At 43.1% G+C, this 278,731-nt stretch overlaps 1 protein-coding gene across 1 annotated transcript; it reads right to left on the bottom strand.

The window, feature by feature from the left end:
* Positions 1-21,593: 21,593 nt before the first annotated feature.
* Positions 21,594-186,172, bottom strand: LOC309564248 (scavenger receptor cysteine-rich domain-containing protein DMBT1-like; the record flags this gene model as incomplete). The annotated part of the gene is made up of 10 exons (XM_082268874.1): positions 21,594-21,916; positions 32,043-32,431; positions 35,256-35,431; positions 38,351-38,565; positions 42,761-42,899; positions 56,222-56,239; positions 60,601-60,912; positions 74,146-74,181; positions 74,849-74,911; positions 185,521-186,172. The coding sequence occupies 10 exons, from the start codon at positions 186,170-186,172 to the stop codon at positions 21,649-21,651; spliced, it is 2,268 nt and encodes a 755-aa protein (XP_082125000.1). The 3' UTR covers positions 21,594-21,648.
* Positions 186,173-278,731: the final 92,559 nt, after the last annotated feature.

Raw genomic sequence — 278,731 nt, forward strand, 5'->3', positions numbered from 1 at the left:
GTGACGGCCCGCTGATCTCCATAGGGCCACCCGTTTTTTATTCTTACTTACTCCTCCTCCCCTCCTCACCTTCTCCCGCCAGCCCTCCCCCCCTCCCCCAATCCCCCCGGTCCCCCCAGTCCTTTTTTATCCTTTTGTTTTCATCTTTTTCTTCTGTTTCCACTGATTCAATTCTCCTTCATCAACTTCTTCCTCTGGGCACTCCTGGTCTGTCCAGCCTGGAATATCCATAAGTGGGATTTTTACTGCTTCACAAAAGTCTTTGGTTTCCTCTGGGTATCTAAGGAGTACTGTCCTCCCATCTCTTCTCACTCCTAGGCCTGCTGGGAAGTTCCAAAAGTATTGTATATCTTTTTTCTTTAATATTTCTACCATTGGTCTAAGAATGCGTTTTCTGTTAATTGTCTCTTTTGCCAGGTCTGGGAAAATCTGAATGTCCTCCCCGTCATATTTTAATTCCGGTCTACTTCTCATTTTCTCCCAGATCTGGGCTCTTGTCTCGTATTTATGGAATCTTACAATCACATCTCTTGTTTTCTCTTTTGGTAGATTGGTTGGTTTACGCAACCTATGAATTCTCTCAAACTCAATTTTATCTGTGGTCGCCTTTCCCAGCAGAGGGTTAAATAACTTCTCCAGGGTTTCTTCTAATTTTTCTGTTGGCCCTTTCTCTGGTAATCCTCTTATTCTCAGATTTTTTCTTCGATTTCTATTCTCCTGATCTTCGATTTTGTATAACATATTTCTCTGCTCCATTTTCATTTTTCTCATTTGTTCTTTTAGATTTTTTAGTTATTTTCCTTGGGACTCCACCTTTTCTTCTGTTTCTTCTACTCTGCCCAGAATATGCCCAAAGTCGACGTGTAATGTAGCCATCTCGGCTTTGATGGATCTTTCAAGGCTGGCAAACATTTCCCGCATTTCTGATTTTGATGGTGGATAATCTTTTTCATTGAATTCATCTTCTCTATTCATGTCTCCATCCTCTATTGTTATACTGCTTTCTCTTGACACTTGTAGGCTTTCTTCTCCACTTACTCCTATATGCTTTTGATTCTTAGTTTTCTTGGTTCCCTCTGTATTTTGTTTGGGTCTAACAACCGGTTGATCCTCTGGCTGTGTGTTTTGACCTTTTCCCTCAGGTGCCGTGTATTTTTTAATTGTTCCTGGGCTTGCTGTAGTTTTTGGAGGCTTCCCTGCCACTTCCTTTGCCGGTTTACCTCTCATTGTGGATTCGGCTCTGGGGAATAAGCCCTCAGTATAGCTTCCTCTTATGTCTCTATTTTCAGTATGAACTAAATATCATATACATTTATTCAGTGATTCAAGTAAGAGAGGTCCCACACTTTTTGCACGACCGTCTCACTAGTTCTTAAGCTATACACTCACGCATGATAATATAGCTGTGCTACCAGGGGAAGCTGTTGTTGAAGTCAAACGTATGAAAATTTTGGTGGTTTCCCCTCTCACTTAAGTACTCAGATTCCCGCACATTTCTCAATGCGCGTAAGTAAGATCTGGGGGGTTTCCGCCCTCACCCAAGTGAGTAGAGTCCCACACTTTTTCCAGAACCGTTCAACTAGCTCTTAAGCATACACTTGTAAATAAATACTGTAGCAGTGCTTTCTAAGAAAGCTGGTATTTGAAATTGGTCATATAAGGATTCTGGGGGGTTTCCCCTCTCATTCAAACAGGCAGAGTCCCGAACCTTTTCAACACAAACCCACCTTCTCTTAGACCTTATACTCATAGATGACAATATGTCTTTGCTTTCAGAGAGGGCCGGTATATTATATCCAATAGAGGAGGATTCTGGGGGGTTTCCCCCCTCCCTAAGTAAGCAGAGTCCCACACATTTTTTCCAAACAGTCCCGACAATTCTTAAGCTATACACTCATGAAAGATAATCTAGCAGTACTTCCAAGGAGGGCTGATATTGAAATCCTGTGCAATAAAGTCCTGGGGGGTTTCCCCTCTACCATAAGTAAGCAGTGTCCCGCACAGTTTTCAGAACCATCCCTCTGACTCATTAAACTGTAAACTCATAGATGAAAATATACAGATGCTTTCACGAAGGGCTGGGAATGAGATCAAGTGTAGTGCAATTCTATAGGGGTTTCCCCTCATACTTTGGTAAACAGATTCCCGCACATTTTTTCTCAACAGTCTCGTTGACTCTTAAGCTATATACTCCTGGGTGATAATTTAGCAGTGCTTCAAGAAAGGCTGATTTTAGGATCCAACGCAGGGGGGTTCTAGGGGATTTCCCCTCTCGCTTAAGTAAGCATAGTCCCGCACTTTCTTCAGATTAGTCCCTCTGTTCTATTAAGCTGCATACTCATAGATGATAATAAGACAGTGCTTTTTAAGAAGAGCTGATGTTGAGAAATAAACGTACAACCTCTCTGGGGGGTTTCCCTCGCACTCAAGCAAGCAGGGTCCCACACCACTTTTCTATCACAGTCACATTAGCTCTTAAGTTATATAAGTAGGCAGAGTCCCACACATTTTTTCCAAACAGTCCCGACAATTCTTAAGCTATACACTCATGAAAGATAATCCAGCAGTACTTTCAAGGAGGGCTGATATTGAGATCATGTGAAATAAAATCCTGGGGGGTTTCCCCTCTACCATAAGTAAGCAGCGTCCCGCACAATTTTCAGAACCATCCCTCTGACTCATTAAACTATAAACTCATAGATGAAAATATACTGATACTTTCACGAAGGGCTAGGAATGAGATCAAATGTAGTGCAATTCTATAGGGGTTTCCCCTCATACTTTGGTAAACAGAGTCCCGCACATTTTTTCTCAACAGTCTCATTGACTCTTAAGCTATATACTCCTGGGTGATAATTTAACAGTGCTTCAAGGAAGGCTGATTTTATGATCCAACGCAGGGGGGTTCTAGGGGATTTCCCCTCTTGCTTAAGTAAGCATAGTCCCGCACTTTTTTCAGATTAGTCCCTCTGTTCTATTAAGCTGCATACTTATAGATGATAATAAGACAGTGCTTTTCAAGAAGATCTGATGTTAAGAAATAAACGTACAACCTCTCTGGGGGTTTCCCTCGCACTCAAGCAAGCAAGGTCCCACACCACTTTTCCATCACAGTCACATTAGCTCTTAAGTTATACACTCCATAATGATGATAGTATTTTTAAGAAAGACTGTTTTGATATCGTTCATATGAAAATTCTGGGGGGTTTCCCCTCTCACCAGTCCCCTTCGGCTAATCTGTGGCGTTCCTTGTAGAGTGGTATGGTGGGGATGATTACGATGTCCAATGTTGCTGGGTCTCTCCAAACTGGATCCCTCCAGCACTGGCCCCTCGGCGGTGTTCACTCCAATCAGACCTTCTCTCCTGATCCTGGACGCCGGCTCTCCCAGCGTCTCAGCAGCCCCTGCGCTCGGCGGCCACCTCTCCAATACACAGCCGATTCCAGTCTCCAGGAGGGACCCAGGGTGCTCGTCCTCCCTCCTCCAAGCCTCAGGGAGGGTCGGCAACCAGGACCGGGTCGGGGCCTCCGGGTAGTGGGGAGGGGGGGTAGCGGGATCCAGCTAGGCAGGCATCGAGGCTAGGTGAGAGAGCATTCCCTCACATCTCTCTGGGCGGTGGCTCAGAGACTCAGCAGGCCGTCGGGATCAGCTCCATTAGCAGGCTCCTCCCTCCATGGCCCACTGTCACATCCTTCTCCCTGCCCTGTTCTGTTAGATAAGAACACAGCAGTCAACATCATCTTTTCTATTGTACCAAACAATTGGGTATTATGTTGCATTTTTGTGCATTAAAATTCGATAAAGTGCTTGTTTATTTTCCTGCCTGCAGTGGGTAAAATCCGCTATGCTGTCAGCTAATTACACTTGTGACATTCCTTGAGGGACAGAAAAATTAAGTCACAAACTATCGTATTGTGTGCTCATCCGCACCGACAGCCAGCTACTCTCATATCTAGACATTAATGAAGACACAGCACAGGACTGATGATTCCCAGTATAGTGGCTTTATTTCTGGCTGATCAGAGAGATTTTATCTGCTGACATCCCCCAGGTTTCTCTCTTATTTTAAGCTCCATCTAGAGGAAAAGACGAGGAGTCACCAGGACCCTGGAGATGGATGACAACAAAATTATCCCAGGGAGTCATCGGGACACCGGGGGATGGATGAAACCAAGATAATCCCGGGAGCCCAACAAGTCACCACTAATTACATTGTACACAACGTCAACTTAGAGCCTCAAAAATCCTCTTTTCCAGAATTCCCTCATTCCCGCTCTTTCTTCTGGAGTTTCCCCACTCCCGCTATCTCTCTTCCAGAGTTCCCCCACTCCCGCTCTCACTTCCAGAGTTCCCCCACTCCCGCTTTCACTTCCAGAGTTCCCTCACTCCCCTTGTCTTTTCTGGAGTTCCCTCATTCCCACTTTTTCTAATGGAGTTCCCCCACTCCCACTCTGTCAGGAGTCAGCACAGGAGATGACCAGATACATGTAGCTACACAAAGAAACTGGGACCAGGCCATATGTATATACAGTATCTTTGAAGTGAGATTTGTTTGCAGTATACCAAATGACAATCACACATCAGCAAGCAATGAACACGTTCAAAGCCCAGTGACAAAATACCTAATAAACCTAACAAGAGACCTAACAAATAACAATTAACAAAATATAAACAAAATGAGGGACAGGTAACAGGGAATACCAGGGATGCTAAGAAAGGGGGAATAAAGACTGAATAAAGGAATAAGGGCCAAGAGTAAGCAGCAGGAAACACCGGCATAAGGTTTTGGCAGCAAGGATGGCAGTCAAAACATTGACATGCCTTGTGCTAATGGGAGCAGCTTTATATGTCCTGCTAGCAGCTAAAACCTTTTGGAACTGATTACTGGGGCCTGCTGGCCTCTGGGAGACACCTGCTGGTAGACATTGGAACTGCAGCATTCAGCTCAGAGCACCACAGTGCCACCAGCAGTTGAACTCTGTCCTAACACGCTCTCTATTCCAGAGTTCCCTCACTCCTGCTCTCTTTTCTGGAGTTTCCTCACTCCCGTTCTCTCTTCTGGAGTTCCCTCATTCTTGTTTCTTCTTTTAGAACTCTCTTTTCTAATTCCCTCTCCTGGAATTTCCCCATTTCCATTCCCCCTTCTGGCGTTCCCTCTTTCCCATTTCTCCTTTTGTAGTTTCCTCACCTCTGTTTTTCTTCTGGACTTCCTTCATTCTCATTCTCTCTCCTAAAGTTTCCTTATTCCTATTGCCCATTCTGGAGTTCCTTCACTTCTGTTTTATTTTCCGGAGTTCCTTTACTCTTTTTCCCTCTTCTGGAGTTCCCCAATTCTCATTCCCTTTTCTGGATTTCCCTCATTTCCATCCTCCTCCTGGAGTTCCCCCAATCCCACCCTGACTGCACCATGGGCCTTTGGGTTGTACTTGCCCCCTGGACCAAAAGTTGCCAGTCAGCCCCTGAGCATATGTGATATCGGTTTGCCTCTGGCCTGAACAGGATGAGACAGACTCACAGTTACACTTGTTAGCTTAGACTAGAGAGTTGGGAGCATACCTAAAGATCAATTCACACGTCTCTTCCACACAGGAAACTCAGCTACTGAAAGTGCTTGTGGCACATGTGACAAACCATTTCACAGGAAAACAAGGGAGGATACACCTTGTAGCCCAAGGTAGTCACATCCTTCTACCAAATGATCTGCTTACAGCATCTTATTGGAGGGGTGGGCAGACATGAAGAAGGAGATCTAGGAAATGCTGCAGTTAGGGGTCATTCAGAACTTCCACAGTGCCTGGGCATTCTAAGTAGCTTTGGTCCCCAAAAAGGATCAGACAACCACGTTCTGCTTGAACTACAGAAAGCTGAATACCATTCCTATTCTTCATGCCTACTTCATGCTCTGAGTCAATGAGTTGTTACATAAGCTGGAGACCGCTTGTTATCTAACAATCATGGACCTGAGCAGAGGATACTGGCAATTTCTCTTATCACCTGTGGTCCTTGAAAAATCAGCCTTCATTGCCCCAAGTTAACAGTAAGGCCATTTGGAATGAAAAACACACAGGCCTTTCAGAGGCCTTTGGGAATGACTTGCTGGTAAACATTGTCAGCATTCCCAGTCAGCTATCTGGATGACATTGCAGCATTCAGCCCTACCTTGGAAGATCACCTCACACCCCTGTTAAAAGTCCTGGACAAACTGGCTAAGGCTAATCTGACAATCAAACCCAGTAAGTCTCAGATAGGCATGACAGATTCTCAGTACCTGGGACACCAGGTAGAAGGCACCCTGAGACCTGATAGAAGGAAAATAAAAGTAATCTTGGTGTGGCCTAACTATGAAACTAATTAGCAAGTTATGTAATTTTTGGGAACAGTCAGCTACTAGATTTATATGCAACTACAGTACCGTGGCTAAACCCCTGACTGACCTAACCAAGAAGAAACTTGTGTCCTGGACTCCAGAGTGCGAGAAAGCCTTCTGGGCCTTGAAAGAGGCACCGACCAATACCCCAGTACTGGAAGCTCCAGATTTTACCAGTCAGTTTTTGGTGCAAACTGATGATTCTGCCAATGGCATTTGGTCCCAAGCCAGGTGCATCATTTACCTAAGAAGCAAGTTACTCCCAAGGTAAGTAGGATCTGGCATAAGCCTTGAAGAGGAGTGCCCTGTAATTTTGTGAGCACTGCAAGAGCCAGAAAATCTACCTGAAGGCCACACCTACAGTGATCACAAAACACAATTGATTCAGCTTGGTAAACCATTTTGCTGGGGATGACAGAAAGCTACTGCATTGGAGCTTGAATTTCAATTTCACCATACAGCACAAGAAAGAAAGTAACCACAGCAACACAGATAGGATAACCAACAAGCAAAGTCAGCAGAGGTTACTTGAGTTGGAAAGCAACTTGTAATCCATGCAACCTGTTAAAGAAGAGAGGTGTTAAGGTAATGAGGGCTGATGGATGCCAAACTGTGTGCAAAAGAATGGAGGACTCATACTAACCATAGTGGCACATTTAACAAAATACAGCCACCTTAAGACACATTAAACAAAAAAATTAGTTGTCATGGTAACAGTGACGTAGACAGTACTTGCGTTCCAGTCCCATCAGCTCCTCTATCTGGCTGTCTCTGTAATTTTCCGATGGGTTTGTAACATCACTTCTGGTATGCACTGCTGGGTTCGGGACCGAATCATCTAATCCGGCTGGCTGGGAACACAGCCAATTCTATCACATTGCAAATTCCACCCTTGCCATCGCAGATGAGGATTATGACATGACCACGGCCTGGGTATGATCTTTACCTCCACTAAGAGCAATATGTTCTTTCCACTATGAGCAGCCTGTACCCTGCAGTATTGTATTGTGGATCGGTTTTATTGCTCTAAGGATTTTAACAATAAAGAGTACCCACCATGTGGTACATTATATATGTAGCACCCTACAGGTAGGTGCTAGGTAAATGTATAGTGGGCCTTGTCTGCCTAACAGCAGGGCTGTGATTAATTTAGCTAGGGTGTCAGGGCTTCCAGATGAGCCCGCTGAGGGGAGAAGTATCCCCACTGGCTCCTGTGAGAGGATTCTCATAGGGCAGTGTGGGAAGCCCAATCAAGGGACACACCCCAGCTTGTAACTACCCCAGAAGGCAGATTATGCTGCAAAGGATTCTGGGAGTGGGTATAAGTTTGGGGGGAAGTGCTTGGCATGGTGTCTTTGGCGAAAGCAGAGTCCCAGGAAGGAGAGTCTCTCCTCCTGTCTGAGGAAGGCGGATGTCTCAGGGTGTCGCCTGAGTGTCCAGAAAGTGCTGAGCTGAGCTGAGGGGATCCGGTGTGCCGAGAGCCTGTGGAGAGAGAGAGGGGTCCAGTCCCAGGTAAGCCTACACAGGTCGTGAGTACTGAGGATTGCCCCTGGGGTCTGCCTGAAGTTAGAGGGGACCACTCTGGAAGAGGTTCTGAAATCCAGTGTCAGCTAGCTGCAAAGGGGGTACCTAGGTTGAGGACCCTGAAAGCTACAGAGGGGGTACATAGTCAGTGGGCCTGAAGAGTTCAAGGTCAAAGGGGGCACCTGCAGTTTGGGCCCTGAATTGCACAGAGCGTGCCAGTTAAAGTGACAGCTATACAGAGTTCTACTATATACTACCTCAAGCTGTGCCAGGCGGGGGGAAGGTATTCAGTGATTTTCATAGTACAACAGTGTCAGGAGTTCTACATTTCTCAGTCTTGGATCTTCTGGACTATAAGTCGAGGATTCAGCACTTCATCTGTTCTACAGAGTGTTCTCAGTGTCAGCGAGTATTGGCTGGCGTCAAGGAAGCGCCAACAGGCATTTCAGAAGTAAAGTCCCAATTGTAATTAGTTTAAGCCTCAAGGAGTATCCCACTCATTCCCTTCTCCCATCCTTTTATTCCAATAAAAACCACAAACAAAGATGTCAGAGTTGTCGCTGCTTCAGTTGTCACACCCAGGGTCGCAGCTCACATGGGCTGGAGAGATCACCGGTACTAATGGCAGACCCACATCAGGCCATGGGCCTGGAAACCTTGCTACATATACTAGCCCTTTTACTACAAGCAGAATCTCTATTGGACCTATCCTTATCCCACAAATGATTGGTTTTAGTATGTCCTAAGTGATTTTTTGGTTATGTATATCTGTTTACCTTGGTTGGATACTTCCCTCCAGGTGGTTATACCTACAGCAGCTTTGGACAATGAACAATGAACCAAGATTGCAGACCTCAGTGCCAGATGATTGGTTGTTTTATTGTTTACATTTAACAAAAAGCAGAGGTACCAAAAAAAACCCCCAAAAAAACAGGTCAAACTAGAAGCAAAGCATGGATATCGTAAACCTCCATTATATTAAAAGGCTTCTAATGCAGCACTGTCATAAAAAGCCAGGTTGTAAAGTAGTCTTGATATTCTGAGTCAGTTTTTTTTTTTTTAACAACCAGAGCAAGCCCTATACATATTCTAAAATCCTTGCTGTGATGGAGGTACCTTCATAAAAAATCACACAAATGTAAAAGAGGATGCCAATCAGGTAGACTCCAAACGTGCCTAGTCCATGAGGCTTAGAAGATCTGCATGTGCATAGGATCCATAACATATTTAATCTTTAACCAAAAGTAAATTTCATTCTGGTAATATGCTGGTTGTGTAATTATAAAACGTTGTCAGATGGAAATATAGATGTATGTAAAAAAAAGTTGTCATGAAGGGTATGTCTGCTAAGCATAATAAAGCACACCTGTCGACACCTCAGACCCTTTCACTGGGTGTAATTAGATCTGGGACACCCCTCCTAGGACAACAAAATGCTGAATCATTTGGAAACTGCAGCTGTGATTTAACATCAAAACAATAAAGAAATGCTAAGCATTGTTTATGAGAGCTGGTGATTCTGATAAATCAGGTTGGACTTACTTTGCAAGTGAATTTACGTGATTCTGAACCTTAACTTAAACAAGCCTTTCACTTCTGGCTCATATTGTTCCGCTAATGCCCCCATAGGAAGCTGCTTCCTATGGGGGCACTCATGCAGGCTCTATCCTGAGCTGCGCTGTATGCATCCCTTGACACAGATAGCAGGGCTCTGCAGTACTGGATCAAGATCAGGTTCAGGCTTATTTTTCTAAGGACTTGACAATGCTTTTGACCAAGGTTTCTCAACTAGGGTTCCTCAAGAGGTTGCTAGAGGTTCCTTGAGCAATAAGCAATTTCTGTCTCTCAGATAAGTTCCCACTGACACCGTTGATTTGATTAGCCATCTGTAAGTGAGAAATCATTTCCAATGACCACAAGTGTAAGGAAAATTCTTCCCACTGACCATCACACTAATGTATGGTGAGTTGTAGATTTAGTAATTTTTTGCAGGGGTTCCCTGAGACAGAAAAGTTATTTAATGGGTCCCTCTATGTTGAAAAGGTTGCTTTAGACTGTTAAAGCTTTAAGCAGATTTAAACCCAAACTGGAACACATTTTGTTCGCTAAAGCAATGTGTATCAAACAATTGCCATGATTTTCATTTATAAAATACAGTTTTTACCTTTTTTCAATAATTTTTCTACCTCAGTGCTGCTGTTCTCCTCCAGCCTCTTTCAGCTACTTATTGTCTTTATGCACTTACTCTTGTGTTGGTTGTATTCAGTTGCTCTGAACTGGTTTATTGGTAGTGACAACAAAATCCATACCTGTGCAATGTATACCTAAACAGCCATCTGCTGTGAGCTTTCTCACTAATTACGATCTATGAATGAATATATGTATGTAACAATGTAAAAATTAAAATAACAATCACACATTTTTGATATTTATTCATTCTACAAGTGTAGCACCAGTTAGACTTTTGAAATCACATTTTTGTTTTCTTTTTCTCCCTCCTCTTTGATGGATGGCTGCAGGACAAAGAGGAGGCTAGACTGTGCCTTGATTGATTGCTTCTGTAGCTGAAGAGAGCTCATTCCCAACAACAATAGCAGAGGAGGACTGTGATTGGCAACCTGGACCAAGATGGATTGGTGTATTTTTAGTCCAGCCACCGCCCAGGAGGAGCGCAGGGACCAACATGGGGTACTAGGGAGAGTGGGCTACCCAGGGAAATTGTAGGGCATTGTCAGGGACCTGCAGGTACAAAGTGGGGGCAAGAGCTACTGAGAGCCCAGGCAGAGAGAGACTGATTACTGTGAGCAGTGTTGTCCTAACTCCTAACACTCTTCTAGTGCTAGGGTGATAATGCTGCTTCTCCATAGATACCACACTGTGACTGAGCATTGTCACTCCAGGACAGTAAAGTATGTTACTGGCAGGATCACCAGGTTATAATAAAGGGATAAAGGAATAAAATGAAGGCCACTACCACATCTAAGGATAGGAAACTGCTGTATATTACATCTTTGTTCTTGGGTTTAGATACACATTGTGTTGTAGGTTTCATAGGATCCCATGTATATGATAGATATCTCCAGCCCTAGCCTAACAAATGCAAATGTCCAGAAGCTGTAATGTAAAAGTTTAGGTGTATGTATATCCATTTTCTTTTTATTTTTATATAGGGTAAGAAAGATATAGATCCCCCCTACCAAGTGTTTTTTTTTTTTTTTTGCTGTCTGTATTTCATCAGGGAAATTTCCTTTATCTTCCTGCCCACATAGCACAACAGAACCTTTGAGAAATTTTCAAAAATAGGGGGAATTTCCATTCTTAGCCAGTTGTCCCATGAACAAGTGTCCCCCTTGAAAGATTTCCCCTCACCTCTTGTTCTGGGGATGACTCTAAAATTTTGGATTTCCCTTCACTTTCTTTTTTAAGGACAATGGTCTTTAGTAGGGTTGAGCGGACACCTAGATGTCCGTGTTCGACGGGTTCGGCCGAACTTTAAAAAAAAGTCCGGGTCCGTGTCCCGGACTTTTACCGAACTTTTCCCGGACACCGAACCCCATTGAAGTCAATGGGGACCCGAACTTTAAGGCACTAAAATGGCTCTAAAACACCAAAGGAAAGGGCTAGAGTGCTGCAAATGGCAGCAAAACGTAATTAAGAGCATGGCAAGTGCTCTGCAAACAAATGTGGATAGGGAAATAACTTAAAACAACAAAAAAAAACAGAAAAATAAAACAATGTTCTTCTTCATCTCTGAAGGACGAGGCCCATATGGAGTAGGAGGGAGGTTGAGGTGGTGGTGGATGTGGCGGTGACATAGGCGTGCGCACAGGGTGTGCTGGGTGTGCCTGGGCACACCCTAATCACCTAGGGCACATAGCATTGCCAGTGAGGAGATGGGAAAGATCTCCCTGGGACCTGCTCTGCTCTATTTCTCCTTGCCTACAGGTACATGGCCCCGATACATTACTCTCCCTGCTGGCAAACACATGCATGTGTATTTCAACTTTGGGGTGCACACCTTAATGCAATAGGCTGCGCACACCTATGGGCGGTGTAGGTGGAAGCGGCGGTGGAGGAGGACCAGGGCCGGATTAACAGCATCATGGGCTTGGTGCTGAGGATTTTGAAGGGCCTTAGGGCCGTGCCTTGCCATGCACCCAGAGGAGGAAGGGTGCAGCCATGCATGCCTAATTCAACATGGGATGCTGTCTCTGAAGCCCATAAACACATCCATGCATCGCCAACTGTCCCTCCTTGTCCGGCCTTCACGCTGTGTGGGGAGGTTCTGAGGGTGCTGCCTGGGGAAGCGAGCATAGAAGCCAGACTTCTGTGTTTACAAGTGACAGAAGAGCGGTAACAGTGAATATGGCCAACCCGGGGCCTATATAAAAGGTAGGGGCCTGGAGCTGCAGCTCCAATAGACCCTACATTAATCTGGCCCTGAGGAGGAGGACGAGGTAGCCAACACTGCTTCTTTTCACAAATTTTAAATGAGGGTACACCCCAAAAGAGTGAGAAAGAGCAAAAATGGAACAATGGGTGGGTAAGGTCGGTATCCATTGCTATTCTGCACAAGGTACGGAAAAGTTTAATTGATCCCCAAAGGTTTTTATTGAATAGCGGAATAGGAAATATGATCAAAAAAAGTGTATGTATCTCACACGTACAGAAGCACACTAGGCCCCAATTACTATTGATTGTACACCTAAAAGGATGGAGGAGGAGGAGGAGTATGGAACAGGCAGCACCCTCAAAGCTTCAGAAGTATGAGATGAACCCCAAAAACTTGGAAAGGTGGATCTCACACGTACCGACACAGACTATCCCGCAATTTAATTGATCCCCAAAGGTTTTTATTGAATAGCGGAATAGGAAATATGATCAAAAAAAGTGTATGTATCTCGCACGTACAGAAACACACTAGGCCCCAATTACTATTGTTTGTACACCTAAAAGGATGGATGAGGAGGAGGAGGAGTATGGAACAGGCAGCACCCTCAAAGCTTCAGAAGTATGAGATGAACCCCAAAAACTTGGAAAGGTGGATCTCACACGTACCGACACAGACTATTCCGCAATTTAATTGATCCCCAAAGGTTTTTATTGAATAGCGGAATAGGAAATATGATCAAAAAATGTGTATGTATCTCACACGTACAGAAGCACACTAGGCCCCAATTACTATTGTTTGTACACCTAAAAGGATGGATGAGGAGGAGGAGGAGTATGGAACAGGCAGCACCCTCAAAGCTTCAGAAGTATGAGATGAACCCCAAAAACTTGGAAAGGTGGATCTCACACGTACCGACACAGACTATCCCGCAATTTAATTGATCCCCAAAGGTTTTTATTGAATAGCGGAATAGGAAATATGATCAAAAAAAGTGTATGTATCTCGCACGTACACAACCACACTAGGCCCCAATTACTATTCTTTGTACCCCTAAAAGGCTAGATGAGGAGTAGGGGGAGTATGGAACAGGCAGCACCCTCAAACCTTCAGAAGTATGAGATGAACCCCAACAACTTGGAAAGGTGGATCTCTCTCACACGTACCAACACAGACTATCCCCCAATTTAACTGATCCCCAAAGGTTTTTGATTAAATAGCGGAATAGAAAATATGATCCCAAAAAAGTGTATGTATATCACACGTACACAACCACACTAGGCCCCAATTACTATTGTTTGTACCCCTAAAAGGCTAGGAGTAGGGGGGAGTATGGAACAGGCAGCACCCTCAAACCTTCAGAAGTATGAGATGAACCCCAACAACTTGGAAAGGTGGATCTCTCTCACACGTACCAACACAGACTATCCCCCAATTTAACTGATCCCCAGAGGTTTTTGATTAAATAGCGGAATAGAAAATATGATCCCAAAAAAGTGTATGTATATCACACGTACACAACCACACTAGGCCCCAATTACTATTGTTTGTACCCCTAAAAGGCTAGGAGTAGGGGGAGTATGGAACAGGCAGCACCCTCAAACCTTCAGAAGTATGAGATGAACCCCAACAACTTGGAAAGGTGGATCTCTCTCACACGTACCAACACAGACTATCCCCCAATTTAACTGATCCCCAGAGGTTTTTGATTAAATAGCGGAATAGAAAATATGATCCCAAAAAAGTGTATGTATATCACACGTACACAACCACACTAGGCCCCAATTACTATTGTTTGTACCCCTAAAAGGCTAGGAGTAGGGGGAGTATGGAACAGGCAGCACCCTCAAACCTTCAGAAGTATGAGATGAACCCCAACAACTTGGAAAGGTGGATCTCTCTCACACGTACCAACACAGACTATCCCCCAATTTAACTGATCCCCAGAGGTTTTTGATTAAATAGCGGAATAGAAAATATGATCCCAAAAAAGTGTATGTATATCACACGTACACAACCACACTAGGCCCCAATTACTATTGTTTGTACCCCTAAAAGGCTAGGAGTAGGGGGGAGTATGGAACAGGCAGCACCCTCAAACCTTCAGAAGTATGAGATGAACCCCAACAACTTGGAAAGGTGGATCTCTCTCACACGTACCAACACAGACTATCCCCCAATTTAACTGATCCCCAGAGGTTTTTGATTAAATAGCGGAATAGAAAATATGATCCCAAAAAAGTGTATGTATATCACACGTACACAACCACACTAGGCCCCAATTACTATTGTTTGTACCCCTAAAAGGCTAGGAGTAGGGGGAGTATGGAACAGGCAGCACCCTCAAACCTTCAGAAGTATGAGATGAACCCCAACAACTTGGAAAGGTGGATCTCTCTCACACGTACCAACACAGACTATCCCCCAATTTAACTGATCCCCAGAGGTTTTTGATTAAATAGCGGAATAGAAAATATGATCCCAAAAAAGTGTATGTATATCACACGTACACAACCACACTAGGCCCCAATTACTATTGTTTGTACCCCTAAAAGGCTAGGAGTAGGGGGAGTATGGAACAGGCAGCACCCTCAAACCTTCAGAAGTATGAGATGAACCCCAACAACTTGGAAAGGTGGATCTCTCTCACACGTACCAACACAGACTATCCCCCAATTTAACTGATCCCCAGAGGTTTTTGATTAAATAGCGGAATAGAAAATATGATCCCAAAAAAGTGTATGTATATCACACGTACACAACCACACTAGGCCCCAATTACTATTGTTTGTACCCCTAAAAGGCTAGGAGTAGGGGGGAGTATGGAACAGGCAGCACCCTCAAACCTTCAGAAGTATGAGATGAACCCCAACAACTTGGAAAGGTGGATCTCTCTCACACGTACCAACACAGACTATCCCCCAATTTAACTGATCCCCAGAGGTTTTTGATTAAATAGCGGAATAGAAAATATGATCCCAAAAAAGTGTATGTATATCACACGTACACAACCACACTAGGCCCCAATTACTATTGTTTGTACCCCTAAAAGGCTAGGAGTAGGGGGAGTATGGAACAGGCAGCACCCTCAAACCTTCAGAAGTATGAGATGAACCCCAACAACTTGGAAAGGTGGATCTCTCTCACACGTACCAACACAGACTATCCCCCAATTTAACTGATCCCCAAAGGTTTTTGATTAAATAGCGGAATAGAAAATATGATCCCAAAAAAGTGTATGTATATCACACGTACACAACCACACTAGGCCCCAATTACTATTGTTTGTACCCCTAAAAGGCTAGGAGTAGGGGGGAGTATGGAACAGGCAGCACCCTCAAACCTTCAGAAGTATGAGATGAACCCCAACAACTTGGAAAGGTGGATCTCTCTCACACGTACCAACACAGACTATCCCCCAATTTAACTGATCCCCAGAGGTTTTTGATTAAATAGCGGAATAGAAAATATGATCCCAAAAAAGTGTATGTATATCACACGTACACAACCACACTAGGCCCCAATTACTATTGTTTGTACCCCTAAAAGGCTAGGAGTAGGGGGAGTATGGAACAGGCAGCACCCTCAAACCTTCAGAAGTATGAGATGAACCCCAACAACTTGGAAAGGTGGATCTCTCTCACACGTACCAACACAGACTATCCCCCAATTTAACTGATCCCCAGAGGTTTTTGATTAAATAGCGGAATAGAAAATATGATCCCAAAAAAGTGTATGTATATCACACGTACACAACCACACTAGGCCCCAATTACTATTGTTTGTACCCCTAAAAGGCTAGGAGTAGGGGGAGTATGGAACAGGCAGCACCCTCAAACCTTCAGAAGTATGAGATGAACCCCAACAACTTGGAAAGGTGGATCTCTCTCACACGTACCAACACAGACTATCCCCCAATTTAACTGATCCCCAGAGGTTTTTGATTAAATAGCGGAATAGAAAATATGATCCCAAAAAAGTGTATGTATATCACACGTACACAACCACACTAGGCCCCAATTACTATTGTTTGTACCCCTAAAAGGCTAGGAGTAGGGGGGAGTATGGAACAGGCAGCACCCTCAAACCTTCAGAAGTATGAGATGAACCCCAACAACTTGGAAAGGTGGATCTCTCTCACACGTACCAACACAGACTATCCCCCAATTTAACTGATCCCCAGAGGTTTTTGATTAAATAGCGGAATAGAAAATATGATCCCAAAAAAGTGTATGTATATCACACGTACACAACCACACTAGGCCCCAATTACTATTGTTTGTACCCCTAAAAGGCTAGGAGTAGGGGGGAGTATGGAACAGGCAGCACCCTCAAACCTTCAGAAGTATGAGATGAACCCCAACAACTTGGAAAGGTGGATCTCTCTCACACGTACCAACACAGACTATCCCCCAATTTAACTGATCCCCAGAGGTTTTTGATTAAATAGCGGAATAGAAAATATGATCCCAAAAAAGTGTATGTATATCACACGTACACAACCACACTAGGCCCCAATTACTATTGTTTGTACCCCTAAAAGGCTAGGAGTAGGGGGAGTATGGAACAGGCAGCACCCTCAAACCTTCAGAAGTATGAGATGAACCCCAACAACTTGGAAAGGTGGATCTCTCTCACACGTACCAACACAGACTATCCCCCAATTTAACTGATCCCCAAAGGTTTTTGATTAAATAGCGGAATAGAAAATATGATCCCAAAAAAGTGTATGTATATCACACGTACACAACCACACTAGGCCCCAATTACTATTGTTTGTACCCCTAAAAGGCTAGGAGTAGGGGGAGTATGGAACAGGCAGCACCCTCAAACCTTCAGAAGTATGAGATGAACCCCAACAACTTGGAAAGGTGGATCTCTCTCACACGTACCAACACAGACTATCCCCCAATTTAACTGATCCCCAGAGGTTTTTGATTAAATAGCGGAATAGAAAATATGATCCCAAAAAAGTGTATGTATATCACACGTACACAACCACACTAGGCCCCAATTACTATTGTTTGTACCCCTAAAAGGCTAGGAGTAGGGGGGAGTATGGAACAGGCAGCACCCTCAAACCTTCAGAAGTATGAGATGAACCCCAACAACTTGGAAAGGTGGATCTCTCTCACACGTACCAACACAGACTATCCCCCAATTTAACTGATCCCCAAAGGTTTTTGATTAAATAGCGGAATAGAAAATATGATCCCAAAAAAGTGTATGTATATCACACGTACACAACCACACTAGGCCCCAATTACTATTGTTTGTACCCCTAAAAGGCTAGATGAGGAGTAGGGGGAGTATGGAACAGGCAGCACCCTCAAACCTTCAGTATGAGATTGTGTTCACTGTACCCCACAAAGATTGAGTTCACTGCACCCCACAATGATTGTGTTCACTGCACCCCACAAAGATTGTGTTCACTGCACCTCACAAAGATTGTGTTCACTGTACCCCCCTAAGATTGTGTTCACTGCACCCCACAAAGATTCTGTTCACTGTACCCCACAAAGATTGTGTTCACTGCACCCCAAAAAGATTGTGTTCACTGCACCCCAAAAAGGATGTTGTTCACTGCACCCCAAAAAGGATTTTGTTCACTGCACCCCAAAAAGGATGTTGTTCACTCCACCCCAAAAAGATTGTGTTCACTGCACCCCACAAAGATTGTGTTCACTGCACCCCAAAAAGATTGTGTTAACTGCACCCCAAAAATGATTTTGTTCACTGCACCCCAAAAAGGATTTTGTTCACTGCACCCCAAAAAGGATGTTGTTCACTCCACCCCAAAAAGATTGTGTTCACTGCACCCCAAAAAGATTGTGTTCACTGCACCCCACAAAGGATTTTGTTCACTGCACCCCAAAAAGATTGTGTTCACTGCACCCCAAAAAGGATGTTGTTCACTGCACCCCAAAAAGGATTTTGTTCACTGCACCCCAAAAAGATTGTGTTCACTGCACCCCACAAAGGATTTTGTTCACTGCACCCCACAAAGATTGTGTTCACTGCACACCAAAAAGGATTGTGTTCACTGCACCCCAAAAAGATTTTGTTCACTGCACCCCAAAAAGATTGTGTTCACTGCAGCCCAAAAAGATTGTGTTCACTGCAGCCCAAAAAGATTGTGTTCACTGCAGCCCAAAAAGATTGTGTTCACTGCAGCTCACACACAGAAAAATGGATGTGGATCACTGACACCTGCCTATCTCCAATCCCACACCACACAGCAATATCGATTGTAGTTTGTAGAACACAGTTTCCCTAAAATTCAGCAGACTCTGTCCCTAACAGGATTGAGAAGAGATCGTAGATCAGGATTGAGTGCAGATTCACCCCACCCCCCACACAGCAATATCGATTGTAGTTTGTAGAACACAGTTTCCCTAAAATTCAGCAGACTCTGTCCCTAACAGGATTGAGAAGAGATCGTAGATCAGGATTGAGTGCAGATTCACCCCACCCCCCACACAGCAATATCGATTGTAGTTTGTAGAACACAGTTTCCCTAAAATTCAGCAGACTCTGTCCCTAACAGGATTGAGAAGAGATCGTAGATCAGGATTGAGTGCAGATTCACCCCACCCCCCACACAGCAATATCGATTGTAGTTTGTAGAAGACACTGACCCTATATAATTCAGCAGACTCTATCCCTAAAATGCCTACAACTCGCCCTGCCTAAACACTCCGACCTGTCCCTCAATTCTATCCGGACACAAATGGTTTTTTCCTGCCTATCTTTCCCTAATCAGCAGCCAGCACGTTGATGTGTGCTCTGTCCCTGAATCTAAGCAGCATAATGACGCCGCTGCGGCTGTCTCGAACTTATAAAGACTTGGTCACATGCTTCAGACGGCCAATCACAGCTACTGAGACATTTGCAGGCATGGCTGGGATGGCTTAAGGCACACCAGTTAAACGATTGTTGATTGGCTGTTGAAAGCCCGCCATGAAAAGAGCGCCAAAGCATGCAAAACCCGGAAATAAAACGACCGAACACGGATTTTTACCCGAACATACAGTAAAGTGTCCGTGTCCGTGTTCGGGTACAAAAAATCCAATTATTCGGTACGAACACGAATAATACAGTCCGTGTTCGCTCAACACTAGTCTTTAGTACAAATAGAGGGGAGAATCTCTTCAAAGAAGAAACATACAGCAATAAAAACATGACAGAGGATCTAACTTTTCCCACTCTATTCAAAAATTTTAAAAAAAGGTTGCGACCCGACGACCCTTGGGCTGTACTATTTCATTGCTCGGGCGAGCCAGTAGGCCGATATAAGAAATCTATCACCCCCCCCCCTCCCCCCATTTGCTAAACGCAGCAAAATTGTTGATTCACAAATTCTGGAAACAGAGCACTGTTCCCACTGTATGCCTCTAGTTACAATCAGTTGAACATATAGCACTTATGAAAGATCTCTCCTTTGATCTTAAAGAGCAAGCACACATCTTTCATAAAATATGGGCCTGCTGGCTAGCCTTTACCTTTGGAGTATGCAGAAATTTACCTAATACCTAATGTTTATGCATGTATAATTGCTTGGGCCATACCAGCCTTCCTATCATTATCATTGCCTAACCTCTTTGTTGCATCCACTGGTTGGGGTCCCCTTCCCTCCCCTTCCCCTTTCCCTCTTCCTTCTTTTCTATCTTTTTCTCCCTATTCTCTTTTATACCTTCTTTCTTGAATAAACGGGACATACAACCTTTTGTTGACTTTTGTCAGGATTCAATACTACGGCTTATGACACGCAATGTTGTTGTATTGCTCGTTTCACGTGTTTATCCATATGTGTTGTGGTCTGCTGCACTTTCTTAGCCATATGTGTTGTGGTCTGCTTCACTTTCTTATATTTTTAAGTGTTGTACCGTATTTGTATTTCCTTTTATTTTCAATAAACAGTTATTAACCACTTGCTGACCGCTCACGTTGCTGCTACTGCAGCAGAGCGGCTCAGCTGGGTCCAGCGACGTAAACCTACGTCGCTGTATTCCTTCCTCTCTCGGCGGCGCGATCATCGGGGAAAGAGTGAGGAAATCCGCCCACTTTGTTTCTCCTCTGTGACAGGCAGGGACAGATCACAAGATTTAGCATAGCTGAACCTGCGATCTGTGTCTGTGTCACACAATCCCCCCCCCACACGTCAGTAAGCATGAGGCACACATTTAACCCCTTGATCACCAACAGTGTTAACCCCTTCCCTTCCAGTGTCATTATTACAGTAACAGTACATATTTATAGCACTGATTACTGTAGTAATGTCACTGGTCCCTCCAAAAGTCTCAAAAATGTATGTTAGGGGTCCGATCTGTCCGCCGCAATGTCGCAGTCCCGCAAAAAAAATCGCAGATCACCGCCATTACTAGTAAAAAAAAAAATAAACAATAAAAATGACAAATCTTTCCTGTAGTTACTAAACGCAATAACTTTTGCGCAAACCAATCAAAATACGCTTATTGTGATTTTTTATACCAAAAATATGTAGCAGAAAAACAAATTGGCCTAAAATGTTAAAACATTTTTATTTATACATTTTTTTGGGGGGAATGTTATATATATCAGAATGTGAAAAATATTGTTTTTTTTTTCAAAATTGTTGCTCTTTTTTTCAAAAATGAGAAATCGCACAGGTGATCAAATACCACCAAAATAAAGCTCTATTTGTGGGGAAATATAGCCTGGTCAGGAATGGGGTAAAATCTTCCGGTCTTAAAGTGGTTAAAAATACGCTCATTGAGAATGTTTTTGTCAAAGACCTGTAGCTAAATACATTTTGGTCTAAATATATGACAAAAATGTAATATATTCGATATTTTTTAGAAAATGTAGAAAATGTCAATTTTTTCGCAACATTTTCGCTATTTTTTTATTAATATCGCAAAAAAATGAAAAGCGCAGAGGTGATTAAATACCACCAAAAGAAAGCTCTGTTTGTGGGGAAAAAAGGACGTAAATTTAGTTTGGGTACGGCGTTGCATGACTGCGCAATTGTCAGTTAAATTTGTGCAGTGCCAAGTTGAAAAAAGTGTTAAAGTGGTTAAACAAAAAAAAAAAAAGGTTTCGACTATAGATGCACTAAACATCACATTAAAATGTTAGATTCATAGCTTACCAATTCACATTTTACAGTAGATGAATCATGTTGTTTATACACTTTTAGATTGTACACCATGACATGATGCAGTTGCTTTCATTTATTATGCGTTTAATATTTGATATACTGCATAAACAAGCATGAACTACAATATTAATTTTTTCAGATCAAAACTAGAATAGATCAATAAGACCTGAACGTAAATTAGTGAAACTATAAATTCTGTAGGCATTTATCTTTGTGAAATATGTTGAGTTATCCATCTACTGATTCTTCCTGAGCTTCAACAGGTCCAACGACAACATGTACCTCCTCATAGTGGTGAGGTTCAGCCGCTCGCTTACGCCTTGGCACACAGCTGTGACTGCAGTGCTGGCTTTGACTGCCCCTACGACACACTCTCAATCTACACTGAATGTAGACACCGGAATGTTTCTTCAGAAAGCTGAAGGCATTGAATCCAAACCGGACTGTGCTGTTTGTAGAGGAAGAATATATCCTATAATCAGGAAGGCTGCTGCACCTGAAATGTAAGAGAATAATGAATTACAGTTTTTTGTTGTCAATATGTTATTCTGGGTTATTATAATGTATAGAACACAATAGGCCAAACCAACAATGCATGGTCCCTGAACATCTAACAATACTGTATCTGCAATATATATATGTACATTAAAGAATATAATATCAACAAAAAAGCCTGAAAAAAAAGACAAAACTAACACAGCTGCCCCAGATAAGTACTGTTGGGTGCAATATAGTACTTTTTTTTTCTTGGATTTGTATACGCTTTAATGAAATCCTTGTGTGCATGCATACCATTTCTACTCTGCATAAGTCTTTGAATTACTATATTAAATATTTCATTGCTTATATTTTAGGTGGGGTATAGAGAAGCAAAATCGCACTAATCCTTCATAAATGTGATTTTAACCACCTCAATACCAGACACTTTTACCCCCTTTCTGCCTAGATTTTCAGCTTTCAGCACTGTCACACTTGAATGACAATTACTCAGTCAATTACATTCAACCCAAATTAATTTTTTATAATTTGTTTCACACAAATAGAGCCTTCTTTTGGTGGCATGTATTCACTACTTTGCTTATTTTTTCAAAATAATGAAAAGGGATAGAAAAATGTTGAAAAAAAAAATGTTTCTTTGTTTCTGTTATAACATTTTGCAAATATATAATCTTTTTTCATCAATTTAGAATAAAATGTATGCTACTACATTTCTTTGGTAAAAAAAAAAAAAAATAACCCAAATCAGTGTATATTACACTGCTCAAAAAAATGAAAACACATCAGGTCTCAATGGGGAAAAATATCATGCTGGATATCTATACAGATATGGACTGAGTAATGTGTTAGGAAGAAAAGGATGCCACATTGTTTAATGGAAATAAAATTATCAACCTACAGAGGGCTGAATTTAAAGACACCCAAAAAATCAAAGTGAAAAAATGATGCAGCAGGCTAGTTCATTTTGCTGAAGTTTAATTGCAGCAACTCAAAATGGTACTCAATAGTTTGTATGGCCCCCACATGCTTGTATGCATGCCTGACAACATCGGGCATGCTCATTTTGAGATGACGAATGGTATTCGGGGTATTTTCTCCCTGATCTGGAACAGGGTATCAACTGAGCTCCTGAACAGACTGAGGTGCTAACTGGCAGGGTCCGATTAACCAAAACAGAATGTCCCAGAAGTGTTCTATTGAATTTAGGTTAGCTGAGCGTGAGGACCATTCAATAGTATCAATTCCTTCATCCTCCAGGAACTGGTTGCATACTCTCACCACATGAGGCAGGGCATTGTCGTGCACCAGGAGAAATCCAGGACCCACTGCACCAGTGTAGGGTCTGACAATGGGTCCAAGGATTTCATCCCAATACCTAATATCAGGCAGGGTGCCATTGTCTAGCCTGTAGAGGTCTGTGCTTCCCTCCATGGATATGCCTCCTCAGAGCATCACTGACCCACCACTAAACCGGTCATGCTGAGCAAATTTACAGGCAGCAGATAGTTCTCCACAGCTTCTCCATACCCTTTCACATCTGTCACATGTGCTCAGGGTGAACCTGCTCTGATCTGTAAAAAGCACAAGGCGCCAGTGGCGGACCTGCCATATCTGGTGTTCAGTGGCAAATGCCAATCGAGCTCCACGGTGCCGGGCAGTGAGCACACGAGAGGACGCTGGGCCCTCAGGCCACCATCATGAAGACTGTTTCTGATTGTTTGGTCAGAGTCAAATACACCAGTGGCCTGCTGGAGATCATTTTGTAGGGCTCTGGCAGTGCTCATCCTGTTCCTCCTTGCACAAAGGAGCAGATACTGGTCCTGCTGACGGGTTAAGGACCTTTTTTGGCCCTGTCCAGCTCTCCTAGAGTAACTGCCTGTCTCCTGAAATCTCCTACATGCTCTTAAGACTGTGCTGGGAGACACAGCAAACCTTCTGACAATGGCACGTATTGATGTGCTATTCTGGAGGAGTTGGACTGCCTGTGCAACCTCTATAGGGTCCAGGTATTGCCTCATGCTACCAGTAGTGACACTGACCCTGGCCAAATGCAAAACTAGTGAAAAACAGTCAGAAAAGATGAGTAGGGAAAAACATTTCAGTGGCTTCCACCTGTAAAATCATTCCTGTTTTGGAGGTTGTCTCATTTTTGCCCATCTAGTGTCCCTGTTTATTTCATTAACACCAAAGCAGCTGAAACTTATTAACAACCCCCTCTGCTACTTAACCAGATCAATATCCCAGGAATTTAATAGACTTGATGCTATACTCTGATTAAAAAGTGTTCCTTTATTTTTTTGAGCAATGTATTTAGTCTGTAAGAAAGCTATAGAGTCCACAAACTATAATATATACACTATATTACCAAAAGTATTGGGACACCTGCCTTTACACACACACATGAACTTTAATGGCATCCCAGTCTTAGTCTGTAGGGTTCAATATTGAGTTGGCCCACCCTTTGCAGCTATAACAGCTTTATCTCTTCTGGGAAGGCTGTCCACTAGATTTAGGAGTGGGTCTATGGGAATTGTTATCAGGAAATTATCAGGGGACAGTGGAACAAGGGGATGATCAAAGGAGACAAGATCGAACAGACTTTTTACACAATGCCGAGGAATACCCCTTTATGTTCCACAGTACTATTGATCGTGCTGTCCATATTGATTTAAAACATGAATCTACTTGGGTGCTAACCATAGAACCTGCATATCATAGTGACCTGTGTTGATAGATGATGTGATGATCTGAGTGGGATTTTGGGATCATGTCTTCACCTGGCCTTAGATTCCTGATATGCTGCTGTTGACCTTTATAGAATTTGATGGTCAAGGTTCTGGTAAGCAGGCTTGTCTCCCTCACGATGGTGACAAGTGTGCACGTACCTTTTTTTCACAGACGCTGGTGTGGGGATTCTACACTATCCATTACTCATTTGGACTGTCAGATGATTTTTACCATAGAGACATATATATCAGAGACTTATTGTTGAAAATCTGGTTAGGCTGCAACCTCTTTTTTTGTGTTTTGTATACCTATGTCTAAGGGAATGTTTGACCATTCTTCCAGAAGCACATTTGTGAGGTCAAGCAATGATGTTGGACAAGAAGGCCTGGCTCGCAGTCTCAGCTCTAATTTATCCCAAAGGTGTTCTGTCAGGTTGAGGTCAGAACTCTGTGCAGGCCAGTCAAGTTCCTCCACTCGTTCATCAATATCTTTAGGGACCTTGCTTTAAGTACTTATCCCCAAACTTTTCCCACAAAGTTGGGAGCATGAAATTGTCTAAAATATCTTGGTATACGTGCATCTGAAGAGTTCACTTCACTGGAACTAAGTGGCCAAGCCTAACCCCTGTAAAACTACCTCACACCAAAATCCCCCCCTCCACCAAATTATTTTGACCAGTGCATATAAATGGTGTAGCAGTATGTAAAAAAAAAACATTTTTTTTTCACAATTTTCTTTTTTACATACTGTGATCAGAGTAGTACAGTGTTACCATAGCGACACTACTACTATGGGGGGATGATCAGGATTTTTTTTTTACACACATTGGTTGCTTATTACAGTAATAATCACTGTTATAAGCAACCATTTTTTATGAATGGCATTGATTCATCCAGTGTGTACTATTGTGAAGCTGTGATTGGCCACAGGTATCACATGGTATACTTGGGCCTGTTTGTACCATGTGATCACTGTAAGCAATCACAGAGATCAACACTATAGTACACAATTAATGGCTATGAATGTAAGCCATTCATTGTGTACAACTGCCATGTGATCTGCTTTGATTAGGCACAGGGATCAGTTAGGTACACTGATTTGCCATCTGATGTGTCTGGTGGACACAGTGGGTGGGGTGGGCAAAAGGCGCAATCCTGGGAGGTTGTCATATGGCATCTACCCAGGATTGCAGTATGCCCACTAGGCCGCCATTCTATTAAAGGCCCGGCGGGAAGCTGTTAAATATTGTATACCAGATAGTTGTATTGTGCATATTTTGAATACACAGAGTTTTCAGACACTGTATTCACTTTGTAATAAGTATGTTTATTTAAAATGATTGGTGTTTTGTAAAATCCAATACCTGAAATCTTATTTTCTGTTACCTTACAATCTACAATACCTAAAGGTTAGGATTTAGGAGTGTATCTATGTAAAGGCAAAACATGTTTTTGGATAATGTACAGAATTTTTAGGACCCCTGTTAGTATTCCTAATTCCTAGGGGTGTCCCCTATTAATGCATTTTGGCCAATCCTTGCCTTAGTCATATCCCAACAAGTAGATGAAGTTCTGGCTTCATGGGTTTTTCTGTACCCACTGAATGAAAATTGATGCAATTGTAAAATGTTACAGTTTTCACTGGAGGATTGGGGAGAAGTTTTTTAATGGCCACACCTGTTCTGGTGACAACTGCCTAAGCGGGGAAATGCACTCAATTTAGAGTCATTTACTCATATTTCCTATTGCTTCTCTAGGACAGGAAGAAAAGGAAAATCTCCACAACATGATAAAGACAGCAAAACAAAACTTTATATACCTTGGGACGGCACCAATCATAACTTATAATGCAACCTAACAAATAACTTCAGCCCCTTTAAATGTGGTAAGAAAGACCACAAATCAATGAAACAAAAAATGAAAGTATGTCAAGGGAGTAGTGTGGTGAGTCCTGCGCTGTCTGGGGAGAACGATATAAAAGGGTTGGTGTAGGTCCCAGATGCTGCTAGTACCAAAACTGATAACCATACAGTGTCAAAATCATAAACAGGTGGGGGGTACTGCGCTTCTGGGTTGATAGTGTATGAACTGTGCTTAATATAAATGCCTATCACAATAAGGGAACTATAGCATGTGTGGGTGATTTAAATAAATAAGATAAATCCGCACTCAAATAAAAAATACCACAGTGCTAAAATATTGACACGGCACTCTAAAAATATATGAATAAATAGGAAAATGAAAAACCACTTATAGTGCTGAAAATGCTATAGTGACAGATATATACCACAATAAAGATCCCTCAAAGCTAAGATTCTGGGCTATTGAACCATATAAGCGGCATTGGAGAGGGAGCCACAAAGTGAGATCCCTCAGCCAACGCGAATCCTATTGGATTCATACTTTAGATACACTTAATCCAAATGGCCTGAACATAGAATTCGACTTAAACTGTTTTATAAGTGACTTTTAATCATAATATTTAATGCGTTATCCCATCAGAATCAACTAAGTGTATGCCCCCCACATCCCACCTTGTTGAGTTATCCTAGGCTCCTATTCATACTACCATATAGACTTAGTCTCCTTTTAAGTATAACTAGCTCCATCTAGTGGTAGAATTTTATAACACAACATCTACCTCCCTTAGAATAGGATTTTTATCTTTCTTTTTAAATATTTTAATAATATAACCTTTTAATATACATTTATATATATGTTTATCAACCAATATTCGGTAATTTATCTATAGCTATGTTCCCTTGATTCATCATGGATTACCTTTTAAAACAGATGAGATTGTATTCAGGTATATGTAGCCATAATACTTTTATCTGGTATCCAGAGTTTTATACTATTAATTTATGTTTCTTGGGGTATATCATGTATATTTTATTTTATTTTTACAAGAGAAGGTACTGGTAAAATATGACAGTTATGACTTTTTATGACTGTGATTGGAAAATGTAGCGATGTGAATATGTGCTCCACTTCCGGGACACATTCCTCCGTGAACAACTAGAATATATTCGAATACTTAGACTTCCATCGGATTGCCATGTCCATTTTTAAATTTGCATCTTCAATTGGTATTTTAGCATTTATGGACTAAATTCATAGAGGTTTAACATATCCCTGGAGCCCGGAGAGGGCTTCTAAAATATGGTGGAATCGGCATATCTGGTTCCCTTAGAACGAATACATACCCACATCCAAAATGGTGATAAGAGCATATCCCGCCTCAGTAACATAAATAAGCGTCACGCACGGCCAATAGCAACCCCTGAAGAAGCCACGTGACGCGGAAGTGGCGTAACGCGTAGGGACGTTCGGACCGGAAGTGACGCACATTGCGGAAGTGAGGACTGCGATCCCACTCCGATACTTCTTTATGCGCTTGTTTATTCAACAAAATGTGAGTGTTTTTAACCCTATTTAAATAAAGCACCCCGTTATCCATGACATACTTGCACTATTTCGAGCCTTTGTTTTGAGATCCACTGAGACCGCTGGGAGCCTGGAGAGGGAGAGGGAGCCAACCCACCCGCAGCAACCCAGATACCTGGCCCTAGTGGAGCACGATATAGGATTGGAGAGGAGCCCCCTGGATTAATTATAAGGCCTTTACCCATAGACCTTAAGATCCACTGAGACCGCTGGGAGCCTGGAGAGGGAGAGGGAGCCAACCCACCCGCAGCAACCCAGATACCTGGCCCCAGTGGAGCACGATATAGGATTGGAGAGGAGCCCCCTGGATTAATTATAAGGCCTTTACCCTTAGACCTTAAGGTGAGCTGCTAGAACACTTAGAGGGGTTGAGGAAAAGCACCCCACTACCCTAAGCACGGTGTTAGGTGAAGGAGCAGCACCTGTGGATAATTTTCCCCCACTTGAACACTTACCTTAACCTTTTGGACTATATTTCACCCAGACTGTTGGATTTTTGTGGAGCACAGAGGACACTTTAACTTTGTCTAATATATTTATTTATATGCACCTGAGCACTTTATCTGTCACTATAGCATTTTCAGCACTATAAGTGGTTTTTCATTTTCCTATTTATTCATATATTTTTAGAGTGCCGTGTCAATATTTTAGCACTGTGGTATTTTCTATTTGAGTGCGGATTTATCTTATTTATTTAAATCACCCACACATGCTATAGTTCCCTTATTGTGATAGGCATTTATATTAAGCACAGTTCATACACTATCAACCCAGAAGCGCAGTACCCCCCACCTGTTTATAAAAAATGAAAGTAGGTGCTGTTACACAATATAAGTAATGCTAAAAAATAATAAATTGAAATCATGCTCCACACAATCATATACAATGTGCTAAAAATACCATAAATAACACACTCAACAACAAATGTTTTCTTACAAACACACATGTGCCAGTGGTTTGTGTGCCAAAATAATATCTCAATTATGTATATATGTGAATACGCCGGCAACACTCCACAGAAACATCTCTCCTAAAACTTACAAATGACTTACTAACAGCAAAAACCAATGGTCACTACTCGATACTCTTACTCTTGGACCTCTCGGCTGCCTTTGATACTGTTGACCACCCCCTCCTTCTCAAAAAACTCAGTTTGCTCGGTCTCCGTGACTGTGCTCTCCACTGGTTCGAATCTTACATATCTCACCGCACCTTCAGTGTCACTTACAATTCCACTTACTCCTCTGCAACTCCTCTTACTGTTGGGGTCCCCCAAGGTTCTGTCCTTGGACCGCTACTATTCTCAATCTATACCTCCTCCCTGGGTCAGCTAATAGCCTCCCACGCCTTCCACTACCATTTCTATGCTGATGACACCCAAATCTACCTCTCTACCCCTCAGCTCACCCCATCAGTCTCCTCCCGCATCACTGATCTACTAACAGACATGTCAGCCTGGATGTCTCACCACTTCCTCAAACTGAATCTATCTAAAACCAAGCTCATAATATTTCCTCCTCTACGTGCCCCTTCCCCGGAATTCTCTGTCAAGATCAATGGAATAACTATTAGTCCTTCCACACATGCCAGGGTGCTAGGGGTAACCCTGGACTCTGCACTGTCCTTTCAGGCTCACATCCAATCCCTGTCCAAATCATGCCGCCTTAACCTCCGCAACATCGCTAGAATACGGCCCTTTTTAACCAATGACACCACCAAGCTTTTAATTCATGCCCTGGTTATCTCTCGCCTCGACTATTGCAACTCCCTCCTCATTGGATTACCCTTACATAGATTATCCCCCCTTCAATCCATAATGAATGCAGCTGCAAGACTTATCCACCTTACCAACCGTTCAGTGTCCTCCAACCCTCTCTGCCAATCCCTTCATTGGCTTCCACTCACCCAACAAATAAAATTCAAAGTGCTAACAATAGTTTACAAAGCCATCCACAACTCTGCCCCCAGCTACATCACTAACCTGATCTCAAAATATCAACCTAGCCGCTCTCTTCGGTCCTCCCAAGACCTCCTGCTCTCTAGCTCCCTTGTCACCTCTTCCCATGCTCACCTCCAGGATTTCTCCAGAGCTTCTCCCATTCTTTGGAACTCTCTACCCCAATCTGTCCGACTGTCCCCTAATCTATCCATCTTTAGACGATCCCTGAAAACCCTTCTCTTTAAAGAAGCCTACCCGGCTACTAACTAATAACGCTGTTTCACTTGCTCCATCAGCTCATCCCCCACAGCTATTGCCTTTTGTATCAATTGACCCTCCCTTTTAGATTGTAAGCTCTAACGAGCAGGGCCCTCTGATTCCTTTTGTTCCAAATTGTAGTGTAACTGTAATGTCTGCCTCATTTTGTTAAGCGCTGCGCAAACTGTTGGCGCTATATAAATCCTGTATAATAATAAAATACTAAACATATAAAATATATTATAACACAAATATCTATATCTGTAAAACATGGCACGTGTGTTTATAACGCGTCAAGCTGACACGCACGCTACCTCGCTTTGGACTCACCCTGGAACGCACACCGATCAGAACACTTCCTGAAGTGGCGCGGCTCCCTGCATCTAGTGCGGGTGACTTCAAGGGAGCCCCACGTTCCATGGGGAACAATCGGGTCTGTTTCGCTTGTCAATTCTGCATGTTTTAATTACTTTTAATAAACTTGGAATTTCCCAAATTCTACACTATGAGGAGTCCGCCTATCTATCTGGTTTATGTCCCCTGAGACCACTCATAGGGATTTCCTCCACAAGGGTGTATGGTCCATATATCCAGACCACGAACATCCACTAAGTGCTTTGTGATCTTTTGTTGACATATGCCAACAGAGATTAACAACTTCTGGTGAGTTTCCATTTCCCCTATTCTTGGCGGTGTTTGGAGGGTGCCACCATCATGTTTTGCAGGACTAAGAAGTTATACCACAAGGTTGAAATCCATATTGGCATTCACTTTGCACAAGGGATTGTTTCAGGGCTATTGGTAAAGTTCCTTCTAGGACTCTGTAATATAAATTATTTATATATATATTTTTTTTTTGTTTGGGGGGGTTAGGATTTATTAGGGTGTATTTGGGCGAGTAGTAGAGAAGGAAAAAGTAAGAAAAGGTTCTTTGAGATCAGTTATAATTACATTTAGGAAGATATCCCCAGAAGAATTAATATGTGACTTTGTTATTATAGAATGTGGGATTTAAAGATGAATTGTAAATGTACAGACTATATATGTAACTGAACTTAAATAAATAAAGATAAAATTTGAAAAAAAAAATTATTTATATTTCAAAATTTTGGCACCGTAGCACATTGTATTGTGAGCACTGGCCACTATTTTTACATTTATATATTTTTTTTATTTTTATGTATTGATCTATTGAATCACATCATTTTGTATCCACTATTTTAGACTTATTTATATTTGAGCGATTTTATCACAATAATTTAACAAGTGTATTTATATATTTTTTGGGATTCAAAGAACATGAGAGCACATTTATACACTTGTGAAGAATTAGTGCTGCTATAATTGCAATTTGCGATTGTATTTACATACTTCACTATAAGGTGGCAGGTATAATTATTCCCTATTTAACCATGTTAACACATAGGTGCAGATCTCACAAGATATCCACAAGTGGTTTTACTCCAGAAGATTTGAACTAAATCTTTAGTCCCTATAAAGCAAAATAAAAGGTGTTCCTTCCTTGTGCATCCATTTTCATAACATTCCAGTTCTACTGTAGCTGTAGAAATTGAAAAGACTAATGTATATTCATAACAAATGACATAGCTTCCTGTATTCTGTTGCAATTGATAGATAGTTAGTATTCTGACAATTGATAGATGGTTAGTTATCCAAAACATCACTTCAGCCATTTAATACATAGCAAGGAAGCATAAAACCAAGAAAAACATACTCAAAAGATGGTATCTTACCCTTTGTAAACAATATAGAAAACTCTTCCAGTAAAGTTAAACTCATCAGGAGATGCAATGCATGTATCTACGAAAAGGTCCAAGTCAGTCTCATTTGTGATTAAGGAGGCTTGCAGGAACAAAGGCTGGTTGAGCCTTACATAGTATGGGTACCTGTTCACAGGTTGTATAAAATTTGAGGTCTGGAAGAATGTCAGATTGGCGGAATACAAGCCATATTGCAATACTGTGTTCCTTATTGTATCATCAGGATAGTACATGCCTTCCACTATGGTGTCTTGATACATTCGACATTTCACAGACAAATTTAATTTTTTTCTGTAGATCACTATGGGGTCTTCTGAGTAGGTAGACAGGGTATTGGAGTAGTTGATAGTGTCATTTTCAACCTAAAAAAGGGATAGCAGTATGGTAAATTAAAATATTTAAAGCTCATCTCTGGGTGCAATATGACCATGTCCCGTCATTTACCTTTTAACCCACTCTAATGGTTGCACTATATTAAATACACCAATCTTAAAGCCCAAAATACTTACCTAAATATGTGGTCACTTGACACACTGGGGTTGAATTACTAAAAATGGAGAGTGCAAAATCTGGTCTATCTCTGCACAGAACCAATCAGCTTCCAGGTTTTTTTTTTTTTTTTTTTTTTGTCAAAGCCTAATTGGACAAGTTGGAGTTAGAAGTCGATTGGCTACCATGCACAGCTGCACCAGATTTTGCACTCTCCAGTTTTAGTAAATCAACCCCACTGGGTCTAAAGTCTTCCAAGAGCAGAGAGGGAGGGTTGTTTTCAGGTGTCCTTGAACTGCCAGTGTGACAATGACACCTTTTTATTGGGTGTCCAGCAACTTGCTTTGCCTAGGTTTTGGAACTGAAGTTTGTGATAATATCACAACAAGGGGACAAGAGAGAAGGTATAGGGCCAAGAGATGCTCATTTAAACCTTCTGGTTGTATTATTTGTGCATTCATCATATTACATTTATATTGCAAGCAATAAGTTATAACTGTATTTGCTCATCTCCTTTGCTAATGTTTGTGTAAGGAAAAACCTCTTTGCATGCATTTTGTAATAGCGTAGCACAGGAAATACAAAATGGCAGTTAGTGGAAACTAAAAGATGTTCTGTCTTATTAAGTAAATATTATCAAACAGCTTAAAAGGAGATCTTTACAAAGAGAAATATGTACTATGTAGGTTGTCATTCATCACTTATTTCTGTATATCTGCTAGTTTCTTTGCTTTGATTTGGCCTATTGGGACAATCTCTTTTTTTCTGTGTTCTGGAGACAACTTAGAGCAATATGAGATGAAATCTCCTTTTAGACATTTGTCACTGGTGCAAATATGACCATTAACCACTTCAGCTCCGGAAGGCTTTACCCCCTTCCTGACCAGGCCATTTTTTGTGATACGGCACTGCGTTGCTCTAACTGACAATTGTGCGGTCGTGCAACACTGTACCCAAATAAAAATGGATGTCTTTTTTTTCCCACAAATAGAGTTTGTTTTGGTGGTATTTGATCACCTCTGCGGTTTTTATTTTTTGCGCTATACATTATATATAAAAAAAAAACACAATTTGGAAAAAAAAATATATATTTTTTACTTTCTGCTATAAAACATATCCAATAAAAAAAAAAAAAAATCAAATTTCTTCATCAATTTAGGCCAGTATGTATTCTGCTACATATTTTTGATAAAAAAAATCCTAATAAGTGTATATTGGTTGGTTTTCGCAAAAGGTATAGCGACTACAATCTTTGTGATAGATTTATTGACTTTTTATTTTTCTTTATTGTTTTTACTAGTAATGGCAGTGATCAGCAATTTTTAGCAGGACTGCGACAGCCAGTGACACTTTTTGGAGACCAGTGACACTAATACAGTGAACAGTGCTAAAAAAATATGCACTGTTACAGTATAAATTACACTGGCAGGGAAAGGGTTAACACTGGGGGTGAATAGGGGTTTAAGTGTGCTCCTAGGGAGTGCTTTCTAACTGTGTGGGGAGTGGATGCATTAGAGGAAAAGAGACATGTGTTTACTCCCTGACAGAACAGCGGTCTGCCTTGTTTACATAGGCAGACTGCCGTTATGCCTCTCCCTCGAACCATCGTGGCCGCCAGGCCTGCGGATTGGTTCCCGCTGTGTTCAATCACAGCGGGAGCGGCACTCCGGCGGCATGCACATGCCCCCTACATGGCGTGCACAAAATCGTGTACATCTACGTAATTTTGCACAGCCAGGCTGCCCTGCCGCAGTATATTTGCAATGGGCAGTCCGAAACTGGTTAAAAGATTTTCCCTTGCCTCCTGTTCTGCTTACAACCGCAAAAAAAGTGGATTATTTTGTGGTTGTAGCTTGATTTGGTATCCAAACCACCTAGTGACAAGACCTGAGCTTGCAATAACACTGGAAAAATAACAATAATGGTCTAACTTCTAGATTCACCTTGTTGTCAATTAAGCCCAGATGAAGGGGGGTGGGTGATCTAAGACCATTGAAGCACGTTTTATACTTTTTGGATTGCCCCTGATTTTTATTGGAATAAAGTTTTATCTGGACTTCTTAGCAGTTATTTGGTGCTTCAATTTCCATTTTTGTTACATTAAACTACAAGCCACAGAGACCATGGAGATCCTCTGGGGTGTAGAATCTGTCTTCCCAGGAACCAGAGCATTTATATTAACAACAACACTTACAGAAAGCAATATCAGTGAGATAACCCTATGGGTCTACTACTCTTTTTACACTTTCCTCAACTGATAAACTCCCCTTCACCAGGGGGTTATGGATCCCCTGCTTGCCCAGGTACTGCTACGGCACCAGTTGCAATTGTTGTGTCATCTCAAAAAAAAAAAAAAAAAAAAGGTGTAATTGATTTTATTTCATCAGTTGCCAACAATTTGTCAAACAATTTCCTAATATATGGATAACCCCAGAATCTACAATTAGGTATGTAAAATATAGTTATAAAATATAGGACAACAATAAGCACCTAAAAATATTATTTTCAGAAAAAAATTTGGGATACCATTGAAAACGAGTAATGCCTAAAATATAGTATAGTTTTCCTGTAGAAAGCAAAGTGGAAAAGTGAAATGAGAGCTATAGACCAAAACCAGAAATACATAGAGTCACTAAATTAGACTACATTTTGCATAAATACAGGCATGAAAGTAAAAGCAAATTTGTGATATGTTACCTGCTTGACTGTTAAACATTGCTGATAAGGGACGTGAAACTCCAGCCAGCCTGATCGAGTAGTAGGACGACATTGTGGATCATTGAGAAAAATGTCACTTTCATAAAATCCCAGAGAATTAAGATAGCCAAGAGCTACCCTAACATCCATGTAACTTGAGTGGCATGAGACAGTTACTGTAAAAAGGAGAAAACATATAATAGGAAAATGACGATTTGCCACAATAGCCAGCAAACAAATTACTATAAAAGTGAGCCTGACATAACCAAAGAAGTGCCTAGTGTACCAACAGTGCTAAAATATAGGAGGCTTGTGGTTCTTTTTAAGTGCAGTGTTAGTCTTAAAATACCATGTGTTTCTGTAGAGTCCTTTGGATCCTAGATCCAGGTTATCATTTGACATTAAAAAAATGCAACAGCTACCATTTTATTTTCCTGGGCTTCTGCTTTCCAAAACTGTATAGTAATTGGGGGTTCTAAGCAATTCTCTAGTAAAGAAATGCAGATTTTAAAATGTGTGTGCAAAATTCAAAAATTGTCCCTGTAGGCAAGCAATTAAAAATATTGAGGGTTTAATATCAGGTTAAAGAGACAGACCGACCCTTCACACTCTGACATCCACTTCTGCTGAACGCCCCTTACTGCTATGAGTAGGGGAGCCCTTGGAAGTACCCAGTTTACCCATCCTTGTGGAAGTAATGTGTCTTTTGATGCCGGGTGACGTCACTTCCGGTTGTGGCCAAATCCGGACGTTCAAGAGAGTGATTTGTGAGGAGATTTCAAGGTCTTGTTACACTCGCATATGAGTGTTTTAAAATGTGAGCGTTTTGTTATTTTTAACTAAATGATTTAAGAATTACCACTCTATATGGATCTTTATTGTTGCATATGATGGCGAACTGAGGAGAGGAGATTGAGCATAACATTGATATTCTGTGGATGAAGACTATCTACTGTATATAAATAAAGCACATTGGGACCTGAATGAGAATATGGGTCAATGTTTTTGGTGAGCTGCTATATTGCAGTGGTGGAGCTCAGAATACTTTGAAGTGGAGTCACATATACAAGAAATTGCTACGGCACTATTTTAGACCCTAGACTTTCTTGGATTTCAGGTGTGGTTGAACTTTTTGTATATTTCATCTTTATTTACAACACTGGTGACAGGGATCACTGCCCAGTAGGGCAGTTGATTGCATGGTTCAATATTTTGTTATTCTAATATGGTATTTGTTGATTTATATACAGTATATAGCCTCTTGATTGAAGATCATTTATGAATAGAATTATTATATTATAAGTTTTATTTGGATATAATACAATATATATTTGTGTTTTTACAGCACTGATTTCTGAATACTTTTAATCATGTGATTTATGACACTATCTATACATATTCTTTAATTGAGTATGTTTAATTATGTTTAACACTATTTATCACAGATTTGTATAGATGTTATTAACTTTATGATATCTCACCAGGGGCGTAACTACAGGGGTTTCAATTGCAACCTGGCCCTATGCTCCAGGGGACCTGTGCGGCTCCCCTGTACACCTGGATAGGCAGGGGAAGCATCTAGAGGAACTAATTTCCTCCATTTTCTTCTATTTTCCTGTAGCTGCAGGAGGAAAATGGAGGAGATTGGTTCTTCTATATGCTGCCCTTGCCACTCCTCCTATCCAGTTCACATGTCTTCTGCTTTCTCTGGGCCCCTGTGTGGTTTCCTGCCCCCCCCCCCACAGCGCTGCTGGCTCCCCCACTTCACTCTTCCACCGGCTGCTGCAGGAGATGGAGAGCCGGGAAGGGGTACGTAAATACGTAATTTTCCGGGTCCTTCTTTTTTTGAATGAATGAAATTGTAAGAAAATAAAAATTTTAAAAGATAAAAAATAAGAAAATGAAAGCAACAAAAAATAAAAACTGCAGACACCAGTGGGTGAACTACCAGCATCCCAAAGGTCACACTTGCAAATGGGCCCTGGCATTTCACCACCATGGGGAGGCCCCAAGATGGCACAAAGGGGGCTTACTGCAGAATTTGTGAAAGGGTTCTGCTGCGGGACTGTAATAAAGGGCCCTGCGACCGGATTAAAGGGTCCCAGGATCAGTGGGAAGAGCCCCAGGCTTGAAGAAAAGGGCCCCAGCCAGGGGTCATGGGGGTCCTTCATGGTTTCTTGCACTAGGGCCCTGAAGGTTCTAGTTACGCCTCTGCATCTCACAATTATTGGTAGATCTAGCGAAACACTTTATATCAATTATTACCCAGTCTAGGGGTGCATCTAACCCCTTCCACCTACTTCCAGGATGCAGAAGTCACACCTAAGTAGCCAATTGTTATATATTAACATGGTGAAAGTGGTCACAAGGACAAATAGAGAGGGTGAGTCTAACTAGTGAGGAAACAGACAAAAATATAAATTGACAGGGGTTTTAATAATTCCCTACTCTATCCAAAACTAAAATGTTTTGTATATAAATACCTAAATTCCAACTCCGCTTCTTAATTCCCAAATAGGAATGTTTGTATATTGAAAGCAAACCAATACTGGCAACAGTAGCAGGTAGTGAGAAAACTCAATACTTCTTGATATGGGACATCCCCTGGGCTTTCACAATTCTGCATTTGGTTCTGGTAAACAGGCCTGAGCATTGTCACATATGGTTAGGGGCTTGCTTTGCCTTAAGAATATTAGGGGGCTTTGGTGGAAGATAAGAAGAAGTGCACAAGTTGGGAAAAATATACAAGTTACAAGACGAATATTGACTTCCATACAGTATATACTGTACATCAAAAATAAATTCATAATTCAAGTTATAGTACAATATTAAAACATGCTAGTAAATGGAATATATACCATAGATCTGTTATTGTCTTCTATAGCTTAGAGTATGAATGTGGTTCTTGGTGTTCTGCATGTTTTTATATATGTAAATTGGAAGCACCTATTAATCCTAAAGTGTGCTTTTGAATGTTTTTATATATGTAAATTGGAAGCACCTATTAATCCTAAAGTGTGCTTTTGATCATTTGTAGAAATGATTCCCAATTTTAGCTGTTTGATATTTTAGATCTACTGTACATATAAAGGTACCGTTATTGTTGTTGGAGATGACTGAGTCATATGTAGCAGAGAATTCAAAGTCTTGACCACCGTCATAACTGGAGTACACTATACTTATGCTGTTGGATGAGGAAATAAAACTTCGAGTGTCTGTTTCGCATAGGCTCCCAAGTAAAACTGATCCACGTGGGGTACCATCATAAACTAACACAGAAGACGTCTGACATGACTGTGAATTCCTCTTTCTGTTCCAAAGAAAAAAATAAAAATAAAATTATAAAAGTTGAGCTTTAGTAACTTTAAAGGTTTATAAACTTAATGCAGCTGGATTTAAATCTCCTTTATGGGCACATTCTAGGCCTCGTTCACATGGGCACAGAGGCCTGTATACCAAGGATGGCATGTTTCTTTCAGTGTCTCTACCCTCCAGGTGCAGGCAGCCTATTCAAGTCCATTGAGATGCAGAGGCTGAACACACACAGCTACTTTTCCTTAGGTGACAGGCATGTAGGTGTGGGTAAGTTCTGCATTTGGGGCTGCTCACTTGCACCCCGTTTGATCGAGGTCTAACTAATCACTGCAGCAAGATAAGAAAAATGCATCTAAAAGCCCAAAATACGTGCCTAAATCCATTGTCATGTAATAAGATGGGTCCTGAGTTTTCTTCCTTCCTACAGCAGAGTAGAAGGGTTCTTCCTTGTTTATGATCCATGTGATGTCCATGTCACTGCCTGGGTTACAGGGACTCATCCCATTGTCTGTACAGCCATGGGGTTTTCTCTATCTCCAGAACTGCAGCGTAAAGTGATGTCAACTGCAACATTGGACTATTGGTCTCTACTGCCAGACAGTGGCTGACTCAAGTAAATAGAAATGAGGTTTAGACCCCTTTTACACAGTTGTTCCGATCAGGTCCGCCTGTCCGTTTTTCAGGTGGACCCAATCAGACCATCCATCGCTCTCAATGGAGCGGCAGGTTTTCATGGACACCTGCCGGCATCCGATCTAATCTAGGCCGCCAAAGATGACAGTTGGATAGAAACTGACAGGCGGTCCGTTTCTATCTGACCACCCCATAGAGGAGAGCGGGCTGTGTCCGTGTCCACTCTGCTTAGCAGAGCGGACATGGACCTGTCATCCGCCTGCTCAGCGAGGATCAGCAGAGAGAGATCCCCTGCTGAGCAGGCAGATCTGCTTGACGGAGCCTTAAGGAGATTTTAAAGAAATGTTTAAATGAGTAGGTGGGAAAGGGGGCAAATTTGTCCCAGGGATGGGCTTTAACAAAAGCCTGTCATGAGGGAACAGTTAGGTCTACCTTTGATTATCTCCTCCTGCAAATACTCAGTACTCTGTCATTAACATCTCATGTGACTATTACCAAAGAAACATCAGGTTCAAGATCAGGAATTCTGCGTGCGTATTTCAGTCATGACAGGTTTGCTTTCCAGTGTCACAGAGCTAAAGACCCTTATGAAAAGCCTTTAATGGAATCCACCTTTGATTGACTCCTGGGCTTATTACTAGTTCAAGAAAAATAATGTCACTCACAAAGAAGTTAATAGGTTCAGTTTGATTGCACCTGAAATAGTGCATCGCCCAGGTTACAGAAAATGTATTTTCAAATCAGAAGCATCTCACATATGTTTTCCTCATGATGGCCTTTTGTTGTGTGTCTTTATGAATTTGAAGATACATTTTAGAAAAATAGTTTCATGTTAAAGTGTTACTAAACCCACAACAGTTAAATCAGTCTGTATATGCAATAAAGTATGCTTGTTATACTCTTTGTGGAACCTAAGGGGTGAATCCTGTGCACTTTGTAAAAAGGCTGTTTAGTCCTGTCTTCTCGGATCCTCCCCTTCTTTTACTGTCCAGAATCCATCTCCTGATAGTACAGAGCCTTGGGGACACTTTGTACACGCTCAGTTTGATGTGTATTGCTAGTTTTTTTTTTTCTGGGAGAGTGCATGTGATCAGCACAGGGTCAATCAGCACTGTCCAGACAGGGGTCAGGACTCATGCAGCCTCATAGGTCAATCAGAGGAGAATGGAAACTCCTACAATATTTACCAGTGTTTGGCTGGACACTGATAGAAGTCACAAGACTGCTATATACTGCTGAGGAAAAACGGTATTTAGCAGTTTGTATTTACTAAAATAATTGCATTTCCATGGACCAGATATAGTGAATGCAGCGTTCTGGGTTAAGTAACACTTTAAATATATGCATGGTAAGTATTTTGTAGACAAAACCCATACAGGTGTATTACATATGCCTTGTCTTCATTTCAAAGCACAATCATTAAGAATCAGCAATTACTGTACGTCCACGAATGAGATACTGTCTGAGAGGTTACTTAATCATGTAAATCTGATGCCTGTGCGGTTCCTGGCTTTGTTAAAAAAAGGTCTAACGCAGATCAGCCACATGCTGCAGCCACTCACCATGTGCATGGCTATGGAGGTACAATGCTGCAATCAGATCACTGGAGGAAAGGAAACTAGGGAAATGCATCCTTCAGCCCACAGCAGACTAATGACATAAGTTAAAGTGATATTAAAAAGGCAATGTTTTGTTTTTTAAATCACAAAATGTTATACTTACCTGCTCTGTGCAATGGTTTTGCACAAAGCAGCCCCGATCCTCATCTTCTCAGGTCCCCCGCTGGCACTCCTGGCCTCTCCCTCCTGCTGAGTACCCACAGAGCAAACAGCTTGCTATGGGAGCACCTGAGCAGGCTCGCTCCTGAGCCGCTGCTCTGCGTGTCCATTCACGCCGTGCTTCTGCCTCACCCCCTCTTTCTCCTCATTGGCTCACTGGTTGTAATTGACAGCAGTGGGAGCCAATGGCTTCCACTGCTGTCTCAGCCAATGAGGAGAGAGAGTTCCCAGGGAGCCGAGGCTCATTGAGATGGGGCTCAGGTAAGTATTAGGTGGGCTGCTTCTTTACCATTAAAGTACCTACTTTTACCTGCATAGAATGCATGAAGGTAAAAAACCTTGAGCCTTTAGAACTATTTTAAGCCCTAGCACAAACACTTGCTTTAGCTAAGGACATGTTAAACTTATTGTAAAGGATCACCTTGTAAAACAACCCATTCAGTTTAAAACAAAAAAACAAGTTTTTTAAGTGATCACATTCCCTCTGTTCTCAGCTGCATAAGAGCTAGGGGAGGAGAAACGACAGTACACTGACCTTCCCAGTAAAAGACTGGGAGGGGGGGTGTCAGGACAAGTCTGATCGTTGGGGGAGAGCAGGCTGAGTTCCCAGCATAGCTAAAGAACTGACTACGCTGTGTTCTCCTGCTTAGTGTGGTCAGTTTTTAAAAGGAAATCAGAGGAACTGACAGGAGCACCAGGGATTTCATGCAAAGGAAGCAATAAAAATAGAACAGGATACTTTTCATACAAATACAAAGTAAAGCAGTCTCATATTAGGAATATGAAATGTTGGGTTTGCATATTGTGCAACTTATTTTAAGGGCAGCTTTGCATGGTCTATGTTTTAATCTGCACATTCACAGTGCAACACAAAGTGTATATAAACCTTAACAATAAACTTCTCATATTTGCCCGTTGTTAGCCATTAAATGCATTATTGCATATTTTTTATACCTATTTAGTGAGTGCAAAACATTTCTGTTGATCTTGTTAGAAATCTTGTGAGCTGATAACTTCCCAATTGATAACTGTTATACTATTGTAAGGACTGTAGGGTTCTGCCTACTGATGCTATGGACAAGAAAACAGGAAAATTCCCAGTAGTCTTGTCCTGTTTCTGTTTTATCCTGATGCAGAATAAGCCCTTGTTCACACTGAACACGGCTTTGAAATAATGTGATTTCTCCTGCACTCACACGATTTCAAAGCCGCATTTCAGTCCAACTACAGGGGCGACTTAAAAGACATCTGTGCAGGTTCATGCACAGATGTCTATTAAAGTCGCCCCCGAAGTTGTCAAAAGTAGTGCAGAAACGACTTTTTTAAATCACTGCGGCGCCTCAAAGTCGGCGTCACACCAATTGGGACGCTCTAACTGCTGGCAATAGGCTGCGATTTAATATGCGATTTGACCTGTAAAAACGCATGTCAAATCCCCCAGATGGCAGGGGCTAAGTGTTTTATTCTTGGGAACAGAAGTGTGTTAATCAAAACAATCAAAGACACCTGCCTCTCTGAGTCTGCATTCACTTTGTAATTAAGGACTCAACTGCTCAAATTCCTCCGTTCAGCTCCACCCATATGCCATTTCTAATATCACCTCTTAGAGGAAGACTTTAACCCAAAAGTTTAATATTGATGGCAGGTTGGGCTATTGGGTTAATAAGGAAATTATGGAGAAGGTGAAGACATAAAATACCTTATATTCCAGATATCAGACCCATTTAATCATTTTCAGTGTTTTACATATAGAAAAAAAAAAGTCTATTTAACACTCACAAGAATTCGTTGAAAGACAGATGAATTCTGTTATTGTTGGCAACACTAATGTACCACACACAGGAATCCGATGAATAAGAAACCCCAAACTTCTTATAGATGTGTCCTCGAGGATTGGTCAAAATTCCCCCACAGTTCACTGTATCATAAGAATAAAGAGTGTTTATTTCTTAACTTGTGATAAATACATTTGTATTTCTTATTAGTTCTTAATGTGGAAACCGCGTTAATGTCAGTATATTGTCTAAAAGTTATAGGTGTAAAGTACGACTTAACTCTTGCTGGCAAAACAATACACCCGCTCTTTCAGGATCAGTGTAAACTCAATGACTTCAGCATACAGCCCCGTCCTACATGTTTCATCATAGATTACATCTTTCGGGGCATGGGTGCCATTGCCATTTATAGATAAGTGGAATTACCACGCCTCACTTTGATTGGCAACCATATTATTACTTAGCCAAGCCTCGTTTTAAATACCACCTCAATTTGTTGAATAATCAAGACTCATTTTAGATCTTAACTTAGATATGAATCAGAACATACTTAAAAAAAAAAAATCTATAAAAAAATTATCTGTAAAAATGAATGTGTATAAACCTGCTACTTCCAGCGACAGAAGATAAAAAATAGCCGGGAGAAGACATCTAATTTCAAATAGTATGTGAAATTGCCTCTCAAAAATCAGCATGTCCATGTCTGCCATCTTGTGGTCAAAGATTGGTATGACAATCTAAAAAATTAAACTCTGCTTGGATCTTTAAAAACTTACTTTAAAAAAGGTTTATATATAAATATGTAAACTAGCCATCATACCACATTTTGGTATAGAAGGTATGAATGACAAATTCCTCTAAAGTTATTAATTACTTAAATAAAAGAAGTGTTATTTCTCCTGTTGAGTGGGGAGAGAAGGGGGGAGAAATAAAGTATATTTTAAATCTCACAATGCGTTATCTTTGAATGCATAATTTCCTATATCTAAATTAAACCCAAAGGGGATATAAGTTTTGATGTCATATATCCATTTTATCTCAAGTTTAGATATCTCTCGTCATCTCAAACCATCTCTCCAATGTACTTTTAGGTTATCAATAACTATGAATGAAGTACCCAGAGGATTTCAATTTTGTGTTTCTAAATAATGTCTTGAAACCGGGTGGCCTTTGAAACTCCTCTTAATATTGCCAATGTGTTCCCCTAAACTAACTTGTAGGGTGTGAATATTACACCTAATATATTTAAATTAGCATGGACAAGTGAGCAAGTACACCACGTTTGAGGTAGAACATGTGATAAATGATTTGATAGAGAAATTATGTGACGTACCGATGTAAATTGCTCTGATTTTTTATACGTGATGGCATTGATAGCACACACAAATCCCATTTTACATTTGTCAGATTTTGAAAGAACATTGGCTTATTACAAGGGGGATCATACACATTGGGAGCCACCCTATCCCTCAAGAATAAGGGACACCTCTATATACCACTTGAAGTTTATCAGATAAAGCTGGGTCCAATATCCTGTCACTCCTTAGAATATGCCAATGTTTATGAACCAGTTTCTTTATAGCATAGTGCGGATTACAAAAGGTTGGGAAAAATGACCCTCATTATCATCATTGACCTTGGGTCTTTCTGTTAGGAGTTGACCCCTATCCAAATTTTGGACTGAGGAGACTACCTCGGGTAAAGTGTCCATTAAATAGCCTTTTTCGATAAACCTGCCCGTTAATATTTGTTCCTGAGTGTTAACATAAATTTTGGTTTTAGGTGCCTTAGGTGCATATATTGGCTGCATGGGGCTGCCTTAAGCCATGATTGGTGGTGGCAACTCTCAAAGGGAATAAATGAGTTCCGATCAGTGGGCTTAAAAAAAGTCGATGTGATCAATTGCCCATCCTCAGCATACATTTTTAAGTCCAAAAAATGGATGAGCTTCATATTTTAATTTTATGCCCCTAATATTGTTATTCAACATCTGTAAAAAGGTTTGCAAGGTCTCCAGACTACCATTCAATTGGAGGCGGATGTCATCTATGTACCTAGCCCACAAAACCAATCCTGGTTGAGATATCCAAACCTGAGATGGAATAGATATATGATGTCAAAACTTATATCCCCTTTGGGCTTAATTTAGACATAGAAATTAATGCATTCATAGATAACGCCTACTTAGAATAAAATATATTTTCTCCCCCCTCTTCCCCCCACAAAACAGGAGAAATAACACTTCTTTTATTTAAGTTAATAATAACTTTAGAGAAGTATGTCATTCATACTCACTTTCTATACAAACATGTGTTATGATGGCTACTTTAGATATTTATATATAAACCTTTTGTAAAGTAAGTTTAGCATGATCCAAGCTGACTTTAATGTTTTAGATTGTCATACCAATTTTTGACCACAAGATGGCAGACATGGACATGCTACTCTTTAGGAGGCAATTTCACATAGTATTCAGAACTAGATGTCTTCTCCCAGCTATTTTTTTATCTTCTGTTGCCAGAAGTAGAAGGTTTATACACATTCATTTTTTTACAGATAATTTTTATAGATTTTTTTTAGTATGTTCTGATTTATATCTAAGCTGAGATCTAAAATGAGGCTTGGTCATTCAACAAATAGAGTCGGTATTTGAAATGAGGCTTGGCTAAGTAATAATATGGCCACCAATCAAAAGGAGGCATGGTCATTCCACTTATCTATAAATGGCGATGGCACAGCATGGCACCTGTGCCCAGGAAGATGTCATCTGAGTGAAACATGTAGGTCGGTGCTGCGTGCTGACTTTATCGTGTTTACACTGATCCTGGAAGCACAGGTGTTTTGTTTTGCTAGCAAGAGAGACTGTACAGTTTGACGAATATACTTCATACAGATGTAAGTGCAACTTTAAATGTTTTAAGAATTTAGTAAGCTATTTTACACTATTGAAGCATCTTTTTTCTTTTATACATTGGTCCATGGCAATTGGTGTCACTGGCTTGGAGATAAGGAGTGGCAGTCAAGTTCAATAGAAGGGCATACAACATCTCACAGATGGGTATGATCATTGCTCGTTTGACCTTTCTAAACATAAAAGGTTAATAGGGTTTGGTAAGCGCCCTTATTATCAGAGGTGGTGGTATTGACAAAAAGGAATTCTCATCACTTGTGGTGCCCGAATCCTCAAATGAACTTTTAAAGAAGATTTCTTCAATATCTTTTATTTTTCTTATTAGACCTGGTTCAAACCTATGCAGGTTGCAGTTGTTGCATATTCCAGGTGCATTTTGTGTTTTTCAATACACATTTTTTATCCATTGACGTGTATGGAACCAAAAACACAAACTGCTGGTCCCTGGCCCTTTCCATAAAATGCACAGATGTGAATGTGACCCATTGGAAACCATGTTAAATGGACTAGAGTTTCTGAAAAACTGAAAACGAACAAAAAAAATGCATAGGAGTAAACCAGGCCCTAAAGGAAATGTATTATATTTTTAAACCCCTTTATGATACCTGACAAGTTAAATCTGGATGCCTGAAAACTTTAGCACATGTTAGTAAAACTGTATATATCTGTGCAACTACCAAGTGTATCAAGGTGAATATTACCATGTTTTTTCTTTCAGGACAAACTGGGCTTTCATTTGGTGATGAACGATTATGGATATCTCCTGATTTTTTTGTATTGTAACCACTTGAAGATATCCCAATGCACATATACGGCGACAGCATCACATGTATCTGATCCGGCATTTCGGGGTAGGGGTACGTGCACCCCCCTGCCCCATCTGTGCTGTGATTCGGTACAACACAAGTCGGTCAGCAGACCTACTGATTGGCTTAACAAATCACAGTACAGAGCCCTGTGTTTACTATAAACACAGAGCTCTGTACATGTAGCAGCAATGTGGTTGCCTTTTAATATAAGCCACATCGATTAGTAAAACCAGCACATATTACACACATTACACATTGTTAGACACAGTTAACTCCTTATAAAAAAAGGGGGGGTTTACCTGCGCTTAGGATATAACTTCTCTAATAACACCTGATAATAAATACAAAAATGGGCTGCTGCTGATAGAAAAGGAAAATATTCCTTTAAAAGTAACTGTGTGTAGATAAATCAGCGCTGCTCTAAATGTTCTAAATTATACTCTGTATGTTCTAAATTATATAAAAGATGGTAGTGGGCAATGATTCACCTGCCACCCTACTTAAAATTCAAATGTGTGTAACTAACTGTGCACAAGGAATATCCGTGTAATATTATACAATAAATACCTGGTGCTCTACAAAAGTGTTTGTGATGTAATATTAACGGAAAAAATGCAACAATATCTGTACTAAATGCTCCAATAAATATAAAGTGCAGACAATTAACGGAAAAATGCAACAATATCTGTGCTAAATATTGCAATATATAAAGTGCAGACAATCACTGTCTGCTCTATTATGCTCAAATAAATATAAAGTGCACCTGTGTTGTATACTAAATAAAATACCACGACAATAAATTTAAATAAATAGATGCAACAGTAAATAAATTACATAATCTTCAGATCCAGTGAATACAAAAATAAAGTGCCAAGTACTGGTGCAGATCATTAGTTAATTGCTCCTCCTTCTGTTAAATAGTCCTTTAGTGATACAGTTCATGGATATCGTAACCAGTGTCCCCTGTGCAAACAAGCCACACTCGTGATTTCTCACTGTGCCCAAAACCGTGCTCCCCTCTCTCCTCCCTACTCACCAGAGGCAGGTAGGATATGAGCCTTATAGGTCCCCACTAGCGGTTTTTACTGCACCTCCTCCAGGGATGTCGGTCACTCCACTGTATCTTCCTATACTCCTGGGTTATCTCCTCCTCATATCCATGTCCCAGCCGCCATACGAAAAGAACATACTCCCATAGTGTAGTATATTGTTAACTTTTATTAAATAAAAAAATATATGATTGAACTCACAGATTATCCGTACAACAAAGCGTTCCTTCCTGGTGTGGTGGACACCGTAACCAGCATGCGTTCCAAGCACCGGAAACGAAAGTGACATCAGACGCACAGCTCGAAGCTTGACCGGTTTCGCCCCTCCCACAGGGCGTCCTCTGAAGCTTCAGTGATTGTCTCCACTTTATATATTGCAATATTTAGCACATATATTGTTGCATTTTTCTGTTAATTGTCTGCACTTATTTTATTTTATTTTATTTATTGGAGGATTTAGCACAGATATTGTTGCATTTTTTCCGTTAATATTACATCACAAACACTTTTGTAGAGCACCAGGTATTTATTGTATTATTTTACACATATATTCCTTGTGCACAGTTATTTACACACATTTGAATTTTAAGTAGGGTGGCACGTGCGTTATTGCCCACTAGGCATCTGTTATATAATTTAGAACATACAGAGTCCACTGGTTTTAGAGCAGCACTGATTTATCTACACAGAGTTACAGTTAACTCCTTGATTGTCCCTAGATGTTAACCCCTTCCCAGCCAGTATATATTGTAGTATCTGCACTGATCGTTGTATTAGTGTCACTGGTGATGTGAGTGTTAGTCAGCTCCCACCCAGTGTCAGTAAGTGTCAGATTGTCTTCCGCATTATCGCAGTCCCACTATAAGTCACTGATCACCACCATTACTAGTATAAAAAATAAATAAATAAGTAAAAATTCCAGTATATATACCATTTTTTGTAGACGGTTTAACATTCACACAAACCAATGAATATACACCTATTGGGATTTTTCTTTTACCAAAGAGATGTAGCAGAATACATTTTGGCCTAAGTTTATGAAGAATTTAGATTTTTTTTTTTGGATATGTTTTATAGCAGAAAGTAAAAAATAGATTTTTTTTCAAAATGTTCTATTTTTTTTCATTTATTTAAAGTGATTGTAAAGTATTTACAAAAAAAAATATATATATATATATATATATATATACACACATACACACACACACACATATATACACAGTATCTCACAAAAGTGAGTACACCCCTCACATTTTTGTAAATATTTTATTATACCTTTTCATGTGACAACACTGAAGAAATGACACTTGTACACACACGTAACAATGTAAAGTAGTGAGTGTACAGCTTGTATAATAGTGTCAATTTGCTGTCCTCTCAAACTAACTCAACACACAGCCATTCATTTGTCTAAACTGCTGGCAAGAAAAGTGAGTACACCCCTAAGTGAAAATATCCACACTGGGCCAAAAGTGTCAATATTTTGTGTGGCCACCATTATTTTCCAGCACTGCCTTAACCCTATTGGGCATGTAGTTCACCAGAGCTTCACAGGTTACCACTGGAGTCCTCTTCCACTCCTTCATGATGGTATCATGGAGCTGGTGGATGTTAGAGACCTTGAGCTCCTGCCCCACAGATGCTCAATAGGGTTTAGGTCTGGAGACATGCTTGGCCAGTCCATCACCTTTACTCTCAGCTTCTTTAGCAAGGCATTGGTCGTCTTGGAGGTGTGTTTGGGGTCGTTATGTTGCAATACTGCCCTGAAGCACAGTCTCCAAAAGGAGGGAATCATGCTCTGCTTCAGAATGTCACACTACATGTTGGCGTTCATGGCTCCCTCAATGAACTGTAGCTCCCCAGTGCTGGCAGCACTCATGCAGCCCCAGACCATGACACTCCCATCACCATGCTTGACTGTAGGCAAGACACACTTGTCTTTGTACTCCTCACCTAGTTGCCACCACACACGCTTGACATCACCTGAACCAAATAAGTTTATCTTGATCTCATCAGACCCACAGGACATGGTTCTAGTAATCCATGTCCTTAGTCAGCTTGTCTTCAGGCAAACTGTTTGTGGGCTTTCTTGTGCATCATCTTTAGATGACGCCTCCTTCTGGGAGGACAGCCATGCAGACCAATTTGATACAGTGTGTGGTGTATGGTCTGGGCACTCACAGGCTGACCCCCCACCCCTTTAACCTCTGCAGCAATGCTGGCAGCACTACATCTATTTCCCAAAGACAACCTCTGGATATGATGCTGAGCATGTGCACTCAAATTCTTTGGTCGACCATGGCGAGGCCTGTTCTGAGTGGAACCTGTCCTGTTAAACCGATGTATGGTCTTGGCCACTGTGCTGCAGCTCAGTTTCAGGGTCCTGGCAATCTTCTTATAGCCTAGGACATCTTTATACTTTTTTTCAGATTCTCATAGAGTTCTTTGCCATGAGGTGCCATGTTGAACTTCCAGTGACTAGTATGAGAAAGTGAGAGTGATAACACCAAATTTAACACACCTGCTCCCCATTCACACCTTAGACCTTGTGACACTAACGAGTCACATGACACCGGTAAGGGAAAATGGTTAATTAGGCACAATTTTGACAATTTCACTTAGGGATGTACTCACTTTTGTTGCTAGCGGTTTAGACCCTAATGGCTGAGTGTTGAGTTATTTTGAGGCAAATTTACACTGTTATACAAGCTGTGCACTCACTATTTTACATAGTAGCAAAGTGTCATTTCTTTAGTGTTGTCACATGAAAAGATTTAAGTAAACATTTACAAAAATGTGAGGGGTGTACTCACTTTTGTGAGATACTGCATATATATATACATATTTATATGTAACAAACATGTTATACAGTGGTTTTGCACAGATCAGCCCGGATCCTCCTCCTCCTCTCGGGTCTCACGCCAGCGCTCCTGGCTCCTCCCTCCTGCTGGGTGCCTCCATAGCAAGCAGGCATGCTCATAATCAGAAGGTCTATATATCCATTCACACATGGAGTGGTGGCGCGGTCCCACCCTCTCCTTATCCTGATTGGCTCACTGGCTGTAAATGGCAGCAGCCGAAGCCAATAACTACTGCTGATGCCAAAAGCCAATCAGGAGTGCAAGTACGGGAGAGGCAAGGCTCTTGTGGACATAGCTGGATAGAGAGGGGGCTCAGGCAAAGTATTAGAAGGGGGCTGCTGCACACACAATGTTTTTTACCTTCATGCATAGAATGCATGAAGGTAAAAAACCTTGCGCCTGTACAATCACTTCAATAAAAAAAAAAAAAAAAAAACAGTGATGATCAAATACCACCAAAAGAAAGCTCTTTTGGTGTGGAAAAACTGACATAAATTGTCATATGCATAAGGTGTTGCCTGACTGCGCAATTACCAATTAAAGTAGCAGTGCCAAACAGCAAAAAATGCTCTGGTCGTGAAAGGGGTAAAACCTTCTGAAGGTCAAGTGGTAAAAGGAAAACTAAAGGCTGCACTTTCAACACAAACACTGGAGTGCATACATGTACCCCCCACTCCAGCTTCCAGTTATGAGTGCCTTCCTGCAGTATGATTTCATTCTCGTCAACAGAAATCCTTTTTGGTGATGGCCACCCCTGGCTAGTCAAGTTATTCTGTTCTTAATTTTTCATATCCAATGGCTATCCTACAAGATTCATAAGATTGGCAATCTGCTTGTTGTAATCCTAATGCACACTCCAACAGATAGAGCAGTATATGGCCTCCTCTCCCTGCACGCCTCCTGCATTGCTTACAGATTTCACAAGTCCTGCACTAGGAAAGGGTAAGCATGGTGTGGGGGGACAATTATCTGCAGTAAAACCTAAAGGGGACTTTTCTCTGTCTGCAAAAAAAAAGAATGGGATAAAGATATGCAAGGTAGAGATGTGTAGAGCTGCAGGAAGGAGAGTGTGTAAAGCTGGACATACATTATACAATTTTCTTGTACAATGTGCAATTTTCTTGTACAGGGAGTGATTTTTAACTCCATTTAGATTACATAGTGTGCCAGTTGCAAGATTTTTCGATCCTGTCTGAATGCGCAAAAGCGTGTTTTCATAAGTATATAATGGATGAGTTTTTATCCACCAATAGTATTACGACAGTGGGTATAAGGTCGCCAAGAAAATGGTGGCGACCGGACTTCCTGATGATGCTAATATAGCGACAAACATTGAGGTCAATCGGAAAAACATTGGACTTTGTCGTAGAATCCTTATAAAGGACTCCTTTTTATAATCTTCCATTTTTATTTTTATTTTTTCCATATCATTTTTATTTTTCATGTTTTGATTTTTACATTTTTCACAAATTCACTTTTTTTTTTTCATGTTTATTATTTATATGTTTATGTAATTTTGGTAAGAAATATTGGTGTGTTTGCTATTACACGCATTTTGTGGTCTCTAACCAATAGTTACCATTGGGTTTGAAATAATTGTAACACATGCATTTTGAAACACAGGTCATTGTTTACACTTGAGGAGGCTAGCACCTAATTTACTTAAGGTTTTGTTAAAGTAGGAAGGAGAGTGTGTAAAGCTGGACATACATTATACAATTTTCTTGTACAATGTACAATTTTCTTGTACAGGGAGTGATTTTTAACTCCATTTAGATTAATGCACATGAATAGTGTGCCAGTTGCAAGATTTTTTTATCCTGTCTGAACGCGAAAAAGTGTGTTTTCATAAGTATTTATTGGGTGAGTTTTTATGCACCAATAGTATTACAACAGCTGGTATAAAATCTCCAAGAAAATGGGGCGACTGGACTTCTTGATGCTAATATAGCGACAAACATTGAGGTTGATTGGAAAAACACTGGACTTCGTTTTAGAATCCTTATAAAGGACTCCTTTTTAGAATCTTCCATTTTTATTTTTTAGGTTTTGATTTTTTAATTTTTCACAAATTCCCTTTTTTAATATATATGTTTATTATTTATATGTTTATGTCATTTTGGTAAGAAATATTGGTGTGTTTGCTAATACACACATTCTGTGGTCTCTAACCAATAGTTACCATTGGGTTTGAAATAATTGTGACACATGCATTTTGAAACACAGGTCATTGTTTACACTTGAGGAGGCTAGCACCTACTTTACTTAAGGCTTTGTTATATTAGGAAGGAGAGAGTGTAAAGCTGGACATACATTATACAATTTTCTTGTACAATTTTCCATTAGATTTAACAAGAACTATATAATATGAGGTCAAACCTAAATAACACTTTCAATTTGTATCGATTCAGGCAGGCCTTTTCACTACATAGTTGAAGGTAAATCTAAAGAGTGTACAGAAATTGTACAAGAAAATTGTATAATGTATGGTCAGCCTTAGTGTATATATATGTAGAGCAGATATGTGAGTATATGTAGTGTGCTGGGTAAGGGATGTAAGTAAGGATGGGCTCACCCACCTGAGCAATCCCGCCAGAAAAACCCTCACTGCACACGGCCAATCATAGGCAGTGTGTGTATGTGCAGCTGCGTGCCAGGAAATGCCTCACTGCCTATGACTGGCGGTGTGCAGTGAGGGCTTCCTGGCAGGATTGCTCCGGTGGGTTAAGACTATGATTCAAACCCTCTTGAGCCCATCCCAAGATGTAAGTATATGTAGTGTTCTAGGTAGGAAGGAGGGTGTGTGAGTATTTGTAGTATTCTAGGTGTATGTTTGTGTGGGTGGGAAGGGGGGGTATATGTAGCGTTCTAGTTGGTGGGGGGGTTGAGTATATGTAGTGTTCTGCATGGGGGTGCATTTCAACACCTGGTACTGCCATTGTGACTGCCTGCAAGAGAGGTCACCTCTTTCACTGGCAGCATATACAGTAAGTGTGCGTTTGAGTATGCCAGCTGACACCAAGGGTTTAATTTTATTCCCCTAAAACCAAGGATATGGCACTTATATTTTCCCACTGACACCGATATTGGGACTTATTTTCCCACTAACTCCAGTGACACTTATTTTATTCCACAGAAAACAGGAATGGGGCTTATTTTTCTCCCAAGGACACCACAATTGCATTTATATTTACTCTCATTTTCCTATCAGTAGAGATGGGCTGTATACCCCCAGATTCAGGTAAGCTTGAGGACACCTTTTCCTGTGGAGACATAAACTGCTGGCCCCACCAGTGCCATGGGAACATTTGCCTCTCATTGCTGGCCTCCCAGAAATGATGGGGGGCTTACTCACTACACAGAAATACTCCGCTGACACTACAATATACTGCAGTAAAACTGCACTGACACACTTCAATATACTGTCGTAAAAGTACCCTGACGCAATTCAATATACTACAGTAAACGTGCACTAACACACTTCAAAATACTGTAGTAAACATGCACTAAGACACTTCAATATACTGCAGTAAATGTGCACTAATGCACTTTAAAATGCTGCAGTAAACGTGTACTAATGCACTTCAAAATGCTGCAGGAAAAGTGCACTAACGCACTTCAAAATGTTGCAGTAAATGTGCACTAACGCACTGCAATATACTGCAGTAAAACTGCTCTGACGCACTACAATATACTGCAGTAAAACTGCTCTGACACACTAAACTAACAGTAAAGTACAAATGAATGATCACACTACACTCACGCTGCACTTTCACTATATTCACCTTACACTGATACTTTACACTCATTCAACAGAATCACAATAGCACACTAACTCGCTAGTAGTAAAGAACAAAGCCCTGCTCTATCCATCTCCACTCCAATATGACACTGGCTCTGGGAAGGTAACCTTTTATAGTGTGAGGAAGAAAACCCCCTATAATGGGTGGGACTTTAAAGGTAACTAATAAAGATCTCTCATAGGAAAGATTTGATTTGAATAAAATATACAATTTATTAGAAAACAGTGATTATAGAAAAGATCATCAAAATAAATTATATTGTATATATGACAATATGAATAGACATTTGGTACAATACAGTTACAGGTGCATAGCAGAGTCCAACGCGTTTCGAAGTATTGTATAATACAAGAATCTTCCTCAGGGAGTCTGCATATCTTCCTGAAAAGCACAATCACATGCCAAGAATAAATCCAAAAAAGAAAAAGGAAAAAAGAAGTATAATAAAATACATATTGTATACCAAGTCATTTACATGAATACTTTTTGCAGTTGCGACAGCATATTATTCCACCTTATTATAGAAGTATACTTGGCTGGTTTGCTGTAAATAGACCAAGAGCACAATTTTTCACCCCATAAGAATGCTGAAAATCAAGAAAGGAGAGAAATAGGATACCACTTGATAGGAGTTCACATACCTGCAGAAACTCGAAGCCACACATATTTGTCCAGAGGGGGATATATTGAAATCCCGCAAGGTGAGAGCTAGAGTCAGCTATATTTGATCTAATATGATCAAATATACCTGACTCTAGCTCTCACCTTGCGGGATTTCAATATATCCCCCTCTGGACAAATATGTGTGGCTTCGAGTTTCTGCAGGTATGTGAACTCCTATCAAGTGGTATCCTATTTCTCTCCTTTCTTGATTTTCAGCATTCTTATGGGGTGAAAAATTGTGCTCTTGGTCTATTTACGGCAAACCAGCCAAGTATACTTCTATAATAAGGTGGAATAATATGCTGTCGCAACTGCAAAAAGTATTCATGTAAATGACTTGGTATACAATATGTATTTTATTATACTTCTTTTTTCCTTTTTCTTTTTTGGATTTATTCTTGGCATGTGATTGTGCTTTTCAGGAAGATATGCAGACTCCCTGAGGAAGATTCTTGTATTATACAATACTTTGAAACGCGTTGGACTCTGCTATGCACCTGTAACTGTATTGTACCAAATGTCTATTCATATTGTCATATATACAATATAATTTATTTTGATGATCTTTTCTATAATCACTGTTTTCTAATAAATTGTATATTTTATTCAAATCAAATCTTTCCTATGAGAGATCTTTATTAGTTACCTTTAAAGTCCCACCCATTATAGGGGGTTTTCTTCCTCACAATTTTCAACGGGATTATGGTAACACATTATCTGGAAACTACCTACATATCTTTACACCTTTTATAGTGTGAGATGGGATTATGAGCAATGAGCCATGACTGAAGAGAGTCATCATAACTGTGTCCAATCATGGCTCTGAGAGTTATGGGCTCTGAGGGCTATGTGCCCTGATTGGGCAAAGCCTTCATTGCTTCAGCCAATCAGAGCTTCCAATGCACTGTGCGGCGCGCAGTGCATTGCGGGGTATTCGGCAGGTCAAACATACGGTCGAATGCCCCAACAATTCGGGTGTTTGACGAATGGGCGAACAGTCAATGTTCAGCCCTAACTCATGCTTGGGCTGAACCATTTGCCCAACACTACTTATTAGTGTACTCCTAAGCCTTATTTTATCTAAAACACGGAAGAGCAAAGTGAAAAGGTACAACACTACAAGCCATAACCCCCTGAAGTCCCACATACTTGCCACACCCATTTTTGGCCACACCTCCATGAGTCCAACAGGCCTTTTCTTTAATCTTTCATATTGTCCCTCCTCTATATACAAATGTTGGCAATTATGATATATGCCATTAAGTAAATCAGTTTTTTAGCCTATCATGAAAGCAAATCTAATAACAGTATATGATTTTTGCTTAAACTATACCTGTTTTAAGCTAGGCTGTATATAAATTGTACTTACATGTAGGATATGCTGAACCTGCAAAATTGAAATGGGAAAAAATATTAAATTGAGATAAAATGTATATATATTTAGCTATAGGCTTTCCAAAATATTCAACAGAACAACATATTATACTATTTTCATTATTAAGGTACTTTTAAAGATTTACTTTATTCTACTCTTATTTTGCCTTCCATGGTTCCTCCCTTCACCCTCTTCAACATGCTAATTTTAAAATTAAAATTTTTAAATAAAACTTTAAAACTTTTAATTTTTAACACTTACTCTTTTTAAGTCTTTGTACTTCTCAGAACAATGCAAGCAGATCATGCCTGGATTAGTTCACCGAACACCCAAATTTCCTCTGCGTTCGGTGGGATGTTCGCTAGCCAAGCAGGCAGAGCTCCCCTTGCCCCAAAGCACCCCCCCCCCCATGTTGGCCTGGTATGGTTCAGGAGGGGGGGGCGCTCACTTGTTCCCCCCCCTTTTCTGGCCTGCCAGGCTGCGTTCTGGAATAAGGGTCTGGTATGAAGTTAGGCGAGGGACACCACGCCTTTTTTTTTTTTTTTTAAGTTTATTTTTTTTATTTAGTTTTTTTTTCTTTATTATTATTTTTTCTAAATAGCTGGGTGCCGGCAATTGCAACTGCAAGTCAATGTAAATGTGAATGGACTCGTTTTTTTTTTCTTTAGAAATGTCATTTTTGCTGCAGGTTCTTTACACATTACAGATGCGCCACTACAGGCAGACTAAGGGGACACCCCAGGCACTATATTTAAATTAATTTTTTGGTGAATGAGTATGGGTACTATGTAACCCAAACTCATTCACATGGGGGTGCCAGGATTTGAGGGCCCCCTTGGGGGCTTCCAGATTTCGATAAGTCCCCCCCCCCGAGCCCCACAACCACTGGGCCAGTGTTATGGGGAAGAGGCCGTTGTCCCCATCAACATGGGGACAAGGTGATATGGGGGGGGGGCCCAAAGCACCCTCCCATGTTAAAGGCATATGGCCTGGTATGGTTTAGGAGGGGGGAGGCTTGCTCCCCACCCCCCTTTTCTGGACTGTCGGGCTGCATGCTCGGATAAGGGTCTAGTATGGATTTTGGGAGGACCCCACGCCATTTTTTTTTAAATATTGGAGTGGGGTTCCCCTTAAAATCCATACCAGGCCTAAAGGGCCTGTTAAGGATTGAGGGGGGATTCCATGCTGTTTTTTTTTCCTGAATTTTTGTTTGCCGACAATTCTGTTTACATTCAGCTCTCAGCAGGGAAGCCCGCTGACAGCTGCTGAGTCATCAAGTGTTAAGGACGTGGCACCCGGCTTCATGGCCCGATTCTTAACAACCAGCTATTCTTCACACATAATTCTAATCGGTCGATCATTTTTCAACTGATCCAAACATGAATTGCTCCTGAGATTTTAGAATTCATTAGAAAATGAATAAACAAAACTATACTAAATGAATTCTGAAACCAATCAACTAAACAAAATTAGTAACATAACAAAATCTATCCCAAACTAAACAAATCAAATAACAACAAAAACAAGGGCGCACCGGCCTAGTGCATTATCGCTTAGACAGGTTTATTAAAATAATAGATTAAAAATACTCACAAACGAGTTTCTTGATAAAAAGCATATCAAATAGATATAAAATCCTCAGCAACAAGATCGGGATTGAATCGTCCCCTGAAGCTGTGCAGGCGCTGCCTCGAAACGCGTAAGCCTGCACAGCTTCAGGGGACGATTCAATCCCGATCTTGTTGCTGAGTCCCCTGAAGCTGTGCAGGCTTACTCGTTTCGAGGCAGCGCCTGCACAGCTTCAGGGGACGATTCAATCCCGATCTTGTTGCTGAGGATTTTGTATCTATTTGATATGCTTTTTATCAAGAAACTAGTTTGTGAGTATTTTTAATCTATTATTTTAATAAACCTGTCTAAGAGATAATGCACTAGGCCGGTGCGCCCTTGTGTTTGTTGTCGTTTATAGTGTTTTCTGGACCACCCTGGTCCAGCGAGGGGCTGCAAGGCTGAAGTATTATCAAGTTGCCCTGTCATTTGTTCTCATTTACAAGCTTACAGTCAGGTTGGATAAGAGGATTGCACCACTCAGAGCGCAGGGAATAGGTGCTGCACCGACAGTACATTTGCTTGTGTAAACAAATCAAATGTTTCCGTTCTGCATATGTCTAGTCTTTATACGTGGATGTCAGTCTGGAGGAGCAGGCTTCATTTGCATGTACTGCAGACTGCCCAAAGCAATACCCAGTTGAGATTCTCAGCCTCCTTGATTGAAAGAACCAAAATCCAATTAATGAAAGCCATGGGCCAGAGACAGTAAGGCTGGGGAGTAAAGAGCTAGGTAATGCTAGATGACCGCCAGTGAAGAAATGAGGCAGGCTCTATCTGACTTGCTGCAACTTCTAATACACAGAGAGAAACTCACAGTGAGCAGTGAAATCAAAGTAAGCAGTTTCAGAACAGGAGAAAAGCCTGTACAACTGTGCTGAAGACAACTGAAGGTAAGGCTGGAGTTCAGCTTTAACTAAAAAAAAAAGTCTAGTTAATCAGATTATTAGTGCCGTATATGGAATTAAACTCATAATCCAAAAACACCTTTTGCTACACCTTTGATAGTAAAGAAATCATATTGTTGTAGAGGAAACCTTTACAGAGACAAATATGGAGGCAGTTATTACTAAACCTCCTCCGAATATTGTTTCAGAAAGGATGCTGTAGGCTGGGCAGAAGCACCTGTATGGCAATTGGCAAACTGGCTGCATCCAATCCAACCTGAAAACTCAATCAATGGTTATGGTTTCCGGCATTGTTGGTCACAACCTGGGCTTGCCGACCCACCATCCCAGATCCCCAGAGTGGAGTAAGCTGGCATCGGCAGTGGAGGGAGCAGGTGGCCACGGAGTGAGCAGGAGCCACACAAGCCAATGCTTCCTCTGTACCTCCTATCCCAGGTGGAATGATACCAAGTGCAGTCCGCCTTTAACCCTTACTAGCAGCCTAAAGAGCGATGGCGGCGGCAGCAGCAAGAGGAAAAGGAGATCAGTGTATTAAACAACACATACACTGGGCATAATAGCTTTTGCAATGGGCATATTAGCATCTATAAAAGGGTTAACAACTATTAGGCTGCTTTCACGTTGATCCACGGGTGTAGTGCAGTGCACCTTCAGCTTCCTGCAGGCTAGCTGTACTGAGCCATAGACTTCTGTTATATTCTGTGGGTTTATTATGCTTTCTGAAAGGACACCAAAAATACTGCATTCACCGGCACACCATACCCACAAGATGCAATAAAAGTCTTCGACAAAGCGCAGCTAACCCGCAGGAGAGCCACAGGGACTATGCGCTGCACCTACGGTGCAGATAAACCACAGTGCATCGGTGTGAAAACAGCCTTAGAGGGGGCTTAGGGAAATAAGGGATCATTTAAATTTGCAGTTTGAGGGGCAGAAAAAACCTCATAGTTCATTGTGGCCCACGACCTGTTACCAAATCACTTAAGTGGCCCTTGCTCTTCATAAAGTTGAGCACCATTAGGAGGTTAAAAAAAAATGATGGGGGGGGGGTGGTATTGTGGATAGGGAAAGAAAAGAGAAGTGAGGGGAGGAGGGGGGGGAAGAGTTAATTGTGGCCTGTGACTCATGACCTCATGACTTCGCTCTTCAAGTGGATGAGCAACTTTGAGTTATAAGAAAGAGAACAGATAAAAAGAGGGAGAAGGAAGAAGAGAAAAGTAAAGAAAAGTAAAGAATGAGAAAAAGGGGAGGGAACTTTCAATAGAATATATATTATTTTGTACTATTTTAATATTTAGACACAAACTAAAGTATTGATCATTTAAACCAAGCACTATACTATTAAGATTAAATATCCCAAAAACGTTTCTTCTGCTAAGAATGGAGGATCTGTCACAGGGATTGCTTTTAGTTTAAAAACAACAGATCACAAGAAGAGCGCCGAGTATTTTGAACATATCACCAGATGAAAATGTATTAGGCCAACATGTAGAACCATCAGTGTCACTGTGTGAGGCCACGATGTCCACACAAGCTAAAAGTATACACCCCTTCCCCGTGTAGCTGGTATCCTGGCAATTTCTGATATTGTGAAATCACATCCACAGAGTTTCCATTTTAAAGACCATCATTAGATCAGTCTGAGCCAGCTAGATTCAGGTGTTTGAAAGTTTGAAAACCATACAATGAGAGCTTGATCACTACTTTATTAAACTATTTCTATTAGTCTTAATAATGGTTGATACAGTAAATGCATCTAATTTTACCAGTAACTATCATTGTCATTTATTTAATACATATACAGAATAAATACTTTAACTTAGTCATATTGGCTGTACAGAAGCCAGTAGAATTTACCTGAACAGTTGACTCCAGCATCTTCAGCATGGCCACAGTTGTGCTGTTTCAGCCCTCTGTGTGGGCAGTTCCACAAAACATTTTCGTCTCCTCTGCAAGTTACATCATCCAGAATAATAGGTCCTGTTCCTTGGCCAAAATAGGCAGTGCCAAACGATGAAATTGCTCTGCCACACCCTAGTTGTCGGCATACAACCTGGGCATCTGTCAAATCCCATAAATCATCACACACTGTTCCCCATTCTCCTTCATAGAAGATTTCCACGCGACCAACACAACGGTTTCTGCCATTAACCAACCTCAGAACCATATCTGGTACAATAAAAAAAGGGAAAGTGGAGTTAATTATAACATAGAAACATAGAAAAGTGATGGCAGAAAAAAGATTGAGTAGCCCATCAAGTCTGCCTGTTTATTTTTAAAATTTTTAACTCTTGTTTTTTTTTTTGTTTTTTTTGGGGGGGGGTTGTTTGTTGTTTTCGTTAACCGGTTGCCGACTGCGCACAGTATATTTACTGCGGCGGTCAGCCCCGGCCAGGCAGAGTGACGTAGATCTATGTCGCTCGCATGTCACTGGGATTGGAGCCAATAGCGGGCGAGCGTGCGTCCGCTGAGGCGCTCGCCCGCCTCAGCTCGTTCAGGGAGGAGTGCGGGCGTGTGACCGGCGGACCCGATGTCCGCCGGTCACTCGCCGATCGTCGGTAGAGAGGGAGAAAGGCAGAGCGGCTTATGTAAGCAAGCCACCTGTCATTCTCCCCTGTGTAAAAATTAAGATCAGACGGTTCTACTATGTAGAACCGTTGATCTTTGTTTTTACACCAATAGCCATGTCCCACTACAGTTATAATCACGCCCCTAGGACACACTTAACCCCTCCCTGTCCAATACAGTTAACCCCTTCCCTGCCAGTGTCATTTTTGCAGTAACAGTGCATATATATAGCACTGATTACTGCAGTAATGTCACTGGTACCCCCAAAAGTGTCAAAAATGTCAGTCAAGGGTCCGATCTGTCCACTGCAATGTCGCAGTACCGCAAAAAAATCGCAGATCGCCGCCATTACTCGTTAAAAAAAAAACACCAAAAATTACAAAAATCTTTCGCGATAACTTTTGCGCAAACCAATCAAAATACACTTTTTGCGATTTTCTTTTACCAAACATATGTAGCATAAAACAATTTGGCCGAAAATGTTAAAAAATTTTGATTTTTACATTTTTTTGGGGGGGGAATTTCAAAAAAGTGAAAAATATTGTTATTTTTGCAAAAATTATGCTCTTTTTTGTTTATAGCGCATGATCAAAAAATCGCACAGGTGATCAAATACCACCAAAAGAAAGCTCTGTTTGTGGGGAAAAAAAGACGTGAAATTTGTTTAGGTACAGCATCGCACGACCGCGCAATTGTCCGTTAAAGTCACGCAGTAAAAAAAATCGTAAAAAAAACCCTGGTCAGGAAGGGGGTAAAATCTTCCGGGGCTTAAGTGGTTAACTTTTTTGTTTGAACATAGATCTAGGTTTGTCCAAGGCATGTTTGAAGCCTGTTGACTGTCTCACTAATGGCACTTTTCCACTGCAAGTATCGGCTCGGCTCTACTCAGCCCTGCTTGGCCCGGTTTGCTTTTCCACTGCTGGTACCGCATGGTACGGTGTTGGAACGGTTCGGTACGGTTTGGTATAGTTTGCTTTTCCACTAAAATAATACTAAAGTTAAGTGGGTGGGATAACAATGATTCTCTGACCAATCAGTGGCTAGTAGTGACTGCATGCAAAGAATTGTGGGATATGGTACCTCTTGGAACCAAAATTGAGGTGGTACTGTTTAATGGGGCTTTTCCACTGCTTGGAACCGAACGGTTCGGCTCGCTTTTGTGCTTTTCCACTACTGGTACTGCATGGTATGGTGTAGGAACGGTTCGGTATGGTACGGCGGCGCTTTTCCACTACATGGAACCGAACGGTACGGCTCTCTAAAACAGTACCACCTCGATTGTGGTTCCAAGAGGTACCATACCGGTACCATATCCCACAATCCTTTGCATGCAGTCACTACTAGCCACTGATTGCTTAGAGAATCGTTGTTATCCCACCCACTTACTTTAGTACTACTTTAGTGGAAAAGCAAACCATACCAAACCGTACCGAACCATTCCAACACCGTACCATGCGGTACCATGCAGTGGAAAACCAAACAGGGCCGAGTAGAGCCGAGCCGGTACTTGCAGTGGAAAAGTGCCATTAGAGAGCCGTACCGTTTCGGTTCCATGTAGTGGAAAAGCGCCGCCGTACCGTACTGAACCGTTCCTACACCGTACCATATGGTACCAGCAGTGGAAAAGCACAAAAGCGAGCCGAACCGTTCGGTTTCATGCAGTGGAAAAGCACCATAACTCTGCCAGAAGTTTATTTCAAGCATCAACTACCCTTTCAGTAAAATAATCCTTTTTTTAATTCGTTTTGAACTTTCCTCCAGTAAGTTTAAGGTCATGTCCCAGAGTTCTTGACTTTGGTTTCATATTGAAAAACCTGCCCTGAACCTTATTCACCCCCTATTCACCCCCTTGATGTATTTAAAGGTTTCAATAATGTCTCTCCTTTCCCTTCTTTCCTCCAAACTGTACATATTAAGTTCCTGAAGTTTTCCTTGATATGTTTTATCCCCCAGACCTTTCACCATTTTTGTTACCCATCTCTGGACTCGTTCTATCCTATTAATATTTTTGTGTAAGTGAGGTCTCCAGAACTGCACACAGTATTCTAAATTAGGTTTCACTAAAGATCTACCTAGGGGAATTAGGAATTCCTTCCTCCTGCTGGTGATCCATCCTAGAATTCTATTCCCTTTCCCCACTGCTTGGTTACACTGTGTGTTCATTTTGCAATCAACTTTTTCTTTTGTAGTGCTAGCAAATACTGTACCCCAAATGTTGTACTCTCTAAAGGGATTATTTTTGCTTAGGTGCATTACTTTACATTTAGAAACATTGAACTGAAATACTGAAGATAAACAAAATGTTTATCTCCATGATAAATAATCAAGGATCATGAATAAAAAAGTCACAGCAAGCACATGGCCAGCAATAGTAAATATACTAATAACACTTAGGGGGTCTATTTATTAATGTTTCCCCAAAACTTTCACCCAGGAATAACTTTCAGTCATTTTTTCAACTGAATAAAACTGTGTGATTCTTGGATGAAAAGTTATGTTACTCTAATGTGAAAACATTTATAAAAAGACTCCTTAGATCTATCTGGCACTAATTCACAAATTTTAGCAGATCTCTCATCATTGCTGCTATACCCCCTTTTGAGTTTCTCTGCCGGAAATAAATTCAGCAATGGAAGCAAAAACTACCTCTGGCTATGAAGAAGTTAAATTACCATTTCATTTTTTCTTACTTACCAGATCCATGTTTTCCTGTAGCAGCACCTGATGAGTAAAATATGTTTAATTGTCGACTCAAAGAACACTGTATAATGCAGTGTGCTACCCTACAATCTAATCATGTAAACGCAATGCATCATTATCTTCACTAAAAATACTTTTCCCACACTTGCAGACTACAGCTACTATATTAAAAAAATCTACTAAGGCAGCATAACTGTTAATGAGAAATTCTTGCATTCTAACAATACATAACCTAAAGAATTTTAAGTTTTAACAATTTTTAAACCTTTGAAATTCCTAAATAAAATTTATTTAATATATAGTAGTAAAAAATTCCTTTATCTCAGTATAAATACTAAATCAGCCTAAATCCTAACTTTTTAGCAACTCTGCCATCTAGTGTTCACTAACCAAAAAAGGGTGAAAATTGAGACGGAATATATTATAATCTACAGTATATAGGGGGAATGACTCTACCACAAAATGTAAATGAATATATAAATAGATCCTAATAAAAATAATTATATAAAATCTATTACATTTTAATCAGAAGTTTTAAAGGTTTAAAAGTTGTTAATGGATGTATAATGATTTTATTTTAGAATCATGGATACCATTTATTATAAATTTTTTGTTTAGTATATATTTTTTACATTGATACATGTGATTTGAGTTTTTATTGCATAATTGTAATAGTATATGGCCTGTCTAGGGTGTTTGGGGAATCCGACATACATATCTTGTCTATTAATTGGATAAAATAATCTGTAGCGGGGAATATGTTTACAATGCTGTCATTGTAACCAATGAGAATTTACTACAGGGTATATAAAGTTTCATTGATGGACACAGCGCTCCATAAATCATAACTACTGGGTTACTGGGTTATATTGCCTCCTCCAGGAGTAGGACTAGGCAGAACAAAAAATACCTGGCTACGCCCATGGGCCTTCCTCAGCTTGGTATATAACCCACCTCTCTGCTCTAGGTGATCAGTTTAGTAGCAAGCAGTATTAGAAGTATCAGAACTCCATAGAGGGGTGGGTGCTGTGTCCGTCGATTAACTCAGAGAAATGGGTTTTACGGTAAGTACAAAAATCCCATTTTCTCTTTCGTTCATCGATGGACACATCGCTCCATAAATCATAACTACTGGGAGGTCCAAAAGTAGTGCCAAAAGGAAAATGAGGGGTGAGGAAAATAACCCAAGGCTAAACATAAGTGCCCTCAACCAGGACACAGGAGCCTTTACCGGGTCACAGAAGCCCAGTCTGAAAAAATAAAACTTAAAGAAAAACACCCCTCAAGAGGGAACAGCCCCTCTTAAACAGCAGCCTGCAAAACTTTGCGGCCAAAAGAAGCATCCACAGATGCCAAGGTATCTACCTTATAGAATTTTGTGAAGGTATGCACCAACCACCAAGTGGCCTCCTTGCAAACTTGCGATATTGATGCCTGATGTTTGAAGCCCCAAGAAGCACTCAGCGCCCAAGTAGAATGCGCCATGACAGGGAAAGGTGGAACCTAACCTTTATTGGTATAGGCCTGAGACACCGTCTGTCTGATCCATCTGGAGTTGGTAGCCGAAGAAGCGGCCAGCCCTTTTCTTGGTCCGTCCATAGTTACATAGTAGTTGAGGTGGAATAAGACAACAGTCCACCCAGTTCAACCTGTGTAGGTGTGTGTGTCAATGACGTATTCATTTCTCATAACCCTGAATGTTGTGATCTTTGAGATGCACGTCCAAGAGTTTTAGAAATGTAGCTATACTCCCCGCAGTTACCACCAATTGTGGAAGAGAGTTCCACAATCTTTTCGCCCTTACAGTGAAAAACCCCTTATGTAGCTTAAGGTTAAACCGCCTCTCCTCTAATCTCATTGTGTGACCACGTGTCCTCTTACACTCCTTGAGACTAAATTGTTTTTTTCCTATGCTGAGATCATCATTGAGGTATTTGTAAATCGCTATCATGTCCCCTCTCAGATGTCTCTTCTCCAGGGAGAATAAATTAGGCGCTTGCAAACGCTCCTCATAATTAAGGCCCTCCAATACCCTAATTAGTTTAGTTGCCCTTCTTTGGACTCTCTCCTGTTCCAGCACATCCTTTTTGAGGATTGGTGACCAGAACTGGACAGAATACTCCAGATGTGGCCGGACCATGGTTTTATAAAGTGGTAAGATTATAGCTTTATCTTTGGACTATATCCCCTTCCTTATGCATGCTAATATTCTGCCGGCTTTGGCAGCTGCAGCTTGACATTGCATGCTATTGCTTAGTCTATCTTCCACTAAGACTCCCAGATCTTTCTCCATTCTTGATTCCCCAAGAGGTCCCCCCCAAAGCATATTTTGCATTTATGTTTTTAGCCCCCAAGTGCAATACCTTACATTACTCCACATTAAACCTCATATGCCATGTAGTTGCCCACTCTGTTATTTTGTTCAGGTCATTCTGTACAGATTCTATATCTTGATGAGAAGTTATTGCCCTGCCTATTTTTGTGTCATCCCCAAAAACTGAGATTGAGCTAATGATCCCGTCCTCGATGTTATTTATGAATAAATTGAACAAAATTGATCCCAGGACTGAGCCTTGGGGGACCCCACTTGTCTGAGTACACGTTATTTATCACCACCCTTTGGACGCGCCCCTGTAACCAGTTTTCTATCCAAGAACAAACCTTGTGGCCGATGCCTGCAGACTTTAGTTTGTAAATTAAGGTCTCCCCCATCCACAGGTCTCCCCCTATCTAGCTCACAGCTCACCCCCTCATAAAATGTTAACAGATCGTTTTGACAAGATTGTCCTTTGGTAAACCCATGCTGATTACTGCTGATGATACTGTTGTCCTTAGCAAATTCTTGGATATAGTCCCTTATCAACCCTTCCAGTAATTTACACACTATTGACGTCAGGCTGACTGGTCTATAGTTTCCCAGGATATGCCTCCACCCTTTTTTGAATATTGGTATCACATTGGCTTTCCTCCAGTCACCTGGTACAGTTCCTGTCAAAATACTGTCTGCAAAGATCAGGAACAACGGTCTAGATATAACCCTACTGAGTTGTTTGAGTACAAGCTATCCAGTCCTGGTGATTTATTTGTGTTAATGTTATCAAGCCTTTCCTTGATTTCACCCTCTGTTAGCCATAGTGGCAAGTCTTGTGATGTGCTGCTAACCATTCAGTCATGGTCAGTATACCCCTCCTTTTCCTGTGTAAAAACTGAGGAGAAGAAAGCATTTAGTACAGTTGCCTTCTCTGTGTCCTCTGTAACCATCCTCCCCATCATTGTTAATTATGTGTGCAACATGCTCTGACCTCGCTTTTTTGCCATTAATATATTTAAAGAATTTTTTAGGTTTTTTTTTACTCCCCTTTGCTATGTGTCTCTCAAAATCAATTTTAGCCGTCCTGATTTCTTTTTTACATTTCTTGTTAGATTCCTTGTATTGGTGGAAAGTCGATAATGTCCCCTCCGATTTATATTTCTTAAAGGCCATTTTTTTTTTCTCTAATAAGCATTTTTACATTACGGTTTAGCCACCCTGGTTTGACCTTGGCTCTTCTAAATTTATTTCCCGTTGCAATGCACTGTGAGATACTTTTGTTTAATATGTTCCTAAAGCATTCCCATTTTTCCTCCTTGTTCAATGTTCCTAGGGTTTGGTCCCAATTTATGTTCTCTATTATTGAGCACAGTTCAGGAAAGTTTGCCGTTCCGAAGTTTAGGGTTCTTATCTTCCCCTCTTACCTTGCTATCTTATGATTTATGCTAAATGTGATCATCCTGTGATCGCTAGAACCCAAGTTGTCCCGGACTCCTACATCTGTGATTAGACCTGTGTCATTCGTAATTAATAGATCTAGCAATGCATTCTTTCCAGTAGGAGAATGAATGTGCAGTCCCCTCTTCCCAGTCAATATCGGAATAATTGAAGTCCCCCAGTTGCTGCTTTTCCCAACTGTGATAGAAATTCCAGCTCCACCTCCTTCCTTTGCTTTGGGGAGCCTATAACATACCCCCACTATTACTTTCCCCCTTATTTCTTCCCTATAGAGTTCTACCCACAGGGATTCAACCTTCACCCTCGTTCCTTCAACAATGTCACTCCTCTCTACCACCCTTACACTATTTTTGACATAGAAACATACCCCTCCCCCTATTTTTTCTTCCCTGTCCTTCCTATACACAGAATACCCTTGAATATTTACCTGCCAGTCGTGTGAGGGGTCAAACCATGCTTCTGTTATTCCCACAAGGTCTATGTCCTCCTCGTGTACTAACAGTTCCAATTCTTCCATTTTGTTAGCTAGGCTCCTGGCATTTGCGTATACCCCTCTCAGTGTTGAAGGAGTGGATAGTGATTTATCATTAAGTTTATTTCTGCCTGGATTGCAGTTTGTCCGCACATTCCCCCCCCCCCCCCAGTAGTTGTTGTTACGGTTATATTGTCGCTGCTGGCCCCTATACTACCTTCTGTTCTTTGCTCCCTACTAACTTTTATTACCTCTGAGCCCCCCCCCCCCCTTCCCAACACCTAGTTTAAAAGCCCCTAACCGTAACTACAAAAAGCAAGTCTGACCTCCGAAAGAACTCAGTAGCTGCCAGATACACCCGAATCGCACAAACCACATCCAAGTGATGCAAAGCAAATTCTTTAGGACGAGGCGGCTTGGGACACAAGGAAGGCAACACAATGTCCTCATTCAAATGGAAGTCAGACAACTTTGGGCAGGAATGATGGACAGGGACGAAGAACCACTTTATCCCTGCGGACCACCAAATAAGGACTGCGACAGGATAATGCCACCAATTCCCATACCCTGTGGGCCGAGGTATTTGCCACCAAGAATGTCACCTTCTGGGATAATGTAGACAAGGGAATCTCCCGAATATTCTCAAACAGAGGTTCCTGGAGAACTGAAAACACTAAATTTAAATCCCATGGCGGCAAAAGAGACTGTACAGGTGGAGCCACATGTCGAACCCCCTGAATGAAGGTACGAACTAAAGAGTGCGTGGCTAGGGGTCACTGAAAGAAGATTGCCAAGGCAGACACTTGGTCCTTGATTTTACTCAAGGCCAACTTCTGAACAATGCCCCTCTTGAAGAAAGGTTAAGATCTGAGCCACAGAAAAGGATAGAGGATGAGCGCCAATCGACTCACACAAAGAAATGTACGCTTTCCATGTACGATGGTATATCTTGCTGGAAGATGACTTCCTCGCGTTCACCATAGTAGGGATCACTGATCCAGACAAACCTCTATACCTCAGTGCCTGGCTTTCAATAGCTAAGCCATTAAAACCAGCGACTGTAAAGCAGGATGGTAGATTAGCCCTTGGGACAACTGGTCTTCTCTGAGAGGAAGCCCCCAAGGGACATTTATGAGCACCAGGATGATTGGAAGATCCTCGCTCTTGATTTCTCACAGGAACTGCGGAAGAAGCCTGAGCCGAGGATGAAACTGGCCTTACCACGTACTTACTGCGGCGTCTGCCAGAGGAACCCGTGATCTCACCACAAACTTCAATATCCTCCTGTTATTGTGGATGAAAAAATTGTTTCTGCACAGGGGTCAGAAAGAAAAGAAGGGTTATATGGTCGGCAAAGTATGAATCAGGAACCAGTAGTAAATCATAGCAAAATATTTTATTTATAACATGTGATGTGATTATTCACTATGGTGCAGTATACAGTGGATAAAATCAGTTAAACACAAACCAGTATACATAAGAAACAAGACAGAACAACATGAAACATAAATGACAGTGTACCGGCTGGTTCACAAAAATAATGGGATCAAGGGGGAAAAAAAGAGAAAAAACTCTTGTCGATAGTGTCTTTACATGACAGTGCTACTGTCAGTATTTGGTTTTCCCAAGTGGGTAATTGTCCCTTGATTGGTTCCTGTGGGTGTTTTGGGCCCTTCCTAAATGACTGCAGGAGGAATATTTAGGATGGTCAGTGGGGGAGATGTGACCCTGAGACTCTATAAGGAAAGGAAGACCTTGCAGTACAAAAATAATCTTTTGGCACCACTAAAGGATCCCCTCAAGGCTCAGGGTACCTATCAGCAGACAGAGAGATAACAGGGACCCCCAAGGACTCACCCTACCGACCAGGGGAGTGCAGAGAATTCGAACCCAGCATCATCATGGACGCCATCCCTGTTCATATGTCCCGGGCACAGGAAGAGGAAACTGAGGAGGAAGAGGAGGAGCTTTGGCATCCCCAAGAGGCTTCAGTCATCTCCAGCATCTCCCGGACTAAGGGAGAATGGCCCCTGTGACATCGTCGGGCTACACAATTATGGCCACCAACCAGAGACCAGCCAGGCTAAGGGAAAATGGCCACCATCAGCTACAAAGGCTGAAGCATGCTGCCAGGATCTTCCCTGCGACCTCTGCAATGCTGCCCCCTCTGCAAGGGCCCCCCCCCGAAGATAGGACAGACGTTAGGGGGAGACTCTGCTGCTCACTCTGCTGCTCACTCTGCACCGGAGTCTGCACTGGGACCCCCCTTCACTATACCCACACTGCAAACAGTAGGGCATGCATCTAGGGGTCTCCCACACTGGGACCCCTCCAGACTACCAGGGCAGGAAACACACTAAGCCAGGACCCTTACAGAGTGGGGATAGTGGGGGAGACCCCAGGGGTCTCTGCTGCATTCTCTGCCCTGGGACCCCCAGTAGACTAAAGGTCCAGATAGGGGGAGGGGAGGGAGTGGGGGAAGCCAAGCTTTAATTTAAGGATGGGAGGAGGGAACTAGCAGGCAGGTCTTACCGTCCCTGGAGGTTACCCACGTTACCTTAAAAAAACGCCAAAAGGGGAGAAGGGGGACTAATCCTCGCCACAGAAGTAGGGGAGCTGTCGGCCAAGGGGCCGCTGGGACTCAGACCCAAGCCTGCTTGTATGCGACCCTGCGAGACGTTTAACTAGTGGGCCACCCTCTGTTCGTGAGGCTATGTCACAGCTGACGTAGCGCGTAGCTGCGGTCTGCACATGCTCACTGGCTGGGCTGGGGGGTCCACTGGATTTAGATTATCCAGCCCATCGCCCAGCCCGGCAGTTGATTGTAGATCTCCCGAGAGAAAAAAACAAAAAAGATGTTGGGAAGAAGAAAGAATTGCTAGGGCCAGAGATTCCAGCCTGGAGTCCAGGTCCTTACTCCTTACTCCTCTAGACAGAATAAAACTGACTACCTAGAGCAGAGGGAGAGGGAGAGTTATATACCAAGCTGAGGACAGCCCATGGGCATAGCCAGGTGTTTTTTGTTCTGCCTAGTCCTACCCTTGGAGGAGGCAATATAACCCAGTAGTTATGAATTATGGAGCACTGTGTCCATCGATGAACGAAAGAGAAATGGCAGCAGTTGACTTCATAATGAAGTAATGAAGTATGCATGCGCAAAGTGAACTGAGGTTCGAGCTACTGACGCCATTTCCCGGTTTGTGGAACACACGCCGCCTCTGGAATAGTGAGCAGCTTTGCGGGAATGCTCCCTTCAGCTGGTGTAGCTGTATGTGTTGATACCCATACATCTATTTTCTTATGTGAGGGCATTTAGTTTTTTATTTGTATTTTTATGCTAAAATAAAATATATAACACTATATACCCCCTCGTGCTGTTTTTTTGGATCGTTTATCTTGGGACTGAGGGTGTTTAGCAGCAACATGAAAGAGGTTCTTGCTTATTTTCCCCCTTGATTTGGATCTGATTTATATAGCTTCTAATTTTCACTCTGTTAAATTCAGTATTCTGGTGTTAATCTATTGCATGTTTGGACTTTTTATCACTCATTTATGTTATTTTTAGTTGCATATGGTTTGTACATGAATTCTAAGGCTTGTGCCTACGTCTATTATTCACATAGTATAGCTTGCTCCCTTACAGCTGGGAAATTGGATAGCAAAAACCACCTACCCAGGCTTTAGAAAGTCGAAATCACATGACCGCTGAGTGCTCAGTTCTTGGGCCACTCTGAGCAGACAGCAATGACTGTCAGCCACCAGCTTTCTTCCCTGCTTCTCCAGCACTCACTGGAGCACCAAGCAGGAGAGGGGATGTGGATGGGCGGCTCAGGCTCTCAGCAGCATGCTGAGAGGCCGAGGCAGCTGCCTGTAAGGAATCTGGGTGGATCCCGACATTATTGTTGGGATCCCTAGAGCCTGGAGTGGGTCTGTGACATCAGCCGACAGCAGGCTTTAGCTTTATTTATAAACATTATCCGACTGTGTAATATATGCTGCCATTTGCTGTACATTTCCATTTTCTACTTAGGTCTCAGTTTGATATACTATTAATAGTAATGAATGAGTCTGCCAGGGTTCTCATTTACAAGGGTTTAATGAATCCTTTTAAAAATTCAGTGAACTCAAACTTAGAAGCAAGTCCAATTGAAGTCTATTGGAGTAAATCTTGTTAAATTCTGGACATTTTTAGGTCTAATATGCAAACCACTGTCAAAAGGGCATGGGTAGCTGGGGACTGCCATGGGACACATGTTTTTAATGCAAAAAAAAAAAAAATACTTTACTGCTGGGAGAGGTTATTTTCATGCACTTCAAGGGTAACAGTGAAACTCCATAAATCCTTTATCTAGCAAACTTAGGGTATGGCTTAAAGCTGTAAGCTGTATGTGGTGTTACAGAACAGTATGATAGCAACAGTTACTGTGGCGCAGCACTTATTTTGCTGTGAAATTGATTTTTTTTGTTTTATAAATAGCTTGACTTACACACAGCAGAAGCACCCCATCCGATTATTAGCTACTTGAAAAAAAAAAAAAAAAAAAGCAAGCTTTTTCAAGTAGCTTTAACAGACACCCACTTTTTCATTAAATAGTATTACAACTGCTTTGGCAAACATATAGAACATGGCCAGTAGTTTGCCATGGTTGTCCATGGTCCCACTGATGCAAAACTGTCCTGCCTCAGGCCAATTTCTATCAAGCTTTGAACAATTAGAAACCACAAATTATACAGCAGTATAAAACTTGCCAGCATGAGGACATTTTTATTAACAGAGAATTGGCCAAAATGTACAAAAACAAAAAGTACAACCCGGTGTTTTATTGCATGAATTAAGAGACTGCCTATGATATGGTACTGTAAAATTGGCCAGCAGCTAGACATTTTTAATGAGGGAGAATTGGCCAAAATGTACTAAAGAAAAACAAGCAGTACAAGCAGTTGTTTTACTACAAATGCAGCCAAGTTCTGGCTGTGTTATTACCTTCACTCAGGGATACTACTTCATGTGCTATACATGGAGCTCTTTCCCCCTAGTGCCCAACATGGGGAATAACAACATCACTTCCTGAATGCAGAGGATAAGCCATTTACTGATATCAGAGGGTTGTGGGACATGTAGTCTGGTCACCTGGATTTACACTAGACTTAATACTGTTTGAAACTACAAGTTCCAGAGTGCTGAAAGACTGTGAAGAAATTCTAGGCAAGCAGATACATTTGACTGTCCTGGGTGGGCTCACTCTTTTGGGACACATGCTTCAGAACTGCAAGAACAGGAGGTTTTCACTCTAGGTGCTGTTGGCAGGCGCCATGGCTTAGGCAGAGCTGGGACCTCTCACCCTGAGGGCTGCATCGCTGGGTACAGGGTGTCTATTGCTGTCACTGCACCCACTGCATTGCTGATCATGTTCATATACTCTGCACACCCATGCAGTCATTGCTGGATTCCTGGGACTACAGGTGCCCTAGTCACCTCGTGCTCACGTGCAAATGTGAATGCATACGTCACACATATATATGTAACATGTTTTTCTCCAGGGCCTTTGTTTTCAGAAATTATAAAGTGTTTGGGGGTTCTAATTAAGTATCTAGTAAAAGACGATGTCGATTTTTACATGTATGCAAGAATTGGCTTGGGCAGCAAGTGGTTAAATGTTGGGACTGTCACCGTGGCTAGAGGTTTCCTCCTGTGCCATTTAAAAAAAATCTGTATTTTTGGTGTTCTGATCTACCATAATCTAGGTCTTTAGGTGTGTAAAAAGCAGAAGATCTAGCACATGTGGAAGAAGGGGTATCTGAAAATCAACAAGCATGCTTTACTCACATATAGACATTTGGTAATTTTGCCTATTTAGACTCCAGTATTAGCATTCTTATGCACAATACTTACCAGTGGTATGTCTAGCATTTACTGTTGTAGTTGAAGCTGTAGGATGAAAAATATGAGTTAGTTACAGTATATATGTGAAGTTTCTTTTTCATCTAGTACGTGGTAGAACTATGGGTATCTGGTCAAATTTAGCTGGACTTGTTTTGTAATGATTAAATTGTATGTGAAGGCAAAATAAAAATAATTTTCATTTCATAATTCATCTTTGTGTACAGGCAGGGAGCACAGGAAATTATCAACAATGTTTCAAAGATTCTATAGTGTACTGGTACATGGAAGAGGTTGTAGATGACTTCAACAGCCAATAAGCATCCAAATGTGTAGCCATTTGTACTGTGGTAAATCTAGCTATGGGATGGGCATACAACTCAGTTGGAGGTAGAATTTCAGTTGTATGCCACCCACCTGAGCTTAGGGGAACCCGGCTGATGGTTATTTTGTTACAAAGAATTGTGCCGGGACCTGGAAGTAAAATACTTCTGATACATTATGATCTGATTTTCAGATCCACTGCTCCACAGTTTCCTGCCTAACTTAAACTGTACATAGCATTAACTAAGCATAAATAATGTGACAATGAGAATTAAATCCAGGAATAAAAAATATCAACATCATCTCCTGTCGGGCTGTCACCCCACCTGGCTCAGATTAATATTAAATCAAGAAAATTATATCATATGAAATATAGGCATATTGTACCTACCTTGAGGAGATACTGTTGTTGAAGGGACTTCTGGTAAAGAAGAAGAAAGAAAATAGCGATTAGCTATAAAACAAAAGTAAAAAAGTATTCAGCCATCAAACAAACCACTCTGTCCTAAATTAGTATAGAAAAATATCTAACCACCTCAGAGATATTTGCTAATCTGTCTATTTTGTTGATGTACTGCAAAGCTATTTTTTTTAGAAAACTAAAAACTTTTCACAGAATCATTTATTGTTTCACACAAACTGTTCTTTTCCATTAGCGGATGATCTGGTCCTAAGCAGCTAACCGGTAATAGAGCTTAATGGACGTAGGGCCAGTTCACACCACATGCAGTCCAGTGCGTTTTTTCTGCATCAAAAACGCATTGGATAGTAGGTTACATGGTTTTCAATGGCATAGTTCACACCACTGCAGTCAGTTCCAGTGCGTTCCAGTTCCAGAAAAAAAAAGTAGAACATGCTGCATTTTTTCTGCACTGGACTGTACTGGAATATGGTAAAATGCAGCGGGACACTGTAAAATGCACCAGAACACACCTAAACACACAAAAAAGGCACTGGAGCACACATGTCCTTATTTAAGGTTAAGAAAAAAGAATGGGAAAAAAGCATTGGACTGCATTGAAAATGCATCAAAAATGCACTGGAACGTACCAATAATGGATCAAAAATGTGCATGTAGAAAAGCATCTGGAACACATCTAGGCATCATTTCTATGGTGTGAACTGGCCCTTAAAGGCAATTAAAAAATGGCGATCTTCTCCCTCTGGTCTTCCCCCTCTGGTCTTCTCCCAGTCCTGCTCCGACGATGTCTCCTGTGATTATGCCGGCTCCGGCCTTTGCGGCTTCTTATATAGCCAGGCCAAAGGGCCTGGTATGGAACCTCGGGGGGACCCCCACGCCATTTTTTTTCTATTTTGGCGTGGAATATCCCCTCAAGATTCTCAAAACGCAAGTTGCACCACAAGTCGGATCATCATGATCCGACTTTGATGTGACTTCTATTCAAATCAATGAGCTTAAAGTCGTATCAAAGACGGCTCAAAAGCAACCATTGATTTTGAATACAGGCAGAAAAATGCTGCTAAAAGCTAACGCGGTTAAACGTGCATTACCGCCAATGGAAAAAGCTACTAAAAGAATGTTTTTACAGCTGCTTTTTCCTGGTGTTGGTAGTGGCTCTGCAGCTAGTTTTTTCTAATGCTCTGTGTGCATGAAGCCCTAAAAGCAAAAAAAAAATGGGCCCTTTAAGGCCGTTGGGCAGAAGTGATGTATAATGTCGCTCCGATCCTCCAAGACCATAGAGTCGAGTGGGGGCCCTCTTGCCCTCACTCAACTTCCTGCCTGGGACACAGAAGGACCAGATCATTTTTCCCCGCTACCGACAGCTCCGGTAAGCGGGGAAAATGACCGGGAATTGGCGGGAGGGGGATGGGCACCTCTCCTGCCGCCAATAAAAGTGATCCCACAGCGAATCCGCTGCTGGGACCACTTTTATGTTAAGGACTGTATGGAAATACTGGGGTTATGGCAGCTATCTGCTGCCATAACACTGGTATTTAACGTCAAATTAGCGACATAAATACGCGGCGGGCGGTCCGGAAGTGGTTAAAGCGGCAGTCATTTTTTCATCTTTCCATCTATTAAATCCTCTGTCCTTATTGTTTTAACTTTGGATAGTAAAACATTTTTTTTCTTCCACTAATTACCTTATACAGCCCACTTCCTCTTTCTTGTCTGTGCACAGCTCTCTCTATCTCTCGCACTCTTGTGAGAGTTTGCCAGCAAGGGGAAGTTGGGGGCAGGAAAGTGGAGGGATAAATCACAGCAGAACCAAGGAGAGCTGCAGGGGTCTGGATGAGGGCAGAAACAACAGGAGACTGCAGAGATCCATGAGTATTCATCCAGATAGGAGACATTTTCAGGCAAACAGTGGTATGAGTGTGTGTGTGTCTGTATATATGAGTGTATGCATGTCTGTGTAAATCCAGGAAGTGAACAGGCAGCAATTTCAGCTGCCCACAGTTAAAATGGCTGCAGCCAGACTTAGCAGAGGGAGATTTCTGCAGTATATTTGCCAAGTACAGAATCACAGTATATATAAAATGATATGCAAAGTGGTTGGAGGGAAACTTCAGAATGGCAAATATGTTTTTATTACAAATTATGTGAGCAGACTGCAGTTTCTCTTTAAGTACATCTTCTCCAGAGTGAGAGGTCCTCCATCCACCTTAACAATTTTGTTGCTCTCCGCTGAACTCATATTCAAAATGAGTCTGAACAAGTGTTTGCAAAGAGGAATAATTATTGATTTATCTCTGGAATGTAGGCCCTTTCTAATGACAGGATTTTGCTAGCCTTGTTAGCTGAAGCATGACATTACATGCTATTGCTAGGTCTGTGACCTACAAGTACCCACAGATCATTTTCCATCACAGGTTCTCCCAGAAGAGCCCCTCCTAATGTGTACTTTGCATGTGTATTTCTGTACTCAGGTGCATAACCTTACATTTCTCAAGTTTGAACCTCATCTCCTCATAAAGGATTAACAGGTTGGTCTGACAAGAACACTCCTAAATCCAAGCTGGTTGTCACCTATGATACAAATTTCTGTATAGAGTCCCTTACCATTCCCTCAAATACTATTCACATTAGGCTGACTGGTCTGTAGTTGTCTAGTATATATCTCGATCATTTTTTTATAAATTGGTACCACATTTGCTATACACCAATCAGTTGGTACTATTTCAGTCAGTAAGCTGATCATTTGTTTACATTAGGAGCCCTTTCACACTGAGGTACTTGCAAACTGCCCATAAAACTCTGAGCACTTTTCAGACATCCCATCCTGCAAAAACTAATTTCAGGGAGGTGGCACTCCGCGCACCCCACCAATGTAACCCAACTAGAGGATAATCCAATGAAATGGAATCAGTATACAGAGGTTCACTCCTTCTGAGAGATATTAAAGTCCACACTCTAACCACCATGACTATGTCAGTGACTTGAAGTGGTCATGGTGGTAGGAATCAGAAACACTGCACATGCTGGCATATTTACAAATGATAGTTGCACCCCTCGCACATGTGACTTAGACAGCCAGAAAATGTAATGTCCTTCTTCATACATGACATGACATTTTGTTATGACAGAACACAACTAAGTATTAAAAAAAAACATATTGCAACAATTTACACATGCTAATGCACAGACCAATCGTGAGAAAGGGGCCTAAGACTGCTTTCACATGGATGCACTGCGGTTTACCTGCAACTCAACTGAACTCAATCTTCACTTCTTCCTCAGGATTTCTGCAGGTATCGCAGGCTACTGCTGTCCCCCAGGTGAGTATAGCTAGTGGCTGCTGCTGATTGTCCTTTAGGGCTGGTTCTGCTGGCTGGTACTGCTGGTGGGTACACAGCTGGCTCCTCTGAGACACAGAGTGGGACAGGAGTGGAAATAGAGTGTGACAGGAGCGGCGCTGGAGGAAGCAGGCGGCTGCAGCAGAGAACAGAGCCGATTCTTTCTGTTTTGCTCCGGTCACAAGCAGAGTACATTTGATATCACTCCACCTGTGACAGGAGCCGGAACTATACAGGAAGCATCAGCTCCGTTCTTCACAGTAAGGGCTGACAGCCGGGAAACTGCACGGCACTTGTGTGTGTCAGGAGCTGCAGCCCAAATGCAGGAGACTCCGGAACCTCGCGGTAGACTTGGGATGTGTGGCTTTTGCAGGGCTTTTCAGGCATTAGCGGTGCACTTTTTTTATAGACATGTGACTCAAAAAACAGCTTCAAGAACCATTTTGAGGCGCTTTTGAAGTGCTTTTTCTGGCACTTTCCATTCATTTCAATAAAGGGCATTTTTGAGCCGCTTTTTTTAGCGCTCCAAAGATGCTGCTTGCATGTTTTTATTGCACTGCCCCGCCAGCTCACCACCCCAGTGTGAAAGCAATCATTGATTTCGATGGTAATAGGTTTTGTGGCCTTTTCAGGTGCTTTTTTAGGGCCAAATCGTTTGAAAAGCACCTCAGTGTGAAAGGGCTCTAAGTTTTTCTAGTCTCTTTTGTATCTGGTATTCAGTCAACCACAGAGGTACACTTGTTGAAACATCAGTAGAATTGCAGTAAAGACTATCAAAACTTTATTTTTCATCTGTACAAAACCAAAACTAGAAAAATGATTTAGAGCCCTTTCACACTGAGCCGTTTCTAAACTGCCCATAAAACGCTAAGTGCTTTTGCAGCGCTTTTTCCCGCAGTTTTCAGGCATTTGGGGTGCACTTTTTAAAGGACATGTGACTTAAAAACTACTCCAAAAACCAGTTTGAAGCACTTTTTAAGGCACTTCCCATTCATTTCAATGGAGAGGAGTGTTTTTGAGGTGCTCTTTTTTTTAGCTCTCCAAACATGCACCAAAAATGCTGCATGCCGGATTTTTATAACCGCACTGCAAGTGCACTGCCCCAATGTGAAAGCATTCATTGATTTTAATGGGATGCAGTTTTACTGAACTTTTCAGGTACTTTTTTTAATGCCAAAGTGCTTGAAAAACTCCTCAGTGTGAAAGGGCTCTTAAAGGCTAAATTCCCCCTTCATATATATATATATATATATATATATATATATATATATATATATATATATATATATTTTAGTTCCCCTATGTATCAGTATACCATTAATTGCAGAAATAAAAAAGCTTAATAAAAAGCTTTCTATTATATCCTACACATCTCTCAGCATCAATGTCTTGTTGAAGAACCAGTACAAGTAAAGCCCCATTTGCACTAGTAGTTTTTTTTTTTTTTTCCGTTCAACTTAGCAGAACTGAACTAAAAAAAAAAACCTGAGAGCTAAGGAGGAGTCGCTGTACTAAAGTTGGATAGATAGATAGATAGTTAGTACACCCCACCCCAGCCAAAACACTCCAATCATGATTGGCTCACCTTGCAGCCAAGCGGCGCGCGCCCCCACTATCTTTTTCGTGAAATGTCGTACAGGTACATCGTTTCATGGGACAGAGCCAACCTGCTGAAGCATAAGTTCACACAATAGCGATGACAAACTTCGCATGTGATTCAGAGCGCACTGCTCTGAAAATCACATGCGAGGTCTGTGCTATGCGAATTCAGCCATACAGATTGTATGGCTAAATTTGCATCGGATTCAGACAGAAGACGCACAGGACCCTTTTTTGGGTCCGCAGCAGAATCAAATTGTGTGATGGTTCACACCTATCTGATCCGATTCATGTCCAACCTGACAGTTCGCACTGTGATATGCGACTGATCTGGGGGTGGCATTAACTTTGTATTGACACCCCAGTGGTTTGCATATGGCAGTGTGAACTGCCTGCGATTTGAATGCGATGCGGGAACCCACAGGGGATTTGCAGGGTTCCTGCATCGCATATATCTGAACCAGGACTTAGTATGGCGGAAGGTCGGCAAGTGGTTTACTTGCTGCACTTTCGGCCATTAATTGTTAACAGCACCCCAAATGCAGAAGCAAACACACATTTTTGCCAAGTGGAAAAAACGTGATAAAGCGATAAACGCAGCAAAACGCAGTAAAACGCACAGTAAAAATCGTGCAGACTGCAACACACCAAAATGTCCCATGTCCCTACTTTGCCACGTGTAGGGCAGCCAATTGCAATCAAGCTATGTGTGTCACAGGAAAAAACAGCCAAAAAACATGCGCTCCCACTACGCTAGGTGTGAATGGGTCCTGAAAGTGAAAAGAACAATGAGGCTCCATTTACATCTTCATGTTACAGAACGCATGGCAAACTGCACAGAAAACACACGCTTTGTCACGCATTTTGGTAACGCGCTGCAAACACGCATCGCAGTTGCAGTTCAATTAAATGTTAATGGTAGCCCAGGCACGGGTAGCAAGTACACATCTGGCATGTAAAGAACGTGCTACAAACACACCAAAAAGAGCAGTAAAATTACACCACCCTTAACTCTAAGAAAAGCTCTGCAGCTTCTTTGGGGCATTTGTCGCACATTGGGGAAGCCCATCCAAGTGTACAATCTCTGTATAATTTCCTTTAGATTTACCAGAACTATAGAATAGAAGACACACCTGAACAATCTATTCAATTTGCAGCCAAATCAGACAGGCCCTTGCACTACATAGCTGATGGGAGATCTAAAGGAGATTGTACAATCAGATTGTAATTTGTATGGTCACCTTAAGGGAAGAAGTAGGAAAGTGGTTTAACCACTTGCCTACTGGGCACTTAAACCCCCCTCCTGCCCAGGCCAATTTTTAGCTTTCAGTGCTGTCGCACTTTGAATGACAATTGCGCAGTCATGCAACACTGTACCCATATGACATTTTTATCATTTTTTTCCAACAAATAGAGCTTTCTTTTGGTGGTATTTAATCACTACTGTGGTGTTTATTATTTTGCTGAACAAACAAAAAAAGACCAAAAATTTTGAAAAAAAAAACAGTTTTTATAGTTTAAAATAATAATAAAATTTTGCAAACGGGTAATTTTTCTCCTTCATTAATGTGCTCTGATCAGGTGGCATTAATGGGTACTGACCGGCTGCACTGATGGGGCACTGATAGGCTGCACTGATGGGCACTAATAGGCGACACTGATGGGCACTGATAAGGTGGCACTGTATGGTGGCACTGATATGGTGGCCCCGATGGGCACTTATGGGCGGCACTGAAGGGCACTGCTAGGTTGCATTGAAGGGCACTAATAGGCAGCACTCATGGGCACTAATAGGTGGGCAATGATAGGCACTGATAGGTGACATTTAGGATGAGGCATTGATAGGTGGCACTGGTGAGCACTGATAGGTGGCACTGGTGGGTGGCGCTGGTGGACACTGGTGGGCACTGGCAGGTGGCACTAGTGGGCACTGGTAGATGGTGCTGGTGGGCACTGGTAGGTGGCACTGGTGGACACTGATAGGTGGCACTGGTGGGCACAGAAGCCCCTCTCCTCTTCGGGACCGATGTCCCTCTGACAGCAGCCAGTGATCGTTTTTTTTTTTTTTTCTCCTCACACTGACAGTGTGAAGAGAAAAAAACAGCTGATCGCTGGCTGCTGTTTACTTCACATGATCAGCTGTCATTGACTGACAACTGATCACGTGGTAGGGGGGCGGGACCACCCCCTTACTCTGATCTGGGATCAGGCGATCACAGAGCAAGCCGGGCTGCTATGCAAGGAGAGCGCAGGCTGCTCGTGCACGGGAGGACATCAATGTACGCCCTCCCGGCAATTTAGGTCCGCACTATAGCCGTCATTGGGCTATAGTGTGCGCGCAAGGTAGTTAAAATAACAAATAAGGTGGTATAGTAATGAGGGAGATGTGGTCAAGACTGGTAATAAATGACCTATCAAGCCCTTTTCTGTGATGCAACAATAAAGTAAAAGATGGGAGATGACAGGAAGTGATACAAGCAAAAATAATTTTTTTAAAACTCAGACAGAAACATGACATTTCAAAGCTTCTGTGGATGTAAGTGAGAGATAAGAACATTGGGATGGCTGGTGCAGAAATTATATTACAAAAGGATTCTATTTATTATGAAAAGTGAAATTTTGCCCAAAAATTTGAACATCTGCTTTTACCCTGTCATTGTATAGCTTCCTGTGTTCATTTGTTATAGGACCTATCTGCTCTTTCATTGCCTTTTTACTAATGATATATTTGAAAAAAATGTTGTTTTACTTGCTGCAGCAATATGTGTCTCATATTCTATTTAAGCCCCGGTTTTCACAGCCGCGACTTGTCATGCAACTTGAGAGTTCAAAGTCACATGACAAATCACGCTCCATTAACTGCAATGGAACTGTTCTAATCAGAATCGGCGTGACTCAAGTCTCTCCGACTTAGAAAAGGGTTCCTGCACTACTTTTGGTGCGATTTCAGCACGACTTGCATTGACTTCCATTAAAGGGAGGAGCCAGTGAGATCACACTCAGCTGATCGAGTACGATCTCACACTAGAAAGTCATGAAGCCGGGGAGCCGGCCGGCTACCAGAGCTTACATCATACGCTGACAGGATCTGGATTGTTTTTAAATGAGTTATTAAACTTTTAAACATTACTAGACTATGTGACACTCTCTTTTATATGTATGATCGTGGAGCTGCACATATCGTGTTGCTGAGAAGGAGTAAAGGAACTAAAGGGACCTTTCAGGTGGATCTTGAGTGATTACGCATTGCACATATCCTTTGTGAGGCGCAGATGAGCGGTCATTGCACACAGAGGTGTTTTTGGTTTTCTGGTTGATGGAATTCAGCACAATGGGATTTTATCCTTCTTAACCACTTGCCAACCACCCGTCCCCACTAGGCAGCGGGAATGCTGACCCACGGGGCCGGCGGGCACCCGCGATCGCTCCCCGCTGAGAGAGAACACCAGTCAACTGTTGTAAACACAGCTGACCGTTCTTCTCTCTAAAATGAACACAGAGCATAGTTGCCAACATTTGAAAAAAATTTCCAGGGACACTTTGCAGCACAACTATCAATTACTTACCACACCCACTTCCCTGAAGCCCTGCCCACTCCACATAATCTCTGCCTACTTATCAGATTATAGGGTCTATTCAATATAGAGAGAATTACAGGAAACTATTTAGCAGAGCTTAAAATAAAGGAAAAAGCAACCAATTTAAAAAATAGAATGTGTTTCCTCTATGTCTTTAAAAAAAAAAAACACTTAATAAAAAAGCTTAATCTGATTATATGGTCTTTTTAACCCCCTTTACGACCGCCCGCGGCAGATTTAATATGGCAGGCAGCGGCTCCTGGGCAAACCGACTTAGCTCTACGTTGCTCGCTCACAGGAGGCTAGGGAACGTCGGTCGGGTCCATAGGTGCTGAGCAGCAGGCGACTGAAAAGGCTGGTGCTGAGTGTGCGCCGGGGACGGTCTGATACTGCAAGAGCGGGGCCTGGCTCCAAACTGACACCTATGCATGCGCCACCCACGCTACGCTACTGGATAGGCACAGAGGCCCGCCCCCGCCATATTTGCCCAATCACAGGGTGCCCGCCGGCCATCCTGAGCCTGAAGATCATGGTGGCTGGAGCGCAGGGAGACATTAGGAAATAAAAAGGTCAGACGGCCCCTCCAGCCTCCCCCACGCTCCCCCACTGGCCGGGACAAGTCCCGGCACAGTAAGTTAGCTGGGACAAGGTCCTATTTGGCGGGACTGTCCTGTCAAAGACGAGACAGTTGGCAGCTATGAAATATACGGTGGGCGGTCCGAAAGTGGTTAACAATAAATGTCTCTAGCTTGCTTTCTTTTGTTGTATCTGCGTGATAAGAGCAAAAAATACTCCTTGATCCTGCCAGAAATCCAGATCTGTTCTGTGCAGTGTTATTTCAATTTGTAATTGGGGAATGACTGTAATGGGACGGGGGATGTCTGTATTGAGGGGTCTGTACAGGGGTGTCTTTAATGAGGGGTCTGTACTGTGGAATTGGTACTGGAAGGGGGTGTCTGTACTGAGGAATTGTTACTGGAAAGGGGTGTCTGTACTGAGCAGGTGTCTTTGCTGGGAAGCTGTCTGTATTGAGGGATTTGTACAGGAGCCGTGTCTGTACTGGTGGGTCTGTAATTGGGGAATGACTGTAATGGGGGGTGGGTGTCTGTACTGAGGGGTCTATATGGGGGTGTCTTTAATGAGGGGTATGTACTGAGGAATTGGTACTGGAAGGGGACGTCTGTACTGAGGGATTGTTACTGGAAAGTGGTGTCTGTACTGAGCAGGTGTCTGTGCTGGGAAGGTGTCCATATTGAAGGATCTGTACAGGAGCCATGTCTGTACTGAGGGATCTGTGCTGGGGGTTGTCTGCAATGAGGTCCCTGTACTGGGGGTCTGTACTGATGAATTGGTACTGGAAGGGGAGTGTCTGTACTGAGGGGTGTCTGTAGTGAGGAAATGTTACCGGAAGGGGGTGTCTGTTCTGAGTTGGTGTTTGTTGGGTTGTCGTAAGGATGCTTAACTAACACTTTCCAACTATACACTAATTCTCGTGTGTTACAATGTATCATTCTTCCAAGCCCTGGTGAAAGTGGTAAGAATACACCCCCTGAAATGCATTGGATTTTCAAATATGTTATTAATAAAATACATTTCTTTTAGGAATATTACAGTGTGTGCTTCAATTCTTAGTTTTTCAGAGCTCAGTGCAGGCAGCAGTGCTACACTCAAAAAAATATGCTTCACTTCTGTTTGGCCTGTGACAATTATAGATTTATTGCTCAGAAATTTCAGAAGCTGTGCAGTGTGAGATAGTTCACAAAGACTCATTCTCTCTATCGATAAAATAAATATAAACTCCACGCTATAGTGTGATATAAACCTAAATGTGTAGCTGCCTGCACACCTTAAGGGAGGAATAACCTCAATGTAAGTTTAAATTGGTGCTCGCTAATTAATAAATAAATATAAGCAAAATCAACTGATTCAAAATATAAGGTAAAAACAGTGCCTTAGGCTCTAGACACTAGCCTGCACTGTACGTTCTAGTTACGGGTGCTGAAATCGCATCGATCCCACCCCAGCAGCCCAATATTAAATGTAATAAGGAATGCACTTTTGCCATAAACAATGCAAGAAATATATAATGATGATAATTAAACAATTTATGGTAAATAGCATTTTTCAAAGGGAAATAATGCAATTTTGGCTTAAACAATACAGGAAATATCTGATCAACTTCAATTGAAATATATGCCTGCAGCTGTTCTAGGTCAAGAGGCAATATTTGTCACACATAAAATCAAAGGTGCTAGTAAAACCAAACAATAAGATTGTTCTACTTTTCAGCCAATGGAGGGTAGGTGCATATAAGGGAATGTTCTTTTGTCTGAGTTATGACAGGATAATTGGGTTCTCTGAAGGCTTCTGATCATTGTATGAATATCATAAGTACCCTGTCATCTACACTGTCTGTACATCTGTTCTGGGATCCAATAAATGCTAATCTCTCTAGAGAACCAAGTTGCTGTGGAGATTCATTTGGATTGAAGGAGTTTGATTTTTAGACCTGCACTCCTGTTTCCACAATATTACTAATAATTACAATAATAATTATTAGTCATCATCATCCATATATTTACAGCAACAGCAATCACATCTGCGCTGTTGCTGCAGGGAGAACGAAGCATCATTTCGCCCTCTACTCCCTACCGCTGATCACCAAAGGCATTCTGTGGAGAGACTGAGGGGGCCCCTTCTACAGCAAGTATTCACAGCTGCAACACAGGGACTGGTGAGAGGGCTGTAAGACAACAATAAGAAGAGAAGGGCGCACCGACCTTGTGCATTACCACTAAAAAGTTTATTACAATCGAAATGGGTAGCGTACATTATACTCACAAGCATAGGATGTATACATGCATTTAGGAAATGGGAACCACTCGCCTCCAGAACACTCTACTGATGGATGGCGTGATGGCTTCAACAAAGACCTGGTTTGGCTTATGTGTTTCGAGGGAGAACACTCTTACTCAGAGCCAAAATCGCCACTGGTGAGAGGGCTCCCTGCCCATTGTTATGACCACAAGTGGGAATGAGTTACTGAATGACATTTGGTACACCGCCCCTTTTTTTGCCTCTTTGTTGCACCTGTACCACACATATACCATACCTATACTGCCTCTTTACTGCATGTATGCTGTATGCTGGTTTACTAAAACTGCATTAGGTGCACCAACCCTTCTTAAAGGGCACCGACGATAGCTGGCAGAAGAATAACATAAGGACTGCCCCTCCTGTAAAACCATCCTGCAATCCTCCTTTGTCCCATTCCTTCGTTTCTATGGACAGTGCACATCCAGTTGGTTAAGGCCTAGCATTGTTACCATTATTACACTTTGGCGGTATAGTTTCTGTGTTCAGTAAATTAAGCTTTATTACTGTCCACTGCTGCACTTTAGGTGACCTTGCTACTGTTTATGCTGATCTGGATGCCAATTGTCATATTATGCATAGTCCCTTTTAACAATCACCCTGTATGCTAAATTGTGTTCTTACCATATTTAATCCATTTCTATGCTTACTTCGTTATCAACCATATCAGGTGACAATATATTACGTTTGCCTTTACTAACTAGTTCAGTACCTGTTTTCTTTGATATAGTACTACTACTGGGTACTAAGTATTACTTTCAATGATTTTCTGTGATAGCGCATGCTTTGTACACTCAACTCAAAGAGGTTGAGACAAAGAACAGAGGACCCATCCTAACCAGCGGCTCCTATGAGGGTAGCGGTACACTTTTGTGTGAGGAAATGTGCTTTAAGATCTGTCTGACTTATACATACTCAAGTTCAGCAAACAAATCTGCTTGGGCGGATAAAGCAAGTATAGCAAAATAGAGATCAGGAAAGTTTCTCTGCTTGCTCCCCATCCTTAATATAAAGGAATGGGAAAGAGGAAAAGGATTGGAAACTTGATGAGACAGTGGGATCAATTTATAGTTTACGTAAAGAAGACACAATACATTTAAAATTATTTCACAGCTACTATTGCAGCTCTGAGGTTGGTTTAACCCATTGGTATATATGAGGTATCCCATACATCATTGGCTAGTAGTCAAACACAGCTTAACTTGTTTAATATACCATTGGAAGTTAAACAGTTAGGGCTCTTTCACACGGACGTTCTGTATGTCCGTATATAACCCCATCCGTTTGCGGGTGATATATGGACATAATGAATGTCTATGGGATTGCGGATGTCAGCAGATGACCATCCGCTGGCATCCGATTTGCGTCCTTTCAGTTCTGTTCCGTTTTTTGGAATGGAACAGAACCCTATTTTTGTTCCGTTTAAAAAACGGAACGGATGCAAAATCGGATGTCAGTGGTGTCATCCGCTGACATCCGCAAAGCCCATAGACATACATTATGTCTGTATATCATCCGCAAACGGATGGGATGATATGCGGACATACGAACTGGATGACACAAGTGTCATCCGTGTCCGTGAAAAAAAAAAAAAGTGCCGGAGCGGATCGCAATACGGTCCGCTCCGTGTGAAAGAGTCCTTAAACAAGCCCACTTTAAAATGGCAGGTAAACTCTTTTAAAGTGTGCAGTACTTTATTTAATTGCAACTATATTCCAATAAACAAAACTAAAAGCTATGTGAAATGGTGTGTGCATATTGTACTTACCTCTGGTGCTTTTTATAAAATAGCTTGTTGTTGTGGGGGCTTCTGGTAAAAAAGAAAAAAAAATCGAATTTATATGCAAACATAATAATTATTAAGCCACATTACATACCACTATTTTTATGGGGAAGGGTTAGATCAAGAGGTAAGGTGTCTTTAAAGGGGACACCTGTCCTGAAGACAACTGTTTAACCACTTAACGACTGCCCACCGCAGTTTTACTACGGCAGGTCGGCTCTGCCCTGCAAAGTGACGTAACTGTGTGCACGCCCATTCGCCACAGGGGAAGCCAATCAGCAGGTCCGGCAGCCGTGATTGCTGTTCTATCAGTTATGAATACAGGGATCTTGTGTTCCTCTTATTTAAGAACACAGGTCTCTGTGTTCATTCAGAAAGCCCCCCCACAGTTAGGAAGCACCCCCTAGGGGCACTTTTAACCCTTTGTTAACCTCTTCCCTACCACCAATGTCATTAGTACAGTAACAGTGCATATTTTTAGCACTGATTACTGTAGTAATGTCACTGGTCCGCACAAAAGTGTCAATATGTTTTTTTTATTGGGAATGTTATATAGCAGAAAGCAAAAAATATTGTTTTTTTCAGAATTGCAGTCTTTTTTGGTTTATAGCGCAAAATATAAAAAGCGCACAGGTGATCAAATACCACCAAAAGAAAGCTCTATTAGTGGGGGGAAAAAAACATAAATTTTATTTGGGTACAGCGTCGCACGACCGTGCAATAGTCAGTTAAGGTAACGCAGTGCCAAATCGCAAAAAAATGGCCTGGTCATTAAGGGGGTAAATCCTTCCACTCCAGGACTGGTTAGGAAAGAAATTCCAGTTACTTTAGGCAATTTCCTTTTACTTCCTGTTGTATCTCCAGGGCAAGAACTAAGGCAAGTATCCCTTGCAGAACGCAGACAGCAAAAAATAATCTTTCCCTATCTTATGCACAAAAAGTTGTGGCTATGCATACACATTTAACTGATATATCAGAACTAAAAAACATTCTGTGTATGAAATTCCTTTTAATATTTTAGACTGACATTACACAATTAAAGTGGATGTAAACTCCATTCATAAAATCTGACCTGGGCACATATATCTGTAGTGTTTACCTAGCTCTCTCCAAAGTCCTAAGTCCCATTTCTTTCTGCTGCTCTGTTTCTCTGTTATCAGCATGATAACTTCAAGCTCCCTGACACACAAGATAAAAGCAGCTGGAAATGTGTGTCAGGTGCACAAGCTCAAGCAGAGCTGGTCTATTAACAGCACAGCTCTGCATGTTTCTTCGTTCCTCTGCCTATGTGTGTGGGGGGGAGGGGGTGTTTTTCCTCCAATCAGCTCACACACAGTGTATGCCCAGTATCCTCTCCCACTGCTAAACCAGAAGAAAAAAATCGAACACAATGTGCACTAACTAGTATATAAAGGTGAAGACAGCAGATATACATGTAAAAATTATGTACGGAGATTTGTCTCATCTCTGTGTATCACCTGAGGCTATTCACTTCACTGGGTATATGTGAGGGTTTACATCCACTTTAAGCAAGTGAAATGAATCTGCCAGAAATGCAAGTGCAGACATGTAGAGGTGCTATGCCCAAATGCCAGACCATTATATTTTTGGTTTACATGAGGTTTTTCATATATCATTGGCTACCTAGGGGAAAAAAATTGACCTTTACACTAAATTATTGGTAGTCAATTTTCAAATATCAGGTTAAAACGGACAGTATGTTTTATTTGAAAAAGACTTAAATAAAAATTAACAATAAGGGCTCTTTCAGACGACCGCTCCGCTGTTTTTGTCCGCTGCGGGACTTTTTTTTTTTTTCACGGAGCGGATGACATTTGTGTCATCCGCTCCGTATGCCCGCATATCATCCCATCCATTTGCGGATGATATGCGGACATAATGTAAGTCTATGGGCATTGCGGATGTCAGCGGATGACACCGCTGACATTCGATTTTCCTTCCTTCCGTTTTTTGAACGGAGGAAAAATAGGGTTCTGTTCCATTCCAAAAAACGGAACAGAACTGAAAGGAAAAAAATCGGATGTCAGCGGATGGTATTCCGCTGACATCCGCAATGCCATTGACTTACATTATGTCCGCAAATCATCCGCAAAAAAATATGATGATTTGCGGACATACGGAGCACCCGTGTGAAAGGGCCCTAAATCAAGAAAATTATGTAATAAAAAATGTGTACATATTTTACCTACCTAAGGGGGTTTACGTTGCTATTATGGATAGCTTTAAATTTACGCCGCTTTTAAGTTTACGCAAAGAAGACACAATATATAAAAAATTATTTCACAGCTATTATTGCAGCTCTGAGGTTGGTTTAACCCATTGGTATGCATGAGGTATGCCATACATCATTGGCTAGTAGCCAAACACAGCTTCACTTGTTTAACCACTTGCCGACCGGTCACGTTGACCGTACTGCGGCAAAGTGGCTCAATCTCGTCCAGCGACGTATACCTACGTCGCTGGACTCCTCCCCTTGTGGGCTCGCTCCCGCTGTATTCAGTCACAGCGGGAGTCGGGCCAGGGGAGGAGCGGCGGTGATCACCGCTGCTCTTCCCCGATCGTCGAGGATCGAGTGTGGAGCTCCGCCCGCTTGTGTAAACAAAGCGGGCGGATCTCCTAAGTGACAAACAGTGACAGATTGCAGGATTCAATATAGCTGAACCTGCGATCTGTGCCTGTGTCACTCAGTCCCCTCCCCCCACACACGTTAGTAAGCACCAGGCATACATTAACCCCTCCCTCTCCAATAAAGTTAACCCCTTCCTTGCCAGTGTAATTTTTACAGTAACAGTGCATATTTATAGCACTGATTACTGTAGTAATGTCACTGGTACCCCCAAAAGTGTCAAAAATGTCAGTCAAGGGTCCAATCTGTCTGCCGCAATGTCGCAGTCCCGCAAAAAAAAAAATCACAGATCGCCGCCAGATCACCGCCATTACTAGTTAAAAAAAAACAATAAAAATGACATAAATTTCCTGTAGTTATTAGCTGCGATAACTTTTGCGCAAACCAATCAAAACACGCTTTTTTGCGATTTTTTTTACCAAAAATATGTAGCAGAAAACAAATTGGCCTAAAATGTTAAAAAAATTTAGATTTTTACATTTTTGGGGGGGGGGGGGGAATTTCATGTAAAAAAATTTGAGAAATATTGTTATTTTTTCAAAAAAGTGTCGCTCTTTTTTTGTTTATAGCGCAAAAAGTACAAATGACACAGGTGATCGAATACCAAAAGAAAGCTCTATTTGTGGGGAAAATAAATTTAATTTGGGTACAGCATCGCACGACCGCGCAATTGTCCGTTAAAGTAACGCAGTGCTGAATCGCAAAATATGGCCTGGTCAGGAATGGGGTAAAATCTTCCGGTCTTAAAGCGGTTAAAAATACGCTCATTGAGAATTTTATTGTCAAAGACATGTAGCTAAATACATTTTGGCCTAAATATATGACAAAAATTTAATATATTGGATATTTTTTAACTGTCAAAGTAGAAAAATATTGTTATTTTTTTCAAAATTGTCGCTTTTTTTATTAATATCACAAAAAATGAAAATCGCACAGGTGATCAAATTCCACCAAAAGAAAGCTCTGTTTGTGGGAAAAAAAGGACGTAAATTTAGTTTGGGTACAGTGTTGCATGACCGTGCAATTGCAGTTAAATGGCCTGGACGAAGGACAGCAAAATCCTCCGGACAAAGGACAGCAAAATCCTCCGATGGTAAAGTGCTTAAAATACCATTGGAAGTTAAACAGTTAAACAAGCCCACTTTAAAATGTCAGATAATCTCTTTTAAAGTGGGCAGTGCTTTATTTAATTGTAAATATATTCCAATAAACAAAACTAAAAGCTATATGAAATGGTGTGTGCATATTGTACTTACTTGTGGTGCTTTTTAAAAAATAGCCTATTGTTGTGGGGGGTTCTGGTAAAAAAACAAAAAAAAAATCTTATTGATATACAAACAAAATAATTGTAAAGCCACATTACATACCATTATTTTTATCTTTGAAGTGTATGTAAAGCCAATTTTGTTCTTTAGATTTGAATAGAGTTGGGAAGGGTTAGATCATCTGTTTTTGGTCATTGGTTCTAAATGCAGTGTAGATCACTGTGGGTACAGTGCATTTTCAAAAGTTTTGCATGCTGTATCTTTGGTTCAGTTTTCAATATCACAAAAAAATGCAGCTACCTATTGAAATTAATGGAAAATGCTCTGATTTGTGCTAAAATGCCAGGGCAGTACAAACACCCACCAAATTACCCCTTTTTGGAAAGTAGACACCCCAAGATATTTGCTATATGGCACGTTGAGTCCATGGAAGATTTTATTTTTTGCCATAAGCTTTTGGATTATGACAAACAAAATGCTTACACAAAGTTGTCACTTTAATGAGATATTTCTCACACATACCATGGTACGTGTGGAATAACATCCCAAAACATATTCTTCTACCTATCCGGAGTATGGGGATAAAATATGTGAGAGATTTTTTGGCAGCCTAGCCACGTACAGGCCCCCAAAATCCAATGAGCACCTTCAGGCTTTCAAGGGGAGATAATTAAATATTGGATTTCCCTAAAATATAGAGGTATATATTGAGAGGTAGCTCGCAGGAACTCTTTATCTTTTTGGATTTCCTGACTACCTATTACATTTTCTGAGGTCCTATAATGCCAGCCCAGTATAAACACCCACCAAATTACCCCTTTTTAGAAAGTAGACAACACAGGGTGTTTGCTGAGAGGCATGTTGAGTCTTTGAAAGATCTTATTTTTTGCCACAAGTTTATGGAAAATGAAAAAAAAAGTTTTGTCTCTTTACAGAGTAATTTCTCACGCACCTCATGGGTATACGTGGCATTACACTCGAAAACACATTCTGCTACTTCTTCTGAGTATGGGGATACCACATGTGTAAGACTTTTTGGGAGCCATAAATGCCAGGATAATACAAAAAAACCCCCAAATGACCCCTTTTTGAAAATAGACACTCCAAGGTATTTGACCAGAGGCATAATGAGTATTTTGCAGATCTCATTTCTTGTCTCAAGTTTTTAAAATATGAATACATTAAGAAAAGAAAAAATGCATTTTCATTTTCTTTCTTTATTTTCCAAAATGTTGTGGCAACAAATTAGGTCTGCAAAATACTCTGCCTGTTAGCAAATAACTTAGAGTGTTTACTTTCCAAAAAGGGGTCATTTGAAGGGTCTTTGTACTATCCTGGCATTTTAGGGCCTCCAAAAATGTGATAGGTAGTCAGGAAATCCAATGCTCAAGTTACTGTACATCCTGTGAAAGCCTGAAGGTGGTCATCGGATTTTTGGTTCCTATACATGCCTGAGCTGCCCAAAAGTATCACACATGTGGTATCACTATACTCGGAAGAAGTATCAGAATGTTTTATGGGGTGTAATTCTACATATACCCATGGCATGAGTGAGAAATATCTCATTAATATGACAACTTTGTAAAAAAAAAAAAAAAAAAAAAATTTTTTTGCCATTTTCTAAAAACTTGGCAAAAAAATAAAATCTTACATGGACTCAACATGCCTTTCAGCAAATACCTTGGGATGTCTACTTTCCAAAAAATGGGTCAATTTTGGGATGTTTAAACTGTCCTGGCATTTTATGTATGGCCAGCATGAGGAGTTTATGCCACACTGTGTTTTTACTGTGCCACTGCAGCTATTAGCTTGTGATTAACACTTGGTTCACACCTATACATTTTTAGTGTGTTTTGCAGAAACGCACTACAGTTTATTTTACATGATTTCCTACGGTATACATTCACATCTATGCGTTTTTAGCAGCTACATTCCTTGGAAAGGGTCAGGGAATTTTTTTCCTCAGCAGATTGTGTTTTTGGTGCAATAGACTTTAATGGAACCGCAACAAAAACATAAATAATGCGATTTTCATGTGTTTTGATGGGTTTCACACTTTTTTGGACAATAGGAAAGTACTGAGTAGGACTTTGGAATGGGAATTAGATCTGACTTTGATGCGACTTGAGTGGCAGAGAGTGTAAAGTTGCATCAAAGTCACACTCAAAAGTCGCATCAAAGTCATTGTTAATTTTGATGTCAAATTTCAATTTAATTTTAGACATAGTCTTTTGACTAAAATGCCATTTTAGTTTTAGTCATATTCTAGTCATCTGAATTGTTTTCGTTTTAGTCGACTAAAATTTCCAGCACATTTTGGTCAACTAAAATCTAAAATCTCCAGTACATTTTATTTGACTAAATTCTAATGGGTTTAGTTAAATTGTAATTCATTATTTATGCATTTCTTCAGAATTGGAAAACTCATTATATACTCATTATGGTATTAGGTTTGAACATGCACTACAGACACAGATTTAGCTGTTGTGATGTGTAATGTCTTTATAAATAAAACCAAGTTTCATAAACAAAAAATAATAGCTTCTTGACGAACAGAAGTGCAACTTTAAAATATATAAGAAAAACTATAAACTCTATTGACTGTACTGCCATTGCACATATTCCCTGAATATATTACCAACATTAAATATTAAGAGAAAAAAATAAGAAAAGCCTTTTTATTAATAGTTTTTTCTGTCAGCAGCTTAGTAGATGCTTCCTACTTATAAGTATGTGGTAGTGCAATAGTGCAATACATGTTTAAACTTTAATGTGCTATTATTATAGGCTGGGGATGGAATTATGTTGCTGATTTAGAAAAGGCCAACAGAGGGTGCCATAGAGGTAGTGTGACTAAGTGGAACTGCATAGGAAAGGAAAAGAATTGATGGAAGCCTGGTTCTCTCAGCCAATATAGCTTGCCGATAGAGTCTGGGGCTTTAGCAGACAGGGGGAGCTCCAAGGAAAGTGGAAGTTGCTTGTGGGTAAAAGTGGGAAAGTGAGTAAAATGTCCCGTCCTCACATTTTCATTCCGTTTTCGTTTGTTGACGAAAATTGGAATTGATTTTCGTCATAGTTTTTGACAATTAACATAAGTCAATCTTAATTTTTGTTTAGTTTTCATCACTGAAAACATGCAGCTGATGAAAACTATGATGGAAATATTTTATTCTACGAAATTAACACTGGTTAAAGTCGCACTGAATACTCTTTCTGTTTGCCAAAAAACTGCATCAACAACGCTTCAAAAAACTGCATCAACATCGTTTACAAAAAAAAAAACAAAAAAGGAAAATGTAAAATGCACTGGAAAAAATCATCAATTGCAGTATGCATAGGGGTGAACCTAGGGTCAAGGCGAACTGGTAAATTTTAATTGTATTCGAATAAACAAAGCTAAAAACTATGTAAAATATTGTGTGGATATTGTACTTACCTGTGGTGGTTCCCAAAAAATAGTCTGTTCTTGCAGCTGTTGATTGAAAAAAAAAAAACTATTATATGTGCAAAAGTAAAAAATATTAAGCTACGTTACATACCACTATTTCTGTCTTTTAATGTTAAGTGATTTTTTTCTTTAGTTTTGGATACAGTAGGGAAGGGTTAGACCCTATGTTAGGTTTGAAATGCTGTCTGGGTCCCCATTGGGAAAATGCACCTTCTACTTGTCCTGTAGTGATGAGCCGAACACCCCCTGTTCGGTTTGCACCAGAAAACTGCAAGGAAAAGTTTGTATGAATAATCAAACTCCATTGAAGTCTATGGGACTATGTGCCTGATAAGTAGCGCATTTGTACGATGTATGTAGCCTGCTGCAGCAATACTGACATTTCTAAAGAAAAAGATATAATTTAAACTTGCTCGCTGCTGTAATGTATTGTCGGCTCCCTGCAATACAGATAGAAAAAAAAAAAAAAATGGTATATGGGAACCCTATGCCCCTTCCTCAGAGCCAAAGACTCTGAGGAAGGGGGTTCGCCCTCGAAACGAGTCAGCCTAGCCACAGCGGTTTTCATGCGGTACACAGCATGCCTTCCAGCATCGCGTAGTACCCTGGCTACCTTGGAGACCCTATGTTTAATATGTTGTTATGTGCAATATTCACATCTGGTTTGTGAGTATAATGCTTATCTTTTACTATTGTAATAAACATTTTTAGTGGTAATGCACTAGGTCAGTGCGCCCCTTTCTTTTGTTGTTTCCCGTCATATGTCTTGTCAAGCATGTGGTGCCCAAGTGGCTGGGGTTCTGGCCATGCTTGATCCGCTTCAGACAGAGATTGCAAACAGCAATGCTGTGGTCTACTGCACATGTGTTGAAAAAAGCTCACACCAATTAACTTTTGAAAGTCAGCGGGGAGTTAGCAGCGCCCTGCACCTGTGGAGCTATGTGGTGTGATGCAATAGGGTGGCTTCCCTTAAGGCGGCCCCTGGAGCACATCCTGCCTTGTTGGAGTTGTGCCACCTCCTCCTCCTTCTCCCTTTCCTCCTCTATTCTATCAGGCACCCAAGTACAGTCAGTGACCTCATCATCCCCTCCCTCCTCATCACTAGAGCAAACTTGGCAGTATGCTGCAACTGTGCCAACATGACTGCTAGTTTCTTGTCCGTCATTGTCACCCCCTCACTCTGGGCTCACATTATTCCCTTCATTGGAGCATTCGAGCTGCTGCGCATCCTCCAGCATCATGCAACTGAAACTATGATCAAATAATTCAGGTGACACCTCCATGCATGATGGTGAGGCTAAGGAAAGAGTAGCTGTAGACAAGGAACCTGTGGAACGAGCCACTTTGGCAGCTGCAGTGGAAGGCAAACTAATATGAGCCTGTGTGACAGAGGACGAGGAGGATGAGGGTGGCATAGTTATCCACTCCACACACTCTTCTGCATGTTGTGGCTCAATAACACGGCCAGCATCGGAAAAAAAGGACAAGCATGCCCGGCTTGCAGAGGATGCACTATGTCCATGGCCACTACTTTTCACCATGGACACAGAGGCTGCTTGCCCTCTTTTAGTGACCTGTGAGCGTCTTCTTCTCCTTTTTGGTCTTTCAGACATAATGTAGATTTTCGTGTGGTTTTTATAACTGATTATTATAGAATGTGTGATGGAAATATGATGCTTGGGTACAATAATTTTGTGCTTGGTGCACTATAAACTGTTTTATTATTGTGTTTTATTTTTTGGGTGGGATTTTGATTGGGTGGGATTTAGTATAGAGTGTGGAAAGGGAATATGGTGCTTGGGTGCAATACTTTTGTGCTTGGTGCACTATAAACTGTTTTATTCTAGTTTTTTTTATTAATAAAGAAAAAATGATTAAAGCCAAAAAAAGAAAACCCCTGCTGAGGCAGAAGGAAGAGCACCTGAGATGCACAAGGGGGTACAGCAATTATGGCCCTAATATTATTGTTGCTGGTTAACCACCAATAAAAACACCCATGTCTGAAGCAGAAGGAAGAGCGCCTGAGATGCACAAAGGGGTACAGCAATTATGGCCCTAATATTATTGCTGCTGGTTCACCACCAAAAAAACACCCACGTCTCGAGTAGAAAGAAGAGCGCCTGAGATACACAAGGGGGTACAGCAATTATGGCCCTAATATTATTGTTGCTGGTTCACCACCAAAAAAAAAACACCCACATCTCAAGCAGAAGGAAGAGCGCCTGAGATGCACAAGGGAGTACAGCAATTATGGCCCTAATATTATTGTTACTGGTTCACCACCAATAAAAACACCCATGTCTTGAGCAGAAGGAAGAGCGCCTGAGATGCACAAGGGGGTACAGCAATTATGGCCCTAATATTATTGTTACTGGTTCACCACCAATAAAAACACCCATGTCTTGAGCAGAACGAAGAGCGCCTGAGATGCACAAGGGGGTACAGCAATTATGGCCCTAATATTATTGTTGCTGGTTCACCACCAACCAAAAAACACCCACGTCTGGAGCAGAAAGAAGAGCGACTGAGATGCACAAGGGGGTACAGCAATTATGGCTCTAATATTATTACTGCTGGTTCACCACCAAAAAAACACACCCATGTCTGGAGCAGAAGGAAGAGTGCCTGAGATGCACAAGGGGAGCAGCAATTACGCCCTTAATATTATTAGTGCTGCTGCGCAAAAAAAATAAAGAAATAATTTAAAAAAAAAATAAATAAATTGCTGCCGCAGAAGGACGCACTACCACCTGCGACAAACAGGGGGGAGTACTAATATTGCAGCAACAGAACCTGATGCTTCTAAAAAAAAAAAGCAAAGTGAATTGAAAAAAAAAAAGAATATATATATATATATATATATATATATATATACCAATGAAAAAATAAAAGGGGATCAGTGGGGTGACACAGACGTGTTGTATACAATACACTTCAGTGGCCCCACTACAATCACAGCACAGCACTAAACTGACTGCAGTACACTGTGTAAAGGAAAAGGAATTGTCAGCACTCCAGAGTGCTGCCAATTCCTTTTCCTTTATCAAGTTTTCACGGAGGCGAGCCGGGGCATGCAGCGGTGTGAGTCATCAGGCAATTACACCACCTTGAGCAGTGAGTTCTTGTCTCTTCAATTGCAGTACACTGTGTAACATTACACTCAGCCCTACACTACACTTCAATGGCTGATACATACACACTGCAATGGCTGATATATACACACTGCAATGGCTGATATATACACACTGCAATGGCTGATATACACACTGCAATGGCTGATATACAGTGCCTTACGAAAGTATTCGGCCCCCTTGAACTTTGCGACCTTTTGCCACATTTCAGGCTTCAAACATAAAGATATAAAACTGTAATTTTTTGTGAAGAATCAAGAACAATTGGGACACAATCATGAAGTGGAACGAAATTTATTGGATATTTCAAACTTTTTTAACAAATAAAAAACTGAAAAATTGGGCGTGCAAAATTATTCAGCCCCCTTAAATTAATACTTTGTAGCGCCACCTTTTGCTGCGATTACAGCTGTAAGTCGCTTGGGGTATGTCTCTATCAGTTTTGCACATCGAGAGACTGAAATTTTTACCCATTCCTCCTTGCAAAACAGCTCGAGCTCAGTGAGGTTGGATGGAGAGCGTTTGTGAACAGCAGTTTTCAGTTCTTTCCACAGATTCTCCATTGGATTCAGGTCTGGACTTTGACTTGGCCATTCTAACACCTGGATATGTTTATTTGTGAACCATTCCATTGTAGATTTTGCTTTATGTTTTGGATAATTGTCTTGTTGGAAGACAAACCTCCATCCCAGTTTTAGGTCTCTTGCAGACTCCATCAGGTTTTCTTCAAGAATGGTCCTGTATTTGGCTCCATCCATCTTCCCATCAATTTTAACCATCTTCCCTGTCCCTGCTGAAGAAAAGCAGGCCCAAACCATGATGCTGCCACCACTATGTTTGACAGTGGGGATGGTATGTTCAGGGTAATGAGCTGAGTTGCTTTTACGCCAAACATAACGTTTTGCATTGTTGCCAAAAAGTTTGATTTTGGTTTGATCTGACCAGAGCACCTTCTTCCACATGTTTGGTGTGTCTCCAAGGTGGCTTGTGGCAAACTTTAAACGACACTTTTTATGGATATCTTTAAGAAATGTTTTTTTTTCTTGCCACTCTTCCATAAAGGCCAGATTTGTGCAGTATACGACTGATCGTTGTCCTATGGACAGAGTCTCCCACCTCAGCTGTAGATCTCTGCAGTTCATCCAGAGTGACCATGGGCCTCTTGGCTGCATCTCTGATCAGTCTTCTCCTTGTATGAGCTGAAGGTTTAGAGGGACCGCCAGGTCTTCGTAGATTTGCAGTGGTCTGATACTCCTTCCATTTCAATATTATCGCTTGCACAGTGCTCCTTGGGATGTTTAAAGCTTGGGAAATCTTTTTGTATCCAAATCCGGCTTTAAACTTCTCCACAACAGTATCTCGGACCTGCCTGGTGTGTTCCTTGTTCTTCATGATGCTCTCTGCACTTTAAACGGACCTCTGAGACTATCACAGTGCAGGTGCATTTATACTGAGATTTGATTACACACAGGTGGATTCTATTTATCATCATTAGTCATTTAGGTCAACATTGGATCATTCAGAGATCCTCACTGAACATCTGGAGAGAGTTTGCTGCACTGAAAGTAAAGGGGCTGAATAATTTTGCACGCCCAATTTGTTAGTTTTTTATTTGTTAACAAAGTTTGAAATATCCAATAAATTTTATTCCACTTCATGATTGTGTCTCACTTGTTGTTGATTCTTCACAAAAAATTACAGTTTTATATCTTTATGTTTGAAGCCAGAAATGTGGCAAAAGGTCGCAAAGTTCAAGGGGGTCGAATACTTTCGCAAGGCACTATATATATATATATATATATATATACACACACATACTGCACTGGTGGGTATATATCCTACAATAACTGATAAATATATATACTGCACTGTCTCCTGAAATAGCTGATAAATATATATACTCCACTATCTCCTGAAATAGCTGATAAATATATAGATCTACTACACAGGCTGATCTATTAATATATAAAATACAACACTCCACTAACTATCCTGCCTAATCTCCACTCCTAACACACTACACGCGGCTTCCATTTAAGCAGCCTTTATATAGTGTGGGGCGTGGACTTAGCCTGTGAACCATGATTGGCTAAAACAGTCGTTCTCAACTCCGGTCCTCGGGACCCACTAACAGGCCGGGATTGCAAGATAACTGAAATACATCACAGGTGATATATTTTGCTGCTCAGTGATTGCAGTATTCTAGTCAGCATCACCCAAAGGTGATACTTAAAATCTGGTCTGGCCTGTTAGTGGGTCCTGAGGACCAGAGTTGAGAACCACTGGGCTAAAGGCACCCTGCCTTTGGTCAATCACGGACATTGTGCTGTGATTGGCCAAAGCATGCAGGTCAAGGTGCATACTTTGGCCAATCACAATCATTGTATTATGGTGGGCGAATTTCCTGCGAACGGCCCCATTTGTTCGTTGTTCTACGAACAAACGAACAGCCGATTTTCGAGTCGAACTCGAAGCTCATCCCTATTGTTATGCTGACTATTATCACTGATATAGAAAGTGAGGGTAAATAAGAGTGTTATTTTGCTGTTGTCACCAGAACAGGAGGTGAGGACAGTCTTTTAATGGGGACACCTGTTCTGAAGAGGAGTGTATAAGAAAGAAATTCCAGTTGCATCTCTGTAACAAGTAGTAAAATACTAAAAAGAAATAAACCCCTTTCTGTGTAAGAAACTCATTCTAATATTGTAGAATGGCTTTACACAGTGGAGGAATTAAAGTGCATCTGCAGACACGTAGGAGTGCTATGCCTGAATGCAAGACCATTACCATATATTTTTGGTTTTCATGAGGTATTTCAAATACTGTATCATTAGCTACCTAGGAGAAATACAATGTGACCTTTACACTAAACTACTGGCATAAGGTGACTAGCTTTTTAAAATGAAATCTGGAGTCATATATTTTTTTTTTTTTTTTTTGCAAATGGCACAGGACTGCATACTACACAAAGCACTGGGTACAGGGCTGAACAATACACAGAGTGCTGGGCACAGGACTGCATATTATACAGAGTGCTGGGTACAGAGCTGAATAATACGCAGAGCGCTGGGCACAGGGCTGCATACTACACAGAGCATTGGGAACAGGGCTGAATAATACAAATAGTGCTGGGCACAGGACTGCATACTACACAGAGCTCTTGGTACAGGGCTGAAAAATACACAGAGCGCTGGGCACAGGACTGCATACCACACAGAGCATTAGGTACAGAGCTGAATAATACACAGAGCGCTGGGCACAGGACTGCATAATACACAGAGCACTGCGCACAGAACTGCATACTACACAGAGCTGTGGGTACAGGGCTGAATAATACACAGAGCTCTGGCCACAGGACTGCATAATACACAGAGCACCGAGCACAGGACTGCATAATACACAGAGTGCTGGGTACAGGACTGCATAATACACAGAGCGCTGGGCACAGGACTACATAATACACAGGGCACTGGGTTACAGACTACTTTATACACAGAGCACTGGGCACAGGACTACATAAAACACAGAGCACTGGGCACATGACTACATAATATACAGGAGGGTGTTAGGCATAGAGTGCAGGGTTCAGAGATTTGCTATGCACTGAGGACAGTTTTCATGAGGTATTTCATATACTGTATCATTAGCTACCTAGGGGAAAGATACTGTGACCTTTGCACTAAGCTACCGGTATAAGGTGACCAGCTTTTTAAAATGAAATCTGGGAACATATATATTTTTTTTATTGGCAAATGGCACAGGATTGCATAGAGCACTGGGTATAGGGCTGAAAATTACACAGAGCACTGGGTTCAGAACTACAGTACATAATACACAGAGCGCTGGGCACAAGACTACATAATGGACAGAGCACTGGGCACAGGAATACATAATGCACAGAGCGCTGGGCACAGAACTAAATAAAACAAAGAGTGCTGGGAACAGGACTACATAATACACAGAGCACTGGGCACAGGACTACATAATATACAGGAGGGTGTTAGGCATAAAGTGCAGGGTTCAGACGTTTGCTATGCACGGAGGACACTCCTGCTCCCATGTCAATATGTCACATCTGCACCCTTCTCTCACAGATTATCTCTGCAGCCACCTCTTAGCCCTTCCCCCACAACAGCTAAACTCTCCATCTCTCCATGCAGCTGCATCAACTCTGATCCCTGCTCCCCCACTGCTCTCACCTGTGTAAAAACATAACCCCCCCCCCCCCCCACCATCTGCTCACCTCCTGGTCTCAGCCCTCCACACAATCAATTTTTGGCTCTGCCTCTCCTACACTAAAAAGCAGCAGGAACATCAGTGAGATTGTCCAGCAGGAGGCGTCGACTTCTCTAAGCCACCAGGCTGTTTCTTAGCCAGTATGGGATGCCATGTCTTTGTTAATCCGGCCCTAAGTGTCCTCAGTCCGGGGATGTCTGGTCACCCTATACTGGTAGTCAATGTTAAAATATCAGGCCTTTCTCTTTTAAACTGGGCAGTATGTCTTTATCTGGAGCTTAAAGAAATTTAAACAAAATTTAAGAAAATTATGTAATATGAAATGTGTGCATTCTCATTGCTGTTGTGGGTTTTATTTAATTGTGTGGAAGAAATTGTTTTATATTGTTCCATAGCTTAAACATTTTTTTTGTTTGTTTTTTTAATAACAAACATGTTATACTTACCTGCACTGTGCAGTGGTTTTGCCCATAGCAGCCTGGATCCTCCTCTTCTCTGGTCCCTCGCCGGCACTCCTGGCCCTTCCCTCCTGCCGAGTGCCCACACAGCAAGCAGTTTGGTATGGGGGCACCCAGCCTCAGTTCTGTGTGTCCATTCAGACATGGAGCCTCAGCTCGGCTCCGCCCCCTCTCTCTCCTCATTGGCTCACTGACTTTGATTGACAGCAGCAGGAGCCAATGGCGCCACACTGCTGTCTCAGCCAATGAGGAGGGAGAGTCCCGGACAGCCGAGACTCTCGTGCAACATTGATTGATCAAGATGGGCTCAGGTAAGTATCAAGGGTGCTGAGGGGGGGCTGCTGCATACAGAAGGTTTTTTTTTATCCTAATGCATAGAATGCATTAAGATACGGAATGAGATGAGTTCCAAGACTTTCCCCTTGTAACAGTGGTCAAGGAGGGTTGCCAACCAATAGTGATCCTTCTACTCGATGCCAAGTATTCTCGGGTCCTTTTGCAGGCTTTAAAGAATAAGGGAGCCCATGAATTGCAAGTTTGTGGAGGCATGAGAAGCAGACTCCTCTGGGTCACTGAGGATTACAGTATCAGTAATCCCAGCCATTTACTACTCCCAAGGGTTCTAGGGATGGAAAACCATCTGTTAAGGGTTAATGTATGTCTTGCTCTGCTTCAATGCCTCCAAAACTACCAGAATCATCCTCCGTATCTCTCTTCTCTTGTGTGTTCTGTGGTGTGGCAAGAATGGTGTCTGCATAAAGCGGGCCTTAAGAGGAAAGGAAGTATTCCTTTTCCTCCTGCTGCTCTGCCTCAAGTGTCCTGTGCTGTCCATAATGCCACGCAGAGTCTGCTCCAGCAGGAACACAACAGGGATTGTGTCACTGATGCATGAATTGTCACGGCTCACCATCCTTGTGGCCTCCTCAAATGGTGACAGTACAGTACATGCATTCTTTATCAGCAGCCATTGATGTGGAGAAAAAAAGCCAAGCCAGTCTGAGCCTGTCGTTGTTCCTATCTCCCACAGGTACTTTTTGATGGCCCTCTGCCGCATGTGCAGCCACTGCAGCATTGCCAAAGTTAAGTTCCACCTGGTGGGCATGTCACAAATAAGGCAGGCCCAAGGAAATTCTGCTGAATTTCAGCTATCTGAGTACTAGCTGTGTATGACCGTCTGAAATAGCTGCAGACTCTTCTGGCATGCTTTAGCAGATCTTCCACCCTGGGCACCTATTAAAGAAACGCTGCACTACCAAATTGAACCACCTCTGGGCCTGCCCCTGCAGAGCTGCAAGAATCTCTGCTTGGGTTTGTCTCCTGTCCCCTAGACAAACCAGCTGAAGCACTGCATGGCACCTTTTTCCTGACTCATTAAATAGCCCCTTGAACACTTAAGGGGGTACTTGTGGTTCCATAGGACAATTCAGCAGAGTAGGGCATGGAGGAGGAGGGGGAGGGGTATAGCTGACAAATCTCACATTATCACCACTAGCTGTATGGAGATGTGGCAGAAAAACAAGCTGATGCACTGAGCTCTGTCCTGCATCCTTCAGAGTTGCAAGCAGAGTTACCCAGTGTGCTGTATATGAAATATATCGTCCCTTACCATGCTTGCTGGACTACGTGTCAGCAGTGATGTGGACTTTGTGGCTGACTGCCTTGCCCAACGATGCCACAACATTACCTTCCACGTGATGGTAGAGAGCTGGAATGGCCTTACGTGAAAAAAAAAATAGCAGCTGAAAACCTGACATTGTGGTACAGCACATTCTGCAAAATCACAGAAAGGGCAGATACCATCAGACAGAAAGGCAGGAGTTGTAAAGCCAGCAGCTTTGACTAGCTTGTATTAAGGCGCTGGGCATGTGGGTGGCAGTGACTGATTTTTTTTTTTTTTGGCTGCAGCAGACGGGGCAGAGAAATTTGCCTGCTATAGTCTACAGCTGGTGGTGTTCTACTGGCAGATGTGCTGCAAGGACGTGGGACACCCTTCGCTATATCAACATCCCTGTCAGGGGAGGCTGCTGAGAGGTAATGAGGTATAGCAGGGGGTAGACCAGGAAGGTGAGGAATGAGGAGGAGCAGAATTGTGTCCCTTTTGTGTTGCTTTCAGGTACTCTTGCCAACAGGCTGGGTGTCAATCATGTAGTACTCAAATGGCTGGTGTTTTCGCTATGCTTGATGTGCTTGAGGCAAAGTTTGCAAATTGAAACAGTATGATCAGCTGGACATGCACTAAAAAATGGTCCAAACAGCTGAGCTGTGGGAAGTGGGCCGGGAGATGACAGCTCCATAATCTGGCGGAATAGGGTGGCTGCTCTTTACTATTCCATGATAGCTGCCTCTTTGTGTTGACACTTTCCTTCTCTGCTCTATCCAGCATTCAAGTCGTGTCAGTGACCTCATCATCATCATCATCCCCTCCATCCTCATTATCACTGGAGACAACTTGGCAATATTCTGTAACATAAATGCCAATTTGCTGTTTATCAGTGTTCTCCCCTCTTATGTTCCTACCTTCCTTAACCTCAGAACCAAGATCTGAAGGCTGTGAATCGTCAAGGACCAAGTGCCTGACGCTGTTTTCAAATAACTCAGCTCCTCCATGCCTGATGCCGGGGCTATGACCCGAGTAGCTGTGGACAGGGAGGCAGAATAAGCCACTATGGCAGCTGCAGTTGACTGCACGCTTTTCTTTGCTTGGGTGGCGGAGGATGACGATGGTTTAGTAAGCCAGTCCACCACCTCCTCTGCATGCTGGGGCTAGATAGCATGGGCAACATCACTCAACAGAGGAAATCATGCTCTGCCTGAGGACGGACAATGTTCACCTTTGCCTGTCAACACATACGCTGCTGGCCCCTCACAGTACCATGGGAACGTCTGCCTCTTCATGTTGGCCTCCCAGACATGATGGAGGGGGCACTTATTAACAAAGTGTAACAAAGATATGGAAATGTGTACATGGTTGCACTTAAATCAATATAAAGTGGTGTTTGCTGCATTTTAACTTGAGTACTCACTACACAGACACTCCACTGACACACCACAATATACTGCAGTAAAACTGTAGTACTGTATAATAGCCTCTCTAAAAAGCTCTCCTCAAATGTGTGGATTATATGTTTCAGGTATGAAAGAAGCTTGTGGCTCAATTAGTGGTGGAGTAAGTTTTTAGTTTTATGTTGTCCACCTGGGCTTAGGTTTTGCCTGCTGGTGATTATTATGATGCAAAGAACTGCACTGAAACCTCCAACAAAATAGACTTGATACATTATAATGATTTGAAGCCTGATTAATATTCTGACAACCAACGTCTTTTATTAATTTAAGAAATAAAGCAGCTTATAGCTCATGACTGCTTTTCTGTGGTAGTCGGCTGGTTAACAGGAATGGGTTTCTGAGTCCTGCTTCCATAAAATGCCACATGGCACCACTAACTGCCTGGATTTTCTAAATTTTTTGGGGCTATCTCAAAAATTGGAGCAGTCGCAGAAGCAGTGCCATGTGGGCAGGAACACAAAAACTCAGGTTCTATATTTTTGATTTGGTTTCTACCAGTTGCTCAGCCACAGCCTAGCGATGCCTGTCTGTAGAACAGAGGATCTATTAGAGAGACTTCAAACTTTGGTGTCTACCTGTGCTTCAATACAAATGGAAACAGGGTTGGGTATAATAAAGAACAAACATTGGTTTCTAAAGTACAACATTTCTGTTGTGAACTAGATGCTCTATAGTGCAGGTTAAGCTCCAACTATCTAGATCGAATGGATTTGGCTAAACCTTTGTGTGATCAACTTTTTTTTAGGATCTGGCTGATCGTTAATCTGTATGGAAATCAGATAAAGCAAATACAGCAAAATGAAGATCAGTAAATATTCTCTGCTTAATCTCCATCCCTAATGTAAAGGCATGGGATAAGGAAGGGGGATTGGAGAGCTTCATGTGACAGAGGAATCACATCACAGTGTACCACAGGACCACATTTGAAAATTATTTCACAGGTACTATTGCAGCCATGAGATTGTTTTAACCCATTGGTATGAATGAGCTATTCCATACCTTGAAGAAGGAACAGGTTGTTTTATTCAATATGCTATTGATAATCAAACAGTTAAATGATAAGTCCACTTTAAAATGTCAGGTTATTATTTTTAAACTCTTCACTGCCAACTTATAGCAGAACTAATTGCAAACAAAATAAATTTGCTCCAGAACACTCCCATGAAATTAATGTATAAATAGCAATAAATGCTAGGCTCGACAGGCACCCATGAAAGCAAAGGACAGTCTTAGGCTCACAAATTGATACCAGACCACGATGTCCAAAGAAAGAGCCACAATTTATTAATGACACAATAAAAGAGTCTTACATTGTGCAGTGCTGAAATGCCAGAGCAGGTAAATGGAAGCTGGTTAAGGCACGTGTAATGTACCGATTCCTAGTGAACGTAGAGCTCAGAGGGATAGATAACCAGGAATCGGCACATTACACCTGCCTCAACCAGCTTCCATTCACCTGATCTGGCATTTTTTATTGTGTCATTATAAATTGTGGCTCTTCCTTTGGACATCTTTGTTCAGTGTGAATTTGTGAGTCTAAGACTGTAATTTGCATATATGTGTGCCTGTCGAGCGTAGCATTTATTGCTATTTTTACATTCTCACGGGAGTGTTCTGGAGCGTCTTTATTGTGTTTGCAATTATCATACCACATCATTTGACGTCATCAGGAGCCTTTGGCTCCTGATGACGTCAAATGACGAAACGCGTAGAGCGCCCTTCCGTCACTTCCGCTTACTGAACCTGTGAACCGCATTTCCAGCGTTTGGAGCGCATCGCATTCTGGAAGTAACCCGGGAACGGACCGACGCTATCTGTATCTGATCTGCCTGTTTATACACCGCTAATTTGTGAGTAATATTTTTATTTTCAATAAAGAACTTATTATACAGTACTTCACTATATGAGCCTTTCCTCCCCATATATGATCGGACCTCCAACCTTATTTATGACGGCTACATACTACGCTATGAGGGTTAATGGAATTAAGGAGACGGTGTACACTCCCTATTGATTCTGTTGAGGACACTTACCCTTGATATATACCATGCTTGTTACCCCTGTAGGGGTACCATTATCTGGTGAGTGCGCAATTCATTAGGGGACACAGGATTCACTTGCATGCGTCACCTCCTGAAAGTTCCACCCTAACCTATGAAAGCTTGGGATCGGATGGTTGTCATCTTCTCCATATTATGAACTTTTAATTTTACACGGACTCACTTACTTAGCCACTTTCCTTTAATGTGACACTTACCATTTAAGGAGTGTCATTGCACTTCACCTGCTTGCCATTTTTGGTATATTAATATTGTAATTTGTTACACTTTACTCACTTATTCCTGATTATTACATTAGGATTTTCCTTCCTTTGCCCATTTTTTTCTTGGGACACACCTTATTAATTCCTTTATACCTTTTATCACTTATTACATTTATGTGATTTATCGTATTCACTGCCCTGGCACATTCCCTTTGTTTGCCAATTTCAGGACACTTCTATCCCCTCCCCCTGCAATCGCACTTACCACAGTTGCACTTAATTATATTTTCAATTTGTGGGATATTTGTTGCACTTTATTAATTTATCAATTTGTTTGTATATGATATTTATTTAATTGTGCATTTTTATTTATTGCACCTCTTTTATCTTTAATTGCATTTATTTATATTGCATTTAGCACTTTATTATCTGAATATACCACTCTTTGGAGAGATATTAGTATATGTTATTCACATCCACCTATCTACATTCATTTATTCATTTACACAACACCATTGTGGCAGCGCCAAGTACCTTCCTTTTTCACTTTCTATATTTGGGATACTGCCCCTTTTAGAGGCATATACTTTTATTGAAGGTAGGCCGCAGCCGCCCACTCCCCTCTTTTTCTCCATCAGCGCGGATTTCTTACATTTCTAGTTTCAGCAAACTATTAGATGGGCATCTTAACATTGCAACATACAGGAATATGGGAATTATCACTGGCATAAACTCATGCACACATCCACACAGGTTGAACTGGATGGACTGATGTCTTTATTCAACCCTACTAACTATAGATAGAGTGTTGAGTAGTTAGAACATCTGCTATATGACTATTGCTGTCTGGCTCCCATTAAAGCAGAGTTACTCTATTTGTCCTGATGACCACTGTAACCAGGACTAAAATTGAGAGAAAAACTAATATTTTAGTTTTAACAGCAAACACACACACACACACACATCATATGTTGAACTGGATGGACTAATGTATTTTTTCAACCTCACTAACTATGTAATATTCTTAGTTTTTTCCCAAACAGGAATAGAGGTACATAATATTGTATAATCTTGTAATGGTGGCACCACATGTATCTACATTTTGCAAGGATTTCTTCAGACTTTCAGGATTTTTCCCTATATGCTGCATGTAACAATTAATTTTAACCAAATGATTTTTAAGAACAGACATTGGAGTTGCATGTTTCAGAGATTGCTGATCTCCTGGGATTTTAACCCAATTTGTCACTTTGGGGGATATTTAAACAAACTGGGGCATACAGAAGCTGGTGCAGCTGTGCATAGTAACAAATCAACTCAATCAATTCAGCTTGTTCAAATAAGCTTTGACAATAAAACCTAGAAGCTAATTGGTTACTATGCACAGCTGCGCCAGATTCTTTTTGCACCAGTTTTAGTACATCTCCCCCATTGGTTTTCCCCCTAGAAATTGCAGAGAATAGTGCAAAAAATATTCAATTAGTAGAAGTTCTATGGCTGAAAATACCTTGTTACTGGGAAAGATCCTGAGTAGGAGTAAGTTTACAGGAAGGTGGCAAAAAGTCCACAGCTGCTCAAACAATTACATCTTTGTAGCAAATGTATGCTATATTTATCTATGTGTTTTTAGCTAAATACATCAGAACAGTTCTCTTCCATCATAATGTACCTGAACAGAGAACTCCAGCATCCTCTCCATGATTACAGTTGTGTATTGTAAGCCCTCGGTGGGGGCAATTCCACAAAAACTCTTCATCACCTCTGCAGTTTAAATCATCCAGTATGATTGATCCCGTCCCTTGTCCGTACCTTGCATTCCCAAAGAATGAAACTGCCGAGCCACAACTCAGCTGTCTGCATACAACCTGTGCATCACTTTTGTCCCAAAGATCGTCACACACCGTCCCCCATTGCCCCCTGTAGAAGATTTCCACACGACCAGCACACCGATCCCCTCCGTCTACCAGCCTAAGAGAAAGTGGCAGTTCTAGAAAAAAAGGGGACATAATATTGTGACATTCGTCATATATCACAGTCAACCAATATGATATCGATGGGAAAAATTAGTGGAAATACATAATGTTTTAATTAGACTATAAAATGCATTGACCTCTTTAAAAAAAGCTCTCCCAGAATGTATTATTACAGACCTATCTTAAATATTGACCTCCACATCACTAGGGGACACGGAGAGAGAAACCAGAGAGAGCTGCAGGTGCATCCAGGACATCAACAAAAGTGTCAATTTGACAGCAGATTTTAAAGGATGAGGGAGCTGCAGATCACCAGCATCCTAACAACCTGTGACTCATCTATTCAGCTATCAGACGGGGATTCCTAAATTAATTGAAAATATTGTGAAAAACACAGTGTGGGCCCCCAGAATTCGATACCACACTTTTTTTATTCAGTCTGGTATGGATTTTAAGGAGGACCCTCAAAAAAACTGCATGGATCCCCAAATTGTATACTAGACCCTTCAGAAACCCCCCTTTCCCACAAAGTTGTGCCTTGGGCCAATGCTGATAAGAACAAGGGCCTCTTTCCCACAATTCTGGCACAGTGGTTGTGGGGATCTGTGGGTAGAACCTTGTGGGAATCTAGAAGTCCACTTTAAAAATAAGAGGGCCTGCTAGGAACCACTTTGGTTGTTCCTACATGGTAATTCCTACATATTCACAAAAAAACAAATAGTAAATAAAGACACACGCTTTTTGACAAGTTCTTTGTTTAAAAAATCCCCAAAATTTGTCCTATAATGAAAATCTATTGTCAAACACGTCAGCCAGTGCTAAAAATTATCTTCAGTCGCAGAACATCTGATCCTGGCCCTCACTTGCCGCAACTGACAACTCCCAGTCCCTGCAGCTGAATGTATACAAATGGGGCAGGGTCTCCTAGGTGATGTCATTGACCAATTATGGGCATGACTATGTCACGGGGAATGATGTCATTGACAGGAGAAGGATGCATGGCCCTGGATGCAGTCTCACTGTGTACAGGGCAATGCATCAATCCCTGTGCAGATGTAAATATGCAGATGTATAGGAAGATCTGTAAATCTGCTCCTGTCATTATTTTTAGCAGGTTGTTGGCCACAGTCGAATGGAACATCTGTGCCTCCCAGGTGCATAACTACACCCCTTTTGCACATTACATGCTAAATCTGCACCTGTGTGTGTCTGCCCTTACTGTAATATTGACAACAGTTTCACCAGACTGGAAGTGAAGGTAAAGACAGACAGCAACACAAGCTTTACTCTATTAAACGGAAAAAAAAAAAAAAAAAGGATTATGATTTCTGTTTGTGTTTCTGTTGGAGAGTTTCTCTCACATCCTCTCTGGTAAAACTGTTGCCACTGCTGCACCCAGTGAGGTGAATATTCTGTAACAGAGAGCAAGACAGCAGAAAACCTGGCAGGTATTCCAATCCTTCTCCACTGTATCCAAAACTTTAACTGCTTGGCGACCGGCAACAGTAATATTACTGCGGCAGTGCGGCTCCCCTGGGTCCAGCGACGTAGACCTACGTCACTGGACTGCTAGTGATTTCGGCGGCGGTGCTGTGTTTAGACACAGTGGGAGTCCTGCCGGCGGAGGAGTGGCTCTGATTGCCGCTGCCCCCCGCGATCCTCGGGGAAACGGGGAGAAGACCCGCCTGCTTATGTAAACAGAGCAGGTGGATCTTCTCTGTGACAGGCAGGAAGAGATCAGCAGATTCAACATAGCTGAAACTGCGACGATCTCTGTGTCTGTCACAGAACCCCCCCCCCCCCACACACACACACGTCAGTAAGCATTTAACCCCTTGATCACCTACAGTATTAACCCCTTTCTTGCCAGTGTCATTATTACAGTAGCCATGCATATTTTTTAGCACTGATTACTGTAGTAATGTCACTGGTCCCCTCAAAAGTGTCAAAAATGTCAGTTAGGGGTCCGATCTCTCCACTACAATGTTGCAGTCCCACAAAAAATCGCAGATCGCCGCCATTACTAGTAAAAAAAAAATACAATAAAAATGACATAAATCTTTCCCGTAGTTAGTAAGCGCGATAACTTTTGCGCAAACCAATCAAAATGCGCTTATTGTGATTTTTTTTTACCAAAAATATGAGGCAGAAAACAAATTGGCCTAAAATGTTAAAAAATTTCGATTTTTAAAAATGTTTTTGAGAATGTCATATAGCAGAATGTAAAAAATATTGTTTTTTTTTTTTTTTTTCAAAATTGTTGCTCTTGTTTTTGTTTATAGCACAAAAATTTAAAATCGCACAGGTGATCAAATACCACCAAAAGAAAGCTTTATTTGTGGGAAAAAAGGACGTAAATTTTGTTTGGGTACAGCATCGCACGACCGCGCAATTGTCCATTTAATAATGCAGTGCCGAATCGCAAATAGGGCCTGGTCAGAAAGGGGGCAAATCTTTCCGGAGCTAAAGTGGTTAAAAATGGCTATACATAAACTTTAATCTGCAACAACATAGAATGCATATGAAAATTAATGCATTCTGCATCCACGATAGGTGTAACAAGGTACCAGAAGAGGAAGAGGTTAACTTTGTGACCAGGGATCAATTCACAAAGCTTACTGACTCTTGTTCAGTCATTATTCCCTTGATACTACATATTTTGATCTTAAAGCAGAGTTCCACCTAAAACAAAAAAAAAAATACATAAAAATACCCCCCGGAACATTCAGGGCTAGTGCATTCCACAATGGATAGCCACTGAACTGTCCCAGGTTGCACTTACCTTTTAGAAGAAATACTTACCTTGAAAATGTATTGTCCAGCACTGCCATCTCAGGTGTGGGCAGCTGAAGCCAGCGCAATCCTCTTCTGCGTCCTCTTCCGTCCTCTTTGGTCCCACGATGCACTGCACCGGCCCCGCCGTCACTTCCTGGGCTGCAGCGTCATCCCTGCACAGCTTCTGGGCATGCCCAGAAGCTGTTTAGCAAGGTATGACGCGCCTGCACTGTTACTGACGTCGGGGCCGGTGCAGACGCATTGATTCCTGGGAGCGATGACGTTCAGCTCCCAGGAATCATTGCAAGCCAGGAAGTGACGACGGGCCGTGGAAACAGAGGAAGGAAGAGGAAGTAAGGCGAGTATATTTTCTTCTAAAACAAGGTAAGTAAAAAAAAAAAAATTGCGATTATCCATTTGTTTTTCAGGTGACCCGGAGCAAGAAGATGGACCGAAGTAAAATTTTAGGGTGGAACTCCACTTTAAGGTATAACTGTAGCCACACTGTCCTGAAAAGATATGATGATTTACATTTAGCCTTGTTGGGTGGTAGTGTAGTGGGGTGCCCCTTTATCCAGCTTCAGGTGCAAGTCCCTCTAACTTAACTCCCCACAATCCTCTGGGCTCCCAGCATCCCCTGCGCTCCTGGACATGCCCAGGGAGTATAAAGGCCAGCTCCTCCCAGCTTCCTGTGCAAAGAGATATCCTGCCGGATAGGACAGCAGTGACTGGGCAAGTGAGCTGTCCCCAGGTGCTGGGTCCTCCCCTGTTAAGTCTGGTATGCGGGCCACCAGCAGTGAGCAGAAGAGCACTCAGCATCTGTCCAAGCCCCAGTCACTGGAGAGGGCTCTGTTACAGTCCATGCGGAGAAGCTGTCCAAGCAGTGGGTTGGTCCTATCTACAGCCCCCAGAGCCTCCTGACCGAAGTCAGCATCAGCAGTGCCATTGAGAAGTCTGTGCCAGCAGGAAATCCCCTCAGCTCACAGTCTGCTGAATGAACGATTACTATCTTGAACATGTGAGATTTCTTTAGCTCTCTATTCCATCAGTAACCTGAACTTAGAGCACTCTGTTGCCATCCAGTGGCCATTAGTAGAACTGTAGTAGAATTGTTTTCATATGTTTTAACCCTGCTTTTCTACTGTTCGTATTTCCCTTTGAACTGCAAACCCCTGTTCACATGATCTCCTATGTAATCTAAGTTGATTTTCATTGTTAAGTAAAGTAGAGATTGCACATCACCACTGGTATGATCATTTGGCTGATACTGTTACATAACAGTAGTCTGTCCGAGCTAATTAGAACTATAATTGTTAATTTGGTTTTCCCCCATCTCAGTGTTGCTGTTGCTTCTCTCTGCTACAAGTAGGTGTCATGGGAACCTCTGGAAATAGTGTTGAGATGTCACAGTGATCCTGAGTTTTACATTTTAATGTTTCCTTTAGCCAACCAGTAGAAGGTTTATTGTAACTGATGCATGCTGGGGCTAGGATACATTTTTTGGGGGAGACTTTATGAGCTCTCTCTTCCCCTGGGCTGTGGCCTAGGAAGGTGCTGCTGATTGATATGATCATAGCCTGTGTGGGGCCTAGCATGTACTGTGTGCTGGAAGTTAGGCCAGAAGTTGTCCTAAGAAGCTGACCTGCCTGGCCAAGGGGGAAGCTGAACCAAGACTGAGACACAGAAGGAGGACCTTGCTGAATGAAGGAGAATGAATGAGATTGGTTTTCATGCAGGGGTCTGGAGAAAGGATGCATAGCGGTCTAGAAGGATGAACAGAGGCATGGGAACCAGTGCAGAGAGAAGTCTTCCAACCAGCCACGAGTGCTACTAAGGAAGTTTTGCTGAAGTCAGCTTAAAGGCTTTATACCCTATACAAGCTGAATATGGATTTAGAAGTCTGTAAGTGTTCCTTGGGGTATCTGTAGTATGATCACTCTCTCCTTGTGCGATGAGTAATAAATCTAAAAGTATATAAATGTGGTAGTAGTGCACTGCCACCTATTGATAGAAATTAGGAAACTACAAGGTGAAGCTGCTGCAATCACCAAACATGATCCCACGTCCGCAATAAATCAATATTAAAAATTTGTGATTGCGCTGCCTCTAAATCATAGTAAAAATAATAACTAGAAAGTTGCAAAAAATAGAATAGTGATTCATATATATATATATGCAAATTAAACCCATAAACAAACATATAGTGCAAAAAAGGATATGGCTCCACACAGCTCACACATAGGTCATAGGCAACAAACAGAAAAAAAACCTCCAATAGTGCAGTACCTGGGTTATTATGCTCAACACACCGCACAGAACCTATTTCATAAAATGCACTCACATTTATTAGGTAAAAAACAGGCATGTAGTAAATTCTAGCTTCTCACATGATCCAGGGAAATCTCCCGCTGCCAGGGTCAACCTCTACGCATTACACCTCCAACGCACATGGCTTCATCTGGAGGAAAATCCTTATCTTTCCCTCCAGATGAAGCCATGTGCGTTGGTGGCGTAATGTGTAGAGCTTGAGCCTAGCAGTGGGAGTTTTTACTGAATCAGGTGAGAAGCTGGATTTTACTATATGCTTGTTTTCTAACCTAATTAATGTGAGTGCATTTTATGAAGTGGGTTCTGTGTGGTGTGTTGAGCTTAATAACCCAGGCACTGCACTATTGGAGGCTGTTTTTTTCTGTATGTTGGCTATGACCTATGTGTGAGCTGTGTGAAGCCATCTTGGAGAGAGAATTCCATCGCTCTTAAATGAACCTGAACACCAGAGTTTGGTCGTTTAGATTAATCTGCATTTATGCTTTGTTGACCGTTAGGGGTCTATAATGCATGTACTTTATCAAATAGAGACTTTTTTGATTGCACAAGCTATAAGAAGCTTTATTATTTTTTACATTAACTTTTTTTGCGTTATATGTTTGTTTATGGATTTCATTTGCACTGGCACTTTATATATGAAACACCTACCTATTTTTTGCCACTTTCTAGTTATTATTTTTACCTTGATTTAAAGGCGATCACACATTTTAAGATTGAATAAACCTAAAAGACATTAAAGTGACTGGTGGCCAATGTTTCTCAGTCACAGACTAAGTTTTGAGGTTCTCTAAATGCCTCCAGGGGTCAGGGGGGTCCACTTTATCCATAACAAAAGGTTTAGATAAAGTGGCCATGGATTAGAACAACGGTCAGATTTTTGTTGCAATTTGTGATCCCATTAGAAAACTGTACCCTGTCTATTTGTCTAGTTTACTGTTATCATCAAGAGAGAAACAAAATCAGAAAATGTAAGTTGTCATCAGCGGCATACCTAGAGCACTTGGCACCCGGGGGGGGAAACTTTATCTGTCACCCCTCCCAAACTTTAAAATGTAAAAACACCCACAAGAACTTATAATGTTTTCTTACCCCCTCCCCCCCCCCCTGCAGACTGCAGGCATGATACAAGAGATGGTCAGAGACTGTGGACATAATACAAGAGATGGCCAGAATCTGAGGACATGATACAGGAGATGGTCAGAGACTGAGGACATGATTCAAGAAATGGTCAGAGACTGCATACATGATACAAGAGATGGTCAGAGACTGCAGACATGATACAGGAGATAGTCAGAGACTGCAAACGTGATACAGGGCATTATCAGAGACTGCAGACATGATACAGGATATGGTCAGAGACTGCAGATGTGATACAAGAGATGGTCAGAGACTGCAGACATGATACAGCGCATGGTCAGAGACTGTGGACATGATACAAGAGATGGTCAGAGACTGCAAACATGATACAGGAGATGGTCAGACACTGCAGACATGATACAAGAGATGGTCAGAGACTGCAGACATGATAGAGGAGATGGTCAGAGACTGCAGACATGATACAGCGCATGGTCAGAGACTGTGGACATGATACAAGAGATGGTCAGAAACTGCAAACATGATACAGGAGATGGGCAGAGACTGTGGACATGATACAAGAGATGATCAGAGACTACAGACATGATAGAAGATACAAGAGCACTAGGGGGGCCGGAGAGCACAGTGGAAGCAGAGAGTACTGGCGAGAATTAAGGGGGGAGTTTGGAAAGCATTGCAGGGGGGTTGGAAAGTGCGGGGGGTCGGCCAGGGTGCACAGGGGGGTGAAGAGCACTGGGGGAGCCAGAGAGCATGGGGGGAGCTGAAAAGCACTGTGGGGAGGTGAAGAGAACTGGGAAGAGGGGGGCTGGAGAGGGGGGGCTGAAGAGCACTGGGGGGTGCTGGACAGCACTAGGGGGTAGGGGGGCTGGATAGCACTAAATGGGGGGCCAGAAAATGAAGTTGGATAGGAGGCGCAGTGGGGCAGCTGCATAAAGAGGAATTGATCTTTCAATATTCCTCCTGCGCCCGCTGAATGCCTGCAGGAGGGAGAGGAGGAGAATCAGACATTCAGTGGGTGCAGAAGGAATAAGGAAAGATCAATTCCTCTTTATGCAGCTGCCCCAGCCGCTTCTCCTATCCAGCACACAGGGAGGCTGCTCAGGCACTTACCTTCTTTCCACCCCCTGAGAGCAGCAGGATCTGAAGGGGAAGCTATTGCAGCTGCCTTCACAGGGAGATGCCTGTCAGTGTGCGGCACCGGGGGGGAACCACTGAGCGGCCTGACACCCTCCCCGTGTGTGGCACCTGGGGTGGGCCGCCCCCCTGCACCCCCTGATGGTATGCCACTGGTTGTCATTAGAACAGGAATAGAGGGGAAACCTTACGATGGGGACACCTGGTGACAACCAGGGATTTCCTGACTTTGCAGAAGTTTCCTCCCACTTCCTGTTTTAGCTATGGGACAGTATGTAAAGAGTGGGAAACTGATCGCAGAAAAAACTGACAGGGCTATGACCCTTTTGTAGTTTATCCAAACTGAAAGAAAATTGCCTATAGTTCTAATTTCATCTCTATTCTTCAGTTCAGAAAGTGCAAAAACACTTTCAGGCTACTCTATAAGTAGTGGTATTTTAACAATGGTTAGTTCTTTTACAACACTTTTTGTGTTGTTTTATCAGCGGCTATAACAAAATCAATGTAAAAGTCAATTCACAAAATCTGCCAGATGCCACTGGTAGGGTGCTGTTGTTTACTAGTAGCCGCTAGCAAGAGGAAGAAAGCACGGAATCTGGCCAATTGTAGGCCCTGAAAAGTGTTGACACTTTCCTTTAATTTTGCAGACATTTGCGCAGCAGGAGTGAATGGTGCACAGAAGAATTTGCAGTACCTTACAAATCTTTGAACAGTATATTTAGCTGGAGTTGACATTACATTTACCAGGTATTTATGGTATATATGTATGCACAGTAAATTGTTTAAGGTTTTTAAGTAGTTTTATCCAAACTGGATCTTCGACCATCAGTAACATATTAAACATAAAATTTAAGACACAAAAAGCATAGCTTATCATACATACATACATTTTTGTTGTAGGTTCTGGATAGTGAAAAATTTTACTTTTCTCTAGTGCTCTGTGATTTGGCATGTCATATAAATAGCTAAGTAGTAAAGTCTATATCATCATATAGGTGATGTGTTTTTTTTTTTATCAGCTGAGAGATTGTCTCATTGTTTGCCATGAGTTGCTGCACTTTGCACATCCTCATGGCTCTTTATAATGCTTCACTGGATAAACCTTTTTTTGTGCAAATGTTTTTTTTAAAAATGCATTAATTTTAGAATTTAAACATGAACTTTCTTCTCAGTGAACTTCTCAGAACTTAAATTGTTTTATGAAATGTATGGGGTTAACGAGGTACTGGGCTTGGGAATTGTTGTAATAAGGTTAAAGGATTATTATATGTATTGCAACTGTGTATCAATCTATACAGAAAGTAACCTTGTGTACATTTACTTATTTTGTGCAGCCCAGTACTTTAGTACTCGGAGGAGTGGGACACAATTGCTTTCTTCTATGAGATCAATGGACAAGACGTCAGCACTACAATGGGCTGTTTTTCCCCTTGTTATGACAGCTGGGTCCTTAGTGCCTTTGCACACACCTGGCTACTGCCTGCTGTTGTGTGAAACCATTTCACCTTTTTCATATTAGGTCATATATTGTTTCTAGCCAAAACTTAACCTATAGTATGTTAGGAGTCTATGAAAAATATTTACTTACCATACATAGTTGTGTGCGCTGTATATAAAGGGAAATAAATTTATAGCCATTACAGACTTTTACATGTTGGAACAATGAATAATCAGGGCAATATATCATACAAATTAAAAGGGCATATAGATAACTTTATTAAGCATTTTGAAAACTTTTTTTTAATTAAACTCAATTTTATATATAAATTTGTTTTTTTCTGCATGCTATTGAGCAGGAATCTTAAAGTGCTTGTAAAGCCGAAACTTTTTTTAACCACCTCCCACCCGGGCCATTGTAAATATACGGCCGGGTGGGAGTCTCGTCCTTCTGAATGGACGTTCCGGAACGTCCTTCAGAAGGAGAGAGATTGCGCCGCCGCGGGCACGCGCAGCGACGCGATCTCGATGTGCCTGTGTCCCTCGGACACAGAGCAACATCATTCGGCAGGAGGGCCCTGTGATTGCCCCCCCTGATCACATGACGGCTGTGTCCAATCACAGCCGTCATGTAATGTAAATAGAGCCGTTGTAACGGCTTCGATCTCTTCTCCTCCTGACAGATCCTGTCAGTGAGGAGAAGAGAAGAGGATCGGTGCTGCTGCTGGGGTGATCAGTGAGTATTTCTAATTACTCACTGATCACAGGGGGGGTCTGTGCTGGTAATCAGATGATTGATTACCAGTACAGCCTTGGGGGGGGAGGGGTGCCACTAAGCCACCAGGGATGCCCACCCATGACCACCAGGGATGCCCACCATGGCCACCAGGGATGGCAAGCAGGGCTCAGAGAGCCCCCCAGTGCCCTCCCTATCAGTGTTGCCCACCAATGCCATCTATCAGTGCTGCCCACCAGTGCCGTTATTGCCATCTATCAGTGCCACCCACCAGTGCCCATTACTGCCCACCAGTGCCGCCTATCAGTGCCCATCAGTGCCCCCCATCAGTGCCAATCAGTGCCCCCCATCAGTGCCGATCAGTGCCCCCATCTGTGCCGATCATTGCCGCCCAACAGTGCCACCTATCAGTGCCCATCAGTGCCCATCAGTGCCGCCAATCAGTGCCCATCAGTGCTGCCTATCAGTGCCCATCAGCGCTGCCTATCAGTGCCCACCAATGCTGCATATCAGTGCTATCTATCAGTGCCACATATCAGTGCCCATCAGTGCTGCATATCAGTGCTACCTATCAGTGCCCATCAGTGCTGCATATCAGTGCCACCCCATCAGTGCCACCCCATCAGTGCCACCCCATCAGTGTCTCCTCATCAGTGCCTGTCAGTGCGGCATCATCAGTGCTCATCAGTGCAGGAAAAAACATATCTATTTACAAAATTTTATAACCTAAACAAAAAAACTTTTTTTTTTTTTCAAAACTTTTCAGTCTTTTTTTATTTGTGCACCAAAAAAGAAAAAACCTGACGGTGATCAAATACCACCAAAAGAAAGCTCTATTTGTGGGGAAAAATGACACAAATTTGGTTTAGGTACAGTGTTGCATGACTGCGCAATTGTCATTCAAATTGCAACAGCGCTAAAAGCTGAAAATTGGTCTGGGAAGGAAGGGGGTTTAAGTGCCCAGTATTGAGGTAGTTAAGTATTAGATAGAGTATATAATGGTTAAGACCCCTGTCAGGGTTTTTGTCTGCAACCCATCGAGGAGCTTTCCTTTCCCTTCCCATCACATCACTGTCCCAGAGACAGCAGGAAGTAAGTGGAGAAGTAAGAAAAGATCTCTCCAAAGTGAGGGAATATGCCCTCTTAGATAGTTGTTGCGAAAACATGTTTACCCATTGGAAAATTTTGGGAACGTTGAAGGGTAACTCCACTTTGGTGAGGAAAAAAAATTATGAATAAAGAAAAAACAATATAGTGTATACAATTGTGACACAAATCATATTGTAATTGAATGTTTTTAAAAATGACCTTTCCTTTTCAATCTGCAGCTGTTATAATTTTCTGAAAATGCAATGCTATATGGCTACCTGGAGCTGTTCTTTACACAGAATGTGTACTGACCACACCCCAGAAACATAATTTCATGCTTGTGTGATTGGCTCACCAATTTTCTCAGAAGCCTGCCTAAGATACAAGTCAGATTTCTGGCATCCCCTGCAATAAAAATATCATTTTTGGTGAGATACTCCCAATAGGAACATGTCTAAAGGGATGCATGCCCAGCAGCTTTCAGCATTAGAGACCTGCAGCTGCCACAGCTGATAGATAAATATGAAACCACTCCTATTTGACCCACTCAGCACAGAGGCACAAACAGTGATTTCGTCAGAATAATAAAAGGTAGGGATCTGCAACAAAGTTTGTTAAAATCCCTGCAATGCACAGAGATCACCCAGGGGGGAATGTTTTTTTTTTTCAACAAAAGTGGAGTTACGCTTTAATCCAAAAAAGTATTACCATTAACTCAACACTGGATAATACAGTATCAGTTGTATAGGTTATTTGCCCCAGTAGTTAACCCAAGAAAAGCAGTGAGTTATTTTTCTCAATAGCTTTTCATTTTTTCGTTTACCCCTACCTTTTCTCAAAACATATTATTAATGTTAAAAAATATATATATATATTTTGAAATATAATTTCAAAATAATACCATTTCCCAATGATGCACACAAATGATGTAATCTATGTGTGTCATTGGGAATAGTATTATTTAATATCCAGATCTGGGATTCAGGAAAATACATATTACTTTAATCAAAGATAAAAAACACTGGTCAAATTAACCTAAGACTGTGCATTAGGTTGCATACTATCTACATACAAAAAAAATGTATTCATTAAAAGAAGAAGCCGTCACCCTAGAAGTTTCATCAACTTTGGACCATGTTGACTAGTCTCCAGAATACCATGTTAGAGTGATTTTACCACTGTTGTTCGTACAGGTCTTGCTTTATTAATTGTTTTTAATGAATGAAAATAATTAAATATGTAATTTTTGATTAATTCATTCTCCATTTATTGGCATCTTGAAAATCACAGTGTGGAGCATTTCTTCTTGTGTTGTATGATTCTATAAAGGGATGTAGTGCCGGTGAGTTTACCTCTGAAAATATCCTTTTCCTGTCTGTGTTCATTAATTAGAAACCGGGACATAACAATATATACATTCAGGGCCGCTGATAGAAATCATGGGACCCCCGTACAGCCTACCTGATGGGGCCCTTAAGCCCCACCCCTGACCACGCCAATGGCCCCTACCTAGACCCCGCTCCTGAAGCCCTCCCTAGAGGGGTCTGCTACAGCCACTCCTATGGAATGCTGTGTAGCACACTTTGAAGCACAGGAAAATATTTTTTCAGCTTCTGGGTTTAGTGTTAATTGAAGGGTTCACAAATATGCGAGCTGTTTTAAAATGGCACTGGGGTGGCTCTGAAATAAATTGCCGCCAGTGCTATCCCTACCCCATTTTAAAGTGGTGGTGATGGGAACTCAGGCCTCATATACATGGAGGCTAAAAATAAGCTGGGCATAACATTTCTGCACCTGAGGAGCTGCAGGTGCCACCGTATACAGCCTTCTATACAAGTTCATGTTCTCTTGACAAAAGCTGATACTTCAGATACTGTATATAGAGCTTTGAGTTCATCTCACTGCTCCTCTCTGCACTCTCCTCTGTTCTTTGTCTGTCACTCTCTCTCTCTCTCTCTCTCTCTCTCTCTCTCCTCCCTCATTAGTTCACTCTGTTCCTCTTTCTTTTTTTTCTTTTTTTTTTTTAGTATCTCGTTCCTCTTTCTCCATATATCTTTCTGCTCTCTCTTTGTCCCTCTCTGTCCATTTCTCTTTCTTTATCTATCTATGGTATACTGTATATTCTATCTCTCTCTGCTGTATCTCTATCTTTTCAGTCTCTCTCCCTCGCCATCTATCTTTATTCTGTATTATATAATCTTTATATCTCTCTCTTTCTTTCTCTTTCTCTCTTCTTCTCTTTCTTTCTCTCTCTATCTCTCTCTCTCTCTCTCTCTCTCTCTTTATTGCTCTCTCTCTGCCCCTCTCTTTCTGCCTACCTCTCTGCTTCTTTCTCCTTTCTCAGTTTCTCTTTTTATTTCTCCCCCCATCTCTCTCCATCTTTATCTTATATTATATATTATTTATCTATCTGTCTCTTTCTCTCTGACACTTTCTGTCTGCCCCCCCCCCCCCATCTGTAATTCTCTCTATATCGCACTTTCTCCATCTCTCTCTTTCAGTCTCTTTCCTCTTTCATCTCTCTCTCTCTTTATCTCTCTCTCTTTCTCTATTTCTCTCTCTCTCTCTCCCCCCCCTCTCTCTCTCTCTCTCTCTCTCTCTCTCTCTCTCTCCACCTCTCTCTCTCCCCCCCCCCCTCTCTCTCTCTCTTTCTCTCTCTCTCTTTCTCTTCCTTCTCTCTCCCCCCTCTCTCTCTCTCCCTTTCTCTCTCCCCTCTCTCTCTCTCTCTCTCTCCACCCATCTCTCTCTCTCTCCCTCTCTCTCTCTCTTTCTCTCTCTGTATCTTAAATTATATAATATTTATCTGTCTCTTTCTCTCTGTCTCACTCTTTCTGTCTGCCCCTTCATCTCTAATTATCTCTATATCTCATTTTCTCCATCTCTTTCAGTCTCTTTCCCCTTTCTTTTCTCTTTCTCTATTTTTCTCTCCCTTTCTATCTCTGTCTGTCTCTCTCCATCTATTTCTTTCTCTCGCTCTCTTTTTCTGTCTCTCCATCTCTCTCCCGATCTATATATCTCTCTGTTCTCCTCTCAGTCTCTCTCTCCCCATCTCTTTCTCTCTCTCTCTCTCTCTCTCTCTCTCTCTCTCTCATTCTCTCTGTCTGAGATCTGAGTTTTGAGATAAAGTGAAAGCAGTGTTTTTTAGGGCATAGTCACAAAGCTTCCCACCTCTGGCAGAGAGAATCCCCTTTGCTCATTACCTATTGAATTCTCGATACTTTCCCTTGTAACAGAAATGACAGGATGCCTTCAATGACACTGCTATATGCTTATTGATCATTTTATTTCCAACCAGAAAAAATAAAGCTTTTCTGTTCTCAGACAGCTTGATTAAAAAGCACAAATTGTAAAGCATAACTTTTTTTTTCTATTTACTATAGAAGTCTTTAGTCCCTTTTCACACTTATGCAACGCAATTTTACCGCGATTTTGACGCAATTTTGAAAGCAATGGCAAGGCTATATACCTCAAAACGCATTAAAATCGTGGCAAAGTAGTGTAGGAACTACTTTGAAGTCGATGCGACTTCAAAACACACTGATATGAATGGGGCTCATTGAAAATAATGGAAAACTACTTGTCATGCGATTTTGCGGTCCAAAATTGTGGGACAAGTCGCACTAGTGTGAATGGGGCCTTAGGCTGACTTGGGAAATAACACCGGGCAAGCATATATTTAGCTACATCAATCCTGAAAATGTTTACAAAGTCAAATAAATAAAGAAACAATCTGGACTTTCTGGTCTTTCCTTGAATGTAAAGCCCTGCCTGACTTTGCGTGAAATAAATGTGTCTACAGAGTTCAGACAGTCAGACACACCTGACTGTTCTGCTGTGTTAGGCACTGTTTGGCAGCCTCACAATCATGAACCTCTTCTTTTCCTCACTTACATCTTCTTGCCCTCAGTTCCTGCAGTGCTGCTGCCTGCTTCCTGGAGAAATGTTGGCTGAGTTGCTTCCTCTGCCGCCTCACAGTTTCCAGGCCAAGTGGGGAGCAGAGCTGAGCACCATGAGCAAGGGAAGACAGATCACTCCGCCCGGGCAGGGAAGGCAATAAGCAGGCTGCAGGCAAGAATCCTATGCAGAGCGGGCACTAAATTGACATGTGCCCGAAACAGAAGAAGTAGTCCCTCCCACACCCACCAGCACATCATTGCAGAGGGGCCCAGGAAAAGGAAAAACACGCCCAGTTAAGTAGGTAGGAGGGGATGCTGTTAATTCAAAAAGGCTTTTTTTAATTTTTTTATTCTGCACTGTGTTTTTGATTTTAGATTGCCCGGGCCCCCCCCCCCTGCTGAGCTCAGGACTCCGGCCCGGTACAACAAAGCCAGCTGTACTGGCTTATCAGTGGCCCTGATTACATTATTCTACAATGACACTCTTTTTGGTCTTTATGTCCATCAACATGAACATCCTCATGTCAGGTTGTAGTAAGCCAATTTAATTACCATATGATAGACCTAGCCTCATCTGTGAGAGAAGGAATATCCAATTTTAAAGCACAATATACAGAGTACCAAAGCCATGGGCTCTATGTTATTATAGTATTATGATATTATTTAATATCCAACTTTGGGAGTCAGGAATAGATACATTACTGTCATCAAAGATGGAAAACACTGGTCTAATTACATTAATCTATAACAGGAAAGGAAGACAACAGCTTTCATCTATGGGATTACTGGACAAGACATCAGATATACACCGCGCTGTGTCTCTCCTCAATATGGCATCTTGGTCTTTAGCTTTGGCTTTGGATGTTCTTCCCAAAGCAAACACGTGTCTGCTGCCTGCTGTTGCGTGTAACCATTTCATATCTATTATAATAAGTCATACAGTATTTTGTTTCTAGCTGGATCATAACTTACAGGATGTCAAGAGTCTATGAAAAAAATTAACTTACCGACCGTAGTTGAGAGTGCTGTATGTAAAATAAAATAAATTCATATTCATTACAGATTTTTACATGCTGGAGCAATGTATAATCAGGGCAATATAACATTCAAATTAAAAAGACATATAGATAACTTGATTGAGCATAATGAAATATTTTGTTTGCTAATTCAACTCAATTGTACATATAATTTAGTTTTTGTTTTTTTCTGCATGCTGCTGAACAGGAATCTTAAAGTGTATAAAAAGCCAAAACCTTTTTCAGTATTGGACAGAGTATTGAATAGTTAAGACCCCTGTCAGGGTTTTTGTCTGAAGCCCATCGAGGAGATTTCCTTTCACATCCTATAACTTCACTGTCCCAAAGACACAACAGGTAACACAGCATCAGTTGTAGATGCTGCAGTTACATTTTTAGGTGTGAAATTGTAAAATGTAAATATTAGTTGCCCCAGTACTTAACCTCAAAAACTCTGAGTCATTTTTCTCAAAAGCTTTTCGCTTTATTTTTATTTTACCCAAACTGTGTTTAAAACTTGTTTCTGCTCATGTCACAGATTACATAATATCTGTGCTTCATTGGGAATGGTATTATTTAATATCCAGATTTGGGAGTCAGGAAAACACATATTACTTTAATCAAAGATGGAAAACACTGGCCTAAATGAACAATAAATACAATAATCTATACCAACACACTTTGTGTTCTTTAGTGTCCATCAACATGAACACCCCTATGTCAGGTTGTAGTAAGCCAGAATTGAAAATAAATGAGAGACCTAGCCTCACCCGTGAGAGAAGGAATAACCATGTAAAAAGCACAATACTGAGTACCAAAGTCATGGACTCTTTGATCGCTGTTTACTTTATCAGCATAACAGGAAAGGAAGACAACAGCTTTCATCTATGGGATTACTGGACAAGACATCAGTTGTACACCGCGTTTTGTCTCTCCTCAATATGGCATCTTGGTCTTTTTTTTTTTTTCCCAACATTTGGTCTTTAGTGGCTTTGGATGCTCTTCCCAAAACAAACATGTGTCTACTGCCTGCTGTTGTGTGTAACCATTTCACATCTATTATAATAAGTCATACAGTATATTGATTCTAGCTGGATCCTAACTTACAGGATGTCAAGAGTCTATGAAAAAAATTAACTTACCGGCCGTAGTTGTGAGTGCTGTATGTAAAATAAAATAAATTCATATCCATTACAGATTTTTACATTCTGGAGCAATGTATAATCAGGGCAATATAACATTCAAATTAAAAGGACATATAGATAACTTGATTGAGCATATTGAAATATTTTATTTGCTAATTCAACTCAGTTGTACATATCATTTTGTTTTTTTTGTTTTTCTCCATGCTGCTGAGCAGGAATCTTAAAGTGTATAAAAAGCCAAAACGTTTTTCAGTATTGGATAGAGTATTGAATAGTTAAGACCCTTGTCAGGGTTTTTGTCTGAAACCCATCAAGGAGATTTCCTTTCACATCCTATAACTTCCCTGTCCCAAAGACACAACAGGTAGTAAGTGGAGAAGTAAATGTAGATCTCTCCAAAGCGAGGGGCTATGCCCTTTTAGATACATTAGATGTTGCCAAAACATGTTTACTCACTGGAAATTTATAGGAACAAAAATTCCCCAAAAAATTAACATTAATTCAAGATTGGATAACATAGCATCAGTTGCAGATGCTGCAGTTACATTTTTAGGTGTGAAATTGTAAAATGTAAATTTTAGTTGCCCCAGTACTTAACCTCAAAAACACTGAGTCATTTATCTCAAAAGCTTTTCGCTTAATTTTTAGTTTACCCAAACTGTGTTTAAAACATGTTCCTGCTCCTGTCACAGATTACATAATATGTGTGCTTCATTGGGAATAGTATTATTTAATATCCAGATTTGGGAGTCAGGAAAAGACATATTACTTTAATCAAAGATGGAAAACACTGGCCTAAATAAACAATAAATACAATAATCTATACCAACACACTTTGTGTTCTTTAGTGTCCATCAACATGAACACCCCTATGTCAGGTTGTAGTAAGTCAGAATTGAAAATAAATGAGAGACCTAGCCTCACCCGCGAGAGAAGGAATAACCATGTAAAGAGCACAATCCTGAGTACCAAAGTCATGGACTCTTTGATCGTTGTTTTCTTTATCAGCATAACAGGAAAGGAAGAAACAGCTTTCATCTATGGGATTACTGGACAAGACATCAGTTGTACACCATGTTTTGTCTCTCCTCAATATGGCATCTTGGTCTTTAGTGGCTTTGGATGCTCTTCCCAAAGAAAACACATGCCTACTGCCTGCTGTTGTGTGTAACCATTTCATATCTTTCATAATAGGTCATACAGTATATTGATTCTAGCTGGATCCTAACTTACAGGATGTCAAGAGTCTATGAAAAAAATTAACTTACCGGCCGTAGCTGTGGGTGCTGTATGTAAAATAAAATAAATTCATATGCATTACAGATTTTTACATACCGCAGCAATGTATAATCAGGGCAATATAACATTCAAATTAAAAGGACATATAAATAACTTGATTGAGCATATTGAAATATTTTTTTTGCTAATTCAACTCAGTTGTACATATAATGTTGTTTTTTTCTGCATGTTGCTGAGCAGCAATATTAGAGTGTATAAAACGCCAAAAGTTTTTTCAGTATTTAGTAGAGTATTGAATAGTTAAGACCCTTGTCAGGGTTTTTGTCTGAAACCCATCGAGGAGATTTCCTTTCACATCCTATAACTTCCCTGTCCCAAAGACACAACAGGCAGTAAGTGGCGAAGTAAATGTAGATCTCTCCAAAGCCAAGGGGATATGCCTTCTTAGATACAGTAGATGTGGCCAAAATATATTTACTCACTGGAAAACTATAGGAACATAAATCCCCCAAAAAATTAACATTAATTCAAGATTGGATAACACAGCATCAGTTGTAGATGATGCAGTTACATTTTTAGGTGTGAAATTGTAAAATGTAAATATTAGTTGCCCTAGTACTTTATCCTCAAAAGCTTTTCCCTTTATTTTTATTTTACCCAAACTGGGCTCAAAATTTGTTCCTGCTCCTGTCACAGATTACATAATATCTTTGCTTCATTGGGAATAGTATTATTTAATATCCAGATTTGGGAGTCAGGAAAAGACATATTACTTTTATCAAAGATGGAAAACACTGGCCTAAATGAACAATAAATACAATAATCTATACCAACACACTTTGTGTTCTTTAGTGTTTATCAACATGAACACCCCTATGTTAGGTTGTAGTAAGCCAAAATTGATAATAGATAAGAGACCTAGCCTCACCCGCGAGAGAAGGAATAACCATGTAAAGAGCACAATACTGAGTACCAAAGTCATGGACTCTTTGATCGCTGTTTACTTTATCAGCATAACAGGAAAGGAAGAAACAGCTTTCATCTATGGGATTACTGGTCAAGACATCAGTTGTACACCATGTTTTGTCTCTCCTCAATATGGCATCTTGGTCTTTAGTGGCTTTGGATGCTCTTCCCAAAGCAAACACGTGTCTGCTGCCTGCTGTTGTGTGTAACCATTTCATATCTTTCATAATAGGTCATACAGTATATTGATTCTAGCTGGATCCTAACTTACCGGATGTCAAGAGTCTATGAAAAGAATTAACTTACCAGCCGTAGTTGTGGGTGCTGTATGTAAAATAAAATAAATTCATATGCTACAGATTTTTACATACCGGAGCAATGTATAATCAGGGCAATATAACATTCAAATTAAAAGGACATATAGATAACTTGATTGAGCATATTGAAATATTTTGTTTGCTAATTCAACTCAGTTGTACATATAATTTTTTTTTTTTTCTGCATGCTGCTGAGCAGGAATCTTAAAGTGTATAAAAAGCCAAAAGTTTTTTCAGTATTTAGTAGAGTATTGAATAGTTAAGACCCTTGTCAGGGTTTTTGTCTGAAACCCATCGAGGAGATTTCCTTTCATATCCTATAACTTCCCTGTCCAAAAGACACAACAGGTAGTAAGTGGAGAAGTAAATGTAGATCTCTCCAAAGCAAAGGGGATATGCCTTCTAAGATACAGTAGATGTTGCTAAAATATATTTACTCACTGGAAAACTATTGGAACATAAATCCCCCAAAATATTAACATTAATTCAAGATTGGATAGCACAGCATCAGTTGTAGATGCTGCAGTTACATTTTTAGGTGTGAAATTGTAAAATGTAAATATTAGTTGCCCTAGTATTTTATTCTCAAAAGTTTTTCACTTTATTTTTAATTTACCCAAACTGGGCTCAAAACGTGTTCCTGCTCCTGTCAAAGATTACATAATATCTTTGCTTCATTGGGAATGGTATTATTTAATATTCAGATTTGGGAGTCAGGAAAAGACATATTACTTTTATCAAAGATGGAAAACACTGGCCTAAATGAACAATAAATACAATAATGTATACCAACACACTTTGTGTTCTTTAGTGTTTATCAATATGAACACCCCTATGTCAGGTTGTAGTAAGCCAAAATTGATAGTAGATAAGAGACCTAGCCTCACCCGTGAGAGAAGGAATATCCATGTAAAAAGCACAATACTGAGTACCAAAATCATGGACTCTTTGTTGGCTGGTTACTTTATCAGCATAACAGGAAAGGAAGACAACAGCTTTCATCTATGGGATTACTGGACAAGACATCAGTTATACACCGCGTTTTGTCTCTCCTCAATATGGCATCTTGGTCTTTAGTGGCTTTGGATGTTCTTCCCAAAGCAAACACGTGTCTGCTGCCTGCTGTTGTGTGTAACCGTTTGACATCTTTCATAATGGGTCATACAGTATATTGATTCTAGCTGGATCCTAACTTACAGGATGTCAAGAGTCTATGAAAAAAATTAACTTACCGGCCGTAGTTGTGAATGCTGTATATAAAAAAAAAAAAAAATTAATATCCATTACAGATTTTTACATGCTGGAGCAATGTATAATCAGGGCAATATAAAATTCAATTGAAAAGGACATATACATAACTTGATTGAGCATATTGAAATATTTTGTTTGTTAATTCAACTCAGTTGTACATATCATTTTGTTTTTTTTTTTCTCCATGCTGCTGAGCAGGAATCTTAAAGTACATAAAAAGCCAAACAATTTTCAGTATTGGATAGAGTATTGAATAGTTAAGACCCCTGTCAGGGTTTTTGTCTGAAGCCCATCGAGGAGATTTCCTTTCACATCCAATAACTTCCCTGTCCCAAAGACACAACAGGTAGTAAGTGGAGAAGTAAATGTAGATCTCTCCAAAGCGAGGGGCTATGCCCTTTTAGATACATTAGATGTTGCCAAAACATGTTTACTCACTGGAAATTTATAGGAACATAAATTCCCCAAAAAAATTAACATTAATTCAAGATTGGATAACACAGCATCTGTTTTTTTCTGCATGCTGCTGAGCAGGAATCTTAAAGTGTGTAAAACGCCAAAAGTTTTTTCAGTATTTAGTAGAGTATTGAATAGTTAAGACCCTTGTCAGGGTTTTTGTCTGAAACCCATCAAGGAGATTTCCTTTCACATCCTATAACTTCCCTGTCCCAAAGACACAACAGGTAGTAAGTGGAGAAGTAAATGTAGATCTCTCCAAAGCGAGGGGCTATGCCCTTTTAGATACATTAGATGTTGCCAAAACATGTTTACTCACTGGAAATTTATAGGAACATAAATTCCCCCAAAAAATTAACATTAATTCAAGATTGGATAACACAGCATCAGTTGTAGATGCTGCAGTTACATTTTTAGGTGTGAAATTGTAAAATGTAAATATTAGTTGCCCCAGTACTTAACCTCAAAAACTCTGAGTCATTTATCAAAAAAGCTTTTCACTTTATTTTTAGTTTACCCAAACTGTGTTTAAAACGTGTTCCTGCTCCTGTCACAGATTACATAATATGTGTGCTTCATTGGGAATAGTATTATTTAATATCCAGATTTGGGAGTCAGGAAAATAAATATTACTTTAATGAAAGATGGAAAACACTGGCCTAAATAAACAATAAATACAATAATCTATACCAGCACACTTTGTGTTCCTTAGTGTCCATCAACATGAACACCCCTATGTCCGGTTGTAGTAAGCCAGAATTGAAAATAAATGAGAGACCTAGCCTCACCCGTGAGAGAAGGAATAACCATGTAAAAAGCACAATACTGAGTACCAAAGTCATGGACTCTTTGATCGCTATTTACTTTATCAGCATAACAGGAAAGGAAGACAACAGCTTTCATCTATGGGATTACTGGACAAGACATCAGTTATACACCGCGTTTTGTCTCTCCTCAATATGGCATCTTGCTCTTTAGTGGCTTTGGATGCTCTTCCCAAATCAAACACGTGCCTACTGCCTGCTGCTGTGTGTAACCATTTCATACCTTTCATAATAGGTCATACAGTATATTGATTCTAGCTGGATCCTAACTTACAGGATGTCAAGAGTCTATGAAAAAAATTAACTTACCGGCCGTAGTTGTGGGTGCTGTATGTAAAATAAAATAAATTCATATGCATTGCAGATTTTTACATACCGGAGCAATGTATAATCAGGGCAATATAACATTCAAATTAAAAGGACATATAGATAACTTGATTGAGCATATTGAAATATTTTGTTTGCTAATTCAACTCAGTTGTACATATCATTTTGTTTTTTTCTGCATGCTGCTGAGCAGGAATCTTAAAGTGTGTAAAACGCCAAAAGTTTTTTCAGTATTTAGTAGAGTATTGAATAGTTAAGACCCTTGTCAGGGTTTTTGTCTGAAACCCATCAAGGAGATTTCCTTTCACATCCTATAACTTCCCTGTCCCAAAGACACAACAGGTAGTAAGTGGAGAAGTAAATGTAGATCTCTCCAAAGCAAAGGGGATATGCCTTCTTAGATACAGTAGATGTTGCCAAAATATATTTACTCACTGGAAAACTATAGGAACATAAATCCCCCAAAAAATTAACATTAGTTCAAGATTGGATAACACAGCATCAGTTGTAGATGCTGCAGTTACATTTTTAGGTGTGGAATTGTAAAATGTAAATATAAGTTGCCCTAGTATTTTATTCTCAAAAGTTTTTCACTTTATTTTTAATTTACCCAAACTGGGTTCAAAACGTGTTCCTGCTCCTGTCAAAGATTACATAATATCTTTGCTTCATTGGGAATGGTATTATTTAATATTCAGATTTGGGAGTCAGTAAAAGACATATTACTTTTATCAAAGATGGAAAACACTGGCCTAAATCAACAATAAATACAATAATCTATACCAACACACTTTGTGTTTTTTAGTGTTTATCAATATGAACACCCCTATGTCAGGTTGTAGTAAGCCAAAATTGATAATAGATAAGAGACCTAGCCTCACCCGTGAGAGAAGGAATATCCATGTAAAAAGCACAATACTGAGTACCAAAATCATGGACTCTTTGTTGGCTGTTTACTTTATCAGCATAACAGGAAAGGAAAACACACAGCTTTCATCTATGGGATTACTGGAGAAGACATCAGTTATACACCGCGTTTTGTCTCTCCTCAATATGGCATCTTGGTCTTTAGTGGCTTTGGATGTTCTTCCCAAAGCAAACACGTGTCTGCTGCCTGCTGTTGTGTGTAAACATTTCACATCTTTCATAATAGGTCATACAGTATATTGATTCTAGCTGGATCCTAACTTACAGGATGTCAAGATTCTATGAAAAAAATTAACTTACCGGCCGTAGTTGTGGGTGCTGTATGTAAAATAAAATAAATTAATATGCATTACAGATTTTTACATGCTGGAGCAATGTATAACCAGGTCAATATAACATTCAAATTAAAAGGACATATAGATAACTTGATTCAGCATATTGAAATATTTTGTTTGCTAATTCAACTCAGTTGTACATATCATTTTGTTTTTTTTTTCTGCATGCTGCTGAGCAGGAATCTTAAAGTGTATAAAAAGCCAAAATGTTTTTCAGTATTGGATAGAGTATTGAATAGTTAAGACCCCTGTCAGGGTTTTTGTCTGAAGCCCATCGAGGGGATTTCCTTTCACATCTTATAACTTCCCTGTCCCAAAGACACAGCAGGTGGAAGTGGAGAAGTAAATGTAGATCTCTCCAAAGCGAGGGGCTATGCCCTTTTAGATACATTAGATGTTGCCAAAACATGTTTACTCACTGGAAATTTCTAGGAACATAAATTCCCCAAAGAATTAACATTAATTCAAGATTGGATAACACAGCATCAGTTGTCGATGCTGCAGTTACATTTTTAGGTGTGAAATTGTAAAATGTAAATATTAGTTGCCCCAGTACTTAACCTCAAAAACTCTGAGTCATTTATCTCAAAAGCTTTTCACTTTATTTTTAGTTTACCCAAACTGTGTTTAAAACTTGTTACTGCTCCTGTCACAGATTACATAATATGTGTGCTTCATTGGGAATAGAATTATTTAATATCCAGATTTGGGAGTCAGGAAAAGACATATTACTTTAATGAAAGATGGAAAACACTGGCCTAAATAAACAATAAATACAATAATCTATACCAACACACTTTGCGTTCTTTAGTGTCCATCAACATGAACACCCCTATGTCAGGTTGTAGTAAGCCAAAATTGATAATAGATAAGACACCTAGCCTCACCCGTGAGAGAAGGAATATCCATGTAAAAAGCACAATACGGAGTACCAAAAGCATGGACTCTTTGTTGGCTGTTTACTTTATCAGCATAACAGGAAAGGAAGACAACAGCTTTCATCTATGCGATTACTGGACAAGACATCAGTTATACACCGCGTTTTGTCTCTCCTCAATATGGCATCTTCGTCTTTAGTGGCTTTGGATGCTCTTCCCAAAGCAAACAGGTGTCTGCTGCCTGCTGTTGTGTGTAACCGTTTGACATCTTTCATAATGGGTCATACAGTATATTGATTCTAGCTGGATCCTAACTTACAGGATGTCAAGAGTCTATGAAAAAAATTAACTTACCGGCCGTAGTTGTGAATGCTGTATATAAAATAAAATAAATTCATATCCATTACAGATTTTTACATGCTGGAGCAATGTATAATCAGGGCAATATAAAATTCAATTGAAAAGGACATATACATAACTTGATTGAGCATATTGAAATATTTTGTTTGTTAATTCAACTCAGTTGTACATATCATTTTGTTTTTTTTTTTCTCCATGCTGCTGAGCAGGAATCTTAAAGTATATAAAAAGCCAAACAATTTTCTGTATTGGATAGAGTATTGAATAGTTAAGACCCCTGTCAGGGTTTTTGTCTGAAGCCCATCAAGGAGATTTCCTTTCACATCCTATAACTTCCCTGTCCCAAAGACACAACAGGTTGTAAGTGGAGAAGTCTATGAAAAAAATTAACTTACCGGCCGTAGTTGTGGGTGCTGTATGTAAAATAAAATAAATTCATATGCATTACAGATTTTTACATACCGGAGCAATGTATAATCAGGGCAATATAACATTCAAATTAAAAGGACATATAGATAACTTGATTGAGCATATTGAAATATTTTGTTTGCTAATTCAACTCAGTTGTACATATAATTTTGTTTTTTTCTGCATGCTGCTGAGCAGGAATCTTAAAGTGTGTAAAACGCCAAAAGTTTTTTCAGTATTTAGTAGAGTATTGAATAGTTAAGACCCTTGTCAGGGTTTTTTGTCTGAAACCCATCAAGGAGATTTCCTTTCACATCCTATAACTTCCCTGTCCCAAAGACACAACAGGTAGTAAGTGGAGAAGTAAATGTAGATCTCTCCAAAGCAAAGGGGATATGCCTTCTTAGATACAGTAGATGTTACCAAAATATATTTACTCACTGGAAAACTATAGGAACATAAATCCCCCAAAAAATTAACATTAGTTCAAGATTGGATAACACAGCATCAGTTGTAGATGCTGCAGTTACATTTTTAGGTGTGGAATTGTAAAATGTAAATATAAGTTGCCCTAGTATTTTATTCTCAAAAGTTTTTCACTTTATTTTTAATTTACCCAAACTGGGTTCAAAACGTGTTCCTGCTCCTGTCAAAGATTACATAATATCTTTGCTTCATTGGGAATGGTATTATTTAATATTCAGATTTGGGAGTCAGTAAAAGACATATTACTTTTATCAAAGATGGAAAACACTGGCCTAAATCAACAATAAATACAATAATCTATACCAACACACTTTGTGTTTTTTAGTGTTTATCAATATGGACACCCCTATGTCAGGTTGTAGTAAGCCAAAATTGATAATAGATAAGAGACCTAGCCTCACCCGTGAGAGAAGGAATATCCATGTAAAAAGCACAATACTGAGTACCAAAATCATGGACTCTTTGTTGGCTGTTTACTTTATCAGCATAACAGGAAAGGAAAACCTACAGCTTTCATCTATGGGATTACTGGAGAAGACATCAGTTATACACCGCGTTTTGTCTCTCCTCAATATGGCATCTTGGTCTTTAGTGGCTTTGGATGTTCTTCCCAAAGCAAACACGTGTCTGCTGCCTGCTGTTGTGTGTAAACATTTCACATCTTTCATAATAGGTCATACAGTATATTGATTCTAGCTGGATCCTAACTTACAGGATGTCAAGATTCTATGAAAAAAATTAACTTACCGGCCGTAGTTGTGGGTGCTGTATGTAAAATAAAATAAATTAATATGCATTACAGATTTTTACATGCTGGAGCAATGTATAACCAGGTCAATATAACATTCAAATTAAAAGGACATATAGATAACTTGATTCAGCATATTGAAATATTTTGTTTGCTAATTCAACTCAGTTGTACATATCATTTTGTTTTTTTTTTTCTGCATGCTGCTGAGCAGGAATCTTAAAGTGTATAAAAAGCCAAAACGTTTTTCAGTATTGGATAGAGTATTGAATAGTTAAGACCCCTGTCAGGGTTTTTGTCTGAAGCCCATCGAGGGGATTTCCTTTCACATCTTATAACTTCACTGTCCCAAAGACACAGCAGGTGGAAGTGGAGAAGTAAATGTAGATCTCTCCAAAGCGAGGGGCTATGCCCTTTTAGATACATTAGATGTTGCCAAAAAATGTTTACTCACTGGAAATTTCTAGGAACATAAATTCCCCAAAGAATTAACATTAATTCAAGATTGGATAACACAGCATCAGTTGTCGATGCTGCAGTTACATTTTTAGGTGTGAAATTGTAAAATGTAAATATTAGTTGCCCCAGTACTTAACCTCAAAAACTCTGAGTCATTTATCTCAAAAGCTTTTCACTTTATTTTTAGTTTACCCAAACTGTGTTTAAAAATTGTTCCTGCTCCTGTCACAGATTACATAATATGTGTGCTTCATTGGGAATAGAATTATTTAATATCCAGATTTGGGAGTCAGGAAAAGACATATTACTTTAATGAAAGATGGAAAACACTGGCCTAAATAAACAATAAATACAATAATCTATACCAACACACTTTGCGTTCTTTAGTGTCCATCAACATGAACACCCCTATGTCAGGTTGTAGTAAGCCAAAATTGATAATAGATAAGACACCTAGCCTCACCCGTGAGAGAAGGAATATCCATGTAAAAAGCACAATACGGAGTGCCAAAAGCATGGACTTATGTTGGCTGTTTACTTTATCAGCATAACAGGAAAGGAAGACAACAGCTTTCATCTATGCGATTACTGGACAAGACATCAGTTATACACCGCGTTTTGTCTCTCCTCAATATGGCATCTTCGTCTTTAGTGGCTTTGGATGCTCTTCCCAAAGCAAACAGGTGTCTGCTGCCTGCTGTTGTGTGTAACCGTTTGACATCTTTCATAATGGGTCATACAGTATATTGATTCTAGCTGGATCCTAACTTACAGGATGTCAAGAGTCTATGAAAAAAATTAACTTACCGGCCGTAGTTGTGAATGCTGTATATAAAATAAAATAAATTCATATCCATTACAGATTTTTACATGCTGGAGCAATGTATAATCAGGGCAATATAAAATTCAATTTAAAAGGACATATACATAACTTGATTGAGCATATTGAAATATTTTGTTTGTTAATTCAACTCAGTTGTACATATCATTTTGTTTTTTTTTTTCTCCATGCTGCTGAGCAGGAATCTTAAAGTATATAAAAAGCCAAACAATTTTCAGTATTGGATAGAGTATTGAATAGTTAAGACCCCTGTCAGGGTTTTTGTCTGAAGCCCATCGAGGAGATTTCCTTTCACATCCTATAACTTCCCTGTCCCGAAGACACAACAGGTAGTAAGTGGAGAAGTAAATGTAGATCTCTCCAAAGCGAGGGGCTATGCCCTTTTAGATACATTAGATGTTGCCAAAACATGTTTCCTCACTGGAAATTTATAGGAACATAAATTCCCCAAAAAATTAACATTAATTCAAGATTGGATAACACAGCATCAGTTGTAGATGCTGCAGTTACAGTTTTAGGTGTGAAATTGTAAAATGTAAATATTAGTTGCCCCAGTACTTAACCTCAAAAACTAATTTATCTCAAAAGCTTTTCACTTTATTTGTAGTTTACCCAAACTGTGTTTAAAACTTGTTCCTGCTCCTGTCACAGATTACATAATATGTGTGCTTCATTGGGAATAGTATTATTTAATATCCAGATTTGGGAGTCAGGAAAATAAATATTACTTTAATGAAAGATGGAAAACACTGGCCTAAATAAACAATAAATACAATAATCTATACCAACACACTTTGTGTTCCTTAGTGTCTATCAACATGAACACCCCTATGTCCGGTTGTAGTAAGCCAGAATTGAAAATAAATGAGAGACCTAGCCTCACCTGTGAGAAAAGGAATAACCATGTAAAAAGCACAATAATGAGTACCAAAGTCATGGACTCTTTGATCGCTATTTACTTTATCAGCATAACAGGAAAGGAAGACAACAGCTTTCATCTATGGGATTACTGGACAAGACATCAGTTATACACCGTGTTTTGTCTCTCCTCAATATGGCATCTTGCTCTTTAGTGGCTTTGGATGCTCTTCCCAAATCAAACACGCGCCTACTGCCTGCTGCTGTGTGTAACCATTTCATATCTTTCACAATAGGTCATACAGTATATTGATTCTAGCTGGATCCTAACTTACAGGATGTCAAGAGTCTATGAAAAAAATTAACTTACCGGCCGTAGTTGTGGGTGCTGTATGTAAAATAAAATAAATTCATATGCATTACAGATTTTTACATACCGGAGCAATGTATAATCAGGGCAATATAACATTCAAATTAAAAAGACATATAGATAACTTGATTGAGCTTATTGAAATACTTTGTTTGCTAATTCAACTCAGTTGTACATATAATTTTGTTTTTTTGTGCATGCTGCTGAGCAGGAATCTTAAAGTGTGTAAAACGCCAAAAGTTTTTTCAGTATTTAGTAGAGTATTGAATAGTTAAGACCCTTGTCAGGGTTTTTGTCTGAAACCCATCGAGGAGATTTCCTTTCACATCCTATAACTTCCCTGTCCCAAAGACACAACAGGTAGTAAGTGGAGAAGTATATTAAAAAAGAATAGCGCGCAAATGCAAAAGAAATTACTACCAAATCTGAAGAGAGTCCATAAATAAAAATGGGGGTTTGGTCCCACCATATGGCCATATCGTGCTCAAGCCCACTACTGCGTCAAAGTACCCCATTATCAGTGGGTCCTACACTATCCATGAAAAAGAGATGAATCCAGCCCCTCTAACCCTTGGAGATAATACTCCTTGCTGGGAGAGATGTGCAAATGCACTACAGGGGACTCCTCCTATATCCACTTGATGGTGGACACTGATTGAGTACAGGTGTGTGTGGGGGGTGGGGAGGGCTGCTCAACCTCGATAGTCTGGTCAGACCGAATACATAATAAACAGGCAAAAAATTTGGGGGAGCATACCCATGTATTTCCAAAGCTGCTGCAGCTATGAACCAAAAGACATATATATTAAAAAAGAATAGCGCGCAAATGCAAAAGAAATTACTACCAAATCTGAAGAGAGTCCATAAATAAAAATGGGGGTTTGGTCCCACCATATGGCCATATCGTGCTCAAGCCCACTACTGCGTCAAAGTACCCCATTATCAGTGGGTCCTACACTATCCATGAAAAAGAGATGAATCCAGCCCCTCTAACCCTTGGAGATAATACTCCTTGCTGGGAGAGATGTGCAAATGCACTACAGGGGACTCCTCCTATATCCACTTGATGGTGGATATCCACACACACCTGTACTCAATCAGTGTCCACCATCAAGTGGATATAGGAGGAGTCCCCTGTAGTGCATTTGCACATCTCTCCCAGCAAGGAGTATTATCTCCAAGGGTTAGAGGGGCTGGATTCATCTCTTTTTCATGGATAGTGTAGGACCCACTGATAATGGGGTACTTTGACGCAGTAGTGGGCTTGAGCACGATATGGCCATATGGTGGGACCAAACCCCCATTTTTATTTATGGACTCTCTTCAGATTTGGTAGTAATTTCTTTTGCATTTGCGCGCTATTCTTTTTTAATATATATGTCTTTTGGTTCATAGCTGCAGCAGCTTTGGAAATACATGGGTATGCTCCCCCAAATTTTTTGCCTGTTTATTATGTATTCGGTCTGACCAGACTATTGAGGTTGAGCAGCCCTCCCCACCCCCCACACACACCTGTACTCAATCAGTGTCCACCATCAAGTGGATATAGGAGGAGTCCCCTGTAGTGCATTTGCACATCTCTCCCAGCAAGGAGTATTATCTCCAAGGGTTAGAGGGGCTGGATTCATCTCTTTTTCATGGATAGTGTAGGACCCACTGATAATGGGGTACTTTGACGCAGTAGTGGGCTTGAGCACGATATGGCCATATGGTGGGACCAAACCCCCATTTTTATTTATGGACTCTCTTCAGATTTGGTAGTAATTTCTTTTGCATTTGCGCGCTATTCTTTTTTAATATATATGTCTTTTGGTTCATAGCTGCAGCAGCTTTGGAAATACATGGGTATGCTCCCCCAAATTTTTTGCCTGTTTATTATGTATTCGGTCTGACCAGACTATCGAGGTTGAGCAGCCCTCCCCACCCCCCACACACACCTGTACTCAATCAGTGTCCACCATCAAGTGGATATAGGAGGAGTCCCCTGTAGTGCATTTGCACATCTCTCCCAGCAAGGAGTATTATCTCCAAGGGTTAGAGGGGCTGGATTCATCTCTTTTTCATGGATAGTGTAGGACCCACTGATAATGGGGTACTTTGACGCAGTAGTGGGCTTGAGCACGATATGGCCATATGGTGGGACCAAACCCCCATTTTTATTTATGGACTCTCTTCAGATTTGGTAGTAATTTCTTTTGCATTTGCGCGCTATTCTTTTTTAATATATATGTCTTTTGGTTCATAGCTGCAGCAGCTTTGGAAATACATGGGTATGCTCCCCCAAATTTTTTGCCTGTTTATTATGTATTCGGTCTGACCAGACTATCGAGGTTGAGCAGCCCTCCCCACCCCCCACACACACCTGTACTCAATCAGTGTCCACCATCAAGTGGATATAGGAGGAGTCCCCTGTAGTGCATTTGCACATCTCTCCCAGCAAGGAGTATTATCTCCAAGGGTTAGAGGGGCTGGATTCATCTCTTTTTCATGGATAGTGTAGGACCCACTGATAATGGGGTACTTTGACGCAGTAGTGGGCTTGAGCACGATATGGCCATATGGTGGGACCAAACCCCCATTTTTATTTATGGACTCTCTTCAGATTTGGTAGTAATTTCTTTTGCATTTGCGCGCTATTCTTTTTTAATATATATGTCTTTTGGTTCATAGCTGCAGCAGCTTTGGAAATACATGGGTATGCTCCCCCAAATTTTTTGCCTGTTTATTATGTATTCGGTCTGACCAGACTATCGAGGTTGAGCAGCCCTCCCCACCCCCCACACACACCTGTACTCAATCAGTGTCCACCATCAAGTGGATATAGGAGGAGTCCCCTGTAGTGCATTTGCACATCTCTCCCAGCAAGGAGTATTATCTCCAAGGGTTAGAGGGGCTGGATTCATCTCTTTTTCATGGATAGTGTAGGACCCACTGATAATGGGGTACTTTGACGCAGTAGTGGGCTTGAGCACGATATGGCCATATGGTGGGACCAAACCCCCATTTTTATTTATGGACTCTCTTCAGATTTGGTAGTAATTTCTTTTGCATTTGCGCGCTATTCTTTTTTAATATATATGTCTTTTGGTTCATAGCTGCAGCAGCTTTGGAAATACATGGGTATGCTCCCCCAAATTTTTTGCCTGTTTATTATGTATTCGGTCTGACCAGACTATTGAGGTTGAGCAGCCCTCCCCACCCCCCACACACACCTGTACTCAATCAGTGTCCACCATCAAGTGGATATAGGAGGAGTCCCCTGTAGTGCATTTGCACATCTCTCCCAGCAAGGAGTATTATCTCCAAGGGTTAGAGGGGCTGGATTCATCTCTTTTTCATGGATAGTGTAGGACCCACTGATAATGGGGTACTTTGACGCAGTAGTGGGCTTGAGCACGATATGGCCATATGGTGGGACCAAACCCCCATTTTTATTTATGGACTCTCTTCAGATTTGGTAGTAATTTCTTTTGCATTTGCGCGCTATTCTTTTTTAATATATATGTCTTTTGGTTCATAGCTGCAGCAGCTTTGGAAATACATGGGTATGCTCCCCCAAATTTTTTGCCTGTTTATTATGTATTCGGTCTGACCAGACTATCGAGGTTGAGCAGCCCTCCCCACCCCCCACACACACCTGTACTCAATCAGTGTCCACCATCAAGTGGATATAGGAGGAGTCCCCTGTAGTGCATTTGCACATCTCTCCCAGCAAGGAGTATTATCTCCAAGGGTTAGAGGGGCTGGATTCATCTCTTTTTCATGGATAGTGTAGGACCCACTGATAATGGGGTACTTTGACGCAGTAGTGGGCTTGAGCACGATATGGCCATATGGTGGGACCAAACCCCCATTTTTATTTATGGACTCTCTTCAGATTTGGTAGTAATTTCTTTTGCATTTGCGCGCTATTCTTTTTTAATATATATGTCTTTTGGTTCATAGCTGCAGCAGCTTTGGAAATACATGGGTATGCTCCCCCAAATTTTTTGCCTGTTTAGTAAGTGGAGAAGTAAATGTAGATCTCTCCAAAGCAAAGGGGATATGCCTTCTTAGATACAGTAGATTTTGCCAAAATATATTTACTCACTGGAAAACTATAGGAACATAAATCCCCCAAAAAATTAACATTAATTCAAGATTGGATAACACAGCATCAGTTGTAGATGCTGCAGTTACATTTTTAAGTGTGGAATTGTAAAATGTAAATATAAGTTGCCCTAGTATTTTATTCTCAAAAGTTTTTCACTTTATTTTTAATTTACCCAAACTGGGTTCAAAACGTGTTCCTGCTCCTGTCAAAGATTACATAATATCTTTGCTTCATTGGGAATGGTATTATTTAATATTCAGATTTGGGAGTCAGGAAAAGACATATTACTTTTATCAAAGATGGAAAACACTGGCCTAAATCAACAATAAATACAATAATCTATACCAACACACTTTGTGTTCTTTAGTGCTTATCAATATGAACACCCCTATGTCAGGTTGTAGTAATCCAAAATTGATAATAGATAAGAGACCTAGCCTCATCCGTGAGAGAAGGAATATCCATGTAAAAAGCACAATACTGAGTACCAAAATCATGGACTCTTTGTTGGCTGTTTACTTTATCAGCATAACAGGAAAGGAAGACAACAGCTTTCATCTATGGGATTACTGGAAAAGACATCAGTTATACACCGCGTTTTGTCTCTCCTCAATATGGCATCTTGGTCTTTAGTGGCTTTGGATGTTCTTCCCAAAGCAAACACGTGTCTGCTGCCTGCTGTTGTGTGTAACCGTTTGACATCTTTCATAATGGGTTATACAGTATATTGATTCTAGCTGGATCCTAACTTACAGGATGTCAAGAGTCTATGAAAAAAATTAACTTACCGGCCGTAGTTGTGAATGCTGTATATAAAATAAAATAAATTCATATCCATTACAGATTTTTACATGCTGGAGCAATGTATAATCAAGGCAATATAAAATTCAATTGAATAGGACATATACATAACTTGATTGAGCATATTGAAATATTTTGTTTGTTAATTCAACTCAGTTGTACATATCATTTTGTTTTTTTTTTTTCTCCATGCTGCTGAGCAGGAATCTTAAAGTATATAAAAAGCCAAACAATTTTCAGTATTGGATAGAGTATTGAATAGTTAAGACCCCTGTCAGGGTTTTTGTCTGAAGCCCATCAAGGAGATTTCCTTTCACATCCTATAACTTCCCTGTCCCAAAGACACAACAGGTTGTAAGTGGAGAAGTCTATGAAAAAAATTAACTTACCGGCCGTAGTTGTGGGTGCTGTATGTAAAATAAAATAAATTCATATGCATTACAGATTTTTACATACCGGAGCAATGTATAATCAGGGCAATATAACATTCAAATTAAAATGACATATAGATAACTTGATTGAGCATATTGAAATATTTTGTTTGCTAATTCAATTCAGTTGTACATATAATTTTGTTTTTTTCTGCATGCTGCTGAGCAGGAATCTTAAAGTGTGTAAAACGCCAAAAGTTTTTTCAGTATTTAGTAGAGTATTGAATAGTTAAGACCCTTGTCAGGGTTTTTGTCTGAAACCCATCAAGGAGATTTCCTTTCACATCCTATAACTTCCCTGTCCCAAAGACACAACAGGTAGTAAGTGGAGAAGTAAATGTAGATCTCTCCAAAGCAAAGGGGATATGCCTTCTTAGATACAGTAGATGTTGCCAAAATATATTTACTCACTGGAAAACTATAGGAACATAAATCCCCCAAAAAATTAACATTAGTTCAAGATTGGATAACACAGCATCAGTTGTAGATGCTGCAGTTACATTTTTAGGTGTGGAATTGTAAAATGTAAATATAAGTTGCCTGTCATGGTCTTACCTTCTTGCTGTTCTCCTTCGTTTGACATGTGCTGGCGGCCATCTTGGTTTCTGGGTTTCTTGTAGCCTCCCACTCTGCGGCTCCTCCTTCCCACTGGGAGGAGCTGGATGCCTAGCTCATATATATAGGAGGTCTGTGGCTTCAGTTCCTTGCTTGGTCCTCCTGTGTTCACATGCTTCTAAGACTGCTGCTGCTTCTGGTTCCTGATTCTGGCTTCGTCTGACTACCCTGCTGGTTCCTGATCCTGGCTTCGTCTGTCTACCCTGCTGGTTCCTGATCCCGGCTTCGTCTGACTACCCTCCTGGTTCCTGACCTCTGGCTTCGCAAGGACTCTGCCTCGGTTTCGCCATCCGTTTGGACTTTTGCTTTACAGCTTGATTTTCAATAAAGCCTTCTTATTTTCACTTATCTGCTGTTGTACGTTTGGTTTATGGTTCCGTGACATTAGGACCAAGCCATGAATTCTGACGGTACAGGGCCATCCTCGCTACCCACGCTGGTTGCCAGACTTGATCAGCAGGATCACCTGTTGGGTCGGTTCGCCGTGGCGTTGCAAACCCTGCTTGAACGCACGGCTCATTTTGCTCCCGTTGCCGATGGGTCGGTTGTCGCTCCTGGGCCCGCTCCTACTGCCGCTCCGGTTGTTGCGCCAGAGTCTACCCCGACACCTGTTGTTGCGCCTGCGGTGTTTCGGGGTATGACCGGTTCTGCCCCCCTTCCACAGCGCTTTGGGGGAGAGCCAACTCAGTGTCGAGGTTTCCTTAACCAGGTGGGCATTTATTTCGAGTTGCTGGCACATGCCTTTCCTACTGAGAGATCAAAGGTGGGCTTCTTAATTTCGCTGCTCTCGGACAAGGCCTTGGCCTGGGCCAGCCCTTTATGGGAGAACAACAATCCGGTGGTTGCCGAGTTTTCCGGTTTTGTTGCTTCTCTTCGGAGGGTATTCGATGTGCCGGCTCGTGCTGCCTCTGCTGCGAAGCTCCTTATGTCCATCAGACAGGGTTCACGATCCGTAGCTGAATACGCCATTGAGTTTCGTACCCTGGCAGCAGAGGTGGGCTGGAATAATGAGGCTCTGGTCGCTGCTTTCTCTCATGGTCTCTCGGATGCCTTGAAGGATGAGGTTGCAGCTAAGGACCTACCAGTGGAGCTCGAGTCTCTTATTTCTTTCCTGATTTTGATTGACACCAGACTCAGGGAGAGACCTTCCTTTAAGGAGAGTCTGCGGAGGCCTCCTAACAGATTGGCGCCTACCTTTGCTGTCCCACCCGTGCCTTCCTCTCCTCCCACGCCTCCTGGGGATGACTTGGCTGGGGATGAACCCATGCAGCTGGGCTTTGCTCGCCTGTCCGAGGGGGAGAGGGTACTCCGGAGACGCGAGGGCCGATGCATGTACTGTGGTCTCGGTGGGCATTTTCGGTTGGCATGTCCGAACCGTCCGAGAAACGCTCGCACCTGAGATCCTGTCGGGGGCAGATCTTGGGTGGAGTCTCCTCGTCCCCGGTTTCCCGTGTTGACAAGCCACTGATCACTGTTGTCCTCTCCTGGGTCGGGGGCTCAGTGACGACCCAGGCGTTGGTGAACTCTGGTACTGGTGGTTTGTTCATTGATAGTGTGTTCGCTGCCGCCAATTCCATTCCTCTGCAGGCCCGAGGTTCTCCACTGGCTCTTGAGGCGATAGACGGCAGACCCCTTCTGCCGCCACATGTGACTCATGAGACCCTTCCAGTGGGGATAGCCATTGGTGCCATTCACAGAGAGTCGGTCTGCTTCCAGGTTATTTCGTCTCCACACTACTCGGTGGTCTTGGGGTACCCCTGGCTCCAGAAGCATAATCCGACTTTCGATTGGAGATCGGCCGAGATCCTCTCGTGGTCACCACAGTGTGGGGCTAGTTGCATCCATGGGCCTGTCAAGTTGCTGTGTACTTCCTCGGACTCTCTGTTGCCTCCTGAATACGAGGAGTACCGGGATGTATTCGATAAGGTGCGCGCGGTTGCCCTACCTCCGCACCGCCCATACGATTGTGCCATCGAGTTACAACCTGGTGCCGTTCCTCCTCGTGGCAAGGTCTATCCACTGTCGGTAGCGGAGAATGAGGCCATGGAGGAGTACGTGAAGGAGGCGCTTTCACGCGGACACATTCGCAAATCCTCGTCCCCGGCAGGGGCTGGATTTTTCTTTGTGAAAAAGAAGGGCGGTGAGTTGAGGCCTTGCATCGATTACAGGGGTCTCAATCGCATCACGATCAAGAACGCTTACCCAATACCCTTGATTTCCGAGCTGTTCGATCGCCTTAAAGGGGCCACGGTCTTTACCAAACTCGACCTGAGGGCTGCATATAACCTCGTAAGGATCAAGGCGGGCGATGAGTGGAAGACCGCGTTTAACACCAGGATCGGTCATTATGAATCCTTGGTTATGCCCTTTGGGTTGTGCAATGCGCCCGCAGTCTTTCAGGAATTCGTCAACGATGTTTTCCGTGACCTGTTGCAGCAGTGTGTGGTGGTCTATTTGGATGACATCTTGGTATATTCTGAATCCATGGAGACCCACATTCTGGATGTCAGACGAGTGTTGCAACGGTTACGAGAGAACAAGCTGTTCGGTAAGCTTGAGAAATGCGAATTTCACCGATCCCAGGTAACCTTCTTAGGTTACATCATTTCCACTGAGGGGTTCTCCATGGATCCTGAGAAGGTTTCGGCTGTCTTACAGTGGCCCCAGCCCAGTGGTCTTCGCTCCCTGCAGCGCTTTTTGGGCTTCGCCAATTATTATCGGAAGTTCATCAGGGACTTTTCCATGCTAGCCAAGCCTCTCACGGATCTGACCAGGAAGGGCAGTAATTCCCAGGTCTGGCCGCTCGAGGCCATCCAAGCTTTTGAGGCTCTAAAGTCCGCCTTTGTGTCGGCTCCGATTCTGTCGCATCCCAACCCTGGGTTGCCCTTTGTCCTCGAGGTGGACGCGTCTGAGACGGGAGTAGGCGCCCTTCTGTCTCAGCGTAGAACACCAGAGGGTCCTCTGCTTGTGGGTTTTACTCCCGGAAACTGTCTTCCGCGGAGTGCAACTATCAGATTGGTGACAGGGAGTTATTGGCCATCGTGCAGGCCCTTAAAGAATGGAGGCACTTGCTCGAGGGTTCGGTGGTTCCGGTCCTCATCCTGACGGACCACAAGAATCTGACCTACCTTTCTGAGGCCAAGAGATTGACACCACGTCAGGCCAGATGGGCTCTGTTCTTGTCACGTTTTAATTACGTGGTCTCCTACCTACCCGGTTCCAAGAACATCAGGGCGGATGCCTTATCACGGCAGTACTCCGACCTGTCCAGGGAGGAGTCGATTCCGACTTCGGTCATACCTCCGAATCAGATCCTGGCCGCCATTCGCACCAGCCTGACCTCTCCCCTGGGTGAGCAGATTTTGGCGGCTCAATCTGGTGCTCCCTCTGGGAGACCCAACAGCAGATGTTTTGTGCCTGAGGAGTTGCGCACTCGGTTGTTGCGAACCTACCATAACTCCAAGACCGCGGGGCATCCTGGAAAGAATCAGCTGTCCTGGGCTGTTTCACGTCTGTTCTGGTGGCCTTCCCTACGTTCCGACATCGCCGCATATGTAGCGGCATGCTCCGTTTGTGCCCAGAGTAAGTCCCCTCGGCACCTTCCATTGGGCCTTCTGCAACCCATAGCCACCGGGGAGCGCCCATGGTCACACCTGGGGATGGATTTCATTGTGGACCTCCCTGCATCCCGAGGCCATACGGTCATTCTCATGATTGTGGATCGGTTTTCCAAAATGTGCCACTGTGTTCCTCTCAAGAAGTTACCCTCTGCACAGGAGTTGGCCACGATTTTTGCCAGGGAGGTCTTCCGGTTGCACGGTTTGCCCAAGGAGATTGTGTCGGATCGGGGGAATCAGTTTGTGTCCAGGTTCTGGCGCGCCTTTTGCTCCCAGTTGGGGATTCATCTCTCCTTCTCCTCGGCTTACCACCCTCAGTCCAATGGGGCTGCAGAACGATCCAATCAGGCCTTGGAGCAATTCCTTCGTTGCTATGTCTCCGATCACCAAGACAATTGGGTTGACCTCCTGCCTTGGGCTGAGTTTGCCAGGAACACGGCGGTGAACTCTTCCTCTGGGACGTCTCCCTTCATGGCCAATTATGGGTTCCAACCTGCCGTGTTACCGGAGGTATTCTCTCCCCAGGATATTCCGGCTGTGGAGGATCACCTTTCCGTCCTACGTGCTTCTTGGGTACAGATCCAGAAGTCCCTTGAGGTCTCTGCGCAGCGCCAGAGACTCCAGGCTGATCGCAGACGAGCGCCTGCTCCTTCCTACCAGGCCGGAGACCGTGTATGGTTGTCCACCCGCAACCTCAACCTTCGAGTGCCCACTCCCAAGCTGGCGCCTCGCTTTGTTGGTCCCTTCCGAGTGCTTCGCAGGGTAAACCCGGTAGCCTATGCCCTTGCGCTTCCTCCTGGCATGCGGATCTCCAACGTGTTTCATGTCTCCCTGTTGAAGCCACTGGTGTGTAATCGTTTCACTTCCTCGGTTCCTCGGCCTCGTCCGGTCCAAGTGGGCAATCGTGAGGAGTATGAGGTGAGCAATATCCTGGACTCACGCCTGGTCCGCGGTCGGGTGCAGTTTTTGGTTCATTGGCGTGGTTATGGTCCAGAGGAGCGTTCCTGGGTTCCCTCCGCAGATGTCCATGCTCCTGCCTTGCTCTGTGCCTTCCACGCACGCTTCCCTCAGAAACCGTTCTTTACTCCGCGGAGGAGGGGCCCTTGAGGGGGAGGTACTGTCATGGTCTTACCTTCTTGCTGTTCTCCTTCGTTTGACATGTGCTGGCGGCCATCTTGGTTTCTGGGTTTCTTGTAGCCTCCCACTCTGCGGCTCCTCCTTCCCACTGGGAGGAGCTGGATGCCTAGCTCATATATATAGGAGGTCTGTGGCTTCAGTTCCTTGCTTGGTCCTCCTGTGTTCACATGCTTCTAAGACTGCTGCTGCTTCTGGTTCCTGATTCTGGCTTCGTCTGACTACCCTGCTGGTTCCTGATCCTGGCTTCGTCTGTCTACCCTGCTGGTTCCTGATCCCGGCTTCGTCTGACTACCCTCCTGGTTCCTGACCTCTGGCTTTGCAAGGACTCTGCCTCGGTTTCGCCATCCGTTTGGACTTTTGCTTTACAGCTTGATTTTCAATAAAGCCTTCTTATTTTCACTTATCTGCTGTTGTACGTTTGGTTCATGGTTCCGTGACATTGCCCTAGTATTTTATTCTCAAAAGTTTTTCACTTTATTTTTAATTTACCCAAACTGGGTTCAAAACGTGTTCCTGCTCCTGTCAAAGATTACATAATATCTTTGCTTTATTGGGAATGGTATTATTTAATATTCAGATTTGGGAGTCAGGAAAAGACATATTACTTTTATCAAAGATGGAAAACACTAGTCTAAATCAACAATAAATACAATAATCTATACCAACACACTTTGTGTTTTTTAGTGTTTATCAACATGAACACCCCTATGTCAGGTTGTAGTAAGCCAAAATTGATAATAGATAAGAGACCTAGCCTCACCCGTGAGAGAAGGAATATCCATGTAAAAAGCACAATACTGAGTACCAAAATCATGGACTCTTTGTTGGCTGTTTACTTTATCAGCATAACAGGAAAGGAAGACAACAGCTTTCATCTATGGGATTACTGGACAAGACATCAGTTATACACCGCGTTTTGTCTCTCCTCAATATGGCATCTTGGTCTAGTGGCTTTGGATGCTCTTCCCAAAGCAAACACGTGTCTGCTGCCTGCTGTTGTGTGTAACCGTTTGACATCTTTCATAATGGGTCATACAGTATATTGATTCTAGCTGGATCCTAACTTACAGGATGTCAAGAGTCTATGAAAAAATTAACTTACCGACCGTAGTTGTGAATGCTGTATATAAAATAAAATAAATTCATATCCATTACAGATTTTTACATGCTGGAGCAATGTATAATCAGGGCAATATAAAATTCAATTTAAAAGGACATATACATAACTTGATTGAGCATATTGAAATATTTTGTTTGTTAATTCAACTCAGTTGTACAAATCATTTTGTTTTTTTTTTTCTCCATGCTGCTGAGCAGGAATCTTAAAGTATATAAAAAGCCAAACAATTTTCAGTATTGGATAGAGTATTGAATAGTTAAGACCCCTGTCAGGGTTTTTGTCTGAAGCCCATTGAGGAGATTTCCTTTCACATCCTATAACTTCCCTGTCCCGAAGACACAACAGGTAGTAAGTGGAGAAGTAAATGTAGATCTCTCCAAAGCGAGGGGCTATGCCCTTTTAGATACATTAGATGTTGCCAAAACATGTTTCCTCACTGGAAATTTATAGGAACATAAATTCCCCAAAAAATTAACATTAATTCAAGATTGGATAACACAGCATCAGTTGTAGATGCTGCAGTTACATTTTTAGGTGTGAAATTGAAAAATGTAAATATTAGTTGCCCCAGTACTTAACCTCAAAAACTCTGAGTCATTTATCTCAAAAGCTTTTCACTTTATTTTTAGTTTACCCAAACTGTGTTTAAAACGTGTTCCTGCTCCTGTCACAGATTACATAATATGTGTGCTTCATTGGGAATAGTATTATTTAATATCCAGATTTGGGAGTCAGGAAAATAAATATTACTTTAATGAAAGATGGAAAGCACTGGCCTTAATAAACAATAAATACAATAATCTATACCAACACACTTTGTGTTCCTTAGTGTCCATCAACATGAACACCCCTATGTCCGGTTGTATTAAGCCAGAATTGAAAATAAATGAGAGACCTAGCCTCACCTGTGAGAGAAGGAATAACCATGTAAAAAGCACAATACTGAGTACCAAAGTCATGGGGTATTCAGAAATTCAGGGGTAGTCACGTTTCACACATTTACCAGTTACTGGTTAGCTCTTCAGAAGCATGTCAGACATGTTGTCCCATCCCGCGTTGATGTAGGTCCCAGTTTAGTTATCAAATCAGCCATTATTTAAGTTTCTTGGTCTCCAGGCCAGTGTAATGTTCTGGTACCTTTGGGTACCCTAATTACTCTTTCATAAGTGTATGCGCCCCACCATTCTCTTTTGGTAAGGTGCGCATACACCTTTAAGACTGATGCTGTCATCACTGAGCGCCGGACTGGATGGCTATTTAGATCGCCGGCTCTCACTCACATGTGTTCGTTCAAACTGCTTTGTGCCTTGATGCTAACCTGTCTTGAAGCTCACATGCTTGCAAGCATACCTCGCTGTCGGAACCACGCTGCGCTGATCCCTGTATCCCGCTACCGGATCATCCGCTCTTGCCAAACCTTTCCTCTGCTACATTGCTATTAGTGATAAGTACCCCACAGGGGAAACCTCTATAACCTTTATACTAAAGCTTACACTATCTAGCTCTGCATACTAAGGACTATTACTACATCTGCATTATCTAAGATTGCTAGCTCTTGAGCCTACTACCACCTGTTCTTGCACTGGGTTGATCTCTCTTGTATTTCCACCTGCTACTCTGTCATCTACTACCATACATGATTGCTAAACCTATCTGCATTCCATCTGCTACTATCTTACTTTCAAGAACATTTCCTTTCAAGTGTCTGTCATCTACCATCTCAACCCAACCTGTCTCTTCAGCCTATCATCACTGTGTTACTATATACATAAGTCACTCTAGGAAACATCTTATTGAGTGTGTGTATTTACTTGCTGAATTGAGATCATCCACACATGATGAGTCATTGAGAGTTGGGAATGGTGTCTCAGCGTTTCTCTACATGACTACTGAAGTGGAATATTTCTGCAGTTGAAAATCTACATCATACCTTACAACGCAGGAGCGTTACAGATTGAACAAACCACAAATGGATTCAGCAGAAATAACCACTCAGGTGACACAATTAAAACAGCAAGTAACTGCGTTAATACACGCACTTGCTGAATTAAAAGAAGACAATCAGGCTCTGTCGCAGCAGGTAATTAGACTGACACAACTTACCACTGCTCAGTCCCCTGAACCCAAAATAAATCCTCCTTTGGTATTTACAGGCGATCGCAAAAAATTTCGCGAATTTAAAAACGCATGTGAGTTACTTTTCTTGCTAAAACCCCGTACCTACCTTACTGATCACATTAAGGTTTGTACTATTATTTCTTACCTAACAGGCGATCCTCGGGCCTGGGCAGACTCTCTTTTTGAGAAAAACGACCAGCTTCTCAACTCCTATGCCTTGTTCCTAGCAGAACTCACTAGCCTATATGATGATCCCAATAGGCAGAGTACTGCCGATCTTCAATTAAGATCCTTGAAACAAGGTAGGAGACCTGAAGAAGACTTTGTTGCAGAATTCAAGAGATGGACCCTTGATTCAGAATGGAATGATGCATCTCTGAAAACCCAATTTAGGCTTGGCCTATCAGAGGCCGTTAAAGACAAGCTCGCCGGAGCGGATCTGCCAAAAACCCTGGATGCATTGATACAACTCAGTATCACCATAAATAGAAGACTACGAGAAAGAAAGGCTGAGAAAATGGGAATGCCATTATCCAGTTCTTCTCGGATTTCGGCCGTTGACCCCGTTCCTATGGAGGTAGGAACCATACGCCCTCCTCTATCAACTATGGAAAGAGCCAGAAGACGATCTGGTAATCTTTGCTTGTACTGTGCATACCCGGATCACAGAATAAACGTCTGTCCCCTAGTCTACAAAAAGAAGGGTGAGTGTTCACATGTCCTCCTAGGGGGATAGACAACTTCAATCACTAACCCTTACCTTTCTGTTTGCTTAACATTACAGTGGGACCAGAACAGGATTACTACTAAGGCCATGATTGACACAGGATCTTGTGGAAATTATATTGACATACGTTTTGCTGCTTTAAATAAAGTTCCTATTATTTCTAAACTTAAACCTGTCTCAGTAAGTCTTATTAACGGTGTTCCTTTATCCTCTGGTCCAATCACTGATCAGACACAGGCACTCCTAGTCACTACTAACGGGTCTCATATGGAGACCACTACCTTCAATCTAATACCTTCACCCCACTTTCCCATTGTGTTGGGACTTCCCTGGTTGCACACACATCAACCAACCATAGATTGGAAGGAACGGACCCTGGCCTTCCTCTCTTGCTATTGCGAGGGTACGTGTAACCTCCCGTCTTTCGGGAAGATCCTGTCTGTGGTGACAGATGAGATTGCACCACTATGTTATCAGGATCTCTCTGAGGTTTTTCTTGAAAAAAATGCTCAAGCACTACCTCCCCATCGAGACTATGATTGTAGCATTGATCTACTCCCAAATAGCAAATTGCCGTTCGGTCATGTTTATCCTCTTTCACAGGATGAACTTTCCCATCTCAAAGACTATTTGGATGAGAATTTGAAGAAAGGTTTTATTAGACCTTCCACTTCTTCCACAGCAAGCAGGACTCTTTTTTGTCCGCAATAAGGACTCAAGTCTCAGGCCTATCATCGACTATAGGCAATTGAATGCTATTACAATAAAAGATCGCTATCCTCTACCGCTTATCCCTGAGCTCATTGAGCAGGTGCGTGGAGCTACCTATTTTTCAAAATTGGATCTGAAAGGAGCATACAATCTCATTCGAATCCGTGCTGGACACGAGTGGAAGACTGCATTCAGAACCAGATACGGATTGTTCGAATATCTTGTAATGCCATTCGGGCTATGCAACGCCCCTGCAGTTTTTCAACGATTTATAAACAATATTTTCAGAGACTTACTAGATGTCTGTATTGTGGTATATCTGGACGATATACTTATATATTCACGATCCCTGTCTGAACACATAAGACATGTAAGACTAGTATTATCGAGATTGCTTGCACACAACCTTTATGTGAAACTGAAAAAATGCTTGTTTCATAAAGAAGAGGTACTGTTTCTAGGCTACATCATATCCAAAACAGGAATCGAGATGGACATGAGTAAGATATCCTGCATTCAGGATTGGCCTACACCAACCACACGCAAGGCGCTACAGCGATTCCTTGGATTTTCGAATTTCTACAGGAAGTTCATCAGAAACTTCTCTGCCATTGTGAGACCCCTCACACAGCTCACTAGCATTAAAAAATGATTCAAATGGTCAGATGAAGCAAATAAAGCTTTTCACCTGTTAAAGACAAGGTTTACTTCTGCTCCCATATTACGCCATCCAGACCCATCCCTCCAATACATTCTGGAAGTAGATGCGTCAAACATGGCAGTAGGAGCAATACTCTCCCAACGACCAACTCACACTTCACCACTTCATCCAGTCGCCTTTTTTTCTACTCGAAGGCACCCAATTACCAATACTTATATACACGGACCATAAAAATCTCCAATATCTTCAGACTAACAAAACTCTCTCTCACCGACAGGTACGATGGTCACTATTCTTTCTAAGGTTTAACGTCCTAGTGACCTACACACCTGCAGATAAGAACAAAAAGGCGGATGCACTATCACGACTAACTGAAGAAAACTACTTCGAAATCCCTTCCGTTCCTATAATACCTCACAAACGCATTATTGGAGTTGTCCGTTCCTTGAAGGAAGAGGTTTTGCATGGTATAGGTTTGGATTCACCCCCACCACAACTAAATACTGATGCAGAAGGCTTCCTCTACTACAACAACAAACTTTGCATACCACCTACCATACGCACCAAGATCTTGGAATTATCGCATGATGTGCCTATGGCAGGACATATGGGTATGACAAAGACTCTTAATCTGATTACCAGGCAATTCTGGTGGCCTGACATGAAAACATCTATACAAAAATTCGTCTCTTCATGCAATGTCTGTGCCAGGTCCAAAATTGACACTACGAGACCATCCGGTCTACTATGCAGTCTACCAATACCCCAAACTCCATGGGAAGTTGTGTCCTTGGACTTTATAGTGGAATTGCCTCCTTCCAAAGGATTTAATACCATCTTAGTGTCAGTGGACCATCTGACAAAAATGGCACATTTCATTGCTATTCGCAGACTACCTTCGTCCAAACAGACGGCAGAACTCCTGATGAAACATGTCTTTAAGTTACATGGTATCCCAAAAACTCTTCTGTCTGACCGTGGATCACAATTTATTTCCAAGTTCTGGCAAGAACTATGTCACATACTACAGATCGAGCGGAAGCTCACTTCTCCTTACCATCCGCAGACCAACGGACAGACTGAAAGAGTCAACCAATGCATCGAGCAATATTTACGTTGTTACACTTCTTACCAACAGGATGATTGGGTGGATCTTCTCCCTCTGGCAGAATTTGCCTACAACAACGCAACCCACAGTACGACCAAGCAGAGTCCGTTCTACTTGAACTAAGGGTTTCATCCCTCTATTCTTCCACCACGCATCCTTCCTTCAAATAACCCAGTAGCTTTAGACTATCTTACCCAAATAAAGGACTCTCTGGGTTTGCTTAATACTACAATTGCACACGCTCATAGTCAACAAAAGAAGTACTATGATCTTCGCAGAAGACCTTCTCCTCAGTACGCTATCGGGGACCTCGTTTGGCTCTCAACAAAAAATTTAAGACTGAAAATCCCTAGCAAAAAGCTTGGACCTCTGTTCTTGGGACCTTTCCCAATCAAGAAACTTATTGGAAAAGCTGCAGTACAGCTTACATTGCCAATAGACCTCAAAATACATCCCATTTTCCATGTGTCGCTACTGAAGCCCCATGTTCCTGACCAAGGAATAAGGCCTACTATCCCACCTCCTCCTCCTGTACAAGTTGAAGGTGGAGAAGAATATGAGATAAAAGAGATTCTGGATTCTCGTATCCACAGAGGAAGACTTCAGTACTTGGTTCGATGGAAGAACTATGGGCCCCAAGACGACACCTGGCTAAACACCTCTGACATACATGCCTCTAGATTAATCCGCAATTTTCATGCGAAGTACCCAGACAAACCAGCTCCAGAGGCCTTCAGGAGCCGGCCTTAAGGGGGGGTACTGTAATGTTCTGGTACCTTTGGGTACCCTAATTACTCTTTCATAAGTGTATGCGCCCCACCATTCTCTTTTGGTAAGGTTTGCATACACCTTTAAGACTGATGCTGTCATCACTGAGCGCCGGACTGGATGGCTATTTAGATCGCCGGCTCTCACTCACATGTGTTCGTTCAAACTGCTTTGTGCCTTGATGCTAACCTGTCTTGAAGCTCACATGCTTGCAAGCATACCTCGCTGTCGGAACCACGCTGCGCTGATCCCTGTATCCCGCTACCGGATCATCCGCTCTTGCCGAACCTTTCCTCTGCTACATTGCTATTAGTGATAAGTACCCCACAGGGGAAACCTCTATAACCTTTATACTAAAGCTTACACTATCTAGCTCTGCATACTAAGGACTATTACTACATCTGCATTATCTAAGATTGCTAGCTCTTGAGCCTACTACCACCTGTTCTTGCACTGGGTTGATCTCTCTTGTATGTCCACCTGCTACTCTGTCATCTACTACCATACATGATTGCTAAACCTATCTGCATCCCATCTGCTACTATCTTACTTTCAAGAACATTTCCTTTCAAGTGTCTGTCATCTACCATCTCTACCCAACCTGTCTCTTCAGCCTATCATCACTGTGTTACTATATACATAAGTCACTCTAGGAAACATCTTATTGAGTGTGTGTATTTACTTGCTGAATTGAGATCATCCACACATGATGAGTCATTGAGAGTTGGGAATGGTGTCTCAGCGTTTCTCTACATGACTACTGAAGTGGAATATTTCTGCAGCTGAAAATCCACATCATACGTAAAACGCAGGAGCGTTACAGCCAGTTGTCATGCACCTGTGCTACTCAAGGCAGTCTCACTCGGTTCCCCGACCATTTTTCTCTGCAACTTCCCCAACAATAAAACAGGCAGAGGAGCCAGGGATTTGTAGTGAATTATTACAGAACCAAAGTAGCTGGTGCCCAGTAGTTGTGTTTGACCTACTCGTCAAAGAATTTGCAGCTGCTCCCCTTAACAGTCCGTTACTCCCTTTCCCAACACGTCCTCTCACCTCCAAGCAGTTCATTTCTCACGTTAGGATTTTGTTAACGGATTTAGGTTTAAACCCAAAACACTTTTCAGGACATTCGTTTCGGAGCTGTGCAGCGTCCGCAGCCTCCAAACAGGGGGTTCCTTCATGCATCATCAATATATGGGACGCTGGAATTCCTCCTGTTACAGTCGATATATACCAGAACCCCATGCCAAAGTCATTAGGGCATTTGCTACTTACTTGATTAAATTGTTCATGTTATCCTGTCATTAAGCATTTTCCCTCATACCTACTCAGGTGTTTTTTTTCCCTCTTTTAGGTATACTGACCAGCACGACTTTGGCACACCTCAGGTCATGGTAGTTACAGTTATTGCATTAATCATTGAAGACTCAGGCTACAAGTTTCAAGGTGGGCCATTGTTGGCCAGCCTGTATTTGTAGTAGTAGTGGGGGGGGGTATATATTCCTCCTCCTCTGGCAGGCACATGTTTGGGTGTTTCCTTCGGCTTCTCTCCCACCCGTATCCCACCCTTTTTTTGCCATTTCAGACACCTGTATACCTAGAGTATGACCTCTTTTAGGTATACTGACCAGCATGACTTTGGCACACCTCAGGTCGTGGTAGTTACAGTTAATGCATTAAGCATTGAAGACTCAGACTACAAATTACTTTTATCAAAGATGGAAAACACTGGCCTAAATGAAGAGACTCTTGTAGTATATAGTGTTCCCTGTAATATGTATATAGTAAGGTATATACTCCAGGTAATTGTACTCTCTTGTAGTATATATTGGTCCCTGTAATATGTATATAGTAAGGTATATACTCCATGTAGTTGTACTATCATGTAGTATATTCTCGTGGGTGATTGTGTAGGCAGGGGGCCCCAGTGCACTGCATTGCCCAGGGGCCTATAAGGTTCTTAAGATGGCACTGCCTCTTTCTAAAGCAAACACGTGTCTCCTGCCTTGCTATTGTGTGTAACCATTTTACCTCTTTCATAATAGGTCATATATTAACTTACAGTATGTTAGGAGTCTATAAAAATAATTGGATTTTCCTACGTTCTTACCTGTAAATTCTATTTCTTGGAGTACATAACAGGCACAGAGCAGCCATAATAATTACTATCTGGGTTGTACGCCACCTATAGGTGAATGAACACTGGCAAACCAAAAAGACAGGAAATCTCCCTCTAAATAATCCCTCATATAGGAAGTACCTCAGTTTTGTAGCAAGCAATACATCTTCCAGACAAAAAAAACACTGACCTAAATCAGTGAATCAGCGCTCACTGTTCCAACAAGAGGAAAGAGACCACACTATCGGTGGAGTCAGAAAGGTAAGTGGTAAAAACAAACTGTAACAAAGAAACATGGGCATTGAATATAAATCATTAAAACAGAAGGAACATGTATAGAACCTCATCCAAGAGTCATGAATCTTCGAAGAGTCAGTGTTGACCATAACAGCAACAAGTCCTTCTGCTGTGAAAGTCACAAAGTCCGAAGAGGGGCTGGGATGTATTATTACGACCGGCAGCTCCTCAAGAGGTAGGGAATCCCTCCAGGCATGCAATAAAAAAGGAAACAAGGACACCAAGTCACAAGGATGGATGGACAACAGAGGGAATTTTATTATAACAACTTACATGTAAGTAAAACAGGATCAGCCTGTGTGGTGTCGGAGGTGGATCCCCACAGTGAAGCCAGATGGTGTGTTGTAAGCTGTAAGATCCGGATAGTGGTCTGTGATGTGATGAACTCACAGTCCAGGCACTGCGCTGTGGCCTGCAAATAGCAAAGGCTCACTGGATGGGCAGCCTCGCTAGCGTCTGCTGGTATCCGGAACCAGAAGTGACCGAAAACCAGAACCGGAAATGGCCAGAAATGCCACAATGGTGACCTGTCAGCTTCTCCACGGCTGCCTGATGAAGGAGGTGGTCCTCTAAAACAACGTTGCGGCCCACCCTCCATTATTTGTCCAGAGTTTTGATCCCTGACGGTCTCCGTGGAGGAGCCGACAGGTCACCATTGTGTCATTTCTGGCCATTTCTGGTTCCGGTCTTCGGTCACTTCCGGTTCCGGATACCAGCGGACGCTAGCGAGACTTCACATACAGGGAGCGTTTGCTATTTGCAGGCCACAGCCCAGTGCCCGGACTGTGAGTTCATCACATCACAGAACCGCTATCCGGATCTTACAGCTTTCAACACACCATCTGGCTTCACTGTGGGGATCCTCCTCCGACACCACAAAGGCTGATCCTGTTTTACTTACATGTAAGTTGTTATAATAAAATTGCCTCTGTTGTTCATCCATCCTTGTGACTTTGCGTCCTTGTTTCCTTTTTTAATACATTTTCCAGACAAGAGGAGTGGGACCTCTGTGTCCTGGGATGTACTCCAAGAAATGGATTTTACAGGTAAGAATGTAGAAAAATCCAATTTTCTTTATCGTACATCACGGAACACAGAACAGCCATATTAATTACTATCTGGGATGTCCCAAAGCAATGCACTTGAGGGGAGCAAGACACTGATTAGTACAACTGCCATCAGACTGAAAATATCTACATAGCTGCCTGCAGCACACTGTGGCCAAATGCAGAATCTTCTTGGGCCCCAACATCCACCTGATAAAATCTAGTGAATGTATGTACTGAAGACGAAGTAGCGGCCCTGCAAATCTGAGCCATAGAAGCCTGATGATGAACTGCCCATGAAGCCAGCTTATCGCAATAAACAGCACAGTTACTTCCACAGTAACAGAACCTGTCAGTGCTGGCATCCATCCACCCACAGTGACTCATGCACCCAGCTGCAGCTGCACTGTGTCCCACCCAGCTCCTTACAGGAGCCCACGCTGCTGGGAACACTTCCTCAAATGCCGCGCCATTTCGGCCCCTTTTTTGTGCTTGTGCGGCGTGCTACGTGCACGCCCATCTTGCCATGTGCACGCTCGATACGTCATGGGCTCCATTCTCATGCGTGTTTGTAAAGAGAGCAGTGCCTGCGCGCGGGTGCCTCTGCTGTGACTGCATATATAGAGGCGGAGAATGGCCACTGAAGGTGCTGGGTGTGAGACTAGATGTGGGGGTGGGGGAGGGTCACCTCTGCAAAAAAATGTGAGGAATTCAAGGTATGCATACCACAGCTAAACTAGACATCACTGCCCTCTAGTGGAGACACAAATCATGGCACCCGCTATACTATTAAATGTTATTTATGTAACAGTGCATATCTTCTAAAATGACATTACTTACCAATCCCACCGCAGGACTCTGCTTATAGCTAGAATCCAAACTTCACCCATCCCAGCGGGTCCTGTCACTTGTGGACCTATAGGGCACCCTGCCGGATCGCCTTTGGAGTCAGTCTTTACCAAGGGTCCAGGTCCCAGGGTCCAGTGCCCAAGGGGGTCGCATTACAGGCAACACCTCCCAGTCTTCCATCTACCGAGGCTCAGGTACAATCCATTCTAGTCTTTCACTATCCGGATGGATCTGATCGCCAAGCCCTTTGGATCCTGCAGGATCTTTATCTGGGACCATAGCATAACCTTTAAAATATGGAGAGCTTCTCCAACCATGACCATCACCTTTAAGACACTGGCGAAAAAACAGAGGTACTTCTTGTATGGGAGGGGTTATATAGAGGGGGACTTCCTGTCTTTTTGGTTTGCCAGTGTCCATTCACCTATAGGTGGCGTATAAACCAGATAATACTTATTATGGCTACTCTGTGTCCCGTAATGTATGATAAAGAAAATTAACTTACCAAACATAGTTGTGGGTACTGTATATAAAGGGAAATAAATTCATAGCCAATACGGATTTTTACATGCTGGAGCAGCGTATAATCAGGCCAATATAACATACAAATTAAAGGGACATACAGTATAAATAACTTGATTGAGCATTTGAAAACTTTTTTTTTTTCTAATGCAACTCAAATTTATAAAAAATTTTGTTTTTTCTGCATGCTGTTGAGCAGAAATCTTAAAGAGTTTGTAAAGCCAAAACTTTTTTCATCTTTTGGAAAAATATAATGTTTAAGATCCCTGTCAGGGTTTTTGTCTGCAACCCATCGAGGAGATTTTCTTTCTCTTCCCATCGCTCCACTGTCCCAGAGACACATCAGGAAGTTAGTGGAGAAGTAAGCAAAGTAAAGGGATATGCCCTCTTAGATAGGTATTTCCAATTTCAAAACTAGGTATTACCAATTTCAAAACTATAGGAACATTATTCCAAGAAAAATGTTAAAACTCATTCAAGTTTGGATAATACAACATGAGTTGTAGATGCTGCAGGTAAATTTCTTGTTTTGAAATTGTAAAATTAAAATATTATTTGCCCCAGTACTTAACCTCAAAAACTCTGAGTCACCACATGTGATACTGCAGATGACCTCTTGATGGCGATCAATCTAGTCCTCTGGCTCAACAGTCCATTCCCTGATGGCCGAAACTGTAGTATGCTCACCAGATGGCATGGACCCAAAGTACCTTACAGCAATTGGGTCATGCAGGCTGAACGTGATGATCTCCTTGAAACAGATGGCAGAGGCTTCCACGAATTCTCCTCCAAATGGTGGATATAGGAAGGTCACTCAAGGATGGTACACGTATGGATATCTGGAAATCCCCACTCAGAAAGGTGTATGTGGGATAAATCGAAAAGACACCATAGCGTGATACCGTTTAAATGGTTTATTAAAGCAAAGAAAGTAATGCACTTACAATGGGTCAGATGGTAAGAAGCATTCAATACAATTCATCACTCTTGACAACCTAACGCGTTTCATTACACATAACATACACAAAAAATGTTATGTGTAATGAAACGTGTTAGCATTGTCAAGAGTGCCGAATTGTATTGAATGCTTCTTACCATCTGACCCATTGTAAGTGCATTACTTTCTTTGCTTTAATAAACCATTTAAACGGTATCACGCTATGATGTCTTTTCGATTTATCCCACATACACCTTTCTGAGTGAGGATTTCTAGATATCCATACGTGTACCATCCTTGAGTGACCTTCCTATATCCACCATTTGGAGGAGAATTCGTGGAAGCCTCTGCCATCTGTTCCAAGGAGATCATCACTTTTAGCCTGCATGACCCAATTGCTGTAAGGTACTTTGGGTCCATGCCATCTGGTGAGCATACTACAGTATTGGCCATCAGGGAATGGACTGTTGAGCCAGAGGACTAGACTGATCGCTTCAAGAGGTCATCTGCAGTATCGCGTGTGGTGACTCAAGAGTTTTTGAGGTTAAGTACTGGGGCAGTAATATTTTAATTTTACAATTTCAAAACAAGAAATTTACCTGGGTCCATGCCATCTGGTGAGCAAATTATATTCTCTTTTTGGTGTGGGATTTATCACAAGTATTCACTCTTCTATGTGGACTGGTCACCTCCCTTTTTGTGAAATAGTTCACTTGTGCTAAGCTTCTCATTGTCAGTGCTGTACAAACTGTGTGTAGCATCAGCTCAATTGTACACATAGTATACAGCACTGAGTTCTGGAAGCAGGACAGGAACTTCACATATGCTGCCAGAACAAAATCACTGCTCAGCCATTCACAGGAAGCCTTAATAAAAGGCTTTCTCTGATTGGGTGAAATTGAGATTATGATGTTATCTGCCTGCCTTGGTCAATCAGAGGAAGCTTTTTATTTGTTGATAAAATACAAGGCTTCCTGTGAATGGCTGAACTGAACTCTTAAAATCATGATTTTGTTTCAAGAGTGGGACAGAAATCCTATTGCAGGAACATAGCACTGTATACTGTATGGAGCTTATGCTACATACAGTTTATGCAGCACCCCCAGCAGGCACATCTGTTAGTGAAGCAAATAGTAATCACGAGTTAGCCTTCAATGTCTAGTTTCATAAGAGGTCAGTATGTCAGGCTCCTTCCAGAGGGGCTATTCTTTAAACTTTGTTTGTGATTTTTGGTGCCTCAGGTCAGGTTTGGGACTTTACAAACATTTCTCCAGGGACGGTGGCAGAAATTACTACAGGATTCCATTAAGATCCAAAAGCCTTCTCCATTCCTTAAACTTTGGGCTAAGCTGATGGCTGCTGGCTAATTGGGGTGTCTGCACTGTGTATAGACAGAGATGCTTTGCCTCTGTGTGTCCCCATGCTCTAAAACAGGTGTGTATTATCCTGTGCTCCCTAACCTACTGTGGAAGGAGATTGAGCAGCTGAGGGATCCTGGAATTAACCCCAGCAGGGGAAGGCGATTTTAGACCTGGAGCACAGTGGTGAAAGGTGGTGGAAGTCACCGTACAATTGTATAAACTAAAATCCACTAGGGTGAAGGTGGAAAAACTGCGGGCTATGAGAAGCATATTTAAAAGGGAAAAATATTTGAAAGAAAAAAAGCACTACTAATTGAAATATAGTCATTTGGGACTGTCACGTTTGTTTTATTTTATTGTATACAAGAAAGTGTGTCACTAAATAATGATAGCAGTTTTGTGGTTTGAAAGTAAGTTTTTGGTTTAAAAACATTAATTGGATTGCACATGGATAGGCGCAGCCAACATTTTTGATTTTTTCTTTTTTTTTGTCCCTAGGCTCTGCCGTTGCTTTCAGTTGGTTTTCCCTACACAGCTGCTCTCTCCACTGGTTATCTCCTCATACACCGCACTCTGTCCCCACACAATTTCCCCTGTACTGCAGGTCACTTGGTCCCTAGTCCCTTTTAGCTCTCTCTGGTGGCTCTTGCCTGCCAGCATTCTCTCCTGCCCGTGGATTCTATCAATGACCTCAAACTTCCCCCCAGTACTTTCTTCTTGCTAGTGGATGGTGTTAAATCGGGCTGCCAATGCAGGGAATCAGAGTGGTCACCATTAGAAACCATAAGGCATTGTACAGACTATCTGGCAGGAACCCCTCATGGGCATCCAGGGGAGAATTATTGTGTGGATGTGGCAAAATTGTGTTAACAGTAGGAGGGGCTTAAAACTAGTGATCGACCGATATCGGTTTTTCGCGTCCGATAACGATATATTTGGTATCGGCCGATATTGGCCAATGTTTTCACACATTTAAAATTTTGCAAAATAAACACAAATTTCGACACAAATCTGTTACTGAACATGTAAATCTTTATTTATTAACATTTTTAACATTAGGGGCCCGTACTTCACACCTTAACTGCATAAAAACTGATAGGAAAACTTCAAATTGCAGGGAAGTTTGCATTTCACATCATCTGATTGTGCATTAATGCATAATAAAGTGCTGCAGTAGTGGACTCATTTACTGCAATCATTTTAACCACTTTACCACCGGAGGATTTTCCTGCTAAAAGACCAGGGGTTATTTTGCGATTTTTTACTGCGTGACTTTAACGGACAATCGCGCGGTCGTGCGACGCTGTACCTAAACGAATTTCACGTCCTTTTTTTCCCACAAACAGAGCTTTCTTTTGGTGGTATTTGATCACCTGTGCGATTTTTTGATCACGCGCTATAAACAAAAAAAGAGCGTAATTTTTGCAAAAACAACAATATTTTTCACTTTTTTTTATATGAAATTCCCCCAAAAAAAAATGTAAAAATCAAAATTTTTTAAAATTTTCGGCCAATTTGTTTTACGCTACCTATGTTTGGTAAAAAAAATCGCAAAAAGCGTATTTTGATTGGTTTGCGCAAAAGTTATCGCGTTTACTAACAAAGGGAAAGATTTTTGTCATTTTTGGTGTTTTTTTTTTTAACGAGTAATGGCGGCGATCTGCGATTTTTTTTGCGGTACTGCGACATTGCGGCGGACAGATCGGACCCTTGACTGACATTTTTGACACTTTTGGGGGTACCAGTGACATTACTGCAGTAATCAGTGCTATACATATGCACTGTTACTGCAAAAATGACACTGGCAGGGAAGGGGTTAACAGTATTGGACAGGGAGGGGTTAAGTGTGTCCTAGGGGCGTGATTCTAACTGTGTAGGGACAGGTCTACTAGTGTAAAAACAAAGATCAACAGTTCTACATAGTAGAACTGTTTGATCTTCACTTTTACACAGGGAGAACTGACAGGTGGCTTGTTTACACAAGCCGCTCTGTCTTTCTCCCGCTGTAGCGGCGATCGTAGTGTGACCGGCGGACATCGGGTCCGCCAGTCACACTCCCGCACTCCTCCGTGAACGTGCCGAGGCGGGCGCGCGCCTCGGCGGGCGCGCGCCCGCCCGCTATTGGCTCTGGAAGGAGTGACAGGCGAGCGACGTAGACCTACGTCACTCTGCCTGGCCGGGGCCGACTGCCGCAGTAAATATACTGTGCGCAGTCGGCAAGCGGTTAATTCACTACTGCAGTGCAGTCAGTGCAAAACTGGACTGGAGTCAGTGGACTACCTCTGCAGTATGGCACTCACTGCAACTACTAGTGCAGTTAGTGCAAAACTGCTAGAAAAAAAGGAAGGCAACAGCTACACATGTCACAGGGGATTGGACTGGAGTCAGTGGAGGACTACCTCTGCAGTATGGCACTCATTGCAACTACTGCAGTCAGTGCAAAACTGCTAGAAAAAAAGCAAGGCATCAGCTACACAGTGGATTGGACTGGAGTCAGTGGACCACCGCTGCAGTAGGGCACTCCCTACTGCAGTAGTGATTTGAAATTATTGCAGCAGTAGTCCACTAGCACTGACTCCAATCCACTGTCTAGTTTTTTTTTCTAGCAGTTTTGCACTGACTGCAGCGCAAACTGCTAGAAAAAATTGTTAGACAAAAGCAAGACAGATACTCCCAGTTAAGTAGAACAATATTATAGTGCAGAAAGCATAACATTTCAGCATGTTTACCAGTTAAACGGCTTCTTTTCTTTTCATAAATTGCTGGCACCCTGTGGTGGGCACTGGGTGGTTGGCTGGCACCCTGGTGTGGGTGGCTGGGTGGCTGGAACCCTGTGGTGGGTGGGTGGCACCCTGTGGTGGGTGGCTGGCTGGCTGGCACCCTGTGGTGGGTGGCTGGCTGGTACCTTGTGATGGGTGGCTGGCTGGCCGGTACCTTGTGGTGGGTGGGTTCCTGACTGGCTGGCACCCTGTGGTGGGTGGGTGGCTGGCTGACACCCTGTAGTGGGTGGCTGGCTGGCTGTCACCCTGTGGTGGGTGGGTGGCTGGCTGGCACCGTGTGGTGGGTGGCTAGTTGGCTCCATGTGGTGGGTGGCTGGCTGGCACCCGGTGGTGGGTGTCTGGCTGTCACCCTTTGGAGGCTGGCTGGCTGTGGCACCCTGTGGTGGGTGGCTGGCTGGCACCCTGTGGTGAGTGTCTGGCTGGCACCCTTTGGAGGCTGGCTGGCTGGCAGTGGCACCCTGTGGTGGGTGGCTGGCTGGCACCCTGTGGTGGGTGGCTGGCTGGCTGTCACCCTGTGGTGCTTGGGTGGGTGGCTGGCTGGCACCCTGTGGTGGCTGGCTGGCTGGAACCCTTTGATGGCTGGCTGGCTGGCACCCTTTGGTGGCTGGCTGGCTGGCTGGCTGGCAGTGGCACCCTGTGGTGGATGGCTGGCACCCTTTGATGGCTGGCTGGCTGGCATCCTTCTGTGGCTGGCTGTCAACCTTTAGTGGCTGGCTGGCACCCTTTGGTGGCTGGCTGACTGGCATCCTGTGTGGTGGGTAGCTGGAACGTACAGGCCCAGGGCCTGTGGCTGGCTAGCTGGTACAGTTAGGAGTCAGAACACAGGCAGGGCCTGTGGCTGGCTGGTTGGTACACAGTGGGTGTGTGGGACTTGGTGGCTGCCGGCTGGCATTGGGCAGCTGTGGGTGGTGGGTGGCTATGTTACAGAACGTGTGTCAGACTGTGACTGGTCACTGTGATTTTGAAGAACTACTAGATCACTCACTGTAGATCACTCACTGTCCCGACCGACTGTGCAGCATGCACACTCCAGTGTGGCCACGGTGGTTAAAGCACACTGTAATGAGGCTGAGAGAGGCGGCCTAAGAACTGCCCAATGCGCGGAGGCGCGTGGCGCAACATACGCGATGACGTCAGAAAACTATCGGCAATATTGGTAAGTCCAAAGGCCGATTCCGATATATCAGGGAAAGTGCATATCCGGGTTTACTAGCACTGATGGACAGTGCACTTTGTGTACCCATTGGCTTGTGAAGCAGCAGGAGATGGTTGTCAGAAAACGAATCCAGCTAATGCTAATTCCTGTGCAGCTAATGCTCATACTTATGCAGCTAATGCTCATGCACATGTACCAGCACACAATTGAGCTTGGGCTAGCATCCAGAATGCACGGCACACACATCCAGGTGCATTGGTGCCAAGCTGCCTATTTAAAGGGGACCCTGGTGTGTGCTAATCCCTGGATTTTCTTTGACTTCCCTTGATTCGTGTTCTTTTGTTCTGCTTTTGCTGACTGATCATCAGTTGCTGACCCAGCTTGTTCCTGACCTTGCTCTAGTCGATTTTGGATACGAACCTTGGCTTGCCTCTAACTATTCTCTGCCTGCTTTCCTGTTACTGACTTCAGCCTGGTTCCTGACCACACTGCTGCCTCACAGTGAATGACACTGGCTTTCCTTGACTATATTTCTGACCTTGGCAATCACCTGCTACAAAGCTACCAGCACCCATACTTCTTTGAGAGTTGTGCCTCTGTCACCAAATTCAGGTGTGCTCAGACCAGAGCTGCAAGGGAAGCCTTCTCTTCAACCATGGTACATGACAGTGGTGCAGCCTGTACAGGCCTGTACTTGGCTGCCATTATGAGCTTCCTCATAATGGAATCCCAGGCTTAGTCCATAGGGTTCAATATTGAGTTAGCCCACCCTTTGCAGCAATAACAGCTTCAACTCTTCTGGGAAGGCTGTTCACAAGGTTTAGGAGTGTTTCTTTGGGAATGGTTGACCATTCTTCCAGAAGCGCATTTGTGAGGTCAGGCACTGATGTTGGACGAGAAGGCCTGGCCCGCAATCTCTGCTCTAATTCACCCCAAAGGTGTTCTATCATGTTGAGGTCAGAACTCTGTGCAGACCAATCCAGTCCCTCCAACCCAAACTCGCTCATCCATATCTTTATGGACCCTTATTTGTGAACTGGTCCAAATCATTTGGTGAAGGGGGATTAAGGTGTGGGGTTGTTTTTCAGGAGTTGGGCTTGGCCCCTTAGTTCCAGTGAAGGGAACTCTTAAGGCGTTAGCATTCCAAGACATTTTGGATAATTTAATGCTCCCAATTTTGTGAAACAGTTTGGTGATGGCCCGTTCCTGTTCCAACATGACTGCACACCAGTGCAGAAACAAGGTCTATAAGGACGTAGATGAGCGAGTTTGGGGTTTGAATTAGAGCAGAGAAAAAACAAGAAACCCATGGGAGATCTCCCCCAAGGAATCCCGAGAAGGAGTGAAAAGGGGCCATGAAACCCGGGAAAGTCGCCAGGTACAGATACATTCTCAAGGGGGTAGATGATGATAGGAACAGAAAAGCCATACCACTAAGGAAGAAGAGTAGGCCCAATATAACCACCCCACGGGATGAGGAATCCCACAAGATATAGTTCACCTAATGCTAACTGGTCTTTTTAGAGGAGGGTGCTGCGGACAGTTGGAGTCCTGCAGCACGCAACCACAATATGCCACATATGAAAAACTCCCCAGAGACCCTCTACCAGAATATAAAACCTCTCTAAAACTACTAGAGAGCAATGGAAAAATAACAAAAAATGAATATCAGTTCCTGCACAAACACCCACACACCCTGCACTTCTACCACATCCCAAAGATCCATAAAGATCTGTCAAATCCCCCCAGAAGACCAATTATAGTGGGAATCGACAGTCTGACCAGTAATCTGGGATGTTATATAGATCACTTTTTACAAGATATAGTACAAGAACTCCCCTCCTACATAAGAGATTCGGGGGATATTCTGGAAATTCTGTCTTCTTTCTCGTGGCAATCGCAATAAAGGTAGCTTTCTCTTGACGTATCGTCGTTCTGCATGTCAATTGAACACAAGTACGGCATTTTGGCATTTAGAAGTGTTTGGCTAAGTGCAGCAAACCTGCATGAAAGCTGCAGGTACACTGCACTGCACCAACAGTGTGGGTAAACTGCAGCACATCGGCGTGAAAGCAGCTCTGTACTATTATACCCAGTGTATTGCTTCACACAGACCTGAAGATCTCTTCTTTCTTGCTGCTGGCACCACTCTGGAGGCTGCTAGCCGGGATAAAAGATGGAGTGCAGTTGGTATCATTCCACATGGAACAGAAGCCAGCACTTTAGAGGAGGCATCAGCTTATGTGGCTCTTGCTCCCTACTACAGCTCCAACTTTACAAATAGTCCCTCTGCATTGCACTCTGATGCTCTGGAATGGTGGGATAGCAAGTCCAGACACAATATACCAGTCACCTATCTGCAATCTTTTGGTAGATTGTGATCTACAGGTTGCTAAACCCTATTTAAAGTATACCTAAACGCAAATTTTTTTTCTTAGTTTTGGATAGAGTGGAGAGGGATTAAAATGCCTGTCAGTTGTTATGGCTGTCTTTGGCCCCCACTAAGGAGATTCACCCTCTCTATTTGTCCTAATTACCATTATCATTGAAAGTGAAAGTAAAAGGAAATCCCACATTTCGGGCTGTCACCATCAAAGTAATAGAGGTGAAATCATCCAATGGGGACACTAGTTCTGGTGACATAGAAATTCTCTTAATTTTCAGGGATTTCCTCTCACTTCCTGTTTGTCTAAGGGACAGGATGTGAAGGGAAATCTCCCCAATGGAACACAGAGGACGGAAAAAAATGCTAACAAGGGTATAACCCTCCCTTACTCCATCTAAAATGAAAGTTTACTTATAGTTTGACTTTAATACATGGATCTGGGAGTATAGAGTACCAAATCCATGGACTCTATGTTGGTTGGTTACTTTATTATCATCACAGGAAAGGGCGACACCAGCTTTTATCTATGGGATTACTGGACAAGACATCAGTTAAACGCCACACTGTGTCTCTCCTCATTATGGCATCTTGGTCCTTAGTGGCTTTGGATGCTTTTCCCAAAGCAAACACGTGTCTGCTGCCTGCTGTTGTGTGTAACTATTTCACCTCTTTCATAATAGGTCATATGTTGTTTCTAGCTAGATCGTAACTTACAGTAGGAATCTAATAAAATAATTAACTTACCAAACGTATTTATAGGTGCTGTATAAAAGGCCAATATAACAATACAAATTAAAGGGACATATAGATAACTAGATTGAGCACTTTGAAACCTTTTTATTTTCTCTAATTGAACTGTTCATATATTATTTGGGTTTTTTTTTTGGGTTTCTGAATGCTGGTAAACAGAAATCTTAAAGTGTATGTAAATCTAAAACTTTTCTTTAGCATTTGATATGATATAAAATGGTTAAAACCCCTGTCAGGGGTTTTTGTCTGCAACCAATTGAGGAGATTTCTCTTCACTTCCTATCCCTGACAAACAGCAGGAAGTAAGAGTAGATCTCTCCAAAGCGAAGGGGTGTACCCTCTTAGATAGTTGCTACCAAAACAAGTTTATCTATTGGAAGTTTTCTTTTTACCTCCTGTTCCTATGACAACGCAAATATTAGGAATTTCCCTTCACTTTCTGCATCAAGTAAGGTACAAGCATAAAAAAAAAAAAAAACTTCAGCTAACACTATTAGGTAGTTAGGGCAGCAGTTTTCCCTATGTAAAACACTTAAAATAGTAATTTAGACTTGTACATCATCCTACTTACTAGTAGTTGACTGTGCAGTTGACTGTGCAACTGTAAGACAAAAGCACATTTTTGTTAGTGATATAATAGTTAAGTTATTCCATCAGAAAGCTGATAATACATAGCTATGAATAGTTAAACATTCATGTAATAACGTTTTAAATGTATAATTGTATTTTGTCATTTTTAAAGCATTAATTATTATTTTTGTATAACTATACAATGTCTTTTATTATCTGTATTTGGATATTCTTATCAGAATATTAGAATTATAGCTATATTGCAGACACTCTATTGTTATAGAAATGGTGAACCAACCATTTTTGCTAGATGTGAAAAAATCAAATGAAATCTGAAGTAATGCTTTCTATCTGCACATCTGTGAATGCATGGTAAGCTAAAGGAACATAAATCCAAACTAAATGTTAACATATTTATGTTAATATAATATATTAGGTAATAAAACAACAGTTGTCGATGCTGCTGTGAAAAATTTCTTATTTTGAACTTGTAAAATTTAAATATTACTTGCCCCAGCGCTTAACCCCCATTAATTCTGTGGGATTATTTTTCTAATAGCTATTCACTTTATTTTTCTTTTACTCAATCACACTGTTCTCAAAAGCTGTTCCTGCTCCTGTCACAGATTACATAATTCGTGTGTTTCATTTGGAATGGTATTATTTAATGTGAAGATCTGGGAGTCAGGAAAAGACATAATACTGTTATCAAAGTTGAAAGTCTAAATAAATTAGGACTGTGCAGTAGATTACATATTATGCACATATCCAAATGTATTAATTAAATAAAAACTGGGACATTATAATAATTACATTATTATACACTGACACGGTTTATGGACTCTAGTGTACAGGTTATAGTAAGCCAAAATTAATAATAGATAATAGACTTAGCCTCACCTGTGAGATAAGTAATATCCAATGTAAAAAGTACAATACAGAGTACCAGAGGCATAGACTCCATGGTGGTTTGTTACTTCACAAGTTTGTCAGATTAGGTTGATTATACTGTATATATACTGTAGATATATGTAAGATTATGATTCTTGGCAGCATTCTATAATCCGTAGACAACAAGGAAATTTACATATTGTGCAACATGATAACCTTACAAATGTCATTTAGTTTCCTGTTGTTAAAAAGAAATAAAATCAACTGTCACATGCAACTCTTAGAGGAAATCTTCCAGTTATTTTAAATGTTTAAGAAGCCCTGCCTAAAAACAGACACTACAATTTGCGTTCTATTACGGTTTGTTTTGTAGTTAGGAGCCTAACTTCCTTCACCAATCTCAACTTCTTGCCATCAGAATCAAAGATAACCTTTCCTGGTTATTTAGGCACTCTATGTGGATGGGGAATAAATAAACCCCTTAGCAATTCTAGTCCTTAATTGATTAGGTCAAATGCCTGGTAATAAAGTGAAATTAGTATGAAAAAAGGCTCAGAGCATCTTGGGGTGTCTAATCTTAAATTGTTCTAGCATTAAAGGTTTTGTAAAGTCAATAGTATTTTTTTTAATCTTAATGCATTCTATGCATTAATATAAAAAACCTTTTGTGTGCAGCAGTCGTTCCCCCCCCCCCCAATGCTTACCTGAGCCCCCTCTCGATCCAGCGAAGCCCATGACTGTCTCAGCCATCCGGGACTTCCTTCCTCATTGGCTAAGACACAGCAGCAGCATCATTGGTTCCCACTGCTGTCAATCAAAGTCAATTAGCCAATGAGGAGAGAGAGGGGTGGGGCTAAACCGCAGCTCTGTGTTCACATGGAAACACAGAGCCGTGCCTCGGCTCGGGTGCCCTCATAGCAAGCTGTTTGCTGTGGGGGCACTCAACAGGGGGAAGGGGGAAGGGGCTAGGAGAGCCAAAGAGGTGACCCGAGAAAAGGAGAATCCTGGCTGCTCTGTGCAAAACCAACTGCTCAAACAGGTAAGTACAACATGTTTGTTATTTTTATTGACTTTACAATCACTTTAAGTGTTGGATGAAAGACTCAGTTCTGATAATGATCTAATGTCTTTGATGCTTCCTAAGATGGTGCTACAAAGGTTAACTGGAGGAAATAGTTCCAAAGAGCCTAAAATACTAGGTCCTATTGCTATTACTTGTCTTCTGGTAAGGTGTCTGAAGGGCACTCCGTCTTCTTTTCTCCATGTGTCTAACCATGTCAGAAATCTGCATTTCTGATGACTCTTTGTCAGGATGGGCATGCCAGTAGACAAGATGGCTCCTCTGGATGGACTTCTTCACAGGCTAATCCACATTTCTTCTCATGGACATAGGAACTGGGAACATGCTCATGTGCATGCAAGCCCAAATAGATTTGCGTGCGCAAATATACATGCATGCGTTAGTGCACATTCCCGTTTGCATACCCGTGCACATTGGTGTGCTCACACATAGTCGTTACAGAAGGTGCCGTAAAATGGGCTATTTAAATGAGCCAGTGTTCTGGTTCAGTGCTGCTTTGTCTTCAGCTTTATGTGTATCCTGAGAACCTGTGATCCTTTATCCTGACTCCAGTTGCTGACCCGGCTCATCTTGGCTAGTCCTTGAACTCTGCCTGTACTGACTTGGCTTGCCTTCTGACCACCGATTCTGCCTGCTTCATTTGCTACTGCTTCACTGATCGCCTTCTGACCTGGCTTGTAGCTTGATGATTTTGCTTGTGCCTCTGTGCCTGATCTCTCTTGCCAGTGTATGAACCAGCCTGCCTGGTTCTGCTATTCCTCCTGCTGTCACCAGTATCTGCCTGCTATCTGGCTGTGTCTACTTATCTACTGTCTGCTACCAGTCTATGCCTCACCTACCTGCTGTCACCAGTACCAGCCTGCTTCAGTTTGCTGCTCACCAGCTGCCACCCAGCCTGCCCACTTCACTTAAGACCACTGACGATACCCCTGCCTGGCGTGGACACCTGCTCTGTTAGCAAGACTTATAGGCACATGTGTCACTCTGCATTTCTGCACCTTCTGTCCACAATGTCAGGGGCCTCGAGTCAGAGGTGTAGGAGAGGCCTTTCTCATCCCAACAGGCTCTGCTACCAGGTACATGAAACCCTTTAGCAACTATGGCCAGCTTTAGGCAGTTCACTTTAAAAGTATAGTTTACTGTACATTCTGTTATAAATTATAGTGATTTGCTGAGAATTCGATGTGCTAACTATGCCCTGTATGAGTGTCAGCCCTATTTGGCATTCCTACCAATAGCAAAGTTCACTCAGATTTCTCCATTCGCTCAGTAATGATTCAGTATTATGAGAGTCCTCCCCAGCCTGTGATGACTGAGACACTGAGCAACAGCAAGGTATTCCTTCACAACTTTCTTTGTTTCTGTTAGTATATACTGTATGTGGACAGCAACTTTTATTTGCTGCTATTTCTAGAGCACTCTTTCCCAGTGTGATTGCTTCTGTGCAGGGAATTTCCAAGATGCTGGTACAGCTTCAAATTCAAACATGTACACAAGTTCCAGTTAAAAAAACAATTACTTAGCTTTTAACAAATAGTTTACTGATGTTTTGACCAGTTCTCTTCCGGCCTATAGCAGATTGACAATTGGGCAGGACTCTCCTCCTTCAGGTGGATGTCACATGATGTCTTCCCGGTCATGCTGCTAGTGTGCACCCCTGGGGGTGGGACATTGGCTCTTTACCATCTGATCAGCAGTGTCCAATCACAGCTGATCCCATGTAAACAAATGCCAATTATCGGTATGTCCTTTCCTCAGCGCTGTTACTGTGTAAGGAAAGGAAAGCCGATAACAGCAGATATTTACACTGATAATAAGGGCACTCATCATCAGTTTAAATATAGTAAGAAACACCTGTAGTTATTCCCAAAGGTGGCGAGCGGTTGGTGCACTGGTTTGTAGTGTCCCCCTAGCACTCAAGCAAACATGTAGATGAAGGAAAGCCAGCAGCTCGATCTTCTGCAATAAATACATTTATTAATCCAGGTTTGGTACCAAGTAATATAGGGCTTACGCATTTTGGTGTGTAGCCTTAGTCATAGCCAATGGTTATGAGTAATGAGGTTGAGCCAAGGCTATGATCAAGGCTACACGCCAAAACATGTAAGCACTGAATTATTTTGCACCACACCTGGATTAAAAAATGTATTCATTGTGGAAGATGGAGCTGCTGGCTTTCCTTTATCTACTGATCACCAGAGCCCTGATTACATGCCTCCCAACTTTTTGAGATGGGAACAAAGGACACCTATTAGCAAAAGTATGTAGGCATAGGACACACCCCCTATCATGCCCCCTTAAAGGAGAATTATCCAAAACAATTACTAGGTAAACCCAAAGGTATTTTTTATGCCATTACTATTCCTTTATACTGGCTTTTTAACATTTACAAATGCATCAATTTAGAAATTAAATGAAAAGTTTAACACTGGGAAAGATGTATTTTTGAAAGATAGAAAGTGCATTTTATTTACGACTGTATAGATCAGACCAAAATGAGGAACAAATGAGGAGGAAAGAGGGACAGAGGGATTTTGGTCTAAATCAGGGACAGTTGGGAGTTATGACTGATTATCAGCGCAGCCCTATCAGTGCCAATCAGTGTCCATCGATGCAGCATATTATTGCCCATTAGTGCAGCATATCAGTGCTGCCTATCAGTGCTTCCTCATCCATGCCTCTTCATCAGTGCCCATCAGTGCAGCTTTTCAGTGCCCATCAGTGCAGCCTTTCAGTGCCCATAAGTGCAGCCTTTTAGTGCCCATCAGTTCAGCCTCAACAGCGCACATCCGTGAAGAAGACAAATTACTTATTTGCAAAATTTTATAACAGAAATGAAGAAAAGGGTTTTTTTAAAAAAAAAAGAAAATGTGGCCTTTTTTCATTTATTTAGCAAAAAATAAATAAAAACCCAGTGTTGAATAAATACCACCAAAAGAAAGCTCTATCTAAAAAATTATAAAACTTTATTTTGAGTACAGTGTTGCAATCAAAGTGCAACAGCATTGAAAGCTGAAAATTGGCCTGGGCAGGAAGGGGCTGAAAGTGCCCAGTAGGCAAGTGGTTAAAGCTATTGTAAAGTTAATAAAAAAAAATAACACATCTGTACTTACTTGCTTTCTATTACATTACACAGAGCAGCCGCGAACCTCCTTTTCCCAGGTCCCCCACCATCACTTCTAGCCCCTCCTCCCTGTCCAGTGCCCCCCATTGGAAGCTGCTTGACACAGACAGCGGGACTTGGCCCTGCCCTCCGCTCCCTCGTCACTGGCTCTGATTGACAGCAGTGGGAGCCAGTGGCTCCCAGTGCCCCAGCAAAGCCAGCAAGACCTGGAAGTGAAGGGAGAGAAGAGCTGCAGACGTGCATGGCACTGGATTAAATGAGGGGTCAGATAAGTAAAAGGGGGACGAGGGGGGAGGCTGTTGCCTAAGCATTTTTTATCTTATTGCAAGGAATGCATTAAGGTAAAAAATGTTTAGGCTTTGGAACGACTTTAATATCTGCCTGGAGTTCAGCTTTAACAATATAAATCATCCAGCTTGATTTCAATAAAAGTTGTAAGATAATAAAATAAGCAATGTTATAACTCCCTGCTTCAGCACTTGGGAAAACTTTTGGTTACTGGAAATTATTTTGCATAATGTAATTAATATGGGAGACATTAATTACCCAGATATTGACTGGGAAGATGGAGCTGCTCACTTCTCTAAGGCCTGGCACTTCCTAAATGTCTTGAGGGACAATTTTATGTGTCAGTTGGTGGATGCCCCAACTAGAAACAAGGCTCTGCTCGACTTAAGCCTCGTACACACGTACCGATCGTCGGCCGAACAATCGGCCGTCTTTTGTCCAGGGCTGTCGTGTCTGTTGAAAACTGCAAAAGACTGCACACTAATTTTGTCGGCCAACAACAGCCGACTGCAGAAGTGATGGTTAACTTTCCTTGTCTTTTTTCATTTCTGAGCATGCCCAGTCTTGCTAATCTGCTGTCTGTCGGCCGAAATCTGTACTGACTGGCGAACAATCGGCCGTTCTGGTGTTGGCCAACAAAAATTTTAATGCTTGCACGACAGATTCTGTTCGGCCGAAAATGCGCTGTCGGCTGTCGGAAGCATCATACTAACAAGCCTACAATCGGCCGATCGGTCGTCGGCCGAATATTTACGGCCGACAATCGGGACGTGTGTACGGGGCATTACTTATCTCACACAACCTAGAGCATATAGTGGTTGTGGAAGTAAAGGATAACTTAGGAAACCACAATCACAGGGCAATTACGTTCACTATAAAGCACAGGAAAAGCAGACACAAGGGTAGTACAAGCACATCAAATATCAAGAGAGACAACTTTACCAAACTGTGCTCCATACTGCATGATATTATAAATGGGAAGATATTCTAGAAAAAAAAATACAGAGAAATAGAAGGAAAACTAAGGGGCCACCAAGGGGCCCATACTTAGAAATCTGGTAAAAGAAATTGCATGCTCATGATCAATTGGCTACCGCTGGGAATGTCTATCCCGGGAGCTGTGGGCCTGGGATCCACAAGGGCTGGCAGGACAAACAGGGTCAAACACAAGCACAGACCAACATGATGTGGAATCCATGGTGATGGCTAAAGGAGACATATATATGCATCAGACTCATGTGAGTGAGCCAGCATTGTTAACTACCTCAATACTGGGCACTTAAACCCCCTTCCTTCCCAGACCAATTTTCAGCTTTTAGCGTTGTTGCATTTTGAATGACAATTGCACGGTCATGCAACACTGTACCTAAACCAAATTTGTGTTATTTTTTTCCCACAAATAGAGCTTTCTTTTGGTGGTATTTGATCACCGCCAGGTTTTTTTCTTTTTGGTGCACAAATAAAAAAGACCGAAAAGTTTGAAAAAAAAAAAGTTTTTTGTTTAGGTTATAAAATTTTGTAAATAGATACATTTTTTCCTGCACTGATGAGCACTGATGACACCGCACTGACAGGCACTGATGAGGAGACACTGATGGGGTGGCACTGATATGCAGCACTGATGGGCACTGATATGTGGCACTGATAGATAGCACTGATATGCAGCATTGGTGGGCACTGATAGGCAGCGCTGATGGGCACTGATAGGCAGCACTGATGGGCACTGATCGGCGGCACTGATGGGCACTGATAGGTGGCACTGATGGGGGTCACTGATCGGCACTGATGGGGGGCACTGATGGACACTGATAGGCAGCACTGGTGGGCAATAATGGGCACTGGTGGGCGGCACTGATAGATGGAAATAACGGGCACTGGTGGGCAGCACTGATAGATGGCATTGGTGGGCAGCACTGATAGGGAGGGCACCACTGGCAGGCCCTCCGAGTCCTGTTTGCCATCATGGTGGGCATCCCTGGTGGTCATGGGTGGGAATCCCTGGTGGCTCTAGTGGCACCTCCCCCCCCCCCAGGGCTGCACTGGTAATCAATGTTCTGATTACCAGCACAGACCCCCCTGTGATCAATGAGTAATTAGAAATACTCACTTATCCCCCCGGCTGCAGCACCGATCCTCTCTTCTTCTCCTCACTGACATGATCTGTCAGTGAGGAGAAGAGATCGAAGCTGTTACAACGGCTGTGTTTACATTACATGACGGCTGTGATTGGACACAGCCGTCATGAGATCAGGAGGGCCAATCACAGGGCCCTCCTGCCACATCTTGTTGCTCTGTGTCCGAGGGACACAGGCACATTGAGATTGCGCCGCTGCGCATGCCCGCGGCGGCGCAATCTCGCTCCTTCTGAAGGACTTTCCGGAATGTCCGATCAGAAGGACGAGACTCCCACCCGGTCATATATGTACAATGGCCGGGTGGGAGGTGGTTAAGGATGCCCAACATATTCTACCTTACTTTACCGAATTGGTAGCATCATTATTATTTTTTATTATTATTATTTTTTCCTTTCTCAGTTTTAATTTATTGACACCAACTGAGTGTCAAGTAAATGTACTGTATACTGTAATTGAGGGCTTTTTATTTTATAATTCATCCAAAAGGTGTTCTATCGGGTTGAGGTCAGGAGGTCAAGAAGCAAGGTCCATAAAGACATGGATGAGCGAGTTTGGAGTAGAGGAACTTAACTGGCCTGCACAGAGTCTTGACCTCAACCTGATATAACACCTTTTGGATCAATAAGAGCAGAGAATGCAAGCCAGGCCTTCTCATCCCCATCAGTGCCTGACCTCACAAATGCACTTCTGGAAGAATGGTCAAACATTCCCATAGACACACTCCTAAACCTTATGGACAGCCTTCCCAGAAGAGTTGAAGCTGTTATAGCTGCAAAAGGGGGGCCAACTAAATATTGAACCCTACAGACTAAGACTGGGATGCCATTAACGTTCATGTGCGTGTAAAGGCAGGCATCCCAATACAGTATCTATCTATCTATCTATCTATCTATCTATCTATCTATCTATCTATCTATCTATCTATCTATCTATCTATCTATCTATCTATCTATCTATCTATCTATCTATCTATCTATCTATCTATCTATCTATCTATCTATCTATCTATATATATACATACATACATACATACATACATACACACAATATCTCACAAAAGTGAGTACACCCCTCACATTTTTGTGAATATTTTATTATATCTTTTCATGTGACAACACTGAAGAAATAACACTTTGCTACAATGTAAAGTAGTGAGTGTACAGCTTGTATAAATGTGTAAATTTTCTGTACCCTCAAAATAACTCAACACAAAGCTATTAATGTCTCTTAACCGCTGGCAACAATAGTGAGTACATCCCTAAGTGGCCAAATTGGGCCCAATTAGCCATTTACCCTCCCTGGTGTCATGTGACTCCTTAGTGTTACAAGGTCTTAGGTATGAATGAGGAGCAGGTGTGTTAAATTTGGTGTTATCGCTCTCATTCTCTCATACTGGTCACTGGAAGTTCAACATGGCACCTCATGGCAAAGAACTCTCTGAGAATCTGAAAAAAAGAATTGTTGTTCTACATAAGAATGGCCTAGGCTATAAGAAGATTGCCAAGACCCTGAAACTGACCTGCAGCATGCTGGCCAAGACCATACAGCGGTTTAACAGGACAGGATCCACGACCAAAGTTGAGTGCACGTGCTAAGCATCATATCCAGAAGTTATCTTTGGGAAATAAGCCTATGAGTGCTGCCAGTATTGCTGCAGAGGCTGAAGGGGTGGGGGGGGGTCAGCCTGTCAGCACTCAGACCATACACGGCATACTGCATCAAAGTGGTCTGCATGGCTGTCATCCAAGAAGGAAGCCTCTTCTAAACATGATGCACAAGAAAGCCCCCAAACAGTTTGCTCAAGACAAGCAGACTAAGGACATGGATTACTGGAACCATGTCCTGTGGTCTGATAAGACCAAGATACATTTATTTGGTTCAGATGGTGTCAAGCGTGTGTGGCTGCAACCAAGTGAGGAGTACAAAGACAAGTGTTTCTTGCCTACAGTCAAGCATGGTGGTGGGAGTGTCATGGTCTGGTGATGCCAGCACTGTGGAGCTACAGTTCATTGAGGGAACCATGAATGCCAACATGTACTGTGACATAATAAAGCAGAGCATGATCCCCTCCCTTCGGAGACTGGGCCGCAGGGCAATATTCCAACATGATAATTACCCCAAACACACCTCCAAGATGACCACTGCCTTGCTAAAGATAAAGGTGATGGACTGGCCAAGCATGTCTCCAGACCTAAACCCTATTGAGCATCTGTGGGGCATCCTCAAATGAAAGATGGAGGAGTGTAAGGTCTCTAACATCCACCAGCCCTGTGATGTCATCATGGAGGAGTAGAAGAGGACTCCAGTGGCAACCTGTGAAGCTCTGGTGAACTTCATATCCAAGAGGGTTAAGGCATTGCAGGAAAATAATGGTGGCCACACAAAATATTGACACTTTGGACCCAATTTGGACATTTTGACTTAGGGGTGTACTCACTTTTTTTGCCAGCGGTTTAGACATTAATGGCTGTGTGTTGAGTTATTTTGAGGGGACAGCAAGTTTATACAGTAAGGCTCCTTTCACACGGGCTTTCCGATCCGGTCCGCCTGTCAGTTTTTCAGGCGGACCGGATCGGATGCTCCATGCAGCCCTATGGAGCAGCGGATGTCAGCGGAGACATCTCCGCTGACACCTGCTGCTATCTTATCCGATCCTGTCTGTGAAATCCGGACGGATGGAAACCCTATTTTCCATCCATCTAGAGGATTGGATAGGATAGGATCAGATGAAAACGGGCAGGCGGTCCGTTTTCATCGGATCTCCCATAGAGTAGAGCGGGGCTCTGACAGCTCTGTCTCTGCACACAGATCGGAGACAGAGCTGTCATCCGCCTGCTCAGCGAGGATCAGCGGATCGATTCCCGCTGAGCAAAACGGAGTCCATCGGGCGCACCACCCATGTGAAAGGAGCCTTATACAATCTGTACCCTCACTACTTTACATTGTAGCAAAGTGTCATCTCTTCAGTGTTGTCACATGAAAAGATAATATAAAATATTTACAAAAATGTGAAGGGTGTACTCACTTTTGTGCGATACTGTATGTATATATATATATATATATATATATATATGTATGTATGTATGTATGTATGTTAGTCTCCAGTTGCCCTTTACCTTGCTAAATAAAGGGTGTCTTTGGGAAAGTAACATATAGTCAAGGATTCTAAAACCGAATTTTGTTTAAAATACACATCCAAAGAAAACTTTTTTACACTTAACACACTCACGTGTCCCAATAAACAGATTTTCTTAAAAGTTGTAAGGTTCTCACAAGGAAAGCAGACAGCCTCAAACAAGAAAAAAATATTTTACACATTGCTCTTGATTAGGGTTGAGCGAACTCGGACTGTATTGTGCGGGTTCGTACCGGACATTTGGGTATTCGGTACCCAGACCCGAACCAGAACATTTCACTGTATATTCGGGTACTGTCCATCGTTCAGGAACGTTATTTGATGTTTTGGCACGGTTTTAATGGCGCGGTTTCAACAGGTGCAAGGCAGCCAATCAGCAAGCGTGTAACTAGTGTGCCCTAGAAGCCATCACAGCTATGCCTACTAATGTGTAGAAAAAAATATACAAAGTATATTCCCTGCGCCAAGGTGAGGTATCCAATAAGTGTGTATATCACGGGGCCTAAAGATTAAAAAAGATTGGAAAATATATAGGTGTAAAAGACAAGCAGCTGCTGTAGGTAATGAGTAAAATGTCAAAAGAATGGTCTTTTTTTTAAAAAAGGCCAAATACAGCACTTGCTAAATAATATCAGAGAATCTATAAAGTACAGTTCCCAGTATAAATTAAACCTGTGCTGTAAAGTGCCAGTGTGACTCAATATATAGCATATGAAAAATAAAATCGCAGCAAATAGCATATAAATAAATAAATATAGATTCACAATAGAAAAGCCATAAAAAGTGAACAATAGTGCTGTGCTTAAATTATAATCTGATGTGCATAAGTGACTGTGACCTAAATGTCAGTAAAAGATAACTTTAAATAAATAGTATAATCAATCAACAATATTTCCTTGGAAAAGATATGAATATCAAAGAGAGTCCAACAATAAATAGTGACTTTGTGCTCAAAAATAATGTCCTCAGTGCAAGTGGTTATCCACAAAGGTGCAAGTGCTCTGGCTTGATTGTTCAGGGTATCGATTCCTTGTCCCGAGTGAAATGAATAAGATAGGTCACTTACCAGATGACGTAGGTCTTATATGTCATATGACATTAAGACCATTCAAGCTTTAGTGGCCCCCTGGGCCAAATGGCTTCCCCTTTTGATGTGGTCCTATGGGCTAGTAATGGCTCCTCTGGACTCCGGGGTGTGATGGTCAATGTAGTGGTAAAGGAGAAAAAGAAGGCTCCAAATAGCGTAATATTGTCTATTAAAAGTTTTATTACCCTTGCATCGGGTTCAGGATAAATAAAAGCCAAATAAACACTATCCCTGGTAGTCAGCGGTGCGGGCTGCGCGTCCTCCTTGCGGAATCACGGGCTAACTTCTGGCTTGCGTTCCAACTAGGGTAGCGTAATGACGTTATGCGTTTCGTCACTTCCGGTAAGTTTAAACTCTGAAGACGGGAAGTAACGAAACGCGTCAGTTTGGACCGCATAACGTCATTACGCTTATTTTTTAAGCAGGGAGAGGAAACATGCGAACAGACATAGAAGGGCATCCTTTACACTTCATATTTAACTTTGACATACAGTCTTAAGACAGACACTGCTTTTCTAACCTGCTCTTCAAAAAGCACCAATGTAAGGGGAAAATAATTTTTCAGTATTTAGGGAAAAAAAATATTTTTCAGTTTTTCATTCAAATGTTTTTTTTTTTTATTCAATAGTGGAATAGAACAACAACAGTATCCAACCTGTTAGGCGTGCGGTGTGTAGCTGCCATTTACTGAAAGCTGAGTGCATATGTGTCTGCTTAATCTGCATTTAAAAAAGAAAAAAACTTTTTTCCTTCATATTTTACTGTGACTTACAGCGTTTAGACAGACACTGCATTTCAAATCTGCTATTCAACAAGCACCAATTAAGGGGACAATTATTTATCAGATTTTCATTCATACGTTACAGTGCGATACACCCATTGCATACTGTTGTATTCTGCTTTGCAATTAAAACCCATTTAGGGTCAAAAAAAGTTGATTGCGGCTCTTTCCGCATATGTTACAGTGAGATACACCCATTGCATACTGTTGTATTGCGCATTGCAATATAAAAAACCATATAGGGGCAAAAAAAAGTTAATTGCGGCCCTGTCCGCATATGTTACAGTGAGATACACCCATTGCATACTGTTGTTGTCAGGATGGCAGGTGGAGCCTGACTAATAGAGAGAACTCTCACCTGATGAGAAGGCCGTGGTAGCAGAGCTGGATGCCGGATGGACACCAAGGTAAGTACTCTGATAAGGACACAGGTTCACCTGAGGTGCGGAGTCTAAGTGTTAGCTGGTTTTCACCAGGGCCCCTAATGGTGGGGATGGACTACGCTGCAAGCTAGCACCAGGTCGCGGTCCCCAGGATCACCCAGCCAGGCAGAGCGCAGGTTCTGGTCCAGAAGCAGAGAAGCAGACAAGGGTTAACCAAGAGAGTAGTCAGACGAGCCAAAGGTCAGGACGGGCAGCAAGTAGCAAGGTCAAGAGGAAGCCAGGTCAAATAATCAGGAACAACAGGTACACAGGAACACAGGATCACAAGGAAGAGCTGAAGATAACACAGCAACTTCCTGTAGTGACAGCTGTGTTTAAATAGGCCAATTTGGTAGCCTCGAGCTATACTGAGGTAGCCTCGAACCACACTGAGGTAGCCTCTAGCTATACTGAGGTAGCCTGGAACCATACTGAGGTAGCCTCTAGCTATACTAAGGTAGCCTCTAGCTATTCAAGGCACCTCTTCGTACACGCATGCGTATAGGCGTTCGCCGGTTTGCGGCACCAGTGTGCCTGTGTATAGCAGTGGATCCCTGACAGTTGTATTGCGCATTGCAATAAAAAAAAACACTTAGGGGCAAAAAAAGTTGATTGCGGCCCTGTCTGCATATGTTACAGTGACATACACCCATTGCATACTGTTGTATTGCACTTTGTGAACGTCTTCCCAGGGTACCGCTCGGAAGGGATCTGCTGCTTTGCCGGATAGCTTCCCTGCGAGTATGGAAACCCGGTCTTCTGCTGGTACTCGATGTAGGATACACTGGCACTCAAATTCTGCCAGGTACCCATCAATTTCACAGTCCTTTTCATCAAATGCTTTAAATGCACTGAAGTGAACCTTTCTGGAGTCCCCAGTGCTGCTGGGTCCGCTCGGGAAACTTACGGCTGCTTGCTGTGTCTCTGCCAGTTTTAACTGTAGCTCCAGCTGTGCTTTTTGCGTATTTTCCTCCGCTATGATTTTCATCACCTGCATGATGATCTCCGGCGTTGGGTTCGGTCCAAACCATGCCAGTCTCTCCCGCATCTCCCGGTTCGTGGGAGATTCAGTTTCCCGAATCGTCTGTATATCCATCTCCCGAACGGCCGGTATTTCTGTTTTCTGACCCATCGTTACTGCCTCAGCCAAGCTACCTCGGTCTAGCTCCATCAATTCGGCTAGAATGACCCGCTTAGCCTTGCAGCCTGCACTTTTCCCCCGAACTTCAAATAGTTCCTTTAATGTGCTGCGCTTAAGCCGTGTGTACCAGCTCTCCATTTGCTGTACACCCGCTTCCTTTGGATTCTTCATTTAGGGAAAAAAGGGAAAATCCCGCCACTGCCAACCAGTTGTGACGGTATTACTGTATCTCACCGCCTTGTAATTCCTTAATCCCCAATAGTTGAAGAATCCCCAATTCGCCAAATAAGAAATCGCTGAATAATTCCACAAATGAGCCAAAGCTGAATGCTGGAACACACTTTACTGGAAGCAACCACGGGCATTCAAAAAACTACAATTTCTTTTATGCCCTGCTCACATGCAAGGGAGACACCCACAACAAATACACATTAACCAATACCACAAACGTTACAATCCACATAAAATCCCCCCCCCCCCACGTCTGGGAGGTAATTATGGTAAACAATGGTTAACATAATTATCACAGGCAGGGAAAAATGCAGTTTTACCCACATGCTGTAACTTTAAAACTATACATCCAATCTTTATACAAATACATATTCACAATCAATCAATTGAGGGGGACAACATATTCAAAAATGGCACGAATCAGACCAAGGTTTCAAAAGTTAGTAAAAAAGTCTCTTTGGCCTGGCTGTACACATGGCTTGTCTGCCCAACACCAGTTCTACACAGTCTTTTGTCCTGGAGACAATTGAGAAGTGATCCACTTATCTCCCAAGGGCACAGACAAGACTCCATTAGCCACACTGTAGCAACAGACAGCAAAATACATGAAACTATATAACTATGCAGCTATTGCATGAAACAGGTCAATTCAACATATCCCCAGATAGCTTAGATCTGACTTAGGGGCAAAAAAAGTTGATTGCGTCCCTGTCTGCATATGTTACAGTGGCATACACCCATTGCATACTGTTGTATTGCGCTTTGCAATAAAAAAAAAACATTTAGGGGCAAAAAAGGTTGATTGCGGCTCTGTCCGCATATGTTACAGTGAGATACACCCATTGCATACTGTTGTATTGCGCATTGCAATAAAAAAACACTTAGGGGCAAAAAAAGTTGATTGCGGCCCTGTCTGCATATGTTAAAATACACCCATTGCATACTGTTGTATTGCGCTTTGCAATAAAAAAAAAAACATTTAGGGGCAAAAAAAAGTTGATTGCGGCCCTGTCTGCATATGTTACAGTGAGATACACCCATTGCATACTGTTGTATTGTGCATTGCAGTAAAAAAAAAACACTTAGGGGCATAAAAAAGTTGATTGCGGCCCTGTCTGCATATGTTATAGTGAGATACACCCATTGCATACTGTTGTATTGCGCTTTGCAATAAAAAAAACCCACTTAGGGGCAAAAAAGTTGATTGTGGCCCTGTCTGCATATGTTACAGTGAGATACACCCATTGCATACTGTTGTATTGGAGAAGGTCAAATAAGGGCCGTGGCCTGGGTCGTGGTGTTGCTGGTGGAGCTCTTGTTGCAAGGAGAGGACGTGGTCGATCTGTGCCAGCTACACGCACAGGTGAAACACCTTTCTCTGCTGCGAGTAGGCGACAGAACCTGCAGCAGTATTTGGCAGGGCCTAATGTGCCTCTACAAATGTTGAGGCCAGAGTACAGGCGATAGTAGATCGGGTTGCTGACAGTGCCTCCACTTCCTTCACATTGTCTCCCACCCAGTCTTCTGCTGAAAGGTCAGAGTTGGCACCTGCAGCCGATGTCCATCAAATTTTCACCTCACCCCCTTGCAAATCAGCCAAGCAGTCTGAGCCCCAAGTCATGCAGCAGTCTTTTCTTTTTGATGACTCTGTTACCATGGTTTCCCAGGGCCATCCACCTAGCCCTGCACCGATGCCCAGCCATTTATGTCTCCAGATGAGTACATGGGAGGACCATTGCAGCACATCGCCGCTGATGACGAAACACAGGTGCCAACTGCTGCGGAATTCCGAATTGTGGAGACCGACAAGGAGGGCAGGGGTGAAGACTGGGTGGAAGATGATGTGGAGGACGATGAGGTCCTCGACCCCACATGGAATGAACATCATGCAGGTGACCTGAGTAGTTTGGAGGAAGAGGCGGTGGTCGCATAGAGCCCCCAGCACAGCAGAAGAGGGAGCAGGGTGCAAAAGCGGAGTGGCCGTGCCCTAGACACTACGCCTGCTACTGCCCAATGCAGCAAGGAACCGAGCACACCAAAGCCAGCTCACAGGAGTTCCCTAGCATGGCAGTTCTTCAGATAATGTGATGATGACAGGACACGAGTGGTTTGCATGCTGTGCAATCAGAGCCTGAAGCGAGGCATAAACCTTCTCAACCTGAGCACAACCTGCATGACCAGGTATCTAAGTGCAAAGCACGAGCTGCAGTGGAGTGCACACCTCAAAAACCAAGAAAGGTCTCTGGCTCCTCCTGCTTACTCTTCTGCTGCTGCAGTTTTGGCCTCTTCATCTACCTCTGTAGTGCCAGTGGCACATGCCACCCCGCAAACAGAGGATCCACCAGAAACACCACCACCTGGGTCCCCAACAACCATCTCCACAATGTCCCGTGGAAGCGTTCAGCTTTCTATCTCCCAAACCCTGGAGCAAAAGAGGAAGTACCCCCCTACCCACCCACGATCCCTGGCCCTGAATGCCAGCATTTCAAGATTCCTGGCCTTTGAAATGCTGTCATTCCAGCTGGTGGAGACGCAGAGTTTTAAAAGCCTTATGGCGGTGGCTGTCCCACAGTACGTCGTGCCAAGCCGCCACTACTTTTCCAGGCAAGCCATCCCTTCCCTGCACAACCAAGTGGGTGACAAAATCAGGTGTGCACTGCGCAACGCCATCTGTGGCAAAGTCCACCTAACTACGGATACGTGGACCAGTAAGCACGGTCAGGGACATTATATCTCCCTAACAGCACACTGGCTAAATGCCGTGGAGGCTGGGCCTGAGGCGGATAGCAGTTTGGCGCATGCCTTTCCACCACCGAGGATTGCAGGGCGCTTCAGTTTGCCTCCTGTTCCTAACTCCTCCTACTCCGCTTCCTCATCCTCTACCGCCTCCTCTTCCGGTCAGCGTAACACCTTCACCACTAACTTCAGCACAGCCAGGGGTAAACGACAGCAGGCAGTTTTAAAACTTGCCTGTTTGAGTGAAAAACCACACACCGCGCAGGAGTTGTGGAGGGGCATTGAACAGCAGACCGATGACTGGTTGCTGCCAGTGAGCCTCAAGCCCGGCCTGGTGGTGTGCGATAACAGGCGAAATCTCATAGCAGCTCTGGGCCTAGCCGGTTTGACACACATCCCTTGCCTGGCGCATGTGCTGAATTTAGTGGTGCAGAGGTTCCTTAGAAATTACCCCGATATGTCAGAGCTGCTGCAGAAAGTGTGGGCGGTCTGTGCGCACTTTCGGCGCTCTCACCCTGCTGCTGCTCGTCTGTCAGCGCTGCGGCGTAATTTCGGCCTTCCCAATCACCGCCTCATATGTGACGTGCACACAAGGTGGAACTCCACCTTGCACATGCTGGCCAGACTGTGCGAGCAGCAGCAGGCCATAGTGGAGTTTCAGCTGCAGCACGCACGCATGAGTCGCTCTGCGGAACAGCGCCACTTCACCACCAATAACTGGGCTACCATGCAAAACCTGTGTGCCTTGTTGCGCTGTTTCGAGTACTTCACCAACATGGCCAGTGCCAATGACGCCGTTCTCAGCTTAACTATCCCACTTCTATGCCTTCTTGAAAAAACACTTTGGGCGATGATGGAAGAGGATGTGGCACAGGATGAGGAGGTAGGAGGAGGAGGATGAAGAGGTAACATTCCCAAGGCTTTCAGGGCAGTCATTTGCAAGTGGCTCCGAGGGTGGGTTCCTGCACCCACAAACCCCAGGGACACATTTGTCCAGCAGGGGCACAGTTCTGGAGGATGATGAGGATGAGGAGGAGATGGAGGAGGATATGGAACCATGTTCACAGCAGGGTGGCACCCAGGTCAGCTCATGGCCATCACTGGTGCATGGCTGGGGGGATACGGAGGACACAGAGGATACACCTCCCACAGAAGACAGCTTTTCGTTCCCTCTGGGCAGCCTGGCACACATGAGCGATTACATGCTGCAGTGTCTCCGCAACGACCTCCGAGTTTCCCACATAGTAACTTGCTCTGATTACTGGGTGGCCACCCTGCTGGATCCCCATTACAAGGACAACGTACCATCCTTAATTCCCTCACTGGAGCGTGATCGGAAGATGTGCGAGTACAAGCGCACACTGGTAGACGCGCTGCTGGTGGCATTCCCACCTGACAGCGGGGGCACAGTGGAAGCACAAGGCCAAGGCAGGGGAGGAGGAGAAAGAGGTCGTCAACACTGCCAGGGCACCTCCAGCACCTCAGAAGGCCGGGTTAGCATGGCCGAAATGTGGAAAAGCTTTGTCAGCTCGCCACAACAAGCAGCAGCACTAGCAGTGGATATGGAACGTCTTAGCAGGAGGTAGCATTTCACTAACATGGTGGAGCAGTATGTGTGCACACGCCTAGATGTACTGAATGATGGGTCTGCCCCCTTCAACTTCTGGGTCTCCAAGTTGGGCACATGGCCTGAGCTTGCCCTTTATGCCTTGGAGGTGCTGGCCTGCCCTGCAGCCAGTGTATTATCTGAACAGGTATTTAGCACGGCTGGGGGCGTTATCACAGACAAGCGCAGCCGCCTGTCCAGAGCCAATGTGGACAAGCTCACGTTCATTAAAATGAACCAGGCATGGATCCCACAGGACTTGTCTGTACCTTGTGCAGAATAGACATGTATACGGGCCTTACCCAGCCATTGCTGGATTTGATCTTTCTTACTCTTTTGGGGTGTACCCGAATTTAAATTTTTTTTTTATTAGAAATCAAAACCAGTGTTGGCTACCTCATCCTCCTCCTCCACTGCCACTGCCGCTGCCGCTTCCACCTACACCGCCATATCCACCGCCACCTCAACCTCCTACTCCATATTGGCCTTGTCCTCCTCCTACATCATTCAAGATGATTATTTTTCTGTTTTTTATGTTATTTTAAGTTATTTCCCTATCCACATTTGTTTGCAGAGCACTTGCCATGCTCTTAAGATGATTTTGCTGCCATTTGCAGCCCTCTAGCCCTTTCCATGTTTGTTTTAGAGGCATTTTAGTGCTCAAAAGTTCGGGTCTCCATTGACTTCAATGGGGTTCGGGATCGGGGCAAAGTTCGGGTTAAGTCCGGTTCACAAACCCAGACTTTTTTTTCCAAGTTCGGTCGAACCCGCCGAACCCGATCATCCAGGTGTTCGCTCAACTATACTCTTGATAGCAAAAAGTTTTATTGCACTATTCCATAGGCTTTTCCTGTTTTTTTTTTTTTGTATGGTCTTACAGGAACAAAAAAGAACATTTAGGAAAGTGTGCAAATATCAGATGTTGGCAAGATAATACGGAAGTAATTTCCATAGTGTAAGCACAGCTAATTCCTATGTTATTTCTTAATAAGCCCTTTGTATAAATCTTGGAAGTGTTCTCATGATAGACAGTTCGGCAAACAGTAATTAGTAGATAAGGCTCTCAATGTGCATGCCACATCCCAAATAATAGATCATACAATAAACTGGCTTTAAATTTGTTAGGACTTTAAGGTCTCTGCAATAAACACTTTATAAAATCAAGATATCTTTATTTATAAAAAGTTTTAAAATTCCTAATTTAAAACATCCTTAATAGACAATTCATACAACAACGATCTCCTGTGTAGTATAGACATAGACTGCTGCTCCAAGTGAGTCCGTTGTCACTATACTCCACAATACTCAGGTGCTAGCCCAGTTTGTCTAGCTGTGGTCAGTGTAAATAGAAAAATCTGGATGGCTGCACATCTGAAGAAACATCAAGTCTTTTTTTATCGTAATAAAAACACATCAAAACAAGCACTAGAGCACCTTTGGGACACAGAAAAGTCAATGCGTTTAACACTATCTCAGTGCTTATAATGACTAAACACCCAGGAAACAACTCTCAACTAGTGATCACTGATGAGCATAACACCCCCTGGTTCGGTTCACAGCAGAACACCACGAACAGAGGAAAAGTTGGTTCGAACAAACAAACCCCATTGAAGTTTATAAGACTCAAACCTCGAAAATCAAACAGCCTCATTTTGAAGGCTTAAATTGCCCCAAAAAAAGTGTATGGGGGTCTGGGTCCTGGCCTGGGGAACATGTAGTAATGAAAAAAAAAGTTTTTAAAAATGATCGTTTTTTTTAAGGAGCACTGATTTACAGATTTTAATGAGGCTTGAAGTGAAACTATAAAAATGAAAAATTCCTTCAAATATCATGCCTGGGGGGGTCCCGTGAATGTGCCTGCAAAGTAGTGCTATATGTAGCCTGCTACAGCTTTACTAACATGTCTAAAGCAAAAAATGTCATATACAAATATACATACAAGTTTCAAATCACATGTACTTGTCATACCGGTGCAGAAAAATTGGGCCTTTCTTGTTGATGGTGCCTGAACACCGTAACCCCTCACAGTTACTCTTGCTGGGTGCAGGAATGGGCCCTGCTGATAAAAAAATCCATACAAATTTGAAATCGCAGGTGCCAAAAATTGGGCCTTTGGTGTTGCTGGTGCCTAAACACCGTAACCAAGGCCTCGCAGTTACGCTTGCTGGGTGCAGGAACGGGACCTGCTGGTAAGAATTCCATGCAAACTTGAAATCGCGTGTGCTATACAAGTGCCAAAAAGTGGGTCTTTGCGGAAGGTGGTGCCTGAACACCGTAACCAAGGCCTCACAGTTACTCTTGCTGGGTGCAGGAACGGGACCTGCTGGTAAGAATTCCATGCAAATTTAAAATCGCATGTGCTACAAAGGTGCCAAAAATTGGGCCTTTGGTGTTGGTGGTGTCTGAACACCGTAACCCCTCACAGTGAGCAGGGCACAGGGACAGGGCCTGCTGTTAAAAATGACATACGACATTTAAATTGTATGCACCTGTCATACAAGTGCAGAAAAAATTAGGCCTTGGGGGTTGATAGTGACCTAAACCAAAAACATTGCTGGAAGCTAGCAGAATTAAGGTAGAGGAATAGGATAGGCAGCATGTGCAGTCTTCAAAGGATGGCAGACCCCTAGCAAATTCAATCTGTTACACCAGCATGAGGGGCCTGATAGCTCTTGTTGATCCAGGACTGGTTCATTTTGATGAAAGTCAGCTGGTCAACAGAGTCTGTGAACAGACGCACTCTTTTGTCCGTCACAAAACCTCCAGCAGCACTGAACATTCGTTCAGAAGGCACGCTGAAAGCAGGACAGGCCAGTAGCTCCATTGCATATTGAGCAAGTTCCTGGCCAGTGGTCCATCCTCAAGAACCTGTAAGCCAGTGGATGCGTAGCTGGAAAGGTCTCCAAGTCTGCTCTTGCGCCTAGATAATCATGCACCATATGATGGAGACGCTGGCAATGGTTGCTTAAACCTAACAGCCCTGGGTACTGCTGAGGACAAAAGAACAGTTTAAAGGCATCGGTCAGCCGGCCACCTTCTCCACCACTCCTCCTTTGGCTGAACGATGCCTCAGAAACACGTCCAGAGAATTTTGACCTCCCAGTGTCTGGAAAGGTGGTACAGAATTTTTTTTTCAAGGCCTCCTCAAGATGTTTCATCCTCTGCTCCCTCTGTGAAGGCAGGATGAGCTCTGCAACTTTACCCTTGTAACGTGGATCAAGTAGGGTTGCCAACCAGTAATTATCCCTCTCTTTGATAGCACGAATCCTCAGGTCCTTTCGCAGGCTTTGCAGAACCAGGGAGCCCATGCAACTCAAGTTGGAGGAGGCATAAGCTTCGGAGTCCTCTGGGTCACTAAGGATAACATTCTCAGCAGGAGCAACCGCTCCGCAACCACGTACAACTCCTGGGGTTTCTGGGGAATCAAAACCATCCCTTGAAGACTGCTGTATGCTATCCTCTTCCTCTACAGCCATGCCGCCGAAATCCTATTCCCCCTCCTCCTCTTCCTCCTGTGTGTTTTGTGGCCCTGCAGCAATGATATCTGCATAAAGGGGGCCTTGTGAGGAAAGGAAGTCCTCTTCTTCTTGCTGCTGTTCTGCCTCAAGTGGCCTGTGCATGATTTCACGCAACGTGTTCTCTAGCAGGTAGACTAGTGGGATAGTGTCACTGATGCATGCCATGTCCCAGCTCACCATCCTTGTGGCCTCCTCAAATGGTAACAGGACGATCCTTAATCAAAAGCCACTGGCTTGGCGAAAAAAGCCAAGCTCCCCTGACCCTGTTGTTGTGCCATACTCACACAGGTACTCATTGATGGCCCTCTGCTGCATGTGCAGCCGCTGCAGCATTGCCAACATTGAGTTCCACCTGGTGGACATGTCACAAATGAGGCGGTTGGTGGGCAGGTTGAATTCCCCTTGAATGACAGATAAGCGAGCACTGGCATTGAATGAACGGCCAAAATGGCCACAGACTTTTCTGGCCTGCCTCAGGAGAAGGAAGCCCAGGTATCTGGTCAAGAAACGCTGCACCACCAGATTCAGAACATGTGGCAAGCATGGAACATGTGTCAAGTGTCCTTTTTGGAGGGCAGAGTAAAGGTTGGTGCCATTGTCGCATACAACCATTTCTGGCTCAAGCTGTCATGGCGTCAACCATCTCTGAGCCTGCCCCTGCAGAGCTGATAGAATCTCTGCACTGGTGTGATTCCTATCCCCTAGGCAGACCAACTGAAGCACAGCATGGCATCTTTTAGCCTGACTGCTTACGTAGCCCCTTGATCGCTTAGGGAGCACTGCTACTGCAGAGGAGAGTTGAGCAGAAGAGGACATGGAGGAGGTGGAGGAGAAGGTGGAGTAGCCAGATGTGACAGAATTAGCACCAGCTTTTTGGAGGCGTGGTGGCAAAACAAGCTGCAACACTGAACCCTGTCCTGCATCCTTCCCAGCTGCCAGCAGAGTTACCCAGTGCACCGTGAAAGAAATCTAATATCCCTGTCCATGCCTGCTGGACCAAGAGTCAGCAGTAATGTGCACCTTCCTGCTGACCGCTTTGTCCAATGAGACCAAAACACTACCTTCCACATGACGGTAGAGAGCCGGAATGGCCTTACGCAAAAAGAAATTACTTGAGACCTGCCACTGGGGTGCAGCACATTCCACAAATTCGCAAAAGGGAGCTGAGTCTACCAGCTTAAAAAGCAGCAACTGTAATGCTAGCAATTGGGCCAAGCTAGCATTAAGACACTGAGCATGTGGATGGCTGGCACAGTATTTCTTTCTACGGTTCAGCAACTGGGGTAGTGAAATTTGCCTGCTGCTCAAATCAAGCGGTGGTGTACTGCTAGCAGATTGGGTGCAAGTCCCTCTGCCACTCATTGCTATACCATGATCCCTCTCAATACTGGTATTTGAGAAGACATGAGGTATAGTAGGGTTAGAGATCGTAGATGAGGAGCAAGGTGATGTATGCTTGTTTTGATCTGGTGCCTCTTTCAGGTGCTGTTGCCAATGGACTGCATGACAGGTCATCATATGCCTTGTCAAGCATGTGGTGCCAAGCGGCTGGTGTTCTGGCCACGCTCGATCCGCTTTAGACAGGTGTTGCAAACAGCAACGCTGCGGTCTACTGCACAGATGCTGCAAAAAGCCCACACTAATGAACTTTTTGGAGTCTGCGGGGATTTTGCAGCACCCTTCACCTGTGGAGCTCTGTGCTGTGACGCAATAGGTTGGCTACTGCTATGGCGGCCCATGCAGCACATCCTGCCTCGTTGGAGTTGTGTATCCTCCTCATCCTCTCACTCCTCCTCTATCCTGTCAGGCACTCAAGTACAGTCAGTGACCTCATCCTCCCCTCCCTCTTAGTCACTGGAGCAAACTTGGCAATATGCTTCAGCTGTGGCAACATGACTGCTGGTTTCTTGTCCGTCATTGACACCCCCTCTCTCTAGGCTCACGTTATTCCCTTCATCAACCTTGGAACCAACATTACAGCTTTCAAATTGCTGCGCATCCTCCAGGAGCATGTCACTGACTCTATGATTGAAAAGTTCAGGGGACTCCTCCGTGCATGATTGTGGGGCAACTGAAGGAGTAGCTGTGGAGAAGGAGCCTGTGGAAAGGGCCGCTTTGGCAGCTGTGGTGGAAGGCAAACTACTGGGAGTGTGGGTGTCAGAGCAAGAGAAGGATGGCTTATTGATCCACTCCACCAACTCTTCCACATGTTGTGGATGAATAGCACGGGCAGCACTGGAAATAAAGGACGCCTGCAGAGGATGCACTATGCACTATGTCGACTGTGACCACCACTTTTCACAATGGACACAGAGGCTGCTTGCCCCCTTTTCATGGCCTGTGAGTTTTGGCCTCTCCTTGTCAGCCTTTTGGACATGATGTTGATACAGATCAATATAGGGTACAGTGCCTTGCGAAAGTATTCGGCCCCCTTGAACTTTGCGACCTTTTGCCACATTTCAGGCTTCAAACATAAAGATATAAAACTGTAATTTTTTGTGAAGAATCAACAACAAGTGGGACACAATCATGAAGTGAAACAGAATTTATTGGATATTTCAAACTTTGTTAACAAATAAAAAACTGAAAAATTGGGCATGCAAAATTATTCAGCCCCTTTACTTTCAGTGCAGCAAACTCTCTCCAGAATTTCAGTGAGGATCTCTGAATGATCCAATGTTGACCTAAATGACTAATGATGATAAATAGAATCCACCTGTGTGTAATCAAGTCTCCGTATAAATGCACCTGCACTGTGATAGTCTCAGAGGTCCGTTTAAAGCGCAGAGAGCATCATGAAGAACAAGGAACACACCAGGCAGGTCCGAGATACTGTTGTGGAGAAGTTTAAAGCTGGATTTGAATACAAAATGATTTCCCAAGCTTTAAACATCCCAAGGAGCACTGTGCAAGCGATAATATTGAAATGGAAGGAGTATCAGACCACTGCAAATCTACGAAGCCCTGGTTGTCCCTCTAAACTTTCAGCTCACACAAAGGAGAAGACTGATCAGAGATGCAGCCAAGAGGCCCATGATCACTCTGGATGAACTGAAGAGATCTACAGCTGAGGTGGGAGACTCTGTCCATAGGACAACAATCAGTTGTATACCTCACAAATCTGGCCTTTATGGAAGAGTGGCAAGAAGAAAGCCATTTCTTAAAGATATCCATACAAAGTGTCATTTAAAGTTTGCCACAAGCCACCTGGGATACACACCAAACATGTGGAAGAAGGTGCTCTGGTCAGATAAAACCAAAACCAAACTTTTTGGCAACAATGCAAAACGTTATGTTTGGCGTAAAAGCAACACAGCTCATCACCCTGAACACACCATCCCCACTGTCAAACATGGTGGTGGCAGCATCATGATTTGGGGCTGCTTTTCTTCATCAGGGACAGGGAAGATGGTAAAATTGATGGGAAGATGGATGGAGCCAAATACAGGACCATTCTGGAAGAAAACCTGATGGAGTCTGCAAAAGACCTGAGTCTGGGACGAAGATTTGTCTTCCAACAAGACAATGATCCAAAACATAAAGCAAAATCTACAATGGAATGGTTCACAAAAACATATCCAGGTGTTAGAATGGCCAAGTCAAAGTCCAGACCTGAATCCAATCGAGAATCTGTGGAAAGAACTGAAAACTGCTGTTCACAAATGCTCTCCATCCAACTTCACTGAGCTCGAGCTGTTTTGCAAGGAGGAATGGGCAAAAATTTCAGTCTCTCGATGTGCAAAGTTGATAGAGACATACCGCAAGCGACTTACAGCTGTAATCGCAGCAAAAGGGGCGCTACAAAGTATTACCTTAAGGGGGCTGAATAATTTTGCACGCCCAATTTTACAGTTTTTTATTTGTTAAAAAAGTTTGAAATATCCAATAAATTTAGTTCCACTTCATGATTGTGTCCCACTTGTTGTTGATTCTTCACAAAAAATTACAGTTTTATATCTTTATGTTTGAAGCCTGAAATGTGGCAAAAGGTCGCAAAGTTCAAGAGGGCCGAATACTTTCGCAAAGCACTGTATATGCAATTGACCATTAGATACTCAATGACCTGATATGATGTAATTGATAGCCCTATAGATGAACTATGGTGGTTATAGATGTACGCAAGTGACCGATTATCAATACTTTCACTGATATCTGATGTAATCTAAAATCCTATAGATGGATGATCTGTGATGCCTATAGAAAGTTCCACAACTGAGCAATGGTTACTCTGGCTGATATCTGAAGTGATCTCTATTCCTACAGGTCTGTGATCACTATAGAAAGATCCACAACTGAGCATTGGTTACTGGGGCTGACATCTGAAGTGATCTATATTCCTACAGGTCTGTGATCCCTATAGAAAGATCCACAACTGAGCAATGGTTACTGTGGCTGATATCTGAAGTGATCTCTATTCCTACAGGTCTGTGAATACTATAGAAAGATCCACAACTGAGCAAAGGTTACTGTGGCTGATATCTGAAGTGATCTCTATTCCTACTGGTCTGTGATCCCTATAGAAAGATCCACAACTGGGGGGCGCATGCGTGCGATTGCGGAAGATGGCTGCCTGACCTCCGCGCTCCGCGCCACTGGACACTCACCATCTGGCAGATAAAGCACTGTCTTGCGCCAGCGACGATCTTTTTATCCCATCGGCTTGCGGACACTGCCGGGCACATGGGGGTATGTGCCGAGCGCCCAGATTCAAACAGAAACAGAGGTCCCAGATGAAAGCTGCTCCGGCCGGGAAGGGCAAGATGGCGCCCGAACCTCCGGAGCCTGATGACTCCACACGGCTCTCCTCTTCATCCCTGGCAGACAGCTTACAGCAATTTCCTGCGGATCTGGTAAGCCCAGCTCCCCCGGACTCTGATGCCATGTTAGCCAAGTTCCGAGCTATTGTCAGTGTGCTGTTACACAATTAATATTCTCATTATTGTAGATGCAATTTACATAGTATATTCTGTGATTTATTTACCATGTATTTTTCTATGGGTAGGTATTTACCAAAAAAGGCCAGAAGGTGGCAGCAATGCTCTTGTTCCTCCTGTGAGCATGATACATCATTTCCTTGTATGCAAACTCCACCCCCTGTTCTTGCTGTATTTCCTGTGTCATGGCTGCATTTACCTCATGTAACAGGACACTTGTATTCCACATGCTAAGCTAAGGAAAGCATCATCTTTTGACCGCATACTACTGAAATCCATTCATTCTGCTGTATTCCTGTTGTGTGATGTTCAGAATAAACCAGCTTTTGGATGAAACCAGTATTGGTGAGTTCAAACTATCTGAGGAGGATTGTCCGCAGTGACCGTATCTGCTTATACAGGCAAGGCACAGAGGTCTCACAAGGGTTAGATCACTACCACAATAATCCGAGTCAGAATAGTCAAAAGATGGATAGAATTCCTGCAGCTGCTGTGTATATGTGAGAGCATAATTTACAATCTAGCTCAGTCCCATCCCCCATCTTGTGAAGCACATGGTGGCTGAAGCTCACTGCACTGCATATGATCTGTTCTTACTGCATTCTAACTGCACTTCATGTGAACATTGAAGCTGCTTCTCTACACTGAACTGTGTTACCTGTTTAAGCTGCCGTCTAAGATGCTGTGTGGTTTCTTAAAGAGACAGTACCATTTTTTGCAAAACAATATAAAATGTCTAGCCAAGGCTTTGAACACTCTTTTATGGCAGAAACAATACAGATACATCATGCCTCTGAACCAGAAGGTGCACAGGGAACAGATCCAGCAGATATTACAGAACAAAGTGTAAAAGCCAAACGTATAATGAAACTCAAAGAAAACTATGAAGCAACTAGAGATGAGTTCTCCAGTAATCTGTCAGACCTCTGGGACAGAACCTCACACTGCATGTCAGTTTTGGCAAATTTTACTGATCAACCGGCTGAATTAAGAGACTCTGTAAATCGCCTATGTGCCGCATATGAACGTTATAAGCGGTTGTCTGTAAAATACTCAGCCTTCTTGCAGGACTCTAATATAGAGGATTCTTCAGCAGAACTGACCAGGACCAATGCACTAAACCAACAAAGGGATCTTGAAGTGCAAAATGCTAAGCTTAAGGCAGAATTCCGCATAGCTCATCTGCTGGAGACCAGATCTCACAGATCCACTTCAACCAAGCGCACTGCACCTTCTTCTCGATCCTCTCGCTCCAGAAATTCATCCTTAAGTGATAAGCTTATTGAGGCCCGCGCTGATGCTGAAGCAAAAAAGGCACAAAGCTCCTTTATCAGAAAGCAAGCAGAGGAAGAAGCACAAATAAAGATTCTGCAAATGGAAGGTGAGAAAGCAGCTTTCCTGGCAAGGCTAAAAGTCCTCGAACAAGCAATGGGACAAAGCACTAATCTGGACTGTCTTATCCCAGCAGAACTGGAAGATCCAGTTGAACGCACCAGTGAATATATACTAAAGCATAACATTTGCAAGGATACAGAGTCATCTCCTGTACTTCCTACAAACAACACTGTTCTGACTCTCAACGCGGAGACCTCTCAACCTAATATGCCTGAGCCTCTTCAAGTCTACAATACAGGTACATCTATGCAGCCAACCACATCTTCTCCTGCAAACAACAATGTGACTTTCGGTAAAAAGCTGCATCTGAAGCCACCGCCAGCACAAGCCTTAGAGACTAAGCCAAAGTTAAACGCTCATGCTACATCATTCTACCCTGGTGAACCTCACCCTACATCACCAGAGAACTTTCACAACCAAGGGGTTCCACAAGTTACTTTGGTACCAAAGAGTGAGAAATCAGATTTTAATGACTTTGCCAGATATATGGTGCGCCGTGAGCTCATTAACACAAGCCTCTCAAGGTTTGACGATAGTGCAGAGAGCTACAGGGCCTGGAGAGCAACATTCAAGGCTGCTATTGCTGATCTCAACCTTACTGCTAGGGAAGAACTTGATTTGATCATAAAATGGTTGGGACCAGAATCTTCCGATCGTGTTAAAAGACTGAGAACAGTACATGTTAACCACCCAGATGCAGGTCTTTCTGCTACAAGGGCAAGACTTGAGCAAACCTATGGTAGTTCTGAAGCCATAGAAAGTGCTCTATTCAAGAGACTGCAAAACTTTCCAAAAAAATCAAACAAAGACCATTGCAAGCTGCAAGATCTAAGTGACCTCCTCATGGAGTTGGAGTTGGCAAAGAGAGATCCACGTCTACCTGGACTAAGCTTCCTGGACACTGCTCATGGTGTCAACCCAGTGGTGTCTAAACTGCCATACAGCCTACAAGAGAAATGGACACAACAAGGGTCAAAGTATAAAAGAGACTATAATGTATCTTTTCCTCCATTCTCATACTTTTGCAGGTTCATTAGTGATCAAGCTTGGATGAAAAATGACCCCAGCTTCAGCTTCAGTGAAGCCAACATGCCTGCTTCATCCTCATCATCATCAAGATATGATAACACAGCACCTAAAACGTAGAGACTTTAATAAAGCAATATCTGTCAAGAGGACAGACATCTCACTCTCCGTCACCTCACCTAGTGATGAGTGCGTGGTTGACAAAGATAAAGACCCTAATCGCCAGTGTCCTATTTACAAGAAGCCTCACCCTCTTAAGAAATGTCGTGGACTTAGGGCAAAGACTCTACAAGAGCGCAGGGAGATTCTCCAGAAACTTGGAATATGCTTCAAGTGCTGTGCTTCTTATAGCCATCTTGCGAAAGACTGTGAAGCCCTCATCAAGTGCACAGAATGCAGCAGCTACAAACATGTTACAGCTATGCATCCTACTCCACTTCCTGACTCCTGAAGTTACAGCAGCCACCTACCTCCTCACCTGCCTCAAGTTATGGCGGGGAGCAACAAAGTCATGCTCCAGCCAAGGATAATGTTCTCTCTTCATGCACAGAAGTCTGTGGAGAAGGCTTGGATCACAAATGCTGCGCCAAGGTATGCCTAGTCAAGATATACCCAAAGGACCATCCTGAGAAAGCTACTAAGATGTATGCCATAATAGATGAACAGAGCAATAGATCCCTGGTTAAGCCTAAATTCTTTGAGATCTTTGGCATAGAGGGTCATCCCACACCGTATACTCTTAGAACCTGTTCTGGTCGTGTAGAGGCCTTTGGCAGAAGAGTGGATGGGTTCATGGTTTCTCACATCAAAGGGGGACAGGGTATACCCCTACCAACATTAGTTTAGTGTGACCAGATACCAGATGAAAGGCAAGAGATTCCCACTCCAGAAGCCGCATATCACCATCCTCACTTAAGGCACCTTGTTGATGAGATTCCTGCAATGGATATGAATGCTGAAATTTTGGTTCTCCTAGGAAGAGACATCCTCAGAGTACATAAAGTGCGTGACCAGTGTGATGGACCTGACGACGCCCCTTATGCTCAAAGACTTGACCTAGGCTGGGTAATAGTGGGCGATGTATGCTTAGACAGGAAGCGTACGTCATCTGAGATCCGCTCCTTCAAAACTTACATATTGGGGAATGGACGTGCCTCCCACTTCAAACAATGGCAATATTTCCCATCTGAAATGAATCCTGCAGATCATGCCACCAGGCCAGTGTCTGCAAGTGCTTTTGCTAATTCTTCTTGGATAACAGGTCCTGAATTCCTGCTGGATCAGCCAGAAGAAACCACAGCTGATGTCTTCAGTATCCTAGAACCTGACAAAGATCCAGAGATTCGTCTAGAAGTGAAAACCCTCGTCACTCAAACTAAACAAAGACTCATCTTGGATTGTCAGCGATTTGAACGATTTTCCAAGTGGATAAAGCTTGTACGCACCATCGCAAGGTTAGGCCACATTGCACGCTGCTTTCACACAAAGCCCATTGATCCTCAATGTCAAGGTTGGCACATATGTCAAAGGTTTCTTTCTGCAAAGGACATTGCTGAAGGTGAAATGGTCATAATACGCATTGTACAGCAGGAAGTCTTTGGCTCAGACATTAAATGTATCCGTGACAAGAGGGATATTCCAAAAACCAGTGCAATTGCTAATCTAAACTCATTCATTGACAATGATGGTATGTTAAGAGTTGGTGGACGTTTAAACAAGGCCGAGTTGGGAGAGAAAGAACAGAATCCTCTCATTATGCCCGCTCGCCATCACATTACCACTCTGCTCATACGGCACTACCACAAAGGGGTTAAGCACCAAGGTAGACACTTCACTGAAGGTGCCATAAGAGCTGCAGGCCTTCGGATCATAGGAGCAAAAAGACAAATTACAGCTATACTGCACAGCTGTGTTCACTGCCGCAAACTAAGAGGTAAACATCTGCAACAGCAAATGTCAGATCTGCCAACTGACAGGTTAAGTACTGATCCACCATTCACTCATGTTGGTCTGGATGTTTTTGGACCATGGATGGTAACAGCCCGCAGAACTCGAGGTGGTCAAGCAAACAGCAAACGATGGGCAGTATTGTTTACTTGCATGAGTGTGCATGCAGTACACATTGAAGTAATAGAAACTATGGATGCTTCAAGCTTCATCAATGCTTTGAGACGATTTCTCGCCATCAGAGGACCAGTCAAGACACTTAGGTCTGATTGCTGTACTAATTTCGTTGGAGCCTGTCGAGAGTTAGAGCTCAACTCTAGACCAATCCAAGACTTCTTAGCTCAAAAAGGGCTGTACATGGATATTCAATCCTCCTCATTCTTCCCATATGGGCGGCTCATGGGAGAGAATGATTGGCATTACACGTAGAATACTGGACTCTATGCTTATGGACTCAAATTGCACAAGACTTACCCACGAGGTTCTAACCACCTTTATGGCAGAGGCATCTGCTATAATTAATTCCAGACCACTGGTTCCAGTGTCAACAGATCCAGAGAATCCAACTATCCTAACCCCAACTACTCTGCTTACCCAAAAGCTTGGGTCCATTCCTGTCCCACCCGGAAACTTTAACTCAGAAAACCTGTGCTATGACCAGTGGAAGCGAGTGCAACACCTCGCCAACTGCTTCTGGAATCGTTGGAAGATGGAGTATCTTTCTACTCTGCAAGGATGCAGGAAATGGCAACACCCAAATCCTAACAAATTAACCACCTCCCACCCGGGCCATTGTACATATACGGCCGGGTGGGAGTCTCGTCCTTCTGATCCGACGTTCTGGAACGTCCTTCAGAAGGAGAGAGATCGCGCCGCCGCGGGCACGTGCAGCGGCGCAATCTCGATGTGCCTGTGTCCCTAGGACACAGAGCAACAAGACTCGGCAGGAGGGCCCTGTGATTGGCCCTCCTGATCACATGACGGCTGTATCCAATCACAGCCGTCATGTAATGTCAATACACCCGTTGTAACGGCTTCGATCTCTTCTCCTCCTGACAGATCCTGTCAGTGAGGAGAAGAGGAGAGGATCGATTCTGCAGCCGGGGTGATCAGTGAGTATTTCTAATTACTCACTGATCACAGGGGGGGTCTGTGCTGGTAATCAGATGATTGATTACCAGTGCAGCCCTGGGGGGAGGGGGTGCCACTAGAGCCACCAGGGATGCCCACCCATGACCACCAGGGATGCCCACCATGGCCACCAGGGATGGCAAACAGGGCTCAGAGAGCCTGCCAGTGGTGCCCCCCTATCAGTGCTGCCCACCAATGCCATCTATCAGTGCTGCCCACCAGTGCCCATTATTGCCATCTATCAGTGCCGCCCACCAGTGCCCATTATTGCCCACCAGTGCTGCCTATCAGTGCCCATCAGTGCCCCCCATCAGTGCCGATCAGTGCCGCCCATCAGTGCCACCTATCAGTGCCCATCAGTGCCGCCTATCAGTGCCCATCAGTGCCGCCGATCAGTCCCCATCAGTGCTGCCTATCAGTGCCCATCAGCGCTGCCTATCAGTGCCCACCAATGCTGCATATCAGTGCCCATCAGTGCTGCATATCAGTGCCACCCCATCAGTGTCTCCTCATCAGTGCCTGTCAGTGCGGCGTCATCAGTGCTCATCAGTGCAGGAAAAAACGTATCTATTTACAAAATTTTATAACCTAAAACAAAAAAACTTTTTTTTTTTTTCAAACTTTTCGATCTTTTTTTATTTGTGCACCAAAAAAGAAAAAACCTGGTGGTGATCAAATACCACCAAAAGAAATCTCTATTTGTGGGGAAAAAATGACATAAATTTGGTTTAGGTACAGTGTTGCATGACCGCGCAATTGTCATTCAAAATGCAACAGCGCTAAAAGCTGAAAATTGGTCTGGGAAGGAAGGGGGTTTAAGTGCCCAGTATTGAGGTAGTTAAAGAATAGATCTGCAGCGTCTCAGCAAAAACCTCCATCCCTAAAGCTATAAAAAGAAAAACAGGGGGGCAGTGGGACTTTAAATTAGGTGAATGTTGTCTAATAATAATCCAATTGAATAATTGGTACCAAATATTAATTTATTAATGGCTACATGACGAAACAAAGTCACGCAGCAAATGTCAAAATTAAGACATATTGGTCAATATAAGTAAATAAATAAGACTGGAAAAAACACGAACATGGATACCATGGAGAAGAACATTTCACAGCATGCATGTGTGTAATGCATATAACATCAATAACGAATGTATAATATATTAATATGAACCCATGTACATACAAAATACACATTACATGAATGCTTTAAATCAGGATAAAATAAAACAAATCAGGCGTTTATCCATTCTGGTGCATTCAGCAATGAGGAATGTTTTTCTTCATATCCTTCAATCCCAGATTATTCCTAGAGATTTTCTGGTTGATTATTTGTTTTATACAATCCTGTTCTTGTACGTATCAATTTTTTAGATTTCTGTTGCTCTTAAGTTGAATTTACCGGTATATTTCTTTTTACTATAGTTACACCTGTGCCAATTAATTCATACCTATAGGTATTTTTACAAAGCTCCTGAAGAGTGGATGCAAATTCCACGAAACGCGTAGAGCTATAAAATGACAGATCACGACATGGATTCATGGAATATTCATGAGATAAAACTTCAGATCCTTGGATATGTGGATTTTTTATTTTTCATATTTGTTTTATTTTATCCTGATTTAAAGCATTCATGTAATGTGTATTTTGTATGTACATGGGTTCATATAAATATATTATATATTCGTTATTGATGTTATATGCATTACACACATGCATGCTGTGAAATGTTCTTCTCCATGGTATCCATGTTCGTGTTTTTTCCAGTCTTATTTATTTACCTATATTGACCAATATGTCTTAATTTTTACATTTGCTGCGTGACTTTGTTTCATCATGTAGCCATTAATAAATTAATATTTGGTACCAATTATTCAATCGGATTATTATTAGACAACATTCACCTCATTTAAAGTCCCACTGCCCCCCTTTTTTCTTTTTATACCCAAATCCTAACATTAAAGTTGGAGATCTTGTTTTGCTCAAGGATCAACAAGCTGGGAGACTCGAGTGGCCTATGGGATTTATTATAAAGAGTGTTCCTAGTGATGATGGCAAGGTACGCAAGGTGGAGGTGAAGGTTGCAAGACAAGGGACTGTAAAGACCTTCATCAGACCTATCACTGAACTTATTCTGCTCTTGCCTTTTGGAGAATGAACTTACTTGCGTATGTTGCTTGTTCTTACCTTTGACTTCAAGAAGGAAGAGTCTTGGACGTTAATGTTAACTTGAAGTTGTTGCATTTTTTGCATGTTTTTTCTTTATGTCTTTCAGGTTCTCAAAATATCAAGCAAATTGCACTGTTGTTTATTTTCACTTGTATAACTACCGTTTTGGTATAAAATAGTGACGTTCACAATGTCAGATGGGGAGTGTGCTGTTACACAGTTAATATTCTCATTATTGTAGATGCAATTTACATAGTATATTCTGTGATTTATTTACCATGTATTTTTCTATGGGTAGGTATTTACCAAAAAAGGCCAGAAGGTGGCAGCAATGCTCTTGTTCCTCCTGTGAGCATGATACATCATTTCCTTGTATGTAAACTCCACCCCCTGCTCTTGCTGTATTTCCTGTGTCATGGCTGCATTTACCTCATGTAACAGGACACTTGTATTCCACATGCTAAGCTAAGGAAAGCATCATCTTTTGACCGCATAATACTGAAATCCATTCATTCTGCTGTATTCCTGTTATGTGATGTTCAGAATAAACCAGCTTTTGGATGAAACCAGTATTGGTGAGTTCAAACTATCTGAGGAGGATTGTCCGCAGTGACCGTATCTGCTTATACAGGCCAGGCACAGAGGTCTCACAAGGGTTAGATCACTACCACAATAATCCGAGTCAGAATAGTCAGGGATGAGATTGCCACAGCTTCCCGCAAACTTTCCTCTGACCTCATGCTAGGCCTCAAGGAACTTGGAGGCCGCACAAATCAGTTGGAACACAGAATGGACTTAGTCACTACGGTATTGGAGGGACATGAAGATGAGGTGGACAGGCTTAATGGGGAACTTAGTGTCCTCCATGACAAGCTGGAGGATGCTGAGTATAGGGCCCGCAGGGACAATCTCCGCATCCGGAGGTTCCCAGAGACTGTCACTGATCTACAGGGTACTGCTACAGCATTTTTTCAAGAACTGGCCCCTGATATTCCCCTGGAACGCCTGGAATTTGACAGAATTCATAGATCCCTGGCTCCTAAACTTGCGGATGGCCCCCTTCGGGACGTCATTATCAAATTTCATTACTATCGTACTAAAGAAAGGCTCATGCAGGCAGCCAGGGAGCACCCTGACCTTTCCTTCCAGAACTATTCACTTCAATTGTTTGCAGATCTCTCCCGGTCACTATAGCCAGAAGGAGATCTCTGAAACCCTATCTACAAATCCTGTAGACTCATAAAATTAAATATCGCTGGGGTTTCCCCTTTAAGCTCTCGTTCACTGTTCAGGGCCGCCAATTTCATGCATCCTCCCTGGCTGACTTACGCCGCCACTTCCAGGATTTGAACTTGGATCTCCCCTCATCTCAGACGGCTCCTACGCCTTCATCTTCAGCTTCCAGAGTGAAACCATCCTCTTCATCCTCCCCCTCCAAGCCGCAATCCCAAGGCTCCCACCATGGCTCTCCAGGCTCAACGCTTCCAGGATGTCCCTATCAAGTGATCCCCGCCGGATTTCTCTTTTGGGTCCTTTTTCATTTTTTTTTGTCTTCAGGTGTACTCCCACCATCGGATGACTTTTTGGGGGTCCCTGTGATGTTCCATTGGGCCGGATGCACCTCCGTGACTTCCTCCTGGTTGTAGGGGGATGGGGGATGGAATCCTGCCCCCAGTTGCATTATCGTTATTGTTGTTTCTTCCTTATTTCTTGTGATGCAACAGTTTTGCACTAATTGACTGCCAACTCCCTGTTGCTCCTACTACCTTGTTTTGGCTACCTTATTACTATATTATGCTAATGATAGACCTTCCCCACGGTTGCTTTAGTATCTTTACTGTGCCTTACGCTGTTTTACTGACATTTCTTTTTTCCCCACCATGCAGTCGTCGCTGCAGTGCTATTTGTTTCTTAGGTTTTTGTATGCTCACGTACTCCCCGGGAGCTTGGGTGCTCACGTACTCCCCCCCGGTGCTCATCTTTTTTTATATATTGGCCGGATGGGTCTGGTGGGCCACAGCCCCCCTGTTGAATCGGATCTTGTCCAGGATCATGGTCCTGGCCAACCCCTGGCACATCCGTGGTCCCTCGGGCCCACTCCTAGATGCATTTATGCGTTACCATTATTGTGATTTTGCTATGTTCTTTCATGTCTCTTTGTTTCTTTTTTTTTCTCTATTGCTCTTTTCTTGACTCCCCTCTTTTTCTCCCTGCCTTGTCTGCTTTTCTTTTTTCCCACGTCCTGTGGGGATGGCGGTTCGGGGTAAGTTGCTCTTTTTTGTGTTTCCTTTTTTAAATGACGCTTCATTGGTTGTCTTTGAATGTACAAGGTCTGAACTCTCCCCAAAAACGGGTTAAAGTCTTTACGTTTTTACGTCAAAAGCATATAGATATAGCATGTCTCCAGGAAACTCATTTTTCTTCCTCCTCGCACCCTAAATATTTTGATGCTCAATACCCGCAAGTGTTTCTAGCTAATGGCCCAACTAAGCAACGGGGGATACTGATCACGTTCTGCAAAGCTGTTCCTTTTCGTTGTGTTAAACAAATAGCGGACCCTGATGGTAGATACCTTTTGCTTCAGGGCCTCCTTCAGGACACTGAAGTGACTATTTTGAGCTATTATGCTCCGAACTCTAATCCAGGCCCCTTCCTGTCCCATGTCTGCTCCCTTCTCATGTCCCATGCCAAGGGCACCCTTCTCCTGGCAGGAGACTCGAATACTGTACTGAATCCTGCATTGGATAAATATCCCCCTGAGAGAGTTGCTTCCTCATCTGCTGCCAAATGCTTTGCCTCCTCCTTACAATCCTTTGACCTTGTGGACCTGTGGCGAGAACTGCACCCCAGCGGTAGGGACTACATGCATTACTCCCACCCCCACCATTCCCACTCCCGTATAGACCATGTCTTTATGTTACGGAAACATCTCCCCCTGGTTCACTCTGTCTCTATTTTGGCTGTCCCCTGGTCGGATCACGACCCCCTTTTGGTGGAATGTAAATCTATTTTAAGCTTGCCCCATCGTTCCTCCTGGATAATGAATGACTCCCTGTTATCCTTTGCGGATATTCAAAACGAGCTCTTACAAGCGTCCAAGGAATATTTTGATCTCAATATGGGCTCGGTTTCATCTCCAGTGACGCTATGGGAAGCATATAAGGCAGTATTGCGGGGCCGTGTTATTCAAATAGCTTCCAGGCGCAAACGGGAATAGCTGATACTTCAGCAAACGTTAGAGGCTCGTTTAGACCATCTTTCCGCTACTTTTAAACAGGCTCCGACCCCTACCAACCGCAAGCTGTTGGCCCATTGCCGGGCTGAGTTGAACTTGTGCCTTTACCCCTGACCTCTTGACAGCTAATATTGTTATGTTGCCTAAACCGGATCGGGACCACTCTTCGTGGGCTAATTTTCACCCGATCTCTCTTATCAACATTGATATGAAATTGCTAACCAAAATACTGGCTACTCGCCTGAACTCTTTCCTTCCCTGCCTGATTATGAAAAGACCAGGTTGGTTTTGTGCCCCGACGGCAGGCAGGGCATGCTATTCGGCGGATCATCCAACTACAGCATTTTGCTCTACAACGACGCATGCCCGCTATGTTACTGTCCTTGGACGTGACTAAGGCTTTTGACACCTTGTCTTAGCCTGATCTTATGACTGTCCTTCGCCGCTATGGTTTTGGTCCCTCGTTTTTGTCCTGGCTGTCTGCCCTCTATGCCTCTCCTCAGGCCTGCATCAAATACTATGGATTTGAGTCGCTCCTTTTTTCTATTGGCCGGGGTACAAGGCAGGTTGTCCCCCCTCTTATTTTTCTGGCTTTGGAGCCCTCAGCCGAAGCGATACGCTCCCATCAGGATATCTCGGGCGTCGAAGTCGCAGGCTCGCAACATAAAATATCTCTATTTGCGGACGACATTTTGCTGTCCCTTACTTCGCCAAGGATCTCGTTACCCAACCTTCTGGCCCTTTTGGACTCGTTTGCGGTCTTTTCTGGTCTGCTAAATCTAAAGCGATGTCCGTTACTTTGCCACCTGAGGACGTGGTGGCTCTCCAGGTGGCCTTTCCTTTCAAATGGCACCCTGCTTTGCCCTACCTGGGTGTTAAGCTGTCTCCCGCATATGACTGTCTTTATGCTGTTAATTACCGCCCCTCTTCCGCCACTTGACAGACCTGCTTTCTTCTTGGTCTCACCTATTTTTATCTTGGTTCGGTAGGATCACTGCTGTTCGTATGACCTATCTCCCTAAACTGTTATACTATTTTCGTGTGTTACCGGTTCCCATTCCCTCCCATATCTTGCGTATTCATCAGCGTAAAATTCTGAAATTTATTTGGGGCTCTTCAAGACCCTGCATTAATAAACGCGTCCTGTATGCTCGTAGGATCTCTGGAGGGTTTTCAGTCCCGAATCTATGTGTGTACTACACTGCGGCATCCATAGCCCCTTTCTCTCATTTGCACAACACGTTCCAAATGCCATTATGGACCACAATTGACCTGATGGAAGCCTGTCCAGTCCCCCTCTCTTCCATCCCCTGGCTCCCCCCTAAATTTCGTCCACCGGACCTACGTCCTTGCCTTCTTCATTCTCTTCGCCTTTGGGACTCCGTTAAATATTCGGCCAATTTGATTTCTCCCCACTTGCCTCTATTGCGGCTCTTTCCTTGCCCTATGTTTCCACCTGGCTTTGATAATCCACGGCAGTTTTCGTGGTGGGCAGACCACGGTTTTGTGGATGTCCACTCGTTATTCACCCCTACAAGGATACTCCCTTTTGGGGCCCTTCGCTCCTCACATATCCCCTTGCGGTAACATTATCGGTATATGCAACTCCATAATTTCCTCCAGCAACTCATTAAACATAAACCTTTACCCTATACGCTCACGCCATTTGAAAGCCTCTGCAGGGCACAGCCCCACTCACCGTGACTCATATCCCTCCTATATGCCTCTATTGTTTCTTGCGATATGCCCCCTTTTACAGTCTATCATTCCAACTGGGGAATGGAATTGGGGGGTAAGTTGGACAAGGAAGACTGGCAGCGCATGACGGCAGCTCTCAAAATGTTCTCAAAATGTTTTAATTCTGGAAAATGCATATAAGGTGTTTTACAGATGGTATTATACCCCAGCTAGGCTGGCTAAATTTATACCTGCGTTTTCTCCCTTGTGTTTTCGTGGTTGCACTCAAGAGGGGACCATGGCGCACATTTGGTGGACATGCCCCAAGGGGCACAGACTATGGATCAGGATCTATACGTTGCTCTGTAATATTTTTCAGGTCACTTTGAAGAGAGACCCGTATGAGGCGCTTCTATGCAAACCTATACCTTACCTGACCCTTAAACAACGTCAGTTGGCCCAGCATTTGTTTACAGTTAGGAAATTGATGATTGCCCGATCCTGGAAGTCCCCGTTGCTTAGTTTTGAGGCTGTCAAAAACTGTATGAATTATATTCTAATTAATGAAAAATGGACCGCGATAGTTTCTGATTCTCATGACAAATTTCTTAAGGTGTGGGACCCCTGGATCTCGAATGTTGCCCATTCCAGATTTCAGACCACTCTTCTTTCCATTTAATGCCCCCCGGTCGCCCGCCCCACAGGACCCGTTCTCCCTTCCTTTTCCCCATCCTCTCCTTAGTCTTCTTCTATTGTCGTCTCTTTCTTTCTTTGTCTCCTTTTCTCATTTCGTCTTTCCTCTCTTTTTTCTTTGTCTCTTTGTGCCGTTTTCTCTTCTTGCTCGGTACTTAAGACCATGCCTACATCTGATCAATGGAACACTCTAGGATTTCTCCTCCTGTTGTTTTTATTGCACTATATGCCACTAGGGGGACTTTTGGTCCCTGTCTAACGACTTTTTGCAGATAAACTTTATCTAGGTTACAATATTTTAAGTTTGGCTTATGCCCTATGTCTGTATCTCATTTTGTTGCTACCCGTTTCATATGTTCCATTTTTCGCAGTGTACGCTCATACCTTGCTTTGATGTATGTTTATGCCTTTTCCTAAATAAAAACCTTTGTACAAGAAAGATCCACAACTGAGCAATGGTTACTGTGGCTGATATCTGAAGTGATCTCTATTCCTACAGGTCCGTGATCACTATAGAAAGATCCACAACTGAGCAAAGGTTATTGTGGCCGATATCTGAAGTGATCTCTATTCCTACAGGTCTGTGATCACTATAGAAAGATCCACAACTGAGCAATGGTTACTGTGGCTGATATCTGAAGTGATCTCTATTCCTACAGGTCTGTGATCCCTATAGAAAGATTGACAACTGAGCAATGGTTACTGTGGCGGATATCTGAAGTGATCTCTATTCCTATAGCTCTGTGATACCTATAGAAATAACCACAACTGAGCAATGGTTACTGTGGCTGATATCTGAAGTGATCTCTATTCCTAGAAGTCTGTGAAAATTATAGAATGTTGCAGAAACTGACCGATGAACAATAATGTGACTGGTATCTGAAGTAAAGAAAAAAAACTCTCCCTACCTCACACAGAAACCTTGGCCCTCCCTACACTGCTACTCACTCACTGGCGCTATACTGTCTGATATGATGTAAAGAAATCAATCTCTCCCTACCTCACACAGGAACCTGGCCCTCCCTACACTGCTAGGAATGTCTCTCTGCACTATCTGACTCCAAAAAAACACTGCTCTCTCCCTGCCTGAATCGCATGCCTGTCCCATCGCCTGCACAATGACACTACACACTGCGGCTGCGCGAGCAGCCTTTATGTAGTGTGGTGCGTGCACTTGGCCCCTGAGCCACGATTTGCTAAAGGCAGCCTGCAGAGATCATTGATCGGCCAAAGCATGAGGTCAGGTGCATGCTTTGGCCAATCACATAACGCACTGCATGCACGGCACATTTGTTCATCATTCGATGAACGATCGAATTAGCGATGTTCGAGTTAAACTTACCTTCGACTCGAACTCGAAACTCATCCCTACTCTCAACTAAAACAGCAATCTCCATGCAGAAGCAGCTGTAGGCAATCTTTCTCGAATGTGAAAGTTTAAGACACTATTCCAAGGTAATCTTATCTCTGTTTGGAATCATAAACCTTAATCAGTATTTTTAACCTTAGTCAGTATTTCTTATGCTTAAACCCATTTAAAAATAAAAATTACAGATATGTTATAATCTTATATGTAAAGGAATATTAACACTGAAATATATATGTAACTAATATACATAAATATGTAGGAAAGCGTTATATATTATAATTGTTTCATATATTTTGCTAACTTCTAACTTTACTGATTTTGAGGACTCATCTCTGTATGTCAAGACAGGCTTCAGTAAACATTTATAAATTGTAAGATGTAGAAAGCATCATAAAATTTTGTTTGACCTTGCTAGACTCCAGAAGGTCTGGATTGTAAGCTATTGGTCAATATAAGGTGCAACGTTTATTTGAAGATAAATAATGCTGTCATACTGAACCTAAGAGCAATGCAATACTGCCATTTTTGCTGACTGCTACTAATTGAAGTCTTAGGTTAAAAAGTAAAATCCAATATATTTTAAATAAGATATATTAAATATTAGAATGGTGTTACCAAGATTAATCTTTATTCGGATACCTGGTGGATATTAAATGGATTAAATGGACATGTCATAGATGAGAGCATGGTTACATTTTATGTTGTTTTATAATAGTCTTAAATGGAGAAATCTTTATTTAATTTTAATATACTGGTTGACCAAGAGGTGTCACCCTATGACATCACCAGTTAATGAATAAAATGTTCCAACCAATAGGGATCATGTTACTCCCTCTGGGTTTAACTTATGGTAATTTTAATAGTCCTTTGTTCTATACCATATAAAAGCCCAGATGAGAGAGACACATGACACATCACATTTTGCCCAATATACATCACACATACAACATACACACTACTACAGCTATGCATACACTCATCTACACAGACTCCATTTCGCTCCACCATGTATCTGAACCTTTGAGGGGTGCCAAACGAAACTCCTCCCTAATTGGCCACCATCTTGGAAAAGCAACCATCTTAAAGACTCTGGTAACTACCATTCTAAGCTAGCGGCCATTTTAAATATGGTAAATATGCCTTGCTGTTTATTTGATTATTATTAGGGTTGAGCGAACACGGACTGTATTATTCGTGTTCGTACTGAATAATTGGATTTTTGTTACCCGAACACGGACCCGAAAACTTTACTGTATATTCGGGTAAAAATCCGTGTTCGGTCGTTTTATTTCCAGGTTTTGCATGCATTGGCGCGCTTTTCATGGCGGGCTTTCAACAGCCAATCAACAAGCGTTTAACTGGTGTGCCTAAGCCATCCCAACCATGCCTACAAATGTATTAGTAGCTGTGATTGGCCGTCTGAAGCATGTCACCAAGTCTTTATAAGTTCGAGGCAGCGCCGCTGCAGCGTCATTCTGCTGTTTAGTTCAGGGACAGAGCACACATCAACGTGCTGGTTGCTGATTAGGGACAGACAGGGGGAAAAAAAACATTTGTGTCCGGATAGAATTGAGGGACAGGTCGGAGTGTGTTAGGCAGGGCGAGTTGTAGGCATTTTAGGGCGAGGCTGCTGCTGACTTTTAGGGTCAGTGTGTTCTACAAACTACAATCGATATTGCTGTGTGGGGTGGGGTTTGCAGTCACCCGATCTACGATCATCATCTTATCAATCCTTTTAGGAAGAGAGTCTGCTGATTTTTAGGTTCAGTGTGTTCTACAAACTACAATCGATATTGCTGTGTGGGGTGGGGTTTGCAGTCACCCGATCTACGATCATCATCTTATCAATCCTTTTAGGGAGAGAGTCTGCTGATTTTTAGGGTCAGTGTGTTCTACAAACTACAATCGATATTGCTGTGTGGGGTGGGGTTTGCAGTCACCCGATCTACGATCATCATCTTATCAATCCTTTTAGGGAGAGAGTCTGCTGATTTTTAGGGTCAGTGTGTTCTACAAACTACAATCGATATTGCTGTGTGGGGTGGGGTTTGCAGTCACCCGATCTACGATTATCATCTTATCAATCCTTTTAGGGAGAGAGTCTGCTGATTTTTAGGGTCAGACAGTGTGTTCTACAAACTACAATCGATATTGCTGTGTGGGGTGGGATAGGAGATAGGCAGGTGTCAGTGGTCCACATCCATTTTGCTGTGTGTGGGCTGCTGTGAACACAATCTTTTTGGGGTGCAGTGAACACAATCTTTTTGGGGTGCAGTGAACACAATATTTTTGGGGTGCAGTGAACACAATCTTTTTTGCCCACTGAGGAGGAGGGAGAAAAGTATTTTTCTATCAGTCACTGTGTGCAGCATTTTTCCTTCAGCTGTGCTGTGCTGACTGATCATACACTGCTGTGTTCAGTTCACATGTGCTATTATTGAGTGGTTTCAAAAATCATACACTTTTTTTCTATTCCACTATTCAATATACAGCCTTGGGTTAAAAAAAATTAAATTGTGGCCTGCAGCAGAGCTGAATGATATTTGGGGTTTTTGGGGTTCATCTCATACTTCTGAAGATTTGAGGGTGCTGCCTGTTCCACTCCTCCTTCTCCTCATCCAGCCTTTTAGGGGTACAAACAATAGTAATTGGGGCCTAGTCTGGTTGTGTACGTGTGAGATACATACACTTTTTTTGATCATATTTTCTATTCCGCTTTTCAATAAAAACCTTTGGGGATCAGTTAAATTGCGGGATAGTCTGTGTTGGTACGTGTGAGATCCCCCTTTCCAAGTTTTTGGGGTTCATCTCATACTTCTGAAGATTTGAGGGTGCTGTCTGTTCCAAACTCCTTCTACTCCTCATCCTGCCTTTAGGGGTACAAAAAATAGTAATTGGGGCCTAGTGTTCTTCTGTACGTGTGAGATACATACACTTTTTTTGATAATATTTCCTATTCCGCTATTCAATAAAAACCTTTGGGGATCAATTAAATTGCGGGATAGTCTGTGTTGGTACGTGTGAGATCCACCTTTCCAAGTTTTTGGGGTTCATCTCATACTTCTGAAGATTTGAGGGTGCTGCCTATTCCATACTCCTACTCCTCATCCAGCCTTTTAGGGGTACAAACAATAGTAATTGGGGCCTAGTGTGGTTTTGTACGTGTGAGATACATACACTTTTTTTGATCATATTTTCTATTCCGCTATTCAATAAAAACCTTTGGGGATCAGTTAAATTGCGGGATAGTCTGTGTTGGTACGTGTGAGATCCACCTTTCCAAGTTTTTGGGGTTCATCTCATACTTCTGAAGATTTGAGGGTGCTGCCTGTTCCACACTCCTCCTACTCCTCATCCAGCCTTTTAGGGGTACAAACAATAGTAATTGGGACCTAGTGTGGTTCTGTACGTGTGAGATACATACACTTTTTTTGATCATATTTTCTATTCCGCTATTTAATCAAAACCTTTGGGTATAAACAATTAAATTGCGGGATAGTCTGTGTCGGTACGTGTGAGATACACCTTTTCAATTTTTGGGATGCATCTCATACTGCCGAGGATTTGAGGGTGCTTCAGTCTGCCTCCTGCCTGTTCCGAACTCCTCCTACTCCTCATCCTGCCTTTAGGGTACAAAAAATTGTAATCGGGGCCTAGATTGTGTTTGTACGTGTGAGATACACCGTTTTGTAAAATTTGTCCTATTCCGCTATTCAATATACACCCTGTTTGAGTGTAAAAAATTAAATTGCGGGATAGTCTGTATCGGTACATGTGAGATACACCTTTTTAAATTTGTTTGGCGCATCTCCTTCTACCGCCGAGGATTGCAGGGCGCTTCAGTTTGCCTCCTGTTCCCAACTCCTCCTACTCCTCTTCCTAATCCTGCCTTTAGGGTACAAAAAATTTTAATCGAGGCCTAGTCTGTGTTTGTACGTGTGAGATACACCGTTTTTTTATCCTTTTTCCTATTCCGCTATTCAATATACACCCTTTTGGAGTGTAAAAAAATTAAATTACGGCATAGTCTGTATCGGTACGTGTGAGATACACCTTTTAAATTTGTTTGGCGCATCTCCTTCCCCCGCCAAGGATTGCAGGGCGCTTCAGTTTGCCTCCTGTTCCCAACTCCTCCTACTCCTCTTCCTCATCCTCCCTTTAGGGTACAAAAAATTTTAATCGGGGCCTAGTCTGTGTTTGTACGTGTGAGATACACCGTTTTTTTATCCTTTTTCCTATTCCCCTATTCAATATACACCCTTTTGGGGTAAAAAACATTACATTGCGGCATAGTTTGCATATTTGACTGTCAGATACACCCGTGCGATACTGTTGTTGTTTTGTTCTGCTATTCAATAAACACCTTTCTAGGGCAAGATCATAAATTACAGAAATATGAGGAGACCGTCAAATAGGGGCCGTGGCCTGGGTCGTGGTGCTGCTGGTAGAGCTCCTGTTGCAAGGAGAGGACGTGGTCGATCTGTGCCAGCTACACGCACAAGTGAAACACCTTCCTCAAGTGTGAGTAGGCGACAGAACCTGCAGCAGTATTTGGTAGGGCATAATTGTAATGTTCATGCGTTTTTGTTAGTGGATGGATTCACAGCTGCAGAATTATTACACTCAGTAGCCTTGTAGAGATTCTGTTGAACAACATATCCAACTCTCAGGACTAGGGTTGAGCGGGCACCTAGATGTCCGTGTTCGACGGGTTCGGCCGAACTTTAAAAAAAAGTCCAGGTCCGTGTCCCGGACTTTTACCGAACTTTTCCCGGACACCGAACCCCATTGAAGTCAATGGGGACCCGAACTTTAAGGCACTAAAATGGCTCTAAAACACCAATGGAAAGCGCTAGAGTGCTGCAAATGGCAGCAAAACGTAGTTAAGAGCATGGCAAGTGCTCTGCAAACAAATGTGGATAGGGAAATAACTTAAAACAACAAAAAAAAACAGAAAAATAAAACAATGTTCTTCATCTCTGAAGGACGAGGCCCATAAGGAGTAGGAGGGAGGTTGAGGTGGTGGTGGATGTGGCGGTGTCATAGGCGTGCGCACAGGGTGTGCCTGGTGTACCTGGGCACACCCTAATCACCTAGGGCACATAGCATTATCGCTCTGTTTGCCAGTGAGGAGATGGGAAAGATCTCCCTCGCACCTGCTCTGCTCTATTTCTCTTTGCCAGCAGGGAGAGTAATGTATCGGGGCCATGTACATGTAGGCAAACACATGCATGTGTATTTCAACTTTGGGGTGCACACCCTAATGCAATAGGCTGCGCACACCTATGGGCGGTGTAGGTGGAAGCGGCGGTGGAGGAGGACCAGGGCCGGATTAAGTGCATCATGGTCTTGGTGCTGAGGATTTTGAAGGGCCTTAAGGGCCGTGCCTTGGCATGCACCCAGAGGAGGAAGGGTGCAGCCATGCATGCCTAATTCAACATGGAATGCTGTCTCTGAAGCCCATAAACACATCCATGCATCGGCAACTGTCCCTCCTTGTCCGGCCTTCGCGCTGTGTGGGGAGGTTCTGAGGGTGCTGCCTGGGGAAGCGAGCATAGAAGCCAGACTTCTGTGTTTACAAGTGACAGAAGAGCGGTCACAGTGAATATGGCCAACCCGGGGCCTATATAAAAGGTAGGGGCCTGCATGGAGCTGCAGCTCCAATAGCCCCTACGTTAATCTGGCCCTGAGGAGGAGGACGAGGTAGCCAACACTGCTTCTTTTCACAAATTTTAAATGAGGGTACACCCCAAAAGAGTGAGAAAGAGCAAAAATGGAACAATGGGTGGGTAAGGTCGGTATCCATTGCTATTCTGCACAAGGTACGGAAAAGTCCTGTGGGATCCATGCCTGGTTCATTTTAATGAACGTGAGCTTGTCCACATTGTCTCTGGACAGGCGGCTGCGCTTGTCTGTTATAAAACCCCCAGCCGTGCTAAATACCCGTTCAGATAATACACTGGCTGCAGGGCACGCCAGCACCTCCAAGGCGTAAAGGGCAAGCTCAGGCCATGTGCCCAATTTGGAGACCCAGAAGTTGAAGGGGGCAGACCCCTCATTCACTACATGTAGGCGTGTGCACACATACTGCTCCACCATGTTGGTAAAATGCTGCCTCCTGCTAAGACGTTCCATCTGAGCTGCTGCTGCTGCTGTTTGTTGTGGCGTGCTGACAAAGCTTTTCCACATTTCGGCCATGCTAACCCTGCCTTCTGAGGTGCTGGCGGTGCCCTGGTTGAGTTGGCGACCTCCTCCTCCTCCTCCTCTGCCTTGTGCTTCCACTGTGGCCCCGCTGTCAGATGGGAATGCCAGCAGCATCGCGTCTACCAGCGTGCGCTTGTACTCGCGCATCTTGCGATCGCGCTCCAGTGAGTGAATTAAGGACGGTACGTTGTCCTTGTAACGGGGATCCAGCAGCGTGGCCACCCAGTAATCAGCACAAGTTAGAATGTGGGCAACTCGGCGGTCGTTGTGGAGACACTGCAGCATGTAATCGCTCATGTGTGCCAGGCTGCCCAGAGGCAACGAAAGGCTGTCCTCTGTGGGAGGTGTATCGTCCGTGTCCTCTGTATCCCCCCAGCCACGCACCAGTGATGGCCATGAGCTGGCCTGGGTGCCACCCTGCTGTGAACATGGTTCCATCTCCTCCTCCAGCTCCTCCTCCTCCTCATCCTCCTCATCCTCCAGAACTGTGCCCCTGCTGGACAATTGTGTCCCTGGCGTTTGTGTGTGCAGGAACCCACCCTCGGAGCCCCTTGCGAATGACTGCCCTGAAAGCCTTTGAAATATTACCTCTTCATCCTCCTCCTCCTCCTCCTCATCCTGTGCCACATCCTCTTCCATCATCGCCCGAATTGTTTTTTCAAGGAGGCATAGAAGTGGGATAGTTAAGCTGAGAACGGCGTCATTGCCACTGGCCATGTTGGTGGAGTACTCAAAACAGCGCAACAAGGCACACAGGTCTCGCATGAAGCCCAGTTATTGGTGGTGAAGTGGTGCTGTTCCGCAGAGCGACTCACGCGTGCGTGCTGCAGCTGAGACTCCACTATGGCCTGCTGCTGCTCGCACAGTCTTTCCAGCATGTGCAAGGTGGAGTTCCACCTTGTGGGCACGTCACATATGAGGCGGTGAGCGGGAAGGCCGAAGTTACGCTGCAGCGCTGCCAGGCGAGCAGCAGCAGGGTGAGAACGCCGAAAGTGCGCACAAACGGCCCGCACTTTCTGCAGCAGCTCTGACATATCGGGGTAGTTTTTAAGGAACCTCTGCACCACCAAATTCAGCACATGCGCCAGGCAAGGGATGTGCGTCAAACCGGCTAGGCCCAGAGCTGCTATGAGATTTCTCCCGTTATCACACACCACCAGGCCGGGCTTGAGGCTCGCTGGCAGCAACCACTCATTTGTTTGCTGTTCCATGCTCCTCCACAACTCCTGCGCGGTGTGTGGTTTGTCCCCCAAACAGGCAAGTTGTAAAACTGCCTGCTGTCGTTTACCCCTGGCCGTGCTGAAGTTGGTGGTGAAGGTGTTACGCTGTCCGGATGAGGAGGCGGTAGAGGATGAGGAAGCGGAGTAGGAGGAGTTAGGAACAGGAGGCAAACTGAAGCGCCCTGCAATCCTCGGTGGTGGAAGGACATGCGCCAAATTGCTATCCGCCTCAGGCCCATCCGCCACTGCATTTACCCAGTGTGCCGTTAGGGAGATATAACGCCCCTGACCGTGCTTACTGGTCCACGTATCGGTAGTTAGGTGGACATTGGCACAGATGGCGTTGCGCAGTGCACACCTGATTTTTTCCCCCACTTGGTTGTGTAGGGAAGGGATGGCTTGCCTGGAAAAGTAGTGGCGGCTGGGCACGACATACTGTGGGACAGCCACCGACATAAGGTTTTTAAAACTGTGCGTCTCCACCAGACGGAATGACAGCATTTCAAAGGCCAAGAATTTTGAAATGCTGGCATTCAGGGCCAGGGATCGCGGGTGGGTAGGGGGGTACTTCCTCTTCCTCTCAAGTGTTTGGGAGATGGAAATCTGAACGCTTCCACGGGACATTGTGGAGATGGTTGTTGGTGACCCAGGTGGTGGTGTTGCTGACAGATCGTCTGTTTGCGGGGTGGCAGGTGCCGGTATCACTACAGATGTGGCTGGAGCAGCCGAGACTGCAGCAGAAGAGGAAGCAGGATGAGCCAGAGACGTTTCTTGGTTTTGAAGGTGTGTACTCCACTGCAGCTCGTGCTTTGCACTTAGATGCCTGATCATGCAGGTTGTGCTCAGGTTGAGAAGGTTTATGCCTCGCTTCAAGCTCTGATTGCACAGGGTGCAAACCACTCGTGTCCTGTCATCAGCACATTTTCTAAAGAACTTCCACGCTAGAGAACTCCTTTGAGCTGACTTTGGTGCGCTCGTTCCCTTGCTGCGTTGGGCAGTAGCGGGCGTAGTGTCTAGGGCACGGCCGCTCCGCTTCTGCACCCTGCTCCCTCTTCTGCTGTGCTGGTGGCTCTGTGCGACCAGTGCCTCTTCCTCCAAACTACTCAGGTCACCTGCATGACGTTCATTCCATGTGGGGTCGAGGACCTCATCGTCCTCCACTTCATCTTCCACCCAGTCTTCACCCCTGCCCTCCTTGTCGGTCTCCACAATGCTGAACGCCGCAGCAGTTGGCACCTGCGTTTCGTCATCATTGGAGACGTGCTGCGATGATCCTTGCATGTACTCATCTTGAGAAATAAGTGGTTGGGCATCGCTGCACTCAATCTCTTCCACTTCTGGGGCAGGGCTAGGTGGATGGCCCTGGGAAACCCTGCTGACAGAGTCATCAAAAAGAAGAAGAGACTGCTGTATGGCTTGGGGCTCAGACTGCTTGCCTGATTTGCAAGGGGGTGAGGTGAAAGACGGTTGGACATCGGCTGCAGGTGCCAACTGTGACCTTTCTGCAGTAGACTGGGTGGGAGACAATGTGAAGGAACTGGAGGCACTGTCAGCAGCAAACCAATCTACTATCGCCTCCACTTGTTCTGGCCTCATCACTTCTACGGGCGTATGATGCCCTACCAAATACTGATGCAGGTTCTGTCGCCTACTCACACTTGAGGAAGGTGTTTCACTTGTGCGTGTAGCTGGCACAGATCGACCACGTCCTCTCCTTGCAACAGGAGCTCTAGCAGCAGCACCACCACGACCCAGGCCACGGCCCCTATTTGACGCTCTCCTCATATTTCTGAAATTTAAGATCTTGCCCTAGAAAGGTCTTTATTGAATAGCGGAACAAAATAACAACAGTATCGCACGGGTGTATCTCACAGTCAAATATGCAAACTATGCCGCAATTTAATGTTTTTTACACCAAAAGGGTGTGTATTGAATAGCGGAATAGGATAAAAAACTGTGTATCTCACACGTACAAACACAGACTAGGCCCGATTAAATTTTTTCCTACCCTAAAGGGAGGATGAGGAAGAGGAGTATGGAACAGGCAGCACCCTCAAATCTTCAGAAGTATGAGATGAACCCCAAAAACTTGGAAAGGTGGATCTCACACGTACCGACACAGACTATTCCGCAATTTAATTGAGCCCCAAAGGTTTTTATTGAATAGCGGAATAGGAAATATGATCAAAAAAAAGTGTATGTTTTTCACACGTACAGAAGCACACTAGGCCCCAATTACTATTGTTTGTACACCTAAAAGGATGGATGAGGAAGAGGAGGAGGAGGAGTATAGAACAGGCAGCACCCTCAAAGCTTCAGAAGTATGAGATGAACCCCAAAAACTTGGAAAGGTGGATCTCACACGTACCGACACAGACTATTCCGCAATTTAATTGAGCCCCAAAGGTTTTTATTGAATAGCGGAATAGGAAATATGATCAAAAAAAAGTGTATGTTTTTCACACGTACAGAAGCACACTAGGCCCCAATTACTATTGTTTGTACACCTAAAAGGATGGATGAGGAGGAGGAGGAGGAGGAGTATAGAACAGGCAGCACCCTCAAAGCTTCAGAAGTATGAGATGAACCCCAAAAACTTGGAAAGGTGGATCTCACACGTACCGACACAGACTATTCCGCAATTTAATTGAGCCCCAAAGGTTTTTATTGAATAGCGGAATAGGAAATATGATCAAAAAAAAGTGTATGTTTTTCACACGTACAGAAGCACACTAGGCCCCAATTACTATTGTTTGTACACCTAAAAGGATGGATGAGGAGGAGGAGGAGTATAGAACAGGCAGCACCCTCAAAGCTTCAGAAGTATGAGATGAACCCCAAAAACTTGGAAAGGTGGATCTCACACGTACCGACACAGACTATTCCGCAATTTAATTGAGCCCCAAAGGTTTTTATTGAATAGCGGAATAGGAAATATGACCAAAAAAAAGTGTATGTTTTTCACACGTACAGAGGGCACACTAGGCCCCAATTACTATTGTTTGTACACCTAAAAGGATGGATGAGGAGGAGGAGGAGGAGGAGTATAGAACAGGCAGCACCCTCAAAGCTTCAGAAGTATGAGATGAACCCCAAAAACTTGGAAAGGTGGATCTCACACGTACCGACACAGACTATTCCGCAATTTAATTGAGCCCCAAAGGTTTTTATAGAATAGCGGAATAGGAAATATGATCAAAAAAAGTGTATGTTTTTCACACGTACAGAAGCACACTAGGCCCCAATTACTATTGTTTGTACACCTAAAAGGATGGATGAGGAGGAGGAGGAGGAGTATAGAACAGGCAGCACCATCAAAGCTTCAGAAGTATGAGATTGTGTTCACTGTACCCCACAAAGATTGTGTTCACTGTACCCCACAAAGATTGTGTTCACTGTACCCCACAAAGGTTTTGTTCACTGCACCCCACAAAGATTGTGTTCACTGCACTCCAAAAGGATTGTCTTCACTGCACCCCACAAAGATTGTGTTCACTGTACCCCACAAAGGTTTTGTTCACTGCACCCCACAAAGATTGTGTTCACTGTACCCCACAAAGGTTTTGTTCACTGCACCCCACAAAGATTGTGTTCACTGTACCCCCCAAAGATTTTGTTCACTGCACCCCACAAGGATTGTCTTCACTGCACCCCACAAGGATTGTCTTCACTGCACCCCACAATGATTGTCTTCACTGCACCCCACAAAGATTGTGTTCACTGTACCCCACAAAGATTTTGTTCACTGCACTCCAAAAGGATTGTCTTCACTGCACCCCACAAAGATTGTGTTCACTGTACCCCACAAAGGTTTTGTTCACTGCACCCCACAAAGATTGTGTTCACTGTACCCCACAAAGGTTTTGTTCACTGCACCCCACAAAAATTGTGTTCACTGTACCCCCCAAAGATTTTGTTCACTGCACCCCACAAGGATTGTCTTCACTGCACCCCACAAGGATTGTCTTCACTGCACCTCACAAAGATTGTGTTCACTGTACCCCACAAAGGTTGTGTTCACTGCACCCCACAAAGGTTTTGTTCACTGCACCCCACAAAGATTGTGTTCACTGCACCCCACAAAGGTTTTGTTCACTGCACCCCACAAAGATTGTGTTCACTGTACCCCACAAAGATTGTGTTCACTGTACCCCACAAAGGTTTTGTTCACTGCACCCCACAAAGATTGTGTTCACTGTACCCCACAAAGGTTGTGTTCACTGCACCCCACAAAGGTTTTGTTCACTGCACCCCACAAAGATTGTGTTCACTGCACCCCACAAAGATTGTGTTCACTGTACCCCACAAAGGTTTTGTTCACTGCACCCCACAAAGATTGTGTTCACTGTACCCCACAAAGATTGTGTTCACTGCACTCCAAAAGGATTGTCTTCACTGCACCCCACAAAGATTGTGTTCACTGTACCCCACAAAGATTTTGTTCACTGCAACCCACAAAGATTGTGTTCACTGTACCCCACAAAGATTTTGTTCACTGCACTCCAAAAGGATTGTCTTCACTGCACCCCACAAAGATTGTGTTCACTGTACCCCACAAAGGTTTTGTTCACTGCACCCCACAAAGATTGTGTTCACTGTACCCCACAAAGGTTTTGTTCACTGCACCCCACAAAGATTGTGTTCACTGTACCCCACAAAGATTGTGTTCACTGTACCCCACAAAGGTTTTGTTCACTGCACCCCACAAAGATTGTGTTCACTGTACCCCCCAAAGATTTTGTTCACTGCACCCCACAAGGATTGTCTTCACTGCACCCCACAAGGATTGTCTTCACTGCACCCCACAAAGATTGTGTTCACTGTACCCCACAAAGATTTTGTTCACTGCAACCCACAAAGATTGTGTTCACTGTACCCCACAAAGTTTTTGTTCACTGCACTCCAAAAGGATTGTCTTCACTGCACCCCACAAAGATTGTGTTCACTGTACCCCACAAAGGTTTTGTTCACTGCACCCCACAAAGATTGTGTTCACTGTACCCCACAAAGGTTTTGTTCACTGCACCCCACAAAGATTGTGTTCACTGTACCCCACAAAGATTGTGTTTACTGTACCCCACAAAGGTTTTGTTCACTGCACCCCACAAGGATTGTCTTCACTGCACCCCACAAGGATTGTCTTCACTGCACCCCACAAAGATTGTGTTCATTGTACCCCACAAAGATTTTGTTCACTGCACCCCACAAAGATTGTGTTCACTGTACCCCACAAAGATTTTGTTCACTGCACTCCAAAAGGATTGTCTTCACTGCTCCCCACAGAGATTGTGTTCACTGTACCCCACAAAGGTTTTGTTCACTGCACCCCACAAAGATTGTGTTCACTGTACCCCACAAAGGTTGTGTTCACTGCACCCCACAAAGGTTTTGTTCACTGCACCCCACAAAGATTGTGTTCACTGCACCCCACAAAGATTGTGTTCACTGCAGCCCACACACAGAAAAATGGATGTGGATCACTGACACCTGCCTATCTCCTATCCCACACCACACAGCAATATCGATTGTAGTTTGTAGAACACAGTTTCCCTAAAATTCAGCAGACTCTGTCCCTAACAGGATTGAGAAGAGATCGTAGATCAGGAGAACTAAGTGCAGACCCCACCCCACACAGCAATATCGATTGTAGTTTGTAGAACACTCTGACCCTAAAATTCAGCAGCAGCCTCTCCCTAACAGGATTGAGAAGAGATCGTAGATCAGGATTGAGTGCAGACCCCACCCCCCACACAGCAATATCGATTGTAGTTTGCAGAAGACACTGACCCTATAGTTCAGCAGACTCTATCCCTAAAATGCCTACAACTCGCCCTGCCTAAACACTCCGACCTGTCCCTCAATTCTTTTCGGACACAAATGGTTTTTTCCTGCCTATCTTTCCCTAATCAGCAGCCAGCACGTTGATGTGTGCTCTGTCCCTGATCTAAGCAGCATAATGACGCCGCTGCGGCTGCCTCGAACTTATAAAGACTTGGTCACATGCTTCAGACGGCCAATCACAGCTACTGAGACATTTGCAGGCATGGCTGGGATGGCTCAAGGCACACCAGTTAAACGATTGTTGATTGGCTGTTGAAAGCCCGCCATGAAAAGAGCGCCAAAGCATGCAAAACCCGGAAATAAAACGACCGAACACGGATTTTTACCCGAATATACAGTAAAGTGTCCGTGTTCGTGTTCGGGTAACAAAAATCCAATTATTCGGTACGAACACGAATAATACAGTCCGTGTTCGCTCAACACTACTCAGGACTTCATCACAGTGCACAGCCTGTTATGCAATATACATATACTCAATCAGATGTTTAATGGAGGGATAGAATATATGAGAATGTATAGATGAGAGACAGGCAATTGTATGGTGAACACTAAGAGTAGTATTAGGAGAGTTGCAGGTGATGGTAAGCAGATAGGTTCTGATGTCAAGTATAGTGCAGATGGTGAGAGGACACAGATGGAGTATACTTAGACAGAGTAACCTAGTGCAAAGATAGTTGAAGGTAGTCCCAAGAGCTAACTGTCTATGCAGATGATAGTAGATAGATAGATACAGATAGTCCTGGTAATTGCAGTAGATGACAGTAAATAGATAGATACAGATAGTCCTGGTAATTGCAGTAGATGACAGTAGGAGATTGGTTAGTAGGAATCCCCTGTGGGGTACTTATCACTGAGATAGGTTAGTAGTAACAGTGTCCTTAGAGAGAGGTGATCCCGTAGTGAGATACGGATCAGCAGCGAGGTTCCGGCTTAAGTTCAGCAAAGGGAAATGTCAGCAGCTCCGACTTCACAGGAGAAGGTGCGGTGAACATGTGGTTTGAACGAGCAATGAGTGAGAGAAAGCCGGCGATTGAAATAGCCGCTCATAGCGGCGCTCGGCAATGATGTCATCCGGTCTTAAAGGTGTATGCGTCTCTTGGATAACAAGATGGGACGCAATTTAGTAAGAGAGAAATAGGGAACAAGGGTACCAGAGGTACCAGAACATTACAATAATGCGCCTCTAGACGTGATGAGGCCTGAAGAAGTATAGGCGATAGTAGATTGGGTTGCTGACAGTGCCTCCAGTTCCTTCACATTGTCTCCCACCCAGTCTACTGCAGAAAGGTCAGAGTTGGCACCTGCAGCCAATGTCCAACCGTCTTTCACCTCACCCCCTTGCAAATCAGGCAAGCAGTCTGAGCCCCAAGCCATACAGCAGTCTCTTGTTCTTTTTGAGGACTCTGTCAGCAGGGTTTCCCAGGGCCATCCACCTAGCCCTGCCCCAGAAGTGGAAGAGATTGAATGCAGCGATGCCCAACCACTTATTTCTCAAGATGAGTACATGCAAGGACCATCGCAGCACGTCTCCGATGATGACGAAACGCAGGTGCCAACTGCTGCGGCGTTCAGAATTGTGGAGACCGACAAGGAGGGCAGGGGTGAAGACTGGGTGAAAGATGATGTGGAGGACGATGAGGTCCTCGACCCCACATGGAATGAACGTCATGCAGGTGACCTGAGTAGTTTGGAGGAAGAGGCGGTGGTCGCACAGAGCCACCAGCACAGCAGAAGAGGGAGCAGGGTGCAGAAGCGGAGCGGCCGTGCCCTAGACACTACGCCCGCAACTGCCCAACGCAGTAAGGGAACAAGCGCACCAAAGTCAGCTCAAAGGAGTTCTCTAGCGTGGAAGTTCTTTAGAAAATGTGCTGATGACAGGACACGAGTGGTTTGCACCCTGTGCAATCAGAGCCTGAAGCGAGGCATAAACCTTCTCAACCTGAGCACAACCTGCATGATCAGGCATCTAAGTGCAAAGCACGAGCTGCAGTGGAGCAGACACCTTCAAAACCAAGAAACGTCTCTGGCTCATCCTGCTTCCTCTTCTGCTGCAGTCTCGGCCGCTCCATCCACATCGGTAGTGATACCGGCACCTGCCACCCCGCAAACAGACGATCTGTCAGCAACACCACCACCTGGGTCACCAACCATCTCCACAATGTCCCGTGGAAGCGTTCAGCTTTCCATCTCCCAAACACTTGAGAGGAAGAGGAAGTACCCCCCTACAAAACCGCGATCCCTGGCCCTGAATGCCAGCATTTCAAAATTCTTGGCCTTTGAAATGCTGTCATTCCGTCTGGTGGAGACGCACAGTTTTAAAAACCTTATGTCGGTGGCTGTCCCACAGTACGTCGTGCCCAGACGCCACTACTTTTCCAGGCAAGCCATCCCTTCCCTGCACAACCAAGTGGGGGGAAAAAATCAGGTGTGCACTGCGCAACGCCATCTGTGGCAAGGTCCACCTAACTACCGATACGTGGACCAGTAAGCACGGTCAGGGGCGTTATATCTCCCTAACGGCACACTGGGTAAATGCAGTGGCGGATGGGCCTGAGGCGGATAGCAATTTGGCGCATGTCCTTCCACCACCGAGGATTGCAGGGCGCTTCAGTTTGCCTCCTGTTCCTAACTCCTCCTACTCCGCTTCCTCATCCTCTACCGCCTCCTCATCCGGACAGCGTAACACCTTCACCACCAACTTCAGCACAGCCAGGGGTAAACGACAGCAGGCAGTTTTAAAACTTGCCTGTTTGGGGGACAAACCACACACCACGCAGGAGTTGTGGAGGAGCATGGAACAGCAGACAAATGAGTGGTTGCTGCCAGCGAGCCTCAAGCCCGGCCTGGTGGTGTGCGATAACGGGCGAAATCTCATAGCAGCTCTGGGCCTAGCCGGTTTGACGCACATCCCTTGCCTGGCGCATGTGCTGAATTTGGTGGTGCAGAGGTTCCTTAAAACTACCCCGATATGTCAGAGCTGCTGCAGAAAGTGCGGGCCGTCTGTGCGCACTTTCGGCATTCTCACCCTGCTTCTGCTCGCCTGTCAGCGCTGCAGCGTAACTTCGGCCTTCCCGCTCACCGCCTCATATGTGACGTGCCCACAAGGTGGAACTCCACCTTGCACATGCTGCAAAGACTGTGCGAGCAGCAGCAGGCCATAGTGGAGTTTCAGCTGCAGCACGCACGCGTGAGTCGCTCTGTGGAACAGCACCACTTCACCACCAATAACTGGGCCTTCATGCGAGACCTGTGTGCCTTGTTGCGCTGTTTTGAGTACTCCACCAACATGGCCAGTGCCGATGACGCCGTTGTCAGCTTAACTATCCCACTTCTATGCCTCCTTGAATAAACAATTCAAACGATGATGGAAGAGGATGTGGCACATGATGAGGAGGAGGAGGAGGAGGATGAAGAGGTAACATTTCCAAGGCTTTCAGGGCAGTCATTCACAAGGGGCTCCGAGGGTGGGTTCCTGCACACACAAACGCCAGGGACACAATTGTCCAGCAGGGGCACAGTTCTGGAGGATGAGGAGGAGGAGACGGTGGAGGAGATGGAACCATGTTCACAGCAGGGTGGCACCCAGGCCAGCTCATGGCCATCACTGGTGCGTGGCTGGGGGGATACAGAGGACACGGACGATATACCTCCCAAAGAGGACAGCCTTTCATTGCCTCTGGGCAGCCTGGCACACATGAGCGATTACATGCTGCAGTGTCTCCACAACGACCGCCGAGTTGCCCACATTCTAACCTGTGCTGATTACTGGGTGGCCACGCTGCTGGATCCCCGTTACAAGGACAACGTACCGTCCTTAATTCACTCACTGGAGCGCGATTGCAAGATGCGCGAGTACAAGCGCACGCTGGTAGACGCGATGCTGCTGGCATTCCCACCTGACAGCGGGGCCACAGTGGAAGCACAAGGCAGAGGAGGAGGAGGAGGAGGAAGAGGTCGCCAACGCAACCTGGGCACCGCCAGCACCTCAGAAGGCAGGGTTAGCATGGCCGAAATGTGGAAAAGCTTTGTCAGCACGCCACAACAAACAGCAGCACCAGCAGCTCATATGGAACGTCTTAGCAGGAGGCAGCATTTCACCAACATGGTGGAGCAGTATGTGTGCACACGCCTAGACGTACAGAATGAGGGGTCTGCCCCCTTCAACTTCTGGGTCTCCAAGTTGGGCACATGGCCTGAGCTTGCCCTTTACGCCTTGGAGGTGCTGGCGTGCCCTGCAGCCAGTGTATTATCTGAACGGGTATTTAGCACGGCTGGGGGCGTTATCAGAGACAAGCGCAGCCGCCTGTCCAGAGACAATGTGGACAAGCTCACGTTCATTAAAATGAACCAGGCATTGATTCCACGGGACTTTTCCGTACCTTGTGCAGAATAGCGATGGACCTTACCCAGCCATTGTTCCATTTTTGCTCTTTCTCACTCTTTTGGGGTGTACCCTCATTTAAAATTTGTGAAAAGAAGCAGTGTTGGCTACCTCGTCCTCCTCAGGGCCAGATTAACGTAGGGGCTATTGGAGCTGCAGCTCCAGGCCCCTACCTTTATATAGGCCCCGGGTTGGCCATATTCACTGTTACCGCTCTTCTGTCACTTGTAAACACAGAAGTCTGGCTTCTATGCTCGCTTCCCCAGGCAGCTCCCTCAGAACCTCCCCACACAGCACGAAGGCCGGACAAGGAGGGACAGTTGCCGATGCATAGATGTGTTTATGGGCTTCAGAGACAGCATCCCATGTTGAATTAGGCATGCATGGCTGCACCCTTCCTCCTCTGGGTGCATGCCAAGGCACGGCCCTTAAGGCCCTTCAAAATCCTCAGCACCAAGCCCATGATGCTCTTAATCCGGCCCTGGTCCTCCTCCACCGCCGCTTCCACCTACACCGCCCATAGCTGTGCGCAGCCTATTGCATTAGGGTGTGCACCCCAAAGTTGAAATACACATGCATGTGTTTGCCTACATGTACATGGCCCCGATACATTACTCTCCCTGCTGGCAAAGAGAAATAGAGCAGAGCAGGTCCGAGGGAGATCTTTCCCATCTCCTCACTGGCAAACAGAGTGATAATGCTATGTGCCCTAGGTGATTAGGGTGTGCCCAGGCACATCCGGCACACCCTGTGCGCACGCCTATGAGACCGCCACATCCACCACCACCTCAACCTTCCTCCTACTCCATATGGGCCTCGTCCTTCAGAGATGAAGAACATTGTTTTATTTTTCTGTTTTTTTTTGTTGTTTTACGTTATTTCCCTATCCACATTTGTTTGCAGAGCACTTGCCATGCTCTTAACAACGTTTTGCTGCCATTTGCAGCACTCTAGCCCTTTTCATTGGTGTTTTAGAGCCATTTTAGTGCCTGAAAGTTCGGGTCCCCATTGACTTCAATGGGGTTCGTTGTCCGGGAAAAGTTCGGCAAAAGTCCGGGACACGGACCCGGACTTTTTTTTAAAGTTCGGCCGAACCCGCCGAACACGGACATCCAGGTGTCCGCTCGACTCTAATTATTATTCAATATTGTTTATGTACTTCCTTAAATGTTTTACATTTCATATTCAAGGGTAACGAGAGTACAATCCCAGCCGTATAAACCATATGTAGATTTTTCTCTAAAGAGATGATTTTTGGTTTTATAACATTTTTATTAATATCAGATTTAGCGCATACTGGCGTATTAGTCTCACGTTTTGCATAGCCTATTCTCACTTCATCTGCATCTTCATCAGGCTGTGCATTGCGCAGACAATTGTGGTCTGATTATATAGAATATTAATTTATGGTTTCTACTTCATCTGGGGAAATGGTAATCATGCTTTCATTTCACTTTCACTTTGTTTCATTTTCACTTTCATTATTGAGCTACAAATCACATTGCATTTATTGTTTGAAGTTTGTATTTTTGTGAAGTTATATCTTTTTGTGTCATCTCAAGTTTGATCATTTATCGTCGTGATTACATGTCTCGTGAATAAAACTTATATATATTCCATACTGTAGACTGTTTTCACTTAGATTGGTATATGCTTTTAAAAAGAAATTAATCAATAAAAAGAATTCGCTACATATTGATTTATGGAATAAGTTGAGATTTTCCTTTCACACAGATCTTTGCTTATTATTAACCATAAATAGACACTGTTATATTCAGAGCAGTATAAACATTCTGACATAATGGAGGCACAGCTGAGATATTAATAATTTCTTACATATGCCAATCATAATTATGATCATGATGACATAATTCATAACTTCAAAAAAAAAAAAAAAAATGTATTGATTGGGATGTTGATAGAAATGCCTGAAAAAAAATGTCTACAGTAGGTAAAGTTCACGCTGCCAACTCTGGCAAGATGTCAATCCCACAGCCCCAGTAGATTCGGCACAGATATAAAATATGTAGAGACACCTCTCTGAGTCTGAAATGGTGGAATATGTAAAGGCTGGTTGGAGTCATACCAAAATCCTCAGAAAAAGTCAGGCCAAATATGGGCATCTGACATGGGTAGAGGAAAACCTGATGTATGAACTCACCAATAGCTTCTCTAACACCAAAGACGTCAGGAAGCGTGATCACATACTTTTAGAATCATGGCCAATCTTTGGTATCTCTGTGAGGAACTGCACCAGAAGGCTTAGCAAAAAGGAATTTAGTAAAGTTCCAATCTCCACTCCAATTAATAGGAAGTGAGATAAGGAACCTCCTTCCTTAGGTGACCTCTATTGGGACACATCAGTTAAGAGAATGTAGCATGAAACAGCAGAGTAAAGTAGAACTGTGGCAGAAGTTTTATCAAGAAAGTTGTAATGAAAGTAACAATTTGAAAGAGAAATGTAAATATTAAATGCAAGTATTAGGAAGTGTTTGAGCAAGGAAAAATGTTTTCTAGTAAAAGTTGCCGAGTAACCAACAGTGGAAAATTAAGTTGCCGAGTAACCAGCAGTGAAATATAAAAAAAATTAAAAAAAATAAAAAAAAATGTAACAGTTCAAGTAAGGACAGGAACTCATCAATAAATAAATAGATAAATAGGAGAGTTCCAAAAGGTTATGGTGTCCATACAAAAGGGTAATGCTTATTAGTCCTGCATTAAAAAATTAAGTAATTAATTAGACCCAGATATGACTCCCAGTCTGATGGTTATGACCCAGACAAGGGGGGGGGGGGAATTCAGGCAGAGAGTCCACATCCTACCCCAGCCATATTCCTAATATAGGAGGGCAGAAATTGGGTAGCCATACATAAATAGGTATGAGTCATATCAAGGTCACTGCAAAAAGACTAGCACCCCAAAAAAGATACCATACACCTCCAGAATTTAAAAGTTTTTTTAAAAAAGAGTACTGTCCCGATTTTTGTTAAGAAAGGGTTCTTAGACATTACTAATCATCTTGAGGCCTATGAAAACAGCCTTTCTGTGTTGTGCCTCAAGGATGTAATTTAAAAGTCGGCCCACACATAAAAAAAAAAAAAACCCTTACTGCTGCTAGAGCTGCTATCTATAATTTAAAATGTACACAGCACCAAAGCCCCACTGAAATATTTTTTCTTTTTTTGCTGTACTCAAACGTGCCTAACACCCTTCAATGAAGGAGCCTGAGTACAACCACCGGGAATTTAAAACCCTGTGCTTTGAGGCATTGCTCAGGTACATAAAAATAAGTTTGGCCAGGGACTACAAGTTGGGGTGTTCACTGGAATAGTTGGTTAAAGAGAGCGACAATTTGTACTCCATCCAACAGACCAGTGAATACAAAGAAAGGCGTGAGCCTGTCACCAAAATTGTGGCAGAAACACACCTTTCTCCTAAAACCCTTACACTGAAAAAAAATAAAAAGGGAGCAAGAATTATACCGGATACCTCATGGAGGACACCGGACACCCCACAAATTAGGAGGGGGGAACAGAGGCCACTTCAGGATTTCCCTCCAAGGGGACAGGGCCAAGGTTAAAAAGAATCTATAGGGAGCATCCCAAAGAGCCCAATTTACCCTTGAGGATGGAAACCCTAGTTATGCCCAATATCCTCAACAAGGGGGACACCCACAAATAAATAGGGATTTGCCCCATCTTAGGGCTTCCCAAAATACTCGGGAAGATCGAGAGACATTAAGGCCCAGACCCCACCCCAGAACCATTTAATTGGTTCTGATAGGGATCTGTCTGTACCCGAGAGACATAGGCACCGCAGGAGGCGGAGCCAATAATTCTATTCTGAAGAGGTTTTCAGCAGAGTAGATGCCAAGGTGGATCGGATGATCACTTGGTTCACTCAGGACGCTGCAGCCCAGAACCAAAATAATTCCTCTTTAGGAATGAATCCTGTGGCCAGCCAAAGGCCACAAAATCCTTAAATTCCCAAGTGGTCAGGAAGCAGAGGGATACACATAGGAGGCATAGGAGACAGAGGTTCTAACACCATTTTATCCCCAGGTCACAGTATTGAGGATCCTGAAATCTCTGCCAGGGGGATCTTGGTTGTTAGATACTAACTACCCTCCTATTTTTCAGTGGTCACTTCATCCCTCTGACTCAAACAGGTCGCTCAAAGCGGGCACATTTCAAAAAATCGCCAATGACGGTGATACCACGGAGGATCAAACCCTTATGACGTAATGAAGTCAAGAGGTTAAAGGTTGTATACGGTAACCAAGAAGGAATCCTCAATGTCAGGTAGTTTTGTTGCATACAATAAATTGCATTGATGCCCCAAAGGGGGAGATATTATATTTTTTCTCCTAAGTAGTAGGTCAATTTTAACAAAATATTGTATCATTGTACAATTGTTCAATGTGTGGTATCCATGGCGATGAACACATCCCCATGTTGATGAGCCCCAGAAGTCAGTCTCCCCTAGGAAAGGTCGCATACATAGTCTCACCTTCCATGGTGGTCAGATAAAAGACTGATCCCACAATGGAATAAAGGAGAACTCTGAGAAAGCTTAGATTACCAACCTCACATTGAAATGTCAATTGATGAGAATATATATTCATACTGTATATTTCATCCAATAGAGGGAGAATAACCTTCCATGCCAGGTCGTTGATTGGTACAGACGATGATGTTTACCATAGACGCGGCAATCGGATGGGTCATCTTACTCCTTGGAGCCCAGCTCAGGACGGAACCCCTCATTGAATCAAGTACCTCTTCAGGAATCATGCTGCGAGACGCCCAAGATTCTTGTTGACGGAGAGGAAGATTTGTTTTAAAAGATCTTTGTACATTTGATCCGAGGAAATCCACTAAGATGAATCGCACTACCTCCTGTTTTCAGTTGAAGGAGATGTGAGAATGGTGCATTGCATATGTGAGCAAAACTCAGTCTGGGTGTATGACACTTTAAGCCTTGCTGAAACCATTCATTGTTCAATCCACGTTTAAGGAGATTTCTCGGATTCCTGTTTGCCAACATTGTTTTACTGCGTTTTGAATGGTAGTTGCCAATACCATCGCAGTAGTTAATCTCTATATCTATCAAAACTTTACAAGCTAAAGATGGAGATTTCAAGAAAATTTGAGTTTCTTTATTAAGAGATTGAAATTCAAAAGACTAATAAGGAACAGTTGTGACATAGCTAACAATAGCAAAGTCGCTATGAACTGACACTTGGAACTGTTTTTTTATTTCATCGCTTTGCTTGAAAGTTATAATGAACAATCCCCAATATGAACTACTCTCTTAGAAAATTTTCTTTTTTCTGAAACTTCCTCCCAGTTAGTTTTAAGGCTGGTCACCTAACTACTGGGAAGAAGGGGGGGGGGGGGATATGTCAGGGTTATTTGGGGAGGTTAAATTTACGAATAGAAATGAAATGAAATTGAAATGAAATTCAAACCTCCTTTAAAAAGTGCCTGTTCAGGAAATTCTTAAACAGGTTTAACCCAGACAGGCTGTGTTGACCTAAGGTAATAAATAAATAGTCTGTTGACTTTCTTTAAGATAAAGTTTAAGACACTATTCCAAGGTAATCTTATCTCTGTTTTGAATCCTAAACCTTAGTCAGTATTTTTAACCTTAGTCAGTATTTCTTATGCTTAAACCCATTTAAAAATAAAAATTACAGATATGTTATAATCTTATATGTAAAGGAATATTAACACTGAAATATATATATAACTAATATACATAAATATGTAGGAAAGCGTTATATATTATAATTGTTTCATATATTTTGCTAACTTCTAACTTTACTGATTTTGATGACTCATCTCTGTAGGTCAAGACAGGCTTCAGTAAACATTTATAAATTGTAAGATGTAGAAAGCATCATAAAATTTTGTTTGACCTTGCTAGACTCCAGAAGGTCTGGATTGTAAGCTATTGGTCAATATAAGGTGCAACGTTTATTTGAAGATAAATAATGCTGTCATACTGAACCTAAGAGCAATGCAATACTGCCATTTTTGCTGACTGCTACTAATTGAAGTCTTAGGTTAAAAAGTAAAATCCAATATATTTTAAATAAGATATATTAAATATTAGAATGGTGTTACCAAAATTAATCTTTATTCAGATGGTGGATATTAAATGGATTAAATGGACATGTCATAGATGAGAGCATGGTTACATTTTATGTTGTTTTATAATAGTCTTAAATGGAGAAATCTTTATTTAATTTTAATATACTGGTTGACCAAGAGGTGTCACCCTATGACATCACCAGTTAATGAATAAGATGTTCCAACCAATAGGGATCATGTTTCTCCCTCTGGGTTTAACTTATGGTAATTTTAATAGTCCTTTGTTCTATACCATATAAAAGCCCAGATGAGAGAGACACATGACACATCACATTTTGCCCAATATACATCACACACAACATACACACTACTACAGCTATGCATACACTCATCTACACAGACTCCATTTCGCTCCACCATGTATCTGAACCTTTGAGGGATGCCAAATGAAACTCCTCCCTAATTGGCCACCATCTTGGAAAAGCAGCCATCTTAAAGACTCTGGTAACTACCATTCTAAGCTAGCGGCCATTTTAAATATGGTAAATATGCCTTGCTGTTTATTTGATTATTATTCAATATTGTTTATGTACTTCCTTAAATGTTTTACATTTCATATTCAAGGATAACGAGAGTACAATCCCAGCCGTATAAACCATATGTAGATTTTTCTCTAAAGAGATGATTTTTGGTTTTATAACATTTTTATTAATATCAGATTTAGCGCATACTGGCGTATTAGTCTCACGTTTTGCATAGCCTATTCTCACTTCATCTGCATCTTCACCAGGCTGTGCATTGCGCAGACAATTGTGGTCTGATTATATAGAATATTCATTTATGGTTTCTACTACATCTGGGGAAATGGTAATCTTGCTTTCGTTTCACTTTCACTTTGTTTCATTTTCACTTTCATTATTGAGCTACAAATCACATTGCATTTATTGTTTGAAGTTTGTATTTTTGTGAAGTTATATCTTTTTGTGTCATCTCAAGTTTGATCATTTATCGTGATTACATGTCTCGTGAATAAAACTTATATATATTCCATACTGTAGACTGTTTTCACTAAGATTGGTATATGCTTTTAAAAAGAAATTAATCAATAAAAAGAATTCGCTACATATTGATTTATGGAAGAAGTTGAGATTCTCCTTTCGCACAGATCTTTGCTTATTATTAACCATAAATAGACACTGTTATATTCAGAGCAGTATAAACATTCTGACATAATGGAGGCACAGCGAGATATTATTAATTTATTATTAATTCTGACAGGCTGCTAAAAGTTTTGTACACACTAGCCGAAAATCGTACGCTTTTACCTCGGACGGGAATTTTCAGCAGATTTTCTACTAGTGTGTACCCCACTTTAGGAACTAAAGGGGTCGCTACAGACTGCTCTTGCCAGTAAAAAAAAAAGGAAGCAAAAATAATTTGAGTGCAAACAGATAAAGCCTTCACTCAAATATTTTTTTAAATGCCACATAAATGGACAAACATTAGCTCCCAATAAGCAGAGTTCTATGTATAAGTTCCAACTCAACTCAATGAGGTGGAAAGATCCCCATACACATACGATCTCCTCCCAAGGAAAACACAAATGAATAAACACCTAAATGTTTTAAATGGGTAATAACCCCATGACTAAAAAGACTGGGAGCAAACACCATTGCTGTTATCCACATCAAATGCAAAGGATAATGAATAAAAAAGGAAAAATTAATAAACTCTCAACTATAATTAGTTGGATTGGGGGGCCGCATCAACACACAGACATCACTGTCTCCTGTCCCGGCACAGTTTGCGAAAGCTAGACTGTACCACTTTTTAGAACCATGTTATCTAGAAGGTTCAATTAAACCACAGGGAAAAATAGTGGATCAAATACATATTCTACCTATAAGGTAATTCATTTCCACAACAATATCTTCCAGAACTGGACTACCCAGGATGTACACCCACAAGGACAAGGGCAACTGTCTAAGCTACAGCACATAAATGTATTACAAGCTTTAATCTAAGCTTGTAGCATGAAAATATAACTAAGCCACCACTGCACAAGGAAAACAATCTGTCATCCCAGCACCCACAGACAAGCAGACATCAGTGTACTTACAATAAAATACAAAATTCGCCCAGTCACGGATTAAAATAAAGAACATAATTCAAATTCTTGCCGGTGGGTGCCCAGGATGAGAGGGAAACACTACAGCCAACAAATAGAACCATACTCCTAAAAATGAGTGAGGGCCCATTAAAAATTCAAACCATTCAGGAATGCGAGTTTGTAGTTGGAAATTCAAAACACTTTTTGTTTACTTAAACATTTAAAATTATCCCATAACCTTCTCTATAGCCTGAATTTGTAAGCCTGAGGGATCGCCTCCATGCTGGTCATTAAACTGTTTAGCAAATTTGCTATCATGTTTCTACTATATATTAAATATATCAGGAGTTCCCAAACTGTGGGTCGCAAGCTGCGTTTGAGTGGGTCGCGCTGAGCCAGATTTTACTTTCTCCTCCTATATACTGTACTCTTCCATCCTGTACTCCCTCCCTCTACCCGGCAACTGATGATCATCTCTGTATCCATTTTATGATTGGACAGAGAGCCGAGATCATCCAATTAGCACACAGCTCCACCCTACTGTACACAGATTTCTGACTCACCATCTGACTCTCCCTGAACTGTTCGCTGGGAACGGTTCTGTGTTTTGAGGTCTCTATGAGGAGGAAGAAGATGACCCCCCTCATCCTGATTATTATCGGGGTGTCAGCAGTGGATTGTGGTGAGTCTGTTTTATTTATAAATATGAGGTCATATATTTCCTGATATTAGGAGAGAGACCATGTCATATATGGAGAGTGGTGATGTCACACCTGTACAGATACAGTGGGTACGGAAAGTATTCAGACCCCCTTAAATTTTTCACTCTTTGTTATATTGCAGCCATTTGCTAAAATCATTTAAGTTCATTCTTCTTCCTCATGAATGTACACATAGCACCCCATACTGACAGAAAAACACAGAATTGTTGACATTGTTGCAGATTTATTAAAAAAGAAAAACTGAAATATCACATGGTCCTAAGTATTCAGACCCTTTGCTGTGACACTCATATATTTAACTCAGGTGCTTTCCATTTCTTCTGATCATCCTTGAGATGGTTCTACACCTTCATTTGAGTCCAGCTGTGTTTGATTATACTGATTGGACTTGATTAGGAAAGCCACACACCTGTCTATATAAGACCTTCCAGATCACAATGCATGTCAGAGCAAATGAGAATCATGAGGTCAAAGGAACTGCCTGAAGAGCTCAGAGACAGAATTGTGGCAAGGCACAGATCTGGCCAAGGTTACAAAAAAATTTCTGCTGCACTTAAGGTTCCAAAGAGCACAGTGGCCTCCATAATCCTCAAATGGAAGATGTTTGGGACGACCAGAGCCCTTCCTAGAGCTGGCCGTCCGGTCAAACTGAGCTATCGGGGGAGAAGAGCCTTGGTGAGAGAGGTAAAGAAGAACCCAAAGATCACTGTGGCTGAGCTCCAGAGATGCAGTCAGGAGATGGGAGAAGTTGTAGAAAGTCAACCATCACTGCAGCCTTCCACCAGTCGGGGCTTTATGGCAGAGTGGCCCGACGGAAGCCTCTCCTCAGTGTAAGACACATGAAAGCCCGCATGGAGTTTGCTAAAAAACACCTGAAGGACTCCAAGATGGTGAGAAATAAGATTCTCTGGTCTGATGAGACCAAAATATAACTTTTTGGCCTTAATTCTAAGCGGTATGTGTGGATAAAACCAGGCACTGCTCATCACCTGTCCAATACGGTCCCAACAGTGAAGCATGGTGGTGGCGGCATCATGCTGTGGGGGTGTTTTTCAGCTGCAGGGACAGGACGACTGGTTGCAATCGAGGGAAAGATGAATGCGGCCAAGTACAAGGATATCCTGGACAAAAAACCTTCTCCAGAGTGCTCTGGACCTCAGACTGGGCCGAAGGTTTACCTTCCAACAAGACAATGACCCTAAGCACACAGCTAAAATATTGAAGGAGTGGCTTCACAACAACTCCGTGACTGTTCTTGAATGGCCCAGACAGAGCCCTGACTTAAACCCAATTGAGCATCTCTGGAGAGACCTAAAAATGGCTGTCCACCAACGTTTACCATCCAACCTGACAGAACTGGAGAGGATCTGCAAGGAGGAATGGCAGAGGATCCCCAAATCCAGGTGTGAAAGACTTGTTGCATCTTTCCCAAAAAGACTCCTGGCTGTATTAGATCAAAAGGGGGCTTCTACTAAATACTGAGCAAAGGGTCTGAATACTTAGGACCATGTGATATTTCAGTTTTTCTTTTTTAATAAATCTGCAACAATGTCAACAATTCTGTGTTTTTCTGTCAGTATGGGGTGCTATGTGTACATTCATGAGGAAGAAGAATGAACCTAAATGATTTTAGCAAATGGCTGCAATATAACAAAGAGTGAAAAATTTAAGGGGGTCTGAATACTTTCCGTACCCACTGTATCTCCTGTATATGGAGAGTGGTGATGTCACACCTGTACAGATATCTCCTGTATATGGGGAGTAGTAATGTCACACCTGTACAGATATCTCCTCTATAGGAAGAGTAGGGATGTCACACCTGTATAGATATATCCTGTATATGGGGAGTAGTGATGTCACACCTGTACAGCTATCCCCTGCATATGGGGAGTAGTGATGTCACACATGTACAGATATCCCCTGTATATGGGGAGTAGTGATGTCACTCCTGTACAGATATCTCCTGTATATGGGGAGTAGTGATGTCACACCTGTACAGATATCTCCTGTATATGTGGAGTAGTGATGTCACACCTGTACAGATATCTCCTGTATATGGGGAGTAGTGATATCACACCTGTACAGATATCCCCCTTATATGCATAGGTGCCAACAGTCTCGGATTTCCCGGGATATTCACGGGAAACTGACTGTTGTCCCAGGAAGTCTTTGTCCCAGGGAGAATCCCAAAAAATAAACTATGTCCTGGCCGCCAGCAGCAGCCAGCCTAGTACACTCTGCAATGCATTGTAAAATCCCCACAGCGCCGGGGTAACACACAGGTTACCTTCAGAGCTTTCTCAGATCCTCCCCCTGCCTCCTCCTCTCCAATGGACTTAGTATGAGAGGAGGTCAAGTGGTGTTTGCCTTTCTCTGATTGAGCGGGTGTCAGAGAGGGGGCGTGGGCAGCCTCGTAGAGGTGAAGATGAATATGGCAGGGCTCTCTTGAACTGAACTCTGCAGCACGTGTGAGGCTGGAGTTCATGAAAGCAGAGGTACGTTTCTACTGTGCAATTTGGGCTCTCTGCAGCTCCATCTCTGGGGAAATGACAATAGCTGGGCTCTTTCTGTGTTGTTTTTTGTGAGGGAGGGGGGCGAGCAGCAGCCATTCTCAGGGACACACACACGTGTGTGTGTGTGTGTGCGTGTACGTGTGCGTACTGATCTCCCTCCCCTCCCCATACACAGAACATTGTACACATTCATGGCTATATGAGAAGCCTTTGCTGTCAGCTTTGTCCTTAGCCTTTGACCATCTCTATCATGTCCACATTCTCTGAACCCATCTCGTGTATCATGTCCACAATCTTTGACCATTTCCTGTATCGTGTCCGCAATCTCTGACTATCACCTGTGGTATGTCTGCAATCTCTGACTATCACCTATGTTATGTCCGCAATCTCTGACCATCTCTTGTATCGTGTCCGCAATCTCTGACCATCTCTTGTATCATGTCCACAATCTCCGACTATCACCTGTGTTATGTCCGCAATCTCTGACCATATCTTTTATCATGTCCGCAATCTCTGACTATCACCTGTATCATGTCTGCAATCTCTGACCATCTCTTGTATCATGTCTGCAATCTCTGACCATCTCTTGTATCATGTCCGCAATCTCTGACTATCACCTGTATTATGTCCGCAATCTCTGACCATCTCCTGTATCATGTCCACAATCTATGACCATCTCTTGTATCATGTCCACAGTCTCTGACTATCATCTGTATTATGTCCGCAATCTCTGACCATCTCATGTATCATGTCCACAATCTCTTTTCAGCTCCTGTATCATGTCCGCAATCTCTGACCATCTCCTGTATCATGTTCACAATCTCTGATCATCTCTTGTATCATGTCCGCAATCACTGATCATCTCTTGTATCATGTCTGCAATCTCTGACCATCTCTTGTATCATGTCTGCAATCTCTGACCATCTCTTGTATCATGTCCGCAATCTCTGACTATCACCTGTATTTTGTCCGCAATCTCTGACCAGCTCTTTTATCATGTCCGCAATCTCTGACTATCACCTGTATTATGTCCGCAATCTCTGACCATCTCTTGTATCATGTCCACAGTCTCTGACTATCATCTGTATTATGTCCGCAATCTCTGACCATCTCATGTATCATGTTTCAATTTCTAACCATCTCCGGTATTATGTCCGCAATCTCTGACCATCTCCTTTATTATGTCCGCAATCTCTGATCAGCTCCTGTATCATGTCCACAATCTCTTTTCATCTCCTGTATCATGTCTACAATCTCTGACCATCTCCTGTATCATGTCTGCAATCTCTGACCATCTCCTGTATCATGTCCACAATCTCTGATCATCTCCTGTATCATGTCCGCAATCTCTGACCATTAGGGTTGAGCGAACACGGACTGTATTATTCGTGTTCATACCGAATAATTGGATTTTTGTTACCCGAACACGGACCCGAAAACTTTACTGTATGTTTGGGTAAAAATCCGTGTTCGGTCATTTTATTTCCGGGTTTTGTATGTATTGGTGCGCTTTTCATGGCGGGCCTTCAACAGCCAATCAACAAGCGTTTAACTGGTGTGCCTTAAGCCATCCCAGCCATGCCTACAAATGTATTAGTAGCTGTGATTGGCCATCTGAAGCATGTGACCAAGTCTTTATAAGTTCGAGACGGAGCGCCGCTGCTGTAGTTCAGGGACAGAGCACACATCATACATGCTGGCTGCTGATTAGGGACGGACAGGCAAAAATCATTTGTGTCCGAATAGAATTGAGGGACAGGTCGGAGTGTTTTAGGCAGGGCGAGATATAGGCATTTTAGGGCGAGGCTGCTGATTTTTAGGGTCAGTGTTCTACAATAGATTTTGCTGTGTGGGGGGGGGGGGGGTTTGCAGTGCCGGCAGTGACCGATCTTATCGATCCTTTTAGGGAGAGTCTGGAGATTGTCAGGGTCCGGACTGGCGGCAGATGACTGCACTGGAGGTGGATCCTCTGTGTCAGTGAGGGATTGGCGTGGACCGTACTAGAGGACCGGTTCTAAGTTACTACCAGTATTCACCAGAGCCCGCCGCAAGGCGGGATGGACTTGCTGCGGCGGTAGCAACCAGGTCGTATCCTCCGGTAACGGCTCAACCTCACGGACAGCTGATTCAGGCGTGGTACAGAAGGACAAGGCAAAGGCAGGGTCAGACGAAGCAGAAGGTCAAGGCAGGCGGCAACGGTTCGTAGTCAGGGGCAACGACAGAAGGTCTGATACACAGGCAGGGAAAATACACCAAACGCTTTCTCAAGGCACAAAAGGCAACAAGATCCGGAAAGGACAGGAAGGGGAAGTGGGTTTTTATATGTTTTGGGCTGATTGGGTCAGGCACCAATTAGTGGTGCACTGGCCCTTTACATTTCAGAGCAGCGGCACGCGTGCGCCCTAGGGAGCGGGGCCGCGCGCGCCGGGAGGAAGCCAGGGCGGGAGCCGAGTGGGAGGTGAGTGGAGTCCGCGGACGGGAACATCTCGCCGCGCGGACCGACTGTGTGTGAGATGCGGGGGAGCGGTGCTCACGGTCGGGGAAGGTGACCGGAGTGCCGCTAACCGCAGCACGCCTCGAGTGCTCCGGGGACGCTGCAGGACCCGGAGCGCTCGGCGTGACAGTACCCCCCCCTTTGGTCTCCCCCTCTTTTTGGAGCCCAGGAATCTGTGGATGAGCTCTTTGTCGAGGATATTGGACTCGGGCTCCCATGACCTCTCTTCGGGACCACAATTCTCCCAGTCAACAAGAAAATTTTTTTTACCTCTGACGACCTTGGAGGCGAGGATGTCTTTCACCGAGAAGACGTCAGAGGACCCAGAGACAGGAGCCGGAACGATGACCTTGGAGGAAAATCGGTTAAGAATGAGGGGTTTGAGGAGGGATACATGAAAGGAGTTATGAGTACGAAGAGAGGGAGGAAGATGGAGTTTGTAAGAGACAGCATTAATTTGGCTTTTGATTTTAAAAGGCCCGAGATAACGTGGACCCAGTTTGTAGCTGGGGACCCGAAACCGGATGTATTTGGCAGAGAGCCACACTCTGTCCCCAGGGGCAAAGACAGGAGGAATTCTTCTTTTCCTATTTGCATGTCTCTTCATGCGAGAAGAGGCCAGGGTGAGCGACTTTTGAGTCTCTTTCCAGATGAAGGAGAAGTCCAGGGTCAAGGCATCAACGGCAGGAACTCCAGAAGAGGTGGGAACGGGGAGGGGGGGCAGCGGGTGACGGCCGTACACCCCAAAAAGCTGAGATTTGGTGGATGACTCAGAGTCTCTAAAGTTATATAAAAAATTCGGCCCAGGGCAACAGGTCGACCCAATCATCCTGACGGGAGGAGACGAAGTGTCGCAGATAGTCACCAAGGATCTGGTTAACCATCTCCACTTGTCCATTGGACTGAGGGTGGTAGGCGGAAGAAAAGTTCAATTTGATTTTTAATTGGGTGCAGAGAGCTCTCCAAAATTTTGAGATAAACTGAACGCCTCTATCGGAGACGATATGTGTTGGAAGACCATGGAGATGAAAAATGTGCAAAAAGAATTGCTTCGCCAGCTGTGGCGCAGAAGGGAGACCAGGAAGCGGGACAAAATGTGCCATTTTGGAAAACCTGTCAACAACCACCCATATGACTGTGTTGCCATGGGATACAGAAAGGTCAGTGACGAAGTCCATTGCTATGTGGGACCAAGGCTGTTCAGGCACTGGCAGAGGGGGGAGAAGACCTGCAGGCTTCTGGCGGGGAGTTTTGTCCCGTGCGCAGACAGTACAGGCCCGAACAAACTCTGTTACGTCTTTCTCAAAGGAAGGCCACCAATAGTGTCTGGCAATTAGCTGAGTCGTCTTTTTAATTCCAGCGTGACCCGCCAGGTGAGAGGAGTGACCCCATTTGAGAGTCCGGAGGCGAAGACGTGGAGGAACAAATGTTTTCCCTGGAGGAACTGGTGCCAGTGAAGCAGGGGCAGTTGAAATTAGACACTCAGGAGGAATGATGTGTTGAGGAACGGTTTAATCTTCGGAGGCATCGGAGGAGCGTGATAGGGCATCCGCGCTAATGTTCTTATCAGCAGGACGAAAATGGATTTGGAAAGTAAATCGGGCAAAGAACAATGACCACCTGGCCTGGCAAGGATTAAGGCGCTGGGCAGACTGAAGGTATGAGAGATTTTTGTGGTCAGTGTAGATGGTGATAGGATGAAGGGATCCTTCCAAGAGATGTCTCCATTCTTCTAGTGCCAACTTAATGGCTAGTAGTTCACGATCTCCAATGGCATAGTTCTTTTCAGGAGGGGAAAAAGTTTTTGAGAAGAAGCCGCATGTGACGTTTTTTCCTTTAGCAGACTTTTGAAGAAGGACCGCTCCGGCTCCAACAGAGGAGGCATCCACCTCCAGGAAGAATGGTTTCAGAGGATCGGCCTATTCAAGACTGGAGCGGAGGCGAAGGCGGCCTTAAGGCGAGTAAAGGCTTCTTCAGCTTGGGGAGGCCAGGATTTCGGATTCGCTTCTTTCTTGGTTAGTGCCACAATAGGCGCCACGATAGTGGAGAAGTGGGGAACAAACTGGCGGTAGTAATTGGCGAATCCAAGGAAGCGCTGAATAGAGCGAAGTCCTGAGGGGTGTGGCCAATCCAAGACTGCAGAGAGTTTGTCGGGGTCCATTTGAAGACCTTGTCCAGAAACTAGGTATCCCAGAAACGGAAGACAGCTACGTTCATAAAGACATTTTTCCATTTTGGCATAAAGATGGTTGACACGAAGGCGCTGGAGCACTTGACGAACATGGCGACGGTGTTCCTCCAGGGTGGAGGAGAAGATTAGAATGTCGTCAAGATAGACCACTACACAGGTATACAACATGTCCCGGAAGATCTCGTTGACAAAGTCTTGAAAGACTGCAGGAGCGTTGCACAGGCCGAAAGGCATGACGAGATACTCAAAGTGGCCATCTCTGGTATTAAAAGCGGTTTTCCACTCATCTCCTTCACGGATTCTGATGAGATTATAAGCGCCCCTGAGGTCAAGCTTTGTGAAGACCTTTGCTCCGCGCAGACGGTCAAAGAGCTCCAAGATGAGAGGCAAAGGGTAGCGATTCTTTACCGTGATTTTGTTAAAGAAAAATCCTGCTCCGGCAGATGAAGAAGACTTCCTGATGAAACCTTTCTTGAGGTTCTCCTGAACGTACTCCGACATGGCCTTGGTTTCAGGAATGGAGAGAGGGTAAATCCTGCCACGGGGTGGTGTGGTACCGGGAAGCAAATCAATGGGACAGTCATAGGGTCTATGTGGTGGTAAGACCTCCGCCTGTTTCTTGCAAAAGACGTCAGTAAAGTCCTGATAGGCCTTAGGAAGGCCGAGCAATGGAGAGGAGACAGAGACTTGTCTAGTAGGAACCGAATTGAGGCAACGAGTGTGGCAGGTAGGCCCCCATGATTTAATGTCCCCAGAGGACCAGTCGAGGGTAGGAGAGTGGCGCTGGAGCCAGGGCAAGCCAAGAAGGACGTCAGAGGTGCAGTTCGGTAGAACAAAAAATTCAATCGTCTCTTGGTGGAGGACCCCTATGGTCATGAGCACGGGTTCTGTGCGATAACGCACGGTACAGTTCATATTCTCTCCGTTAACTGTAGTAATGAAGAAGGGCTTGACGAGACGGATCACAGGAATGCTAAAGCGGTTGATGAAGGAGGCTTTAATGAAGTTTCCTGCAGAACCAGAGTCCAAGAAGGCCTCTGCACGGAAGGAGAATTTAGCGGCAGAAGAAATCCGTACTGGAACAATCAAGCGTGGAGAGGAAGAATTTACACCCAGCGACGCCTCTCCCACGTTCACTAGGTACGAGCGTTTCCCTGACGCTGAGGACGAACTGGACAGTCCTTTAAGAAGTGTTCGGAACTCGCACAGTATAAGCATAAATTCTCGTTCCTCCGGCGAGACCTTTCTTGCTGGGTCAGGCGAGCCCGATCCACTTGCATGGCCTCCTCGGCGGAAGGCACAGTAATCGGCTGCAAAGGTTGCTGGAAGAGAGGTGCCAGGCGTGGATATCGCCTGTTGCGAACAAGATTCTTTTCTTGGCGAAGTTCCTGACGTCTTTCAATGAAGCGCATATTATTATTATTATACAGGATTTATATAGCGCCAACAGTTTGCGCAGCGCTTTACAATGTGAGGGAAGACAATACAGTTATAATACAATTCAAAACAGGAGGAACTAGAGGGCCCTGCTTGTTAGAGCTTACAATCTAGAAGGGAGGGTCAAGTGAAACAAATGGCAATAACCGTGGGGGATGGGTGGATGGAGGAAATGGAGGTACATTGTTAGGTGTTGGTAGGATAGGCTTCTCTGAAAAGGAGGGTTTTCAGAGACCGCCTAAAAGCGAATAGAGTAGGAGATAATCGGACAGATAAGGGTAAGGAGTTCCATAGGATTGGAGAGGCTCTGGAAAAGTCCTGGAGGCGAGCATGGGAGGAGGTGACGAGGGGGCTAGAGAGCAGGAGGTTTTGAGAGGAACGAAGAGAGCGATTAGGTTGGTATTTTGAGACTAGGCTAGTGATGTAGCTGGGGGCTAAGCTGTGGATTGCTTTGTAAGATGTTGTTAGTATTTTGAATTTAATTCGTTGGGTGAGCGGAAGCCAGTGGAGGGCTTGACAGAGAGGAGCAGCGGACACTGAGCGATTGGTAAGGTGGATGAGTCTGGCGGCAGAATTCATGATGGATTGAAGTGGGGATAGCCTGTGTAGAGGTAAGCCAATGAGAAGGGAGTTACAGTAGTCGAGGCGCGAGATGACCAGGGAGTGAACTAGGATTTTTGTTGTGTCTTTGGTTAGAAAGGGGCGTATTTTGGAGATGTTGCGGAAGCTGAGCCGGCAGCGATTGGATGTGGGGTTTAAAGGAGAGTTCAGAGTCCAGGACAACACCTAAGACCTTGGCATGCGGGGATGGGCTGATAGTAATGCCATTGATATTGATGGAGAAATCAGGGGAAGGGGCACGTGGTGGAGGAAAAATTATAAGCTCGGTTTTGGATGGGTTGAGTTTGAGGAGGTGATGAGACATCCAGACCGATATATCTGATAGTAAATTAGTGATACGTGTGGAGACTGAGGGAGAGAGCTGAGGGGTGGATAGATAGATTTGGGTATCATCAGTGTAGAGATGGTATTGGAAGCCGTGGGAGGCTATCAGCTGACCCAGAGAGGAGGTGTAGATTGAAAATAGGAGGGGTCCAAGAACAGAGCCTTGGGGGACCCCAACAGAGAAGGGAAGAGGAGAGGAGGAAGTAGAATTGTACATAACACTAAAGGTGCGGTTGGATAAGTAGGAAGATAACCAGTGAAGAGTACAGTCACGGAGACCAAAGGCATGGAGTTTTTTGAGGAGGAGGGGATGGTCAACCGTATCAAAGGCAGCAGAAAGGTCCAGAAGTAGGAGCACAGAATAGTGTCCGTCGGTTTTGGCCATTAGTAGATCGTTTGTCAGTTTTAGGAGAGCAGTTTCAGTGGAGTGTTGAGGCCGAAATCCGGACTGAAGGGGATCGGGGAGGCTATTCATGGCAAGGTGGTCGCACAGTCGGTTGTAGACTAGACGTTCGAGGAGTTTGGATGAGAAGGGGAGCAAGGAAATAGGACGTAGGTTGTTCAGATCGGTTGGGTCCAGTGAGGGCTTTTTGAGTACAGGGCTGACTAGTGCGTGTTTTAGAGAGTTGGGGAAGATGCCAGAAGAGAGGGAGAGATTGAAGATGTGGGTTAGAGAGTGTAGAATAGGGCCAGAGGGTGAACGTAGCATTTGCGAGGGAACAGGATCCAGAGGGCAGGTGGTTAAGTGGACGTTAGCAAGTAGGTTAGCAACCTCATCTGTAGTGGCGGGGTTGAATGAGGGAAGTAATGATCGCACCTGTGGGCATGAAGCATAAGGTATGGAAGGTGTCTGAACAGTAACGATATCCTTACGAATTGTATCAATCTTCTGTTTGAAGTGGTAGGCAATCTCCTGGGCAGTGAGTGAGTCAGTGGGAGGGGGTGGTGGAGGACGGAGTAGAGAGTTAAAGGTAGCGAAGAGTTGCCGGGGCGTGATGACAGGCTGTTAATGAGAGTGATAAAGTAGGCCTGTTTGGCAGTGTGGAGACTGGAATTGTATTTTTGGAGGGCAGATTTATATTGGTTGAAATCCTTCTGAGACCTAGTCTTACGCCATAGGCGTTCAAGAGCACGGCTATGTTTATTCAGACTTCTGGTGATTTCGGTTTGCCAAGGTTGAAGGGGTCGGGGCCTGATTCGGTGTGTAGTGAGTGGGGCCAGTGTGTCCAGGGAGGCTAAGAGTGAAGTGTTGTAGACAGAGGTGGCTAGGTTGACGCAGGACGGGGGTGCGATTTTGTCATAGAGGTGGTCGGTAGCAGAGTAGAGAAGAGAAGGGTTGAGATGGTGTAGGTTTCTGCGGGTAACTGTACGGTAGCTGGAGGGAGAGGAGGCGGAGGAGAGGGAGAGAGTGAAATTAATAAGGTAGTGATCAGAGAGAGGGAAAGGATTGTTTGAAAGGTAGTGCGGAGTGCATAGGTAGGAGAAGACAAGGTCAAGGGTATTGCCTTCAGAGTGAGGAGAGGCATGTATCCATTGCTTCAGGTCGAAGGAGGAGGTTAGACTGAGAAGTTTGGAAGTGGTAGGAGTGTTAATATTAATAGGGATGTTGAAGTCGCCGAGAATGATTGTGGGGATTTCGGAACAGAGAAAGAAGGGTAGCCAGGCAGAGAAGTCGTCAAGAAAGGTTGATACTGGTCCAGGGGGCGGTAGATCACAGCTACCCTTAGAGAGACCGGGGAGAAAAGGCGAATGCAGTGTACCTCAAATGAGGATAGTGACAGAGAGGGAGGTGGGTGAAATACCTGAAAGGTGCTATGTGGGGCTAGAAGGATCCCGACACCCCCTCCCTTGCATCCATTGGGTCTAGGGGAGTGAGTCCATAGAAGACCACCTTGGGATAGGGCAGCAGAAGACGCAGTGTCTGATTCGTGAAGCCAGGTTTCGGTGATGGCGAGTAGATTAAATGATTTTGCGATGAAAAGGTCATGGAGAGAGGTGAGTTTGTTACAGACAGAGCGGGCGTTCCAAAGGGCGCAAGAGAAAGGGAGTTCGGTCTTGGGAAGAAGAGAGATGGGAACTAGATTGTGCTGAGTGTGGCTGCAGCCAGGGGGTGTAGGGTAAGTGGTGTGTTGAGCATGGGTAAATGATGGAGGCCCAGGGTTTGGGGAAATGTCTCCAGAGGCTAGGAGAAGCAGAAAGGTGAGGGTGGTAATATGAGAGTGCGATTTATATGAAGGGACATGCCTCAGTGTCCTGGAGGAGTTATGTGCATGCGGGTTTAGAAATAGCAGGAGGTGGTGAGTGCAGTAATAAGGTGAGGACAGGAGTGAGGGTGATATATATAAGCTGTGGGGTGGAGAAGAGGGGTGAAGCAGAGAGAGTTTGAGGATAAAGGACAGGGCTGTCAGAAGGAGTGGTACGAAATGCATTTTACAAGAAGAGAGCTGAAGGAATAAAAAGATCACCTGCCGTCTATGTGGTGTGTATCTCAGTCTTTTCTGTGTTCATCACTTTGTGCATTCTCTGAAGTGTAGATTCAGAAGTGTATCCCACTTGTAGAAATTCGCCCACTTAGAGAAAAGAGCCCCAAAAGCACACGTGCCCCCTTGCACATATCTATGCGAGTAGCCAACTGGATGAGTTCCGTCAGGGAGTCAGGTATCTCTCGTGCGGCCAGAGAATCCTTGATATGGCTGGATAAACCTTTTTTAAAAGTCGCGCAGAGGGCGTCGTTGTTCCAGGTCAGTTCGGAGGCCAGCGTGCGAAACTGTATAGCATATTCGCCTAGTGTAGCGTCTCCTTGGACGAGGTTTAGCCAGGCTGTTTCTGCTGAGGAGGCATGGGCAGGTTCCTCGAAGACACTGCGGACTTCAGAAACGAAGGACTGGACGGAGGCAGTGGCAGGATCGTTGCGGTCCCAGAGCAGCATGGCCCAGGCTAAGGCCCTCCCAGACAGTAAACTGACCATGAAGGCCACCTTAGACCGTTCCGTAGGAAACTGGTCGGCCAACATCTCCAGGTGCAGGGAACATTGGGACAAGAATCCCCGGCACATTTTAGAATCCCCATCAAACTTGTCCGGGAGAGACAAACGGACTCTAGCATAGGCGGCGGCCACCGGCTGCGGAGGTGGAGCGGAAGCAGAAGCAGAAGCAGGCGGCTGCTGCCGTGCTGGAAGAAGCTGCTGCAGCATGGCGGTCAACTGTGCCAACTGTTGACCTTGCTGAGCAATCCGCTGGGACTGCTGGGCAACCACGGTAGTGATGTCAGCGAGACTAGGCAGGGGCACATCAGCGGGATCCATGGCCGGATCTACTGTCAGGGTCCGGACTGGCGGCAGATGACTGCACTGGAGGTGGATCCTCTGTGTCAGTGAGGGATTGGCACGGACCATACTAGAGGACCGGTTCTAAGTTACTACCGGTATTCACCAGAGCCCGCCTCAAGGCGGGATGGACTTGCTGCGGCGGTAGCAACCAGGTCGTATCCTCCGGTAACGGCTCAACCTCACGGACAGCTGATTCAGGCGTGGTACAGAAGGACAAGGCAAAGGCAGGGTCAGACGAAGCAGAAGGTCAAGGCAGGCGGCAACGGTTCGTAGTCAGGGGCAACGGCAGAAGGTCTGATACACAGGCAGGGAAAATACACCAAACGCTTTCTCAAGGCACAAAAGGCAACAAGATCCGGCAAGGACAGGAAGGGGAAGTGGGTTTTTATATGTTTTGGGCTGATTGGGTCAGGCACCAATTAGTGGTGCACTGGCCCTTTAAATTTCGGGGCCGCACGCGCCGGGAGGAAGCCAGGGCGGGAGCCGAGCGGGAGGTGAGTGGAGTCCGCGGTGAGATGCGGGGGAGCGGTGCTCACGGTCGGGGAAGGTGACCGGAGCGCCGCTACCCGCAGCACGCCTCGAGTGCTCCGGGGACGCTGCAGGACCCGGAACGCTCGGCGTGACAGAGATAGGCAGGTGTCAGTGGTCCACATTGATTTTGCTGTGTGTGGGGTGCAGTGAACACAATCTTTTTTGCCCACTGAGGAGGAGGGAGAAAAGTATTTTTTATCAGTCACTGTGCGCAGCGTTTTTCCTTCAGTGCTGCTGTGCTGACTGTGATAATACCCTGCTGTGTTCACACATGTGCTATTATTGAGTGATTTCAAAAGTTATACACTTTTTTCTATTCCACTATTCAATATACACCCTTGGGTTAAAAAAATTAAATTGTGGCATAGTCTGTACTAATCTAATTAAAAATTACAAACTTAAAAGGGGAATTTTTTTTTTTCCCTCCATAGCCTGCAGCAGAGCTGGTCCACGTCGATTTTGCTGTGTGTGGGGTGCAGTGAACACAATCTTTTTTGCCCACTGAGGAGGAGGGAGAAAAGTATTTTTTATCAGTCACTGTGCGCAGCGTTTTTCCTTCAGTGCTGCTGTGCTGACTGTGATAATACCCTGCTGTGTTCACACATGTGCTATTATTGAGTGATTTCAAAAGTTATACACTTTTTTCTATTCCACTATTCAATATACACCCTTGGGTTAAAAAAAATTAAATTGTGGCATAGTCTGTACTAATCTAATTAAAAATTACAAACTTAAAAGGGGAATTTTTTTTTTTTTCCCTCCATAGCCTGCAGCAGAGCTGACTGATATAAGACACTGCTGTTCACATGTACTATTGATAAATCACCAATTTTATATCATATTTTCTATTCCGCTATTCAATCAAAACCTTTTGGGTATAAACAATTAAATTGCGGGATAGTCTGTGTCGGTACGTGTGAGATACACCTTTCCAATTTTTGGGGTGCATCTCATACTGCCGAGGATTTGAGGGTGCTGCCTGTTCCGAACTCATCCTACTCCTCATCCTGCCTTTGGGGGTAAAAAAATAGTAATTTGGGCCTAGTCTGGGTCTCTACGTGTGAGATACATACACCTTTTGATATCATATTTTCTATTCCGCTATTCAATCAAAACCTTTGGGTATAAACAATTAAATTGCGGGATAGTCTGTGTCGGTATGTGTGAGATACACCTTTCCAATTTTTGGGGTGCATCTCATACTGCCGAGGATTTGAGGGTGCTGCCTGTTCCGAACTCCTCCTACTCCTCATCCTGCCTTTGGGGGTACAAAAAATAGTAATTTGGGTCTAGTCTGGGTCTCTACGTGTGAGATACATACACCTTTTGATATCATATTTTCTATTCCGCTATTCAATCAAAACCTTTGGGTATAAACAATTAAATTGTGGGATAGTCTGTGTCGGTACGTGTGAGATACACCTTTCCAATTTTTGGGGTGCATCTCATACTTCCGAGGATTTGAGGGTGCTGCCTGTTCCGAACTCCTCCTACTCCTCATCCTGCCTTTGGGGGTACAAAAAATAGTAATTTGGGCCTAGTCTGGGTCTCTACATACACCTTTTGATATCATATTTTCTATTCCGCTATTCAATCAAAACCTTTGGGTATAAACAATTAAATTGCGGGATAGTCTGTGTTGGTACGTGTGAGATAAACCTTTCCAATTTTTGGGGTGCATCTCATACTTCCAAGGATTTGAGGGTGCTGCCTGTGCCGAACTCCTCCTACTTCTCATCCTGCCTTTGGGGGTACAAAAAATAGTAATTTGGGCCTAGTCTGGGTCTCTACGTGTGAGATACATACACCTTTTGATAACATATTTTCTATTCCGCTATTCAATCAAAACCTTTGGGTATAAACAATTAAATTGCGGGATAGTCTGTGTCAGTACGTGTGAGATACACCTTTCCAATTTTTGGGGTGCATCTCATACTGCCGAGGATTTGAGGGTGCTGCCTGTTTCGAACTCCTCCTACTCCTCATCCTGCCTTTGGGGGTACAAAAAATAGTAATCGGGGCCTAGTCTGGTTCTGTACGTGTGAGATACATACACCTTTTTTTTTGATAATATTTTCTATTCCTTTATTTAATCTACACCTTTGGGTAAAAACAATTAAATTGCGGGATAGTCTGTGTCGGTACATGTGAGATACATACACCTTTTTATATCATATTTTCTATTCCGCTATTCAATCTACACCTTTGGGTATAAACAATTAAATTGCGGGATAGTCTGTGTTGGTACGTGTGAGATACATACACCTTTTGATATCATATTTTCTATTCCGCTATTCAATCCAAACCTTTGGGTAAAAACAATTAAATTGCGGGATAGTCTGTGTCGGTACGTGTGAGATACACCTTTCCAATTTTTGGGGCGCATCTCATACTGCCGAGGATTTGAGGGTGCTGCCTGTTCCGAACTCCTCCTACTCCTCATCCTGCCTTTGGGGGTACAAAAAATAGTAATCGGGGCCTAGTCTGGTTCTGTACGTGTGAGATACATACACCTTTTTTTTATATCATATTTTCTATTCCGCTATTCAATCTACACCTTTGGGTAAAAACAATTAAATTGCGGGATAGTCTGTGTTGGTACGTGTGAGATACACCTTTCCAATTTTTGGGGCGCATCTCATACTGCCGAGGATTTGAGGGTGCTTCAGTCTGCCTCCTGCCTGTTCCCAACTCCTCCTACTCCTCTTCCTCATCCTGCCTTTAGGGTAAAAAAATAGTAATTTGGGCCTAGTCTGGGTCTCTACGTGTGAGATACATACACCTTTTGATTTCATATTTTCTATTCCGCTATTCAATCAAAACCTTTGGGTATAAACAATTAAATTGCGGGATAGTCTGTGTTGGTAGGTGTGAGATACACCTTTCCAATTTTTTGGGGTGCATCTCATACTTCCAAGGATTTGAGGGTGCTGCCTGTTCCGAACTCCTCCTACTTCTCATCCTGCCTTTGGGGGTACAAAAAAATAGTAATTTGGGCCTAGTCTGGGTCTCTACGTGTGAGATACATACACCTTTTGATATCATATTTTCTATTCCGCTATTTAATCAAAACCTTTGGGTATAAACAATTAAATTGCGAGATAGTCTGTGTCGGTACGTGTGAGATACACCTTTCCAATTTTTGGGGCGCATCTCATACTTCCAAGGATTTGAGGGTGCTGCCTGTTCCGAACGCCTCCTACTCCTCATCCTGCCTTTGGGGGTACAAAAAATAGTAATTTGGGCCTAGTCTGGGTCTCTACGTGTGAGATACATACACCTTTTGATATCTTTTTTTTTTATTCCGCTATTCAATCAAAACCTTTGGGTAAAAACAATTAAATTGCGGGATAGTCTGTGTCGGTACGTGTGAGATACACCTTTCCAATTTTTGGGGTGCATCTCATACTGCCGAGGATTTGAGGGTGCTGCCTGTTCCGAACTCCTCCTACTCCTCATCCTGCCTTTGGGGGTACAAAAAATAGTAATTTGGGCCTAGTCTGGGTCTCTACGTGTGAGATACATACACCTTTTGATATCATATTTTCTATTCCGCTATTCAATCAAAACCTTTGGGTATAAACAATTAAATTGCAGGATAGTCTGTGTCGGTACGTGTGAGATACACCTTTCCAATTTTAGGGGGGGCATCTCATACTTCCGAGGATTTGAGGGTGCTGCCTGTTCCGAACTCCTCCTACTCCTCATCCTGCCTTTGGGGGTACAAAAAAATAGTAATTTGGGCCTAGTCTGGGTCTCTACGTGTGAGATACATACACCTTTTGATTTCATATTTTCTATTCCGCTATTCAATCAAAACCTTTGGGTATAAACAATTAAATTGCGGGATAGTCTGTGTTGGTAGGTGTGAGATACACCTTTCCAATTTTTTGGGGTGCATCTCATACTTCCAAGGATTTGAGGGTGCTGCCTGTTCCGAACTCCTCCTACTTCTCATCCTGCCTTTGGGGGTACAAAAAAATAGTAATTTGGGCCTAGTCTGGGTCTCTACGTGTGAGATACATACACCTTTTGATATCATATTTTCTATTCCGCTATTCAATCAAAACCTTTGGGTATAAACAATTAAATTGCGGGATAGTCTGTGTCGGTACGTGTGAGATACACCTTTCCAATTTTTGGGGCGCATCTCATACTTCCGAGGATTTGAGGGTGCTGCCTGTTCCGAACGCCTCCTACTCCTCATCCTGCCTTTGGGGGTACAAAAAATAGTAATTTGGGCCTAGTCTGGGTCTCTACGTGTGAGATACATACACCTTTTGATATCATATTTTCTATTCCGCTATTCAATCAAAACCTTTGGGTATAAACAATTAAATTGCGGGATAGTCTGTGTCGGTACGTGTGAGATACACCTTTCCAATTTTTGGGGTGCATCTCATACTGCCGAGGATTTGAGGGTGCTGCCTGTTTCGAACTCCTCCTACTCCTCATCCTGCCTTTGGGGGTACAAAAAATAGTAATCGGGGCCTAGTCTGGTTCTGTACGTGTGAGATACATACACCTTTTTTTTGATAATATTTTCTATTCCGCTATTTAATCTACACCTTTGGGTAAAAACAATTAAATTGCGGGATAGTCTGTGTCGGTACGTGTGAGATACATACACCTTTTGATATCATATTTTCTATTCCGCTATTCAATCTACACCTTTGGGTAAAAACAATTAAATTGCGGGATAGTCTGTGTCAGTACGTGTGAGATACACCTTTCCTTTTTTTGGGGTGCATTTCATACTGCCTATGATTTGAGGGTGCTGCCTGTTCCGAACTCCTCCTACTCCTCATCATGCCTTTGGGGGTACAAAAAATAGTAATCGGGGCCTAGTCTGGTTCTGTACGTGTGAGATACACACATTTTTTTTATATCATATTTTCTATTCCGCTATTCAATCTACACCTTTGGGTAAAAACAATTAAATTGCGGGATAGTCTGTGTTGGTACGTGTGAGATACACCTTTCCAATTTTTGGGGCGCATCTCATACTGCCGAGGATTTGAGGGTGCTTCAGTCTGCCTCCTGCCTGTTCCCAACTCCTCCTACTCCTTTTCCTCATCCTGCCTTTAGGGTACAAAAAATAGTAATTTGGGCCTAGTCTGGGTCTCTACGTGTGAGATACATAAACCTTTTGATATCATATTTTCTATTCCGCTATTCAATCAAAACCTTTGGGTATAAACAATTAAATTGCGGGATAGTCTGTGTCGGTACGTGTGAGATACACCTTTCCAATTTTTGGGGTGCATCTCATACTGCTGAGGATTTGAGGGTGCTGCCTGTTCCGAACTCTTCCTACTCCTCATCCTGCCTTTGGGGGTACAAAAAATAGTAATTTGGGCCTAGTCTGGGTCTCTACGTGTGAGATACATACACCTTTTGATATCATATTTTCTATTCCGCTATTCAATCAAAACCTTTGGGTATAAACAATTAAATTGCGGGATAGTCTGTGTCGGTACGTGTGAGATACACCTTTCCAATTTTTGGGGTGCATCTCATACTTCCGAGGATTTGAGGGTGCTGCCTGTTCCGAACTCCTCCTACTCCTCATCCTGCCTTTGGGGGTACAAAAAAATAGTAATTTGGGCCTAGTCTGGGTCTCTACGTGTGAGATACATACACCTTTTGATATCATATTTTCTATTCCGCTATTCAATCAAAACCTTTGGGTATAAACAATTATATTGCGGGATAGTCTGTGTTGGTACGTGTGAGATACATACACCTTTTGATATCATATTTTCTATTCCGCTATTCAATCTACACCTTTGGGTAAAAACAATTAAATTGCGGGATAGTCTGTGTCGGTACGTGTGAGATACACCTTTCCATTTTTTGGGGTGCATCTCACACTGCCGAGGATTTGAGGGTGCTGCCTGTTCCGAACTACTCCTACTCCTCATCCTGCCTTTGGGGGTACAAAAAATAGTAATCGGGGCCTAGTCTGGTTCTGTACGTGTGAGATACATACACCTTTTTTTTGATAATATTTTCTATTCGGCTATTTAATCTACACCTTTGGGTAAAAACAATTAAATTGCGGGATAGTCTGTGTCGGTACGTGTGAGATACATACACCTTTTGATATCATATTTTCTATTCCGTTATTCAATCTACACCTTTGGGTATAAACAATTAAATTGCGGGATAGTCTGTGTTGGTACGTGTGAGATACATACACCTTTTGATATCATATTTTCTATTCCGCTATTCAATCTACACCTTTGGGTAAAAACAATTAAATTGCGGGATAGTCTGTGTCGGTACGTGTGAGATACACCTTTCCAATTTTTGGGGCGCATCTCATACTGCCGAGGATTTGAGGGTGCTGCCTGTTCCGAACTCCTCCTACTCCTCATCCTGCCTTTGGGGGTACAAAAAATAGTAATCGGGGCCTAGTCTGGTTCTGTACGTGTGAGATACATACACCTTTTTTTTTATATCATATTTTCTATTCCGCTATTCAATCTACACCTTTGGGTAAAAACAATTATATTGCGGGATAGTCTGTGTTGGTACGTGTGAGATACACCTTTCCATTTTGGGGCGCATCTCATACTGCCGAGGATTTGAGGGTGCTTCAGTCTGCCTCCTGCCTGTTCCCAACTCTTCCTACTCCTCTTCCTCATCCTGCCTTTAGGGTACAAAAAATAGTCATTTGGGCCTAGTCTGGGTCTCTACGTGTGAGATACATACACCTTTTGACATCATATTTTCTATTCCGCTATTCAATCAAAACCTTTGGGTATAAACAATTGAATTGCGGGATAGTCTGTGTCGGTACGTGTGAGATACACCTTTCCAATTTTTGGGGTGCATCTCATACTGCCAAGGATTTGAGGGTGCTGCCTGTTCCGAACTCCTCCTACTCCTCATCCTGCCTTTGGGGGTACAAAAAATAGTAATTTGGGCCTAGTCTGGGTCTCTACGTGTGAGATACATACACCTTTTGATATCATATTTTCTATTCCGCTATTCAATCAAAACCTTTGGGTATAAACAATTAAATTGCGGGATAGTCTGTGTCGGTACGTGTGAGATACACATTTCCAATTTTTGGGGTGCATCTCATACTTCCGAGGATTTGAGGGTGCTGCCTGTTCCGAACTCCTCCTACTCCTCATCCTGCCTTTGGGGGTACAAAAAAATAGTAATTTGGGCCTAGTCTGGGTCTCTACGTGTGAGATACATACACCTTTTGATATCATATTTTCTATTCCGCTATTCAATCAAAACCTTTGGGTATAAACAATTAAATTGCGGGATAGTCTGTGTCGGTACGTGTGAGATACACCTTTCCAATTTTTGGGGCGCATCTCATACTTCCGAGGATTTGAGGGTGCTGCCTGTTCTGAACGCCTCCTACTCCTCATCCTGCCTTTGGGGGTACAAAAAATAGTAATTTGGGCCTAGTCTGGGTCTCTACGTGTGAGATACATACACCTTTTGATATCATATTTTCTATTCCGCTATTCAATCAAAACCTTTGGGTATAAACAATTAAATTGCGGGATAGTCTGTGTCGGTACGTGTGAGATACACCTTTCCAATTTTTGGGGTGCATCTCATACTGCCGAGGATTTGAGGGTGCTGCCTGTTTCGAACTCCTCCTACTCCTCATCCTGCCTTTGGGGGTACAAAAAATAGTAATCGGGGCCTAGTCTGGTTCTGTACGTGTGAGATACATACACCTTTTTTTTGATAATATTTTCTATTCCGCTATTTAATCTACACCTTTGGGTAAAAACAATTAAATTGCGGGATAGTCTGTGTCGGTACGTGTGAGGTACATACAACTTTTGATATCATATTTTCTATTCCGCTATTCAATCTACACCTTTGGGTAAAAACAATTAAATTGCGGGATAGTCTGTGTTGGTACGTGTGAGATACATACACCTTTTGATATCATATTTTCTATTCCGCTATTCAATCTACACCTTTGGGTAAAAACAATTAAATTGCGGGATAGTCTGTGTCGGTACGTGTGAGATACACCTTTCCAATTTTTAGGGCGCATCTCATACTGCCGAGGATTTGAGGGTGCTTCCTGTTCCGAACTCCTCCTACTCCTCATCCTGCCTTTGGGGGTACAAAAAATAGTAATCGGGGCCTAGTCTGGTTCTGTACGTGTGAGATACATACACCTTTTTTTTTATATCATAATTTCTATTACGCTATTCAATCTACACCTTTGGGTAAAAACAATTAAATTGCGGGATAGTCTGTGTTGGTACGTGTGAGATACACCTTTCCAATTTTTGGGGCGCATCTCATACTGCCGAGGATTTGAGGGTGCTTCAGTCTGCCTCCTGCCTGTTCCCAACTCCTCCTACTCCTCTTCCTCATCCTGCCTTTAAGGTACAAAAAATTGTAATCGGGGCCTAGTTTGTGTTTGTACGTGTGAGATACACCGTTTTGTAAAATTTGTCCTATTCCACTATTCAATATACACCCTGTTTAAAAAATTAAATTGCGGGATAGTCTGTATCGGTACATGTGAGATACACCTTTTTAAATTTGTTTGGCGCATCTCCTTCCACCGCCGAGGATTGCAGGGCGCTTCAGTTTGCCTCCTGTTCCCAACTCCTCCTACTCCTCTTCCTCATCCTCCCTTTAGGGTACAAAAATTTTTAATCTGGGCCTAGTCTGTGTTTGTACGTGTGAGATACACCGTTTTTTATCCTTTTTCCTATTCTGCTATTCAATATACACTCTTTTGGGGTAAAAAACATTAAATTGCGGCATAGTTTGCATATTTGACTGTGAGATACACCCGTGCGATACTGTTGTTGTTTTGTTCCGCTATTCAATAAACACCTTTCTAGGGCAAGATCATAAATTACAGAAATATGAGGAGACCGTCAAATAGGGGCCGTGGCCTGGGTCGTGGTGCTGCTGGTAGAGCTCCTGTTGCAAGGAGAGGACGTGGTCGATCTGTGCCAGCTACACGCACAAGTGAAACACCTTCCTCAAGTGTGAGTAGGCGACAGAACCTGCAGCAGTATTTGGTAGGGCATCATACGCCTCTAGAAGTGATGAGGCCAGAAGAAGTAGAGGCGATAGTAGATTGGATTGCTGCTGACAGTGCCTCCAGTTCCTTCACATTGTCTCCCACCCAGTCTACTGCAGAAAGGTCAGAGTTGGCACCTGCAGCTGATGTCCAACCGTCTTTCACCTCACCCCCTTGCAAATCAGGCAAGCAGTCTGAGCCCCAAGTCATACAGTAGTCTCTTCTTTTTGAGGACTCTGTCAGCAGGGTTTCCCAGGGCCATCCACCTAGCCCTGCCCCAGAAGTGGAAGAGATTGAGTGCAGCGATGCCCAACCACTTATTTCTCAAGATGAGTACATGCAAGGACCATCGCAGCACGTCTCCGATGATGACGAAACGCAGGTGCCAACTGCTGCGGCATTCAGAATTGTGGAGACCGACAAGGAGGGCAGGGGTGAAGACTGGGTGGAAGATGATGTGGAGGACGATGAGGTCCTCGACCCCACATGGAATGAAGGTCATGCAGGTGACCTGAGTAGTTTGGAGGAAGAGGCGGTGGTCGCACAGAGCCACCAGCACAGCGGAAGAGGGAGCAGGGTGCAGAAGCGGAGCGGCCGTGCCCTAGACACTACGCCTGCTACTGCCCAACGCAGCAAGGGAACGAGCGCAGCAAAGCCAGCCCAAAGGAGTTCTCTAGCGTGGAAGTTCTTCAGAAAATGTGCTGATGACAGGACACGAGTGGTTTGCACCCTGTGCAATCAGAGCCTGAAGCGAGGCATAAACCTTCTCAACCTGAGCACAACCTGCATGATCAGGCATCTAAGTGCAAAGCACGAGCTGCAGTGGAGCAGACACCTTCAAAACCAAGAAACGTCTCTGGCTCATCCTGCTTCCTCTTCTTCTGCAGTCTCGGCCGCTCCATCCTCATCGGTAGTGATACCGGCACCTGCCACCCCGCAAACAGACGATCTGTCAGCAACAGCACCACCTGGGTCACCAACCATCTCCACAATGTCCTGTGGAAGCGTTCAGCTTTCCATCTCCCAAACACTTGAGAGGAAGAGGAAGTACCCCCCTACCCACCCGCGATCCCTGGCCCTGAATGCCAGCATTTCAAAATTCTTGACCTTTGAAATGCTGTCATTCCGTCTGGTGGAGACGCACAGTTTTAAAAACCTTATGTCGGTGGCTGTCCCACAGTACGTCGTGCCCAGCCGCCACTACTTTTCCAGGCAAGCCATCCCTTCCCTGCACAACCAAGTGGGGGAAAAAATCAGGTGTGCACTGCGCAACGCCATCTGTGGCAAGGTCCACCTAACTACCGATACGTGGACCAGTAAGCACGGTCAGGGGCGTTATATCTCCCTAACGGCACACTGGGTAAATGCAGTGGCGGATGGGCCTGAGGCGGATAGCAATTTGGCGCATGTCCTTCCACCACGAGGATTGCAGGGCGCTTCAATTTGCCTCCTGTTCCTAACTCCTCCTACTCCGCTTCCTCATCCTCTACCGCCTCCTCATCCGGTCAGCGCAACATCTTCACCACCAACTTCAGCACGGCCAGGGGTAAACGACAGCAGGCAGTTTTAAAACTTGCCTGTTTGGGGGAAAAACCACACGCCGCGCAGGAGTTGTGGAGGAGCATGGAACAGCAGACAAATGAGTGGTTGCTGCCAGCGAGCCTCAAGCCCGGCCTGGTGGTGTGCGATAACGGGCGAAATCTCATAGCAGCTCTGGGCCTAGCCGGTTTGACGCACATCCCTTGCCTGGCGCATGTGCTGAATTTGGTGGTGCAGAGGTTCCTTAAAAATTATCCCGATATGTCAGAGCTGCTGCAGAAAGTGCGGGCCGTCTGTGCGCACTTTCGGCGTTCTCACCCTGCTGCTGCTCGCCTGTCAGTGCTGCAGCGTAACTTTGGCCTTCCCGCTCACCGCCTCATATGTGATGTGCCCACAAGGTGGAACTCCACCTTGCACATGCTGGAAAGACTGTGCGAGCAGCAGCAGGCCATAGTGGAGTGTCAGCTGCAGCACGCACGCGTGAGTCGCTCTGGTGAACAGCACCACTTCACCACCAATAACTGGGCCTCCATGCAAGACCTGTGTGCCTTGTTGCGCTGTTTTGAGTACTCCACCAACATGGCCAGTGCCGATGACGCCGTTGTCAGCTTAACTATCCCACTTCTATGCCTCCTTGAAAAAACAATTCGGGCGATGATGGAATAGGATGTGGCACAGGATGAGGAGGAGGAGGAGGAGGAGGATGAAGAGGTAACATTTCCAAGGCTTTCAGGGCAGTCATTCGCAAGGGGCTCAGAGGGTGGGTTCCTGCACACACAAACGCCAGGGACACAATTGTCCAGCAGGGGCACAGTTCTGGAGGATGAGGAGGTTGAGGAGGAGGAGATGGAGGAGGAGATGGAACCATGTTCACAGCAGGGTGGCACCAAGGCCAGCTCATGGCCATCACTGGTGCGTGGCTGGGGGGATACAGAGGACACAGATGATACACCTCCCACAGAGGACAGCCTTTCGTTGCCTCTGGGCAGCCTGGCACACATGAGCGATTACATGCTGCAGTGTCTCCAAAACGACCGCTGAGTTTCCCACATTCTAACTTGTGCTGATTACTGGGTGGCCACGCTGCTGGATCCCCGTTACAAGGACAACGTACCATCCTTAATTCACTCACTGGAGCGCGATCGCAAGATGCGCGAGTACAAGCGCACGCTGGTAGACACGATGCTGCTAACATTCCCACCTGACAGTGGGGCCACAGTGGAAGCACAAGGCAGAAGAGGAGGAAGAGGTCACCAACGCAACCAGGGCACCGCCAGCACCTCAGAAGGCAGGGTTAGCATGGCCGAAATGTGGAAAAGCTTTGTCAGCACGCCACAACAAAGAGCAGCACCAGCAGCTCATATGGAACGTCTTAGCAGGAGGCAGCATTTCACCAACATGGTGGAGCAGTATGTGTGCACACGCCTACATGTAGTGAATGACGGGTCTGCCCCCTTCAACTTCTGGGTCTCCAAATTGGGCACATGGCCTGAGCTTGCCCTTTACGCCTTGGAGGTGCTGGCGTGCCCTGCAGCCAGTGTATTATCTGAACGGGTATTTAGCACGGCTGGGGGCGTTATCACAGACAAGCGCAGCCGCCTGTCCAGAGACAATGTGGACAAGCTCACGTTCATTAAAATGAACCAGGCATGGATCCCACGGGACTTTTCCGTACCTTGTGCAGAATAGCGATGTATACCGACCTTACCCAGCCATTGTTCTATTTTTGCTCTTTCTCACTCTTTTGGGGTGTACCCTCATTTAAAATTTCTGAAAAAAAGCAGTGTTGGCTACCTCATCCTCCTCCACCGCCGCTTCCACCTACACCGCCCATAGGTGTGCGCAGCCTATTGCATTAGGGTGTGCACCCCAAAGTTTAAATACACATGCATATGTTTGCCTACATGTACATGGCCCCGATACATTACTCTCCCTGCTGGCAAAGTAAAAATAGAGCAGAGCAGGTCCGAGGGAGATCTTTCCCATCTCCTCACTGGCAAACAGAGCGATAATGCTAATGTGCCCTAGGTGATTAGGGTGTGCCCAGGTACACCCGGCACACCCTGTGCACACGCCTATGACACCGCCACATCCACCACCACCTCAACCTCCCTCCTACTCCATATGGGCCTCGTCCTTCAGAGATGAAGAACATTGTTTGTTTTATTTTTCTTTTTTTTTTTGTTGTTGTTTTAAGTTATTTCCCTATCCGCATTTGTTTGCAGAGCACTTGCCATGCTCTTAACTACGTTTTGCTGCCATTTTCAGCACTCTAGCCCTTTCCTTTGGTGTTTTAGAGCCATTTTAGTGCCTGAAAGTTCGGGTCCCCAGTGACTTCAATGGGGTTCGGTGTCCGGGTAAAGTTCGGCAAAAGTCCGGGACACGGACCCGGACATTTTTTTCAAGTTCGGCCGAACCCGCCGAACACGGACATCCAGGTGTCCACTCAACTCTACTGACCATCTCCTGTATCATGTCCACAATCACTTATCATGTCTGCAATCTCTGATCGTCTCCTGTATCATGTCCGCAATCTCTGACCATCTCCTGTATCATGTCCGTAATCTCTGATCAGCTCCTGTATCATGTCCGCAATCTCTGATCATCTCCTGTATCATGTCCGCAATCTCTGACCATCTCCTGTATCATGTCCGCAATCTCTGACCATCTCCTGTATCATGTCCACAATCTCTGACCATCTCCTGTATCATGTCCACAATCTCTAATCATCTCCTGTATCATGTCCGCAATCTCTGACCATCTCCTGTATCATGTCCGCAATCTCTGACCTTCTCCTGTATCATGTCCACAATCACTGATCATCTCCTGTACCATGTCCGCGATCTCTGATCATCTTCTGTATCATGTCCGCAATCTCTGACCATCTCCTGTATCATACAGTATCCGCAATCTCTGAACATCTCCTGTATCATGTCTGCAATCTCTGACCATCTCCGGTATCATGTCTGCAATCTCTGACCATCTCCTGTATCATGTCCGCCATCTCTTACCATCTCCTGTGTCATGTCCGCAATCTCTGATCATCTTCTGTATCATGTCCGCAATTTCTGACCATCTCCTGTATCATGTCCGCAGTCTCTGACCATCTCTTGTATCATGTCCGCAATCTCTAAATATCACCTGTATTATGTCCGCAATCTCTGACCATCTCTTGTATCATGTCCGCAATCTCTGACCATCTCCTGTATCATGTCTGCAATCTCTCACCATCTCTTGTATCATGTCCACAGTCTCTGACTATCATCTGTATTATGTCCGCAATCTCTGACCATCTCTTTTATCATGTCCGCAATCTCTGACCAGCTCTTTTATCATGTCCGCAATCTCTGACTATCACCTGTATTATGTCCGCAATCCCTGACCATCTCTTTTATCATGTCCGCAATCTCTGACTATCACCTGTATTATGTCCGCAATCTCTGACCATCTCTTGTATCATGTCCGCAATTTCTAACCATCTCCTGTATTATGTCCGCAATCTCTGACCATCTCCTGTATCATGTCCGCAATCTCTGATCAGCTCCTGTATCATGTCCACAATCTCTTTTCATCTCCTGTATCATGTCTGCAATCTCTGACCATCTCCTGTGTCATGTCTACAATCTCTGACCATCTCCTGTATCGTGTCCACAATTACTTATCATGTCTGCAATCTCTGATCGTCTCCTGTATCATGTCCGCAATCTCTGACCATCTCCTGTATCATGTCCGCAATCTCTGATCAGCTCCTGTATCATGTCCGCAATCTCTGATCAGGATCAGCTCCTGTATCATGTTCGCAATCTCTGATCATCTCCTGTATCATGTCTGCAATCTCTGACCATCTCCTGTATCATGTCCGCAATCTCTGACCATCTCCTTTATCATGTCCACAATCTCTGACCATCTCCTGTATCATGTCCACAATCTCTGATCATCTCCTGTATCATGTCCGCATTCTCTGACCATCTCCTGTATCATGTCCGCAATCTCTGACCATCTCCTGTATCATGTCCACAATCACTGATCATCTCCTGTATCATGTCCGCAATCTCTGATCATCTTCTGTATCATGTCCGCAATCTCTGACCATCTCCTGTATCATACAGTATCCGCAATCTCTGAACATCTCCTGTATCATGTCTGCAATCTCTGACCATCTCCTGTATCATGTCTGCAATCTCTTACCATCTCCTGTGTCATGTCTGCAATCTCTGACCATCTCCTGTATCATGTCCACAATCTCTTACCATCTCCTGTATCATGTCTGCAGTCTCTGACCATCTCCTGTATCATGTCCGAAATCTCTTACTCTCACCTGTATCATGTCCGCAATCTCTTACTATCACCTGTGTCATCTGTTGGTAGGAACTTGGTGTTAAAAAGGCCTACTCGATAAAGAGAGAATTGCAGGGCATTGTGATGAGAATTATAAACTTTAGGCAGAAGTAGTGCAGCTGAATGGGAGAATTATTCCTACTCTGGTACTTTGGCCTTAAGTTTGAAATTCCCTTTTCAATTTCCTGTAATTCTCTCTTTTTATTGAGTAGACCCTATAATCTGATAAGTAGGCAGAGATTAATTATGGGAAGTGGGCGAAGCTTCATGGAAGTGGGTGTGGTAAGTAATTGATTGCTGTGCTGCAAAGTGTCCCTGGAAATTTTTTTCAAATGTTGGCAACTATGGTATATGGGGAGTAGTGATGTCACACCTGTACAGATATCCCATGTATATGGGGAGTAGTGATGTCACACCTGTATAGATATATCTTGTATATGGGGATTAGTGATGTCACACCTGTACAGATGCCCCCTGTATATGGGGAGTAGTGATGTCACACATGTACAGATATCCCCTGTATATGTGGAGTAGTGATTTCACACCTGTACATATATATTCTGTATATGAGGAGTAGTGATATCACACCTGTACCGATATCTCCTGTATATGGAGAGTAGTGATGTCACACCTGTACAGATATCTCCTGTATATGAGGAGTAGTGATGTCACACCTGTACCAATATCTCCTGTATATGGGGAGTAGTGATGTCACGTCTGTACAGATATCTCCTGTATATGAGGAGTAATGATATCACACCTATACAGATATCTCCTGTATATGGGGAGTAGTGATGTCACACCTGTACATATATCTCCTGTATATGTAGAACAGTGATGTCACGCCTGTACAGATATTCCCTGTATATGTGGAGTAGTGATTTGCCCCCTTAATGACCAGGCCATTTTTTGCGATTTGGCACTGCGTTACTTTAACTGACAATTGCGCGGTCCTGCGATGCTGTACCTAAATAAAATTGATGTCCTTATTTTCCCACAAATAGAAAGGGTGGTACTTGATCAAAATAAATTGAAAAGTAGTAAATTGATATTTTTAATTACACATTATGCATGCATTATTATTATTATTTGCATTTATTTAGCGCCAACAAATTCTGTAGCGCTTTACTGTATTCAGAAGTATGCAGAAGTGGGTCTTGGCCCAAAAAAGTTTGGGAAGCCCTGATATATATGATAATGGAGGAGATTCCTCAGCCTTCTCATGATCCTCCCAACATACTCGATACAGCAAATAGAAATCGAATCAAATAGATGACTTTTTTCATATTGCAGTTCATGAAAAGTTTAATCCAAAACTTCCTACTATTTCCTGAAGATGTAAAGTTATCTTCTTTCATCAAATGTGGGCAGCAGGAGCAGTCATTCGCACCACTCCTAAAATTATCCTTAATGTTGAATAATTTGAATGTATGAATTGTATGAATAAAGATATCTTGATTTTAAAAACGGGTCTATGCCAGTGCCTTAAAAGGCCTACCAAATTTAAAGCCAGTTTATTATATGTTCAGCAAACAATACCTATGAAAAAAAAAACACTAGAAATAATGGAGGGTAAATAAATGGGACTGTGTTACAATTAGGTACTGGCCTTATCCTCTCGCTATAGATCTTTGCAGCCATACTGTTCAATGCAGCTATTATAAATTACTGCATTTAACATATTTTACATATGGCTGTACAATCAGAAACAATAGAATGTTCCCTTAGCTTCGTGAATGAGGTGAAGCCCTGCTGAATTCCATCATCCAATCATGTGCAAGCGAGAAAAAGAGAGAAAAAAAGAGAGAGAAAAAGAGAGAGTAGAAGAGAGAGACCTCTCCACAGCTGACCGGCTGCCTGTTCAGTTCAGCTATCGGTGCTGGGGGGAGTGATCATGAAGGGGGAGGGGCTAGAGGAGACATCTTTGGCCCCTTTGCGGCGAGCAGCCGTCAGTATAGTTCAGCTGTCGGTGTCGGGGGGGGCATAACCATGAAGGCGGAGGACCTAGAGGAGACACCGGCCACAGACACCATGGAGTTGGATCAGTGAGAATGTGAGTGTGACCACCATGTATCCTGGATAGGAGGAGCGATGGGGGTGGCTGCATATAGAAGATTCATTCTCTCCATTTTCTCCTGCAGCCTCTGAAAGCCTGCAAGACGGAGAGGAGCAAAGACAGGCATTCAAAAGCTGCAGGAGGAAATGGAGAGAATGATTCTTCTATATGCTGCCACCCCCACCGCTCCTCCTATCCTGCTCCTCTCTGCTCCCCCCCCCCAGTGCTCCTTGCCCCCCATGCTCTCTGGCCCCCCAGTGCTTCCCAACATCCCCCAGTACCTTCCAGCTCCCCCCCCCCCAGTGCTTTCTAGACTCTCCCCAGGGCTCTCTGCCTCCCCTGTACTCTCCGGACCCCCATGTGCTCTCCAGCCCATCCCATCTCTGCCTCCCCCTATTGTTCTCCACCCCAAGTGCTTTCTGACCCTTCCATGTGCTCTCCGGGCCACCATGTGTTCTTGCTTCCCCCTGTACTCTCTGGCCCTCCCCAGGTGCTCTCCAGCCCTCCCTCATGCTCTCCGGCCCCACCGGTGTTCTCCTCTTCCCCACCCTGTGCTGTCTGCCCCCCCATGCTCTTAACCTGCCGGCCCCCCCCCCCCAGTGCTTTCCACCCCACTCAGTGTTCTCTAATATCCTCCCTATGCTCTCTGCTCTCCCCCATGCTCTTTCCCGGCCCCCTCACCCCCGTACCTCTTCCGGGTTCCCCCCTCCCGGTGGATTTATCATGGTGGAGAGTGGGGAAGGGGCCAGTTAACATGTCATGGGCTTAGTTATAGGACAGCAAACGAGTATTGTGCGACCAGTCTCTGGATATCCAGGACATCAGTATAGTCAGCAACCTCTGGCCTCTTAGGTAACCTCCAGTGCGGGGATAACTCAGCACATCATGCAAGGGTTAAATTTGCAAAATGCAGTGTACATAAGATATTAAAAACAAATAACGGTAAAAATGAACTCACATATAAAGTTCATTTTTACCTTTATTTGTTTTTAATATCTTATGTACACTGCATTTTGTATCAGTGATACATAATATATAGTTTTTATTAAATTGATTTTATTTCATACTGCACCATGAACCTCTTCCATTTTTTTTGCAAATTTAACCCTATAACTTAGACAGCATTTGGCTCTGGTGAGTTTGCACTTCATTTATTTTTGGTGTTGGAGATTACCAATTTCCTTCTCATCGTTTGATTCTACTGGTTCACTGGATCACACCCACTGAATGATGTCACATCACTTATATGAACTTTTGTCACGAGAAACATCATATTATTTATTCCATTTATTTGAGAACATTTTTTCATTTGTTTAAACATTTTCAGTGCTGTAAGCTTCTAACTTCAGCTTGTTCAGTTTAACTTTGACAATTAAACCTGGAAGATGATTGGTTTCTATGCAGAGCTGCACCATATTGTGCACTATCCAGTTTTAGTAAAAGTGTCTTCAAAAATGTTGGAGACGATCAAAAGCCGAGCTAAAATAGTAATTTACAGAATTAAAAAATAAAAATATAATAACTGTTAATTATAAACAGTGTTTTAGTAAACTAAATGTAATCTAGGTTAAAGTGGAACTTTAATCTCTCAATTACCAAATAAATCTCTCAATTAATTATTTGATTATTTTTAATCTAAATACTGATAGCATTAGTAAAAAGATAAGAAAGTATATTATATTTACATGTTTCAAACTTTTTTTTACATTTCTTCATTTACGTCCTAGTTTTCCGGTGTATAAAAATTATGTCATACGTCCCAGGAGTCTTCGGTGGGGAGGGGAGGATCTTTCTCGGCTAAGCACACCCTCCTGCCTGAATGTCTGTGCTATGAGCAGATGGTTTCCAGGAAGTAAATGCTACATGAATCATCTGCCCTTACCTATGATGTCACGGTCAGAAATGCTTGGGGGTGCTTTTCAAAGTGATTTCTCTGCAAAAGAAAGCATAGAGACAAGCATAGTGCTTTTAATGAGTCAGACAATTCACAGACATTTACTATGAAAAAAAAACAGGGAAACTCAAATGCTCTTTAATACTCCAAAGCATGTAGCCAAAAATACATTTGTAACAAGGAAATATGTTCCTAAGTACATTTGTAATTGCACATTATGCACAAAGGCAAGGTGTAAAAAAAATGAACACATATGTGTAAGCATCCCTGGTAATGTTATGTATTGTTCCAACTTATCACTTTTGCTGGGCAGCATGACCTGTATGTAAATGAGAAAAAAGGGCATGCTAAATTAATAAAACCACAAACCATTTTAAGAATACATATGAAGCGCTACCCCGCAGGAGCCGCTAGTCTCTTTGGGTCCTCCGTTTGTCACGGGGCCCAGGACAGATCCACACCCCTGCTTACGCCACCAAAGTACCTTGGCCAGGGAGTCGCAGAAGAAAAATACACACAAACTATTATAAAATAAATAGGTTGTATTAAAATTAATAAAGGGAATGATAGGAAATTATACAGTTAACAAGGGTTAACAATAAACAAGGTGATTCAGCACAGGAACAATGCAATACAGTGCAATACCTTTTTAAAGCGTGCCCACCCATCCTGCAGGACTAAAGATATAACAATAGCTCTCAGATTGGGAGATACTTCCAAATTGAGATGAGAGAGGGAGAGGGAACACAAAACTAATCCTAGCTCACTTGTAGGCCCTCAGTCAGAAGAGTCTAGGTTTAAACACTAGGAAGTTTGTCAAATCCCCTAAACTATCAGGTTGGTTCTTCTGCCAGCTTAGTTGGGACCCTTAAGTTGGTGCACAGTGAAGTGTGCAGTCCCTTTAAGACGTGAAAGTATAGGATCATTTCCATTTGGTGGCAACATGATTTGCAGAGTTCCCTTATGGTGAATAAATGGGAAAGGTTCACTTTAAGATATGGACTTGAAAACAAGAGTCACTTTAACCACTTCAATACCAGGCACTTTCACCACCTTCTTGATCTCACCTCAATCAAGTAACCTGCAGGCAGGGTTTGTGAAAACAGTTAGGAATGGCAGGCTACAGCAATCAAGGAGCTTTGGCACATGTTCCACTTGCAAAGGCCTATGCTGAAGAGTGTCTCTGAACTTTGAAGAACTTGAATGGCAAAAAACATTTACAACAAGACTTGCATTAGGTGGGTCAGGAACCCTCTTACCCCGTCCTTGTGTAATGTAAGGCGAAGTAATGAGCGTCTCACTAGAGGGCCCCCTTGTTCTTTGAAGATGCAGCTGTGGTGATGATGATGACTCTTGCAATCCTGAAGTGGACCGGTCTTCATCAGTCTGCCCCTTATGGGATACACAGCTTCTCAGTGTTCGCTTTGACTTCTCAACCTAACCCGGCCTTATCCAGGCGCACGTGGCTCCACGCAGCAATCGTGAACACCTCTGTACACCAGCCAAGTCTCTCCCCAACTTCCTTCCATGTTCTCCAGTTTTTGCTTTAAACTGCTCCTGTCCCCAATTGCCCATGGGCTATGTAGTCTGATTGCAGCTTAACTGTAGGGAAAATTCTGCTTTCAGCATACAATTCCCCGTAGTCTTAGTACACCTGTATTGTCTATGATGAGCAGAAATGCTAAACACTGCCATCTTGTGGTTAAATATAAATCTGCATTCACAGTAACAGTGCACAGTGTTACATGTATTAAAATAGTGGCGCTTTCACAAAATTATGAATCATTATTGGACAATTATTATTAATAAAAACAATTTAAGCTAGTATATTTCTGTACTGTAATGATAAATTGTACAGAGACCACTATGTTATATTATTTAAAAAAACTTTAGATCTCTAACAACCTAAAGAGAGTTTATAAATGCATTGTAGTCTTTATTTGAGTAAAGTCCTGTAATCATTTGCTGTATTTTTTTTGAGTAAAAGGAGATATGTTTTAATGAGTTTAAAGCGGAGTTTTATGTTGAATCGATTATGTTGATTTTGTGGCCATCCGCTTGCTTTTCATCACCTGAAAAGGAAATGGATAGTTACGATTTTTTTTCTTTTTTACTTCCCTTGTTATTGTAGAAAAATATACTCACCTTTTTTCCACTTCCTCCCTCGGCGGCCGCGGCCCGCGCCGTCACTTCCGGTTTGCAATGATTCCTGGGAGCTGAACGTCATCGCTCCCAGGAATCAATGCGACGGCACAGGCCCTGCTCGTCACTTCCGGTGCGGCGCCGCATTCCCTGCTAAACAGCTTCTGGGCATGCCTAGAAGCTGTGGAGGAATTCGGCGCCGCACCGGAAGTGACGAGCGGGGCCGGTGCAGGCGCATTCTGGGAGAAGAGGACACGGAAGAGGACGCAGAAGAGGATCGCGCTGGCTTCAGCTGCCCACATCCAAGATGGCAACACTGGAGAAGAAATTTTAAAGGTAAGTATTTCTTCTTGCAGGCAAGTGCGACCCGGGACAGTACAGAGGCTATCCATTGTGGAATGTACTAGCCCTGACTGTCCCGGGGGTATTTTTATTGAAATTTTTTTTTATGGCCGGAACTCCGCTTTAATGAAGTAAAGGGTCCATGTACAAAAACACATCTTGGGACCCCCCTATTAACTTAACTAAAGCCAGCATTTGCCAACAGAAATGCCTTGTAGATGTACAGGTCAGCAAAGTCTTCACTCCATGCTGATATCAATGCTTTAAAGTACTGTTCCTGTGGCTTTTGACTAACTGCTCATGAATGCTAGTGTACAACGACCTGCCAATAAAAAATTACATCAATACTATTTCACATCCCTAGCCTTCCCTTCGTAATGACTACAGTTTATGTCCACTGTAATGTTAGAGTTAAAAATTGCCTACAGTTTCTGCAAAAAGCAGCACTATGTTATGCAGAAAATGCAAAGAGCAATAAGGATATGCAAAACAACCAGCCAAAATAGAAAAATGGAATACAATAGCCTGCTTTAGCTTATTGCACTTTGCATATTTTCATTGCTCTTTATACTGAAATACTAAGTGAAAGATGTAATTTTAAGCACTTAAGGACCGAAAGGTTTTACCCCCCTATTGACCAGGCCATTTTTTGCAATACGGCACTGCATTTTTTTGCGCAGTCCTGCGACGTTGTACCCAAATAAATTGGATGTCCTTTTTTTTTTTGCACAAATAGAACTTTCTTTTGGTGGTATTTGATCACCTCTGCGGTTTTTATTTTTTGCGCTATAAACAAAAAAAGTGCGACAATTCTGAAGGAAAAAAAAAAACAATATTTTTTACTTGCTGCTATAAAACATATCCAATAAAGAAAATTGAAAAATCAAATTTTTTCTTAAATTTAGGCCAATATGTATTCTCCCACATATTTCTGGCAAAAAAAAAATCCCAATAAGTCTATTTTGATTGTGTGCACAAAAGTTATACAAACTAGGGGATAGATTTACGTCATTTTTATTTTTTACAAGTTATGGCAGCGATCAGGGATTTTTAGCAGGACTGCGACATTGCGGCAGACAGACTGACACTTTTGACAATTTTGGGGGGACCAGTGACATTACTACAGTAAATAAAAGTGCTAAAAATATGCACTGTTACTGTAATAATGACACTGGCAGGGAAGGGGTTAACACCAGGGGAGCTCAAAGGGTTAACTGTGCTCCTAGGGAGTGCTTTCTAACTGTGTAGGGGATGTAATCAATAGATGAACACAGAGACCTGTGTTCCTAAATAGTGGGAACACAGGATCCCTGTGTTCATCTGTGACAGAACAGCGGTCTGCCTTGTTTACCGCCATTCTGTCTCCATGGGGAGCAATCGCAGGTGCCCGGCGGACATCACATCCGTCGGGCACCCGCTGATTGGCTCCCCCTCTGGCCAATCGGTGCACGTGAGTGCCTCCAGCGGCGTGCGAGTGCCCTCACTGTCTATTACACAAAGTGACATACAGGTACGTCGTTTTGCGTTATAAAGCCAACCTGCCGCAGTGAAAATACGGCAGCTGCTCGGCAAGTGGTAAACTAGCACAGTGAGTAGCGAAAATTTATCTTTAGCCTGTGCCAGCTACCCCTGACTGGAGATCTGGGTGTCATGTTTGGCCGTAAGTTCCATGATGTCTTTTACCAAGTTCTGAGTTTACAGGTACTTGCATGTCTAGTTACATAGTTAGTCTGGTTGAAGAAAAGCCACAAGTCCATCTAGTTCAACCAATAAAAGGGGAAAAAAAATATCATACAAAAAAAAAAAAATCATACAATCCTATTTACAAAAAAGAGGGAGGGGGTGTGAGGTTGGCGCTTCAATGGTGTGTGTTCAAACCAATATTAAACCAAAGTCAGGAATAAATGCAATAACAATAAATACTAATAAATAAATAAATATTCATCAATGATAAAAAAGTACCATAGTGCTGGATAAAAAATACACCAAGTGCTGAAAAAGTGATGCCCTTCCTTAGCCACTAGAGGGAGTGACGTGCACAAATAAATATGCAAGATGCAAATGTGAAATAATTAAACAAGTGATTTTGTAAAGTGCCAATGTGCTATTAAATGGAGTACCTCTATGATCAATTATCCCACGGGCATAATTAAGGTGCTTATATAGATGAAACTAAATAAATAAAACCAATACAATACACTTGAGGTAACACCAATCAAATAAATAGTGCTGGTTCGTGATAGTGTTTTAACAGTCCACAGTCCATACAATGGTAATCCTGTGTAAATTGCAGCTATTTCCAAATAGCTGAAAAAGTGCTTGGGCTTCTTGAATCCTTATATGAGTGTTCAAAATCAATGGTGCGCCTTCCCTGTGATCCTGTGCTGTGAAATAAATCCAAACTTGTGGTGATTGTGCTTTCTTCCTCCTTAGTGCATAAAGGCTCGTGCAGGTGCTAACCCCCTATGATAATGCACTCACCACAAATCCCTACCCCTGCAGGGGTATGTAGCCTTTATTGCAGTAAGGATGTATCCCTGGACTTCCCAGCTTTCCTACTGCCATCGCTCACACATGAAGAAACTATAGCGATACGCTCATAGTGTAGTATGTTAAAATAATTTATTTATTACAAGAAAAATATCCACTCACAGTTAGGCAGTAAAAGATGCGGCTTCAGCAGACATCCGCGTCCATGCATTCCACAGCTCTCAATATCCTCTAGCGGAAGTGACGCAATGGGGTAGACGATCCCGCTCTACGTACGTTTCGTTTGAACAACGTCTTCAGGAGCGGACATATTACCTCACCCCCGCTGTATTTATACACCTCTTGGCTACTAGGCAACCCCTCCCCTTAATTAACACTATGTAGGAGTCCAATTGCCATACAATGTGTGTGTCCGGAAATTTCCGTTTGATTGCTGCCGGTATTTGCTTTTTTTCCAACTCGCACGCCATGTTATACCTTCGGCATATCATGTGACCCACACCATATTGTATACCAATTGCTTCATTAATATTGTTGCAGCTAGTGTGTTGATACTTTTAATAGTTGAATGGGATATTAGGGCTGCCTTTTAACCCTTTGTGTTAAATTACATAAAATATCTTTATTTATTATATCAGAAAAAAACAGAAAGAGAGGTACCCGCGCGCTATCACGCTTAAAAATAATCAAATAACTTTATAGAACAGCTGCAAACATCAAACTGGCAGATTCTAATGCCCAAAAAAATGCAAATGAATAAAAAGAAATGATGCTGTGCTAAAAAATGCTGAATAAATAGTAGAATCACATAAATGATATCTCTACATATGGTGATGGGTCAGGTAAGTAAAGTGCATAGTACTTGGAAAACACAGAATAATAATGTATTCAGGGTGGGCAGAGGTGTATCTGTGATGCAATCTCCCAAAAATGTGTAAATCAATAGTATAAAATAAAGATGGACAATTATCTCTGAATTACTGCAGTGCAATAACATAAAAAACGGACAATTGTATCAGAATCACTTCAGTGTGAAAGGCAATATAAAACCATTAATTGCGAAGGAAGCATAAAAATATAAATGGTAAAGGGAAAACTGAGTGATGAATTTTTTAATTATAATAAACCAAAGATGATCAGATTGATTACTATTAGCAGCAATTAGCATATAGGCTCAAGCTGTGCTAATGGGAGCAGACAAGACGAGTGGAGGGGCTT

The sequence above is a fragment of the Pelophylax lessonae genome (assembly GCF_965119305.1).
Source record: "Pelophylax lessonae genome assembly, chromosome: 9".
NCBI classification, from domain to species: domain Eukaryota; kingdom Metazoa; phylum Chordata; class Amphibia; order Anura; family Ranidae; genus Pelophylax; species Pelophylax lessonae.